This window comes from Miniopterus natalensis, chromosome 17, assembly GCF_054644295.1.
Source record: "Miniopterus natalensis isolate mMinNat1 chromosome 17, mMinNat1.hap1, whole genome shotgun sequence".
NCBI lineage: Eukaryota > Metazoa > Chordata > Mammalia > Chiroptera > Miniopteridae > Miniopterus > Miniopterus natalensis.
In genome coordinates, this window is record NC_142097.1 from 11241573 (window position 1) to 11529930 (window position 288358).

General features: G+C 42.7%; 8 protein-coding genes, 1 non-coding gene and 2 pseudogenes across 15 annotated transcripts; 4 read left to right on the plus strand and 7 right to left on the minus strand.

Annotated features, from left to right (window-relative positions):
• The first annotated feature begins 6009 nt into the window (after positions 1-6009).
• On the plus strand, positions 6010-108756 carry RABEP1 (rabaptin, RAB GTPase binding effector protein 1). 2 transcript variants are annotated; one of them, XM_087825935.1, is made up of 18 exons: positions 6010-6242; positions 39546-39674; positions 52845-53048; positions 55213-55373; positions 58217-58336; positions 65604-65739; positions 68446-68624; positions 71050-71181; positions 76462-76929; positions 78163-78267; positions 79807-79923; positions 94346-94444; positions 99362-99502; positions 102459-102648; positions 103304-103359; positions 105754-105852; positions 106943-107059; positions 107713-108756. In XM_087825935.1, the coding sequence occupies exons 1-18, from the start codon at positions 6209-6211 to the stop codon at positions 107812-107814; spliced, it is 2589 nt and encodes an 862-aa protein (XP_087682061.1). In that variant the 5' UTR covers positions 6010-6208; the 3' UTR covers positions 107815-108756. The 2 variants fall into 2 exon arrangements, with proteins under 2 accessions (XP_087682061.1, XP_087682062.1); XM_087825936.1 differs by lacking the exon at positions 78163-78267.
• Positions 108757-110531: 1775 nt separating this feature from the next.
• Positions 110532-136304, minus strand: NUP88 (nucleoporin 88). 3 transcript variants are annotated; one of them, XM_016200982.2, is made up of 17 exons: positions 135990-136304; positions 133071-133240; positions 132243-132368; positions 129214-129300; positions 128460-128636; positions 125463-125649; positions 124861-125008; positions 122675-122773; positions 116208-116298; positions 114498-114599; positions 112666-112824; positions 112256-112381; positions 112077-112142; positions 111874-111954; positions 111452-111578; positions 111196-111314; positions 110532-110774 (listed from the first exon to the last, which is right to left on the minus strand). In XM_016200982.2, exons 1-17 carry the CDS (start codon positions 136290-136292, stop codon positions 110711-110713), a joined length of 2232 nt encoding a protein of 743 aa, XP_016056468.1. In that variant the 5' UTR covers positions 136293-136304; the 3' UTR covers positions 110532-110710. The 3 variants fall into 3 exon arrangements, with proteins under 3 accessions (XP_016056468.1, XP_016056467.1, XP_087682063.1); XM_016200981.2 differs by having other exon boundaries at positions 125454-125649; positions 135990-136301; XM_087825937.1 differs by having other exon boundaries at positions 125454-125649; positions 136019-136098.
• On the minus strand, positions 118369-122667 carry LOC148091211 (testis-expressed protein 13A-like; annotated as a pseudogene).
• A 245-nt stretch (positions 136305-136549) lies between the features above and the next one.
• Positions 136550-143973, plus strand: RPAIN (RPA interacting protein). Of its 2 annotated transcripts, XM_016200973.2 has the most exons (7): positions 136550-136953; positions 138104-138274; positions 139324-139384; positions 141239-141350; positions 141501-141564; positions 142614-142754; positions 143823-143973. In XM_016200973.2, the coding sequence occupies exons 1-7, from the start codon at positions 136873-136875 to the stop codon at positions 143850-143852; spliced, it is 660 nt and encodes a 219-aa protein (XP_016056459.2). In that variant the 5' UTR covers positions 136550-136872; the 3' UTR covers positions 143853-143973. The 2 variants fall into 2 exon arrangements, with proteins under 2 accessions (XP_016056459.2, XP_016056458.2); XM_016200972.2 differs by lacking the exon at positions 143823-143973 and having other exon boundaries at positions 142614-142857.
• A 65-nt stretch (positions 143974-144038) lies between these two features.
• Positions 144039-148852, minus strand: C1QBP (complement C1q binding protein). The gene is made up of 6 exons (XM_087825938.1): positions 148606-148852; positions 147670-147820; positions 146205-146298; positions 144903-144998; positions 144552-144674; positions 144039-144403 (listed from the first exon to the last, which is right to left on the minus strand). The coding sequence occupies exons 1-6, from the start codon at positions 148835-148837 to the stop codon at positions 144254-144256; spliced, it is 846 nt and encodes a 281-aa protein (XP_087682064.1). The 5' UTR covers positions 148838-148852; the 3' UTR covers positions 144039-144253.
• Positions 148853-149876: 1024 nt separating this feature from the next.
• On the minus strand, positions 149877-167976 carry DHX33 (DEAH-box helicase 33). Its single transcript, XM_016200971.2, has 12 exons — positions 167631-167976; positions 165302-165462; positions 164418-164645; positions 164065-164235; positions 161895-162080; positions 161060-161171; positions 159636-159795; positions 159375-159463; positions 157431-157558; positions 156656-156859; positions 155057-155143; positions 149877-153335 (listed from the first exon to the last, which is right to left on the minus strand). The coding sequence occupies exons 1-12, from the start codon at positions 167902-167904 to the stop codon at positions 153027-153029; spliced, it is 2109 nt and encodes a 702-aa protein (XP_016056457.2). The 5' UTR covers positions 167905-167976; the 3' UTR covers positions 149877-153026.
• A 2563-nt stretch (positions 167977-170539) lies between these two features.
• On the minus strand, positions 170540-183095 carry DERL2 (derlin 2). Of its 3 annotated transcripts, XM_016200967.2 has the most exons (8): positions 182995-183095; positions 182092-182157; positions 179813-179886; positions 178592-178685; positions 177644-177839; positions 177289-177379; positions 173636-173715; positions 170540-173103 (listed from the first exon to the last, which is right to left on the minus strand). In XM_016200967.2, the coding sequence occupies exons 1-8, from the start codon at positions 183085-183087 to the stop codon at positions 172949-172951; spliced, it is 849 nt and encodes a 282-aa protein (XP_016056453.1). In that variant the 5' UTR covers positions 183088-183095; the 3' UTR covers positions 170540-172948. The 3 variants fall into 3 exon arrangements, with proteins under 3 accessions (XP_016056453.1, XP_087682065.1, XP_016056456.1); XM_087825939.1 differs by having other exon boundaries at positions 173012-173715; XM_016200970.2 differs by lacking the exons at positions 170540-173103; positions 173636-173715; positions 177644-177839; positions 178592-178685; positions 179813-179886 and having other exon boundaries at positions 177294-177379.
• Positions 175409-175545, minus strand: LOC148091212 (small nucleolar RNA SNORA42/SNORA80 family). Its single transcript, XR_015715936.1, has one exon. It is a non-coding gene; the product is annotated as a small nucleolar RNA SNORA42/SNORA80 family (small nucleolar RNA).
• A 343-nt stretch (positions 183096-183438) lies between the features above and the next one.
• Positions 183439-188736, plus strand: MIS12 (MIS12 kinetochore complex component). The gene is made up of 2 exons (XM_016200921.2): positions 183439-183597; positions 186870-188736. Exon 2 carries the CDS (start codon positions 186908-186910, stop codon positions 187526-187528), a length of 621 nt encoding a protein of 206 aa, XP_016056407.1. The 5' UTR covers positions 183439-183597; positions 186870-186907; the 3' UTR covers positions 187529-188736.
• An 8276-nt stretch (positions 188737-197012) lies between these two features.
• NLRP1 (NLR family pyrin domain containing 1) lies at positions 197013-236091 on the minus strand. The gene is made up of 15 exons (XM_087826477.1): positions 235992-236091; positions 233649-234020; positions 220668-222291; positions 217984-218154; positions 213290-213460; positions 212623-212793; positions 211161-211250; positions 209436-209527; positions 208680-208755; positions 207112-207335; positions 202619-202878; positions 202080-202205; positions 199627-199768; positions 197732-197776; positions 197013-197344 (listed from the first exon to the last, which is right to left on the minus strand). Exons 1-15 carry the CDS (start codon positions 236089-236091, stop codon positions 197076-197078), a joined length of 3933 nt encoding a protein of 1310 aa, XP_087682603.1. The 3' UTR covers positions 197013-197075.
• On the plus strand, positions 228770-229894 carry LOC107527982 (cytoplasmic protein NCK2 pseudogene; annotated as a pseudogene).
• Positions 236092-288358: the final 52267 nt, after the last annotated feature.

The window sequence follows — 288358 nt, forward strand, 5'->3', positions numbered from 1 at the left end:
ACCAGACTGTTTTCTGTGTCAAAGAGTGGTTTTTGTTGTTTGTTTTGCTTAATCCCTTCACCTTTTTCACCTGGCCCACCAATGCCTCTCCCCTCTGACAGCTGTCAGTCTGTTCTTTGTCTCTATGAGTGTTTCTATTTTGTTTATTAGTTTATTTTGTTCATTAGATTCCACACATAAATGAAATCATATAGTACCTGTCTTTCTCTGACTGGCTTACTTCACTTAGCGTTATACTCTCCATGTCCTTCCATGCTGTTGCAAAAGGCACGATTTCCTTTTTTTTTTTTTTTTAAGGCTGAGTAGTATTCCATTGTGTAAATGTACCACAGCTCTTTTCTTTTTTCTTTTAAAAAATATATCTTTATTGATTTCAGAGAGAGGAAAGGAGAGGGAGAGAGTGAGAGAGAAACATCAATGATGAGAGAGAGTCATTGATCAGCTGCACGACCCCAACTGGGGATCGAGCCTGAAACCTGGGCATGTGCCCTGACTGGGAATCGAACTGCGATCTCCTGGATCCTAGGTTGATGCTCAACCGCTGAGCCACACCTGGCCGGGCTACCACAGATTTGTTTTCCACAAATCTACTGATGGACACCTAGGCTGCTTCCAAATCTTGGCTATTGCAAATAATGCTGCAATGAAATAGGGGTGCACCATAATCTTTGATCTAGTAATTCCAAGTGGGTAGGTAAGTCTCCTGGAAAACTACTCATGTAAGTACCTAAAGGAGCATGTATGTTCCTTGACATATTGTAAATAATGAAAAATTGTAATTAACTTGACCATTTACCAAAATGTAAAATCACATGGGAGTTAAAAAGATTGAAGTAGAGATATATGCACTACCTATATTATTAAGGAAAAACCAAATTCAGAATAATACATATGATCTTATTTATGTGAGGAACAGTTTGCCCTGGGGAGGGATCTGGCGTTGTGTGTGCTGCAGGAGGAGAGGGGTACTTTTGCTTTACCTGTACTTTAAAAAAATTTAGAACTAGAGTAATTTGAAAAAATAAACAAGAAATATAAGGGCCCCAATAAATTTAATAAAAAATAAAATTAAAAGAAATATAAGGGAGGGTAACTTTTGGAGATATTGAAAATTCTGAAAGTGAATTCAGTTGACCATGGCATTAGGAGTGTAGGGCTATTTGCTGATATCTGATAGCTAGCACTGACAGCAAAAAAAGCAAAAACTTTGGAGTCAGACAGAGTTGGATTTGAATTCTGGTTTTTCCATTTGCTGTGTGACTTGGGCAAGTCATTTAACCTCTTTGAGCTCTGGGATAATAAATGGAACCTACTTTAAAGGTTGTGATGAGAATGGAGGAGATAATACAGGTAAAAATCTCTAGCATTATAGTAGGTGCTTGGTTAAATGGCTGGTGTAAATAGCAGTAATAGTTAAAATTATGGTCTCTAATCCAATGAGAAGTGAAAGGCAGATGAATGACCACCAAACAGAATCGAATCACACAGATTTAATCTGAAGACTGTAGATCTTATCACCACCAAGGATTCCTTACTATTTGCTCCATATACTCCTAGGGTTATTCATTTGTTCATCCACCTATTCATCCACTTGTTCATTCATTTAATAAGTACTTTTTGAACACCTCTTGTTAGGCACTAGACATGTTAGAAATAAATGACTGTCTCTGTTTTCTGGGAGTTGACCTCTTCCCCCAAAGGGAGAAAGAGACACAAAGCTAGTTGCCAACATAGGTAGCCTGGGAGTTACACATATGGACACTGGACCCACCTAGTCTGGGTGTGACTTCCATCTCTATCACTTACTAGCTCTGCGGCCTTGGATGAGTTATTTAACCTCTCTGGTCACATCATCTGTAAAATGGGTTAACAACAGTTCCCCCCTTCTACCATATCCCCATCGTAAGGTTATTGAAAGGATTAAACAAGTCAATACAAGGGTAAAACGCTTTGTCCAGAGTCTGGGGCATGGTATACACTAGTAAATACACAGTGATTTTTATTTCCAGGCAATTAGCCACTGTGTGGTTGATGTTATATAAAAGGGGAATTTCGAAAAAAGTGAGCATCCGCCAAATGTAAAGATGCTTATCTATCTAGCAAACTACATATATTAAGTCATAGTAGATCCTCCTTGTTTTCTTAATCAACACCTAACAGGGAACTGGCATAAGAGCTTCTAATCAGCATGAAATAAGCAATGTGATAAAAATTCTTCCAAAGCAAAGAGAGTTGACATTTTAGTCTTGGGGCCTTATCTAGTGTAAATGGGACAGTTCTGTTAGGCTTTGGGAATATGGGAAATTTCTGCCCTGGATCTCTTAGGAATATCTTCACAGACTGGCTTCTCAGGTGCAGAAATCCTTCTTCCTCAGGATGGAAACTCCAGATCTAGGAAAAAAGGAAGGAAAGGAAAGAAGGAGAGGAGGAAGCAGACATTTATAAAGCGACTACTGTATGTTAGGGGCTAGGTACTCTATTGCTCTAGTCCTTCTGATGTGCCATGAGGCTGGTCTATTATCCTCACTTTAGAGATAAGTAAACAGGGCTCAAAGAGGTTAAAGAACGTGTTCTGAGTCAACAGCTAATGTGTGTCAGGATTTCCAGGTCTTCTGATTCTTAGCCCGGAGAGCTTCCCTGGACATCGATCTGCACCTGTTGAGAGATTGAGAGAGAAGCCATCCTTCAGTTTGGGGCACTCTCCCATATACTTCTCACTAGGGAGGGGGATGGGGCAAGGATGGATTAGGGCAATGATCCCCAATCACTGTCTCCCCACTCCAGGTCCCAGGAGGAGAAGGTAGCTGCTCGTGGCCAAATGGACTAGGAGAGAATTGGAGAGAGAGGGACCAACCAGGCTGGGGGAATTATGGGTGAAGACATAATGGTGTCTGCCCCTGATGGGTTTTTTTTGGGAACCCTTATCGAGAAAGCCAGTACCCAGTACCCAGATCGGGACTTTCCAAGTCTCCGTGTACCTGGAAGCAGACCAGGCCCCTGGGGGAGAGTCCACTGATTCTTGTCCTTCCCCTATAACCTGTCCTGAAGCTGTCCCTTATTGAAGGGCAGAGAATTATGGTGCCCTGACCCCACTCCTTGCCCTTGAGAATCTAGGTCAGACAGAGAGAGAACAAACACAACCAACACAGCTACAAACACAGCTAACACAGCTGATGTGACCTGATCAGGGTAAAGTGCAGGAGAGGTATCACCTCCTATAATGTACACTCTGTGACTCTATTTTTTTTTCTTTAGAGAGAGGAAGGGAGAGAGGGAGGGGGAAGAGAGAAAGAGAAACATCGATGTGTGAGAGAAACCTTGATTGGTTACATGAGCCATGACTGGGGAATTGAACCTGTGTCCTGACCGGGAATCAAACCTGCCAACTTTTGGTGTATGGGATGGGGCTCCAACCAACTGAGCCACACCGTGACTATTAATAAAGCACAAAATGAGTGCTTTCCAGCAGTTGCTTCCAATTTGCTCATTTTAAACTTGTAATCAGCAAATACTCCAAAATATTTGTCGCCTGAACTACATCGAAGTTGTGCTTCCCAGATTTATAATTAGTTTAAGTGGACCCAGGTTAAGAAACATGACATTGCTAGCGCCCTAGAAGGTAGGCTTTTACATGCCCTCCTTAATCGCATGCCCCTGCTTCCCTGGTTCAGGAACCACTCTCATGACTTCTGATACTGGTTCTCTTCCAATCTTTACACTTTACCAACTATATATGCATAGTGTTTAGTTTTGCTTGTTTTGGAACTTTATGGAAACGGAATCATGATGTATTTTATAATTTGCTTCTTTCTCTCAAAATTATGTGATTCATCTATGTTGAATATGTAGCTGTAGTTTGTTCACTTTAATTGCTGTAGAGTCTTCCATTGTATGAATATTTTAAAATTTATCAGTTCTACTGTCAATGAAGATTTGGGTTACTTATGTATTTACTGTATTATGCCACTATGAATATTCTTGTATGTGTCTCCTGGGGCACATGTGCGATGCAATTGATAAGTAATTATTTTATGTGTTTAAATCTTATCTCCAAATATCCTTCAGAACATAAAAATAATCTCTTTTACACTTAATAAAGGCTTAGAGCACACTCTAGTTTTCTTTAAATATATACCTAAAGGTGGAATTGCTGGGTTTTGGGGTTTAATCTAAAAATATGAAAATGTACATAACTCTTACATTTCCTATCTGATTTGAAAATTGTTTGCAACCACCTCCTTGGCATGGGGAGCTCTATGTATCCAAACCAATGTTTCTGAGTGATGAGCTTGAGGGTCTGGCTTCAAGCCCCAGATTACCAATGTCAATAAACCTGTCTCTACTCACTGGAAGGACTCCCTTCTCTTGAGGGCATTCAAAACCACTATCTTTATGGCCCCTGTCTCGTGTTAGTCATCACAAGACAGAGGGTGCACTGGGCTGCCCTATCCTGTACAAAGGTCTCCCTGCCAAGCACAGATCTGCTCACCCAGGAAAGTCACCTATGGAGAGGATATTAACTGCACAAAAAACTTGAGTCTGTATATAGGCCCTCCACTAATGTTAGCAAGATTTAGGGCAAAAGTACAAATAGATGCCACATGTCTACCCAAGTTATTTAAAATTATAAATTACTCCAACTAACTATTAACATTAATATAACTCTATTCTACTTTGCATGGAACAGACTGACCAACCTCAGAGGGAAGGGAGAGATGGGTGGGTGGGTAGGTGGGAGGGGGAGATTAACCTAAGAATTTAAATGCATATATGCATAACCCATGGGCACAAACAATAGTGTGGTGAAGGCATGGGGGGAGGGGTATAGGCTGGAGGGGATGGATGGGGGGAAAAAGACATTTATACTTTCAACAATAAAGATAAATTAAAAAAATAATTCCATTCTACTCTGACAAATACACATCTTTAATGATGTAGAAGACCTGATCAATTTAAAATTCCTAGACTCCTCAGATTTATGCATTTGATTGAGGGGATGAGCGGAGCACAGGCCCTGGCCCCACTGTTGGCCCACAGCCCACCTGCCTTCTCTTCCCACCTCTGGCCTGCACTAAGCATCTGTGAACACAGCAGCTGGAAAGTCCAAACCCTGTGCCACCTACCCCAACACAGCCGTCCCTTAGCCGCTTTCAGGGACGTCCTGCTTTTGCCCTAGAGAGAATGGACCTGAGGAAGAGGCCATAGCCTCCAGCCATTTGGTGATGGTGGGGAATTCTGGAGTCTGGGGTTCCCAGAACTTGGTCCTGAAGGAATGGCACAAGCACCAGGAGGGCCTGTCCCCTGGAACCTGTGGACTCGCCCTGTGGAAGGAGTGTGGCTAGAAGGGCGTCTCCAAACTATGGGCCTAAGGCATGCTCTCTTGTCCGGGTATAAAGGCAGTGCTGTCTGCATCATTCCTCCTCTCCCCTCTTCAGTGCGGGGTGTGTGCGTGTCTGGCTGCGTCCTCAGCATTCACCACAGTGCCTGGCACCTAACTCACATCGTACATATATGTGCGTAATGGAAAGTAAGTCGTAATACTTTCAGCAATAAAGATAAATTTTTAAAAAAGTCGGTAACGGTTCCTCACATTTTCCCTCCTTTAAACGCTCATTAGCCATTATGCAAATGAAGGCTGTGAGGCTCAAAGAGGTTCAGTGACTCGTCCAAGGCCACACAGCTAGAAACGCAAGAGGCTAGCCCTGCACTCACTTCACCGTCGGGCCTCCTCTCTCGTTCTTTTTATTTTTCTTTGCCGCTGTCCTGGGGCGGAGGCCTGGAGGCGGCCCCTCTACACTGCCGGGCCCTCCCGGCCGCCGTCTGCCCCTCGCTCCCCCCACCCGCGCTGCCCTCCCCAGCTCCGCCCGCCCGGCGCTCCCGCCGCCCGCGCCGCGGGTCCCGAGCCTCCCTGCCCACCGGCTCCCGTCCCCGCGCGAAGCCCCGCCCCTCGGGGCGACGTCACGAGCCGCCCCATCCCCCCGCGCCTGCGCACCGCTTATTTCCCGCTGTCAGGATGAGGAGGCGGAGGTCGGCGCTCCGGTCCGTCTCTGCCCGCGGCTGTGGCGGCGCCGGCGGCTCCAGCCTTAGCGGTTTCTCCCTGGGCGGCGGCGGCGGCGGCTCAGTCGACTCCTCCTCCGCCAGCTGAGCCCGCGGGAGCCCGGGACGCCGCTTCCCCGCCCATCCCCTCCCCGAGGCCCGCCGCCTGGCCATGGCGCAGCCGGGCCCGGCTTCTCAACCTGACGGTGAGGCGCCCACCATGGCAGGCGCGGCGGGCGCGGCCTGCCCGCGCCGGTGTCGCCGTGGAACCTCCGGGCGGCGGGAAGGGTGCGCGCAGGCCTCGGGGGTGACCCCGCCGGGCAGAGGCGGGAGCGCGCGGGTTCCGGCGCCGGCTGCGCGCGAGGGCGGTGCGGGGGCCTGGGCGGCAGTCGCTGGGGAGGGGGCAGGAGGTGCCGGCGGCCGCGCCGGCGGAAGGCGGAGGGAAGGGCGTGGGGAGGCCGCGGGGGGCCTGGCCGGAGCTGGCGAGCGCGTGGAGGGAGCTCTCGTGGGGTAGCCGTGGGTCCCGCACGTGGGTTCTGCCCCTGGGGAGGCTGGAAATGAGGAACACGCATATTAGTTAGAGAAGAAAAAAAAATCGTACATAGTGGTGGTGTGCTCTCCTCCCTCCCTCAGTCCCTGTCCGCGAGCGCTTTGCACCCACTTTTGTGACAAAACTAGTTGGGATCAGCAACTGGATTTAGTATGGTTCCTTGAGAGCCAGTGTGGTTTCATGGTAAGTGCTGGGGCCTGGGAGCCTAAGGGACCTGGATCCTTCACTAACAGTTCTAGGCAAATTTCTTAGACTCTTGGAACTTCAGTATTCTCAGTTAATGAAGTTAATTCATGCCTTTATATCTTATCTCTAAAGGTGGAACATGTATGTGTGTAAAGTGATTAATATTATTATGGGGACATTGAGGGGACTGGTTTTGAGAGTGCTAACGTGGAGGAAACGTGTGTTTTATAACTTACGTTCTTGGAAGGAAAGAGCCCCATCCTAAATAATCGTGGTTGGTTGTCAGAGTCCTTCATGACCTTCTGGGAAGCAGACTTCAGCTCCGCTTCAGAGATTGACCACATCCTTCCAGGTTTTTAGAACCTGGAGTAGTTTGGAAAGAATGCTCTTGGTCTTTGACAAGGTCCCACTGTAAGTAGTTGAGAAAGTTCTTTCAGGTAGGTGTGTTTCTATAATCAGTGTGCGGACGAAGCTTCATTAAGTGTGAGTGGAATGTTGGGATATGATGCTGGGCTCCTAGTAGGCACTTAAAACTTGCCTTTGCCTAACTAAGGTTGTCTCTTGAAATAACTTTTTAATGAAAACCTTTCTGCTTGTTCTTGCTTTTGGGGAACCTGAAACAATGTTACCATGTTAGCAGATTTTAAGGCTAGCTGCTGTCTTGGAAGTATGCTTCAGAGCCCGTTAGCCTTTAATTGTAGGTTTTGTTGGTTGCCTGAGGAGAGATGTCCAGTACCCTCACCTGTAGTTGTATGAGAAAGTCGGCCTGCTGTTTTCAGCAGAGGAGAAAGGGAGGCATTTCTGTTTGGCTTTTAGAGAGCGGAAACTGGCATGTTTTCAGGCTACATTTTAATTCTCACCTTTTACATTTGGTGTCAGGGAAGAAAACTGCATTTTCCACAAACCCCTCTTTGTTACTGCAGACAGAGGCAGGATACAGAGAGCTCCGGTGACTTCTGGTTCTGATCTGGAGTGGTAGGTATGCTTAGCTGGTTGTTGCCATCTCTTGAGTTGCATGGAAACAAACTCTAGGGCAGCTCAGGTGACATGACAGCCTGGAATCAAAATTCCCTGCCTCTTTCAAGATGTAAAATGGTCTTCCTTGTAAATAGGCAGAAGTGACTAAGCACTTGAAAGAGGCTAGGAAAATTAGCTTTAGGAAATCTGGTATTCTTGCTATTCTTAGTACAGGTTTGTTCCCTATTTTCCAAGTCCTGTGACTTTAGGATGAGATTTTGTTTGCATAGGTTGCAATATTTATTTTCAATTAGTGTAGTAAATGAGCAGCCACAGCTACTGTGTACAAAAGGAGATGGAATTTGGTATATTTGAGTGCTTTGTGTCAGTGTCTTAGAAGTTCATCTTGGGGATTTGACTTAATATAGATCACTTCTTAATACTTTAGCTTTAAGCACACTAGAATTACCTAGTCCTGCTGATAAAAAAAGAAAAGGAAAAGATTGCAGAATTCTTTCAGTCTAACTGTAAAAGATAACTGCTTAGTTTTGTATTTAAATTTTGCTTTTATCCCATTTTAGAAGCAATTGTCTTTTATATTCACATTGTTTTCTTTTTTAAATTATTCAATAAGTTACACACAATATTATATTAGTTTCAGACACACAGCATAGTGATTAGACATTTATATAACTTACAAAGTAATTGTCCTGATAAGTTTAGTAGCCATGTGACACCATACATAGTTGTTAAAATATTATGTTCCCTGTGCTGTACTTTACATTCCTGTGACTGTTTTTATATCTGGCAATTAGCACACTTTAATCCCTTTCCCTTTTTCACCACCTCTCCCCCCCCCCCACCCTCCAGCCTTGACTTTTTTGTGTGTGTGCTCGCATCTTTGTTTTCACGGAGATGTGGTAGGTTCATTAAAGAATCGAACCCTGGCTGGTGTGTCTCCGTGGTTAGAGTGTTGCCTGAGAACTGAAGGGTGGCAGGTTTGATTCCCAGTCAAGGGCACAGTACCTGGGTTGCAGATTTGATCCCCATTCCCGGGCCCCCACATCACATCGATGTTCTCTTTCTCTCTCCCCCTCCCTTCATCCCTCTCTTCCTTCCTCTCTCTAAAAATCAGTGGAAAAAATATGCTGGGGTATTAACCGAAAAAAAAAAAAAACCAAACAGAAAAAAGAAGAAAATAATTGGTATGTTTGTAATTGACAGGATGAAATGTAATAATTTTCTTTTTATTCTTTTTGATTTCTTGTTTTGTAAACTTTTGAAAAAGTTTTGTTCTTTTTTGATGGAGCATCTTACTTGTTTAGAATAAAGGTAATTTTAATAGCTAAACAAATTGCAGCCAATTATTCCATTTTATCTTGAGTATTAAAAGATTATATATAATAGTAAAATCTTCAGATTTTTATTTTTAAATTTTTTTTCATTGCCACTTTTTATTTTCTGTTCATTTGTTGATAAGAGGCTCTTGACTTTCCAGAACCCAAATGTAAGTCTTTTGTGCTCTCAGGAGGAAAAACTGGTCAGCCACAACATTCCTCCTCTTCTGGATAGATTTTTGTATTTTAAAATCTCAGTTAAACTATATCTTAGAAGCATTTGGTCTGATTTTACTTTATTTCTTTTTTATTTAAAAACTCTATTTTCTAAAAAGTATGCATATTAAGAAGTATGTCTTCTATCTCCCAGAGGTAACCACTATTAAGTTTTCATTCCTTGACTTTTTTTGTAGTTACACAGACATTCTACCTTTTCCTTCCGTCCTGAAATGGACATGGTTTACATCAGCGATTTTCAACCTTTTTCATCTCATGGCACACATAAACTAATTATTAAAATTCTGTGGCACACCAAAAAGTGTATTTTTGGCTGATCTGACCAAAAGAATAGGTATGATTTTGATTTATTCACATCAGATGGCTATTGTTGAGTTGGCTGTTGTCTTTTTATTTGACAATCAAAGGGAAAATAAAATAGGTCAGTACCCCTGACGAAATAGTCAGGTATTACATGTTTTAAAAATTCTTGTGACACACTAGTGTGCCTCTTGTGGCACACTGGTTGAAAATTGCTGGCTTACATATATAGATCTGCATTTTTTCTATTTCACTTCATAAATGTTAGCTAAAAGAAAGAAAGAAAAATGTTAGCTAGACTTATTATATACTTATAGATGGTTATGTGGGCCAGGTAATGTGCTATAAGCACTACACGTGTTATTTCAGGAAATCTTTGTGTCAGTAAGGTGGGTATTATTGTAATATTATTGTTCCTGTTTTATTGATGAGGAAACTGAAACCTGGAGAAGTTAAAAGTACCTAGAGTTATATTGCTTGAAGTGGGGGGAGCCGGGATTCAAATTTAGGTCATCTGATGTCAGGGCCCTTTGGCCTCTTTACTAGATCATGGACTACTTTTCAGGTCAATGTTATAGATCTACCTCATTCTTTACAGAGTATTTCATCACATGTGTGTACCATGCATAGTTTATTTGCTTATTTCTCTATTGATGGACAAGAAGATTGCCAAAGATTTTTTTATTATTTTATAAGCAGTGCTGGAGTAGATACACTTTTACATATTTTTCAGGTACTCTTGCTTTTATTTCTGTAAGAGTACTGAATGAAAGGGCATGAGCTCTGAGTGGTTTAAATTTTAATAGCTATTGCTAGTTTACTTGCAAAAAAAGTATCAATTTACATACCTCTAACAGTATGTGAGAGGCTGGATTTCCCCTACACTCTTACATGCCCTGGATAATGTCAGTTGTTTTAAATTTGTATCTTCTGATGGATTAAGGAAAGGATATTCTTTAATACATAAATGTTTCTGTGTCTAGTGTGGCAAGCCCTATGCTATGCTCTAGAAAATACAATAACAAACAAAACTAAACCCAGTCCCCATTCCTAGGTAGTGAATCAGTTGGCCATTAATTAGATAATTCCACAGAAATATATAAAACTACTCCACAAATATGAGTGTGTGCTACTTGCCATGGACACTTCTAGGTATTTGGAATACAATAGTGGGCAACACATGATATATAACCCTGCCCTCGTGTGGGAGAAATAGATATTAAACAACAAACATAAGCAAACGATATGTATTGTTAGGTGATAAGTGCAAAAAAAAAAAAAAATGGAGCAGGATAAAAGGAAGGATAGGCTGGTTTTAAATAGTGTAGTCAGAGTAGCCTTATTGACAAGATGACATTTGAGCAAAGATTTGAAGGAGATAGAGGAGTTAGCTGTGAGGATATCTGGAGGAGTGTTTCAGATAGAGGGATCAACTTTTGCAAATGCCTTAAGGAAGGAGTGCATATTGGAATGATGTGGAGGCTAGTGTGGCTGGAATGAAGTTATGGGGATGAGGGGGGAGTGAGGGGAAGGGAGAGGAAGAGTAGTAGGATCTGAGGTGAGGTTGTAGGGATGGGGGCAGATCTTATTGGGCCCTACATTGTAGCCCAAAATTGTAAATATTGGCTTTCACTATGGGGAACCATTGAAAAGGTTTTGAGCAGAGGAGTTATGTGATCTGACTTATGTTTTAAAAAACCATTCTGGCTGCTAGATTGACAACAGAGTAAAGGGAGGCAAGGGATGCATTAATCCAGGAAAAAGATGATGAGGCTTGGACCAAGGGTACATTGGTCCAGTAGGTATGGCCATTAGGATTTGGATTAGTTATGGGATTCGAGAGAGAGAGTAGTCAAGGATCACTCAAAGGTTTCTTGCCTGAGCAACTGGCAGAGATACGCAATGCTATGAATGCCTATAATTGAGTGTGACCCATATAGGGAGGCCAGGAAATGTTTCTGAGGAAGTGCTCCTGGAGCTGAGATCCAATGGGTGAGCAGTAGTCCCCCCCTCTTTTTTTTCTGGAAGGGGAGCAGTAGTCCTCCCCTTTTTTCCCTTTAGTCTGCGTCTCTGGGTAGAGAGAATGAGAGGGAATGAAATAGGTATGGACTGGTCTGAGTGGGCTGTAGCCTTAGAGCTGTAGGGGAAACCATTGAAGGGTTTTAAAGCAAGTAGGTGACACGAAGGCTTTTTAATTTGTACTTTCCTGATAGTAGTTATATGCACTTTTTCTTTTGTTATTCAGAAAGCTTTAATTTTTATGTAGATCTGATCATTTTTAAAATTTACTATTTCTGGGTTTCCGCAGCTTGCTTAGGAAGACCTCCTTAAGTCCCATGTTTATATACTTAAAAAGCACTCATTTTCAAAAAAGGGGACATTTGTAATACTTTCAACAGTAAAGGTAAATTTTTTTAAAAAGCCCTCATTTTCAATAATTTTATAGTTTTGTCCTTTATGTTATCTGGAATTTATTTTCAAATTTAAACAGGGAGTTTAATATAAAGAATTATTAACTAAACAGATTACATAAGAGAAAAAGAAAACCCTAAAGAGTACAGAAATAGCATATATAAGGAACAGTCACTGCCTCTAGGGCTGAGGCAGATCATCCAAGGATGGAACAGATCTTCAAGAGGCAGAGTTCAGTTTGGCAGAACTTGCTGGAAAGCTGCTTTCTGGTTTGCTGGGGGATGCTACCTGCATCTGGGAGTAACGTAGGGATCTAATTTTATTTTTTTTCCAAATGGATAGCCAATTTTAACACCATTTACAATATTCCATGTATTTGGTTTGTTTATTATAACTTGATCAATCTCCCAACCACTGAACTTGCAGATGCTTGATCTAAAAACACTGTGCTTACCTCACAGTCTTTATTTAAAAAATTTTTTTATTGAAATTATTGGGGTGACATTGGTTAATACAATTATGTAAGTTTCAGGTGTACAATTCTATAACACATCATCTGTATATTGTGTTGTGTGCTCACCACCCAAAGTCAGATCTCCTCTGGTAATCACCATACTGTGGTCTGTGTCTATGAGGTTTGTTGTTGTTGTTTTCTTAATCCCTTCACCTTTTCACCCAGCCCCCCCCCCAACAGCTGCCAGTCTGTTTTCTGTATCTATGAGTCCGCTTCTGTTTTGGTTGTTAGTTAATTTTGTTCATTACATTCCAAATATAAGTGAAATCATGCGGTACTTGTTTTTCTCTGACTGGCTTATTTCACTTATAATACTCTCCAGGTCCATCCATTAGGTACCCTAATGTGAACTGAGGAGGTGCCTAGCTACAGAGTTTTCCTCTGTTTGAAGAGCTGTGAAGGAAGGTACCTTTATTCCGTTTCCTCATTAGATACCGAAAACTTTTCCAAGTGGTAGTCTGATTTCAGTTTGAATGCTTCTGGAGAGAAGGAACTCACTACCTCCTAGTTTTGACTAGTTCTAATGTTATCTTTTAATTAAGCGAAAACTTGCCTCACCAAAACTTCTACCCACTGGTTTTTGTTCTCTCCTCTAGGACCACACAGTGGAAATCAAGGCATCCTCCCTGTTGGTCTCAAGAAATTTGATAACATTATGTCCTTCCTAAATATTCTTTTTATTTCTCCTATCATATGGTTTGAATCTACTTTGACATTCTTTTGATTCTCATTGAGACAGATTCCAATTGTTAATGACTTTTGGTGGTACCTGACTTTCTGTAATGAACGTAGCCTTTAGAGAGTAGTAGATACAGAGACATATCACTGAAAGGAATTCTAAAGACAGTTGTCTCCCTTCATTTTACAGATCAGGAAACTAGGGATTAAAAAAGTGAAGCCCTGGCCAGGTGGCTTGGTTGGTTGGAGCATCATCCTGTGCACCAGAAGGTTGTGGGTTTGATTCCTGGTCGGGGCACGTATTCAAGGCAGCTTGATTGAGGATCGATGTTTCTCTCTTTCTCCCTTCCTCTCTCTCTCAAATCAGTAAAAATACATCCACCCTAGCTAGTTTGGCTCAGTGGTTAGAGCGTCGGCCTGCAGACTGAAGGGTCCTGGGTTTGATTCTGGCCAAGGGCACGTACCTTGGTTGCAGGCTCAATCCCCTGCCCTGGTTGGGGCGCGTGTGGGAGGCAGCTAATTGATGTGTCTCTCTCACGTTGATTTTCTCCCCCCTTCCACTCTCTCTGACAAAGCAAAAAAAAAAAAAAAAAATCCTCAGGTGAGGATTATAAATAAGTAAGTAAGTAAGTAAATAAATAAATAAATAAAATAAAAACATATCCTCAGGTGAGGATTGAAAAACAATAAAGAAATGAAAGTGATGTGTTGTAGCTGAGTCGATGCTCCTTTCCTTATGGAGCATAAAGTCTAGTGGTGAATACAGACAGATTCCATGAGGAAAGGGCATTTTGTCTGGCCAATGATAGTAGCCCTAGCACAGTGCTTACCACAGGATAAATATGAGCTATAGGTATTTGTTGAAAGAAAGAGCACAACGTGCAGTTACAATAATGTGGTAAGCTCTTCCACATTCACAATATTTGACAAAATGTAGTAGGAACATCTTATATCATTCAGGAAGCTTAGTTAACATAGGGACCCTCCCTTTAATCCACCCTCACTGCACCCCAAGTTATATCAGAGAAAGTGGCCTAGAGAGTTGGATAGAATTTTTGACAGATGGAAATGGTGCCTTGGAGAAAGATTTTAGAGGAGAGCAAGAATCTTTGCAGGTGTGGATTGAGTATATACAGAGATAAGAAACAGGTGTCACATGTTTAGAGAGGTTTGAAAAAGGAAATTAAGCTTGAATGGTGGAAAGCTTTGCTGCCAGCACAGGAGTTTGGGTTTTTCTAGATGATGTGGCTAGGACTGTGGTTTGGTTTTAAGGAGATTGGTTAGGCTATCGCTGCGGCTCAGGAAAGAGATGATGGGATTATCACTTATATCAGTGGGAATGGAGAAAAGATAGTAATAGATGTTAGAAATATGGTGGTGTTAAAATAGCAGCTTTCTGAGCATTTGGTTTGGGGAACAGGCAGGAGAGAGAGAGGATTCTGAAAATGTAGATGTAGTTTACCAACGTAGGCAACCAGTGGGAGGGCAGATTTAGTAGTAGAAAGTGGTAAACTTGTTTTTGGTGTGTTGATGTGGAATAGTGGGCAAGCCATGTAGGAATACCTAATAGCCTGGAGCTCAAGGAAGAAATCAGGGGTGTAGATATACTTTTGATAGTCAAATGCTTAGAAATCATCCAGGATGAACACTGCTCATTGCTTATGCTTATTGCAGGATGGGCCTTGTGTTGGGGATATTAACAAAAGTACAGGTTGTGAGGAAGGCCACAGATAAAACTGATGGATTGGGCGAGGAAGAGGAAACTCATGATTAATCATAAAACAGGAGGAAAATTAGCATTAGAAGTCAGTATTAGAGCAAGTGTGAAGGAGGAGGGGGATGGTCACCAGTGTTAAATACTACCTAGAAGTCAGATGAAGACAAGTGGTCATTGCAGCTAAGCAGTCATCAGGACCTTTGAGAGAAGAGTTTCTGGAAGGAAGGAGTAAAATAGAGGCAGCACGTATAGACTAAATTTTAAAATCATGATGGTGCACACATAAGTAGGGCGCTCACTTGAGAGAGGTGATAGAGTTGTGACAAAATGTGTGTTTGTGTGTATGTTTTAAGAATAGAGATTTAGGTCATTGTAGATGCTGGAGAAACCGCCAATGGAAAGGGAGAGCCTAAAGATATCAAGGTCTCTGAGCAGTTGAGAGCAGGTAAGATGGGTGAGGAGGCTGAGTGTCAATAGGAGAGACAGGGATCTCATCCTCCAGAACAGAAGGGAAAAAAGAAAGGATGAGTGAGAGAGAAAGGTAGAGAAAACCCTGAGGTAGAAGAGAAACTAAGTATATATGTGTAGCCTCCATTCTTTTCTTCATTTATTCAACATACATGGTTTGAGTATGAACTGTGAACAGAGCAGACAAGGTGCCTGTCCTCATGGAGGTCATGGAGGTTGTAGTTTTGATACCTTCATTACAGTCATGTAGATTAGGTTGTTTTCACTCACCTGAGTTCATCTTAACCACAAAACACAGAAAATAATTGGGCTATTTTCCCAGTTATCCAAAAGATGACATCATTAGTACGATTCTAGATGCACAGGAGAGAAGTTAATTCATTATATACATTGAATACTTTGGGCATTAGGGCTAATTTTGTCATGGAACATGGATTCAGAAAGGCTGTAGAGTAATAATTACAGGATATGATTATATCCTTATTGTGGGAAATCTGATGGGGGGAGGAGCAAACTATGATTTGGGTTGCCATTCTTTTGGTTATGGCTTAAAAATCAAGACAAACTTGATATTTACCATTTAAACCCAAATTGATTCCTACTTTCTCTAAACTCCTGCGTTTATTATCTATAAATAAACTCTTCCTGCCTACTTCCGATCTAGATCTTATATCCCCAATTTTTTTAGCAGAGTCGGAAGCTACTATTTTATTTTATGTCTTTCATTTTATTGTGAACCTAGTAAGCCCCTGTAGAGGGTAACAAAAGGGACATTAACAGTTTAGATCCATCTCTGTTGCAAATTTGTTCTTCATTTATTCCTAACAGATAAAAATCTAGTCTTGCTACACCACTTCCACTTTTTTATGGAATTTTTAGAAAATTCCTAATTTTGTTGGGCCTAGATCACTTTCCTACAACTTCTGTACCTTGGTTCTGTCCTCTTGAATGAATCCGAAATTAGACTACTTTCACTTCCACAAAAAGGGTCTTCAGATAGTTAAAGAACTTCTTCCATCTTGGCAGTTTCTCAAATGAGGATTCTGTATACTCTCATCATTCTTCTTGGCTTCCTCTAGTAGGTTAGCCAGATGTTCTAACACCATGTAGTTTGTTAGTGCTCTTCATAAAAAAGTGCACCTAAAATTGGTGAATGTATTCTAGACAGAATCGATGTGACTTGTGCAAAGAACAGCAAAAATACTCTTTTTTGATGAAGACCCTCAACTCTTTTTAATGTAGGCTAACATTCCCTCAGTTTGTTTTAATTCACTGTATCATATTAGTTCATGATAAATTGGCAACTGTGATTTTTTAAAAAATATATGAGTGTGCAAAGATATATACAAGGATAGTAACTGCAGCATTATTGTAATGGTATAAATATTCATCAATAGGAATGAGTTATTTCAAAAGTAATGCATAATCTGTATCAAAAAGAACAATCAGGTGTGAGTACCAGCTGCAACTATAGCCAAAGAGCTGCTGTGCTGGAGACACCCCTATGGAGCAGGATTTACTTCAGTGGAGCTTTGGTGTTCACCAAGTGCGCCCCTTGAGTTTGTCACTTGTGGATGTGGTAGTGTTGTAATCCAGTGTGATCGAGTCTGATCACCAGGTGTACTGTCTCTGGGGCCTCCCGGGAGGTGCAAAGTCAGCCTGTGCCAGTGCCTTCCCCAGGGCCAGCCAGCATGAGCTACACAGCAAACCGTAGTTGGCTGGGCTTGGAGGTGCCCAGGAGAGGCCAAGCTATGAGTCAATGCAGGCTGCTGCTAGTGCCTGGGGCCGCTTATCAAGCTGTATGGGGCCCGCTGCTGCTTATTTGAGAGATTTTAGGAAAGTCCTAAGCATGAGGCTCGAGAGGCCACTTGCACAGAAAAGCCACTGGAAATGGCCTGGATGAGCCTGCAGGTGGGGGGGGGCGGGGATACTTTTTTTTTTAAAAAATATATCTTTATTGATTTCAGAGAGAGGAAGGGAGAGAGAGATAGAAACATCAATGATGAAAGAGAATCATTGATCGGCTGCCTCCTGCACGGCCCCTGCTGGGAATCGAGCCCGCAACCCGGGCATGTGCCCTGACTGGAATTTGAACCCTGATCTCCTGGATCCTAGGTTGATGCTCAACCGCTGAGCCACGCTCGGCTGGGCAAGGGGATAAATTTTTTGAACGGTATTACTGAGCGAAAGAATATGCACATTTAAAAATTTAATGGCAAATGCTAAGTTCTCTTTCAAAAAGGTTTGACAATTTACAGGCTGACCATTGGGTAGAAGAGGGCTTATAGCTCTTTAACAAATTAAGTTCTTTGCATGTGGGGATGCTGATCTCTTTTTCACGTGTGTACCAAGTGTAGAAAAATTTCTCCCAGTTTTTCAATTTTGAGATATTTTGGCATATGGAAATATTTTAATTTTTATGTGATTTATCAGTTTTTTCCTTTATGGCTTCCAAGGTTTACTTCTATCTCTTTGTGTTATCATCTAGTATTTACTTTTCAATGTTTGATCACTTGGGATCAATTTATATACACCAGTTGATCCCATCAATTTATATCAGTTTATTTTGATGTAAGCATTGAGATAGGAATGTTCTTGCACCATCTAATGATTAATTCCTTTTTCTCCATTGATTTTGAAATGCCACCATTTATTACATGCCAAATATCCAGAAATACTTGAGCTCATTTCTGGATTGTATTTTGTTCAATTGATTTATCTATTCCGGTGTCAAACTGCATAGTTAAAATTACTGTTCCTTTCTATTTTCTAATGTTTTAATATTTTAAAGAGGCAGGAACCCTTCCTTTTCTAGAATTTTCCTTAGCTATTCTTAGGTATGTATTTATTCAGAGAAAATTTGGAATGATCACTTTAAGTCTGTCCATCATCCTAAATGCCCCCCCCAACCCTGTGCAAAAAACCCCACACCCCTCATTGATTGAGTTTATAAATTAAGGAGACCGTGTAACATCGTTACCAGAAAAGTGCCTTATGGCACTTTCAATGCATTAATTATGTTATTTTATCTTCCAAATTCTTTAAGGGTGATATTTCTATTTCACAGTTGAAATAAAAGTGTAGTAACTTGTCCAGGATCCAGGTCCCATGACTATTTTCACTTTACCCAACTATCTCTCAGGTTAGTTTTAGTTAAGTAAACTCTTAGGTCATTAAAAAAAAGGGCAAAATTAAAACAAAAACCGAAGTTTCTTATTTGATCATAAAGTGCAAAAAAAAGTGTAACAAAAACTAGATTTATCCAGCGTCCAGTGTATTTCTGGTCATGTTTTAGATCTACAGAGAAAAAATTTTAAAGCAGTTGATCATATTGCATATGTAGTTTTGTATTCTATTTTAATTATGATGTGAAATTTCCTTGTGTTGTAAGTTATTTTTCAAGAAACATTGGTTTTAAGACTGTAGTTTATCATATGAATGTATTATAACAATTATTTTGGTATTACTGGCTATTTGATTATTTGTAAGATACTACTATTAATAATTAAGGACACTATAGGAGACATCTGTGGCCATTAACCTTTGATATCATCTTTGATTATTTCCTAGAGAGTTCTGGATAAAAAAAAGTACGGGGTTTTGATACTACATTGCCAAATTGTTTTACAGGAATCCAGTTTTAGTTTACATGTCTTCTGTTAGTGCTGATGTCTGTTAGTGTCACCTTACCCTTGTTAACATTAAGTATAGACTTAACATTTTCTTGCCAGTAGCATAGGCAAAAAATGGTATCTTATTGCTGTTTTAAGTTGCATTTTTAGCATGATTGGCCTTTAAAAATATATATTAGACATTTATTTTCTTTCTTTGTACATTACCTCTTCACATCTTTTGCCATTTTCTTATTAATATCTTTTATTAATATCTTATTAATATCTTTATTTCATAGATATGGGCCTTTGTCTTTTATTTGTCACATATATTTTCCAAGTTTGCCCTTTGTCTTATTTTGGCTTTTTGGTAATTTGTGATACAGAGAGGTCTAGGATTTTATTTGAACAAACTTTACAGTGCTTTGATACTTTTAGATGTCAATTAGATATCCATTTACAATTTCTTTATGTTTAAATTTTTTAAAACAGGACAATTTCTTCCAATATTATTTCAATTTTTAAGTTGTTTCTATATGAGCCAATTGTCAAGTTAGGTCTTCTACATCTTGTATTTAAGTCATTTATTTTCTTTCTGCAAATAATTATTTTATAAATTGAGGTAAAATTTATACTGCCTTTTGCAAACAACTCAGAAATGCAGGAAAGCATAAAGAATAAAATGATGGTCACCCAAAGATAATTTCCAGTATATTATCTTTCTAGAGTTTTCACATGTGTATTAAAATGTATTAAAAAATCTCTTAAAATTCATTAAAAATTGTACCTTTATAGGATGCTGTTCCCACTTAAATGAAGAGATGTTCATGATTAAATTATAAATGTTATTTTTAATGACTGATAGTATTCCATTGTATGGATCCTATAATCTGTTTAATTAATTCTTGGTAAATAAGTTAAAAAATGTTTTCCTGTTATGAATAAGTGTAGTGAAATCCTGATACATATCTCTAAATATTTGTGCAAATACTTCCCTCAATAAATCCCTATCAGTTGTGTCAAAGGTTATGTATATTTAAAATTTGATACTTTGATATGTTTACATTTTGATATATTTTGTACCAAGCAGGAACATTTCTGGTTCAGAACAATTGGAAATCTAACCCCTACTGGCTTAAACAAGTCAAAGATGTGTGTAGCAAGTTCAAAAGTAAACAGTCCAAGGCTGCTCAAGGATGTCCAAGATCCAGGTTCCTTCTATTTTTTACTTCCCTCCTCTGTAGGCCCATTTACTCACATCTTTAGTATTTTTTTTCTTGAAGATTTAGTTCTGATTTTCTTTTAGGATATTTATTTCTTTAGATCTTCTGGTATTTTCATCTTAGTTCCATTTGTTGGGTTCTCTACTTTAGGCATATGGATCATGCTAATATTGGACACACTTTGTTTCCCATAGCTATTTCTTCTTTAATTGCTTTATGTCCCCCCCACCCCCCCTTGTAATTCACTGAATTATTTCAGGTCTTTATTTGCTTAACAAATTGATTACATTAATGGATTTCCTAATGTTGGGGAGATTTTGTATAATTGGTATAAAATGAACTTGGTTGTGATGGATTGTTCTTCTAATATGTAGCTGGATTTGATTTGCTAATGTTTAAAACGTTTTTTGTCAGTATATTCATAAGTGAGATTGGCCTAGAGTTTTCCATTTTGATACTGTCTTGGGTTTTGATACCTTGATTATACTGGCCTGGTAAAAATATACTGGGAAACATCCCATCTTGTACTATGCTGAGGACAGTTTAAATAGTATAGGGAATATTTATATTCCTTGTAGATTTGACAAAATTTATGTTCTCTCTCAAGATTCATCTTGAAACTTGTATAGATATTTCACAATTGTTTTTTTCATTTTAAATCATTAGATATTGGCTTGTTTCTGGAATTTTAACTGATACTACAGTCACCATTCTTGAAATTAAGTTTTTATGCATATCCATGATTACTTTTTTAAAAAATTTATCTTTATTGTTGAAAATCATGATTACTTAAAAAAAAAAAATGTCTTTACTGATTTTTTAGAGAGAGAGGAAGGGAAAGGGAGAGAGAGAGAGAAACATCCATGAGAGAGAAACACCAGCATCGATCAGCTGCCTCCTGCACACTCCCTACTGGGATTGATTGTGCAACCTGGGCATGTGCCCTGACCAGGAATCAAACCAGTGACCTCTTGGTGCATGGGTCAGTGCTCAACCACTGAGCCACACTGGCCAGGCTCATGATTACTTCTTTAGGATAAACTCTTGGCAGTGAAATTGACTTGGTTAAAGAGTATACAAAATGTAAGCCTTTTTGCTTTTGATTATCACATAGTGATATGTCTTAAAATGTATGTTGGATTTGTTTTAGCCAGATATGATAAGGTGACAGACACAGAGACAACTACCTTTGAAAGGAGAGTTTGTTATTTGCAGTTCTCAAGAGAAGTGAGCATGTCTACACCATGCAAGGCCACTTGGGGAAGCACCAGGGTTGATTAGGAGGCAGAAGGAGTTCAGGGAAAGCATGGCCCAGAGCCTTTATTAGCTAAAAGAGGTGGTTGGAGCATGGACTTTGGATTGGTTGGTTCGTATATGATAGCCGTGTTTCTGGGTGAGTTTATTATCTCTTGGAATTAGTTAGCTCTTGTAGGGGCATTCTCTTGCTGTCCAGCAGGGCCCTATGAGGTCAAAGCATCATAAAATACAGAAAATAAAAAAACATTAATACACAGTCCTTTAAAATTGTATACTTTGTCTTTTCATCTGCAGTGTATGAGCATGCCAGTGCTAGGTAGTAAAATCCACCAAAAAGTTGGCTTATTTTGGTGAGCAAAAAGTCTTGTTTAGATTTGCATTTTTTAAAAATTTCTGTTGGAATTTGGAATTCTTTTGCAAATGATCTATCTTAAAATATTTGTCATTTTATTGGTCATTAAGAGAGAGCTTTTTGTACAAGGACATTACTCCAAGTCTAGTGGGTTTTTTTGTTTTGTTTTATTTTGCTTTGTTTTTGATGAAATTTTGTGGCCATAAAATTGAATTAGTTTGGCAAAGTGATCAAAGGAGAACAAGTAATGGGATTGGCAGGTCTGGGGTGTTAATGTGGGCATTGCTTTCCCCATCACCTGATCTGACTGTACAATTGATAGAAACATTACATGTACCTGTGGACCATGTTTACTCCTTCAAGAGCCTTAAGATTGTACAGAAGACACTTGTGGATAAATTCCTTCCACTTGATCCCCATAACCAGAGTATTTCTTGTTTGATGATATGAAACTGAAAGTCTTTTTGTTTGACTGTTGAGTGATCTGGTTGAATTTGGAACAAGAAATCAATTATTTCTTTTGATCACTGTCTTTCCCCATTTAAACAAAAACTTTTAAAACTTTGGAACACATGAATATTTTCATTTCAGCTTTTGCATAGGTTTGAAAGGACTGCTGTATCTTTGTTGTATTTCTCCAATATGTAAATTAAACTTCCTTTTTGTAAGATTGAGAGTATTGAAAAGAACCTGAGCAGATACCTAAGTAACTGCTAAATGATCATTTCAAGCTGTTGCAGAGCTTTAGGAATTTGATATAGATTTGGACTAGATGAATCTCAGAATTTCAGAACTGGAAGGGACTTTCTATCCACCTTTGTTGTCTGTCACTATATATCAGAAGCTCTCAACCCTATCATTTTATACTGGTTTCTCGCTTTTGTCACTATTGGTATTTTGGGCCAGATAATTCTTGATTGTGGAGGGCTGTCCTCTGCATTGTAGAATGTTTAACAGCATCTCTGACCTCTACCCGCTAAGATGCCAATATTTCTTCCTGTGGTTGTGACAACCAAAAATATCTCCAGACAATGCCAACTGTACCCTGGGGAGCAAAATCACCCCCAGTTGAGAACCACTGGTTTAAAACAAAATGCTTGAGGAGCTCCTTTACCATTTTGATAAAATTGTACACATGACTTAGAAAACAAAACAAAAAACCCCCTAACAGTATAATGCCCTTCTATAAAGGAAAATAATTTATAATTAAGTAGTAGGTATTTCAACATGTATGTGAACAGGGCGACTAAATAAAAGAACACTCCTAGAAGGTGGTCTTACTCCTGCTCATGTGATGCCTTAATCTCCTATATTTGTCTCTATTAAATAATTATAGTCACAGGGAAATCTGCCTAGGCCTTGTAGCCAGGCAGGTCAGTGTTTGAATCTACCTTTGCCACTTATTAGCTGTGTAAATAAGCAGATTACTTGATCTCTCAGAGAATATTTGTCATCTATAACTGGGGATGATAATGCCTGCTTTATGATTTGTTTTGAAATTTTAATGAGCCAGTGTATAGAATAACTTGCCTAACACTTCATGAAGAGCTATATTTGGGTTATTTAAACCTTGCTACACTCCTAGAAGGTAGTATTATCCTAGTCGGCATTTTTACAGATGCAGAGAAGGAACCAGTTTATAAGTAGGAGAGCTAGGGTTTAAACTCTAATTTAATTCTAGAACTTGTGCTTTAAACTGTTATGCTATACTGTTTCCTATATAATACCTGATAAATAGGCAAATACTTAATTGTTAGCTCCTGTTATTCCTTTTTTCATTTTTCCTAGCTTTGAGACTCCCCTGCCTTCACTATTAACAGCAGTGCTCTCTCCTTGAACTTTTTTTTTTTTTATATATCTTTATTGATTTCAGAGAGAGGAAAGGAGAGGGAGAGAGAGATAGAAACATCACTGCTGAGAGAGTGATTGATCAGCTGCCTCCTGCACCCCCCTACTGGGGATCGAGCCCGCAACCCCGGGATGTGCCATGACCGGGAATTGAACCCCAATCGCCTGGATCCTAGGTCGATGCTCAACCACTGAGCCACACCTGGCCGGGCTCCTTGAAATTTTTTACCTGTGTTTTTCTGATGTTCCCTTCCAAAGATAAACAATCAATCTATTTTATTTACTTATCCAAATTCTGATGACCTTGATATTTCTGAAAAACTAAAAATGCATTTGACATTTCTTATGAATAAAATATAACCCTTGTGCTTTAATTTATTTATGGAAGAACTTTTTTTCTGATAAGTAACTCCTAATGTGAAATTTGTAGCTATATTGTAGCCTTTTTGTAACACAAGTGTAGGGAGATAAGAGATTACCTTTACATTTTAGAATTTCCATGTTGAAATGAAGGACAGTGTGTAGATAGGGAATTTTATTTGTTTTACAATACATATAATGAAACATGGTTCTAAAAGGTATCTTAATGTTGCATTAGACTTGATTTCTCCCCCCTGTAAATGATAAAATAGCTTCAGAATATTCTAAACCAACTATCCTTTTATATTAAAGGAAATAGTAATATCTAGCCAGTCTTGTTTCATCTATAACTCTCTCCCCACATCCCCTCCTGGATTTTTAGAAATCAAGTCTCTGACATTGTATGATTTAATTTGTAAACATTTCAGTATTTATGTAAACATAGCCACAATACTATTATAACACCTTAAACAGTTAATAATTCTTTAAATACCACCTAATATCTAGTTAGTGTTGAAATTTCCTAGTTGTTTTATTTTTGAGTTTGTTTAAATCAGGATCCAAAATAAGAGCCATCCTTAAAAGTGGCTGATATGTCCTGTTCCTTTTTCTCTCTTATTTGTTGAAGAATTCCGTTCTGTAGAATCTTTACACCTGGAATTTCCTGATTGTATCCATATGATGGTATTTCTCCATGTTCTTCTGCCTTCTGTGTTTCCTCTAAATTGGAAGTTAGATGTAGCCATGATCAGATCCAGGTTTTTGTTTGTTCGTTATATGTTATGTTTTTTGTTGGGGGGTTTTGTTTTGCTTGTTAAGAGAATATTTCAGAATGGTAGTGTGTACCTCTATCAGGAAGCATATAATGCCTGGTTGTCTCTCTTTTAAGATGTTACGACCATTGATGATCATTGCCTAGATCTCTCCATTCATTAGGGTTTGTAAAATAGTATTTGATTAGCTGGAATACTTCTATAAAGAAAAATTCTTATATATTTTGCTACCTTAAGGTATAGTTTGTGTAGGAAATGAAGAATAAATAAAGGTTTGATACTTTCCCCTTTACCAGTTTTCAAAGTAATGACTTGGTTGCTTAGAATCCTTCAGAGGTGACCAATCAGATTTTATTTTTCTTGGTATACAATTAAGAATATATGAGTTTAAATAAAATCATGTGTATATGTGTTTTACTTCATTGTGGTTATTCTTACGGATTGTATTAGTTTACTATTGCTGCTCCAAGCAATTACCACAAACTGGCTTCCTTAAAACATCAAATTTATTATCTCACAGTTGAGGAGGCCAGAGGTCCAAAGTCAGTATCACTGGGCTTAAATCAAGATGTCAGCAGGGCTGTGCTCCTTCCAGAGGCTCCAGGGGAGCATCCTTTCCTTACCTCTTCCAGCTCTTCCAGCTTCTGGAGGCTGCTGGCATTCCTTGGCTACGTCACTCCAGTTTCTGCCGCAAGATCCTATATTTCATCACATCTTTTGCCATATAAAGTAATATTCACAGATTCTGGGAATTAGGAAGTTAATATATCGTGAGGGGGAGGAGTGATTCAGGTTCATCCACTCAGATGTTCAAATTATCTCATTTTTGGTCAGTGTAGCTTCTAAGTTGACTCTCAAATCCTTTGATACCCCAGTAGATGCCAGATATGTTCCAGGTTTATTTTGTATATTTCCAGGGTGGGCCTGGAATAAGTCATTTTTTCCAAGGAGCCCTGGTTCCTTTTGGTGGGAAAGTGTATTTAGAGACCACATTCTGGGTGCCAGGAGTATAGCATCTATTTTTCTTAGCATTGTTTCTAAAATAAATTGCACTTTATCCTGCTTCCTTAAATAGACTACAGTGTATATCATTGAATCTTTTATCAGTGACTTAGTGTTATGAATATTAGTTTGGGAACTGAGCTGTAAGCTGGTGACTTCCCCAGTGCTGCTGAATTTCTTTAAAGGTTAGATTTGTTTACATTTATATTAAATGGTACCAAATTCCAATCAATTCTAGTCATTGTTTTATTTTTGTTTCTCTGTGATCGAGTCCTCCTTGCTATTAGTGGGGTCTGTTTTTCACGTACAGGGTTTTTCAACTTTCTCTCTGCGCTCATCTCTAAACTCTGCTTTTTCTTTATCCTTTGTTCTTGATTATCTGACTGTAAGCAGAATGAAGGGTTATTAGGAGATAAAATCGGATTTTATAGAGTGTAATATTAATCCTGATAGGAAGGGATGTCTGTTTCTCAACTAAGCATTCAAATGCATGAGCTTTACATTTCTGTTAGGTGTCAACGCTGCCATACCTCTGGTTCCAGCTTTGGTAAAAGGTACTCATTTATTTGGATTTGAAAACCATTTGAAGTTTTATAATAGCACTTTAAAGAATAAACTTTATGCCTTGGCCTGGTAGCTCAGTTGGTTAGAGTGTCATCCTAGTACACCAAGGTTGCAGGTTCTATAGTCCCCCCCCACCAATCAGGGCACATACAGGAAGCAACTAATGAGTGCATAAATAACTAGAACAACCAATCAGTGTTTCTCTCTTTGTCAAAAAAAATCAAATTAAAAAATAAACTTTATTTTAGAACTGTTTTAGATGTAGAGAAAAGCTGGGAAGATAGTATAGAGAGTTTTTGTATACTACACATCAAGTTTTCTGTCAGTAGGCATCATATATTAGTATGGTACATTTGTGAAAATTAATGAACTAATATTGATACATTATTCCTAACTAAAGTCCATAGTTTATTCAGATTTCCTTAGATTTTTTTTAAATGTCCTTTTTCTTTTCCTAGATGCTGTCTAGATAGTATATTACATTTAGCTACCATGTCTCCTTAGGCTCCTAGACTTGACAATTTCTCTGACTCTGTTTTTAATGAACTTGCTGGGGACTGTCCCTCTTAGTTGGAATCTGATGTTTTTCTCATGATTAGACTAGAATTATGGGTTTTGGAGAGAAGACCACACAAGTTAAGTGCCATTTTCTTTCCCTCATATCAAGGGTATAAACTATCAGCATGATTTATCACAGTGTTGTCACCCCTACTGAGGGTAGTGTTTGTTATGTTACAAATGTTTCAAGAAACTGTGAAAACTCTTAAGTCTATGTGTGTGTATGTGTGTGACTTTCCTTACTATATTCTTTGGAAGGAAGTCAGTATGTGCCCTTGCCTGACAATGTTATGAAATAAATCAATCATGTTGACTGTAAACAGATTTTTCCAGAGTGTTTCCTATCTTCTAACCAGTGTTAATCCCTTGTGTATTTTTTTTTTTTTTAAATTAATGTGTAGCACCCTATGAGCAGTTTTTAAGAGAATGCTCATGGGAGCTACAGTATAGTGTTTCCCTCCAGGTTCTTTGTTGCAAACCAAAACAATTTATTCTGTCTGGTTTAAGCATAAAAGGACTTTTTTGGATATTAGGTAGCTTTCAGAGTCATTGGGAGGGCAGGGATAAGTAGATTCTAGGCCATTGATTTTGAAACTTTAGCATGTATCTAAAGGGCTTGTTAAAACACATTACTGGATCCTATACCCAGAAATTCAAGAAAGTGTGAGATGGGACCTGAGACTTTGAACTCATAATAAGTTCCCAGGTGCAGTTAGTGTTCTGTGGTCTCAGAACCACACTTTGAGAATCACTGTTCTCTTTGGCTAAATTTTAAAGAACACCCGAACTTGCCTGATAGGAAGCTGTTTTCTCTGATGCTAATGAGCAGATGGAGCTCCACTTTAATACAGTTGCTATTGCTGCTTGCACTGATGCCACTTCTGCTTCATAAAGTTTACCTGTAGCCACTGGGAGAATTCAACTTTATTTCTTTACACTGCTCAATTCTGAATTGAAGTTGCATTTGTGTGCATTTGATTGGAGGAGCTGTCATTTTGGTTTCCAGAGATATTGGGAAGCCCGACCGGAGTGCCTCAGTTGGTTGAGCGTTGTCTTTTGCACTGAAAGGTTGCTAGTTCAGTTCCTGGTTAGAGCACATACCTGGGTTGGAGGTCTGGGCACATATGGAAGGCAAACAATTGATTTCTCTCTCTCTCCTCTCTTCTCCTCTCTCCTTTCTCCTCTCTCTCTCTCCTCTCTCCTTTTTCCTCTCTTTCTCCTTTCCTCTTTCTTTAATCCTCTGGATTAAAAAAAAGAGAAATTGGGAACCTGATTGACTTCTATTTTGGAAAGCTGCAAGTCATAAAATGGAAGTGTCTTTAAATGTTGAAAGACTACTCAAAAGATGATGGGCAGTCAAGGACTTGACAGTTGTCTGCAAGGAGATAAAGAGCTTGCACCAGGATGTAAATTTGTGTACTTCTTCTTTCATTAAAAAATGTCAGTGAACTGAGCAATGTGTTTAGTATCTTAGTTGATTCTATATTCTGGCACAAACTCCTTATCTCATTAGACCTGTAACAAATAGTCTGTATATTACATTAGAATAGCACTGTTCTACTGTAAAAGCACAAGAGAGAAGGGAGAGAAGGGAATCTAGGTTTTTTAAAAAAATATATCTTTATTGATTTCAGAGAGAGGAAGGGAGAGGGGGAGAGAGAGAGAGAAACATCAGTGATCAGAGAGGAGTCATTGATTGGCTGCCTCCTGCACGCCCCTAACTGGGGATGGAGCCCGCAACCTGGGCATGTGCCCTGATGGGGAATCAAACTGCGATCTGAATCCTAGGTCAATGCTTAGTCACTGAGCCATGCCCCGCCGGCAGGAATCTAGGTTTTAAGATAGCTGAACTTAGGGTCTAAATTGGCTGTGAAGTATGGTGATACTTGAACAGGCTGGCAACTTGGGAAAAATAGAGAGGATAAAAGAATTAGAGGTAAAAATGAGGACTCAGAATATCTAGGGGTTACCCAATAAGCCCTCCATAATAGTGCTGTCCAATAGAACTGTAATGTGAGCCAAAGAATACAATCTAAAATTTTCTAGAAGCCTCAGTGAAAAAGGTAGAAAACAAATAAAATAGGAACCTCCAAATAGAAAAACAGGTAAAATTAATTTTTTAAAATAACAGCTTTATTGAGGGTTAATTTACATACTATCAAGTTCACCCTTTTAAATTGTGTAATTCAGGGGTTTTTAGAATACCCACAGAGCTGTGCACCCATCACCACTAATTGCAGAACATTTTTATTACCCCCAAAAGAATCCCATACCATTAGCAGTCACCCCCCCATTCCATTCCTCCTTCCCCCAGCCCCTGGCAACCACTGATCTCTTAGTCTCTCTGGATTTTCCTATTTTGGCCATTACATATAAATGGAGTCATACAATATGTAGCCTTTGGTGCCTGACTTCTTTCACTTAGCATAATGTTTTCAAGGTCCATCCATTTTGTAACATGTATCAGTACTTCATTCCTATGGATAAAATGGATAAAATTCTATTGTATACGAATACCACCACACTTTTCGATTCATCAGTTGATGGACATTGGGGTTTCCCTTTTTTGGCTATTATGAATAATGTTCCTGTGAACATTTGTGTATAACTTTCTATGGAAATTAATTTTAATAATGCACTTTATTTATACCAGTGTATTCCAGATGTTATAATTTCTGCATGTGATCACTACAAAAAGTATTGAGATATTTTAGATTTTTTTTGGTAATAAAGTCTTCAAAATTCCATATTTATTTCATACTTAACAGCATATCTCAGTTTAGTCAGTAATCTCATGTGGCCAGTGGCTACCGGCTACCATATTGGGGAGTAAAACTCAAAAAAGAAACTTAAGGGGACAACTGCTACATAGAGAAAATTCCAGTTTTCTACAAGTCAGATGTTTGCTTGTTGGCTCCTAGATTTCCTTGCTCCCTTTGCCTTGCAATGTTCCCAGTGGAATACCGTCCTTTACGTCTTCCAATCCTTGCTATCCTTTAAAATCCTGACTTATATTCTTCTTCATCAATGCGTTTTAGTTATTCCAGCTCAGACTTTTTTTTAATCCTCACCTGAGGATATTTTTTCCACTGCTTTTCAGAGAGAGTGGAAGAGAGGGAGGGAGAGAGAGAGAAACATTGATGTGGAAGAGACACATCAATTGGTTGCCTTCTGCACATACCCTGACCGGGGCTGGGGATCGAGCCTGCATCTGAGGTATGTGCTCTTGGCCGGAATTGAACCCTGGGACCCTTTAGTCCAAGGGTGGACACTCTAACCACTGAGCCGAACTGGCTAGGGCTCCAGCTCAGTTTTTTTGTTTGTTTGTTTATTTGGTGTTTATTGAACACCTGTGTGCCAACCACAGTTCTAGGTGTTGGAAATGTAGCATTGACCAGGACACATAAAGTATCTATTTTCCTTGAGTATATAACTCTAGTAAGAAGCAATATTTAAATATTCAAATATTCAGAGAAATAAGTTCAGATAGTGACAAGTGCTATGAGTATAGTAAAATTGGCCTGATGAGGAAATGACTTCTGCTGTTGACTAGCACAAATTTATTCTTGTAATTTTAAACTCATACCTCAATAAAACTGATTAAAAAATAATTTACACTTAAATTTACTAATTTTAAGCATATATATCCATGAATTTTTACAAACATATACAGTTCTGTAAGCATCACTATTATTGTGTTACAGAATGTTTTGCCCCCAAAAGTTCTTTCATGCCTCTTTGTAGTTCTCCCCACTTCTGGGCAAGTGCTGGTCTTTTGCCTTTTCTAGAATTTTTTGTAAGTGGAATCATTTTTTTGCGTATGGTTTCTTTCACTTAGCATATGCTCTTGAGCTTTACCCATGTTGTGTGTATATTAATAGCTCATTCCTTTTTGTTGCCAAATAGTATTCCATTGTGCGGATATGCCCTGATATGTTCATTTATAATGGGCATTGGGTTATTTCTAATATTTGGCTAAGTAAAGCCTATATGAGCTTTTGTATACAAGTCTTTATGTGAAAATATATTTTCATTTATAGGATTGCTGGATCTCATGGTAAGTGTGTTTATAGGAAACAGCCAAACTGTTTTCCAAAGTGGTTGTACTATTTTGCATTCCCACCAGCAGCCTTACCAAAACTTGGTAAATCCAAGCACAAAATAAGGATTAAATTTAACTACACATATAGTGAATTCTTAGAGTCCCAAGCCAGTAATATGTGAACTGTATTTATGAATGCCAGAAGAGTTATAGGCAGAAAACTAAATTCTTTTGGCCATTTCCTTAAGTAAGCCTAATAGTTAAGTTTTGAATAGTTGTCTTTGTCTTGTAAGTATTAATAGTTAGAAATTGTGTCTGCTCATTAGTTCAGTATCTAATACAGATTTTTTATCTGTATTATATAGTGTTTGAAATACTTGGGAAGTAGAATAACATCAGTTTGTACAAATTGAATAGATAACAGTCCATTTTTACCCGTGCATATTATATCAGCTTTTGGACACCAGCTTTGGACAGTTATGATAATTGGACTAATTGTAATCAGAAAACTGTATATAGTTGGCTTATTTCTGAAGTTATCCTTATTTGGCAACTATTTGAGACTTTTTTCATGATTTATATTTTCAGTATACATTCCATATGGAAATAATGGTAGAATGTAGCTTTATAGCCTTATAGGAATATAGGAATAGAAAATGGAATATAGTTTATACTGTGTTGTTTATTGAACATTCACTGAAATTTCCGTTGTTTTGTTCACAGTTATTTCTGTATTTTTTTACTTTTTCTCAAAGTTTTGTTTACCTGTTTGTCTTGATTGATAACTTTGCTTGAATATAATTTCTAGAACATTTAAAAAATAGATTATTAAGCAAGTGGTTTATGAGCATTTTAGGAAATAAAGTGATTTTGTAGTTAGCACTAGGAAGAAGCTCTGCAACAAGATGAGCCAAATGAAGATCTCCATTTTTTAGCAGAATTATGAACCTGAAACTTTTTGTATTCTGAAGTAGTTTATAGTAACTATCATTTGAGAGTCTATTACATGTGAGTTGCTTTTATATGATGCTGTCTCTAATTTTCATAGTATGTGATACTCTGCAAATGGTATTATCTTTATTTTAATATGGAAATCCTGGTAAGGCTTAAACTACTTGCCCCACTTCATATAACAGAAGCTGTGTTTGGGTTGAAGCACAGGTTTCTGACTCCAAAATTGTGGATAACTTATTTTTGAATTTTAATAAGGCATTTGACTACACTTAAGAAATCGTGGATAAGACGAAGAAATGTGATTTGGTACTAAAGATAGTTGGAATGAATTTGTAACTAATAGAGTAATCTAATATACTAATGTCAACCTCCACGTAGAACTATACTTGGATAGTTCTTAGATTAGAACTATCATTAGTTCTAATTAAAACTTTGTTTAAACAAAACAAAACTCTGCAACCTGGGTAAAATTGCACCAGATATAAGTTGAAGGGAACCTTGGCTTAATTGTAGTTCAAGAATTAAAAATAGTATTAGATTATGTTAATGTAATGGACTAACAGTGACAATATAGGGGTGTTATTAAGAGTATAGCCCTTGCCTAGCCGGGTGTGGTTCAGTGGTTGACCATTCACCTAGGATCCAGGAGATTGTGGTTCGATTCCTGGTCAGGGCACATGCCCGGGTTGCAGGCTCGATCCCCAGTCAGGGTTGTGCAGGAGGCAGCCAATCAATGACTCTTTCATCATTGATGTTTCATCTCTCTCTCCTCTTCTCCCTTCCTCTCTCTGAAATCAATAAAGATATATTTAAAAAAACAAAACAAAAAGTATAGCCCTTAATATGTTTCCAAGAGACTCTATGCTAGTATATCGTATTTGGATCAGAATGTCCCATTTTATGTAGTATTTGATTACCTGTAGTATGCTGGGAGAGCAACTGAGATAATGAAGAATTTAGAAATTATTAAAGGGTTAGGAAGGATTTCATCTGGAGAAGAAAGGAGAGGACAGTGTGGGATATCAGATATTAGGACATTTCCTCTCAAATTCTAGAGGACAGAACTAAGATCTCTAAGGAAGCTGATTTAGGGTTGTGTTACTAAAAGTAGATATTTCTAACAGATGACTAGTTATCTAAGGGAATGGGCAGGGGGAGGTTAATCTAAAATCTCTGAATGGTGGAATTGCCTGATCCCATGAGGCAGTGAACTGAATTATTAGATTTATGTTCATGTGGAAGCCATATGATCACCTGTCTGCGATATTTTAGGAATGGATTCCTGCATTAGTTAGTAATTGAGGGTTTTCAAACTATTTTGATCTCTCACCACAGTAAGAAACACATTTTTCATTGCAATCCAGTATAAATGTGTGAGTACAGGTTTCCCCTGCTATCTGAAAGTAGAGACTTCCTATGAAAATTTTCATAAGCTGAAATGGGATAAAGTGAAGAAATTACCAGTTTATATGGAAAATTTTTTGAGTGTTCCCAGACCCAAAAAATAACTTACTAAATCATACCAAATAACATATAAAACCTAAAATAACACTAGCATATAGTAAAAGCAGTGCCATTCACTCTGCCTCTGTAATGACTCCCTGCAAAACAAACACAACACTATTTTTGTTTTTTGCCTTTTAAAAGTGAAAATACTCTTTCTGTTAGTGAAAATAGGTAGTACTGTTGGCCTTTTCTAAATGCAGAGCAATATAAGACGAACTTTTGAAAAGTGGGGGACACCTGTATCTGAAATCCAAATTTCATGAAATAACATATGCCCATATTAAAGGTGCTGGTATTTTCAGTTATATTTCATTATTGTTAAAAGACAGATTGCTAAACCACTACATTGATTCACCAACTCAGTTTGAAATACACTGGACTAGAATAATCTAAAATCCTTATACTATGATTCTATGATTGTTTCTATTCAAGTAATGTAACACTACGAACCAAAATTAGACCCAGAAAATTCCACACTGCAGATGCTGGGAGGTTATTAATTTTGGTCATAAACGTCTTTAGGGAGGTTAAAAATGAGAACACATTTGTGTCCTTCGATTGTTTCTGCCTCCATCCTTACTACCCCCTGCTACCTCCACCCCCAAATCAGGCTTTTCCATTGTTTCTTCTCCTTAATGCTCCCGTTGCCCTTTTGAAGAATCTCAAAGAGCTTTTCATTACCTAATTTTTCATGTGAATTAATATTTGGTGCCAGTTCTTTCACTTAGTACTTTTTCCTGGATTCATAATAATATCTTCAGTTAACAGAAACACCTAATCTTTACATAAACATTGGCTTTCTTATTTGAAATCCATCATCTTAAAAGTGTTACTTTTATCTGAAGTATTATGACATCTAATTGCTTTCAGAAAATTACAAAAAAGTAAGACAAAATAAGACATTTTACTTTGATTCACAGAAGAAGGCTAAGAAGTTGTTCTGTTTAAACTTCTTCACCATATGTTATTGTTTTAGAATTGGTGTATCTCAGTAAATGGACAAGGTGAAAGGATGCAGTTTCTTACTTACAGTTGCTAAAGTCAGATGTTTTGAGGATTATATAAAGTGAAATGGGATTATATGTAAAGTGAAATGACAACTTTCTGTTGTACTGAAGGATTTGATTATCTTTTGTGTTATGGAAAAAGTGCTTCCCAAATGCCATATGTATTTGTTACAATACTATAAGGCGATTGAATGGTGATCCAATTACTTGCCTGTGGGTTACAGCTTGTCTGTGGTGGGCATTCTCTAGATTAGTAATTCCTGCCAGCTCCATCCACTCTACTTTCTCCTCTCCGCTTCTTCTAAGTAATTGTGGGTTTATTTAAATATTAGACTAAACAAGTCACAATTCAGGGTGTAGATATACTGTAAATAATAATCATTTTTAGTAACTCCTAAAAGAAGCTGGACATGGGTTTTTAGAGCACCAAAAGAAGGCTAGCTGGAAGGTCATTTCTGAAACTGAAGAAATTATGTTTTTAAGAAAATTAATCTATTTTAGCAAATTGCTAGTCCTGGGAAAATATAAGTATAATTTTTAAAATGACTGTTTAGTATTTTAAAATATTTTAAGACCACTGAAGTAAATTATGTGCACTTTTTATGAGCACAACTATTGAGGTGGGGCAAGAAGATAATATTATAATCATTATAACTAAAAAAATGAAGCACTTCGTTACATTTAAGTTAAATTCAATCAGTGTAATTTATTCTTTTAATTACCCCTTGATTCAGAGAGGCAGCCACTCAGTGTAATTCGTCATATTCTTTCTAGTCTTTTTCTGTGTGTGTTTTGAATAGTTCCTGTTGTATTGCATATAATTTTGTATCTTTTTTTTTTTTAGTTAATATAATTTTTCTGGCTTGATATTATTCCAATGGATGGGTGTACCTACCATACTTAAAAGTGTTATTTTTAAAACCCAATGATACACATCAAGACTTCTGAGTCTCAGGAGCTGTTCAGATTCTTTTGTTACACTAGTTATATTTTCCATTGTATTTTCTTTGTGTGTGTGTGTTTGGAAATTGAACATCTTTAAACAAAAAGATTCTTGTGATATTTGATGTAAACTGCTTTTTTCCCCTTGTCCCATTGCTTATTTCATCAAATTTAGTACAGTGTTAGAAGAATGTAGTAGTAGGATAAAGCTTGGGGCTTAAAAATATTTTAAAGTTATTATATATTCTCCCATTCATATCAGAATTAGGGAAAGAGGTAACTCTAAGAATTTTTGAATACTTAATTTATTTACCATATTATTGTTTTCTTTTTCTCTTCTTTCTGTGTTGTTGCTTAATTCAGACTTTTAAAAAAATTTAAATGATTTTTATTTTTCAACTACAGTTGACATACAATATTATATTAGTTTCAGGTGTACAACCTGAAACCCCTCTCCCATCTGGCAGCCATCACTAGGTTGTAATTAGACATTATATAACTTATTAAGTGATCAGCCTGATAAATCTAGTACCCATCTGACACCATACATAGTTATTACAATATTATTGACTATATTCCCTATGTTGTACTTTACATCCCCATGAATATTCTGTAACTACCAATTTTACTTTTATTGTTAATTCTCACCTGAGGATATTTTTTCCATTGATTTTTTTAGAGAGAGTGGAAGGGGGAGGGGAGGGATGGAGAGAGAGAGAAAGAGAAAGAAACATTGATGTGAAAGAGACACATTGATTGGTTGCCTCCCCCACTTGTCCCAACTGGGGCCCGGGATCGAACCTGCAACCCAGGTATGTGCCTTTGACTGGGAATTGAACCCGAGACAGTTTGGTGCACTGTCCAACACTGAGCCACACCATCCAGGGCCCAATTTGTACTTCTTATACCCTTCACCTTTTTCTGTCATACTTGAACCCCTCTCCCATCTGGCAGCCATCAAAATGTTCTATGAGTCTTTTTCTGTTCTGCTTGTTTATTTTGTTTTTATCTTTTTTAGTCCTCACCTGAGGATATTTTTCCATTGCTTTTCAAAGAGAGTGGAAGGGTGAGAGAGAGAGGGGGGGAGAGAGAAACATCGATGTGAGAGAGACACATTGACTGGTTGCCTCCTGCATGCTCCCTGACTGGGGCCAGGGATCGAGCCTGCAACCAAGGTACATGCCCTTGGCCAAAATTGAACCCAGGACCCTTCAGTCCATGGGCTGATGCTCTAACCGCTGAGCCAAACTGGCTAGGGCTGTTTTTTAAATTCAGTTGTTGAGAAATATATATGTATTACCATCTTATTATTAATTTTTCCCTTTGCAAAAGCATTAAAAGTAGCCACTGTATAAGATAGTTTTCTCCTTTTTCTTATTGCTCAAATAAAGGGTAACAATTTAAGAAATTGTGAAATGGTTAAGGAAGACTGGTATACTGATAGCTCTCAGCTGCTAAGTTATAGAAAGCTTAATATTGTTGAAGGTTAACATTAACACTAATTAATTTGTCCATGATGCTTTGAAGATACATAGTAATAGGGAAGGGTATGAGCTGGAAGTGTAAGCATGGAACTGAGTCAGAATCATGAGGTTGGAAATAACTTCTGGTCTTTTGAGGCTATATACAAAGTCACTTGATCACTCTACCTTTTTCCTTTATTCATTAAATATCACTAATTTAATAGTTATAGCTAACAAATTTTTTCTATATGCCAGGCTAAGAACTTTTTACATAAGCTATTAGCTAGTTATTATGAACTACTTACTTACTAGTCACCATGTTAGAAAAATAATACAGCATTTTGTGTGATGAGAGCTATTTTCAGTTTGATTTGTAGTTGATTGCTAATGCATTAGGATATGCTTATTTGTAAGCTTCCCTGCTGTCTTATGCAAGGTGAATTGATTTTTCTAGATATAGCAGTGGAGGCATCCTTGTAAAAAGCTGTTGTTTTGGCCTTTTTCTATGTGGTGGAATTGTTAGAAGTACTTGAAGTAAATTAAAAATTTTTTACTTAAAAAAAAAAGAGAATAAGGGAGTTACTTACTATATCCTCAAAGGGATCTATGATTACTAGAATTGAAAACTGTCCTGAAGCCTGGAGAGGCAGCCAGACCTCTGGGTGTGTACTTTGCCTAAACTGTGCGTCAGAGCCAGGACAGGGTTGGGAGTAGTGAAAACACACTTAATCTTAGCTTCAATTTTAAAGGCTGAATTTTAGTTTTTATTGACTACATTAGCCTCAGTTTATAAATATTATGTTGAAAGGTGTGGGTATTTTGTGTGTGTGTTTTGGTGGAAGTAGTAGAGCCCTTCTCTACCTTATGCAGTAATTAATAGCTACCTGTAATATTAAAGTGTTAAGTGGAAAACCTGTTTAATTTATTTAACAATTGGAGGTAGACATTAAAAATACAAGAGAAATAAATAGCATAGAGAACAAGTTTTCTTCATGGTAGATAACTGCACATTTCCCCACTCTAGTGGATTCTCCATTCCTCTCTTTCTTCAAAGGTTATCAGATATTCAAATGACCAGATGTCATTCTTTGCTTTGACTTAAAGACCCTAATATTTGCTCCACAAAATGACTCCTTACCTTTAATAGCATGGAACTCAAAGCCACAATCATTTACCTTTTCTGCCATGACTTTTATCAATACTGTTAAATCTGTAGTGAACTTAGTCTGAAGATGTCATGGGAATGAACTAGTATTGGTTTTAGTTCATTATTTATTATCAGAGGAGTTGTAGAGAACTTTGAAAAACTCATGGAAGATATTAATGACCACATTCTAATACTAATAGATAAATCCTTGATACATTTTCCAGTCTTTTTTTAATATACTATAAAATGAGCTCTCAATTAAATTTAGTAATGGGTTGAGGGAGGGGAGGATCTTCAGAGATAATCTCAGATCATGGTTAAAATTATAGGCACCCTAGCCAGTTTTACTCAGTGGTTAGAGCATCAGCCTGTGGACTGAAGGGTCTCGGGTTCGATTCCACCCAAGGACACGTACCTTGGTCGCAGACTTGATCGCTGGCCCTGGTTGGGGCATGCGCGGGAGGCAATCAATCGATGTGTCTTTTTCACATCGATGTTTCTCTCTCTGCCCCTCTCTCCCTTCCATTCTCTCTGAAAAGCAATGGAAAAAATATCCTCGGATGAGAATTAAAAAAAAAAAAAAATTATAGGCAAATAATCATTATCTAGGGTGGCTTGTGGGATCTCTGCTGGCCTACGTAATTTAGGCAGTGGTGTTAGAACTGATAGGTATCCCCTGGAGGGATTAGGGTCATAGCTTTGTGGCTGGGTTGCTGTCCAGGCAAAGGAGGAGGTCAGGGGCTGGACTCTTGGATTTCCCATCCCTTGCTTGAACCACAAGAGCCTCTGGGTTTGGTTTGGGTAGGCATTTGATCAGTTGTGGCCAAATTGTAGGGCCCCTCAAGTAAAAAATGTATCTCAATCTCTGCCACACCACAATCAGCATTAATCTAAAAACCAGATAATCTCCCAGTAATTGAGAGTTCATACAGAATATGCAGTTCTGTATCCTTTCTATATGAGTTTTTGATTATGATGTCAATATAATGGTAATGAATCATCTTGAAATTGGAAGAGTGCTTCAGGCTGGTATGGCTACTCTAGTCAGGGAACCTAACACTTGAGAGAAACAGGAGGTAGCAAGATTGGCAATGGGTTCATTTGTGGGATAAATAGCCCAATTTATTTATTTATTTTTGAATTTTTATAAGAGTTTATTTGAGCCAGACTGATGATACATGCTGGGGAGCAAGATCTCAAATACTCCTAGCCCAAATAATGTAATATTTAACAATTCCAGAAGTGGACCGACATTCGGTCAATTATACAAAGGGACTATTTTGGGAAATTTGCCATATGTGATTCTTCATATGTAGGCTATTTCACTTTACATGATTCATTCACTTTTTGTGTATTAAGTCTAATAGAAGTGTCTTATTATTATTATTTTTTTAAATTAGGACTTCCTAGAATGTATTGGATCTTTGCAAGAAGCCTGACTACTTGTTTTATTATAGAAATGTGCAGTTAGAATACTAATTTATTCCTGTAACAGTTAAAAAAATGAAAGTTATTACATGTTAACTACTATCTTTTTTTTCCAGTTTCTCTTCAGCAACGGGTAGCAGAATTGGAAAAAATTAATGCAGAATTTTTACGTGCACAGCAGCAGCTTGAACAAGAATTTAATCAAAAGAGAGCAAAATTTAAAGAGTTATATTTGGCTAAAGAGGGTAAGTTGATGTCTTCCCCTAACCCCCATACTAAAACTTCCTTAAAATGTCAGGTTTTTTGGTAGTACAATGTTGTCATTGAAAAAATCTTGATTTTATTTGTGCTTACATTGTATAATAAAAGCCTATTTAAAAGTAAGGGTTTAGAATGGAATTAAAAAAACAAGTTGAGCTGTTTCCAGTTCTTAGCTATTGTAAATTGTGTTGTTCTAAGACCTGGAAACAGCCTAAGTGCCTTTCAGTAGATGAGTGGATAAAAAAGCTGTGGGACATTTACACCATGGAATACTATGCAGCTGTAAAGAAGAAGGATCTTGTACCTTAGCAACAGTATGGATGGACCTGGAGAATATTATGCTAAGTGGAGTAAGCCGGGCAGAGAAAGACAAATATCACATGATCTTACTTATATGTGGAATCTAAAGAACTTAATAAACTGATGAACAAAATAGATTCAATGACATGGAAGCATGGATCAGACTGATGAATCTCAGAGGGAAGGTGGGTGGGTTGGGAGAGATTAACCAAATAATTTATAGCATATACACATAACCCAAGGACACAGACAATGGTGTGATGAGGGACTGGAGAGGGGGGTGGGTGCGGGGTGGAAGGGGTCAGTGGGGAGCAAAGGGGACATCTGTTAATATTTTGAACAAGGAAAAAACAAACAAACAAAAAGACAAGTTGAAAAATCATTATTCAGATTTTTCCTTGTTTTTTAACCTTAATTATGATATGTATAGTGGACTACAGTTCTGGGACACAGGACTTTCAGTGCTCTGAACACTTGAGAGATAGCCCCAGACAAATCAGGACTGTTGACATTCTAATAATAGCCCTAGCTATGTTATAGTAAAACTGATAGTTCATGGAATTTATCTAACAAATGTTCAGTTTTTTATTAATAAATATTTGTTTAATACCTACTATGAGGCAGACATTGTGTCCAGAAGGAGCAAGAGTCACATGGTTCTTTAACTCATAGAACTTGAACCCTAGTGAGGAAAATAGATATTAAGTGATTGTGTGAGTTCTTTAAAAACAGGAGGATACAGGAGATCATATCATGAGGGACCTAATCTGAAGGGTAAGGAAAAGGGCTTACATTTTAGGTACCGACCTAGGGAAATATGGATATGTTTTTCACAGCCCTCTTGACCAGTGACTTTCAAACATTGACATGGATAAAAATCACCTGGAGAGCTTGTTAGAACATGTATGTTATGTTGGTGTGGGGCCTGAGAATTTGCATTTCTAGTAAACTCATAGGTGACTGCAGTATTGCTAATCCAAGAACCACAGTTTGAGAACCACTAGACTAGTGATCATTCAACTTTTAAATTTATTTTAAATTTTAAAAATGTAAAGGATGGAAGTTCTATTACGTTACCAATATTGACAATTTAAATGGAAACTTCATGCATTTAAACATATCCAGTGGAATTGATCGTAGTGATTTAATACCATCACCATCCGTTTAAGGAAAAACATATATGAATATGCTCTTTAGTAGAAACTTTGCATTTTCTTTTTATACCTCCCTTAGTATATTCTGAAAAAGTTTTTTTTTAGATCACAAACTGGAGTGTGCAACAGAATTTTACCTGTAGACTTTGTTATAGAACAAAGATCATAGGGCCCCATTCCCCAGAGTTTCTGATTAACTAGATCTTTAGGATCTTGGAATTGGCATTTCTAGCAAGTTATCAGGTGATGCTGATGTTGATTCAGGGACCACACTTTGAGAACCATTGGCCTAAAGTAGTATTTTATTCTAAAAAGCCATTAAAAATTGATCAGCCCTGTCTGGGTAGCTCAGTGATTAGAGGGTCATCCCAATACAACAAGGTTACGAGTTCAGTTCCCAGGCAGGGCACATACAAGAATAAACCAATAAATACCTAAATAAGTAGAACAACAAATTGATATTTCTCTCTCTCCCTTCCTCTCTCTAAAACCAATAAGTTAAATTAAAAATAAAAAAATTTGACCAGACTTCTCTGTAAGAAAAATATGTATGTAAATTTCTTCTGTATTGAGTTATTAGTTATTAAAAGTACACAGTTGATCATACTATAAATATTTTACACATTTAAAAAATAATTATTAAAATGTGAAAGATAGCCCTGGCTGTTGTGGCTTGGTTGAAGTGTCATCGGGTGCACTGGAATGTCTCAGGGTTGATTCCCTATCAGGGCACATGTGAAGGCAACCCTGATCTATATTCCTTTCTTTCTTGCTTGTGCGCTCGCTCTCTCCCTCCCTCTCCCCCCTCCCTCCCCTCCCCTTTCTTCCCTCTCTAAAAAAAGCAATTAAAAACAAAGTTTAGCCCTGCCGGGCATGGCTCAGTGGTTGAGTGTTGACCTAGGATCAAGCGATCAGAGTTCGATTCCTGGTCAGGGCATATGCCCGGGTTACGGGCTGGATCCCCGGTCAGGGGCCTGCAGGAGGCAGCCAGTCCGTGACTGTCATCATTGATGTTTCTATCTCTCTCTCTCCCTCTCCTTTCCTCTTTCTGAAATCAATAAAGATATATAAAAAACCAAAAAAACCCCACAAAGTTTAATTGTAGCCGGTTTGGCTCAGTGGTTAGAGTGTCAGCCTGTGGACTGAGGGGGTCTTGGGTTCGATTCCAGCCAAGGGCATGTTTTTTGGTTGCTGGCTCGATCCCTGGCCTTTGTCGGGGCACATGCAGGGGGAGCTGCCAATCGATGTTTCTCTTTCTCTCCCTTCTATTCTCTTTGAAAAGCAATGGAAAAAATATCCTCTATGAGGATTAAAAACAACAAAAAAAAATAAAAAAGTTTGAGATGTAAAAATTATTGGAAATGCAGGTCTTATGAGATATATTGGGTCTTCCTCCCAATTAAGTCATTAACCTCTGGGTGAATATTATCTATTTCTAGAAAAATGTAAGATTCAGATTTTTGTTTGTTTTAAATAGATACAAATGCTGAGAACCTTTGGGCTCATAAATAAGTAGGTAGATATAGAAGTTTAAAAATAGCAATTATTTTATTCATTTAGCTTTCTGAATTATATGTTAAATCACAAAGTGTTCTAGCTTCAAAAATATTTTTATTCTATTGGCTGGCAACTCAGTTAGGTCTTCCTTCAATTTTATTGAAAGCAGACTTTGCAGCCACTTCACCTGGCAAAAGATGTGTTGCTGGGTTATTAATCATTCACTTTTTTATTACTGACATTAGTAATTTAAATTGTTTCTCTGGTTTGATACCACAGAAGAGTTTTTAATACAATAGGGCAGTGAACCATAGTAAAATTCAGGATGAGTAAAAAGCCTTTTGTTAAGTTAGAGAAAAATGTTAAGAAAAGGGTGGTGGGCAAGGAGGATTTACATTTAAACAATTCTCTGTTTTAGGAAAGAATATTAGATTTGAGGATCTAGAAGTGGATTCCTTTAAAGCAACTTGTGCCTGTGAATTCCCTGGAAAATCTTTGCATACCCCCAGGGGTACATGAACACTTTGAAAACCACTGCCTTAGAGTGGTAGTATTCAGGCTACAGATTGTAAGCTATTGATGGGGTAACAAAATTGAGGGGATTGTGACCAACAATTTTTAAAAAAAGGAAAATGGAAAATAAAAGCACATTATACTTGGTAAGGTTAAGTAAGTATAGCTGCACAAAATTTTTTGTTTTAGTTACATATATATGTGTATGTATAGAGTATGGGATATAAAATATATTTCTTGCTATGAGTTGTGGTCAAAGAAGTTTGAAAGCCACTGTTCTTAGGCCTTACAGAATTCTGCCCTGACTTGCAGATGCTTACTGACTATATAGTATGGGATGGGGATTTTTTTTTCCTCATGGCTTACAGGAGGGCTGTTTTCTGTTTTATTTTGTTCCTTCATAGGCTGACAAGGAGGTGGGAAAGCTGGTGTTCCTGTTTAGGCATGGTGGCAATCTGTAGGACACTGTGGAGGTTGGGGTGAATGAGATACGGTTTTTATCTTCCAGAAAGTGTAGTCTACTGGGGTAGATAATGCATTTTGCACAGTATCATCACTGTTTGAATATATGTTAAATGTCATGAGAAATAAGTTCTGTCCAATTCTTCATTATGTTCATGTGAATTTGTTAACCTTTCCCTTTTAAAATTTGTTTTAACCTTGAATTGATGAGATACCACTTTAAACTCTGTGCAATAGTATGTTCTTGTTAGGATGACCTGTGATACTTTTAATGTATATGTATATGTAAGGTCATGGCAGTATTTCCTCTGATGACCATTTCAAACTCAGTAGGATACTGGCTAGTGACATCTGATTTTCCCTTCACCTCTCACAACAATAATTCTGTAGCTTCATCATCCTCTCTACAGTTTTGTCTTTCAGTCTTTGTTTATTCAGTAAATTCAAGTTAATCTCGTCCAAAGTTTGTTCATTTGCTCTGTTTTTTTATCCCTAAATAAAACGGTTAGGTTTTCCCTTCTTTTGTTATTTTTTTCTTTGAAATTATAAAATTGACTTTTCTATAAAATTCTGAAGAAATGAAAATGACCAAGAACCTCTAATTTCTGAAATGCATGATCAATTATAGGTTTTAATCTCTGATCTCTTAAAGAGCTTGTAATGTGGGCTTATTCAGAAAACATACTGGATGTGTTAAAGTTGCTTTGAGTATACCTAGACCCAGTAAATCTGTATGTGTATTGTTGTACCTTTACTATTTGAAGTTTACGGTGAACCTAAGCTGGCCATAAAGAACAGTTGAGGTAACTTTTTACAAAAATTTGAAAGGAATAATGTGAAACTTTTTGAGAGATTTTGTGGTGTTTCTGAAGAAAATGCATAGTATTTAAAAGGTAAATGTTGATTTAGTTTTTGTTGTGGCTGTTTGCCTATATCAGAATTAAAATAAAATTTAAAGATGTCTTCTAAAGCAGCAACTTATATTATTACATATACTGTGAAGTATAAGCCTAGTCTTTTATTATTGTCACAGGTGATAACAGTATAAGCCATTGTTTTGCGGTTTTCAGCAGTCTTTGTCTGTTTTATCTTTCAGCAAACCAGGTCAAGGTAACCCCAGAAGTCCAAACACTGGTATTTTTCCCAATAGGAACAGCTTTTGCTTTGGTGTTTTCACTTATTTAGAGAATAGCTGAAATATAAGTGCAATTGGTAATGAGGAATGTTAATAACAGATTACCTTTTGAATCCTCTTACTGCCTGTTCCTACCTTAGTATCCATTCTTTTCCCAGCTGACTTCAACTGGAAATGTTATGAATATTACAGAAAGTTTTGTTACTTTTTCGTTAAACTGGGAAAAAAGTATGTAGCTTTTGAAGAAAGTATTTTATTTAGCTTTTTCCTTTAACCAACTTCAGTGCAAAGCTGCATGAGACAGCAAACAAGTGGCCATAGAGTTTTCAGTGTGAAGGAAAACAGTAGAAATAGAGCTCACGTTAATCGCCAGAAGACAGTGAAATTTTTAGTGTTGGTGAAAAGGATTTTTGTACATGGTCATAATTTATATAAAGCTCTGATGCTAATTAGAGTTTCAGTAGTTAAATGCTAGGTTTAGGTCGATATTTGTGGTTCAGATACCATAAGCTTGCACTTAGATATGAAAATAAAACTAGAGTATATTTAAAAATACTAAAATTAAAAAAAATTCTTATTTAAAAATATTTAAGAAATATTAAATTAATATTAAATTAGGTATTAAAATATTAAATAAATATTAGAAACCATTAGGAATCTTGGCAACACAAATAAATTGAGATAAGGTAAATAAATGATTTAAACTATACACAAGGCACAGAGATTTTAGTAAATTAGAAAACAGTATTGAGGAGTTTTCCAGTGAGAGAGAAATATCAAATAGAGGATGAATTGAGTCTTCATCACACATCTAAAAAAAAAATTCCAGAAGAGAATTAAGGGACTAGTAGAGAATATGAGGAGATGATAACAGATTTTTCAAGCATTAAGAAATATAAAGTGAGTCTTCAACATAAATACTAAGTACTGAGCAGGGAAAATAATAGTAAATTCAGACTTTGACACATCTTAAACTGTAGATCAAAAATGAAAACAAAATGTTCAAAGCTACCAGAGAGAAGAAACAATTATGTTAACAGGAGAAACAACACAAGCAAAATAGATACCGGGACAATGAAATAAGATCTTCAAAGTGCAGAGAAAAAATAATTGTCAATCTAAAATTTTATATGCAGCCTAAGTATTCAAGAGTGAGAGCAAAATAGATAATATTTCAGGCATAGAAAAACTAAGTATTTGTCACCCACATAAATCACCGAAAGAACTAGTAAAGATAACATTTACATGAAGAAAAGTAAACATAGAGTGAATGTATAGGATATAAGAAACAGTACCAACCATAGAAACTGATCAGTCTGACTATAAAAACAAAAGACTTTCTAGTTCACTTTATTTTTTTTGAAAGGACAAAGTGAAACAAACGCAATAATAACAAGATTGGGGCTTAAAGGCAAGAAGCATTGAAGAGATGGAGAAGGCTGTTATAATGAAAGAGATCATCTACCAAGAAAAAGTAACAATCATGAACCTGTATGTACCTTACAAAATAGCCATGACACATCATGTAAAAAGGTGATAGAACTACAAGGAGAAATTGGTAAATGTGCACATAGATGTTTAACATTATAGCGATTGCTAGATCAAGCAATAGGTAGTTATAATAGCTTTGAGCAACAGAATTTTAAAAAGCTTGATCTTTGAGAAATTCTCTACCCAAGAAACCACAAATATGCCCCCCCTCCCCCTTAACCAGTAGTTCCCCTATATCCACAGTTTTCCCTTTCCACGATTTCATTACCTGAAATCAGCTGGGGTCTGGAAATATTAAATAGAAAATTCCAGAAATAAAAAATTGATGTTTTAAATTGCATGCCATCCTGAGTGGTGTGATGAAATTTTGCACTATGCTATCCCATCCCTCCCAGGATGTGATTCATCCCTTTGTCCAGTATATCCATGCTGTAACTGCTACTGGCCCATTAGTTACTTAGGAGCAACATCAGAGGCTACACACTTGGAGGTGGGGTGGTGAGAAGTAGACTTTACTAAAACAATCCATTCAACCACTTAAACAAATAAACAGCAGACAGCAGTAACAAGCCAGGAAGGGGTGGTGATAAACCAGTACTAGAATTACTGCAATATATTGTCAAAAATCTCATTTTCATAAAAAATATTTAGGAGATATGACATAAACAGGAAACTGTGATCCATACAAAGGAAAAAGAGCATGCAGTGCCTGTGAGGGTGACCTCATGTCAGATTTAACAGACAAAGACTTCAAAGTAGTCGTAAATATGTTCAAAGAACTGAGGAAAACCATCCTGAAAGAAGTAAAGTGTGACAATGTTTCATCCAATAGAGAATATCTATAAAGAGAAATTATAACAAAGAACCAAATGGAAATTCTCAAGTTGAAAAGTATAATTAAAATAAAAAATTTACTATATGGGTTCAACAGATTTGAACTGACAAAAGAAAGAATTGGTTAACTTGAGGGTAGGTCACTTAAGATTATTCAGTCTGAAGAATAGAAAGAAAATAGAAAAATGAACAGAGCCTCATAGGAATGTGGGATATCATTAAGTGTGCTAACATGTGTAATGGGAGTGCCAGAACGAGAGGTAAGAAAGATAGAAAAAATATTTAAAGAGAGAATGGCTGAAAATTTCCCAAATTTGTTGAAAAGCAGTAACTTACACATTTAAGAAGCACATTGAACCTCAGGTAGCTTCAAGATGTGCAAAGAGATCCACATACAGACACATTATAGTAAAAATGTTGAAACCCAAAGGCGAGGAAAATATAAAAGGAGCCAGAAAAGAACAACTTGATAAGGAAACCTCAATAAGATTAAGAGCTGACTTCTCATTAGAAACAGTGGAGGGCAGAAGGCAGTGGGATGCTCAAAGGAAAAAATCCTCAGCCAAAAATCCTATATTCAGCAAAAGCATCTTTCTAAGATTAGATGAAATAAAAGACTTTCTTAGATAAACAAAAACAGAATTTTTCCTGGCAGAGTGCCTTATAAGAAATACTAAAGGAAATTTGTTTTGTTTCTCTTCTTGTTTTTTTATTTACTTTTGTTTTTTCTCCCCTCTCAGTTTCTTTCAAAGATAATTATATAAAACAATAATTACAGCAGTGTAATGTTGGGTTGTAACATATAGATGACAGTGTATATTACAATAATAGTATAGATGTGGGAGAATGGAATAAAGCTATAGAGGAGTACATTTCTATACAGTCATACCTTGGAGATATTGCAAGTTTGGCTCCATACCACTGTATTGAAATAAAGTGAATCATAATCTTTTTGCTGGTGTAGGGTCTTGCCTGTAGTTTGTAAGAAACGCAACACCTGTGAAGTGCAATAAAGTGAAGCTCAATAAAACGAGGTATGCCTGTGTTTTGTTGGAATTAAGGTTCTATAAATTTGATGTAGATTCTGTTAAGATGTGTATGGTAAACCTACAGCAACCACTAAAGAAATAACACAAGAAAATACAGTCAAACAATTATGAAAGGAATTAATATGTGACATTAGAAATTATCTGGTTGATGCAAAAAAAGGCAATAAAAAGACTAGAAGAACAAAAAGACAAAAGTTGCGGACTTAAATTCAATATATTAATGCAATATCAGTAACAGTAAATGTGAATGGATTAAACAATTCAAACAAAAGGCAGAGTTTCAGTCTGGTTAATAAAATAAACGTCTAACTATATGCTGTTTAGAAATATATTTTAGATTCAAAGATACAAGTAATTTGAAAGTAAAAAGCTAAAAAAGATATGTCTTGCAACCATAAGAAAGCTATAGTGGCCATACTAATATCAGGCAAAATAGATTTTAAACCAAAAAATGTTACTAGAGATAGAGGAACATTTTATAGTGACAAAAGGGCCAATCCATCAGGAAGACAAAATAGTTAAATACACATGTACATACAGAATTTCAAAATACAGGGAAACAAACTTGACAGAAATGAAGGGAGAAGTATACATTTTGCCAGTAATAGTTGTATAATATCCCACTTTCAGTAACAAGTAGAACAAGGAGAAGGTCAACAGGGAGATAGAAAATTTGACTGTAAAAGGATTAGAATAAGACAAAGTGTTCTCTGACCACATAGTAATAAAATTTGGGAAAATCACAAATATGGGAAAATGTTATAACATACTCCTAAGTAACCAATGGCTGAAAGAAGAAATCACAAAATTAGAAAATACTTTGAGATAAATGAAATTGAAGACACAACAGATCAACTCTTATGAGATGCAGTTAATATCATTACTTAGAGGGACATATATAGCTATAAATGCCTAAATTTAAAACAAAAAAATAAAGGCATTGCCTAATCTTTCGCCATAAGACATTGGAAAAAGAAGAGTTAATGAAACTTAAAAGCAAGTTAGTTAATGAAATGGAGAATAGAAAAGCAATAAAAATCAATGAAATGAATTCTTTGCATTCTATGGAAAGACCAACAAAATTTACAAATCTTTATTTAGCTAAGTTGACCAAGAAATGAATACAAGCTCCATTACTACTAACCTTCTAGAAATTAAAAGGGATTATCAAGGAATACTATAAATAATTATATGCTAATAAATTATATAATTTAGAAAAAATGACAAATTCCTAGAAAGATACAAAAACCAAAACTGGCTATTAGAAAATCTGAATAGACTCACTGCAAATAAGGAGACTGAATTTGTAATTTAAAAAACTACCCACAAAAAAAGAAGAAAAAAGAAAAGCCTAGGCTCAGATGACGTAAATAGAGTATTTTACTAGATGTTCAGAGACTTAACACTAATCCTTCTCAAACTCTTCTGAAAAGTAGACAGAAGGAGATTCTTTTATACTCATTTTGTGAGGCTAGTATTACCCTGATACCAAAACCAACACAGGCATTACAAGCAGAAAACTACAGACCAATATTTTTTATGGATATAGGTGCAGAAATCGGCAACAAAATAGTAGCATTCAATTCATAATTCAGAGTTACACGCCATGAGCAAGTGGGATTTATCCGAAGAATACAAGATTGGTTCAACACCTGAAAATCAAATAATCTAATACACTGCATTAATAGGATAAAAAACAAAAACATGATCTTCACTATAGACATACACAAAGCATTTGATAAAATCCAGCACCCTTTCATGATAAAAACACTAAACTGGGAATAGAAGGAAGCTTTGCCAACATGATAAAGGGCATCTACAAAAAACCCAAAGTGAACAATATCATAATAAAGACTGGATGCTTTCACCCTCAGATTGAGAATAAGTCAGCAATGTCCACTTTTAGCATTCCTCTTTATCATTGGACTGGAAGTTCTCTCCAGGGCAGTTAGCCCTCCCCCTGCCCCAATAAAAGGAATCCAGATTGGAAAGGAAGAAATAAATTTTTTTCTATTCTCAGATGACATTTTTATTATAGAAAATTGTATGGAATCCACTAAAAACTATTCAAACTAATGTACAAGTTCAGCAGGTTGCAGGATGCAAGATCAGTCTACAAAAAGTGGTATTTCTATAATACTTGCAATGAAGAAGCTGAAAATGAAGTTTTAAAGAAACAATTTCATTTATAATAGCACCAAAATGAATAATATGCTTAGGACTACATTTACAAAATAAGTGCAAAACTTGTACTCTGAAAACAAAAACTTAAATTTTTTTTAAAAGATCTAAATAATTGGAAAGACATACCATATTCATAAAGCAGATTTGATATTGGCAATACTCCCCTGATCTACAAATTCGATGCAGTGTCTTTTACTATTTCAGTTGTTTTCTTTGTAGAGATTCACAAGTTGATGCTAAAATTTATATGAAAAAGCTAGGGGGTCAGAATAGCCAAAAGATTCTTGGAAAACAAGAACCAGCCTCTTTTCATGGCTTTTAATTGTGTGAAAACATGCCAAAAATTAATGTTTAGGTTTGTATTTGTTTGTGGTTTTTCTGTTCTGATTGACAACATGGTAGTGAATAGTTGTGGGTAATTTCCAGTAAATCAAAAAGTTGCAGGGATAATTAACATGAGGAGGTGTTTAGTAGATAAACTTGAGCCTTGACAAAATTGTAGCTCTCAGAAATGAATAAAGTAATACTGATTTTTCTTTTATTTCACATCTTATGAAACAATTTAACCCTTAGAATATGGAGTAGATACACTTTTTTTTTTTTTTTTTGTGGTTTCATGTATTTATGTCTTTACTCAGTTTTTGGGTCATTCCTAATCACATGCCTACCACAATTTCTTAGATACCTGTTTTTCTTCCTTTTTAATTGATTTTAGAGAGGGAGGAAGGGAGAAAGAAACAATCAATGTGAGAGAGAGACATCGATCAATTGCTTCCTGTACTTCCCCCAACTGGGGATGGAACCTGCAACATATGTATGTGGCCTGACTGGGAGTCAAACCCACGGCCTTCCTGTGTGGTACGGCACTCCAACTAACTGAGCCACACCAGTCAGGGCTAGATATCTGTTTTTCCTTCAAGATGCTTTAGATAATTACTTTCTGCAGTTAATGTTCTTATAATTGTCTCTGGATAGTGTTTTAAAATAATTTAATAGTGGAGACAAAGGTATGTGAAATGGATGTTGAGAGACTAAAGATTTCTTAAATGACTTTACTTAAAATTAGCATGACTAGCCTGGCCGGGCGTGGCTCTTTGGTTGGGCGTCGACCTAGGAACCAGGTGATTGGGGTTCGATTCCCGGTCGGGGCACATGCCCGGATTGCGGGCTTGATCAATGACTCTCTCATCATTGATGTTTCTGTCTCTCTCTCTCCCTCTCCTTTCCTCTCTCTGAAATCAATAAAGACATTTAAAAAAAAAAATTAGCATGACTAGTCCCTCCCCACCCCCATTATTTAGATTACTATATTGTTAATTATTGTGATTGTTTGATAATTATGAATTTCTTCACAACTTTTAAAAGTTCTTTAATTGATATTATCTATTTGTTTTTTTAAGTACTTATAAATTTTTCCAGAAGAGTGTTGCCATTACCCTGGCTTAACGGTTTATGATTCCCTTAAAGTCATACAGCTGGTTAGTGGTAGGTTGGGTCTTAAATTGTTTTTATGGCTATTTGCCTTAGTTATTGTGCTCTGTAAAGGAAATTGATGGCTTTGAAAAGATGAACAGTTCTTTTGCATAAATGTCTCATAACTTTTAGATGGCAATAGATAAGAAAAAGAAATTGAGAAACATTTGGAGACTGGGAAAAGTTTTGTAAGGGAAAACGGTTAATATCCAGTATACATAAAATATCTCTTCCAAATTAGAAGAGAAACAATTTATTAGAAACACAGGTAAAGTATATCACCAAAGAGGAAATACTGGTCATTAATAATTGTATGAAAAGATACTCAACCTCTCTATTAATAGGAAAATATAGATTAAAACTATTACCATTTTCTACCCATGATGTTGGCAAGAATTTTAAAAATGGAAAATAGTGGTTATTGGTAAGGGTGTGGGAAAAAGACATACCTCTATACACTGTTGGTAGGTCATCTTTTTTGGAAGACAGTTTAGCCAAACTTATGTACTACCTAGGCTTAAATCATGTAATAGGAACATCAGATGAACTTAATATTTAAGAAATGGTAAGGGAGTGCTGAGAAATTAATTAGAACTTTAAAAACTTGGGTCTAGTAACTGCCATGTTTTCTTAATCATTTCTTGAATGTTTACTTGTACAAGGTACTGTACTAGTAGCATGTTTAATCAATTGGTTTTATCATTAAAACAACCTTCTGAGGTGGGGATTTTTATCCCCATTTTGTAGATGTGGAACGGAGGCCATAGAGGTTAAGTAAGCTCATTTAGCCAGTGGGTTTTAAAAGCTTAAATTAGCTCTAAAACTATGGCCTGAATCCTTATCTGGTTACATAGTTAATAAGTGATTTTTGATACCCAGCATACCTTAAATTTTAACTTTATTAAAAATTTTTATTTTCTAAGTTAACATTTCCCAATTTAATGCTTAGCTTGTTCATTACAATGTTAACGTTATGAATTTAATGCTTTGTTTCTTCATTGCAGTGCCAGCTTAATACGGGTGAACCCCTCATTAATGGAAAGTCTTTTACTTTTCCCCCAGAGGATCTGAAGAGGCAAAATGCAGTGTTACAAGCTGCACAAGATGATTTGGGACACCTTCGAACACAGCTATTGGAAGCCCAAGCAGAGATGGAGAATATCAAGGCCATTGCCACGGTCTCTGAGAATACCAAGCAAGAAGCTATAGATGAAGTGAAAAGACAGTGGAGAGAAGAGGTTGCTTCACTTCAGGCTGTTATGAAAGGTGAAGACAAAGTTAGATATGTTTTATGATTTTCTAAGACACCTGATTCTGATGATTGAGAACGTTTTCAGAATTTCATTTGTAGCTTTATGTTTTACCATCTTCAAGGTGTGCTGTCATCTTCAAAATAAAAGGGATACCAGTGATATGGTGTATGCTATATCTGTATTTTTTTAATCCCACTCAAGGATATGTTACTTTACTGATTTTAGAGAGAGTGGAAGGAAGAGGGGGACATCCATCCTGTACGCACCATGACTAATTGAACCCTTGACTCTGGTGCGTGGGGTGACGCTCCAACCAACTGAGCCACACTGGCCAGGGCTAGATCATCTGTATTTTTAACAAGTTTAATAATGGAGAATTATAATGAGAATGTTAGAACGATATTGCTTTAAATGAGATCTTTAGTCCATCATAACATTTACAGCAGGGCTTCACAATGGATTTTCTTTTAGGAGTTAGGCAAGTAATGTCAGTGAATAAGGCTGTATGGTCACAGGGAGTATGTAGAACTGGAGAGACCTAAAAAAATTACTATTTACCCTTCTTATTAGTTCCAGCTAATTATTGACCATCCAGTCCAGTGTTGTCATATCATTTACATTTTTAAGAAAAAATTTGTTTTTTTATATGAAATTTTCTCTGTTGTTTATGAGGTAGAATGGCCTATGAGTTAGAATAGGTTTTATGGGCTGCCAACTTGTGACCCTTGGTCTAAAGCAGGGCCATTTGGATATTTATAATATCATTCGAGGGCCATACAAAATTATCAACTTAAAAATTAACTATGAAAAAAGCTCCTAGATTTATTGAATTTTGAGTCCCGCCTGTGGTTGCCTTGGCAGGGCCAGACCAAATGATTTCTCAGGCTGTATACGCTGGCCAGACGGTCCCCACCCCTGGTCTAAAAGAAAAGTAGTAATTTAGTCTCTGTCTGCTGTTGTTTCTATCTGCTGTTGGCACTAGTAGTTAATTAGTTCCTGCATTTTCTGAGAAGATGATACTGAAATGAGGTTGCCCCTGAATCTTTGGGTTCCTGAAATTAGTTTTATTATAAATGTGATATGACTTTTTTTCTTTTGATTTACCAGTTGTGTGTCTGTTTTGTTTTTTTAACCTTTGTTCTTTTTGTTTGTTTCTTGTTAAATCCTCAGCTAAGGATTTTTTTCCCATTGCTTTTTCAGAGGGAGTGGAAGGAGGGGGGGTAAAGAGAGAAACATCGATGTGAGAGAGCCACATTGACTAGTTGCCTCCCGCACGGGCCTTGACCTGGGGTGGGGAGCAAACCTACAACCCAGGTACGTGCCCTTGACCAGAAATCGAACCTGCGACCCTTTGGTGTGTGGGCCGATGCTCTTAACCACTGAGCACGTGAGCCAGGACATTTTAAAAAAATACATGTTTTTATTGATTTTAGAGAGAGAGGAAGGGAGAGGGAGAGAGAGTTAGAAACACTGATCAGCTGCCTCCTGCACACCCCCTTATCAGGGATTGAGCTCCAAATCCAGGCATGTGCCCTGACGGAATAGAAGCAGTGACCTTTTGGTGCATGGGAAGACACTGTGTCCACTGAGCCACACCGGCTGGGCAGTTGTGTGTCATTTTTGCCTTAGTGCTCTCTGTAAGACGGCAGGTTAAGTCTAGCCATATTTCTGAGTTTGTGGCTATCACCTAGGGATTACTCTGAGCCTCTGTAACAGTGTTCACTATGATGGCTTACACAAATAGGAGTTCATTTTACTTACAGAAGAAGAATCCCAGAGGTAGGTAATCTAGAGCTGGTTACAGTGATTCCACAGTGTCCCCAGTATCCTAGACTCCTTCAGTCATTCTGTTTCTCATTTTGCCTCATGGCTGCTGCTCCTTCAGTCTGCCTCAGAAAAGCAAACTGGCTAGAGTATGTAACCTTTCCTAAGCTTTCCTCATCTGTAAAATGATATGACAGGGTTATTTGAAGATTAGAGATGATGATTTAAAAGCCCTTAGCAAAATTTCTACACATAATAAGAACTAGAAATATAGTTTAGTTTTTTTTAGTGAGATAAAAGATTTCCAGAAATTAGGCAAAAGCTCTTTATGTAACTACTTAAAATTTTAGTGTGCCAGAACATTTTTTTTTCTCAGAATGCTTAGACTTGAAATATTTGGTGATGTTTTATAGAAACAGTTCGTGACTATGAGCACCAGTTCCACCTTCGCCTGGAGCAGGAGCGAACACAGTGGTCACAGTATCGAGAATCTGCAGAGAGGGAAATAGCTGATTTAAGGAGAAGGCTGTCTGAAGGTCAAGAGGAGGAAAATTTAGAAAATGAAATGAAAAAGGTATGAAGGAATGTATTTATCTGTAGATATATTTGAATGCAAATGCAAGATGCTTTAATATTGTGGTAATAGAAGATGTACTTTTATATTTTCAGTTAGAGGAATTATTTGGACACAAACCTAAACATAGTACTGGGTAATTTGATGCCCTTCCCGCATATATTTGTATGGAAAACTCCCTCACCTTCTTCAAATCTTTGACCAAATGTCTCCTCATGAGGCCTGTCCTGACCAGCCTATTTAACATTACAACCTATGCACCTTTCTCCTCTGATCACCCATATCCTATCTAATTTTTCCCCCCATAGTGCATATGTTATAATATATATAGCATTCACCTATTTTTTATGTTTATTGTTTGCTGCCTTTCTCTCCTTGCTGGAATGTATGCTCCATGAGGGCAGGAGTCTTGTTTATTTGTGTATCCTACATGCCTAGAATAGTATCTAGAACATAGGTGCTCAATAAATATTTGTTGAATGAGTGTTGTTGCTTGGTGATTGTGTCTAAACCAAAGCTTTAGTTTTTGGTTTCCCTTCTTCCTCAGTATACCTTGGTTCCTTTGTGAAGAATGCACTGCATATTATGTTGAACATATTACCATAAGGTACCTAAACAACCAACCAAATTCAAGGTGAAACATTTTATCATTGAGAAAATTTAAACTTGTACATTATTAATTTATATGCATACATATATTTTAAATGACATATTATATAAACTAACAATTAGAATTTGACTTTTCAATCAGATTGATTATACTCTTTGGTTCCTAATTCTTGGTCCATATAAGTACTGCTTTCACAGTTATTTATTTAGTTTTTTTCAAAAATTTTTTAATTTTAATTTTTTTGTTAATCCTCACCCAAAGATGTTTTTTCCATTGATATTTTTTAGAGTGTGTGGAAGGGAAGGGGGGAGGGGCAGAGAGAGAGAGAAAGAGAGAGAGTGTAAGAAACATCTATGTGAGAGAGAGACATCAATTGGTTGCCTTCTATATGCCACCCTGACCGGAGCTGGGATTGAATCCACAATCAAGGTATGTGGCCTTGACCGGGAATCGAACCCAAACCCTTCAGTTCTTGGGCCAACGCTCTAACCATGGAGCCATCCTGGCTGGGGCTTAATTAGTTTTTTAATAATGTAAAAATATCTGAGAACCCAACACCCAAAACAAGCTTAAACCTTGAGGAATAATTTTCCCCCATTCTCTCATTTCAAGAAAAGATTTTAATTCAGTATCTTCATATCTGACAGTGTCTTCATCACTAGAGTCACTTAGTCATCTAGCATAGTTATCTAAAGTAGACAGCTTTCACTTCTCTCAAGTTGAGATGAATTCATATTTGATGCTATCATTGGGAATTTTGTTCCTAGCCACAACTACCCATTCATAGAGGATAGTTGTTTTTTCCATTCTTCTAATATAATAGGTTCATATTCATGATTTCCACAATCTGTCACTTTTTGTCATTTAAAAAATTTATTTTTAAAAATAAACTTTATTTTCAGAACAGTTTTTGATTTACAGAAAAATTGTGAAGATAGTACAGAGTTCCCATATACTCCACACCCATTTTTTCCTATTATTAATATTATACGTTAGTATGGTACATTTGTCAGAATTAATAAGCCAATATTGATTTATTAACTAAAGTCTATTCTTTGTTTTCAGATTTCATTACTTTTTACCTAATACTCTTTCTTGGCTGTGACAGTTTCTCAGATTTTTCTTGTTTTTAATGACTTTTCTGTCATTAAAAAAACACCATCTTTTGAAAGTTTTGTTTTAATGATATGTAATACTTGGAATTGTGAGGTCATCTTTGCATTAATAAATAACTCAGTCTGTAATTCAGTTCTTTGCTTTTCCCCACCTTTTGCTTTCCTGCTGAATTTTATAAGCTGACCCTCTATAAGCATTCCCAATTAGTTTTGACTGAAGATATTTTAAATTTACATGTCTTTCAAACTGGACTTACTACAAAAGAAAATAAATGATGAAATGACTTTGTAAAGAATGGAAAACAAAGTGAATCCCTCTTTCCTGAGAAATACATTTTTTAGGGAAACTCCCCACTTGTATTTGGGCATATATGATACTTTCCCTATCACAAATAATTAAGATAAACTTGAGCTCATTTAAAATTCGTGAAGAAGGTTAATTTGATTTTTACTATGAGGAAAAGCGCTAAGTTTCAGAGCCTGCTTTTGTTCCAGTTTGTATATATATAAAATTAAGTTTAATTACCAGGTTATTAGTTTATGGAAACTTTTTCCTTTTAATGCATACTTTTGAGAATGAAGGATGGAAAACAGTATTATATTTTTAGAGGTCATTTTTTTGGGTTTGATTTATATATCAAAGTAAAATGATATTTAAAGTACTCTGTTTAAATAACTGGATGAAAGTCTTTTTATAGCAGCATAGTTTTCTAATATTTTATAAAATACATTGTTCTGTTTTATAACGTTTAAAAAGTCTTTTCAGTAGTCATAAGAAATTATGGTTTCATTAATTTAGTAACCAGAATTATAAAACTATTTATTGTGTGTATTTCTTTATATACATAGGATATTTTCCAATTCAGTTACTCAATTAAAAGTCAAAATTTTTATAGTGAATTCATTTTCCTACCCAGATTCTAAATGGAATATATGCACAAACTATGATTATGATTTGACATTTAAAGTAATTCAACATTTAAAGTTAGACATTTTTCAGTTTTGTGAGTGCCTGGTAGACTTAATTGTTACACTAATTTTAACAAGTGGGTGGATCAGAGTTTCTTAGAAAAGCAATAAATCAGTAAGTTGTAGTATTTAATTCTTTTTAACCATAGGCGCAAGAGGATGCTGAAAAACTTCGGTCTGTTGTGATGCCCATGGAGAAGGAAATTGCGGCTTTGAAAGATAAACTGACAGAGGCTGAAGACAAGGTTAAAGAGCTGGAAGCCTCAAAGGTTGTGAGACATTGTAATTCATTTGCTTAAAATGCAAGTTTCAGACCTAATGCCATGAGTAAAGTTAGAATCATTAAGAGGGTAAACACTGTAATTTAGATTATGCATGTTAAGAATCTTGCTTTCTTTAAAATGCAAAAGAACCCCCAAAAAAAACCCGGGAGATGATTTTGTTCTTGTCCTATTATAAACAGTCACAATAGTGATGCTAATGCTGCTTTGTTACAAAGTTAGTGTTTATTTTCTTATTAGGATGAGACCTGATTTCATTCATTTTCTTATTAAGGAAAATAAGCTGTTCAAAGTTGACTTTGTTTTCTGAAGCCAGCCAGTAATTGATTTTTTAGAGATGCTGTAGTTACAGTATGGCTGGATTTGTTGGCCATAAAGACACAACAGAAGAAATACAGTGTCAAAAAATTTAATAACTGCCCTGGCTGGTGTAGCTCAGTTGGTTGGAGCATCGTCGTCCTGTACACTGAGGGGTGGCAGGTTTGATTCCCAGTCAGGGCACACACCTGGGTTGCAGGTGTGATCCCCAGCTGATGTGTGTACAGGAGGCAACCAATCGATGTTTCTCTCTCACATCCTTGTTTCTCTCACCCCCTTCCTCTCTCTAAAATCAATTAAAAAAATTAATAACTAATTAAAAGAAAGTAGGAAACAAAAAATAAGAAAAGATAATAAACAGAAGCACAACGTAGGAATATAGAAATGGGAAAGTATCAATAATCCTAATAAATGTAAATTGATAATTATCTAAAGGAGGTTGGATATTTATTTATTTATTTATTAAATTTTTTAAATTGATTTCAGAGAGAGGAAGGGAGAGGGAGAGAGAGATAGAAACACCAGTGACGAGGGAGCCATTAATTGGCTGCCTCCTGCATGCCCCACACTGGGGATGGTGCCTGAAACCCAGGCATGACCAGGAATTGAGCTGAGCTCCCCTGGCTCAACCACTGAGCCACTTTGGCCATGCTAAAGGAGAATGGATTTTTTAAATCTAACTTTATATTGCATAATGGAGATATACATAAAATAAAACTACAAGGTGAAATTGAAAATAAAGGGATATTTAAAGATATGCCATGTAAATTCTAACCAAAAGAAAGTTGATATAGTAATTGTGATATGAGACACATAGCATGTGGAGAAAAAAGAATTAATGGAGATAAAGAAGGACTCCATCTAATATATAATCCATTAAAAAGAAAAGACAGTCATGAACTTGAATTCACCTTACATGGCCTTGAAATATATAAACTAAAAAGTGACAAGGAAAAATGGTTATTCACAATATAATAGGATATTTAAACTGACCTTTAGCAAGTGATATTGTAGCAAAAACAATATTTGTAGAGATATAGGAGTTTTGAGCAGCCTGATTAATAATTTAGATGTAAGACACGTAGAACTCTGTACCCAAGAAAGAGACTATATTTTATACCGTAGTAGAGCACAGTAGTTAAGAGCTCAGCATGAATTAGCTGGGTGACCTTGGGCAAATTACTTAATCTTACTGTATTTGAGTTCTTTCAGTTGTAAAATGGGGATAATAATATTACCTGCCTCATAAGGTGAATATGAGGATTATATAAGTTAATACGTATAAAGCACTTAGGGTAGTGCATAGAATAAAGTATTATTATTTTTAGATATATTATACTTTTTTTCATAAAGTCATAAAGGGATTGTCAGCAAATTTTGAAGAGTTGATGTTATACAGATCAGAATCTGACTACAGTTTATTAAATTATTTACAGTAAAATGATAGCTAAAATAAAATGTCTAGAAATGAAAAATACTAACTTGTATGGAAAAAGGAATTATAAAATATTTTAAGTGATTTGAATATTTTACTTAAGAATCTTTAAGAAAAAAGAACAATAGTTTAAGCAGTATGCATGGAAGAAAATAACACATATAAGAGCAGAAATTAGTGATACGGAAAGGCAAAAGAAAAATTAAGAATGTCAATATAATGAAAACATGGAAAAAATAACAATATAGTCCTGGCCAGGTGGCTCAGTTGGTTGGAGCATTGTCGCATACACCAAAAAGGTTCCTGGTTCAATTCCTGGTCAGGGCACATACCTGGGTTGCAGGTTCCATCCCTAGTTGGGGGCACATATGGGTGGCAACTTCCTATCAGTGTTTCTCACATCGATGTCTCTCTCTTTCTCTCTCCCTTCCTGTCTCTCTAAACTCAATAAGCATCATCAAGTGAAGATTAAAAATAAAAAGATGGCAGCAGCTGACACCAGTTGTGACAGCTAAGGGAACCTTCTTTTAAAGAAACTAATAACATAACCCAGCTGGCGTGGCTCAGCGGTTGAGCATTGACCTATGATCCAGAAGATTGAGGTTCGATTTCTGGTCAGGGCACATGCCCGGGTTGCGGGCTCGATCTCCAGTTGGGGGTGTGCAGGAGGCAGCCGATCAGTTACTCTCTCATCATTGATGTTTCTTTCTCTTTACCTCTCCTTTCCTCACTGAAATAAAAAAAAAACACACATATTTAAAACAAACAAAATAATAATAGAGACAAACCTCTAATAAGATTAATCAGGAAAAAAGAAAACTCAAAGCATTAGAAATTAATGAGGGGACATAACTACAAATCAGTAGAGATTTAAAAATAATAAATACTGTGAACAATGCCATACAAGTAAATTTGAAATGAAAAATACTTGATGAAATGAAAAAGTTTCTAATAAAAGATAGAATTGTCTCAAGATAAAATAGAAAAGCTAAAATAGTCATACTAAAGGAAATGAATTTATAGTCAAAAATTTCTTCTGTTTCATGTCCTCCAAAAGACATTGGATTCAACTGGTTTTGTAGGCAAGTTTTTGTAAACCTTCTGAAAAGAGGTAATCCTTATACTTTATAAAATGTATTAGACAATAGAAAATGAGAGAAAGCTCTCCAAGTCATTTTAGAGACTTGTGTAACTTCATTGCAAACAAACACCCACCCACAGAAAGGTAGTATAAGGAAAGAAAATTATAGATTTATCTCACTTAGGAATGCAGAAACAAAAATTTTTAACATTGTGGTTAAAAAAAAAAGACATCATGACCAAATAAGGTGTATTCCCAGGAATTTAAGGATGATGTATCACCAGGAAACCTCTTATTATGTACCACATAAAAAGATTCTAGAAGAGCAGTATATTTATTTTAGATTCCAAAAGGCAGCTGATAAATTTAAACACCTAGTAACTTAACGTTATAATTAATGATGAATGTTTAGCAACCATACACTGTTAAGGACAGGAACAGTCTGAGGAGATCCATGCTCAGTGATTTTGTTCAGATTGTTTTTGTGGTCCTAGACAATGCAGCAAGACAAGATAAAAGAAATGAGGCATAAGAACTGGAAAGAAAATGAAACTGATTTGATTGTCTATATAGAAAAGAAAGAGAATATACAAACAGGTTATTAGACCTTTGAGAGTTTTAAAAAGGTCCGGCTGGGCGTGGCTCAGCGGTTGAGCGTCGACCTAGGATCCAGGCGATCGGGGTCCGATTCCTGGTCAGGGCACATGCCTGGGTCACGGGTTAGGCAGCCGATCTTTGACTCTCTCATCGTTGGTGTTTCTATCTCTCTCCCTCTCCTTTCCTCTCTCTGAAATCAATAAAGATATATTAAAAAAAAAATGTGGTAAGAAAAAAAATATATAAAAAACATATTTAAAAAAAGTTTAAAAAAGTTGTTACAAGATCAACATACAAAAATAATAGTGTTTTTATACCCCAGTAATAGCTAAGTAAACAATGTAATGGGGAAAAAAGATCCCATTCACAATAGCAAAAAAAACAACCACCACCCTACCATAGTCCCCCCTAATCTACAGTTTTACTTTCTGAAGTTTTAGTTACCCAAGATCAGCTGCAGTCTAAAAGTATTAAATGGAAAATTTCAGAAATAAGTAATTGATAAGCTTTAAATTGTGTGCTGTTCTGAGGTGACGAAATCTTGCATCTTCCCACTCGGTTTTGTCCAGGATGTGAATCGTCCCTTTGTCCAGCATATCCATGCTGTGTCAGTTACCTGCTTGTTAGTCACTTAGTAGTCGTCTCAGTTACCAGTATCACACTGTGGTATTATAGTGCTTATGCCCAAATAACTCTTATTTTACTTAATAATGGCCCCAAAGGACAAGAGTAGTGATGCTAGCAACTTAGATATGCCAAAGAGAAGCCCCAAGGTATATGCATATATTGGAAAAAATACAGCATGTATATGGTTTGGTGCTATCCTTGGTTTCAGGCATCCACTAGGTGTCTTGGAACGAATCCTCCTCGAATATGGGGTACTATTTTATATAATTAGCTAGAATACATCTAAACAAAAATGGGCAAGATCTTTAAGGAATTTAATAAGTAATAATACAAGAATAAACTCTGTTTCACGTACTCACAACTGTAAATGTACTTTTGCCCCACCCTATATTAAAAATGAAGGTCTGAATACATGTGTGTTCCTTAATGAAAAGATAATGTATTATAAAGCAGGCAGTATACTTAGGAGCCTGACAGAGGTGAAGGAGCCTTGAGTTGCCATGGAGTATTTTGCAGTTGTAGTTGTAAACAGAATGAGCTTGACAGGAGCTCAATGGTTAGATGTAGCCAACTGCAAAGAAGAAATCAATGTGTAATTAACCAAACAGTGTGTATATATAAGTAATGGCTAAGGCTCTCTTCAGGGGAGCAGAACTTTGTGAATCTCCTTCTCTTTTACTTGCTGCAATTAAAGAAAACTACCTTGCAACAGCCAAAAAAAGCATACTCTATATCCTCAAATTAATCTATAAATTCAGAATTCCTTTCAAAACTGCAACAAGGAGCTTGATAAGTAGACCCTAGAATTCCTTTCAAAACTGCAACAAGGAGCTTGATAAGTAGACCCTAGAATTCATTCAGACAAGCCAAGAATCAGAAATATATCTAGCAGAAATTTTAAGAAGGCAGGGTGAGGAGACTTGCTCTTTCTACCAGATACTAACACTAATAGTAAAGCTACTGTAATTAAGATAGTTTGTTATTGATTTAGGGATAAACAAATGGACCAGTGAAACAGACTAGAGAGCACAGAAACAGAACCATATATGAAAATTTGATATATGACAAGGGGCATTACAAATCATGGGAAAAGAAAGGATTGTTAAAAAACAGGCTTTTAAAATGATTACTTATAAATATGGAATTAAGTGAAATTAGCTTTCTACCTCACACTTTTTCAAATATTAATTTTAATGAATTAAAAATCATAAGAGTGAAAAGTAAATCTTTAAAACTTTTAGATATTTAAGACAAGAATGTTATTTGGGGTACAAAAATGTAAGATAAAAATATTGCCTGTGAAAGAAAAGGTTGAGAAATTTGCCTACCATAGAAGATAAAACTTATTAAAAGATATCACACATAGAGTTGAAGAGCTATAGACTTATCTATCTATAGATAACCTGACAGAAAATTAGTATCCAAAATTAATAAAAATTGCCTAGCCCATAAGTGACAAATGGCCCAGTAGAGAAATAAGAATATGAACAAGCAGTTCACAAAAGAGGAAATCACAATAGTCAAGGAATATGAAAAGATACTGAACTTCACTAGAAATCAGGGAAATGTAGGCGAAAATGGGATACCATTTTACCCTAACCAGGTTATGTTTTACAGTACAAATTTGTTGTGTTCACCCACTATTGGAGTGTGCGAAACTCTTCCCAGTTCTAGCTGCTGTTGTCAATTTGGAGCCCTAGTTGACTGTTTTGGGGTTCTCGGGGGCCCATGTTGCTTTCCATTACTTTCTCCTGCATAGATGATGATTCTGCATAAGCTTATATAGTCAGCTTTCAGTGGTTTGTCCCCACCTTCTATTTATCACTTGTTTTTGTGTGTTTTTGGAGATATCCATGTGTTTTTGGTTTTGTTATTTTATTTTTTTAAAGATTTTAAAATTGAGTTTTAGAGAGGAAGGGAGGGAAGGGAGAGAGAGCGCGCGAAACATTGATATAAGAGAGTAACATCAATCATCTGCCTCTTGCACTTCCCCTACCTGGGATCAAATGTGCCCCAACCAGGAATTGAACTGGCAACCTTTCGGTGTATAGGATGACGCCCAACCAACTGAGTCACATCAGCCAGGGCTGGTTTTGTTATTTTATTAGCTTTGTTGTTAGGACGTATGGAATTCAAGGAAATTCATGTACTGTGCCACCATTTTCCCAGAGTTCTGCTCAATAGTTTTTGAATATTAGAAATTCATTAATTATTAATTGACTCAAATATTTGTTCTAAGAAGTAATAACTAATAGAATTAGTGGCACATACCACCATTTTATATCTGTCATGTTGACTCTCTTTTACCATAAATTGAATTAGCACCCTCCCCAGGTAATAAAGAAAATGCCTCACAACAGCCAGCACTTTGTCATGCTTGATTGGCTGACAAACCTCCAGTGAAGCATCAAATGGCAGCTTTTAATAATTATTTTAGTCTATGACCAGTACTACTGTATTGAATGAATAGTTTAGGAGTAAAGATAACTAGAAACAGATCAGTCAGCTATTTCATGTTGGAAGAAGTGGGAAGATAAAAGGCATGAAAATGACCTTGAAAATTAAATTAGACACAACTGTTTGAAAACAAATGATTCTATAATCACTTTCCAGGGCAATATTGCATTTTATTTTGGTTACAACTGTTTCAGTTTAGATTAAATTGTTAATATTTGAACATTATAGTTGATTGTTCAACAGAAATAAAACAAGTTTTTAAAAGATGTGATTTTAAAAAGTATTCAGCATTTGCCTTCAAATTTGTGTTTGTTACAGTATGAGACCAATTATTCTCCATCATGACTTCCTCTTTTTTCCTTCCATGAATATATGTGTGGAAATGTCTCCATTTTATAAATTTAAGGCATTTGGAATTATTCTCATTAGAAGTCAAAGAAAAACAAACTTATAAGTGTATGGTACTATTTTTATCCTTAGAAAGTAACTACTGTTTAAAATAAAAACAACAGCCTGGTGTTACTAAGTATGTGATGAAATGAGCACATGTATGTGTGGCTCTGGGAATACAGATTTGAACTACCTTTTTGAAAAGAAGGTACAAAATTTGTATGTAATCTCAATTGTATATTTGTTCTCATGATGTGATTATAGATAATGCCTACTATTAATTGGTTATTTTCCCAATTTTTATAGTAAGTATATAAATTGTAGTTTAATAGAATTGTGTCTTGTTTCAGGTGAAAGAACTGAATCATTATCTGGAGGCTGAGAAATCTTGTAGGACTGATCTAGAGATGTATGTAGCTGTTTTGAATACTCAGAAATCCGTTCTACAGGAAGATGCTGAGAAACTGCGGAAAGAATTGCATGAAGGTAAATATATATTCTGTATATTTTTTATCTTAGTCTGTAAGAGAACTGTGATACTGATTAACAAGAACAATAACAAATCTTAAAATGCCAACCCAATATGTTAGTGATTTAATTTAAGCTTTGCTGTTGGAGATGTGAGGGCTACTAAAGATACTTAGATTGTTACTGGCTTCTCTTTCTTCTAGGACCCCAGTAATAACTTCTTCACAGGACATGAGCTCTTGGCTGAAAGAAAATAGGGCTGGAAACTTCTGCTTAAACTACTTTTGCCCTCTACCCATTTGGATGGAGGCGGATTAGCAAAAGTGAATATGGGACAGAGAGGACAGATAGTGTATTCTGGTGTTCTTAAGAAACTTCCCTGTTTATAAGGGACAATTTTGATTTCATTGGTCTGGTAGCAGAAAGATGCAGAAATTGACTATTTTCCCAGGATAGAGGAAGAGAGCTCATCTTTTCCCCATTAAAATAAAAATATACTTTTGTCTGTAATTCTTCTAGTGATTCCTATACACCCGGGGTTCTTTTTTGTGTCATGGTCTTTTGGCAGTTTTGTGAAGCCCTTTCAGAATAATGTTTTTAATCCCTAAAATACATAGGATTACAAAAGAAACCAATTATATTATTAAAAAGTTATCAAAATATAAATAACGGCCAACTTGTGGTATAGTAATAAATGTGCTATTTCAATAATGCATTAAATAACAAGGTCTAGCAGCAGGTCTAAAAACTTGTAATTTTGAAGTAGTGATGAACATAAATGATATGTTAAGATAGCCATTGCTTCTGTTGGTGACCAAGTCATAGGTATTATTATACTTACTGTGGTTGGCTGCCTACATTTCATAATTGAAGCAAATTATAAATTTCAGTTAGAGGTTAGTGAAAATAAAGATCTAATTGTTTTCCTTATCCGAATCCTACACTTGTCGCAGGTTGTGCTAGTAACGCATTTTAATACGCAGGTTTAGGGCTGTGGTGATGAGAGTCCTACAGTGAATACTTTTAAGTTTATAAAATGCTGTGGGACATTTCTTCTGTAAATAATTTAATTTGCATATGAGTTAGTGTTTTTCCCCCCAAATAGTGGAAAGCTGAAATTATATAAGTGTACAGAATTATTTCATAAAATGTTATGAAAATAATCCAAAGTTCGAGCAAGTCTTTGGCTTTCAGGAAACATTTTTCAAATGTGCTGCAGCAGTGAAAAAGACACTCAAACCCTGAAAGCGTGTCCAAGGGGGGAAAAAAAAGGAATTTCTGTTTAAACTATGTGCCCTAACCCTTCCAGAAATAGTGGAAGACTGCCAAACCTCCCTAATATATCTGGAAAAGTATCTGAGAAGTTTCACTCAAATGAATATGGGATAGAGTAATTTCCATAATGAAACACACCAAAAAAAAAGGTATTTGGATGAAGACAGACAAAGATTAAGCAGCAGTTAAATGACAGCCTAAATTGGTGGAATTAGATATAAAACCAAGTTAGTGCAGTTGCAAATGATAGGTGCTAGGATTGGGATTGGAAGTGTGTTAGGAGGCAGCAGTGCCACAGATAGGCTTCTTCAAAGAAGTTGTTCTTAAGTGGAGGTTTAAAAGGCAGGCATTTGTCAGAGATGAGCATAACATTCAAGGCCATTTGCATGTGGTACAACAAGGTAAGGAAGTGAAGAAGTGTAGTTCAGGATGCAAGAGGCATTAGTGCAAAACATGAAACAGAGGTGTGCCTGGGCCGCATCACAGAGACCTTACGCTGGGGATTTTGGATTTTATCCTGTGGGCAGTAAGGCCTCTGAAGGGTTTAAAATCTTTTTTTCTTAAATAACAGCTTTATTGAGATATAATTCACATGCCATGAAGTTCACTCTTTTAAAGTGTACAATTCACTGGTTATATTCTAATTTCAGAACATTTTTCTTATTCCAAAAAGAAGTTCTGTACCCATTGCCAGACATCCCCCGTTCTCTCCTCCCTCCCAGCCCTTGCCAACTACTAACCTACTTTCTGTCTCTATGGATTTGCCTGTTCTGGATTTCTGTATAAATAAGATTATACAACATGTTGCTTCTCTGAAGGGTTTTAAACTTGCAAGCGATAATATTAATTGTGCATTTTAGGAAGTTCAGTTTAACAACGGTGGAGGATAGAGTAGAGAGGGCAAGACTAATGGCAGGAGGAATAACAAAGGGACTGTGCTGTAGTTGTCTAAGCTATGATGGCTGATCTAAGGCAGAAGATGGCTGTTTCTTACTGCAAAGGAGGTGGCATTAGTCGGCTTCTGTCACAATAGTAGGCTTCTGAATGTTGGGTGAGGGAAAGCCAGAGCTAGGAGTTGTCTCTTAGGTTTCTGGCTCGGGTGGCTGAGTGGATGGAGAGATGACGCTGCCTGCTCTTTTCTCAGTCGAAGATGGTTGAGCTGATGAGCATCAACGACAAACATTTACCAAGATTCTTTGACTTATCCTGAGAGGTCAAAACTAAATGGGCTCAAGAAGGGTTCCTAGGTAACAGATTTATCAGATTGTATTAAAGACAGGGGTGGTTACCAAACTTTGGCCTTTAGGGCAGCATTTCCCAAAGTGTATTTCCTAGAACACTTGCTATGCGAGCGGTACTGTGAGACGGATATTTTTGTCAAAGAAATTTGGGGAGCACTCTGTTGCCTACAATTGAAATTAAGTGGTTTTGATTGGGGGATTCTTATAGTTTGCCATCTCTTGGAGCAAGAGCGACAACAACACAACCAGTTAAAACATACGTGGCAGAAGGCCAATGACCAGTTTCTGGAATCTCAACGTTTGCTGATGAGGGACATGCAGAGAATGGAGATTGTGCTAACTTCAGAACAGCTCCGACAAGTTGAAGAACTAAAAAAGAAAGACCAGGTGAGTAGCATTTTTATAGGACTTGCTTGCTTTGTTAATACACCCTCACCCACCCACATACATGTGACTGCATTACTTTATGTATGTTGGAGACTGACTTAAGCCTGAAATAAGGTGATATATGGCATTTCAAAAAACATCATAGCTGCATTTGAGAGATTTTGTTTTTCAACTTTAGAAATGGCCTTTCTTGGAGGAAAAAACACATTTAGAAATGATCCACTTCAGAGACTAGGATGCCACAGTGTGTATTTCTGAGAAATTCTTTCTCTCCAGTTCTGTCCAGTTCCTCTAGGTCTCTTGCAGTGTGTTAATCCAGGCCAAGTCTTCCGTGACATTGCTCTAAAAGCCTTATTAGAAGGTGACAGGGTGGGGATGGAGAGGCTGAGTGATGTGTAAAGGCAAGTGTCTAGAGTGCTGCATACTCAAGATCCTGTTTGCTCCTTACGATTTAAAAATTATCTAAATTATTTGAGTAATATACAAGTACATCCTCAGGTTAAAAATATCTTAAGTACAAAGTAAAATTATAAATATAAAATGATAAAGTGAAAAAAGATGTCCCTTGACATTTCTCCCACACCTCCCTTCCCAGAAATAATCACTTTTTAATGTTCCCTGACCAGGAATTGAACCCACAACCTTTCGGTGTATGGGACGATGCTCCTATTAAATGAGCTACACCAGCCAGGGAAGAAGTAACCACTTTTTAAATAAGGTGTAATCAGTTTGGAAGATAGTCTTCCCAACCATTGCTATGTATTTATTAATGTATGTTTAGGATTTTGTTTCATACAACTGGTATCATAGTATAAGTATTCTATAACTTTTCTCATAAGCATTATCTTGGATATATTTTCACATCAGAGATCTGTCTCTTGTTAGCTGGTAGCGTGGATGTGCTATAATTGACTTAGTCCTTCTTGTGGTGGGCATCTAAATGGTTTCCTTTTGTGTCTGTTGTTTTAACAGTGTTGCAGCTAATTGTGTGTGTGTACAATTATTTCCCCAGGATAGCTATGTAGAAGGTTTTTTAGGTATTATTAGAAATATTTTAAATTACCTTGTATGTCTTAGGCTACAGTTTGTTTTTCAGAGGCTTCTTCCTTTTTAATTTTTTTTTTCTGTTTCTTAATTCTGAATCATTCATCTTGTGTGTAGACACAGTCAACTTAAAGGTTTAGATTCTAAAGTACAGATCTAATCATACCCCTTCTGCCCATTAAAACAGCCTTAACTCGTGTAACTAGTCATTTAAAGCCTTTATTAAAATTTATTGAGCTTTTACTATATATATGTCAGCATTGTACTAAGTTTAAATATAAAGCTTTATCTGATGTAGTTCTTAAAACAGTAATACTATCCAAATGAAGAGACCAATGGCAGATCTGAGGTTTGAGCCAGCCTCTGAGTCCAGAGTCTGTCATTTAATCGCCACCTGCCTTCCATATGTCTCACTCCTCATGTGCCTGCCCTCTTTTCAGATTGTTCAGAATTCCCCGAGATGGCTGCCTGTGCCCCTGTCCTTTTGTACCTGCTTCCTTTCTTCCTGGAACCCTTGCTTGTCTCCTCTCACAAAATTGGCAGACTCATCTTACTGATCCTTCAAGATCCAGCCAAAAAGTTACCTTCTGAGGTCTCCTTTTCTAGCTCCCTCAGTGAAAGCAGTCATTTAAAAAAACATTCTTTTGTATGGTATTACAGTTGTTTGTGAGTTGGTCCCACCCCACTAGGCATTAAAGGTATCTTACTCATGTTTGTTGAGTGAATGATTACATAAATTTCAATCATTCCTTTTGTATTTCATAGAAATTTGTACATCTTTTTTAAAAAAAGATTTGTTATTGATTTATAGAGAGAGGAAGGGAGAGGGCGGGGAGAGGGAGAGAGAAACATCCATGTGAGAGCAGAACATCGGTGCTGCCTCCTGCACTCCCCACACCGGGATCGAGCCCACAGTCTAGGCCTGTGCTGACTGGGGAATCGAACCAGCACCCTTTTGGTACAGTTGGTGACCCCCAACCAGCTGAGCGTTACATCTTTCTAGTGGATGAGGAATTACTTTTTCCTGTTAGTTTTCTACCATGGCCTGAAGGACTCTTCTACGTAAATTTACTTTCTTGGATCATTTGAAGAGGGTTGGCTTGCTTTCTTTTGTTTTGCCTTTCACATTGTATACTTTCTTGGAAGCTATTTCTTGATTTCTTCTTTTTATTAGTATTCATACTTTGTGCCTATAGTATTAAAACATTTTGTTTTGACCAGATGCCCTTAGATGTGATTACAAAACAAACTTAAGTTTCCAGTTTTCTCTCATCATAAAGTTCTTATTCTTTTTTGTTTTGGGTGGTTAAAGAACTACATGAATCATTAAATATAGATTACCTGGGTAATATATGTATTTATTTTTCATCCTAACTTTTAGGAGGAAGATGAACAACAAAGACTTAATAAGAGAAAGGACCACAAAAAAACAGATGTTGAGGAAGAAGTGAAAATACCAGTAGTGTGTGCTTTAACCCATGAAGAATCTTCAGCCCAGTTATCAAATGAAGAGGTATAGTGAATCTGTAATTAAAATCATTGTGTCCATGATGTTACCATTTTAGCTTCTCATACATTAATCAATTACATTGTTCATATGGAAAGTGTATAACTACTAACTGAAAATTAGATAAAATGATAATACTTACTTTCAGTTATTCTTATGGTGTTATAAGTAGTACTATTTGAAACATTGTAGTTTCTCTCATAGCCTCTGAAATAATCAGATCTTCTTTTATCCAGTGGTTCCAAAATTAAAACATTAGAAGAAATCTTTAATATCTGTAAAATCTTAATATGAATAGTTAATGTTGCTAAAACTTTGAGCTTTTTGTTTAAAAGAGATTATCTAAAATATTGAAACACTTCACTCCCTATGGCATGTATTAAGTATTAACCAGTATTAGGTCTTAAGCCCTGAGAATAGTAGGTGAGGTTTGGCAGATTGTGATGGGAAAGGGTAGGACATTTCAGGTATTGGGAATGGGTAAGTAGAGGGACTTGGAAGTGGAAAGTATAAGGTGGTGTTCCTGTGCCTCGCCACCTCTCATCCGCAGTGTGGCAAGGGTCTCCTCGTTAGGTTTCCTGTTTTCAGCCAGTCCCACCCCACTGCACCCTCAGTGTTACTGTTAGGTTTATTTTTCTTAAGTGCAGCTGTAGTCAGGCCACTCCCCTACTCAGAACTATCACTGCCTCTCATTGCCTTCATAATTAAGTGCAGATTCGTCACTCAGACAATGGAGGCCATCCATAATATGCACTCTGTTTTAGCCACATCGGTTGTCTTGTGCTACACACCCCACCTTGCATGCTGGCTTCTTCACCTGGGAGGCTTATCTCCCCCTGTCTTTCTAATATGAAACCTTTCTTTTTATTCTTCAAGACTCATGTTGGTATCTCCTCTTCAATGATGGAAATGCTTCTCTTATTGCCTTTAGGATAAAAACTAAAAAAAAAAAAAAAAAAGGTCCCTAGTTTGTCATACAATGGGCTTCACAGTTGAAAAACTGCTCCAGACTTTCTGCTTACTGTCAGTGCTCATATGCCTTGTTTATACTGTTTAGAATGTCATACTCACTCTCCTACCCCTCCCTCCTTTCCTGGCCTGGTAAATCAGTTTCAATTAAAGCGGATCAGGGTTTTACCTACTTTCAGAGGTACATGTTTTTGTATAGTTTGCAGATTTACTCTGAGCCATGTTGTATAATCTTCCTGGTGGCTTACATTTCCATGTTTATGGATTGTTTGACACTAAAAAAAGTTAAAAATCCTAGTGGACATTGAAAAGTCTGATGTAATTGTTTTTCTGTGTTACTGATTTTGGATCATACACTGAGGGCCACTAGGCCTGATTCTGCTGTTTATTTATTTTAATAGTTAGATTCCCAGGAGAGTGTCTCAACTTTTGGGTACTGCCAAATATGTGGTTTCTGTGTCATGCAGTTCTGTGTCTAGGAATGTTTGAAAAAGTTTCAAACATTTCCAAAAATATTTTAGCAGGAAAAGAGGACAGGGAGATTTTTTTGTGATTTTTAAAATTTTTGATTCTGTCTTAACAGATCTGCTATTTTGTGTATACCATTATTTCCTGACATTTGAATTATCTTTTAGACTTTCAACTCTGATATTTTGAATATTTGTTTTGTGTTGAGAAGCATGACAATTTACTTTATGGCCTGTTGGTTTAAAGTTAATATGGAATGCTTTGGAAACTTAGTCATATTTATTGATAAAATCACTTAAATTTGTAGGACCTCCTCTTTTTTTTAAGCTGATGCTTAGAATATGCTTTTCTTACTATAAAGGTAATATATGGTCATTATAGAAAATTTGGGAAATTCAGGAAGGTATACAAAATAAAAATAACTGGTGGGTAATTCTACTCCCCAGAGATAACCACCAATAATATTTTGGTATGTACCTCTCCTTTCCCTCTTTTTCTATTTTTATTTCCAAAGCTAATGTATATGGGTTTCTGTTTGCACTTTTTAAACATAATCCAGTTGTAACTCTACGTAATGTTTTTTTTGTTTTGTTTTGTTTTTTTAAAAAACATATCTTTATTGATTTCAGGGAGAGGACAGGAGAGGGAGAGAGAGATAGAAACATCAATGATGAGAGAGTCATTGATCGAGCCCGCAACCCGGGCATGTGCCCTGACTGGGAATCGAACCCTGATTGCCTGGATCCTAGGTTGACGATCAACCGCTGAGCCACGCCCGGCCGGGCACTCTACATAATGTCTTATATATAATTTTTCCTCCACTTAAGTCTGTCTTTAAGGATTTTGACACATCAGTAAATGTTTTCTCCAAAAATGATATTTAATGGCTGACATATTTTAGCATGTAAGTGTACTAATTCCATAATTTACTACTTGATTTGTGCCTAGGTTTTAACTTGTAAAAGTGACTGAGTGATGATATAGAGAGGTCAATTCCAGTGAAAGAAAAGTTTAATGGTGTTCACAGTCTTCTTAGAAATGAGAGTCATGGCATACCATGGAGAGCCACCTGGAGAAGAAGCAGAGTTGGTCACGAGGCAGTACAGAGCAAGGGGAAAGCATGGACTATAGCAGGGGTGGGGAACATCTGGCTGGAAGGCTGTATACAGCCCGCAAAATCATTTGGTCTGGCCCTGCCAAGGCATCCACAGGCAGGACTCAAAATTCAATAAATCTAGGAGCTTTTTTCATAGCTAATTTTTAAGTTGGTAATTTTGTATGGTGCATGAATGATGTTATAAATATCTAAATGGCCCTTGGAGCAAAAAGGTTCCCCACCCCTGGACTATAGCCATTGGGGTTTTTAAGAAAAAAGGAAAGCAGGGCAGGGTAAACAGCATAAGATTGGGTAGTTTGAATAATTCCAGGGGGCTTGGGGTAGGCTATGGGACATACTGGCTTGGTGTGTAAGAGTTGGCTAAAGGAATTGGTTAGGGGCATGGACTCAGGATTGGTTGATTTGTATGTGAAAGGCATGTTTGTAGGCCAATTGTTTATTCTGGGAATTAGCTAGCTTGGGAGAGGCAGTCTCTCCCTGGCCAGCAAGGCCCCAAAATGTCAAAAACATTGTAAAATATAGAAAATTAAAAAACATTATTTACACACTGATATATAAATAGTCAAGTTCATTCCATTTTTTATTAGTATCAAATTTTTCATTATTATAAGTAATGCCATAATGCTATTATATATCATTCTTTTTTGTACAAAAGTCATTATGGACTTATCTGATTACTTCTTTAATATAAGTTTGTGGAGGGAAAACTGCTAAGTTTGAGGATGTAAACATTTTTAAGGTATTAGAACATACTGTTGAATCATCTTTTGGAAACACCATAACAGTTTACACTTCCCCTAGAAGTGTCCCTTACACTGTTACCATCATGGTAGTTTAGTGCTTTTAAATATTTTTAAAATTTATTTTAGAGAGAGGAAGGGAGAGGGAGAGTAGAAACATCAATGCTTCAACATCAGTGGGCTGCCTCCTGCATGCCCCCTGCTGGGGATTGAGCCTGAAACCTGGACATGTGTTCTGACTGAGAATTGAACCAGTGACCTCTTGGTGCATGGGTTGATGCTCAGCCACTGTGCCACACTGGCTGGTCTAGTCTGGTGTGGTGTTTTTAAATTGGCCCCTGTCCCCTTCCTTCTGTGTGTCACAGCAGCATTGTATGTGATAGCACTAGATGTTAGGCTCCTCCATAAGTTCACAGAATGGGTTGCCAATTTTTATTAGGATACTTCTTTGGGACATTTGCATAGCTAGTTTAATGTGTACTGGATTTGTATTCCTTAGTCATCTGAATTTCACAGATGAAAAAATCTTTAAAAGAAAAAAAATGGAGAACTTAACATAAAAGTCAACTTTTTATTATACCAAGTTAGGATATTTTTTTAAACATTGAAAAACTTCGTATTCCACATTCTTTTCTAGTTCATAAAAGGAAGGACATTTAACAATAAAAAGTAGAAAGGCTATTATCTTAAAATAAAGGCTAGTACTTTTTTTTTTTTTTTTAATTTATCTTTATTGATTTCAGAGAGAGGAAGGGAGAGGGAGAGAGAGAGAGAAACATCAATGATGGGAGTCATTGATTGGCTGCCTCCTGCATGCCCCCGACTGGGGATTGAGCTGCAGCCCCAGCATGTGCCCTGACCAGGAATCGAACCTTGATCTTCTGAATCCTAGGTCCATTCTCAACCGCTGAGCCACATCCAGCTGGGCAAGGCTAGTACTTTAAGCTGAGTACATTTAGTTTCAAGAGAAACTCACTGCATTTTCCTTGTTTCATAGTCCTCACTAGCTGTGCAGGTACATCATGGAATGTCACTGGTGCACTTTTTGACTTTGGGAATGTGCTGCACCACATTTTTAAAAATTGAGATGAAATTCACATAACATAAAATTAACCATTTAAAGTGCAGTGGCATTTAATACATTTACAATGTTATGCAACCATCACCTCTCTCTAGTTTCAAAGCATTTGCATTACCCCCAGAAGGAGACCTTATATCCATTAAGGAGTCACTCCCCACCCTCTTTTCCTCTCAGCCTCTGGCAACCACCAGTTTGTTTTCAGTCTCTATGGACTTATCTATTCTGGAAATGTTATATATTTGGAATCATTTCATTTCTGCCACTCTGGCTACTCCTTCCTTTGTCCATCCCCAAAATGTGTTTTTTAGGGTTCTGCCCTTGACCTTCTCATCCGACAGACTCATCTTAGGTGCTCTGACTTGCTGCTGTGACTTGAATGATCATTATAAGATGGTTACTCCCAGTCTCTCTCTAAAAACTTCTATGTTCCTCTGTTGCATGGACATCTCCATGTGGCTATACAACAGGCGCCTCACATTCAACATACTCAGCACTGAATTTCAGCAGACCTTCTCTTATTCCTTATGTGTGGACTAAATTCCTCTCCTTGAGCTACCAAAGCATTCAGTACCTAGTTGTAGCCTGTCATTTTATTAAATATGGTATTCTGATAGCCTTCTTCCTTGTTTAGTTGTTTTACAAAGCTGTAAACATCTTGAGGGTAGAGATTGCTGACAGTTGTATCCTGAGCTCAGGATGCAAGTTGTATCTTGCTCATAGTTGTACCCCAAGTGCCTGGTTTAGTGCCCCGCATATAGAAGACACTCAATAAATGTTTGTTTAGTAAATACATGAAGGTAACACACTAATTATTATCAATGTAAGATGTGGCAAAATAAAAGTATAGTAGTTTTCCTTTTTGAAAATACAGAGACTTGTCTAACATGACAATATGTGTTTTCACATTTCAGGAGCATTTAGATAGTACCCATGGTTCAGTCCATTCCTTAGATGCAGATTTACTATTGCCATCTGGAGATCCATTCAGTAAATTGGACAATGACATGTTTAAAGATGGACTCAGGAGAGCACAGTCTACAGACAGCTTGGGAACCTCAGGCTCACTGCAATCCAAAGCTTTAGGCTATAACTACAAAGCAAAATCTGCTGGAAACCTGGATGAATCAGATTTTGGACCACTTGTAGGAGCAGATTCAGTGTCTGAGAACTTTGATACTGCCTCCCTTGGGTCACTGCAAATGCCAAGTGGGTTTACATTAACCAAAGATCAAGAAAGAGCAATCAAGGCAATGACACCTGAACAAGAAGAGACGGCATCCCTCCTCTCCAGTGTCACCCAGAGTATGGAAAGTGCTTATGTGTCCCCCAGTGGTTATCGCTTAGTCAGTGAGACAGAATGGAATCTCCTGCAAAAAGAGGTGAGTTATCTTTCTTTTTGCCTCCTGATCACTTTGAGCAATACGGGGTAACTGGGATTTATTGTTCATTCAGAAGATAGTTCCTGAATCAGTACATGCACATGCTGCTAGCAAGTGGGTGTCCACCCATATCGTCTGGCCCTTGTCATAGTCTGCTTTGGCTCTTCCAGGGGATTATGATGGAGAAGGAACTAACTAGTTGATTACATTGAGTGTGAACTTCTCTACCTGCAGTCACACCTCTGAGGCTGGAGCAGTCTGCCTGAGTAGCGTAGCTAAGTTTGAGTTAGAGTAGCCTGAACTTGTTTGCTCTACAATTTCTGTAATCTCAGTGTATTCCAAGGTTCTTACTTTTTCATCTTTCCTTCAGATCTAAAGTAGTCAATGCTGAGAGTGAATTTAAGGAGGGGGTGGAAAATATGGGAGAGAAAAAAAGGCCACCTTTAATGAGGTTAATTTTCCTTCTAATCATATTTGTAAATTCAGAAGTAAGATAGGAGACTTTTAAAAACTAAAATATAAACTTGTGTAGTGCTTTACAGATTACAAAGCCCTTTCACATACCTCATCTCTTTGAGCTTCTTGGTAATAATGAGGCAGTCAGGACATGATTGTCCCCCGTTTACAGATGAAGAAACTAGCTCAAAAGGTCAAGTGAGTCGCTTAAGTTTCCCCTTTGACTTACCAAACCTGGCTTAAAACACAGGTTTTCTGACTCCTAGTGCTTTCCTTTACTCAGGGCTACTTCTCTTTAAAGAAGCTGTCATTCAGTAAGTAGAACAGCTTATTAAGCATGAAGGAAACTATTCTCCTCTAACATGTGAGAAGGTGCTACTTAATAGTTTCATACCTACTTGGTAATTGGAGCAGGTGAAATGGTTAATTGGCACTGGCTCCTCCTCCCATCCCCTTCCTTGGCTGGGTTTCAGTTGTGAGTTCCACGGTGTAGTACCTTTTGCTTGCTTTGTGTTTTCCTCAAATGTGGTGTTTTGTGGCACTTAGTCTCTTGGTGGTAAAGCTGTGTCCCTTGTTTTCCTATCATACTTGTACTAGAGCTTACGACTTTATATAATCCAACCCTGTGTTGTAACTTCTTGCCCTAAGTTCCTGAAGAAATTGTTTACTCCATGTTCTACACTGAGTAATATAAGTAAGACTGTGCTGTGTTCCTCAAGTATGTGATGTAGAATTATTTTGTTCTGCCTGATAAGAGGTAATTTTGGTGCCCTTCAGGTACATAATGCTGGAAATAAACTTGGTAGACGTTGTGATATGTGTTCCAATTATGAAAAACAGTTGCAAGGAATTCAGATTCAGGAGGCTGAAACAAGAGACCAGGTGAGTTTCTTTTGGGTATGCCAAATTTGTGAGCTGTTGTAGTTTTCATTGGAGGTGCAGAATTAATTAGTTTTCCCCCTCCCTTTTGCTTTATGAAATATATCCATTTTGTTAAATACGAAATAATCTGGTACATGCATTGTCAGTTACATTTTCAGGGGGAGCACACTAGAACCTCTCCTTCTGTTGTATCTTTGCCTCATCAGCTTGCCCAACACCATTCAGTTCAGCTCAGTTCTTTCAGAAGCACTGGTAACATCCTTCCTCCCAACCTGCCCTTTCTGCCCAAGGCCTAAAAGTGATATTGTCATGAGTGTATGAACATAGAAAATTAATTGAATATTATATTAATAAGTATTTGAAATCGTCATTGCTTATTGCCTCTACTTGTCATAAATTTGTTGAATTGACTAGGTTGATTTACAGGGTCACACAAATTAAGATTAGGTTGACCTGGTATACTAAAACTGACAAGTACCTTTTACAAGTACAGTCCCTAATACTGGGCTCCTTGGTAACATTTAGGAAATAATGTGGAATTTCGTGATAGTAGGCTTGTGAAAGTATATGTAAGGAAAAGATAATTTTTTCTTATATTTCCTAATTGTTCTTTGATAATTATGAAGATTGTTCCCTTAGTCTTCAAAATAAGTTTTAGCATATTAGAATGATGGCTTAATATTTTCAAATGCCATTGGCATCAATTTCCTGCATGTATGCTTTTCTCATAGATGGTTGAAAGGTAAATATGTAAAGCTATTTGTGAAATTTAGGTTAACCTCTGATAGTGTGGCATTGGAGTGAGCTATCTTGGACTCCACAGTCATTTCAGTAGACATTTTTCTGATGCTTCAACTGTGTTTGGCGTTTTGCTGAATTCTGAGTATTTAGAAACAGATAGAACATAGTACTTATGGCCCATAAAGAGCTTTCAGTGTTGCCAGCCAAGCCACCAGTTCAGTATAGTTCGTTCCTGAGATGTACACACACAACTAGAGGAATGACAGGGGCATCTAACTTAACTTTGGGCTCAGTTGAGTAACACTTGTGGGTAACACTTGAGCTAAATTTCTTTTAGAGCTGGAGTAAAAATTAATTAGGAAAAGAAGTGGGGAAAGGTTGTTCGAGGCGAGGAAGGATATACAAAAGAAGAGCTGAAGGAAAAGGATGCCTTCTACCAAGTATGACTCGTCCCTTTGGCTGGGCCAAGGGCATGTTTTGTTTTAGAAAAAATGTCTGGTGTTAGTATGGATTGTAGATTGGAGGCAGAGGATGTATATACTAGATTCAGGGAAGCCAGCGTCCTGCTAGAGGACTCAGGAGGAAAAGCAGATAATGTATGTGAAAAATGATTTGTTAACTGTAAAGCACAGTATAGTCGTCAAATTAGGTCATTATCTCATTTTTTTTCTGAATTAACAAATCTATGATGTTTTTCAGAGAAAGGAAATATTAAATTTTTAAAAATTTGGACTTATGGATTTTTTTCAGTTTATAAAAGAATTCTGGCACTTCTAATTGACATTTAAAATTATTTAGGTGAAAAAACTGCAGGTGATGCTAAGGCAAGCAAATGACCAGTTAGAGAAGACAATGAAAGATAAACAGGAGCTAGAAGACTTCATAAAGCAGAGCACTGAAGATTCAAGCCATCAGGTAAAGGAGGGTTTTAGAGTGTGACCCATGGGAGATTTAAATAAAAAATTCTGAAAACATAATAATGTTTCTTTCTTGCCCTGAAGATTTGGCAGTTCTCTTTTCCTTCTCACTGTTTTTTTCTCTGGTATCTGTTTTACAGATTAAAAAAATAAACTTTTTTAGTAACTGGTTAATGAATGTCAGGAGGCTGATTCTCCTTTCCCCTTTGTTCCTAATTTGGTTTTTCTGCTGCACAACAAACTTGCTGACAAGAAGATACTAATTATCTTCTTTTTTACTTGTTAAAAGTGTAGTTAGTATTCATAGTAAAAACCCAGACATACCAGAACTAACATGCTTATAACCACATCAAGATCAAGTAATAGAACACTATCCAGTACCCCAGAAACCTTCACTTTCTCCTTCACTTACCACCTCTTCCCCAGAGGTAACCACTATCCTAATTTCTGATTCATTTTTTGTCTGTTTTTGTTTTATTTTATTATTTTAACAAATGAATCATATAGTTTGTATTCATTTGCGCCTGTCTTCCTCTATTCAACATGTGAGATTCTTACTCAGGATGCTTGTAGCAGTAAGTTCATTTTCATTGTTGTACCATTGTGTGGATATATACCACAATTTATATATCAGAGTGAGCATTTGGGTTGTTTCCAGTTCTGGGATATTATGAATAATTCTACTTTGAAATTTCTGTATAGGGCTTGTTGTACATGTTTCTGGTGGGTATATGCCTAGGAGTGAAATACCTGGATTAGAATGTTCAAAATATGTGTCCACTTTAGTAGAAACTAATGCCAAAGAGTTTTGCAGTGTGGTTGTATGAATTTATACCCTCACCAGCAATGTATGAGAAGAATTTCTGTGGGTCCACAGTCTTGACAGACTTCATTTTGTTAGTTATTTTAATTATAGCCATTTTGGTGGGTGTGAATGGTATTTCACTATGGCTTAGTTTGCATTTCTGTGATGACCATTGAGGTTATTTAGCATCTTTCATGTTAATTGGCCATTGGGATATCATTTTGTGTGTGTGTGTGAGATTACTTCTGAAGTCTTATGCTTATTTTTTCTATTGTGTTCTTTTAATTTTTTTAAGTTATTTGTTTTTCTGATTTGTTAGGAGGTTTTTGTTTTGTTTTTTAAATCCTCACCCAAGGATATTTTTTCCATTGATTTTTGGAAAGAGTGGAATGGAGGGGGGAGGGATGAGAGAGGAGAGAAAGAGGTATATAAATGTGATAGAGACACATCAATTGGTTGCCTCCCACAGGCACCCCAATGGGTCCCAGGGATCGAACCTACAACCCAGGTATGTACCCTTGACTGGAATTGAACCCGAGACCCTCTGTTGTGCAGGCTGATGCACTACCCAATAAGTCACGTTGGCCATGGCAAGAGTTTTTTATATAATCTTATTGGTGCCTTTAGTGATTTGTGTTGCAAATGTCTTCTCTCAAATATCTTGTTTTCATTATTATTATTTTATTATTTTTTAAAATCTTCACTTGAGGATATATTTTTCATTGAATCTAGAGAGAGAGGAAGGTATAGGTGTGTGGGGGGAAACACTGATGTGAGAGAGAAACATTGATCACTTGCCTCCTGTACGCACGCAGATCAGAGATCAAACCTGCAAACCTGCAAACCGGATATGTGCCCTGACTTGGAATTGAATCCACTACTCTTCGGTGGGTCAATGCTCCTACCAACTGAGCCATCCAGCCAGGGCCTTTTTTTCATTATTTTAATAGTGGCTTTCGATGAACAGAAGTTCTTAATGTAGTTAAATTTATCTATCTTTTCTTTATGATTAGTGAATGTTGACCCAGTTTTTAAAAGAATGTTTTCTTGCCTTGGGGTTATGAAGATTTTTTACATATTTTGTAGAAGCTTTATTGTTATAGCCACTCACATTTATATCTAAAATCTATCTAGAAAGGATTTTTATGTATATCCTGTAGATAAGGGTAAACTTACTTATTTTTTCAGTATGGATATCCAGTTCCTTTATAACTTGGTGAAAACATCATCTTTTCCCCACTGTTTTGCAAAGCCATCTTTGTCATCTATCAAGTGAATATACATGTGTTGCCACTTTTGGGATTCTGCTCTGTTAGATTGGTCTACTTGTCTATTTTTGTGCCAAATTCTATGCTGTAATTTATAGTAAAACCTTCATTTGGTTCTTTTGTATAGTTTTTTAATTTTTCTGCTGAGAACTATGTTTTCATTAATTTGAGAAGTATTTACTTTTACCTCATGCAGCATAGTTACCATAGCTACTTTTAAAGTTTTTGATAATTCCAACCAAGGTCATCATGGTGTTGGCATTTGCTGATTTTCTTTACTCTTGAGAATTGGTCACATTTTCCTGATTCTTTCCACGTCAGGCACTTTTAGATGGTGTCCTGGGAATTATGCTTGTTTTATTGTGCAATTTTGAGTTCTGCTTATCTGATTAGGTTCAGTTCACAAGTTCTGGCTTGTCTTCTGTGAGAGGTAGTTCTAATGTCAGCCCACTTTTAAAAGGCTTTGTAGTGCTGCTTTGAATCTGTCTGTATATATACTCAAGGGTTAGTATGAGCTGGTTTATACTAAAATTTAGGATATCCTTTTTCTAGATCTCTCCTCTCTGAAATTATGTCTCCTCTTCAGTTCCCAGGGATCCTGTCCTGGCCCTGTGGTCAGAAAGATAGTTTCATCTCCTCTGCTGCTTGCAGCTATTGCAGCTTCACAGCAGCAGCAGCCCTCCGATTAATGCTGACAAGAAAGTACAAAAACAACCCAAATAAACAGTAAACTGCACTCCTATGTGAATTGCTTCTTCCCATTTTGATTTCTCTCCCTAAACTGTCTACTTTTGCTTATCGTAGTTGCTCAGGTAGTTGCTTTTTGTATTATTTTCACCCCCAACATTTATTTATTTATTTATTTAATTTATTTTTATTGTTGAAAATATTACAGATATACCCCCTTTTCCCCCCATTGATCCCCTCCGCCCTGCATCCGCACCCCAACCCCCCAGGCCTTCACCACATTATTGCCTGTGTCCAAGGATTATGCATATATGCATATAAATTCTTTGATTAGTCTCTCCCTACCCACTCCCCCACCCCTACCTTCCCTCTGAGATTCATCAGTCTGTTCCATGCTTCTGTGTCTCTGGATCTATTTTGTTCCTCAGCCTGTTTTGTTTATTAGGTTCCACATATGAGTGAGATCATGTAAAACTGAATCAGGAAGAATGAGAAAACCTGAATAGGCCAGTAACAACTGATGAAATCGAAGCAGTAATAAAAAAAACTCCCAGCAAACAAAAGTCCCGGTCTGGACGGCTTCACAGGGGAGCTATCTAATTTTAAGTTGTAGGGTTAGTTTCTTGCTTTTTGAGGTAGGCCTGTAGTGCTATGAACTTTCCTCTTAGGACTGCTTTTGCTATGTCCTGTAGATTCTGTAGATTCATTTTCATTTGTTTCCAGGAAGTTTTTGATTTCTTTCTTGATCTTATTGGTAACCCATTTATTGTTTAATAACATGCTATTTAGCCTCCATGTGTTTGAATGTTTTTGAGTGTTTTTACTATAGTTGATTTCTAATTTCATGATGTTATCTGAGATGCTTGATATGATTTCAGTCTCCTTGAACTTGTAGAGACTTGTTTTGTGTCCTAACATGTGGTCTGTCTTTGAGAATGACCCATGTGCCTTAAGAGGAGTGTATATTCTGCAACTTTGGGGTGAAATGTTCTGTATCAATTAAATCCATCTGATCTAGTCTGCCATTTAGATTCACTGTTTCTGTGTTTACTTTTTGTCTGGAAGATCTATCCAGTGAAGTCAGTTAGGGTGTTCAAGTCCACGACTATGACTGTATTGCTCTTGATCTCTTCCTTAAAGTCCTTAAGGTTATTATTGATAGGTCCTTATTTATTGCCATTTTAATTCTTTATGCCTAAGTTTCTCTCTCTACTTCTTTTTGTTATTACAGCAGTCCCTTTAACATTTCCTGCAATGCTGGTTTGGTAGTGATGAACTCCTTTAGCTTTTTTTTGTCTGGGAAGCTTCTTATTTCACCATCTATTCTGACTGATAGCCTTGCTGGATAGATTAGTCTTGGTTTCAGATCCTTGTTTTGCATTACCTTGAATACTTCGTTCCATTCCCTTTTGGCCTGTAGAGTTTCTGATAAGTCAGCTGACAGCCTTATGGGAGCTCTTTGTAGGCAACAGATTGCTTTTCTCTTGCTGCCTTTAATATTCTCTCTTTGTCTTGAATTTTTGGCATTTTATTTATGCTGTGTCTGGGTGTGGGCCTCTTTGGATTCTTCTTGCTTGGGACTCTGTGTACCTACTGAACTTGTGTGACTTTTTCCTTCCCTAGGTTAGAGAAGTTTTCTGCCATTATTTCTTCAAACAGGTTCTCTAACCCTTGCTTACTTTCAACATCTTCTGGCATTCCTATGATGCGAATATTGTTACATTTCATGTTGTCCCACAGCTTCCTTAGATTGTCCCAATCCTGTTGATTATTTTTTTTTTTGGATCTCTGATTGAGTGATTTTTTTCCTACCCTGTTTTCTAATTTGCTGATCCGATCTTCAGCTTCCTCTGATCATCTGTTTATTTCTTCTGTTGTATTCTTTATTTCTGCTATGTCATTCTTCATTTCTGACTGGCCATTTTTCAGTTTCCATATCTTTTTTCATGCTGTTGAGCATCCTTACAATCAGTATTCTGAACTCTATATCTGATAGATTTCTTATCTTCATTTCATTTAGCTCTTTTTCTGGAGACTTCTCTTGTTTTTTCATTTGGGGCTTGTTGTTTGGTCTCCCCATTTTGGCTTCCTATTTGAGTTTGTTTCTATGTGTTAGGTATACCTGCTAGGATTCTCAGTCTTTTTGGAAGATCTCTGGTGCAGACTAATGTCAGACGCTGTTTGTGACTGGCCTTGAGTACCCTGTTTGGTGCTATCAACAAGTCCCGGCTTGAAGTCCCTTCTTTTGGGGCTGGGTGAGTTTGGACAGGACCAAGATGCACACCAAAGTCTGCTTTTCCAAGGCCTGGGTCCAGAAGCAGATCAGGCAAATACTCAAAGCATTCTGAGATCTCGCTCTGCCTGTAGGCTGATTAATCTGATTCTCTTAATGAGCCTCAGGCTGTAGAATCTCCATAGGGTAGGGCCTGAGGTTTTCCAGCAGGGTGGGGCAGTTGCTTCCCCCTCAGGCAAAATCTGCTTGGAAGGTAAATATCTGCCTGTGAAAGATGTCCCCTGCAGTAGGGGGGAGTGACTTGGCATAGGAATCCAGAGGGGTGCCCTCTGAGCTCTGTCTCCAGAGCCCACAACCCTAGATTCTCCTCACACAGTTCCAGTCCACTCTGCCCTCCCTCTGCTGGAGCCCAAGGTGAGTGGCTGCACAGGAAACTTTGTGCGTTGGCTCTTTAAGAGGGTGCCTGCATTTCTATACCTTTCTGCATGGCAGACAGAAACCCAGCTGCTTTTCACAGCTAGATGTTATGTGGGCACCTTTTTCAGTTCTTGTGCTCTTGGCTGGAAAGCCCAGTGTGGGGTTTAGAACCCAGAGTCCTCAGTGGGAACCCCCACAGCTGAGATATTCCTCCAGACCTTCAGCTGCTGCCACCTGTGGGAGCCTAGCCAGCCCTCTCTTGCCTCCTCACTTCCTACCAATCTCTATGCTGTCTCCACTTTTCCTCCTTGGCTATGAGTTTGCTCTCCAGCTCGTATTTGGTTGCAGTTGATTACTCAGGATGGTTTTTCTATATTTTAGTTGTAATTCCAGTTTGGTCCTGGGAGAGTGTCAGTGTAGCTTCCACTCACTCTGCCGCCATCTTTAATCTCCCTGCTTTTTGTATTTTAACCAGAGGGTTTTAGTTGTAATTGGGAGAGTAAGGCCATAGTGGGCTTAGTCCATCTTGGACAGCACCAGAAGTTTCCATTCTCTCATATTTTTATTTACCAGACATACTTTTTCTTTCCACCTTCATTCAAGAAAAATACTTTTGCCAGCTATAGAGTTCTGAGCACTTATTTTCTTTCAGCACTTTGAAGGTATTATTCCATTGCTTCTGGCTTCCATGTTTCTGATGGGAAGTCAGCCCTCATTCTTATTGTTGCTCCTTTGAAGAGAAAATGTTATTTGCCTCCTGACCATTAAAAAAAAATTTTTTTGGCTTCTGTTTTTGGCAATTTTACTGTGTTATACTGAGGTGGTTTTTTCTTACTTTTTCTCCTGTTTGGGGTTCACAGGGTTTCTTGGATCTCTGAATTGATGTCTTATATCATAATTGGGACATCCTTAGCCATTATATCTCTTGAAAAAAACTTTTTCTTGAGATATACATACATTAATGTGTGCAAATAGCAAGTGTACAAATAGGTGAATTTTAACATGTGGAAAGTATTACCAGGATAATCATCACCTGGATCAAAATACAGAACATTTTTAAAACACTTATGCTCTTTTTGAATAAATAAATATCCCACCTGCATATACATACAAGTGGCCGGTATTCTGACTTTTTTTGTTGTTTATCTTCATCCAAGGACATTTTTTTCCATTTATTTATTTATTTATTTATTTAAATTTAATTTTATTTATTTTTTTTAACTTTTTATAATTTTTATTTTTGTTTAAAGTATTACAGATGTCCCTTTTTCTCCCCAATGACCTGTTCCTCCCCCGTTCCTTCCCCTTCCCTAGTCACTCTCCCCACCATTGTCCGTGTCCTTGGGTTGTGCACAACTAAAATTCCAGGAAACGAGGTATTTTACAAAATATCTTGACAGTAACAATGAAAATAACTCAACGTGAAAATAGAACTGGGAGAGTGAAGGGAGAACACAACACACCCACCCCCACACATACACATAGAGAAAGAAAAAAGAAAAAAAAGGTGCTTAACAAAAAGAAACAAACAAAAAAGAAAAGTAACGCTTAGAGAGAGAGAGATGTATGTAGTTGTTGATACTGGTGAAAATTTAGAAACTAATAATAAACTAAAATGTAAAATATAGAGAAGCTACTGGGAGGTAATAGAAGGAGAGAAAATATTCTGAAAGAAGGGCCAGCAAAGAATTAAGAGAGAGAATAGAAATAGGATAGTAGTTGAAAATGAGAAAACAAAAATACAATAAAGAGAATAGGAGAAACTAACAATCAGACAGGAAGACAGAAGGGAGCCTAATGAAAGAATGAAAGAAAAGTAGAAAAAGAAAAAAGAAACAGAAGAAAAACGTTATGCCAATGGATTGAGAAGAGAGAGAGAGATAAAGCCCGGCAGGGAGGGAGTCCAGTAAGAGATTTGGGGGAAACTATAGAGGGAAGCAGTAAACTTGAATATAATGATAAAGTCCCAGTCGTTGAGCAGGGATATCAAGAAAGTCTTGATATTAGAAGCAAGGATACAAGTAAACAGAGCAACTATCCAAAACAAAACTGAAAAACAAGCAAAGCAAAACAAAATTCTTTTATAAAAAGGAGAAAAAAATTAGTTAAAAAAAAAAAAGGAAAAAAAAATTATTATAAAATTTAAAAAAGAAGAAAAAACAAGTTTTCTCCCCTTTCTTTTCTTCTTAAGGAGAAAAGGGAAAAAATAAATGAGCCCACAAACAAAGATCAAACAAAAAAGTCCCCAAAACCAAAAAAACACAAAACCATACAAAAGAAAAAAAAACAGCAGAAAAAACAACAACAAAAAAACGGTAGTCGATCAGTTGAGTTTTTTTTCTGGGCAACTTATGTTGTCTGAGTGTCACTGTTTTGTGTGCTGATTTCAGTTCTTCTGAGAGGTGTTTGTGTATCACCCAATGTGAGGTGCAGTCTAGTTTTGGCTCTGGTGCCCTTAGGTAGATGATTGATCTGAGTCTCTCCGTGGGCCACCTCCTCTTGTCAGCTATTTTGCAATCTTGTAGTTGCCTGGTCTTACTCCAGAGTCTTCTGTAGAGTCTTTAGTGTGCAGGGTAGCTAGTGTAGCTCAGGGTATCACTCCCCCTAGAGATGTCGCTGTCAGGCGCTCATTCTGCGGGGGTTAGTCTCTGCTCCACCGCCAGCTCCTCATTCCCTTCCCTGTCCTCTGATTCTAGTTCCCCCAGACTCTGTCCTGCTGCAGCTTCAGATTGATTTCAGCCTGCTGCCTTTTCTGTATGTGCCATTTCAGCAGCCTGAGCTCAGTGGGTTCGATTAAAAACGCCTTCTGGTGGGCCCTTTGCCTGCCCAGCCCCCTGCAGGGGTTTTCAGTGTTTCCTCCCGTTCCCAAACAACAGTCCCTGAGAGTCTTATTCTTATAAAGTCCTCCTGTGATCTGCTCTCCCTTCCCCCTCAGGACTGTGCCCTGGGGGATGTCTGGGGCGTCAGTGAGCGGTGCCTGCCCCTTTCCTGTTGGGAGGGGGTGCTCCTGAATGTTGGAGAGGTCGGAGGGCTCCGCCCCTCCCTGCTCAGCTCTGGGTGGCTGGTTGCACCAGGCCTGCCCCTCAGACCGTCTCCAGTGCAGACCCAGACCCCAGCCTCCGCTGGTCTGTCTGTGCAGTGCCAGCCGGGAAGGTGGGAACCAGTTCCGCAATCAAACTTGCAAACAATCGAACTTACAAATGCACAAAGCAACACACAGGCAGAGAGTCCGCTCTGCAGGGTCCTGCCACCCTTGCTCCGAGGCACCCAGCAGGAGGGGACCCAAAGTCAGCTCCGCGCAGCTCCCTGCGCTGCTCGTCTCAGCAAAACTGGAGCAGCTTCACGCGCCACCACGGTGCCCCTCAGGGCTGGTCGCAGGTCCCAGCCTCCCGGCACCTGGAGCTCAGGGCGGGGAGGCCTCCTCCCCTCCCCCGCACCTCGCCCATTCCGTGCTTTTGGGGCTCAACACAATGCCCCTCAGGGAAGCAGGGGGTCCCCGTGTGCGGCTGCTCAGCGCAGTCCTCTGGTCCCTTACCACTTGAGTGCCACAGCCCTTGGGACAGCCTTCCCTATGGTCGGCACCCCGAGCGCCAGTCGCTGTTCGCAGCCATAACTAGAGGCTTTGTTTCCTAGGAAGGTGCTGTCCCCTCCCAGACTCACCGCTCCCCTGGGATCCCCTGCCCTGTGCGCGGGACACTCCTTCCCCTCTTCGCTCCGGGTGTGGGGTCCCCGCTTTTGGATGCCGTCCGCACTCCCAAGGGGAGGGAGCTTTGCTGCCTCCAAGCCTCTGGGCTTGGAGCCCAGCATAGGCTTCAGGGGGTCTCCCCCTTCCTACACCCCCCCTCTCTTACCGGACTCTGTGATGTGTCTTTAGTGCTCCCCACTTGCACTCCGTCCACTCAGGTGTGTTTCTCTGGTTTTTTCAAGCTGGTTGTGTAGGATTTTAGGATTAAATCGAGTCCGTGGCTGGGAGCGGGGTCGCTCTGTCTCTTCTCACAGTGCCACCATCTTCAGGTCCCCTCTCCATTGATTTTTAGAGCGAGTGGAAGGGAGGGTAGGGGGTAGGTGTGGGGAGAGAAACATCTGTGTTAGAGAGACGCTTGGATGGATTGCCTCCTGCACACATGCCCACAGGGGCTCGGGGTCAAACCTGCAGCCCAGGTACATGCCCTTGACTGGGAATCAAATCTCGCCTGACCCTTCAGTGCATGGACTGATGCTTTAACCACTGAGCAAAATTGGCCAGGGCTATTCTGACTTTTAATACTATGTTTTAGTATTGCTTGTTCTTGAACATCATATAAATGGTATCATATAGTTTATGGCCTTTACATCTGGTCTATTTTTTATTTTTAAGTTGCAGTTGACATATAATATTATATTAGTTTCAGGTGTACAGCCTTGTATTTAGACATTTATATAATTTACAACATTACTGTTCTGGTAAGTATAGTGCCCACCTGACACACCATACAGTTTTTACAATATTGTTGACTATGTTCCTTATGCTGTACTTTATATATCTGTGAATGTTTTTATAACCGACAATTTGCACATCTTAACCCCTTCCTCTTTTTCACCCATCCCTCTACCCCCCCTCCCCTCTGGCAACCATCAGAATGTTTTCTGGATTTATGAGTTTGTTTCTGTTTTATTTGTTCATTTATTTTGTTTTGTAGATTCCACATATAAGTGAAATCATGTGGTATTTGTCTTTGACTCGTTTCACTTAGCATAACAACAACCTAGGTCCATCCATTTTGTTGTAGATGGCAAGATTTCATTCTTTATGTAATAACATGTGTAATAAAAAAGTATTCCATTATATATGTAGTACATCTTTATTCATTGTTTATTGATGGACAGTTAGGTTGCTTCCATATATTTGTTATATAAATAATGCTGCAGTGAACATAGGGATGCATATGTCTGTTTGAATTAGTATTTTGGGTTTCTTTGGGTAAATACCCAGAAGTAGAACTGTTAGGTCCTCCTTCATCTCTTGTTATAGCCCTTTTTTTTTTTTTTAAAGAATAGTTTATTGATTTTTAGAGAGAGAAGAAGGGAGTAGAGAGAAACATCAATGTGAGACTGTAACATTGATTAGCTGCCTCCTGTGTGCTCCCTACCAGGGTTCAAGCCCACAAACTAGCCATGTGCCCTGACCAGGGATTGAACCAGCAACTTTTTAGTGCATGGGACAACGCCCAACCAAGTGAACCACACTGGCCAGGGTTATAGCCTTTGTTTTTAGTCTGTTTTGTCTGATAGAAGTATTGTTACCTTTTCTCTTTTTTGTTTTCTTTGCATGGAATATCTTTTTCCATCCCTTTACTTTCAGTCTGTGTGTATCTTTCAGTCTTGTAGGCAGCATATGTATGGGTCTTGTTCTCTGATCCATTCAGTTACCCTATGTCTTTTTTTTTTTTTTTTTAGTCCTCACCTGAAGATATGTTTTTATTGATTTTTTGAGAGAGAGAAACATCATTCGGTTGCCTGCCATACAGGCCCCAACCAGGGATTAAACCAGCAGCTTTTTTTGGTGTACAGGATGATGCTCCAGCCAACTGAGCTACCCGGCCTATATCTTTTGATTGGAGTATTTAATCCATTTAAATTTAAAGAAATTATTGATAGGTATGTAGTTAATTGCAATTTTATCATTCACATTTTTTGCCTTTTTTCTTCCTCTTTTTCTTAACTCAGTCTCTTTAACTCTTTGGCCATGATGAACTCCTTTAGCTTTTCTTGTCTGGGAAGTCCTTTGATTCTAAATGATAGCCTTGCTGGGTAGAGTAATCTTGGTTGTCCGTCCTTGCTTTTCACCACTTTGAATATTTCCTGTCAACCCCTTCTGGCCTGTAAAGTTACTGTTGAGAAATCAGCTCACAGTCTTTTTAAAATTTTATTTGATTGATTTTTAGAGAGAGAGGAAGGCAGGGAGAGAGAGATTTGGTGTTCTACTTATTTATGCATTCATAGTAGATTCTTATATGTGCCCTGACTGGGGATCAAACCCACAACCTTGGTGTATCAGGACGATGCTCTAACCAACTGAGCTACTTGGCCAGGGCTTAGCTGACAGTCTTAAGGGTGCTCCCCTCTAGATAACTGCTTTTCTCTTGCTGCTTTTAAGATTCTCTCATGGTCTTTAACCTGTGGCATTTTAATTATGATATGTCTTGGTGTGGGCCTCATTTGGTTCATCTTGTTTGGGACTCTGCACTTGTTGGACTTACATGTCTGTTTCCTTTGCCAGGTTAGGAAAGTTTTCTGTCATTATTTTTCAAATAAGTTTTCAATTCCTCCATCTTTCTCTTCTCCTTCTGGTACCTCTATGGTGCAAATGATGTTGTGCCCAGAGGCCCTTTAAACTATCCTTTTTTTGGATTCTTTTTCCTTTTTGCAGTTCAGATTGGGTGTTTTCCACTACCTTATTTTCCAAATTGCTGATTCAGTCCTCTGTTTAATTGAATCTACTGATGATTCCCTCTAGTGTATTCTTCATTATAGTTATTGCGTTTTAAATTTCTGACTGATTTTTTTTATCTCCATTTTTATTTCCTCTTTGTTGAAGTTCTCAGTGAGTTCATCTATTCTTCCCTTAAGTACATTGAGCATCCTTATAACCAGTGCTTTGAACTCTGCATTTGGTAGATTGTCTCAATTTTGTTTAGTTCTTTTTCTGGAGTTTTTCTCTTCTCTTTCATTTGGGACATGTTCTTTGTCTCCTCATTTTGACTTCCTGCCTGTGTTTGTTTCTATGTATTAGATAGAGCTGCTGTGTCTCCTCATCTTGGTAGAGTGGCCATATGTAGTAGGTGTCCTGTGGGGCCCAATCTCCATGGTCACCTGAATCCATTGCTTCAGGTGTGTCCCTTGTGTGGGTTGTGTGTGCCCTCCTGTAGTTGAACCTTGATTGCTACTGGCATATCAGTGGGAGGGATTGACCCTGACTGTGAGGACTGTCCATGAGTACAGCAGAGGAGCTGTTGTGCAGGGACTGACCCTGTGGAGCAGGATTCACTTTAATAGGGCTCTAGTGTCCGCCGAATCTGCTCTTTGAATGTGTACTTTGTGGAGGTGCCTGGGTGGTGCTCTGGTGTGGCCTTAAGCTGGCCACAGGGTGTGTTGGTTCTAGGGCATCTTGGAAGGGGCTCTGGTGCAGGTCAAGGTCAGCTCATGCCTATGCCCAGCCCAGGGTTACCTGATACGAGCTACAAAGTGATCTGTGATGGTTGCCACTTGTGGTGGGCTTGGAGGCACCTGGGAGAGGTTAACCTGGGAACCACATTTGGCTGCCACTAGTGCCTGGCTAGGAGCTACTTAGCGGGAAGTATGGGACATGCTGAGGCCAGAAACTGCTTGTTTGGAGTTTGTGAACCTTTGAGAGATTTTAGTAAAGTTGTTTCTGGATTTGGACTACTGTGAATGAATAATACATTTTCTAACATTCTACTATGTGAGTTTATGAGTGAAATTACAGAGTTTTTGCATATACTTATCTTTTTGCTCTAGTAGCTATTACCATTGGTTATTATTATTTAAATATTTATGTATGTTAGACCTTCACATAGCATCTATATGCCTCTTTTAATCTTTCTTCTGTATTTTCTATTTTTGTCTTTATTTTCTTCAAATCTCTGTTCTAGTTCACTCATTTTCTCTTCAAATGGGTCTAATCTGTTGAAATCCATTGAATAGTAATTTTTAGGTAATTTAGGTAATTTTTTTCAGCTTATTTTATCCACTTGGTAATTTTTCATTGTTTTCAGTTTTCTGAAAACTTTTCTTTCAAATCTCCAAACAGATCAAGTATATTTTTAAAGTCTGCCTCTAATAATTCACAAATATGAATTCATTGTAGATCTGTTTCTATTATCTGTTTTTTTTAATCATTTCCTTCTGTTTTTATCATATTTTCTTGTGCATTTTCACTTGAGTGCTTGACATTGTATATAAAAAATTGTTGAAATAATATAAAGGCATTTTCCTTAAAAGAGGCAGCCAACTAGTGGTACCTACAGTCCTGGATCATCTTAATCCAGTTATAGGAATCGAGATTATAGGAAGTTATGAAGGTTGTATTATTTTAAATTCTTCCATTATCCTTGGGTGTGGTCCTTTGGAGACCCAGTCTAAAGTGTAGAGTGTTTACCAAGGGTCCCTTTGTGAGTGGATCCTGGATTCTTAACTTTTACCACCCTGTCTTGGGCTCTCAAACATTCCGCTCAGCTTCTCAGTTTCACATCTGTTTCTTTTGGAATTGGCACATTTTTCTAGAGAAGAGCTGTTCCAGATGCTGCACTCAGCACTCCCAGTGTCCTCATTCTGGACCTGGGCTCCATGATTTTTTTTGCCTTGTTTTCCAATGCCTTCAAGTAGATGTCTTTAATATTTTGGTCTCATTTTCCCAGTTCTCAATAGAAAGGTTGGTTCACATTATCCAAATCACTACTATAGGAAGAAGAATTCTGACAATAATTTTTTAAATGTGAAAAACAAATTTATTTTATAATTCTTATGTATGAATCATCAACTTTTACATAAACCCGGAGGAACATTAAAACTAATTCAAAGGAGGTTAGAGTTCAGTGATGCTCTTAGTTAATCATCTTAGAAGATTTCAGCTATTCAGAAAAGATTCATTTATTGTTCAAACTCTGTGTGTTTTTTATGTACAGAGTTTCACTTTTTATTAATTTTTTTAGCTCCTTTAAAATTAATACCGATGACTAGGTCACATGGATTAATATCTGTGTGTAGAGGTCCATACAGTGCTATTTGCTCATGTGTGGCAACACGTGACCCTGGGGACTTTGGTATTGCTTTGTGTTATCTAAAAGGCTGAGGCTTTGTATGTAGCAGATGCGGTTGAATGAGTGGTGAGTGGGTTATGATAAACTAATACAACATAATCCTGTACATTAAATAAGCAAAGGTGGAAGGGTTAGTTTCAGAATAACCAGTTTCCTAACTGTTATTTTCTGTGTATGCATTTTTTTTAAAGATCTCTGCACTTGTCCTAAGAGCCCAAGCATCTGAAGTTTTACTTGAAGAGTTAAAACAGGGGTTTTCCCAAGCAAAGAGGGATGTTCAGGAACAGATGGTAAGTTAACATTTAAATAAACGTTAAGTCTGTTAAATATAGTCCTTTGTGTTCTATCTTGAAATCATCTTTGATAGGACTTTATCTCCCAGGCTGAAGTAGTTACTGTTACGTTCTCCAGGGCCTATAGAACATTAGTAATGGACAAGATTGTTTAGACATTATTATGTAAAGACGTTCTTTCTTGCCCGAGCCAGTTTGGCTCAGTGGTTAGAGTGTCATCCCGAAGACTGAAGGGTCCTGGGTTTGATTCTGGTCAAGGGAACATACCTCAGTTGCAGGCTCCACCCCTGTCAGGGCATGGGCGGGAGGCAACCAATTGATGTGTGTCTCTCACATCGATGTCCCTCCCTGCCCCCCTCCCCCCTCCCCCCTCCCCCCTCCCCCTCCCCCCTCCCTCCCCCCCCTCCCTCCCCCCTTCCTCCCTCCCTCCCCCCCTTCTCTCTTTTCCCGCCCCCCCTCCCCTTCCACCCTCTCTGAAAAGGAATGGAAAAAATATCCTTGGGTGAGGGTTAAAAAATAATAATAATAATAATAAAATAAAATTCTTTAGCCTTAAAAAAAAAAAAAAAAATCTTTTTTTTCTTCTTTTTTTAAAATATGTTTTTATTGATTTTAGAGAGAGAGGAAGGGAGAGAGAGATAGAAACATTGATGGGAGAGAATCATCAAATAGCTGCCTCCTTCACACCCCCTACCGGGAATTGAGTTCACAACCCAGGCATGTGCCCTGACTGGGAATCAAACCAGTGACCTCTTGGTGCATAGGTTGATGCTCAGCCACTGAGCAGCACTGGCCAGGCAAGACATTTCTTTCTTTTTTTTTTTTTTTAATATATCTTTATTGATTTCAGAGAGAGGAAAGGAGAGGGAGACAGAGAGATAGAAACATCAATGTGAGAGAGTCATTGATCAAGCCCACAACCCGGGCATGTGCCCTGACTGGGAATCGAAACCCGATCGCCTGGATCCTAGGTCGATGCTCAACCGCTGAGCCATGCCTGGCCGGGCAAGACATTTCTTTTTTAAGCCTACTTCCTGACCCTCCAACATTCTAATCTTCTACTTATTTATTTTTCTGATTTGGGAAACTTAAACCAAATAAATGATGGATCACCATTTAATTTTCTGTTCCACATACAAATTAAAAATTGAAATTTCTCAAAGCCCTAGCAGGTGCAGTTTATAAGCAGCGTGCTTTTTCTGGATAGCTAATTTACTTAAAAATAACCTCATTAATTGCCCAGGAGTTATGATAAAACATGCTGATAAAAGTACTGCCGTGGTACTGGGGAACCTGAAGAAGAGCTGGCTGGAAGCTCTGCAAACTGGTTGCCCAGGTTTGGGCCTCAGGAGTTGGACTCCGCTTGCTTTACTATTCTTTCCTCTCAGAGTTGGGAGCCCACGTTGCATGACCCTTCGTCAGTGATAGCATAGTTGGTTCTGCTGGGATGGTCCTGCACAGCTGCCTCATGTCCATCTCTTCCAGGATGACCAAAAAGAAGGCCTCAGGTTGCATGGTAGTGGTGTCTTTTGTTTGGCATTGGGTCAGTGTCAGAATGACCTTTAAGCTGATCTCTAAATAATAGCCCTGGTTTGTTGGGAAAGGTCTCATCCCAGTCATTGACCAGAAAGAGTTTCATGTTTTTTCATTAATTAGGCAATATGAAGTAATAATTGTTTATCTAAAAATCACTGTTAGCTCGGCTGGAGGTGGGTCAGCGTTGAGCGTTGACTTAGGATCCAGGCAGTCGGGGTTCAGTTCCCAGTCAGGGCACATGCCTGGGTTTCGGGCTTGATCCCCAGTCGGGGGCGTGCAGGAGGCAGCTGGTCAAGGACTCTAATCACTGATGTTTCTATCTCTCTCTCTCCCTCTCCTTTCCTCTCTCTGAAATCAATGAAGATATATTTAATTAAAATAAATAAAATAAATAAAATAAAAATCACTGTTAAATGCTGACGAGGATCCATAGCGTCAGCCTTCTTAAATTCTTCCGTCCCCTTTCATCTTTTTCTTTATTGTCTTCTAAAACCCACCTGCTTTTGCTATTTTACAAAGTTGACTCCACTTAAAATGAATGTGTTGCAGGTGACATTGAAGAATTGTTGAAATTAAGGTTGAATACCTTACCATTTTCTTGAAATTACCTTTAAAGGTTTTTTATGCCGAATAAGAAAGAGAAACTCAATTTCTTTTTTATTGAATTTATTGGGGTGACATTGGTTAATAAAATAATACAGGTTTCAGGTGTACAATTCTACAATACACCATCTGTATCTTGTGTCATATGTTCACCACCCCAAGTCAAGTCTCCTTCCATCACTGTTTATCCCCCCTTGACCCTCTTCTACCTCCCCTCATCCCTCCTTCCTTCTGGTAATCACCATACTGAGAAACTCAGTTTCTTATGCTGCTTCAGATAAAAGTAGCTATGATTGTGGTTGGGATCTTAATATTTCCCCCTATATATTTTTTAATGTTTTTATTGATTTCAGAGAGAGGGAGGGAGAGGGAGAAATAGAAACATCAATGATGAGAGAGTCATTGATTGGCTGCCTCCTGCATGCTCCCCTACTGGGGATCAAGCCCGAAACCCGGGCATGTGCCCTGACCGGAAATCGAACCGTGACCTCTGGGTTTATTGGTTGATACTCAACCACTAAGCCACGCTGGCCAGGCATTCCCTCTAATTTTTTATTTTGAAAAATTTCAAACTTATAGAGAGGTTGAAAATCCACATACAACTTTTGACTCCCCCAAAACATAACTGCTAATAGCCCACTGTTGACCAGAAGCCTTCCCAGTAACACCAACAGTTAACACATATTTTGTATGTTATATACATTATATACTGTGTTCTTAAAGTTAGAAGAAAATATTATTAAGAAAATCATAAGAAAGAGAAGATACATTTACAGCAATCTATGTATTTATTGAAAAAAGTCTGCATGTAAGTGGACCTGTGCAGTTCAAACCTGTGTTCAGTGTCAGCCATATATTCTTAAAATGTAACCATTGTCCTCAAAAGTTCTTCAATTTTTTTTTATTTTAATTTTTTGATTGAGGAACCAGTCAAGCATCACATATTGTATTTTATTGTTATTGTGTCCTTTAATCTAGAACAGTCACCTACTTTTTTTTTTTTTTTTTTTTTTTTTTTTTGCTTTTTTGACATTAATATTTTTTAGGATCCAGTTGCCTTATAGAATGCATTTGTCTGATTATCCAGGTTAGACATTTTGGCAAGAATACTACATAGATGAAATTATTTAATGGGAAGTTTATAACATCAAGATGCATATTATGGGTGGTTCCATTATTGGTGATGTTAAATTTGATCACTTGGTGAAGGTGGGGACAAAGTAATTTCATCAGTATTGCAACCAACAGCAAACCTACTAAGTGAAGTTCAGCATTTCTTTGTAGTTCTTTTTGCCCTTAGAACATATCCCAGGTAAGGGTTTTCGGTCTGGGTACTGTGTTCCAAATTTACTTGAATTGATGTTTCTCTCTGGTTGTGTTATCAATTTGATATATGGTTAGCTCCATTTGTTTCTATTTGTATTACATTTTTGGATTTTTTTTAATTAAAATTTTTTTGGAACATGCAATAGGGTTCGTAATCAAAACGATAAAAATGTATAAATATTCAGAAGTTTCACTTCCTTTCCTGATTTCTTCCACCCCGTTATCATCCCCTCCCATACACGATCATTTAAATTTATCTTTTGATTTTTTCTCTTTACAAAAATTAGCAAATACATACATGTTCTTCTTTCCCTTCTTTCATCTAAAAGGTAATGAGATGCTAATATTTTGTTGTAAATGGGTTGAAAGAGCATAAAGCACAACTGATTCTGGTTTAAAGATAAATAAGAGCCAGTAGAATTAACCAAAGTTTATGCATGACCCTGCCTGCTTGCCAGCAGCTGCTTGTCCTTCAGGATGCAGTGCTCACCTTCCTGAAATGTTCTTGAACCCTCTCCCCTAATTAGGTCCCCTTTGTCCTTTTATCACTGCTCTGCCCATTCTGTCCTAGCACTTGTAGGACAGTTGGTAATTTTTGGCTTACTTATCTTTTCCTCCACTGCACTGTGAGCTTCTCCAGGGCATCTGTCTTTTATTCCTCGTGGGCATCAAAACGCCCAGCATAGAGTAGTAGCTGCTAAATGAATATTGGATGAGTGAGTAATCTACTTTTATGTGTATGTTTAAGTTAAATGACTTAGTACTAAAACGGCAGAAATTAAATACTTTTGTAGAATTTTATCTTATATTCAAATTAGTTGGAATAACTTTCATATTGATACAAATTCATATGAAGTACCTAAAATTGTTTTCTACATCACCAAGGAGAAGTAGGTGCCTGTTCCATTTTAAGAATGAGCTAGTCAAGGGTTCTGTATTTCCTAAACATGTATCCTCTGATGATGTCTAATATTGGGGGTTCTTGGGCCATTCGCAGTGGTCCTGAGCTTGAGCATAGGCACGTGTAATGGAAAAGGAAGACACTGCTTTTTGTTTCTCCCTGCTTCCTGTTGAAGGCCCGCTGTCAGGAAATGGGAGTTGTCTTGGAGTGTTTGCTCTGATGTGTCTTAATTGTGTCAGACACGTCCGTCGAGCTAGAGATACTGTTCCTGCGTAGTCCCAGGGTATGGGGGAAGAGATTCCTTACTTGTAGGCTGTTGGGAGAAGCAGTGGAGAACGAGCTCAAATAACTTGCTTCGTTCCCTGTCCCTCCAGTACACGTGAAGGCTGCAAGTCAGTCTCTGAGCTGTCTGTAAGTCCCGCAGGGCTTTATGTACCCTCCATCCTCAGCCCTCATTTGGTTTGGCCTTGTGTTTCTCTGGCGCAGCTATCAGCAAATAGGATTTATTTAACCTTTCTGGCTGTGATTAATATCTGTTTCTATTTTAGGCAGTGCTGATGCAGTCACGGGAACAGGTTTCAGAAGAGCTGGTGAGGTTACAGAAAGATAATGACAGTCTTCAGGGAAAGCATAGCTTGCATGTATCCTTACAGCAAGCGGAAGATTTCATTCTCCCAGACACTATGGAGGTACCTTATTTTCCACGTGATTAAGAACGTAAACAATTACATTTTCTGAAACGGCTATAAATTCTTCTTTAAAAACAGGCTTTATTGATATATTATTGACATACCAAATAGTTCACCCATGTAAAGTGTATAATTTAGTGGTCTTTAGTATATTCTCAGATCTGTAGCCATCAATTTAGAACATTTTCATCGCCTCAAAAAGAAACTTCTTTTTTTTTTTTTTTTTTTTTTTACTTTTTAAATTTATCTTTATTGTTGAGAGTATTACAGGTATACCATTTCCCCCTGCAACTGACCCCCTCCCCTTTGCTCCCACCCCCTCCCCAGGCCTTCATCCTGTTATTGACTGTGTCCATGGGTTATGCATATATGCATATAACTTCTTTGGTTAATCTCTTCACACCCTCCTTCCCTCTTTCCTCTGAAAAATGATCATCTGTTGCATGTGTCAATGTCTCTGGATCTATTTAGTTCATCATATTCTTCAAAAAGAAACTTCTTACCCTTCATTCCTTCACCCCATAGCCTTAAGCAACTACTAATCCACTTCTGTCTATAGATGGCCCTGTTCTCGACTTTCACAAGAATGGAATCAGTTTATAGTCTTTTGTGACTGGCTTCTCTCACATAGCATATTATTTTCAAGGTTCGTCGATGTTGTAGCACTTTTCAGTTCCTCATTCCTTTTTATGGCCGAATATTTTATTCGTCTAGTGATGGACATTTGAGTTGTTTCCACTTGTGCACTGTTATGAATAATGCTGCTATAAACATGCACGCGTGGGTTTACTTGTGGACGTGTGTTTTCATGTCTCTTGGGTATAAACTAGGAATGGGATTGCTGGGTCATGAGAACTGGGTGTTTAATTATTGGAGGGTTTCTCCACATCCTCACCACTTGCTGTACTTTTTGATTCTAGCCATCCCAGTGGGTGTGAAGTGGTCTCATTGATTTGCATTTCCCTAATGACTAATGATGTTGAGCATCTTTTCATGTGTTTATTGGCCCTTTGTATATCTTCCCTGGAGAAATATTCAGATCCTTTGCTCATTTAAAATTTTTTTTTATTGAGTTATAAAGAACTCTTTATATATTCTCCATGTAAGTCCCTTGTCAAGTAGATTACTGTTTGCAGATATTTCCTCACATTCCATGGATTCTTTTTTACTTTCTTGATGGTATTCTTTGAGCACAAAAGTTTTAAATTTTGATACAGTCCCATTTACCTAGTTTTTTTCTCCTGTTGCTCATGCTGTCAGTGTCATGTCTAAGAATCCTTTGCCAAACCGAAGGCCTGTAAATTATTCTTGCAGGACCAGATTGTGATTGCACCAGAAATGAAATGTTTGTAGGGGTCACCGAGCTGGGTCCTCGTGATGTTTTTCTGTTCAGCACTTAAAAGAGGGTACCATTCTCACCCCTCTTCTGACTTCCAGTAACCTTTCCGACACTTAGTCACTTCCATTATTATTCTGTGGTTGGGTGAACCTGAGCTGCAAAACCAGAAATTTCCCGGAGATATTCATAACTGTCTCCTTAACTTGCTCCATGTTTACCCATATATTTAAAAACCTTTTAACGTATAAAAACATTTCATCTTATGCTAAACTCAAGTAAACACTATATATAGTGTAGGCAAAGATGAGATTTCTTAGAGCAGTTTTCAGAACAAAATAGAAGAATGTTATTCATAAAATCCTTTTGTTCTTTTGTAAAAATTATAATTGTTAAAAATTATTTCAAATCAAACATTACATAAATTTATAGTTTTGTAACAGCTCTCCCTAATCCTACTTTGACACCCACCGCAATTCAGACTGCATTGTGTCTTTTGCCTGCATACACACATGCACATTCCTGCTGTTCTGGGTTTTAATTTTACTCATCCACATGGGTTCCGTTTCCTACCTTGCCATTATCTCCTTGCTTTCCCTCTCATTCCCCCCAAGCCCCAGCTTGTGGTCTCAGCTTAGTTTGCTGATACTCTCTGGGATGGTGCTCTCCTTTCTGAACTGGTGGCTGAGCTCATCAAGGAGAAAGTTTGGGGGGCCTGTCTGCTTTTGCTATCAGCATACCACCTAACACCTCTGTTAAAATTTTCTTTTGGCAAGAAAGATTCCTCTCTTCCATGTTCTCTAGAAACTTTTATTCCTAATTAAAAAAAAAATCCAAGAAGTCTTGAAGGATGTATCCATTGTAGCCTATAAGCCTTGATTCTTAGACCAGCTTCAGCAGTAAATCTTACAAAATATTTGTTACAGTTTTTTACTTTTTTCTGCTGCTCTTTAATTTATATACATTTGTTAGTTATCTAAGAGTCCCAGTTTTTGCTTTAGAGTTGTCTTAGGATATAATTGGGAGGACTTAAAAGAAGACAGTTTCTCTAAAAATTTAGGGAAAAAGTAAGATTTAAGCTGAATTTATTATAGCAAACAGTTGATCCTCTTAGAAAGCCATTCTTTGCCTAACTTGCCTCTGGGCGTACTTTGCTTGTGGTAGATGTTCAGCAAGTGGTTGGATAAATAAATAAGTAAATCTTATCTTCTTAGAGCTCCCACTTCATTCTGAACTTGTCTTTTTAGTCCTTGTACCCTAACTCTCCTCAAATTTAAGCAAGGATGAGTAGAAGCTCCTAAGCTATTCATGGTGAATCCCACGTTGTAAGTCACTTAACATTTTCATTTTTCTGCTTATGAAACAGTTTTGAGGAAAAATATGTAGTTCACAGTGCATATTTATTGGCTGGAAATGTCTTATTTCTATAAAATACTGAATGTTAACATGACATGCATGGTACCTGCCCCTTGAAGCCCCATAGTGGGGTGGAGTTTGGCAGTCTTTTAATTTTTAAACCATTTAAAACAACATCTGAAATTCTAGTTGCAGAAAATCTTTAGTTTCTTTTATTTTCTTTCACCCTCACAAACCCAATAACCGTTTGTTTCTTGAATCCAGGAACTCCGGGACTTGGTATTAAAATACCGTGAGAACATTATTAATGTGCGGACAGCAGCAGACCACATGGAAGAAAAGCTGAAGGCTGAAATACTTTTCCTAAAAGAGCAGATACAAGCGGAACAGTGTTTAAAAGAGAACCTTGAAGAAACTCTGCAGTTAGAAATAGAAAACTGCAAGGAAGAAATAGGTGAAGATAAAAGTGATGTAGTTTAGAATTGGTGGCACTAAATAAAACTTTTTTCTGATTATAAGAAGTAATACATGGTCATAGAATGTGGTAAACAGAAAAGTATAGGAAAGAGTTAAGTAAGGATTCAGTCCATTTTCCCAGATGTTCTGAAATATCCAGTAATTTGGAGTAAACCCCCCTTCCAAAAAACAACCACCACCAAAACACTTCACTGTCTTTTTAGGAGCTCTAAAGGCCTTTTTGGGCAATTACTAAAAGATAGGAAAGTCAGTACTTGAACCCAAACCACTGAGTGGGGGGGGGGGGCATGACTAGATGAGTGGCGTTTCCTTGCAGAACTTTGATGGGTTAACAGACTCTTGGGGGGAATACCTCCACCCCACACCCCAGAGTTAGGTGTGGATATTTGATGTAGAGGGAGTTGATGATACCGTATCCATTCATGTGGACTCTGCCTTTCCCTGAGCTTGATTGTGATGCCGATTGGTTGGGGGTAATTTTGAGAAAGGGGTGTTGGTTTTCCCATGTTCAGTATATATTTGACTTCTTTCATTATATGAGATTAAATTTATGGTTGAAGGGGGGGTTGTAAGGAAAAAATTTAAATTCACAATAATGAATGTTAACACTTCTCCCTCTTTGTTTCTTCTAGCTTCCATTTCTAGCTTAAAAGCTGAATTAGAAAGAATAAAAATAGAAAAAGGACAGGTGAGTTTCATGAGTTTCAAATTCCATCAGCAACCAGCAGTTATTGAATCCTATTGTGCTAGACCCAAGGAATAAAATACAGTTACAACATGTCCCTGCCTTCAAGGAACTTGTGTCTAGTGGGAAAAATACAGTGGGATAGGGCGTGATGATAGTAGAGACCGTTTATTGAGCGTCTGCTCTGTGTCGGGCTACGTGTTGACCAGAGGAGGTACAGGGAAGACTAAGGTGTGGTTGCAGCCTGGAGTTTCCACCGTGGTGGAAAGACATCAAGGCATGGTCATGACACGATGTACACTTAAAGTTACAGTAGAAATATGTACAAAACCTTTTACAAATAGGAGATGGTGTTTTCCAGCTGCTTACAGTCCTCTTCTCTGAGACAACATGACCGTACTCGGCTCTCCGGCCTCCTTGTTCGTTGACTCAGTGACCTTCGCCTCCACCCCCTTCCTTCCCAGTCTTGGCTGCACCAAGGCCGCCTCTGACATCTCACTCCAGCCCCATATTCCCTGAGCCGTTTACTATCCTTCCAGCTCTTAACCCCATGGGTCCACCTGTCTGGGGTACCTCATTCAGACCTTCAGTTCCCTGAGCTTTTCCTTTCCCCTGGTTTTAGCAACTTCCTCAACGCTTTGCTTCTTTCCCTCTGAGCTGCATCTTGTATGGCTTGCTCCAGCTAGTCTCCCGCGGCACCTGCAGGTCCCTGACCTCTTGTCTTTCTGCTAACCTCACTTGGTACTGCCCGGCCCTGGATTAATCCTGGAGTGCACCTTCTCTCTCTGACCCATGCTGCTGATGCCGCTGGAATGAGGAACACTGCGTGCTCATGTCAGTTGGGCCTCAAGTGCTACTCAGCCTTTCATTTGCCCTTAGCTGTCTCCCTTCCCTCCCTCCCAGTTGCTATGTCAGACAGTCACACTCATGTCACCCCCTCACTCAGATGGTTGTTGTCTACCCACCATCCCCAGGGCCACCTTCAGCTTCCTGGCCCCTCAATTCCTTGTTCTCTTACTTTTCTTTCCAACCTTTTCTCTCCCGTTTCTTAGAGAAAATGACCTGTTTCTGCCCAGCCCAGTGGCTCAGTTAGTTGGAGTGTCATCCCATACACCAGAAGGGTTTCAGGTTTGATTCCCAGTCAGGATACATACCTAAGTTGTCAGTTCAGTCCCCATCTGGACACATAAAGGAGGCAACCGATCCATGTTCCCCTCTTTCTCCCTTCCTCTCTCTCTCAAATGAATAAAAATGAGAATTTAAAAAAATTGAAGAAAATGACCTGTTTCTGACCAGCCTTCTCTCACAGCACTTGTGCTTTGACCGAATGGATCCCTCACATCTTTTTCAGACATCCTCTCAGTCTTCCCCTCAGTCATGGGCCTTGGACTTCTACCTTGCTATTGGTCTTTCCATTACACAGATGTTTCCTGTTAAGAGGAGAAAAGTCTCTCTTTCAATTACACTTCTCTCTCAAGTTACCAACCTTTCTTCCTTTTATAGCCAAGGTTCTTGAAAAAGTAACCTCCACTGCCTGACCTCCTGGTCACTCCTTACAGTTACAGTTTGGCTTCTGCCTCCACTGTACTGTCAAGGGTGCTCTGGCAGAAATTACCAGCACTCTGATCATGTCCCAGCCTTTCCCCTCCTGCTGCTGTTTGGGTTCAGGCTGCAGTTCTCACCTGGGTTATTGCAACAGCCTAACTTCTTCCCCCGCTCCAAAATTAGTCGCATTCCAGTTCATCATCATAATAAACTAAGGTGGTCTCTAAAAGTTATAACTATGTCCTCAAACCTGGTTAAAAACCCTCCAGTGGTTCCCTTCTCGGCAGGCTCGAGTCCTTATTACTTAGCTTCACCACTGCCTCTCCAGCCCTGGCCTCTAAGGCCCAGCACTCTGTGCTGTAGCTCAGTAAATACTTGCCAAGTCCTGAACGCATTTTTTATTCATGTCATTCATCCCTCTTTTTGGAGTATCTCCGCCATCTCCCCCTTACCACGCTTTTCCTTCTGTAAAATTTTTCATCTAAGGTCAAATGTCATCTCTTCAAGGAAGCCCTTCTCAACTTTTCTGGCAGAATTAAATGCTTCTTCCTCCATGCTCACATGTCAGAATTATTTACTTACATGTCAGTCTCTACTGATTTCTCCATCCCTCGGCCTTAGAACATAGTAGGTGCCTAGTAAATGTTTAATGAAAAAAATGGATCTTGAAGAGTAAATAGAAGATTCACAGAGCCCAAAGGGTGAGAAGAGCATTACAGGCAAAGCCAACCCAACGTCCAAGGCCTAGGAGGACCTGAAACTTGGGTATTGTTCTCTGGGCCACAGGCTCCAGGCAGTGTGCCATGACCTGCAGGGGGTTTCTGTGAGTTCAGCTTTTTCCTTCTTTCACAGTTGGAGTCCACATTACGAGAGAAGTCTCAACAGCTTGAGAGCCTTCAAGAAATGAAAATCACTTTGGAAGAACAGTTGAAAAAAGAGACTACTGCTAAGGTGATATTTTTGTTGGTAATTTAATAAAAAAGCAGTGCTGAGAATGTAGGATCACATCTTGCCTGTTTAAAAAATAGATATTGTGCCCGGCTGGGTGTGGCTCAGCGATTGAGCATCGACCTGGGATCCAGAAAATCCAGGTTGGATTCCCAGTCAGGGCACATGCCTGGGTTTCAGGCTCGATCCCCAGCAGGGGCCGTACAGGAGGCAGCCGATCAATGACTCTCATCATTGATGTTTCTCTCTCCCTGTCTGAAATCAACAAAGATATGTATGTATGTATGTATGTATGTATGTATCTGTCATCTATCATCTATATTGCTGCTTTGAATAGTGCCACCCTTTGAAAGTTGTCAAGACTCTGCTTGCAGAAAGTGAAATGATCTCAGAGTTGGGTCAGATCTAACATGGCCAGCTCTGGAGGCCTGTGTCACAGGCTTGCTGGCTTTTTAGGTGTTGGGCTGAAAGGGCCATGAGGCAAACTTGGCCCTGTCCATAGCTAGACCCTCACTGCCTCACAAGGGTCATCCCATTTGATTTCTCAAACACTGCATTGAACCATATTTGCTGCCTAAATTTTGATGATTCCAGTTAGAATAAAAGTGCATGTGGTTAATTGTGGGGGAGGTTCCCTAGAAAGTGTGTGTGGTCAGACTTTTAAGCGTAAACACTGTGTACATGGTATCTGATAGTCTTTTGTTTATAGAAATGCTGCCACAGGGTCCTGCCGGAGTTGCCTGGTGCACATTCACTGAGAATTCTCATATGCTTGACTGTTGTGGTTGTCAGAGAAAGTGCCCAGTTCCTGTCCCTATTGCTGTAGTAGCTACCGTCCTAGCAGCTGCTGCTTGATGAATCACTGTCTCCAGGCTGCTGTGTGCTCGAACTTGCTTGCGTGCGGCGCTTCAGTCCATTGTCACGTGGGCTTGCATATTCATTTCATCTCAGGGACCTAGAACATAAGTAGCCCAGGTGACTGGATCCCCACCTTCCTTCTCTAGTACTGGGAGAGACAAGTTCCTAGATCTCCTAAGTGATTCGACCTAAGGCTCTTAGGCATTAATTCTCATTCAGAACTTGCATTTTCTAGGTTACCATTGAACAGCTCATGTTTGAAGAGAAGAACAAGGCTCAGAGGTTGCAGACAGAACTAGATGTCAGTGAACAAGTCCAGAGAGATTTTGTGAAGCTTTCTCAGACCCTTCAGGTGAGGCATTTGGGGAACCCTTAGAGCACCAAGCCACTTTAGGGGGTCTTGGAGAACTCACTGCTCCTTGACTCAACCACTGACAGTAGCTACCGAAGCCCAAACACCTGCCTGGTCATTCAAGCCAAAACCCAGGCGTCCCCCTCAGACTTGTGCCCCTTTTCCTCTCTGCCTTGTTGGTCCTTAAGTGTCAAGTCCTAGGCATCCCAGGTAAGACCCTTCCCAACCAGGCCTAGCCCCACATTTTCCCACCTCTTTGCCTTACATTTTGTGACCCAGGTTCCAGTTATTTTAACTCCTTGCAGTTCTGTTCCCACGGCGTGGCAGTCGCCCTGGTGAGCGTTGCGCCTCATCGCCCAACTGCTAAGGCCCAGCTTAGCTTTGTCCCCCGCAGAGCCCTCTGTGGGCCTCATGCTGGCTGCAGTGGTCCGCCACCCACCTTGTGCCCCCAGAGTGTGCCTGCAGTGACATTCAGTGTATGTGCGGGGCTCCTCTACAAGCCCCTGCTAAACTGGATCTCAGGGGCCAGGGGTCGGGTCACATTCACTTCCATAGCCCGCACCTTACACCGCTGCAGAGCAGCTTTTGGGAATTGCTCCATCTTCAGAAACCCGGGCAGGCGCACCAGCACTTACCCTGTATTGTTTCCCCAGGTGCAGTTAGAGCGGATCCGGCAAGCAGACTCCTTGGAGAGAGTCCGGGCAATTCTGAATGATACCAAACTGACAGACATTAACCAGCTCCCTGAGACATGACACCTTCGTAGCAGGATTCTCGCCTGCACTTTGGGTTTTTAACTCATCTTTAGAGCAACATTAATTATTTAACTCTTAACTAAAGAAGAAGTCACAAAAAAGGAAGACCGGAGAAATGTGTATTTCTAGTGGGAGAAGAATGTGCAGCACAGGAACAGCAAACAGCCAGGCTAATTTGCAGCAGAAAGACCTTTCAAATGGGAACACTAAGGAGACCCCAGACTTGATTCCAGCGGATGTGGGATTGGATTCGGAGATGGAGAAAGTGCTGTTTCCTTGCCTATTTATCCTACGTTTCCCTGCCCTAAAGTACCAACCCAGTAGTGTTTGGAATTACATTTCCTGTTCATAGATATTGGGAGATAACTTTTTTCTGTTGTCTAGAGTACATCAGTAACAGTATTCAGCTAGCGAGATGTGTAGTATGCTGTATGAATATTTTATATTAAAATATGAAGTTTGAGAGCAGGCCATTGGCTAGTGACTGCATTTCCTAGCCCAGTGCTTTTTTTTAAAAAAACTGTTGTATCTTTCATTGGAGGACCTTAAATGCTACTGAAACTTGCCTGAGAACCAGAAGATGTGGCAAACAAAGCCAGTGCAAGAACTGAATTATGAGAATTTGAAAACGTGACTGGGCTGTATTAGAAATTGAGGTTAAAGGAGAAGCACAAGAAACTATTCGGAAGCACTTTTTCTGCTACCTGAATGAATTTCATGGGCCCATAAGTAACCAGGGTCAAGCTGAACTGGTACCAGCTACTTTTGAAAACTTTTAGTTATTGGATCAGTGGGAAAAGATAATGTTAACAAAACAAGCTGTGTCTGACAACATCTAGTATAAATTTAAAATCTGCTGCTTACTTTTAACTCGAATCAATGGACCTAAGTACTGTTTCAGAAGTGTCAAATACAAAAGTGGTGGTAACTGTGTTTGACAGATACCTGTTGTCTTTTTCTTTATAATTTAGACCTGGAGTGTGATGATGCGTATGAAGTGGAAATCTGCTTCGTCATTTCTGATGTTAGGTTCCTTTTCTTTGTGAAGAAAGCGTCAGTGAACAGGCTGCCTTTGCCGGAGCTGTATGAAGTGTTGCAGAAAGCACAGGGAAGGAATGGTTGCAGTGTGTTCACCTGCTGCAGGACTGTTAGCCCGTGGAAGCCTCCACTGTTTCATTCATGAGAGATGGTTCAAAAGTAATACTGTTTTCAAATAATTTTTGTGATTGGTGTTACGTAACAGCAGGGTACTTGAAGGAACCTTATGGTAACTAAGTGGGTTAAGTAGATTATGTGGCTCATTTAAGGCTACCACCAACTTAGAGTTTAAAGTGAACCATCATTGTTATAAATGAAGTGATTATGGACTAGTCCTAAAGATCTTTACTTCTGTCTTCCATGGGACAAGATAAGGACTACATACCTCATCCTTGGGTTATTTTGCAGTCTTGCATTCACGATTGTGAATTTAAAAGTAAATACGAATTATGGAAATAGTGCTATAGGCTTGCCATGCATGAAACATTGTACTTGGTTTAAAGCCCCTTTGTATAAAGTACCACTTGGTTTAAAGGAAACATCCTCGTTATGTAAGTGTAAGACTAGTTCCTTGGGCAAGCCCTGAGCTAATTTCAGAATATTAAAATTGGCACTATAAATCAGGATGGGTGGGTAATTTATAGTCTTCCTGAACTAAACTGTGGCTCCTGGGGACTGCTCTGCTGAGATACCTTGCAGACGTTTTTCTCCATAAGATGGTATTGGGCCAATAAAATCATGATGAGTGGACCACTGGTGGTCTCTACTGTGGCAGATGCAGGCTGTTGGAACCTACTTTGTTGAGAAAAACCCAAACTGTTACTTTCGGTTTTGTTAACAATTTGTTTCTGGTAGGAAGCAAACATTGTGCCACTATCCTGGTAGGAAATGCTTTAATCTGGGTTTTCTGTATAAACAGGAACTGATTTAGAAGGTAGGATTTAGCCTGTCTGGACAAAAGAAAAGATCAGTTGGGTTTCACGAGTGTTCCTGTGCTTGTATTAAAGTCTGTACACATTTTCTCACGCATGTCTAACATGATTTACCTCCTACCTGTAACCTACCTTACCATGTGGCTTTTAAATTGGCAGCCACTCAGCCATTTCTAGGCAGGTACCATTTCTAGGCAGGTGCCGTTTCTAGGCAGGTATGGTATTACCTTTCAGAACTCATATGGGCAGGTATAAAAAGTTTACTGAAAGCTAACTGAGAACAAAGCCGTATATTGATACTAAGTTGTTTCTTTTCCCCTCTGAGGTCCTACACTTGTACCTTGTACTCACTCAGAAACACGTTCTGGGACACAGTGTACAGCCAGGCTCGGCTCTGAAAGATAATGCTGCCTGACCAAGTGAGCCAGCAGTGGCCTTGCAGTTGTGGATCCTGGGCTTGGCTCTGCGCAGGTTTCAGATGTAACTTTTTGTTAACTGTACTGAAGGTGTGTCTTTAAGAAGAAAGTGTTCAAATTAAAAAGCTGCTGCCTAGTATTTTGTGTAGCCGTTTCCTTTGAATCCCAAGGTCCTGTCCCTTGTCAGAGTCACATTTCTGGTGCTGGTACTTTAAAATGCAGCTCTTAATCTTGTTCAACTGTGGAGAAAACTCGGAGTTCATGGGCTTTTAAAAATAATCCTAGGCCACTGCTAACAAAGTCATCGACTTGAGCTTATATATAAGGCACATTCCAATTTTTAAATAAAAGCATTTATTCAATAATTATAAAACAAGTATAAAAAATGATGAACCACACCAAAGCTCATCCAAATGCCTCTTTATAAATTAGACGATGCTACCTGTTTTACAGTTTGAGCTCAAGCCTTCACTCGTGTTAACTTGAGGTGTGAATCCGTTCCTGGTGCGGTCAGAAGTTTACATGATTCCGGATATCGTTAATCTGCTTCACCATTTCTCTTATGTGCTCGCCCCTGTAAAATCACAGTCACTCACTTTTGGGGAAATAACATGAGTAAGCCATTGAGGCTGATTCTTAAGAATTGAAACTAGGCAGTAATGCTGAAATGAGAGGGGCTTTGCTAGAACAACAGGGTGAGGTTTCAGATGGATAGTAATGGTGTTTACGGCTCATTTAAGGCTGACGGTGGCAAAGAGTATTGCAACTGCTGGCAATACTTTTTAACATACTGGGGATGCCCTGGCCACACAACAAAGTCATAGCACAATGAAGTCGACATCTCTCAGGTTCTTATCTATCACATGGCTTCTATTCCAGTCATTACTTGACTGGCAAATGCCAACTAATGTCAGCTGGGCAGACAGGGGTTAACTTTGGCCTATTGCAAAGGAAAAGCTCCCTCACTGTACCAGACGGGCGGCCGCCCTACTTACTCCTCCTTCAGGATGGACTGGATGCACTTCCGCTGGTAGGCACTGAGAGAGATGGTGGGTTTCTGGGGGCTCAGCACCTTCTCCATCTTCCGCTGCTGGTAGTCTTTCTTCATGGTAACCTTAAGTACCAGACAGAACACAGGCATTTTGGCTGTGGTTTATTCCACAGGTTCATAGTTTCTCTCTACATTTTATAAAGTTACTTTCTGTAGAACAAACACAAGGACAAGATTTAGCCACTGGCATCCACTCCTACCTGTTTGATGGCATTGCCCAAATGTCGAAGTTGATCAGGTATCAGCTGTAGTTCTTTCTTCATGTCTCTCTCACTATCTGAGAGAACTGGGAGCTGAGAATGGAAACTGTGAAGTACTTTTTTCATCCTTTAGAAAAGGCAAGAAAATATCTCGGCTTAATATCTCTGCTATGCAGGAGAAACACAGTTATAACCAACACTCCAATCCATGAATGGGGTCTGCAGGAGGCCCACCGGACGGGCTGGGGGAGCACCACTGCGCAGTCTTCCCTGCTGCCCCTCGGGAGGCAGGGGAACCAGCTCCATCCGCAGGCCTGGGCGTACGTGCTCTAGGCCATTTTCCTTAACGCTGCTGCTCTCTGAGCACTGGGCAGCACTAGCAGGACCTGAGCGGGGAACTGGACGCTGTACAACCCACTGACCTGTTAGTGATATCTTCTTGTTTTTCCTTGGCTTCCTCATATTTCTCAGCTAAGCGCTCAGCCATTTCCCGTAGACTTTTCCTAATGGCACAAGAAACGAGACACTTGGGGTCCCCCTAAAGGTGAGTGGTCCAGTGTTCTAGACTGAGATACAGCTCCAGTCTTACCGAACTGTTTTTTCCCTCCCTAGTTTTGGCACTTACCTTTCCTCTCGACAATAACTGAGATCATCCAGCTGTTTCTTTTTTTGGTCACTTAGTAATCTGACCCTTCAAAAGGAAAAAAAAAGAAAAACCAACTTAATCGGAAGCAAGGTCTAGGCCATTACACAGTGTTTGCTGCCAGCCAGGAGCTGATGGGACGTGAGCAAAGGCCCCCTTACCTCCGCTGAATCTCCTCCTTGGCCAGGTCCTGTTTAAGAATGTACTGTTCTCTGAACACCTGGGTGGCTCTGCTGATGAGCTGAAGACATTCTTCGGGAGGAGGGGCTGTATCTTTTTCAGATGATCTTTAAACCAAAGTTTCTACCATTACTTTTGCTAGCTGAGTAAATCAACTAAAAACAGACTCAGGTCATAGCTGCTTCGTTTCCTTTTCGTACTTGCTGTTGACCATTCTCAAGTGCCTCTATGTTTATTCTCTAGCTGATTAAATGTGCCCTATATTTCTTCTAACTTCAACATAGTAAAAAGTATGTGAAATGAAATAAACAGCCAAGGACAGGAAGGATGAACAGTAATCGGGAAAACAGAAGGGAACTAGTTCTTAAAACCTATAACCCAAACCTCATACTTCAAAAATGCTGGATTTGCAACACTACGTTGCAAAATGCTTCTTATATGCTTTTCAAAGGAATCCGGGGCTTCAGCTAGAATTCGGAGGGGAGACTCTGCCACTTCAACATCATCTTGGGTACAAAGCAGGGGAGGAGATGCTGGATGGACTGTGCTTCTGCAAAATAAATAGAACAAGAGTCTACTGCGGAGTCATTTACTCTAAGTATCACAAGAAAGCATAAGCCAAATCTGTCCAGAACCTTGAGAACCCAAGGCAATATGGAGTGTCACTTGTGTGAGAGTGTAAAGATGCATGTTTCTGCCCTGAAGATGGCGCCTTAGGGAGCTATCCCCTATTCTACCCATGCCACCATTTGTCAAAGCATTTTGGACTCTGCCACTCCAAATTCCTTATGTAAAGGTGAAGGCAGCACAGAGTATAAATTCATCATGGACTCTTCTGCAAGGACTTGAGGGCCAGGTATAAGCCACAGTCACAAACATAAATCAACCACTCATTTCCTAGGTACAGTTTGGATTTGATCAAAACCAATATTCACCCAGATAACCACTGTAAATGCTGTACTCTCTATATAACTTGATTTATAAAAATTGCACTCACTCAGATATTACAAATATTCACAATGGTAATTTCAGAAAGCTTGAAGACTGCAAATGTTAACAGCATGGTAAGTCTTTGAATGCAATAATCAGAATTTGTTAACATACTACAGACAACTTGTATTTCAGGGAGTTAGCAGAAAATGATTTGAATATATTTATATAACTAATACTTAAGAGTTTCCTTTTTCTTTGGGATTCATGTTTTCTAAAGTAACCTAATGTGTAGGTCTTATTTCACTAAAGGTAGGATGGGTTTTTAAAAATACGCTTGAAGCAAAAGGCAAAAAGGAATTTTTTTCAGTGATTGTATTACTTGTTTAGTCTTGCTAGAGTTTTTAGTTTCTTTTAGTGTAATACAAAATTAATAGTGAATTCTTTTCCTTTCCAAATAGTGTAACTTGTGAATCTTTAAAGAGCATGGGAAGAGTTCCTTGAAGGATAGTAAATTAATGGCAGTATTTTGAACTGTCAGTACCTAGAAGTTCATGCTTTGAAATGACACCAGAGCCGGGGGGCAGGGTGTGTGCTAGAGTTCAACATCGCTGGCTTGCCAGGGACTCCTGTGCCTGCATTTATAAGACCCAGAATGCCATTCCAGGGCCGCTGAAAAGAAAACGGTGCTTGTAGCTTATAGCTTCACGTGAGTTCCTTAAGGAGGAAGATTACGAGTTCAGCTGTGTACCACCTGTCTTCCAGAGTGTACATATTCTATGACTTCTCTCTGAGCCTGGCAGAAACGGAGAAATTAAAGTATGAGTATGGACTTTGGAGTCGGAAAGCCCTGTTATTTATTTGCAGCCTGGCTCAATGTGTTACTTCAGCATTTACTGAACTTTTCAAGCCCTGTTTCCTTTTTTACAAGATGGGCATAACAGTGTAGTCCTCCCAGGGTTGCTCTGGTCACAGGAGACAATGCAGGTAGTTGCCTCATTTCTAAGCCTGACACATAGAGCATGATAATCACTGAATATAATTCATATTCATGTATGAGTTCAGTATTTAATTTTAGTATGCTTCCCCACACTTTGAAATAAAGCTCTTGACCCTCAGCTAGCCGAAGAAGGTACTAGAAATCATGCCTAAAACTAATCCTATCTACCTTTCAAACCCTCAAGTCAGAAGCCAAAGCATAATCCAAGCATCTTCAAGATGGTTTCTAAGGGTATTTTCCCAGTTTAGATTTTGCAGAATTAAGTTGCGTGGCGAATACAAAATGGTACATACAATAAAGGCCTTATGAGGCATTCGTAGGTACTGGTGATGCAGATCATCGTGGGCCCCAGGATGTCAGGGACAATCCAGAACCCTTGAATTGGAGCTGGCTGCCTGGAAAAACAGGCACAGTGAAGTTATAAAACAGCAAATGCAATGGATCCAAAAGTAACACAGTGGCTGAGGTTTGTCACCTTCTCAGGCCTGGGCTATCACTTGTCTGGGACATGCTATTAGTGCAGTAACCTCAAAGGTGTTGACTTGGAAACCTGTAATACAGCTTTGACTGGTTTGAATCAAGCAGTCACTCAGGAACCCATAGCCTCATGGTGCTCTCTGTAATCTCAGCAGTTACTGTGATTCAGTGATGTTAACTCTTTATGCGTCTTTCTCCCCAGCCCACACGGAAGCCCCAGCTATCTCTGTATGCCTAGCCCAGAGTAAGTGCTCAGGAACTAACTGAACAGAACTTCAGTCTATCTCACATTAAAAATCCAATGCAGCCCAACATCTATTTCATAGGACTTAATTTACTGTGCACGGCTTACATCTCCCTCTTAATCTTGGTTATTTCACTGAAGAAACTGAAGGCTGTGGACCTCAGATAGGAAATGTCTTTCCTGCCAACACGCTACTCCACCCACCCCGATGCTCATCCCACCCTCACAGCACATTTCCACCCCTGGACTGACAATGCCCCTAGATGAAGCCCCTATAAATTGCCAAGTCTACACTCCATACTGCTCCCCACTGCTCTGATGTGCTATTTCAGGCTGCTGCCCACTGCCTGCTCTCTGAAACCACCTCCTCAGCATCCCTGACATCCTTTCCCTCAGGTTCTCCTGCGGTCCTTCTGGCAGCCCTTGACTCGAGTTTCCTTCCTGCGCTGGGCTTCTCTAGCTCCACTCAACGATTGTAAGAATGTGTTGCTCACACTCTCTTCACAGGTCTCCTCTACTCATTCTAGGCTCTTTCCTGAGTAACCTTCACCACAGTCATAGTTCCAGGTTGACAATTCCCACATCCACACTGAGCCCAGACCACTCCAAACTCCAGAGCTACACTCCAACAGCCTACTGAGCGCCTCCATTTGGATGTTCCACAGGAAAACTCCAAGTACCCCCATTAACACACTCTGTCCTCCCAAATACACTTCCTCCTACGTCCCGTGTTTCTCAAAGGGACCACACCTACCCAGTTACACCAGATAGAAACCTGGGAGTCATTCCAGACATCTCCCTTTATCCTAGTCATCAAATATTTACTGAGTGTCTACCAGGCCCTCTGGCAGCGAGTATGCCGACGTGAGGGGACAGTAGTAGGAAGCAGACGTGGTCTCTGCTCTGACACATACTCTAGCAGTAGTGACAGACCTTAAACAAATACAAACACCAATTTTAATGTACTACAAAGGAAATGGGAGAGTAGGAAAACCCTAAGTTAGACTGGGGAATCAAGGAACCCTTTCTGAAGGACTGATAGTAACTTGAGATCAGAAATAATTATTAAAGGTAGCCCAGCGAAGTCAGCAGACTAGAGCTGCAACCGGAAAAAGACCTTTCAGAGGACAGAGCGGAGGGGTCTTGAAGCGGGGGGAGCTCTGGATGGACACAGGATGAACGGATGCTCTCGGGTGCATGCATATGCGTGTGATGTATACACGTGTCTGGATTACTGGGGCAAACAACTGTTAACCTGCGTAGACAAGGAGACAGTTCTTACCTGCACGGCAATGGCTTCGTACAAAGGATGTGCTCCACAAAGCATCTCTGTTCCGTGGTGAGTTCCTGCAGACTGTCCTTATCTTCTTCATCTATGAAAGAGCACATTCCCACATCACCTAACATGCCTGACGTCACACCGCGTAACTTAGCCGACACACGGACGCCTCCAAATTAAAATGCTGACAGTATCCGTTAAATGCAATTAAGTTCTTGTCTCAGACCTCTGCTTAAGGACTATGCCTTTCTGACAGAAATCTCCTTTCCACAGGGTCTAGATTTCTGCCCCAAGATGGAAAGTGAATTTTCCTTGGTCAAGTTCTAAATGCAGAAATGTTTTACTGAAGAGGACAATCTCCCCAAATCCATTCTTTTCAGTCTTTTCCTCACCCACACCAATTTTATTTACTTTATCATTTTTTAAAACTGATTTTAGAGAAGGGCGAGAACATGGATCGGCTGCCTCCTGAATGCGCCCCAACCAGGGATCGAACCTACAACCTGGGGTATGTGCACTGGCTGGGAATTGAACCCACAACCTCGTGGTATATGGGATGACACTCCAAACAACCGAGCCACGCTGGCCAGGGCCAATTTAATTTTTATAACAGCTTTTTCAAATGTGATTCACAATACCACTCAACTCACCCATTTAAAGTATATAATTCAGTGGGCTTTTAGTATATTAAAGGAATTGTACAACCAACAAGAAACCCCCAGACCCATTAACAATCACTCCCTAGTGTCTGCCAATTCCCCCAGACCTAGGCAACAACCACTAATCCATTTTCTGCCTCTGTGGAATTGCCTGATCCGGACATTTTACCTAAATGGAAGCCTACAACATGCAGTTGTTTGTGACTGGCTCCTTTCACTAAGCATAATGCTTTCAAGGTTCATCCATGTCAGTACTTCATTCCTTTCTATTGTTGAATAATATTCCATTGTATGGATACTTTATCTAATCATCAGCTGGTAGGTATACGGGGCTATTTAGCTGTTATGAATAATGCTGACACAGACATTCATTCACAAGTTTTTGTGTGGACATGTTTTTATTTCTCTTCAGTGTAAAACTGCTGGGTTATATAGTAACTCTCATCATCTGAGAACTTCCAGACTGTTTTCCCCAAAGTGACTGCCCCCTTTCACAGTCACATGCAGAATATGAGGGTCCCTATTTTTCCACATCCTTCTCAACACTTTTCTTTTTTATGGACATTTAATTATTTCATTTTACAAAGCAAGAAGTACACAAAGATATACAAGCTCTCCACCCCACTGCCCTGTGACCCACTCCACTGCACCCCATACCCCTGCACCCATCCACCCCTACTTTCCATCCCCTGATCCTGACCCCAACTTCCCTAGGTAATAATAACCTTGTTTGCTAAATGTCTTTCCAGACTTTTTTCTTTGCTTATTCAAACATAAATCTATAATGTAAGGCACACGAAAAATTCTGTAATATACATAGGATACATATACAAACTAAGAATACTTTCGGGGGTTTTGTTTCACAAAAAAACAAAACTGGCCTTTCACGTATTTTTGAGCAGAATAGATATGCCTCCAATGCAGTATGCAGGATCTGCCCCATTCTTTTACATATTCCTTGTGTTTTCAAGCTTTCTTCAGGTGTCTCTTTCCCCATGGCTCCAGTTTCTCCCATATTCCAAAGAACCCTCTCTCGGATATGCATCTCACCTCACTCCTTCCCTTCACAGCCAGGAGTCCCTGAAGAGCCCCCGTCACTGACTGCGCTTCCTTACTTCCTCTCCCCTCAGTACTGACAGTTTGGCTTTTGCCCCTCCCCTACCCAGATTTGCTCAAAGATCAAAAGTGAATGCCAGACCCCCTGAACACTTTCTACTTCCTATCTTAGGGGCCCCCCTGCAGCCCTTGGCACTGCTGAGCATGCTACCCTGGCAACTCTCTTCACCCTATTCTGACTACTACTAAGTACTTCATTGCCTCTATGGTCACCAGTGAGGGATGATTTTATGCCCCAGTGGATATGTGGCAATATCTCGAGACATTTTTGGCTGTCATAATTTAGGGGGGATGTGTCGAATACTTATGCTCTGGAACACAAAGAGGATCATCAAAACATGTCTCTCCCACCATGCCTCCCTCCAACTCCACTAGTCCCATTCTCCCACTCATCTCCTTCCCCCAACTCTACTCAGCCCCCCCTCCTCCGAAAACGGATATCCCTTTGGGATATGTTTCTGTTGTATTTCACATTTCTGAATTTGAGGGTTCTGTAACCAGATGCCACTCCCACAGTGGTAGCAAATTTCCCTGCCTGAAAAATTCACAGGGTTACACCAAAGGCAGTTCCAATCCTCGGGCCTGCCAGATGCTGGAGGTCTTCTCAGCTGTTGGGGCTCAAAGGCTCTCATCTCTTTGGGGTTCTTAAAGGTCTGTTCCCTGGGCCTCCCACAGTAGAGGACCCCCAATAGGCAGCCTGAGATGGAGTTCCTGCTGTGAACACTGCCCCTGGTGGGGATGGTGGGGGTGCTTCTACTCCTTTTGTCTCAAACACACTGGTAGTAGCCAGGCCTGGCTCCTCTGTAACCTGCTGCCATTCCCAGGAAGATGCCATCTCAACCCAGAGAAGCTTGCACCTCAGCAGCTGCTTCTCTTTCTGTACCTCAGCCAGTTTGGCCAGGGTCAGCTGCAGCCAGGAGGCTGCCTGCTTCTGCTCTATCTTGTGCTGTGTGGCGAGTTTTCATGTTGGAGTCCAAGGCCTGTGAGGTCGACTTGCACAGTTTGGTGACATCTTGTAGCCACTGCACCCTCATTCCAATGGCTCCGGGGGAAAAAAGGCTATTGTCTTTTAATTTTAGCCATTTTAGTGGGTATGAAGTGGCATATAGTGATTTTGTGGTATTTCATTTCCATGACTAAAGGTATTTAAACATGTTTTCATGTGCTTATTGGCTATTTGTATATCATCAAATCCTTTTTTAAATTGGGCTATTTATCCTTTTATTACTGAGTTCTAAGGGTTCTTTATACATTCTAGATACAAGTCCATTATTAGATATGATTTGCAAATACTTACTCCCATTCTGTGGGTTGTCTTTTCACTTTTGTGATGGTGTTTTCTTCTAAGAGTTCTATAGTTTTAGTTCTTTTATTTAGGTCTTTGATTCATTTGAGTTCATTTTGGTATGGAGTGAGGTAGGGGTCCAATTTCATTCTTTTGCATGTGGATGTACACTTGTCCCAGCACCATTTGTTGAAAAGACTATTCTTTCCCCCAATAAACTGTTTGGCACCCTTGTCCAAACTAATTGACAGTAAATGTAAAGGTATATTTCTGGACTCAATTCTATCCCATTGATCTATATGTATATGCTTATGCCAATATCACACTGTGTTGATTACCATACTTTTTAAAGAAGTCTTGAAATTGGGAAGTGTGGGTCCTCCAACTTTGTTCCTGTTTTTCACTATAGGTCACTTGCAATTCCATGAATTTTAGGATCAGCTTGTCCATTTCTGCAAAGAAGGCAGCTTGAATTTTGATAGAGCGCACTGGACTTCCACATCAATTTGGGAAGTACTGCCATTTAACAATATTAAGTTTTCTGATCCATGTATATGGAATATTTTCCACTTATTGGGCCATCTTTATTTCTTTCAACAATGTCTTGAAGTTTTAAAAGTATGTTTTGTACTTCTTTTGTTAAATTCATCCTAAGTATTTCATTATAATTCTACTGTAAATTGTTTTTAAAATTTCTCTTTGGATTGTTTATTACTAGTGCAATGATACTTGTCTATTGATCCTGTATTCTGTAACCTCTCTGAACTCATTTATTAAATATTTTTTTAGTAGGTCCCCTATGATTTACTATATAAAAGATCATGTCATCAAAGGACAGAGATAGTTTCACTTCTTCCTTTCTAATCTGGATGCCTTTTATTTCCTGTATTGGCTAATTTCCCTGTCTAGACCCTCAATAACAACGTTGAATAGAAGGGGCAAGAGCAGACATCTTGTTCCTGATCGTAAGGAGAAAGTGTGGAAGGCAGAATTTGTAAACAATTAAATTAGATGTTTATCCAAGGAGATTTCCAAGGAAAGTGTTGAAGAGGTGGCCTGGTTTCTTCTTGCTGATTACAGTAAGTATGAGAAAAAATATAATTGAGGGAAGAAACAGTAAACAAAAAGGAACAAGGACTTGATGATTTGGGAAATTCTCAGCCTATCCAGATCACAAAGATGCTAAAATAAAGAGACCAAGAGATGCTAAAATTAAGAGATAGGTTCTAAAATGAAGAGAAAGCATGCTTTAGAGAAAAAGCCACTGGAGTGGCTGCTCAGTTTTTTGCTAACACCTCAAAAAGATCAATAGGTCAAATATTCAGTCACTCACAGGGCTCTTTGAAGAGATTAAGAGTGTGAAATAGATACTTCAGCAGAAGCCAAAAATTGAGATAAAATCATCTAGGACTGACCTGTGGATTAACCTCTTGTCTACTATAATGACTCCTCGGAATATATGCAGGAGATCCAAAAAGTTCTTGAGAATTTGACACCTGTAAAAGCACCACTGGCTTGGACTGAATGTGTTAGAGAATGAGAGAAGGCTGTTCCACTCCCAAAATTCTACAGATAAAAAACAGGCCAAAACTACTCAATACAAACAAATGGCACCTTTCCTGTAAAATGAAGAGGGCAGAGCTGTAAGCCCAGAAGATTATTCCCAGGCCTTGCAAACCTAATAGAATTTGGATTTTGAAATTGCTTAGGACCTATGGTTCCCTTTTTCTTTCCAATTTCTTCCCTTTTGAACTGGAATGTCTATAACTGATACCTATGCTTGGGCCACCATTGTGTTCTGGGAGCAGATAACTGTTTCCTAGTTCCACAGGTCCAGAGATAGAAATTTTGCTCCAGGGTGGGTTATACTCAAGAGTTTTATCCACATTTGATTTAGATGATGAGACTGAAAACTTCTGAGCTCATGAGATTTAGATGAGATTTTGAACTTTGTGTTGCTATAATGATGTTAGAGTCAATGTATTTTGCATGTGGGTCAGATGTGAACCTTTGGGGGCAGTGGGGTGGAATGTAATACACAGAATAATGGACTCTCCCCAAAGTGTCTGTGTTCTAATAATCCCCAGTACCCAGGAATATGTTAGATTACATGGCAAAGGGGAATAAACATTGCAAATGGAATTAAAGTTGCCCATCAAATGTCTCTGAGCTAGAGATTATCGTGGATTATCTGGGTGGGCCCAATATTATCACACATTTCCTTAAAGTGAAAAAGTGCTGCAGAAGGTCAGAGTGATACAGGGTGATAAGTATCCAACTCACCCCACAATTGCTGGCTTTGAAGACGGAGGAATGCAGCCACAAGCAAAGGAAGGCGGTAGAAGCTGGAAGAGGCTAGGAAATGGATTCTCCCCTATAGCCTCCAGAAAGGAACACTGATGCCCAGTGAGATTGCTCTAGGATGTCTAACCTATAGAACTCTAAGACACAAAACGTGTGTTGTTTTAACCCACTAAATGTGCAGTGATTTATGATAGCAGCAAGAGAAAGCTAATAAAGCACTTGGTCTTTCACCATTAAATATGGTATTTGCTGTGGGTTTTTCATAGCTGCCCTTTTATCAGTTTGAGGAAATTCCTTTCTATTCCTAGTCATTAAATTTTCTTAAATGTTTTTTTCTGTGTGTATTAAGATGATCATATGGTTTTTGTCCTTTATTCTATTGCTATGGTGTAACACACTGTTTGATTTCTGGATGTTAAACTACCCTTGCATCCCTGGGGTAAATCCCATGTAGTCACGGTGTATGATGCTTTTTGTATGTTGCTGGATTTGGTTTGCTACTGTTTTGTTGAGGATTTGTTGCATCTATATTCCTGAGAGATACTTGTAGTTTTCTTTTCTTGGACATTTTTGTCTGGTTTTGGTTATCAGGGTAATACTGACCTCATAGAGTGAATCAGGAAGCATTTCCTATTTTTTGGAAATGCTTGTGAGTAATTGATATTAATTCTTTAAATATGAAGCCATCTTATCCTGAGCTTTTGTTTTGGGTAGTTTTTTGTTTACTAATTCAGTCTCTTTACTTGTTGTAGGTCTATTCAAATTTTCTACTTCTTGAGTCAGTTTTGGTAGTCTGTGTCGTTCTAGAAATTTGTCCATTTCATCTAGGTTATCTAATTGGCAGACTGTTGTTCAAGGTATCGCATTATAATCTTTTCTATTTCTGTAAAGTCAGTAGTAATATCCCCTCTTTCATTCCTGACTAGTAATTTGAGTCTTCTCTTTTATTTTTGGTCAGTCTGGTTAAAGGTTTGTCGACTTTGTTGATCTTTTCAATGAACTAACTTTTAGTTTCATTGGAATTTTCTATCTCAAAATTATTTTTCTATTCCAAACTACTTTTTGATATAATCTGTGAAACATTCGGAAAAGCACAGAAAACTCACCTGATCCAAGAAATTTATGAAGTTTATGAATCCAAGTCAGTCCAACACTATGTACACCAGCTTCATGAGTACAGTGATATCTTGAGGGACACTTGGGATCTGCAGATAGAATTACTAATGATATAAAGGTAGCCATTGGAAAACTTAAAAAATACACCCTAGCAGCCCCCACATTTTTTTTTTGGTTAATCCTCAACCTGACCAGGGATCGAACATGCAACCTCAGCATATCAGGATGACAGTCTAACAAACTAAGCTACCCGGCCAGGGCACATAGGTAGCTTTATAAGGAAACCAATTAGTTTATATTACTTTCTCTTACAGGTTCAATTTCCTCATCTATAAAGCAAAGTTCCAAGACTTAATATTTGGAATGTCTCTCTCCAAATACTGTTTAATTGGACATGCCCAATGGGTTCTCTTTGCTGGCTTTATATGTAAGGACTCTATCCCCTGAAATGTTTTGGCTATACTTTAGTACAGAGTCAAAGCCATTATTGCCAAACCTATGCCAACTGGTTAGTGGGACTATAAGCAGATGAGGCCAGGCTGCTACAGGACTGAACTCCTCTCTGTAGCACACAGAGCAGCCGTGACGCCCAGTTGTTCCCGATACAGTAAGCTTTTGTTCCTTGTTCTTCACAGAGAAGAAGACAAGATCCTAAAGGCGACTTGGGGAAAGGGGGGAGGGGCAAATAAAATTACAGATTTTTGTGTTACAAGAGACCTTTTAAGATCATCTGATGTTACCCCTGTTTTTTTCAGATGAGAAAACTGAAGACCAGAGAGGCTGCGTAAATGCCTCATACCACAGAGCCTGTAAGTGTTAGAGCTGTAACTAAAACCTAGGACACTCCAGACTCCTAATCACACGCTCCTTCCACTCAAGCCGTTCTCGTCTGAACAACACGCTCTTTAACTATCTCATCCGTTTATCCAAGAGCTCCCTAGGTGAACAGAGATAAGTTGCTAGAATGATCTGGAACCAACCAGATAAAACAAAAGAAAAGATAAAAAGGATAACATTCAAACTGGGTCTGATTATAACAAGATGTGTTCTAAAAAATGAAGGTATTTTAAAGAGCTATCTTAATATCAGTATTTTATAATTTGACTTTTAAAGTTGATTAAAGTTTGTATACCCTTAAGTATTTGAATCATGAAATATTCTTTTGACTGAACCAGGAAAAATTCACTATTATAAATCTGGGTAGATCCAGACTAAAGGCCACTATCTTCAAACTTGGGAAATTTGCTCAGTCTTTCTTGGACCTAAAGTGTAATGTGTGACTAAAAGGCCAAAAGAAGTCAGCTGAATTTTTTTTTTTAATTCTTACTGGAGGATTTTCCCCCCATTTCTTTTCAGAGAAAGTGGAACGGACAGAGAGAGAAACATTGATGTGAGACAGACACATCGATTACTTGCCTCCTGCACTCACCCAGACTGGGGCCAGGGATGGAGCCCCCAATCGGGGCTCCATCCCTGGTAGGGGGTATGCAGGAGGCGGCCGACTGATGTTTTGCTCTACCTCTACCTTCCTCTCTCTCTAAAAATCAATAAACTGTTCTTAAAAAAAAAAAAAGCTGTGGTACATTTTCGCAGAGGAACACTATGTGGGGAAAACTATATGGCTATAAAAAAGGAGCTTTTACCCATTTAGACAGCATGGATGGACCTGGAGATTATTATGTTAAATAAAATAAGCCTGTCAGAGAAAGATAAATATCACATGATCTTATTTATATGTGGAATCTAATGAACAAAATAAACTGACGAACAAAACAGGTCCAGAGGCAATGGATGTATAGAACAGAATGACAGATCTCAGAGGGGACGGTGGTCGGGTGACAGGAAGAGATTAACCAAAGAACATATATGCATGTATGAATAGCCCATGGACACAGACAATAGTGTGGGGAAAGCCTGGGGTGGGGCAGGAGCTGGGTGGAGGGGGCAAAATGGGGGACATCTGTAAGAGTGTCAACAATAAAAAATGTAAATAGAAAAAATAGTAACAATAATATTGTAATAACTATGTGCCAATTGGGCACTAGAATTACCAGGGGGTAGGGGGGAAGGGAAGGATCATTTTGTAAGTTATATAAATGTCTAACCATTACCCTGTATACCTGAAACTAATTAAAATAATATTAAATGTCAACTGTAATTGAAAAAAATAGTTTACCTCTGTGAAGTTTGATTGGACAAGAAAAGTCAGAATCAAAGGGATCATCCTCTCCAGATGCCAGTTTCAGGGCCAGCTCCAACTCAACACACTCAAACACGTACAGAGAAGGAATGAGGTCAGCCCTGGAATCCCAGGACTTTTCTGACTGTAAAAAAAGTACAATTTTAGTCTTTCATGTTCATTTGAAAATGCACAGAATAAAAAACAGAAGAATCTGGGTCTAATAGTGCTTTCAAATTCTTAATCCCACATCCTGACAGTGCGTTGTTATTCTTCAAAGAGCAAAAAAGGCCTCTTCCTTTAGAAGGATAGGAATAAGCAGGTTAGAGAGAAGCTAACTCCAACGTTCTTTATGTCTGTCATTGAAGACTGCCAACTTAAGAGTCCAGAAAGCAGTGTGTAGGTTGGCGGCTCAAGCAAGCCGGGCTCCTTCTAACTTCTCATTTAAATTTTTAAGTGGGCTTCAATTAACTTTAAGTTTTTAATTTCCAAAATATACAGAAGTGTCAGATATAAACTAAAATTCCTCATATATATTGGTACAGGACATATACTAGATGTTGGAGATACAAATACACACACACACTAGCCTGGCTTACTGTCTGGTCATCTTCTTCTTCCCCTTCCAGCACAACACAGTGGTACAGCATTCCTGACTCAGTAGCAATCACTAGGATGTTGGGGACACAAGGTAAGCAGAGGACAGCACACGCATCATAGCCATAGTTATCTTCAGCTGCAGGGTGCATGGGCAATGGACCTAACAGCTTTCCGATGTTCCCAGGGCTAAAGAAAGAGTGAAACATATTTGGGTGAAAAAATACTGGTGCTGTAAGCTCTCTTCTCTTTTCAAAATACACCTACATGACAGCATATTAAACCATGCCTGGCTTTAACTACTACGTATGTTCTGATGACTCTCAATGTTCTTCTTCTGAAATGTAGCTTATCTTCAGGGCTCCAGAACCACATATTTAATTGGATTAGACAAATGTTTATTGAGAGCTAGATGACACCCCCACGGAATTGACAGTTTAGCTGGGGAAGCGGACATTTAACCAGAATTACTCTCCCATGTGGTAAGCGTAACAACACAAGGCTTTACAGGGTACAGAGGAATATAGAAAGGTACAAAAAAAGTGAGGTATATAAGAAAGGTATCAAAAACAAATAAGATCGATTGAGAAAGAGTATATTCTGGGAAGGGGTGGTAAACATCCCAAGTTAGGGAACAGCATATACAAAGTCCTGGAGGCATGAAAGATAAGGAATTAACAAGAAGGAAACGGCTTAGTATGATGGGAGGTGAAGTACAAAGTCTAAGGCAACAAAGAAGTGAGGCAGATACTCAGGAATGGCCTACAAAGCCGATGACCTCGCTGGCCTGTTAAGAGAGCTCAGAGACTATCTGCTGGGGGACAGGCTGTCACTAGAGATTTAAATCAAGAGGGATGGAGCTTCACTTTACTAAGATCAATCTGGTAGCGAGCAGTTGTGAGGAAAATGACATGGAGAGGACCAAAATGGGACTCAGGGCAACTATTTAAGCATGATCTAGGCAGAGGACAGTGAGGATCTGAAGCAAGGACAAGGGAATGGAGAGAAGGGTGTATACATTCAAGAAATTTTCATGTTAGAATCAATAGAATTTTGGACTGGACATAAAAGAATGTAAATGACTTTCAGGTTTGGGGGTAAGATTACTAGGTAGATTACAGTGTGCACAAATGAGGGCCAAATGGTAGGGGGAGGAAAGACAAGGAGAGTAATGTTACACAGAAGTCCCCTGAGAGGGAGCATGTGTGGAAGGCAGAGAGCACTTCTGTCAAGGAGAATACAGCTGGTAGTGAAGCCTCACCATTCTGCAATCCACCAAGATCTTTCGTTTTTTTCATCTTTATAATTTTGCATACTCTCTTCTCTCTCCTATAACTACTTTTTGAAAAAACTAAATTTATTGAGGTGACATTGGTTAATAAAATTCTATAGGTTTCAGGTGTGCTATTCTATAACATCATCTGTATATTGTACTGTGTGTTCACTACCCCAAGTCAAGTCTCCTTCTGGAACTACTTCTGCTCCCAGTTCTACCTAGTGAACGCTGCAGGTCCAGGCTTTTGTATTACCATCTTCGCAGTCTTCCAAGATAAGCAGGCCTAAGCATCTACTTGTTGCAGTCCCACAGCACCCTATAATGCCCTGGGCACACAAAATTGTACTAGTTACTGGTTTGCTGTATGACTTTCCAGTAGACAAAGAACCACACAGCAGGACCTTGCCTTTGGTCTTATATTACTATCTTCTGCCACATAGTGGGCCCTGAATAAATATGTTTCGATGATTTATAAATGAATAAATTACAATGTTCAGCCTTTGGCCTTATGCCTCTGTAGTTACAAACTTCTCCTAAATTCTTATCCTCTATAGAGTCTAATTCACACCATGACAGATGACTCTTATTGATTTTTACCTTCATCTTCATTCCAGCCCTGTATTTCCAACTGTCCATGGACTATTCCACCTTCTTGGTCCAATACTGTGACATACTGAGCACTTGTAATAATGAAGCTTCCCCCAAAATTAGCTGCCCTTCCTGACCTCAGTATTTCTGTTAATGGCTCACTCCCATATCCAAACAATAACTGAGTCTTATTGATCCTTCCTTTGTAGTATCTACTATGTTCACTTCTCCCTTTGCATTATAACCATCACAGTTCAAACTGTTGTAGACTTTAAGTTAAATTTTACAACAGCTTCACTGAACCTTTTCTTTTAGAACAGCTTTAAAAGTATGTTTTTATTGATTTCAGAGAGAAGTACAGATGGTAACATCAATCATCAGAGATAATCACTGATCAGCTGCCTTCTGCGTGCTTCCTATTAGGGATCGAGCCCGCAACCCGGACATGCGCCCTGACCGGGAATCGAACCGTGACCTCCTGGTTCATGGATGAACACACAACCACTGAGCAACACCACTGGGCTCATCATTGAACCCTGAATGACACTTGCATTTGTTTATTTTCACACTCTATTTCATGCTTCCCTGGTAATTAAAATGGTCTTACCCTTTCTTGATGCTTCATTTAATCCTGATTAGATTATTAAGTCCCACATAATATCAGTGCTTCCTATGAAAATTTCCTTAACTTCTTCAATCAGAATGACCTCTCCTTCCGTCTTTGTACTGATGTGGTATAGGTAATGATCTTTTCATATGTATGTATGTCTTTTTCCCACAAAAGGTACCAAATTACCATGTCTAACCACCCCCATGATGCCTTGTTCATATAAGATACACAATAAATACTTTTAAGGTTGACTAGACTTTATCCAAGAATTCTATCGCATTTACCCATATTAATATGAGTTAACGAAAAGTCCTATGATTTGTACCAAATCTTTCTCCAAAATATGCAAGCCAAGCATCAAAAAGGCTGCAACACGTCCACAACCCAAAAACACAAATCCCAAGTCTATGACAAAAAGTAAATAAGTAAGTCAGACTATGACAATAAATAAATAAGGTCAACTATGACAATCTATACTAGAGCACAAGTTGGACTTTCATTTCGGTGGGTTACCCCTCAACTTACCTGTGCAACAGACTAACATACGTAAGGAAAGTCTCCCCATTCTCATATAAGATGTACAGTGGATATGCCACTACTTCATCTTTGCCTTTTTGTCCAAACATATTCTTCGGGACTGCTGCCAATGGCCCAAAGTCAAATGCAACTGCTATCTCTCCTAGAGATGCAGTATATGCCCTCCTGAAAAGAGATTTAAAAACCAACTTGTTGAAAACAAAAACAAAATGTCCAACAACAGGTGAGATGGAGTTTGTATTCAACAGAGAAGATAAAAAATTATGATTATGAAAAATGTTAAACAACACTGGAAAATTCTCATAAAATTAAGTGAAAGAAGGCCATAAAATTATATAGTGCTACTTTAATTATAAATAGTTTAAATATAAAGAAACACAAATAGTAAAAACATATACATACAGATATGCATAAACACAAAAAAGGAACAGGAGGAAAACATATAAAAACATCAATAGTCATCCCTGTGCAGTAGGATGCATTTACTAAGTATCTACTCTGTGCCAGGTGCTGTTGTAGGTTCTGGGAATACATCTGTGAATTAAACAGGCTAGTAGTTACAGTGACATTCAGATCTGTAACTTCTTGTAACTTATTCACACTGGTTACTTTTGCTTATTTCTCACCTTACCAAAAGCATGCTAATGTCACCTCTGGAAAATCTGCAATTTCTACTAAAATTGCATTTATGACCTCAATAACCTAATTTGAAAAGCATTTCATGACACAAATAAAAACTTACCCTTTGTTGAGTATTAGACTTTCCTCTTCTGCTTCTGAAAGTACGATGACCTTAGTGGGTGTCTGGGGCTCACGCAGAGAGTAAATTCTAACAAAAGAGAAGAAAGGCAGCACATAAAATTCTCTTCCATTTCCCAAAATTGTGCTTTCCTCTATATCTAGTCATTTCTTGAGAATTTCCCTACCAGTTATCACAACGATCTTTGCCAAAGATCCTGTAGTTATTGATAAAGTAGGTATTTTATTTGTTCTTTAACATTAAGAAGGTTTCCTTGGGACCTGAAGAAATATTCTCTATCTTCACCAAAATTCTTTATTAGCCTATTTCATGGCATTTCACTTCTGTCTCCTCCATCCTAAATCCTTAGCCATACTCACCTTGTCTAGTCATCTCACTAATGCTCCTGAGTTTGCCAGCTTCCCTTCAAATATACTCATCTTTCTCTGCCTGTTAGACAACAAATCTCATTACAGAAGGAACCATATCTCACTATTCTGACCAGCACAGTGAGTGACATGTAGCCTACAATCTATATGTGTTTTTGTTACATAAAGACTCTATCATGTCATCCCTATTTTCTTAAGGGGAAGTATAAAACTGGAAAAAATTTTTCACCCAAATCATTTTAATTTAAAATAACTTAAATTTTTACAGTTTACATGGCTATTGTTAAAAGGAGAAAGAATTTTCAAAAGGCCAGTAATATTATTAGAAATCTAATGTCTCTTATAAAGTCTTTACCAAATTAATCACTCATTGTCCCACCGGGCGGGGCTTAGTGGTTGAGCATTGACCTAGGATCCAGGAGATCGTGGTTTGATTCCCGGTCAGGGCACATGCCTGGGTTGTTGGCTCGATCCCCAGTCAGGGGTGTGCAGGAGGCAGCTGATTAATGATGACTCTCTCATCACTGATGTTCTATCTCTCTCTCTCTTCCTTCCTCTCTCTGAAATCAATAAAGATACATTTATATAAAAAAAAATTAATCACTTATTTTGTCTGACCCATTATGAATTTTTAAAACTTAGTCTGTTCCATTATCAATAAAATGCCATGTAATAAATGTTTTTAAAGAAAATTTGATCAATTGAACACACATTCATTGTGGTCTTCCTAGCTGCCTATAAGCATTATTGATGTCAAAACACACATAAGTACTACACAGTATATATTGTAATGGGGAACAGTGAAAAAGTAAATGCAACAGGCATTGTGGGAATTTCCTGTTGCCTTGAAATTGTCAACAAGGTCTACAGCTGAGGAAAAGAGAAGTGTTAAATACCTCATATCTTAAAAAGAACCTTCACTGATTGAGGCCAGCTGCCCCCTTTAGGGCTCAGGTGGAGGGAGACTTAGACTATGCTATCTCCCGCCGTCGCCTTTTCCCATGTGCATGAGAGGAGGAAGGGTGTCGAGAGCCCTTAAGAGTACCAGGACAGTGTTTGCAATGGGAGGTTTTCCCTCCTTCTTTCTTTACCCCCAACTCCAAAGCCAAATGGGTGGATAGGAAAGGCTCTAAGAGAAAACAGTCAGATTTAGGGGTGCCTGTAATAAGGGGAGATAACTATCTCATTTCTGAGGTAAATGCCAGATGTGTTGCAGAAAACTACAGGCCACCAAGGTAAGGGAATTCTTGGCGAACCTGACATGACATATCCTAGGGTGGGGGGCACGTGATCACTATATGGTGTCTATTTCTTATATGAAAATTTCCAAAGAAGGGAGGCTGGAACAGCATAAGAACGAACTATGGTACAGTACGCCCAGCTCTCTGTGGCCCCTGGAGGGCAAGGAAAAGGACCTTGGCAGTTAGTAGGACTCCATATGAAAGACCACAACGTTTCAGTTGAGAAGGGAGGAATCTTGAGAGAGGGTTCAGGGCATGGATAGCTAATAGAGGCAATGGGAGACAGAGCTCCTCAATGATGGAGGCAGCTGGAAGCTAAACACTGCCCCAGGAAGTACATACACCTCATCTGTGCAGAGACTACCACCTCAACGGAGGCCACCAGTAGTAGGTGGAACTCAGTTAATCTAGGATCAGGGATATGCCCCCACCCCCTGCCCCATCACTGACAGACAACCAATTAGGTAAGATGTCTGCCTCAGCTATCCCATGCTTCCTACTCCCATTATCAAGGAGATAGACCCAAAGGAGGAGGCAGCCCCCCTCCTATGCTTCATCCCCTACCTCAAGGTGAGTCAAAGAGCAGATCATGCCCTCTCCACTCATTTCAGATGCCTCAAGGTCTGCCCTGTGATAGGCCAGGATATAGTTTTGAAATAGATTTGAGATCAGAGTTTTAAACTGGACAGACTTAGTCTTTATACCTAAAAGTAACCAGAAAGCTGTAAGATCTGTATAAGATGCCATTAAGGGATCAAGCATTCAGTATGGAAGGAAGATTTGGTAGAGCACAGTTAAAAGCAGTGATTAGGAAAAATAAAATGGAGGTATTTGTATCTCAGTTAGTTGAGACTCCCCATAAACTTTTTATATAAGGCAGATCCAGAAAGTTAACTGACAATAGAAATCTCTGTAGGATTAGAGCATTTAATCAAGTACAAAACCTGGAAGGGGACTTAGAAATTATCAAATCAGATCTGCTCATTTTACAAACTGGAAACTAAGGTGCCTCTAAAAAGAAGTTTAAGGTCTCAAAGACAGAAATGGCACTGGGACAAGAATTCAAATTTCTCAATTCCCAATTATATTCTCTTTCCCCTAAGCTACATTACCTCCAAAATAGTGACATAATGAAAAGAGTTTTAGGAAGATTAACAGTGCTTACAAGTCAGACTAGAGTAGGAGAGACTGGAGGCAGGAAGACTACTTGAGAGGGAATAGCAGTAATTAAGGCATGTAAGTTAGAGCAGTTAGACAATTCTTGAGAATGGGTTACAACAGCCATCAGATAAAGCATTCTAACATCCAAGGACCCATTTAGTGGTATCTTGAGCTATTAACTGGCAAACAGAAACAGAACCTTCCCACTCACAAAGCTATAAGACATAAAAATAAACTTTACCTTATTACATTGTCTGATGTTAACAGCACTATGTGGGGATCCAGCATTTCACTTGGATACCAGGCGGCATGCTTTAGAGTCAGAGAGGTAGAACTGGTGAAAAATCTCTCAGCAATTGGAGTGGTACTAAAATAAAAACAACAATTTTCCAAAACATTTTGTAGCTCTTGGATGAAAAATTTTATATAGGAAAATCTATTTTAAAACTCTTTGCTCTGCTTTCCTTCATATGTCTTTCCCTCAAGTCTTGCTGGGAAAAAGATTTCAAAGCATCTATTCAATATCAAAGGATCAAAAATATTTCTAGATATAGTATCTTATTTGGTCCTTTTAGTAACCTTGTAAGGAAAATACAAAAGCAGATTTTCGTATTGTGGAAATGAGAAAATAGAGAGTTAGAAACACTTTAAGGGGACCCAACCTATAAGTTGTGGAGCTAAAGATGAGTTTCGGCCTTATATTCTTTTCAGAAGATCTTTCAGACTCACTTTTCTGAATTTGTTGAAAAAGAAAATAATACAAAAATAAAACTTAGTTGAACTTAGAGCAAACTGTCTGGCTCATAGATAGTAACTGCTTTTAATAAACCTATTTCTACCTACTTGAAAAATAGCCTGGCTTCTAATGAGAGAGTAATGAGATAATTCAGGTAGAATATCACACATGTGTAATCACACACATACTATCAATATTATTATCATAAGATGCCAATGTGCAGACCATCTGGAGTATTTACAGTAAACATACCTTAAGAACCACTGGTCTAGAATAATTTTCTATGTGTATTAAAAATTATAAAGATAAACACTAAATGGAAATACAACTTACCTACAATTCACTGTTGATTTTCCACCTTCAAATTCAGAATTCTTTCCCCATCTTTTAGGTAATTCTAATACCATAAGTCCTTTTATTCCTATAAGTGCTACGTGATGTTGTGTTGGACTTAACAAGACTTGATAGATTTCAAACAGGGGTGGATTTATGCAAAGCAATCTCTGAAATTAAAGCAAACTGGTCAAAATACTTAATTTTAATGTAAATATATATGGCAGTTACTTGAAAGCACAGTACTGCTTTAGTTTTCCTAAGATAATGAAGCATTCTGTTTAATTACTAACACCTGGGCCATTAACTGAAGAACTAGTTCTAACCATTTTGACTAGAATGTTATAAAGTGCATAAAATTTCCCTACCTTGATAAATAAATACCGCAAACAATTTCCCTTTTTATGAGCAAGCTCCAGCCTCCCAGTTCAGCCTCAATCCTCCTCCATTCCCCACTTGTACTTTATACTCCAATCAGATTAACTTGTAATTATCTTCTGGGTAATTATCATGTGTTTTTTTTCCTTTCTTTTCTTTTTTCTTTTTTTTGTAATCCTTACCTGAGGATATTTTTTCCATTGCTTTTCAGAGTGGTAGGGAGAGAGGTAGAGGGAGAGGAGGAGGTGGAGGGAGAGATAGAGAGAGAAACACTGATGTGAGAGAGACATCAATTGGCTGCCTCCCCCACGTGCCCCGACCAGGGCTGGGGTCAAGCCTGCAACTGAGGTACATGCCCTTGACTGGAACTGAGCCTAACCGTTTAGTTCTCGGGCCAGCACTCTAACCACTGAGCAAACCAGCCCGGGCCATTATGCTGTTATGTGCACCTCTGTGTAGCTGCCCCTTCCTGCAGGCCCTCCTCTTCCTGTCTTACTTGGCTAATGTCAGCCTAGACAGGCTTTCCTCCCAAGAGAATACCCCAGGGGTAAATGCACCTTTTCTGGGCTCCTTCAGCACACTCTATTATAGTTCCTATCACCCTGCATTCTAACTACCCTTTTACTTGCTCATCCCATACAACTATGAATTACTTAGAATGAATTATGTGTCTTTCCTCTGTCTTTTAGCATAATATACGGCATATTGCTGACTTATTCTCCATGTTTTAGTGAAAAGACAAATGAACTCAGAAGTACTAATAAGTAATAATTACTACATCTTAGAAGTAGTTCAGTGAGACAGAGAATGGGTTCAGGAGTTTCTGCAGCAAGGACGATGGTGCTTTACCTATGCAGATATGGAAGTTTATCTCAGCATCACATGCCCTCAGCAGAATGTCACTCCTTCCCATTTCTTCTGTTACCACATTCCCATTTTCTTTTCTTTCTTCTTCTAGTAATAAACCATGAAACTGCCAATGTACTGCTTATCCTTACGTATGGAGAATCCCACTAAGCCAAAATTCCTTTGACGAGGATTATAACATAACAAGGTTTCCATTCGTTCTGACTGATGTCTGTGAGCCTGTTTTTTTAGTTGCCCTTTGTGGATTCTAATGAAACTGTTTTGCCTCCTGTTAGTGGGTCTTTCCTGCTTTTCCCTATTTTCTCAACCCCCCTTTTCTTCCTACTTGATTTTGACAGTCTACCTCCAATCAAAGAGGCCACCTTTTTGCTACACACAATCCAATTACCTTAAATCACTTGTGATAAGCACAGTATTTAGGGTTTTCTTGTTCCTAAGTCACCACTCTGCTCTTGTTAACGTTTGAACTGACAACTCAAGCTAAGCTGCTTTCTCCGAGTTTCTGATATTCTGGAGGATTGAGGGTCATTCAGACAGTCACCAGTATTTACTGAGAGCTGACATGTTCCAGGCGCTCGGTGAAATACTGGAGATATCCAAAATATACCTAAGGCACACAGAGACTCTGCCTTGGTGTTGCCTGTCTGGAAAAGCGGGCAATAAACAAACAAGTAGGAATGATTCCATCATGCATGTGCCACATGCTGCACAGCCACGCAGGGTGCCAGGGGAATACTGAGCGCCGAGCACCCTGTAAATGATTCTTGCAAACTGAACCGGTAAAGCAGGCAGACTGCAGGCTTACGACCTATTTTCAAAACTGCAAAAATATATCTAGCACCTCTTTAACTTCAGGTTATTTCTCATGGACAAGAGCCGGCCAACGGCACACAGCAGATGTCAATGCGTTACAACGGGTGCCCAGCTTTTTTAGCTTTTAATCTTTAAGAGAAGAGAATCGGTTGATCGCAAATAAACAATCTCCAGAAGCCAATGTTCGGTTACAGAGAGGATGGGAACACGTTCTGGCCACACCCGCTTCCACATGCTGGTGGCTCATGAGAAACAAACGAAGACCCTTCCAACCCTGGGGATGGCCTAATTTTCTGGAAAGTGGAAGAATGCACAGGGGAGATTCCTCCTCTGGGTCGGGCCGGACACCTGGTGCTTTCGAATCTATCACGTGACTCGACACTCACGAGCCCGCCCCGCCCCCAAGAAAAAGTTGGGATCATCCCTGCCGAGTGTCCCGTCGTGGAGGAGTTTTCTCGGGGCCAGCCTACGGAAAACAGCAGCTGCACCCACACTCTATGCCCTCGCCCCGCTTTGCTGTCCTGCGGAGCACCCGCATCCCCGATGTTACTCGCTGAGCATTCCGCGGTCCTGCCCTTCCTCCCAGACCCCAAGAACTGCAGCACCCCGAGAGCACGAGCGCCTGTAACTGTGTCTGGCACAGTGTCGGGGTCAAAAGCGCGGCTACAAAAGGTTAGAGCGGAATGGAAGTAAAGAAGAGAGAGCTTTCCACTAGAAGTCCGACGTCTGCTTACACGTGAAGAGCACACCCGCCAGAAGACGAGAAATAGCCAGATGGGGAGGGGACAGCAACCTCAACAAACCACCGCCTCGTTCAGATCCCAGCTGAGGGTCATTTACCCACGATTAGCCTGGCCGTACCTGGTACTGGGAAAGGGGAGGCTCCTCACCCGCGCCGCTGAGGCCCCGAAGGCGAACCACTAAGAAAGAGCTGCCTTCTCCGTCCCACAGGAAGAGTTCCCCGCCGAGGCCTAAGACCAGGTTTCTTGTTAGCAACTGCGGCGGCAGCGGCGGCGACGAAGGCGAGGACAAGGAAGCCGGCTTCTCGGCCTCGGCTGGACTCTGGTTTTTCAGTCCCTCCCGGAGCCGCGAGAACACGACGTGGTTAGGAAGCCACGTCTGCCACAGCTCGCCGTCGCCCAAGGGACCCTCGGCGGCCGCCATCTTGGCCCAACTGCTCCCCTCATTCCAATTGCTCAGCCCGCCGCTACGCGCAGCCAATCGGCGGCCGGCCTCCCACGGCTTTTGGCTAATCATCGTGCAGGCTGCCCGGAAGCACCGGGCTAGAGCTAGGGGCGAAGGTTATGAGGATAGCCTATCAGGCAGGGGCAGCGCCAGTGGAAAGCCAATCGCCAGTCCAGCCGGAGGAGGCGGGACGAGGGAGTCAGCGGGCCAGTGCTTGCTTCAAGTTTTGGTGCCGCGGAAAGTCTGGAACCTGGGGGAGAACCTGACCCCGTGTATCTGGCTGCTTGATGGACACCTCCACCTGGGTAAACTTAGGCATCCAAAGTCTCCCCTCGAGACTTAACTCCCTTAATCCAGGGTGGGTTAACTTCACAAATGTCACTGGCGCAGTCACCCATCCTTGGGTTGCACTAATCTGTCTCCGTGTGAAGACGACCGGTAAAACACTTCCCAGAATCCCCTGCTGTGTAGTACCGTCAGCAACCAGAAACTACAACTCCCATGGTTCTGTGTGCCGTCGGGGGCGGGGCTTTCTGGAGGCGACTTCCGAGTAACGGAGATGGACGAGCAGTCAGTAAGCCAGCGCCGCTCGCAGTACAAATTGGTGGGCTCGCCTCCATGGAAAGAGACGTTCAGGCAGGTGAGTGTGGGGTTCGGGAAGCCTTGGCAGGGCCGTGGTCATTCCCCTAATCCGTCCAGGAACCGCTCTCCTCAGTGCCTTCCCCTCAGCCCAGCCGGGTGAGGCAGGTGCCGGGAGAGCCTGGCCGGTGGAGGTGGACCTGGGACTCAGGCTTCCCTCCTGCAGATCGGGGTCTTCGCCATCTCCAGGCCGCCTCCCGGAATGTTTAGACTGCTGGGTGTGGGATTAGCCCGGGCTGGCAGGCCCTTTACTTTTGGATTTGGGTTTGTTTTAAATTTGAAGCGTGACCACGGCCACCCCGTCTGCACTCCACAGTAACAACACCTGCTGCTGTTGGGTAGGTGGGCACGAGAAAGGCACTTAGTATACTGTATACGTACCTCATGCAAGAGAGAAATTATTTCTATTCAGGAGAAAGCGTCTGTTGAGAAGAGCCTCGGTTACTGGCTTAGCAGAGTTGTACCTGACCTCAGTTCGGACCTAGTCTGAGCTCAGCCTGCTCCCTGTGAGCAGTATTGCCTATGACTGCGGGAATCCCATAAGTAGTGGATATATCCCGGGAATATAATTTGATGCTAGAGATGACTGTTGACATCAGGGTTTCTCAACTTGGCCATTGACATTTTGAGGAAGATAATTCTTTGTTGTGAGAGGCTGTTCTGTGCATTGTAGAATGTTTAGCAGAATCTCTGGCCTCACCCACTGGATGCCAGTAGCCCTGAAACTAGCCAACCAAAAATGTCTCCAGGCATTGCCAGATTTCACTTGGGGAACAAAATTGCCCCAAGTTGAGAAACACTGTTGCACAGGAAGGTGACTACTGTAGCTGTATCTAGAGCAGCAAGAATTTGGAAGCAGCCTAAATACCCTGTAATGGGACAGTGGATGTTGAGCTATTATCATGCAACCATTGAGGAGGCTGGCATTGAAGACAGCACAGCATGAAATATGGTGATCCGGAAATATATGAACAATGCGAAATTAATAATAGTTTGGATTAGAGTTGATCATTTGTGTCTTTAAATTTTCTTTAATGTTTTAACAACTAAGTAAGAGGTTTTTTTGTGTGTGTGTTTTTTAATGGAATTACCTTCTCCCTCCTCCCTTCCCCACACCTCTTACCCTTTGCCACCTTTCTCCTCCTTCCAAGGGATGCCTGGAGAGAATGAGAAACAGCCGGGACAGGCTCCTGAACAAATACCGCCAGGCTGGAGGCAATATGCCAGGGAGAGCTCAGAGCACCCTCCTAGTACAAGAGTTGATGGAAGAAGAGTGGAATGCTTTGCAATCAATGGAAAGCTGTCCAGAGGCCTTGGCTCAGGTCAGGCTGGGATATGTGTTTTCGGGGAGGGTGCGACAGCACCAAGAACACCTAGTGTCGTCTCTCTACCTATTTCCTGAGTCCTCTAAACTCATATACCCTCAAGCCCAGAATCAGGATTCTAACAGCCTTTATTTAACCCAGGTTCTTCTACCTTTAACGTTAAAGACTGTTTTAGATTAATGGTTCCTAAGTGCCAGACTGTTGACTTGCTGTATCATTGCATTATATTAATACTTATGAAACTATAAAGGAAGTAATTTCACACCTTGGCTATGCCCCTGGAAGTTTTGATCCAGTAGGCATGGGCTAGGAATCTTTCTTTTTAAGAAGGTCTCCAGGAGCTTTCTGATTCTAATCTCAGTCAGAGTTGGGAGCTGAGTGTGGATAGGAAACCATTTACCGTGTGTCAGGAGGAGCACTGGATTGGAAATCATGAGCTCTGGAATTCTGATCCTGGTTTTGCTATTGCTTTTTAACTCCACTCTGCCTCTCTGACCTTTAGTTTTTATATTTATGAAATGAAGACAATAATGTTGTCATTATTGTGAGTACTATATGAGAAAGCATGTGGGAAACTGCTTTGAAAATGTCAAGGCTCTCTATAATAATCGTGCATTGTTCAGTACCTTCTATGTGTCCTACAGTATTCCAAATGTTTGTGCTATATAATCACAGTTAGTACTCACAATAACCTTCTCAGCTAGTTTTTATTCCCTCTTAACAGAAGCCTAAACTAAGGTTTACAGAGGTTAGGAACTTTCTAGCAGTCACATAGCTTTGACAGAACCACATACTTGGCTGCGGCCCTATATGGTCTTCCCCCAGTTAAGTGCCACTATTTTGTCACTGGGTAGTTTAATCACTTGTTGATGTCTTCTCAGCATGACCACAATTCCCACTGTTAGCATAGTCTACAGAAGGACTGGACTGACTGATGCCCTCAGGTAAACCTGGGTTCTTCAAGCCAGCCTCCAAGTATGAATCATTGTGGGGCTTTTCAGCTGATTATAACTTCAAACCTCTGATGACCCCACTTTCTCTTGCAGTGGGAGGAGCTGATGGACTTCGCTGAGCTGGAGGAAATCCAACAGGAGCTGATTGACCAAGGTGACCTCTGAAAATGGTCTTTCCTGCCTATATCTAGCTACTCTAATGCTCACTTTTATTCTAAACAGAGTTAATTCTTAACTTCCCTTTTTCTAGTTCTGTCAGCAGTCAAGCATCCAGAAGATCTGCTTTTACTCTAACGTCTTGACTGGCTGTCTTCCTACTAATACGAGTCTTAAATATGCTAGGCCTTGTGCTCAGACTTCTCATTCCATGCTTACTTTCTCCCTGTGACTACCCTGCAAGGTAATAGGAGACAGAAGAGAGTGGTATCTTACACAGGCTGCACAGCTAGTGGTGGAGTTGGGAAGCAAAATCAATTTTGTGAATCCAGTTCCCATGCTTAGTCTACTATCCTATGGTACCTCTCTATTAATAGATGAATCCTGTCACCTTGTAGGATACAGTGCATGATCCGATCTCTTGCACTACCTAATTTAAGTATCCTCTCTCATACATTCTCTACTGACTCCCCAGGGTCTTGTGAGCATCTGCTCACTGAGGCATTCAAAGCACCGTAGAGTGCATGATTGAGCACCTCATATAATTCATTTATTCCACATAGCCCTATCTTGACTAGGCTTAGTAAGCGATCATCTATAAAACAGAGATAATAGACCTACCCTACACGTTTGTTTGTAGTCTTAGCTAATATGTGCAGAAGACTTAGAGAACTGTCTGGCATATAGAAAGATTTCAACAAATGATAACTATTATTATGAGGATGCAAGACCATGGACTCTTGAGCTAGACTGCTGAGGTTCACTTCTTAGCTTTTCCACTTTAACTGGTGCAGCACTGGGCAGAGCACTTAATCTCTCTGTGCCTCAGTTTCTTCATCTTTAAGGATAATAGTAGTGAATAAGTTAATATGTGTAAAAGACTTAAAATAGCCTTTGACAAATTGTAAGTGCTATTCAAGTGTTAGTTGTTATGATTAGTATTACTGACTCCAGTTAGACTATAGATTTTTTTATTTATCTTTTTTTATTGATTCACCCTTCACCTTCACCTACAAAACCTATCTTAGTAGTGAAACACAGGACTCACTAAATATTTCTTTTGGGGTATGTTTAACTAAAACATCTAAAGTGGTAAAGATTCACCGTGTTCTGCCATAAGGAACACTCTAGAGCAGATTGTAAAGGTCCAGATAGTAAATATTTTAGGCTTTGTGGTCCATGCTTTCTCTGTTGCAACTACTCAGTTCTGCTGTTGTAGTATGGAAACAGTCAGACAATACATAAACAAATGAGCATGGTTATATTCCAGTATAACTTTATTTAAAAAACTGAAGTTGGGCTGGATATGGGCTGTGGTTTACTGACCCCTGAGCTAAAGTCTAGACTGTGAGCTCACCTAGAGCAGGGACCAGTCTCTTTCATGCCTACCACATACTGGGTGTTGTTGCATGTTTGCTGAATGAATGAACACATAGATTCTGAATAACACAGATTCTGAGCATATGGACATTAGGGGACAGATCACTTTAGACTCAGCATGGTAGGCCGGCATCAGAAATAAGTGCCCTTTGTCAGCTTTCTCCAGCTGCCCCTGGGACCCTGACACTCTACATCTCTGCTTTTATGGCCTCAGGAGATGTGTGTGAAAGCTTCCTCCTTGTCTCTCAGCCTCACCACTGCACCTCTTGTGCTCACAAGTTGAAGCCAGACAGGCGGGGAGGAATCTAACAAGAGGAAGCCTGACAGATGAGTCAATATCTAGAGATTGGTAGCATGATTTTGCCTGAATTTTTCTCTTACTGGATGAAGCCTTTGAAGATGAAGCTTACACTAAACACAGGGCATTCGAATGCAACATGGTGAAGCACTCCAACTGTCCATTGCCTTGCAGAACAGTCCATCATCAGTGAATATGAGAAGAGCTTGCAGTTTGATGAAAAGTGCCTCAGCATCATACTGGCTGAGTGGGAAGCAAACTCCCTCATCTGTCCTGTGTGTACAAAGTAAGAGTTTCCCAAACCTTTTCTGCATTATTGTTTCCCACTCTCCACCCCAAAGTGAGTGGAACTTTCCCTCCACATCTGTTGTCTGGAAAGTTTTGGGGATCTTGGTGTGCTGGCCGTGAAGCTCTGGGATCCCAATTCTGCCTCTAGGTACAACCTGAGAATAACAAGCGGTGTGGTCATGTGTCAGTGTGGCCTGTACATCCCATCTCATGTAAGTGTTCCACACATGGGTTTTTTGTCACCTTTTCCCACATATATCTGTTTACTTTAAGAACCTTCAGTGGTGTGCTGGAGCCAACTGTGCACGTCTTTCCCCAAAGCATGTTCAGTTAACATTGGTAGCTTGAAATCAGCCGCGGTGAGAATATATACAGCACGGAAATTGGCAAGCGCTACATATCAGGGTGTCCCTGCCCCCTCCCCAGAGCCCTTTGTTAAACACTTATCCATAAAAATTGTCCATATATGAAGACACCCCTACACTCAGAATTTAAGCTTCAGTGATCTTAAAATACAGGAGCCCTCTTATCTGACATGACAGGGCCTGAAAGCTTGTCAGTTGGTTAAAGTGAAAAATTATAAAAATAAAACATAGTAAGTTTTAAGCATATACATTTATTTGCCAGTCCTTGAGTTGGGGCTCTGCTGATTGAAGAGCTGAGTCTTTTTTACATAAACCACTCTTATAATGCATTGTATAGAGCTTCCAGTTTTGTTTCTGAAAAGTGCGTTGAGAAGCCGAGTGTACTTTAGGATTTTTTCTCCCTATCTTTTGCTTAATTCAACATTTTTTTTTTTTTAAAGCAACTCATCTTTTTGAGTGTTTCCTAAACATCCCACTTATTACAAAAAACAGCTTTGTTTTCATTCTTATTTTGTTGGTTTATATAATATGTAATTAAATTACTCAGTTACAGTAGCAAGTTCAATGAGCAGACAGACCTGGGCCCAAGCAGTGCTGGCTCTTGGTAGAAATGCATTTGGCTGGTGGAGGCAGAGCATAAGGGAGGCTGACTGTCCCTGGTGCTGAAGTGGCAGTGTGTTTTATAGCAGGAGTGGAGAGCATTGGTTGTCTGGAGAGGCAGTCAGATGGAGGTTGGTTAAGAGATCTTTATAGCACAACCATGAGCCCGAGTGGTTTTAAAGGTCCAAGGAATCAAGTCATCACAGATACTGGTTATCGTGAGGAATAAGGATTTTCAGTCTGTTGATGATGAGCTAGCTAAGATTAGGTTGCAGCTTAACTTTTCTATTTTTTAGTCTCCAGAATTCACTGAGCAGAAACTTCGTACCTGTTTAGAGGTCAACGTGAATGAGCATAGTGCACGCTGTCCTCACACACCTATATTTTCAGTTGCTGAAGGGACAGAAAAAAAGTCCAGTCTACTCATGAGCTGTCTGGTAAGCCTCCCATGGGGCCCAGTGGTACGAGGTCAGTGCTTGGTTTTATCCCTGCTCTGGTAGAAATAATAGCTTGGAAACAGGTAAATGTTTAAAGAGCATTTAAACATTTGCTCTGAGTTTACTTGAATAGGAAAGTGAAGGTAACAACCAGTTTTACAAAAAGGCCAGTTATTTCCTAAAAGGGGAAGGACAGAGGCGGCACAGGAGGGTGGAAGGTGCATTGGTCTTGAATTAGGAAGCCTGGCTGCACTGCCTACTCGTTTGATTGGCAGCAGTGGTCTTAGATGAAGCTGATTACTTCGTAGTCGTAAGACCCAAATGGGCCATCCTGGTACCAGTTTTGCAGGACAGAAGAGGAAGCACAGGAGGGCAGCATCGGGCTTTTTTTTAAATCCTTATTGTTGAAAGTATTAGATCTCCCCCCCGCACCCCCTTCCCCCAAGTTCTCCACACTACTGTGTCCCTGGGTTATGCACATATGCATAAGTTCTTTGATTAATCCCCCCCCTCTGCCGCCTTCCCCCTGAGATCCCTCAGTCTGTTCCATGTTTCTATGTCTCTGGATCTATTTTGTTCCTCAGTTTTATTAGATTCCACATGAGTGAGATCATGTAAAACTGAATCAGGAAGAATCAGAAAGCCCGAATAGGCCAACTGATTGTAGTCAGTGTGCATAGTTTGTACCTTCCCGTGGTGCGTGCCTGTTTCAATCTTATGTTAAGTTGAAGGAACCTCACCTCCTTGCTAGGCTGTAATAGCTGCCAGCTCTCAGAAGTGTGAATAACTTCTGGTCATGGGTTTCCTGAGGGTGAGGATATTTGGTCAGTTCATCTCCAGCATTTGATGTTAGCCTGAAGACGACCTTGCTGCTGAGGGTTTCAAAGGCAGTTGTTTCGAGACCACAGGACTGAGATCCAGCAAAGCCTCTTACTACTTCATAGCTGTAACTGAACTCAGCATCCTCTCATCATATGTAGGAATTTTAATGCTGCTTACGTCATTACTTATTACAACCTTTAACCGTGATATAAGTCAATTTAAGCTAACCTTTCTATTTAAATCCAGGCTTGTGATGCTCGGGCTGTGATCATCTGAAGCCAGCCTTTACTCACATCGTGTTGCTGGGTTGGAAACAACTTGTACCATCCGAGAGGGGGCCTTCTAAATACAGACCTTTCATTTGTAACTTATTTTGCATTAAAACTTTTCAAATATCTGGGCTCTTGGTGTTTGGTGACGCAGGGTGAAGGGGAAGAAACACAAATAGAAAAGACAAATCGCTTTAGAGATAAATCAGTTTTATTGTCCATCATCATGTTATACAAAAATCTAGAAACAATAGATTTGTAAAGAACAAACAAATGAATAGTAAATAAGAGGGCAACAAATAATTTAAATTTGAATTATTTCCCATGATATTAGGATGAAAACCATTTCAAAGTACATGTTTGGCTTCAGTGTAGGTTTTGTTCACTGGCAAAGCGTCCTGTCTTGCTCTACTGGCTCTTGACAAAACCTTTGAGGTCTTCCAGAAAAGTAATGTACTCCTGGTGCTCCAGGGCTGTGCTGAGCTCCACCAACTCATCCGCAAAAGTGTTGTCTACCCCTCGGTCAGCAAGGAAATCCATTAGGTGATCATATAAGGCCTACAAGGAGGAACATTTACCATTCAAAAAAAAAAAAAAAAAAAGACTTCATCTGTAACACTTGCTGATTTAAATGCTTTTTTCTCTCTCCTTGGACTAGGACCTCCCCTACAAGGCCCAAGAGCACCCCATCTTATCAAGTACTCACCCAGTCCAAGGAGTCTGTGTTGAGTGTGTAATTTGTGTCCTTCCATTCAGATTCACCAGTGGACTGAAAGCTCACTTCCCTGATGGAGAAAATGTCACTCTCGCCCTCTTCTTCTTGTCCAACCTGGGTAGAGAAAGGAGTTGAGGAAACGGAAAGGTTTTCCAGGACAGACTCATGCAAAGGAAAGGACTGTCTACAGATCGAAACCAACCAGATTTTAACCTTGCTACCCTACCGCCCGTACCTCTTCCCTCGCTTTGCTGGTTTAAGCTAGAAAAGAGACCCGTAAGGTCTCCCAAGGCCCTACTTGTCCCCAGGGATGCCAAGGTGCTAGCACTCCACCCTGCATACCTCATCTTCTGGATAGTGACAGTCCATCACGAGGGCCTTCTTGCCACCGCTCTTTATAACTTCAACCACGAAATTGGGAGTAGACGTCAGTTCAGGCTGGGGAAACAAGAGTAAGTCAGTACATGCCCTTGTTGGCCAGGGTTGGTTGCCTGGACCGAAGGTCTCAGGTAATTCAGGGGGTCTAGAAGCCACCACTGTTAGGATATTACTCAGCCATTTTTAAAGTCTTGGCTATATGTTCTCAAATAAGAACACTCAAAACAGAGTGTTAAAGCCACGTAGCTCGTTCAGGACCTGGGCTGAACTCTTCCTATTGATCCTTTCTAGAGTTAAAGACTGTTTTAGAGGGCAGAGCATCATACATTTAGTACAGTATTTCACGTCTGTTAGCACCCTGTTTAACATACTAGGTTTAGAATGAAGAAATCTGAGTTCCAGCACCACCTATGTGCCAATTAACTGAGATCTAGATTGGTCCTTAATCTTCCTGGACTGTTTCTCTATCCATAAACTGCAAAGGTGGCCCCTAAAGCCCAAGATCTCTTTCCAACTGTTTCAGGATCGTCCTACAGCCCAGGACCAAAGGCTGGTACATCTGGCTAATGGGCCATCCTAATGTCGGATCCCAGTGTGATGTCACCAGGGAGCTGTGCTCTCTATTCTAGGTCTTGAGACAGACAATATTGATACATGCTTAGTTAGAAAGTCTGGGGACTCTGTGGCCCTCATAACAGTGGTTTCTAGGCCTAACACACTGCTTCCTAAAATGTTTTGAAGACGGCACCATCCAGGTCCAACCAAGAGGGCCAGCAACCTAAGGAAAGATCTTGCCAACATTTCTGATGTTAAATCTCTGATGTTCCCAGCTTTGCTACCTTGTACCTTGGCTCAGTGGCTGGTGTTTATTACCAGCCTGTGACACCTTAGAACATTCCTCACTTGGAAACACTCCAAATGATAATAACCTCCAATATCAAAGAACTTTCCATCATGGAGGGGTTAAAGACAGTTCCAGTTCCTTTCTAACAGAAGAACAAAGGCCAAACTATAAAGCCTAAGCCTGCAGGTGGTAATTTACTCAGTCCCTGGGAAAAAAATGGGCCCACACACTCCTGGTGCTAAAGCTGGCCCGAAACTGCTGCTCTACAAGTAAAGTCCCAAGGATGGTTGTCCTCTGCCTTCTCTCTTCCCCTCTGGCACTAGAGGAATGAAACACACAAAAACATTGCTCCTCTAAGCCCCTGGGGTAGCCTGTCAGAACTCTGAGGTAAAGGCTGGTTACAGTGTTTGTTATAAGCTTACCTCCTGTTCTTCAGCCTTCTGTCCTTGGGAGGACTCCTCCTCCCCATCAAATGTTGGTGGGATGCTATTGTTAATGTTGAAAGTGACAGTGATCCTAGAAAGTTAAAAGGAAACACAATAGGGTAGTTTTAACTGAGTGTTAAGTACCGAGGCCTGCTACAGTTAAAAATGCTTGTTGAAAAATGCTTGTCTATCCTAGCTGGCTTTACATCTGTATTATTACAGACCTTCCAAAAAAGCCTGCTTGCCTACATCCCACCTGGAGATGGAATCAGCAGGTCTAAGTGTGCCTACTATGTGCCAGCTGCTGGAAGTCAAACCAATAGGCACCAGTTTATCTCGGCCAGACCAGCATCCCAGGGCTCACTGCCAGCGTGTGTCCGCTAGTTATTGCATGACCATAGCCAGTGGACACTGCTCACCATGGTCTTTCCAGGGCACCCTCCAGTGGCAGTGAGCAGCCAAAAAGCCGGTGGGATGGAATAGATGCCTCCTTTAAAAAGCTTTTTAGCCCGGCCGGGTGTGGCTCAGCGGTTGAGGGTCAACCTAGGATCTAGGCCATTGGGGTTCGATTCCCGGTCAGGGCACATGCCCGGGTTGTGGGCTTGATCAATGACTCTCTCATCATTGATATTTCTCTCTCTCTCTCCCTTTCCCTTCCTCTCTCTGAAATCAATAAAGATATATTTAAAAAAATAAAATAAAAATAAATAGAAGGAAAAAAAAAGAAAAAGCTTTTTATTCCCATCAGAAAATCTGCCCCTCAGAAGAAAGGAAGGAGCACCAGAGAACTGCGTCAGCTAAGGAACAAGAGCAGCCTGGTCCCAGCAAGGGAAGCCACACAGAGAACAATATGCTGCAGAACAGACTCATTCTTCAGAATACCTGTGGGAAGTTATAATCACAAAACAGGCCAGGAGCACCAACTAATGACAATTTTAAGGTGCAAGAATCCTTACTTGACAAATCATGTTCCAAGTTTGAGTTAAAATTAAAAGTGATGTGAGGTTTGGAACTAGCACCCCCGGGCTGTGCTACTCCAGCAGGCAGTATGTGCATACGCACTCTGTAACTGCTGCCCTCTGGCGCTGTGCTGGAAGCCACTTTCCCATAGGAACAATGGTTTCAGGTTCAGCCACAAAATCTGTATAATCTGCAACAGTGGTGACCAAGTTGAGATCCTGGGCGCAGAAATGCAGTGTTCATTAAGAACATTATAATGGCCTCAAGGTGGCTGTGACTCACCCTAGAAAAATGGTTTAGGCGAGCTACAGAAGACACCCTTTTTAGTAACCAGCCCAGAGGAAATGTGTGTGCAGTGAATGAACCACCTGGAACTAATGAAGTTACCCAAATGAATCCTTGTGTGTCTTGGAAACCATGTATCAAAGTACCCGCCTTGACAGGACAGGTCCTGAGGGTCATGGATTTCCGCCCCTGGAGTTGACTGGTCCCTAGTACTTACTTCTCTCCAGCAACATTCCGCACTAATTTGGCTTCTGTCCCATTCACTTCCAGATCCCAACCTCCAGACATCTTAGGGAGGGACTTATGCTTCTGTATCTTCTTCTCCTCCTTAATTTCATCACTCAGGAATTCAACAAAAGCTTTGTCCCCTACAACGAAAATCCGTAAGGTACAGACAGGAAAAGGAACAGCCCATCAGTTTAAAGTGACCCAGGTTAGCCAGAAATCTGGACCTGGACTGTTAATAACCCTTCTCTGGGACTTAGTCCAATTCACATCCGCTAAGCCTAGGTGTCCTTATCTGTAAAAACCCCGCAATGCTATCAGTGGGAAGCTGAGCTCCCTTCTGGAAAAGTGATTTGCAACAATGAATCCAACCAGGTTTCACACAAAGCAAGTCCTCAATTAGCCTCTTCCACTTGCCAGAAGACAATAACCAGACTACTTTCTTTTAAAAAACCCTCACCTGAGGACATGCTTTCATTGATTTTAGAGAGAGGGCGGGAGAAACATCAATGGGTTGCCGCCTCCCTTACACACCCGGACAGGGGATCCAACCGCAAGCTGGGCATGAGCCCGACCGGAGTGAGCCTCGGTGCTCGGAACGCGGCAACCACTGAGCCGCGCCGGCCAGGGCACCCGCGCCACTTCCAGCCACGACCTTGGGCCTTCCAAGTCCCCTTTTCGAGAGACGAAGGATAAAGCCAGCTTCCAGGGTTCACCTGTAGGCCCAGCCCAAAGTGAAACGCACTGAGGACGGCGGGAGAGGGAAGTATGATCAGGTCACACGTGGGTTTCACCCTCTGCTGGGAACATGCTCCGGCCCCCGCCGGGCGGCTCGGGGTGGCCTCTCGTGGTCGCAGTCACCCGCCCCGGCCCCCGCCCCACCCGGAATCTGCCCCTCCCGGGCCCCGGCCCCCAGGCGCGCGCTCACCGTCGGTGTGCAGCCCGCCGCAGCCGCAGCCGCAGGCGCAGGGCCCGCGAGGCCGCAGGAGGCTGGGCCGCCGCGCAGAGCCCGCGCGCACGCCGAGGAGCCCGAAGGGCCGGGAGCACGGCCGGGGCGCGAGCTGCAGCAGCGGCCGGAGCGGCGGGGCGGGCGCGGCGGCGCGGAGGCCGCCCACGGCGGAGCCCAGCGCCCGGGGCACGCAGCGCAGCAGAGGCAGCATCACGAGGAGGCGGCGGCAGCGGCTCCCGCAGACACGTGAGAACGAGGACGACCTGGGCCCCGGCGCCCCACGAGCTCACCGCCGGAAGTCCCGCCCCCGCCCCCTCCCCCTCCCGGAAGGCGCTTCCGCTGGGAGCTCCGGTCAAAGGCACCGTGGGCGGGACCGCGCCCTCTGCTGGGAGCCTCCGGCGCAGCTTCCCGGACGCCTCCATCCCTAACTGATTTTTAAAGATGTCTTTACTGATTTCAGAGAGAGGGAGAGCGAGAGAAACCTCAGTGATGAGAGTCACTGACCAGCTGCCTCCTGCACGCCCCCGACGGGGGCTCGAGCCCGCAGCCCGGGCATGCGCCCTGACGGGAATCCCTCGCAATCTCCTGGATCCCAGGTGGATGCGCAACCGCTGAGCCCCGCCCGGCGGCGGATAACTGAGCTTTCGCCGAGCTGGCCGGCCTGCCGGCTGTGCAAGGCCTTCGGTTTAATTTCCCAGCGTCACCTCTCTCCAGGGGCCGCTTACTCTCTCCAGACTTCCGCCTACTCTCGGAGCACAGCCGGCTCCCCGCGACTTCGTGCTTACGCGCTCTCGCCGCCCCGGCCACCGTAAGGCCAGCCTTCGGGGCCGCTCCCTTCGGGCGCCTTCCCGAGACGGGCAGGAAGCCGCGCCCGCGCCCCCGTCCCCTGCGCCCCCGTCCCCCGCGCCGCCTCCTCCCGGGAGAAGCCTCCGGGGGTGCTGGTCTACCTCCCAGGCTCCCCGGTCCCACCCGCCCCGGCGCCCTGTAGATTCCCACGACCTTCCCTCTCCATACCCTCCAACTTTGCTCTCAGGTTCTGAGGGGACATTATTTTTTGGGGGCAAGAAGGCACGGTTTACATCAGATTTAGGTTAAGAACCGATGTTACCACCTTACCAGGACACACAGGATATATAAGGTACCAAGAAGGAAAACTTTCCCAATTAGTGGCAGAGATAAGATTAATATTTAGTATATTCTAAACGGCATTCTGTAAATAAGGAAAAAGAAATCCAAGAAAGCCACACACATTATGTACAAGATTCATTTTTAATAAATTTGAGAGTCATGTGCAAGTTTGAGCATTAAATACAAGAACTGATGTTTCTGTAGAGCCATGTCTATTTGAACGAAACCAAATTCTCAAAATACAACTTGATTTTTCTTTTTCTGCAAATTATAATATTCTGATCAAATAAAATATAATCAAACCCTTGCTTCCCTGGACAGGTGCAGTGTTCCCTTGTATGCTCACAAAACGGTATGTCAGAGGCCTGGCCACCGTTCCAAGCAGTTCCTGATAGCTGGGTTAAATGGATTTGTGTATCCAGTACATAAAAAGTTTTACCCACAGAACAAAAACATGTCTCCATTCTGGCATCTCTTTACAACCAGCAGAGATGCAACATTAAGTAAGGGCTTCTCAGAAGGACCAGGTGTTGGAGAGAACGTCACAGTTCTCTCCCTGTAATGAAATCTGTGTTGCTCTGGATGTCCCACAGGCCACGATTACTGGAAGTAGAAGGTGACACCTGCGACATGCGAGCTGCTTGGAGTGCATCTATGTACATGAAGCTGCTCATGGGAGCCAGTGATTCACCCGGATCGAGATTCCACAGACAGGAAAAGAGGGGTCACACCAGCAGAGATGTTGCCAATTGAAAAAGGGTAGCTCAAGATTCCATTGCAACACCACTGTGAAACATTCAACTTCCTTAAGAAAGTTTAAGTTTAAAACAAACCATCCCCTGAAGTTCAATATAAATAACCACTTACTTCTTTGTAGTAAAACATGGAGTCAGAATGGGTTTTCCAATCTGATTTAATCCCTGAGCAGCTATGTTAAAAATTAACTTTTTAAGAAACCCAATAAAAAACTACTGTATTAAAACTCTACCAGAACATTACAGTGATAAATATATTTCTGTACAGAAACATTAAAGCTACTTAGAAGCTATTTATCCCTCATTCCTGCTCAGAAAAGAATATACATTTTCTAGAAACTCCTTAGGTACTTAAGTGGGACACAGTTATTCTGAGAATTTGTGGAGGGACAGGATAAATCGCCCCACTCTCACTTTTTTACTAGCATGATGAATTTTTTTAATTAAAAATATATATTTGTTTACCAAGTCAGGCTAAACATCCTAGGCCTCTATTAAATGAATGAGAAAAATATACTTTAAAAACCTTCTGAAAAACTTCAGAAAGTCATCAACAGTAAAAACAAGTCAATCTGAGGAAGAGTCAGCTAAAAGTCTAGTAAATCAATTAGAGCAGATTTTCAACCGCTGTGCCACAAGAATTTGTAAAACATGCAATACCTGACTACTTAGTCAGGGGCACCGACCTCTTTCCCCTTAGACTGTCAGATAAAAAACACAATAGCCATCTGGTGTGAATGAATCAAAATTATACCTATTTTTTGGGTCAGATTGGCAAAAAATATATTTTTTGGTGTGCCACAGAATTTTAGTAATTAGTTTATGTGCCATGAGATGAAAAAGGTTGAAAATCGCTGAGATAAGGTACATAGGATCTGCTGAATCCTATTTGGCCTAAATGTAAATATTTCTAACAGAATTAAGTCACAGGTGCCCTGAACACTATATAAAAGCTTGACTTCTCAGGGCCACAGTGTGTGCTGGAAGCCTGAGCATACCTGATAGACAAAGGCGTGGACAGATGAGACGGGAAAGGGGAGCTCTGGCAGGCTAGTCTCGGAGAGTCCAGAGTGAAGAGACCGCCCACTGCCTCCGAAGGGTCTCTCAGTTGGCCCCTTGCATATAAACTGCATGGTTCACTTTGTTAAGGAACGACCAAAATACTGCACACATATGTTTAGGTCAATTAAGCACATTAAAAGGGCAAATCTTGGCTGCTTCTAGGACAAGACATTCATTTGCTTTTGATAATTAAATAGCTAAGAAGGACCTTTGATATCTTTTCCCTTCTCAGAAAGAGGACAGGAAGAGACTGTGGAGAACTGCTAATTCCCTCTGAGATATGTAGAAGCTAAGGGTCAGAGAGTGATGGCTGGCAGAGTTGGGAGGTAACAAAGCCAGGTTGTCCCCAAGTCCCAAAGAAGGAAAAAAGATAAAAATAAATAAGATGCTAGAATACAAACGCCAGATGTTGTGGATGGGATGAGCCAATGCTGTCTTTTTCTCATGGACCATTTGTGTCTCCCCTCCGCCCCAGCAGCGCCTTGACCAGGGGCCCTGCCAGAAGGGAAATGGCTGAAATGTGGCAGAGTCATTCCTTAAGCTCACGTGTTTCCATAGGCCCAGTTACAGAGGACAACAGCTGCTGGGTGTGCTGGAGGCCATCAACCTCCAGGGTCAGTTTCCCACGTTTATACTTGGCATGAGTCAGAAGCTGCAAATCGACCTTCACCCAGGAAACTTCCACGCCTCCTGAAAGGACAGGTGAGGACATCTGCCACAGAAGCACCAGGGACAAAGATGCACAGCTCAGCAACCTGCAGGTGCTCCTTGACTGTCCTCTGCTTGGAGGCAGCCAGCACCCACACTCTGAGGGGGGGCTCAGTAGGGGCAGCCAGCCCGGGAGGTAAGAGACACAGCACCTCCCCACCGAAACTTCTACAGATGTCAATCTCTTATGCTTTCTATTAAAAAACTTCATACAGATAGACATTAAAATAGATCCAAGGACAACATCTGAGCTCTGTGACCTCCCACAGTCACCTTCTAGAAAGTCCCCCTTAGTCTTGAGCACTCAGGATTTTGTTGTACTCAGTTCCCATTAGGTAAAAAGCAGTAGCATCAAGCCAACTATTCAGCATATGTTCACCGTGGGCTGCACTGCTCTGGGCACATTCACTTTCTCTAAACCTCATAACTCCAACCTTATCAGTATTATCATCCCCTTTGGCATATGGGAAACTGAGGCTCAGAAGTTAACTACGTCACCCAAAATCACCCAGCAAGAACCGAAAGCATAATTTTGATGTTTCAAAGGTACAAACAGAATGATAGGTACACGTCTACTCGGTTCAGCCTTAGGAGTCTATAAGAAAGACGCCTGCAAGGCCCAGGAAGTCAGGCTCGTTCTGCGGCACTAGACCCTCCTCTTCTCTAGGCGCCAGGCTGGAGGCTGCGAGAGGACAGCTGTGGTCCCAGCTGCAGGCCCCGGCAGGCCTGGCAGGGACCCGGGGTGGCTCAGTTTCTGGTGGTCCTCAGCTTCCTCCGGAAGTACTCCGGGGCGGCCTCGTACAGCCACTCGGCGTCCACCACGCAGAGGTCTCGCATGTAGCACTTGTTGGTGTGGAGCAGCTCAGTGTACACGACGCAGGCTGGCTTGCAGTGGAAGAGGACAGACGAGGGGTGGATGGCCACCGGCTGGTGAGTGTCTGTGGTGGCATAGGTGCCATCCGGCTGAAGCTCAGCGGTGCTCATGAAGAGGCTGTGGGCCAGGCAGCGGCGCACCGCCTCCAGGTCTCCTCGGGATGACATGATCGGCATTGACATCTGTTCCAGGGGGAAGCGAGAAGTGAAGGCCCCAGCCATAAATGCTGTTCAGCACTGTGCAGTATTTGGAGCAACTGCAGCTACAACGCAGCCTACGCTGCAAGCCTAACAAAATGAGAGTTGCCATTTGGAGGTGGTTTCCTCAAATGCCTCAGAGATCAGCATGGGCACGGGGGCGCAGCTGAAGGAGGATGGACTGAAAAGGGGAAAACCGCAGCCTGGGCCAGTAGGACCAGAAGGGAGACAGTCATATAAGGTGTGAACCACACACAGGCATGGTGATCCAGCAGCACCCACCCCCAGGGAAATATCTGCCAGGACGTTCCAGGAAGGAAAGGCTTTCTTCCCCTCTGACTCTGACTCCAGCATCACCTCCTCACACCCACCCCTCACCCGCTGCAGCCATGTGATCTTCCCATAGCACACTCCAGTCATCCTCCGACCACTGGAAAACCTTCACTGTCTCTACTGCTCCTGGCAAAGCAACACAAGCTTCCGATTGGGAAGCTGTGGCTGAGCATCCTGAGGTCCTCCAAACTCAACTGCCTTCTCTCCCCTAGGCCTGTTCCACAGGGGACCTTCACATGTGCACCATGAGGAGACAGAACACACCTCGGCTCCACAGAGGAAGTGTCAGCCACCAGTCTCCTGGCGCCACCACCCTTGCGGAGCGGGTCATGCCACTTACACCTCACGCCACACCTGAACCAACCAGTGGCTTACACTTGCCTGACCACACTGGCCAGCTGCTCTCTTCCAGGCATCTGGAGTCTGAACATGGGAAATCTGAGCAACCCCTGTTGGTGCCTTGAGTGGGAGGCCAGGCAAAGCAGTCGCTTGTGTGCTGAGGCAGAAGGTGAGGGGCAGGAGGCATGCAGACAGCAGGCCCAGAGAAAGCTGCCCTTGCTCCTGATGGCCTTTTCTGGTTCCTCATTCCAGTGCCTGTGGGGCTGGACTACTTCCTGCCCGTGGGTTCCAGAGATACTTCTTTGTCCCCCTTTTTCCCCCTTTAAGCTGGCTTGAGGGGTTTTGTTCTTTGCAATCAGCTGATCCTGGCCTGATGAAGACACAAGTTCCTCATCTGTCAGGATGCAGCTCAGTACCACCACCTCCCAGACACGCTAAGTATTCAAGATGTCAACCAAGTGGAAAAAAGCAAGTTGTAAAACAAAATGTGTATCATATTTATGTTCTGAAGAAAATTTTATATGTGTATCCATGTGTATGTACACACACACAGAGGAAAAAATTCTAGAAGGCTCTACATCAGATTGTTAACGGAGGTTTATCTTTGGAGGGGCGAGGTTACGGGAGGCTTTGAAACTTTCTGCATTATATATCGCTATTTTCTGCACTGTATCAATTTGTAACAATTATGCACTACTTATGTAATCTGAAAATATTAAAGATATTCCTCCTTAAAAATCTTATGATGAATTCTAATAACATTGGAAAATACTCCTACAGTTCACAGAGCGGAATATAAGTTATATATACAATGTAACTAAGTATGTAAAAACACTTAAAAGCAGGGCTGTGAGGAAACAGACCAAAACGGTGAGAGATGGAATCGTGGGTAATGTTTACTTTCTTTCTTATTCTAAAATTTTCCTACAACAAGAGTTTCTTTTGTAATCACCGGCTATAAGCAATTAAACATTTTTCACCTAGAAAAAAGTGAGAGCTTCGCCCCCACACAGAACAACTAGAAGAAAGAATACCTTCACGCAGATATCCCTCAGCTGGGCTCTGACTTCCGCCACCAGCATCATATTTTTGCTGTTGACAAAGTTCTCTTTGCACCAGTCCTGAAGAGGGGAAAGAGACACCACAATTCTCTCATTTCTACAGTGAAAATAACACAATTTTTAGAACATAGTTGAATTTAGAGGGAAAACTTCAGTTGCCAAAAATATAGAAAAATATCTTTCTATCAAAAAGCATAAACCATAATGAGAAATATTAATAATTTAAACTAAAGTAAAACTAAAAATTTCCTTATGTAAAGTCATCATGAAAAATGCTACAGACTGAGATGTCTGCATCACTACACCCAATAAAGGTAAGTATCTCCAGAATATATTTAAAAAAAAGAAAAAAGGCCCTGGATGGGTAGCTCAGTTGGTTAGAGAGTTGTCCTGATACGCCAAGGTTGCAGGTTCGATCCCGGGTCAGGGCACATAGAAGAAGCAACCAAAATGCATGAAAAGTGGAACAAATCAATGCCCCCCTAATCAATAAATAAAATAAAAAAAGAACCTCCTATAAATCAGTAAGAAAAAGACCAACAGTCCAGCAGAAAACAGACAAAGACTATGAACAGACAACTCAACAGATTTACTGGAAATACCCAGTAACCAATAAACTTATATAAAGATTCTCAGTCTCTTGAGGATTCAAGGCAAAGTAGTTTAAACAGCTGAGATACTATTTCACTTGGCAAAAATTAAAGTCATTTCAACAAAGCATTGGAGATGGTGGAGGAAATGGAAACTCATACATCACAACGGGCAGAATAAAGAGATGCTGACAGCTTCGGGGAGCCGCAGGCTAGTCTGGTAAAGCTGGATGCAGCTACCCAAGACCAGCAGGTCCACTTGTCAGTGTCGACCCCAGAGAAACACTCCCCCTGTGCATAGACCTGCACTGATGTTCACCATAGTGCTGGACATGGAAACAAGCTGCAAATATCTGTACTATCTAATGTTCACGGACATGAAGCGAAAGCATGCTGCCACCCATGGGAACGCATTCCAACTTCAGGACAGCGGTTACACAGGGAGGAAGGGCTACACAGGAGCAGTGCAGGCTTTTGCTGTATAAGATCTATAGCATTTTATGTCCTTAAAAACAAATTGAGACAAATAGAGCAAAACGTTCACAACTGCTTAAAGTGGGTGGTAGCTTTTTTTTTTTTTTAACAATTGACTGCATTAAAATGCAGACCAAGTTAAAGCACACACACTATGGCACAAGTACTGAGTATACTGATCTTCCATCTTGGTCCAAAGAACTGAAATATCATACAAGCAACAACTACTACAAAGACAGTAATGGGCAGGTGGGGAAAACCCCATTTTGAAACGAAGAAACTGGTCACTAACTACTGAACTAACTTGCCCACACTAAGTACAAAATAAACACAGGCAGAAGGAAGGTGGGAATCACATTTCCTTCCTGGTACTGTCGCTGTAAACAGATGTTCCGGAAATGACATTCGACATTCTTTTTGTAACTCTTTAGATGATTCAGCCACAAAAGGAAGGTCCACATGCCCGAAACGAGGTCTCATTTGAGAAGAGGAACGAGACAAGGCTCACCTTATTTCCGCCTAAGTTTTTGAAGGTGCGGTAGATATTGAGCAGGGTGATGTGATCGCCCTCGCTGGATATGAACTTCTTTCGGACACTCTGCACTTCATCCCGCCGGGAGGGGGGGTTGTAGAGAACACTGTCCACAGATAGCAGGGAGACAATGGTCAGTATCTCCTCCGTACAGTGGAATTTGGGGGACAGGAGGATGGTCTGCAAATCAAAATTAAAAACTGTGTTAACCAAAATTCTCCCTAGCTCTGAATGCAGTATCTCTGTATATTGCTTTTGCAGCTTCCCTTCTAAGGCATTAAAGGGCCAGTATTTCTAAAACCATGACTGTTTTAACATTACTTGACTTGCTTGTAAAACAAATGATTGCCTGGCCCCCCACAGGATTCCAAATTCCTTGTGGGTAGGGTTCATGACTTAATATGAGTTCTAAGCCCACAAAGAACATAAATCATTGTTAGACACAAAGTAGGAGTGGATAATTATTTAGGGCGGGGAATCTTTTTTCCTGCCAAGGGCCATTTGGCTATTTATATAACATCCTTTGTGGGCCATACAAAGTTATCAACTTAAAAATTAGCTATGAAAAAAGCTCCTACATTTATTGAATTTTGAGTCCCACCTGTGGTTGCCTTGGCAGGGCCAGACCAAATGGTATTGCGGGCCAGACATTCCCCACCCCTGATTCAGGAGAAAACTGAAGACTGATCTAGAAGCACTGAGTTTAGAACTCTCCTTTGAGATAGATAACTGAAGAGAGGGTACCATTTACTTTGGCAAATTTGGGTTCTAAGGGAAATGCTGCCATCTTTCTTCCAATGGGAGTCAGGGTAAGCTGGTCATCCTTGTGTTCAAGAGCACCTAACAGGTCCAGTTGGGCAATGGCCGCCTGAACATGATCTAAAGAAAAAGACATAAAAAGGAGCCAAAAATCAAAAACAGAAGTTTGCAACTAGGGCAGTACTTCTGGGAGCTTCTGGTAACTTGACAACTGATCAAACCACAGCAAAGATCACAACCACCACTGTCCCCAGGACAGACTTTCAAAGCTGTTAATGACATCACTGTCTTCAGTTCTATTCCCTTTTTAAAGAACCGTCTGTAATTTGGCAATATGTATGTAAACATTGAACCCAGCGATGTTACACGTAAGAATTTCACCCACAAAGAAAAAATATGAAATAAACAAAGAATTTTTAAAAAGAAGAACTTCGCCCACAGACATGCTCATACAATGTGCAGGGACCAGTATCTCCAGAAGCACACACACCACAGCGGAAATCCCAGGGCCCCTGGCGAGGAGGCCACTATTCACTGATCACTCTTTCATACTTGTTGAATTTTGAACCACGTAAACGCACTACCTATTAAAGAATAAAAAAGCACTCCTAAAATGTAATAAATAGATGCATACTGAGAGGAAATGATCCGTAAAATATATTAGGCACAAAAGGCAATGTGCAAATGTCTCGGTCGCCAGGAGTATGGCTAAGTGCATTCTGCTTTACTCACAGAGTGGAAGAGCATTTGGTGGTGAAAACGCACCAACACAAATCCTATGGAAGAGAAGGAATGGAAAGGGAAGGTCACTGAAGAACTGACACAGAAACATGCAAATGAGAACAACATGCTGTTTAGGGATACACGCCCACAGACTAACACATTACAGGAAAGCAGGGGACCACAAAGTGTGGGAGGGCGGTTCCCTCGAGGGAGTGGGAAGGAAGCGAGTGAGGCGGGGAGGGCCCGGGGGCTGCAAAGGAGCTGGTAAGGGGTGCACAGGTCTTGGTTTTACTACTCCTCTACCTTACATGTATGTTCCTCCTTTGTGTGTAGGAATTTAGCAATGAAAAAAACCATATAATGCTTTTCTTTTTTTTTTGCTTTCGCTTTTTATTGTATCTATATGAGATGACGGATGCTAACTAAACTTGTAAGTGGTAATCGTTTCATAATCTACGTAAGGCAAATCATTATGCTGTTCACCTTAAATTATACAGTGATGTATGTCAATTACATCGCAATAAAACTGGAAAAAATAAGTGTAGAACAGTGTGCGATGTGTTTTAAAAGAGACTATATATACTTGCATATGCATAGACTTTTCTCTAGAAGACAACTAGAAAATGGTCATGGGATTGCTTTAGGGACAGGAAGCTTAGAACCTGAAGATAGGCAGCGGGACCCTTGTACACCCATCAATTTTTACTTACACGCACACACACTCACAGATTGCATTTCTTCACTTAATAAAGAGAGGAAAAAAAGAAAAGGAAAATCATGGACTGAGGAGATGTCAAGTGCTAAAGCTACCACTAGGAAAATCCTGATTACTTCTGGTCGCTCCACAGAGAGATCAATGAAGGGCAAGAACTGATTAAATTCCAGTCAAAAGCAAAGAAACTTGATCTTTTCAGTCCTTTTGCTGCCAGAAGTACGATTTTGTTAGGTTTCTGTATAACCCATGGACCTCCCTCAACTACTTTCAATGGTTCCTGTGGTCAAGGACCCAACTGTGAGTCCTTACATGAAGCCATGGTTTCTGCACTGGGATGGTGCTGATGGCACTGAATCTACCCTTCATGACTCTCCTCTGACAGTTAATGTTGCTCTCCACCAGGTTAAACCAAAGGAGACCACGAGAATACTTTTTGAGAGTCCTCTGCTGTTGCTTGTCTACTTGTACACCTTCCACTCCACTGAAGATTCCACTCACCTGGAGATGGTTTGGACATGAAGTCGAAGGTGAGCACGTTGGGGACTCTCATTGCTAGGAGCTGCAGCATCACACTGGCCAGGTTACACCTGCGAGGAGTGAGAGATGTGCACCGTTCACTCTCCCTGATCCTCCAGCTGGCAAGTCAGAACCATCCACTGAGGAGTGTCAGTGAGAACTGCAGCTCTGGGGAGACCTGAGCAAGCAGGAAAGGGAGGTGTGGGGACAAATGGCAGGGCTGCAGGAGTACCTCGGGCCCACCTTTGGATCTCTGGCACGGTCATCTTCTCAAACTTCTCAAACTCATCCTCTGTATAGAGCCGGTAACAGATGCCACTGTCCTCTCTGCCAGCGCGTCCTGTGCGTTGCCAGGCCTGGGTCTTCGACACCCTCTGCACAGCTAACACCTCCAGGCCACTATCTGGAGGGAGAATAGCCCACATTAGTGCTTCATCCATCACATAAACAAAGTGTTTGTCTACAGAGTGCACAAAAAGCAGCATTCCTTAGAACACCAGTGATCCTTTCTGCGATACTGAGTCCAGAAAAACTCGGCTAAATCAGAAAGCACAAAACTAGACTGTTCTGCAGTGAAATGAGGACTTGTAGTAGACACTGAAATCTCTTATTAAAACATCAGAAAGCCCAGCTAGCATGGCTCAGTGGTTGAGCATCGACCTATGAACCAGGAGGTCACAGTTCGATTCCAGTCAGGGCACATACCCAGGGTTGTGGGGATTGAGCCCCAGGAGGGGGTGTGCAGGAGGCAGCCAATCAATGACTCTCATCATTGATGTTTCTATCTATCCCTTCTTCTCTCTGAAACCAGTAAAAACATAAAAAAAAAAAAATCACAAAAACTTCATGATTGTAGCAGGGGGCCAGGAGAGTAAATTTCAGAGGTCTGGCTTAGATCATAGAGTGACAACCACCCCACTTGGCCTGGGACTTGGGACTTTTGGTGATAAAACCAGGACAGTCTCTGGCAAACTAGGATGGCTGTCACCGTATCAATGAATGAATGACTCAGAAATGAAATACCTCCAGCCCTGTACACTGTAACCCCCCTCCCATTTTAATTATAAAAGAGACAATGTGATGTTGTTAGTCTAGGAGTAGATGAGACACATTTTCTTGATAAAGGTGTACTCTGTGCCAGGTACTGGAGATCAAGCCCTTTCACATGTATTCTCTAAGAGATACATAGTGAATGTCAGCAGCTGAGTAGTGCATTTCAGTTAAATACCTGGGAGTGATAATTCCAGCTGCCTCAAATCCTCTAGCAAGGTGTGCAACAGACACGAAGCAAAATGACTGCTAGTGCCTGGGAATCCTGGGAAACCTGGAGCTCGACTCAACAATGCTCAAACACCACTCCTGATGAAAGCCTTTGATGTGGTATCAAGCTGTCTCCGGCTCTAGTGTCACCATTCTCACTCAACTTCTGACAGGCTTGCTGACGCCTCTCTACTCCCTTCTCTTTCTGCCAGGCTTCCTGTCTCATGTACATGCCTCAGGTCCCCTTTCTGGACCTGCCTCCACATTGTCTCACTTTTGGTACCTGCCACCCAAAACTCAGTTAGTTACAAACATGAAATGCTCATTTGGGGGAAACTGGGACTACAGGAAACTCAGTGGTTGCTCGCCACACATGGAAGAGACATTCATGAGCTACAAATTCTCACCAGGGTTATACTTCTTTGCTTTAACCATGCCCGTGTCTACTACATATTTTATTCCTGTAATGGTTATGGAGGTTTCAGCGATGTTGGTTGAAATGATCACTTTGCGATAGCCCTAAAAGGAGGAAGAAAACCAAAAAGCCGTATGACACACATATGATTCAGAAGTTTTAAAACATTCCTCACCATTAATTGCCACAATTCACTCATGATCAAGAAAACATGATTTTGTTACTAATGACAATTATTAATACTGATGGTTGGTCATTAAACTGGATGGGAGGGAGGGGGTGTTCCGGTCTTAAAAGCTTATTCTGAGACGATGAGATGTAGTGGAACAGGCACAAGATTCAGAAGCAGGTAGATGTGGGTTGGAACCCTGGCGCTGCCAGTTACCTACTGTGTGCCCCTTAAGCAATTGTTACTTCACTTCTCTGGGCCTCAGTTTATTAAATGGGATCATAACTGACCTTGCCAGTTCTCGGGAGGATGAGAGACAGTGTATGTAAAATGTAAATGCTAGCACAGTGCCTGGCACAGCATGGGCACCCAATAAATGCCATTATGGACGAATGTGGTTTGTTAGGTTGGACCTTTCAGCTTTTGTCCTTGGACTCTCCCTCATCCCCTGACAACTGTTTCCCTGTTCTTACCATGAGAGAGCTGCATCTATGGCTACGTATTCTATTCCTGCAGCTTTTCAGCTACTGGATCTGGCGCCTGAGCATCCTATCCCACACACCTTATCTGGAGTCTGGTGACAGGCATACCTACAGGCCCCACTGTTGGATCCATCTGCATTCCCAGGGATGGGGCTGGACAGAGGAGGTGCCCTCACCTTTGGGGCCCCCTGGAAGACACGGAGCTGCTGGGCATAGGGCAGGGAGGCGTACAGAGGAAGGACCAGCATGGAGGGGCAGCCGTCTGGGAGGTGCTTTGCAATGTCTCGGCAGGTCTTGCTCATTGCTTCGATTTCCTCCTGACCAGTGAGGAACACCAGGATGTCCTGAGAAGAAGGGGCTTCCTATAAAAAAGGTAAAGTGGGATTACTAGGCATTATTAAAAGCATTCCACCTTGCAAAGGGAAGAACATCCAAGTGTTAACAAGACACTCATTCACCTGATTTTTCTTCGAAGTCTGTTCAAGTACACTTGTAAAATACTTGATGACAGAATAACTGAAAAAATGTTTGATAATGACATGTGAGTATATGTAAATGTAAGCTTATGTGTATGTACCTGTATTTGTAGCCCAGTATTGACAGGACAAATGTCCAGAGGTACACACAGACAGTACAAAGTCTAAAATAGTCAAAACATCATCCATGGGAGGACCCATCAAAGCCACCATGTAGCCTAAATTCATGAAAAAGCCTCATCTGAGGTTGGCTTTTGGAAGTTAAGGCAGATTGACCTTCTTTTCTAAATACTATCAGGAGGACAGAAGGTATAAGTCCAGAAAGACAAAGACAATGGGAGAAAAGATTAAAAGTTTCAACCCATTTGCAAAAGACGGAAGAGATTAGCGCAGAGGGTGAATGACTCGGCTGGGCAGAGGAAATTCCGACCTGGGCGCCTGCTAAAGGGAATAGTGACAAGAGATGTGCCAATTTCCCTGGAGAAGCCAGAAGGGCTCAGGACTTGGGTGCAACGCAGAGGTGGGTTGTGGGAGGGTGAGAACCCAGGGATTGGCCCAAAGTCTGAGTCTGTTAAACCCCCCAGGTCCCCTCCTCAGCCCGATGCAGCCAGGAGGCTGGGAGGACACAGGGTGCCTTAATGGGATTCCACACAGGGGGCTGGCTAAGGAAAGAGCCAGGACAACAGCTACACAGAGGTCCAGGAGAGCAGTAAAAGGGACTCTGGGAAAAGTGGGATATGTTTGAACACAAAACAAATATTCATGATTGGCATATGATAGACTTTGGAATACTTGGGGGGAAAATTAGCCATACATACATTGAAAACTTATACAATTGTGTGTACGCGGAAGGAGGCATTGAGATGGTGTACTGCCAGCAATGTAGGGACATAGTATTGTAAATACTGATACTGGACTTAAAAAACAGTGTGATGTAACTATGTTGAGAGATGAAGGAGAGAAGAGGTGCAAGAGGGGTATTTCTAAATGCTCATCTACAAGGGTAAGAGATTGCCATATACTGCCTAATATCAGTAAGTCAACAAATTGCAATATAAGCAGGTTATTTTAGAAATACGAAAGCAGTATCCAGGGGAAAGAGCTAAGAAACTGAGAGTGGTTACTCTAAGGGCAGGACCTGTGATGGGGAAGAAAAAGTAACCATTTTTTTTTTTTTTTATGAGCCTTTTAGAATTAATGACTTAACTCTTTAAACTTCGAACTGTACACGCATCACTTAGATTTAAAATGGAAATTAATTTTTAAAAGTTTGCCTCTTGCTTTTTTCAGAAAGCTAATGGGAAGATAAAAACAGTCAATTTTATACAAATTAAATGAACAAAAATGAGGTGATCTACTCACTCAAGTTTTAAGTAAATGTTTAATAAAATGAGAAGAGATTTGGGAAGGTTTCTCTAATACAGTTAAAAAAAAAAATCTCTAAATTGGAACCCATTATTGGGTCAATGCCAACTTTTTAAATGTGAGGTAGAAAATACCAGAAACTATCACGTGTAGTAAAGGAGGCAGTGTTTCATAAGACTTATTTCAATGTACTGGGTTGCAACATAAAATGTGCTTCTGACTAGGGGTTATGATAAAGAAATGCTTGTGAACCACTGTTCTAACCTATGGAAGTTTTCTGGCTCAGGTGAGTAAAGATGCTGGTCAGGGTTAACTTATTTTTAGAGAAAATTAAGAGATACCAAAAAGGATAAGAACCTGGACATGGTAAGTGAATTCCTGATGCATCTTAATGACACGGCTCACCAAGCTGTCTCATTCAGTAGCTTTTCCTTCCAAGGCTCACAACTGTATCAACTGTGAGGGAAAACTGGCCTCTTCAGGAACTGGCCCCCCCATCCCATACCTGGTGAATCTGGAAGACTGAGACAAGTGCGGCATGCAGGTAATCTTGCTGAGGTTGTTTGGTGTAAAAGATCTGGATTGGATGCTGCCGACCCTCAAGGTAGAGGACAGGGGCTCCATTGAAATACTGAGAGAACAGATCCACATCCATCGTAGCCGACATCACAATCACCTAGGTACGAGATGGAAACAGACATGGCGACAGCCTTTCTTAGTCTCTCCCAAGCTCTACAAGCAGGTGATAAGGCTGCGCCACGCCCACTGCGGTTGACTCTGTCCGCGGTCCTGAAGCAGGAGGGCGAAGAACACACCGAGGGAGAAAGACAGGCTGCACCTTAAGCGTGCTGCACCTACTTTGAGAGGCAGCTTCCCCAGCTCCTTTCGCCTCTTCTGTGCGGCTTTCACCACTCCAAAGAGCACATCTGTGTGGATAGTCCGCTCGTGAGCCTCATCCAAAATGACACAGCTGTACTTCCGAAGCAGGGAGTCTGAAATGGCTTCACGCAGAAGCATGCCATCTGTCAGGAACTTGATCCTGGTGTTTTCTGAGGTGACATCATCGAAGCGCACTGTATAGCCAACCTGTGCAGAGAAATTACTTATTCATCAAATGCATGTTGAGCACCCACTATGTAACCAGCACTGTGCCAGGCACTTGAGCCATCACAGCAAACAAGACCAACACTGACCTTGCCCTGCTCCTCGAGGCAGCAGGCAGTCTGGTGGCTGACAGGCAATGGACATGTACCTTTAACTGCATTAGAATGAGCATGACCAAGAATTTAAAACTAGCCTCCTACCCCTGGCTACTCAATAGCTTCAAGTGAAGCTATGTACAAACATGAAAAGATGTCCAAGATGTTTTCAAGTGAAATGCACAAACACTCACACACACAAATTCTGAGACTCATTCTAGATACCCACATATATACTAGAAAAATGCTTAACAATTTTCCTAGAGAGACACAGAGATAAGAGATTTAACAGAGGTTACTGAAGCCTTAAAAATGCTAAAGGAAAACAACTAATTTATGCAACTTGTTAACAGATTTAGAAAGCAAAGCAAATGGGACCTGACAGCCTGTCAGACCCTCTGATCTCTTAGGAGCTGGTAAAGAACTCTGAGATAGACCTAGACAATTGTGGCAAGAAAGAAGCTCATTATGTAGAAAAAGTATTGTTCAGAAAAATAAAAGGCAGGGGAGGGAGAAATGTTGGTAAAGAAGGAAATGAGGTACCAGCTTCCCGAGTTCAGTTCTCTTCTCATCTGAGACTCTAGTAGCAAGTGAGATGGCAGCCACTCGCCGAGGCTGGGTCACAGCAATGACGCCCTGGCGGCCAATCCCCCCTTCATAGAGGTACTGAGGGATCTGAGTCGTCTTTCCAGAGCCAGTTTCTCCTAGGAAAGAAAAAAGTCTCATTTAAATGCAAATTAAGACAAATTTCACCACACAAATTATCAAAGTTGGAAGAACAAGAAAAAGAAAATACTCAAAGTTGATAGAGCCACAGGAAGCCGGGTACTCACAAATACCATCGGTGGAGTGTTAATTGGAATTGTTTCTCAGAAGGCCAAATTATATCAGAAAAATCTTTAAAATGTTTATACCTTTTAACCCACAATTCCACTTGCAGGAACTGATTTTAAGGAAATAATTAAAGATGTACCTAAAGATACAGCTTCAAAGATGTTTTATTCAACTTTGTTCGTGAAGACAAAAACTGGAAACAATATAAATGTTCAACAATAGGTATAGTAAAAACAAAGCACTTGATGTTATTTTCTCCCTTGTGGGTTCCTTTAGCAGTACCTACTTAGAACAAAGAACTCAGTCAACCTGTGCATGTTTCCCCTCTTTGCTACAACTACACCTCTCTGACCTCACATTCCTACAGTACCATCATTCTTCCATTTTCTCCCTGCTGACTGCTCATCCTTCCTGATCTAGCCAAGATCATGGACTAAGAATTTGGTTATTCTGCCCTCCTCCTGCTGAATCCACCAGGGAAAACTCCCAAATTGGATGAATGTCTCCCTTTCCATTTCTTCTGCCCCTACACCAGGCAGCTGAGCACTGATAAAGCAAAATAACTAACCCACCTGTGCAGACAAAGACCTGAGTTTGCAGTGGGGCCAAACGCACCTGAGCCCCAGCACTACCATCCGTCCTTTTCTTGCTTTTGCATCCTGTCTTCTGATCTCACTCCCCTAAGGCCCACTTGAGGCCCTGAAACTCCCGTTCTCAGCAGAGCTCCTGCGCCTATTTCATAGAAAAAGAGATGCCCTCAAATGTGAGCTCCCTCTACCTCCCCCAGGAAGCTTTTCTGTAGTCTCACCCATTCTCACCTCCTTTCTCCAGCCCTACAGCCTCTTGGGTATCCTCCATCGTATTAAAGACCCAATTCTACTTCCAGCCCATGTTGCCAAGTGCCCCCTTCCCATGACCCCTGAGCTCAGCTCTATTAGTGGCCACTTTCCATCTTCAGTCTCCCTTTCTGCTGAGGTCTGCTCAGTCTATTAATACATACTTGCAAGTTCCTCTCAGCCCCCTTTTTTCCCCTCGAAACAGAAGCCAGCTCCCATTGCCTTCATTCCCTCACCTCTTACCTCCTCCTCAGCTTAATGACAATCAGCTCCTACCCCCCACCTTGCCTAAAATAGTGCTCAATGGGTTCACAATCAATACAAATCCAGTGGGCATTTTGGAGATCCAAACATTATTGGACTTCGTTGCTGTATCTGTTCATGCCTCTCTGCGTCTTCCTTTTAAAAATATATCTTTATTGATTTCAGGGACAGGAAAGAAGACGGAGAGAGACAGAAACATCAATCATGAGAGAGTCACTGATCGGCTGCCTCCTGCAGGCCCCCTGCTGGGGATCGAGCTCCCAACGCGGGCATGTGCCCTGACCCGGAATCGAGCCGCGATCCTAGTTGATTCTCAACCGCTGAGCCACACCGGCCGGCGACTCCCCTCTTCTTATAACTATTCTTCTGACTTTAGGCTCTTCTGGGTTTCCTTCCCCTCTTTGGAGGCCCATCCTCTCGGTCCTTCGGAAGCGCCTCTGACTTAAACGTCGGGGATCAAAGCCCCTTGTAATCAGTCCCCACATTCACAGGGAACTCTGCCTTTTAGTTCATGCACCAGAAACGACTTCCTCCCGGAGACCGGGCTGTTTCTCGCCTCCACTTCGTCTCTCACGCAGCTCTCCCCTTGGCATAGAATAACCTCCCTTGAGGACACCTCCCCCGCCCCCCCCCTCCGCCTCCTCCCGGACTGGCTCAGATACACCCTTCTAAGTCCCCGAAGTCCGGGCGAGCCCCTCGACCCTTCCGCACGGAAGGGGAGTCTTTGCCTAAAGCCGAACCCCGCTCCCAGCGGGCGACGGCACCTGCACAGCAGGGCGGCCCGACTCCTCCGCGGCCCCTCCCCGGGCCTGGCACCGAAAAGGTGGTCGCGTTTGTTGTAGAAACAAATGGAAGAGTGTGAGAGGCACCTAAGAACAACTACGCTCGCAGAGCCAGGGACCGAGAACCCGGAGGGACGCGGCCGCGCGGCCTCTCACCGATGAGGATGGCGCTGTCCAGGTTCCGGAGCTGGGCCAACAGCTTCCCCCGCGCCTGGAAGATGGGCAGGCTCCGGCGCTGCAGCTCCACGGCCTCGGGGTAGGGGCTGGCTGAGGGCTGGGCCAGGGGCGGCTGCGGCCGCCGGCCTCCGCCTCCGCCGCCCGCGCTCTGCATTACCGCTCGCCTCGACGGAGGGCACGAGCCGGCGGGGCTCGGAGGCCCAGAGCCCGGCCGGAATCTCTTAGACGGCGGGAAGCCCGCCTCCTCGGGCATGTCGGGAGGGCCCTGCGACCGGACGCGCGAGGGCGGGCGGCTCCCGCAGCCCCGCGGGGCAGGCAGCTAGCCCGCACCGCCCCTTCCCGCCACGTGCTAGCGGCTGCGGGCGACCGCCGAGGACCTCGCCGCCTCCCCTAGCCTTTAGGAAAGGGACTGCAACTCCCAGCATGCACTGGGAGCTTGGGAAGGCTTCCACTTCCGGGAAGCGGGCGAGCAGCATCCGAGGTACGACAGGAAAAAGGTCCGGAGCGACAACAGCGAAAGGCGGGGTGGACGGTTCCATGGGACCTTAACCTTGGATAACACAGCGATCTTGCAGTTTTATTGTACTGGTAATATTTCTATTGAACATGCGTTTCCCCTTTTCTGCCCACAGTAACACTAGCTCTTCAAGGAAAGTGGTTAATTTTGTAAAATCAAGTAGGAACACACAAACATTTGCATTATTTAATCCTCGCAATTTATATTATTTGGTAGATAACTTTTATATCCAATTTACAGATAAGGAAACTGAGCCTCCGAGATTAAAGTCACTCAGATGTCACAAAATCAGAATGCTGAAAGGATGCTCGTGATTATCTTGCATTGCAGAAGAGGAAAGCATTATATAATATATTCTCTAATGATTATATATATTCATTATATAATATATTCTCTTGAGAAAATGACTATCCCATTGGAGTGGTCTGTTCCTGTAATACAGCAGTGAAAGAGGGAGTTTAACGGAACTAAAAATGTCTTTTCCCGCAACTATTTCTGCCACTCTGAAGTTCTCTACAGTGCTTCCCAACCCCAACCAATATCAATCAATGAAGATTTAGAACAGCAGGGAAAGTAGGTTAAAACTAGTTTCTCCATCCCCTCCTAAATTCAGAGCTCTTAGATGATTTTCTAGTTCACCACAGAATGACTGGCAAGCAGCCCGTTTGCTCTGCATGCATGAAGTGTTTACAAAGAATTCATCATAAGCTTCAACCCACATAACGGACTAGGAATCCTCTGTGAAGTTCATCTCCATGAAACTCATATTTGTGAAACTGTTAAAAATTTTCCTTCCCCTTTCCTCTAGGTTTGAGGCAATTTTCCTCTAGTTGCTGACAGTACAGTGAAAATGTACCTCTCGAACTAATAGCAAATATGTGTTTAAGAATAAATGGACAAAATTTCACTTCTTACCCGTACATGTTTAGAAAGGCAACCCAAAACTAAAAGGGAAATAACTGTCTTGGTCTGTTCAAGCTGCTATAACAAAACACCAGACTAGGTGGCTTACAAACAACAGAAAATTATGGCTCAGTTCTGGAGGTTAGGAACTCCAAGATCAAGGTGTTGGCATGGTTGCCTTTGGGTGAGGGCCCTCTTCCTGGCTCATTGCTGCTTTCTTGCTGTGTCCTCATAAAGGAAGGGTGTAGGGATCTTTCTGGGGCTTTTTTGTAAGGGACTAATCCAATTAATGAGGAATCTACCTTATGATTTAAGTACCTCCCAAAGACTTCCACCTCCTAACATCATCACATCAGGCATTAGTATTTCAACATGTGAGTTGGGTAGTGGTGGTGGGGAACAAATAATCAGACCATAGCAATAATTAAACGTTTAACTCAAATTATGGACCTTGAGTATGTAAAAAACAGACCTCAGTCCTTTTTCCCCGTGTGCTTTCCAGAATAAGCTAATGAAAGACACATATGCTCCAAATGATTATGAGTCCAGGTAGATAATATGAATGAGTGAAATAATCTCTTGATATTGAACATTCCCTTTCTCTAGAAGCAACTACCAATAGCTGCCATGCAGGCCAGGTATTGCCAAATCTTCCAATTTTTTTTCAAGAAAAGTAAAAAAGTGAATGTTTTTCATGTGAAATGTCCATTTTGTTTTTATTTAAAAAATGTTTTTATTGATTTTAGTGAGAGAGGAAAGGCGAGGGAGAGAAACATAGATCGTCTGCCTCCTGCATACCCCCTACTGGGGATCAAGCATGCAACCCAGGCACATACCCTGACCAGAAATGGAACCGGCGACCTTTCAGTGCATGGGAAGATGCTCAACTGGCCAAGCCACACCAGCCAGGGCAGAAACCTGTCCATTTTAAATGTTGCCTCAAAAAATTTTTAAATGGTACAGACAAAATAAACCAATATGTAGGTAACTCATCCATAAACTCTGGCCTAAAAATCCAGCTATTCTGCAGCCTCAAGAGTTAAAAAATAAAATCCTATATAGACATCAAGCAGTGTTGCACACATTCCCTCTCCTCCCCGCCAATATTAGCAGTCTGAAACATACATCCCTCCAAAAGTAAAGTCTCACATGGCTAAGTGGCTTTCATATGCAGGTGATCACAAGCTAACAACTTTTCAAAGACTATTTGGGCACTTCTTCCAAAAGGTGAATTGTTAAACACATTTCATTAACTGCTCTGGGATGGTCTATGGACTTAACGGTTTCTTCTCACCATGAGCATACCATCTGGTGGTCACTGTTGTTGGCTTGTCTGACCACCAAACCACTGTCCTTGAGCAAGTCATTTTGCTCTATCCTGCTCTGAGATAATCATAAGCCTCAGCGAGCAGGTATAAGCTTAAGTGCACATACATTAACACCTCTTTAATTAATAATAACATAATAGTTTACTGATCATTTAACAAAGTATTTATTCAGCACCCATGTGCCAAGCACTGTGCCAGGCACTGTGGTGGATACAAAAAATTAAGACATGGTCCCTGCCCTTAAGGAGCTTACATTCTCATGAGGGAGGCAAAACTAATATACATGTACCAGCTAGAAACAGTACAAGACAATATATAATTTGGTGTAAGAGTATGTCATACAGACTTGAAGCTTTACAGGGATTCAAAGAAGAAAGACAATGAAATGGGCCTTAGAGTCATGATTTCTTGAGGAGCCAGGAAAGGGGCCAGGCCTCGAAGGACTAAAGAGACTTAAACTGAGGTCCCTGTTAGATAGAAGTGGGAGTAAGGTTCAGAGGAAGACAAAATGTATGCATTTGGTATGGGGGCTAAGAAGTCACCGTGGATTTCTGAGCAGAGAAGTGACTTGGTCATAAAAAGGTCACCAGCTTTAATGCAAAATCATATAGTACGCAAATAGCTTAGGGGACATCCTACAAGACACTGGGAACAATGGCATATTGTGACAACACAGATGGTACTCACCTGTCAAAGGAAAACACAGCTGCAACATAAAATGCAGGCTATCAGGGATAGATGACAATTCTAGGAAGCCCCTATGCAACATGCCAATAGCTCCAGTATTTCCTAATTTCTAGAGACCCAGAGACACAGTGAGGGTTTCATTACCAAAATCCAACACTGGGGTGCTCTCTGCTTAGAAAGACTACACAAGAAGTATGAAAGATATTAGGTCATATAAGAGCAACATAGAAAAAGAACAAGTGGAAGAGAGAAACAAATAGAAATCCATAGTGACACACACACACTACAATGTATTTAAACTGTTATCTCCTAGGGAGATGCAATTTGCACATCCATTTTAAAAAAAACGAATGCATATTGTATTTCTACACCACCACCGCAACTACGCCTTAGTCAGGTGTGCTTTTCTGTATTACTGGTAGAACCCAGGAGTCCCTTAAATTACGTCAGGTAAATTGGTCACAAAAGTCCATACACTGAGTCTCATTTTTCAGTTGACTTGCATTATGAAAAGGAATGGTGTTCTGGAAGAATGGAGACTCAGAGGTAAGTCGGAGAATAGGTGAGCACTTTTCCTTATGTTCAGGTAAGCCTAGGTAACCCATTAGGCAACACGGCTAGGGATGGTGGTAGTGGGACTGGCCAAACTGATAAGGGGTCAGTGATTGACGTGACCACTGCCCAGGGCACAGTGGAGTGGCACAGCGTGGCATCCTGCCACTAGGAATTCTCACCCCACCAGAGAACTCAAAACCGCGTATCTGACTGTGTGCAGGCCACCGATTCAAAACTGGTTTCCTGTTTCCCCAGTCATTATTATGTACAGACATCCCCTACTTAAATGAACAGCCAGTGAACAGATTTTAGGATTAAAATTTTACCGCAAGAATTCCATGAACTGAGTAACTCAACGTTAACTAAGGGAGAGCAAATAAAAGTAGAGAAACCCATTTCCAGCCCCCAAATAAGCACTTTAAAAACCCTCCTAATTACACTCAAGCTTTCTTGAACAAAGACATGACAATTTAAGAATCCCATAAGGATTCTGCATTCCCAGATTGGCATTTAAAGACTTTTTAAACCACTTACAAAAAACACAGTCCTGTTAACCCACATTCTATAAAACTGCAACAGTCACATTCAAAATTACTGACGAGCAGCATGTAAAGTATTTAAATTCCATTCCTTACGCATATTCCATTTAAAGACGGTAAGATACTATTCACTCCACCATCTGAAAATTTCCATTTATATTTAATCTAAAGCTTCATCTCTGAAGGAAACCACACACTAACCAGCCTGCAGCTACTTAGGAAAAGGTCCTGTGCCTGCATGCTGTTTATAGAAACTATTTGAAATGCTTTCAGCGGGGTAGCCATTTTAGTCCTTTGGACTCTGAATTCCTTGGGCATTTGATGCAAACCTGCTGAGACCCCGGGAAGTGAGTATTTCGGACACGTATTTATTGAACCACAGGCCTTAAGTTCCTATTTTTGTGGAACCTAATTTCTACCTGATTGGGAAGGTAAACCAGGTACTTGGCTCTGAAAAGCTTCTTAGCTTTTCATGAAGCAAATGACAAATGCTAACCAGCCAAAGGCCCAGGAGAAATGTATTCCTGCCTACCTGGTACCAGTTCATCTGGCTCCAAAGTCAACATTGTAACTTGATTCCCAGGTCTAAAGATCTTTCTGTTGCTTTACAAAAAGGTGGCCATTACCTGTCTTTCCCTGGATTTCTTAATGGAGAAACGCAAGCAGAGGAAGTAAGATGCCAGGTTAACTTTCTGCCTATAGCTGAACCATCCTGGAGTTGAATTCCTGCTGCTATAGGAACCACCCTACCCAGATCACTGGACAACTTCAAGTTTTGTAAAACCCCGATGAGAACAAACTGCCTGGACAACAGAAACAAATCTTCCTACTGGAGCTGGCATTCTGAATTAGTAAGATGTATATATACAGCCACAGATTATCAGCTGCATATTTCCAATCTTGAAATGAAATCCAGTTGAAAGCTGTGGAGACACAAGAAGAGTGGGCATGTAAACTGCTCCAAGCTCAGAGCTATGCAGGAGGGCTGGAATACATTATCATAATTTAAAAGATCACACACAAAGCTTTAATTCAGTGAGAGAGAGATGGAATTCAGTTTTATTGTCCTCTCTGAAACTTCATTTACACCATGGCCTCGTCTATCAAAGAGGAGGAAGAAAAAGCTCTGCCTTATACCAGAGCTCAAGTACTCAGGTACTTGTTTGCTAGAGGCAGCAGGGTATTGTTTCTCCAGTTTTTTGGCTCTCAGAGATTACACTTTCAGTGCCAGTGCAGTGAGGAACCACTGGCAAGCTGCTGGAAATGTCTTCTGGATTAATCAGTGTACCATTTCATAAAGTGCTTCTGGAGTTAAAATCTGTCAAGCTGTCAAAAGTGTCCACACTTTTGCAACACAAAGGATAAAAGAATCCCAATGGGTATGTCACCGAGTCCTTCCCAGCTGGGTCTCATTATTGGCACTGCCGCTTTACCCGCCAAGGCGCTGGCCCTCACCCCAGGCGAAGCCTCCTGGCCGCTCTTCAGGTAGTGGATTGTAATTTGGATCCTCATCTGGTGTATCAAAAATAGCTTTCCTAAAAGACAGGAAACAGACATAATTTAGTTCCAGAGTCATCTCAGGTTCTAAATACTGCAAGGTCAAAATGGGATTTCCACCAATGGACATCTGCCTACCAATGAAAAAGTTATTATATTTTAAAGGTATCCATAATTATTTCATATTTACATTAGCTTTTACCTCCTTTACTAATTTTTTAAACTGATTTTAAAAAGAGAGAGAAAAGGAGAGGGAAAGAGAAGCATCGATTAGTTGCCTCCCATATGTACCCCGACTGGGGATCGAACCCACAACCTGGGGATGTGCCCTGACCTGGAATTGAACTGGCAACTTTTCTGTGCATAGGGTGATGCTCAAACAACTCAGCCACAATAGTCAGGGCCTCCTTTATTAATTTTTAACACAAAAGCAATACATGCTAATTATAGAGAAAACAGGAAATATATGAGTGAAATATCCAAAATTCCCAGAGATAATCACTGATTTTTCATTATTCTTCCAGAACTTTTATATACACACTTTTACAAAAGTTAGATCACACTACTTCTGTTCTGTAACCTGATTTTCACTAAATTTATCATGGATGTCTCCCCACAACCACTGACAGATGGATAAACAAAATGGTACATACATGCAATGGAACGTTATTCAGTCTTAAAGAGAAAGGAAATTCTGACACACGCTACAACACGGACGAACCCTGAAAGCGGTATGCTAAGTGAAATAAGCTGGTCACAAAAGGACAAATACTGTATGATTCCACTTACATGACGAACCTAGAGTAGTCAAACTCATAGAGACAGGAAGTAGAATGGTGGCTGTGAAAGGCAAGGGGGAGAAGGGAACGGGGAGCTATTGTTTAACAGGTACAGTTTCGGTTCTGTGGATGAACAGTGGTGACAGAAGCACAATGTGAATGTACTCAATGCCACTGAACTGTACCCTTCACATGTATAAGATAAGTTCTATGTTATGTGTATTTAACCACAATTAAAATTTTAAATAAATTAATAAGTTATTCCAAGAAAAATTATTCAGGACATAAGGAGGGATAGTAAATGTCCAAAAACTTTAAAAATACTATTATGTGGTTCATTCAAATTCTCCCTAAAGAATTAAGCATTAAAGCAGCATCCTCTATTTACATTCATTTTTTTTTTTTTTTTAACGTCTTTGATTTCGGAGAGAGGGAGGGAGAGGGAGAGAGAGAGAAACATCAATGATGAGTCATTAATTGGCTGCCTCCTGCATGCCCCCCACTGGGGATTGAGCCCGAAACCTGGGCATGTGTCCTGACTGGGAATCGAACCCCGATCTCCTAGATCATAGGTTGATGTTCAACCGTTGAGCCATGACGGACGACGGGCCGGTTCATATTTCTAATTGTACTTGCCCACAGCTGATAAAATTAGAAATGTATCTGAAAACTTCTATTTTATATTGGGGTCAGGAAAAGCATCTATATTTCAATGAGTTCCTTTAATTCCTACAAATTAAATAAAACAATAAAAACAGGAGCATTTGAGATCTTGCTTCCCAACACATCATTGGTTTGGCTCAAACTCTTACAAAAATTCTCTACAGGTTTGGACATTCTTAATATTAACACAACATACCTCTCCCATCCTCTTACCCAATAATCACACCCCAAATGCCCTCCGTGATCTTTATCACAACCTGTTTAAAACCTTTCCCTCCCTTCCCCACCATACTGTACAACCCCCTTCAGTGCTCACAGCCCACAGGTAAGGAGGCTGGGCAATGGTTTGAGGCTGAAATTTACTCTGGCATGGGTACACTATGAGAGGCCCACAGAGAAGGGCCTACCATAAATCCATTATCATGCTCAACCTGTTTAAAACCTTTTAATGGGAGTTGTGCTGAGAATCCCCACCGTACTCCTACAAACATGGTGCTCCGGGGGTTAGGGGCCTGCAGGCAGTGGTCTGTATCCAGCATTAAAAGTGCAATAGGGAAGACTGGGCAAGAGAACTAAGACTGAGGAGCTGTTCCAAACTGAAGGAGACTAATGAGACATAAGTACATGCAACTCCAGAAGCTGAACTGGAATCTTTTGCTATAAAGAACATTGAGGACAACTTCTAAATGTGGAATTGGGTTTGAGGATTAACTTTCACTTCCTGATTTCAACTATAGAAGAATGTCCTTGTTTATAGAAAATCAATTAAAGGAGGACATGGGGCATTAGATTAACAATTTACTTTCAAATATCTACAGAAAAAAAAAAAAAGTCTTTTGTATACCATCTTACGGCCATCAAACTAGGAAAGAGTAAATACAATACCTCCCGTGTTTGACGAGGATGTGGGGAATGGACACACAGGCTCCTGGTAGAAATGTAAACCTGAACATCCATTCTGGATGGCGATTTAGCAATAAACAAAATAGCAATTCCACTTCTAGGAATTTAACCTTTGACAATAATCATGGATATATGCAAAGATTTAGCTACAGGGGTATTCACCACTCGAATTATAATAGGGAAAAGCAAGAGCTAATGTCAATGTCCATCAATAAGGGATTAGTAAAATTACGTGATATTCATACCATGTGTATCATGTAGCTGTCACATGTTTGTAGGACATTTACAATGGAAAAACAATTATGCCATATTACTTAAAAAGAAGGCTATGAAAATGAAAAGCATTTTTAAAAGGTACACAGACAATAAAAGATTGAAGAATACACAACAAAAAGTTAATGTTATATCTAAGTGGTGGGACTATGGAAGATTTTACTTTCTTTGTTTTGCTTAACTATACTACAACCAACATTTTATTAAAAACTCACATTTTATTCCTCAAGTGAACCCTTTTTAATGCAGTATATGCCAAGGACACAAAATTCTGGGGTAGAAAGGGGTCCTATGAAAGCTCTATCCCCAGGAGAAATGAAGTACGAAAAAAAGAGGACTTCCTTAAAATTACATGGCTGGTCGGTGGAACAACCTCCACCTGGTTTCCAACCCAAAGCTATTTCCACTCTAATGCTTATCTCTACCACCAGTTTGGAAGGCCAGACATTTCACCATTAAAAACTTCCCTCCTGCCCTGGCCGGGTAGCTCAGTTGGTTAGAACATCATCTCCATAGGCCAAGGTTGTGGATTGGATCCCTGGTCAGGGTACATACAAGAATCAACCAATGAATGCATCAATAAGTGGAACAACAAAAATTGATGTCTCTCTTTGTCTAGAATCAATTTAAAAATCCCCACAAAAAAAACAAAACAAAAGGAAAAAACCATCAACTTTCCTCTTGTCAGTTTTGCCCATTCTGCTACCTCACCTCTCTAAACTCAGCAGCTTTCATAAAACCATCAGGCTCTTCTCTGAAACAGGAGGTGCTAGTGGTCATCCTGGACAGCAGTTAACAAACTGGCCTTGGGACATCCTGAGCCTGTGAGCTTTGCTCCCGCCATGTCTGGCACTGTCTGCTCCTCCCATACAAATGCTCCTCAACAGCAGCCAGACTGCTCAATCTGCAAATATTTACTGACTTGAACATTGATCATGGACCCCATCCCAGTTTATCTGCAAAAGAACATGTAACCTGGTGTTAAATACTCACAAAATAGCTGGTGTTTTCAGAATTCTTATTCCACCAGGTTGATTGGGAAATATATCTTCCAAGAAAAAATAAATGTGTCCGACTGCAATACCTAAAGTCAACCAGAAATACAGGAGGGAGAGGATTAAAATTTTGGTTGCAGGTGAATCTACCAACATAAGTTCCTTATATTTAGGAAGAAATAGCAATATAATTAGTAAGAATTATAAAACTAACATTGTAGTCTTTGAGCATATAACTATCAAATAATCCCATAATAGCTATTATGTGAAGGCCAAACAGAATAAACAAGAAAAACAGTGACAAAGTAAGCTTATAAGTAAAATAATAGAAATAGTAGTGGTAAGACTCTTACCTAAGAGGTCCACAATGATTGAGTTCCCCAGCAACAAGGAAAAGCCCATGAGCACCCACGGTAGAAAGGGGGCCTGGAAATTGAGAAGGCCGAAGAAGTTCATGCGGACATAGGGGTTCCTTCGGCTCCACACGTAGACAAGCATTATTGTAAAGGCCTGGCCCAAGAAAACTAAGCTCACAAACAAACCAAAAATCTAGCAGATGGCATTAAGGAAAATATCAACATTAGAAGTGCAATAGGGAAGACTGGGCAAGAGAACTAAGGGTTGTGTTCTAACGAAAGTCTGAATTAGGAAAGCTGAGCATTAGTTAACTTACATCTTTAGAAGAAAAGAGTTTGAAAATAATTTCCCAGAGCAATCAAGCAAAAACCTGCTTAGGCAAAATCATCTGGATTTCAAAGTGTTATTCTGCTTTCATGAAGTTCTTGCCTTTATGGAAAATGTGTTAATTATTTGGTCAATAACTGAATGAAAAGTTCACTCACCATTAGCACCTTTATAGAGGTAAATAAGGCCAGCTGGAGCAAAACCATCTTGTCAGTCAAACAGGACTACATTCAAGTCTGTTATACAGTTGACAATTCTTTTTTTCAAACAATAATTTATCAGTTTTGGTAGTAACCAAATAAGCTCCTTACTAACTTAATTTAAAAGTGAAGTACATCCATGAACAATAATATTATCTAAGATATGTAACAGTAACCCACCTGGGTTAGAAGTTCCTCTGACTTGCTCACCATAGAAAAGCACCCTGTCTAACCTCCAGGCTTAGACAACTGTCACAAAGTATGCTGTAAAATAAACAGTAGTGCCCTGAAGCTAAAATCTGGAGGTCTGCTTGTGTGTTCAGAGTATCCAGTGAATTGTGGGAGACAAATGAAAAACTTTAGGAAAAGAGAAGGTGTTAACATTTTCCTGCATTTGTTCTATTTGTTGAAGGATACAGTCATTAAGAATCCACCAAAAAGGAACATAAATACAAAGTCTGCTGTCCGACCTCGGAAAGAGCCTTCTTCTAGCATTCGACAGTAACGGTATCTTAAGTTCCAGGTTAAGAAAATGTTAAGCACACAAACATGAAGCAAGTAAAATTTAACGTATCACTTAAGTACACTTGGACTCCACATCACTTATAAATCAAGCTTTTTTTCTGTAAGAACGTTTACAAGTGGTAGTATGGTCACTCCTCTTTACATTTTAGGCAACTCCATATTTTACAAAAACTGTCCCTAATTGGGGAACTAAACAGATGCTGGATAAAGATGCTTCCGGTCACCTACTAACCCTTTTCAATTCTGCCTCCTCTTTTCCATGTTTAGCCACACCATAATCTGCATCACTCCTCCTTTTTCACAACCTACCTTGGACGAATCCCCCCATCAAGAAGGCTTGTGTGATAATCACCTTCTTCAGGCCAGGTAGAGTAAGCACCCTATACCTCAGTCAATGAAGCTGCATGATGATGAAAAAATTTAATTACTAGAAACTTACCAGAATAATATACCATATGGGAGACACAGGCTTTCACCCCCAGGCAGGAATCCTGTCACCCCTACATGGGCGCTCTGTCTACTGCAGATGAAGTGAGCTTTAACTGCCCTCTTTCCAGAGGGTCAGGGTGGAGGGGGAAGCTCTGCTCAGTATCCCCAGATACCATATAACAAGAGTACAACCTGTTCTCTCAACAAACTGGAACATGGTAAGCCCAGCAGATATTATGGCACTCTCTTTTCAGCCAGTAGAACCAGCAACTAAGATACAAGGAGATCTCAAGTTTCCATTCCTCAGGAACCCACTCCCAAACCTGTATCAAAGCTGTTAATTAGCACTGTATTCAGGTTTTGTTTTACCACCTGCTATCTGCTGATATTATTATGTAAGTATGCAATTAAATCACTCATCTTCCTTGATCAGATCTGCAAGGGACTTATGGGTAGAAATGTAATCATTCTATGGTTAAATACCTCCCCTTTGAACCAACAGTGACCTACAAACACCCTCAAAATATTACTATCTGACCAATTATTCTGTGTACCACTGAGCCAGTACCTAGAAGTTACGGCTAAGATAGTAACAAAAATAACGGGATTAAAAGTTTCAACTTAATATTGTATTTCCTAAGTAAACCTAAAGTTTTTATGCTAACCCCACTTAATAAAGGATACAGAAATATCATGTTAAATAAAAAATTGAATCCAACTGGTCCAAAAAATAAGAAATTGGTGATTAGCCTCCATATCTGTTAAAAGAAAAAAAAAAATTCAAGACAAACAGATTAAATAAAATATACCAGGCAACACTTCTATATTAAGACAAGGAGATATCCTCTGACTACAATGGTTGAAAGGTCATGGTTAGGTGATACTATTCTGAACCAAAAAGTGGGGCACAAAATCTGACACTGCATTTTGTGCTGCTTCTAGTTGAAAGTCTGAATGATGTCACTCAGCCCCTGAAAGTTGTGAGGATAATAGAATAGAAAACTTGAAATTGTGATTGTCTTTTAGAAAAAGCCCACAACTGCAAGCTCTCTCTCAGCACACCTGCACCCAAGCCTTTCCCACCCCCCTCTTCTTTGCCCCAGGAGTGTTACCTTTCCCTTATCTAAGCTCCAAGGGCCCTTCTTTGGCTTCTGTAACTTGTTTCCTGAGCCTACACAGCCCAGCTGGCTCACTTCTACTACCTCTGTAACTTTTAAAATAAACTCTCTTTTATAATTTGAAGAGAAAAAAAGCCCAAACCACATGGTCAGGGAAATTATGGAAAAGGTCTGATGGAAAGACTAGGTTAATTTGCATAATAGGAAAGTGCTTTCATATATGTAGTATCACAATCTAATGAACAGTCTTGAGATAGCAGAGAAAATCTCCAGGGATGCAATATAAATTGCTAAAAAAATGTTTCTATATTAGGTAGTCCAAAACACCCAGAGTAAAGAGTAATTGTAAAGCAAATACAGTATGCAAATTCTAGTCTGAACAAATAGCCAACTCTCACCCTGGCCAGGTAGCTCAGCTGGTTAGAGCGACGCCCCGATATGCCAAGGCTGCAGTTTGATCTCTGGTCAGGACCAGTATAAGAAGCAACCAATGAATGCATAAATAAGTGGAACAACAAATCATTTCTCTCTGTCTCTCTCTAAAATAAAAGAGTAAAAAAACAAAAAGGCAACTCCCTACAAGTAAAGGCCTAATGCTCTAATAATTAAGAGGCAAATTGGCAGATATAAGAACACTCATTTTCTTGTTGGAAACCCTGATATACTCTTCCCTACCCAACCCATGGACACTCATAATAAAAACAACTTCAACTTCTCACAATGGTAGAACACTTAACATTTTATTATTTTTTATTTATTTTGTTAATCCTCACCCAAGGAGAGTTTTTCCATTGCTTTTTAGAGAGAGTGGAAGGGGGGGAGAGGGAGAAAGAGGTGGGTGGGAGGGAGGAAGGGAGGGAGGAAGAAAGAGGTGGGTGGGAGGGAGGCAGGGAGGGAAAGAGAGAGAAATATAGGTTTTTATTCATTCATTGGTTGCTTTTGTTGTTAATCCTCACCTTCGGATATTTTTTCCATTGCTTTTTCAGAGAGAGTGGAAAGGAGGGAGGGAGGGAGGGAGAGAGAGGGAAAGGAACAGAGAGAGAGGAACATGGATGGGAGAGAGACACATCTATTGGTTGCCTCCCATAGGAGCCCCCACTGGAGTCGGGGAGCAACACCATAACCCAGGTACCTGCCCTTGACCAGGAATGGAACCTGCCACCCTCTGATGCACAGGCCGACACTCTAACCACTAAGCCATGCTGGCCAGGGTCATTGGGTGCTTCTTGTATGTGTCCTGACTGGAGATTGAACCCAAAATCTTGGTGTATAGGGGCAATGCTCTAACCAAATGAGCTACCCTGCTACGGCTTGTAACTTCCTAAATTAACTTTCTCTTACAACTTGTAAATAAGTAAATAAAAATAAATGCACTGATAGTGTTGACTTTCTGAACTGGACCATGGTGATAACACCAAGGTGGTGAGTGTACCAAGTGGTGAGTGCACAACATAAGGGCATCTTGTGAGATTCTCCCTGGCTAGCTCGTGAGTCTCCTCTCAAATATTATATCAACTTTGAACTAGTGATTCTAAATATAGGAACTGGACACATCAAATTAAAACCATGCAGGGAACTTAAAAACACACATAGATTCTTAATTCCTTCCCTTGGTTATTCTGATTTGGTACGTGAGGAGCTTGAGAATCTCTTAAACACTCCCTAGGTGATTCTGAAGCCCAATTAGGCTGCAGAATCACTGCTTTATACCCCTTACAATAAGACTTATAATCCAATATTCCCACTGAATTCTTCTTTGGGGTAGTATATGTCAGGATTTGCTACTAAAAACTACGAAGAACAAGTTTAAAAACTGAAACATCATGGTTGTGACGGACCACTTACTTGGAAGTGTTTAAAGATTAATTCAGGATTGAAGTACAGCTGAAAAGGTGTGATCAATTCCAACTGCTGAAATAGAAAAAGAGCTCCTTAAAGTGAATCAATTAAGAGACAAAATCTCATCACCTACAATGAACGATTAGTAAGGCTAGCAATTTCCAACTCTCAGTGACCTAGACTGAATACCTTAAGGTCTCGGGGCGAGGCTGGTAAAGAATTCTCTAGAACTGGTACAATTCTTTGTATCCCCAATACCTAACACAGAATAAAAGTTTGCTTGATGTTGCAACAGTTGAGGCTGGCATGAAGGGATGGGATGCAGATGGTGATATGTTAGATATAGGGCAAGGAAAGAGCAGCTGCTACTAATCTGCCCATCACATGGGCATCACCTGAAACAGGTGGGTGAAGCAACACAACTCAGTGAAAGAACCGAGACTAAAGGCCCTGCCACCGTCGGGGCTGGGTGCTTCCAGCCAACCTATGCATCCACGCTCTATTTCTGGACTCTTCCGTCTCGACAACTTCCAGCTTTCTACCTTCAGTATCTACGTTTCTTCATAAGCGGGCTTTCACCCCCCACTAATCACGGCGGTACCACTTGGCCATGGCCAGAGTTCTCAGGCACGTTTTCTGGGTGGGCGGCTCCCGCTGCCTTGACTTGCCTTCATTTCTCAGAAACTCAACTGCAGTCCTGGTCCTCCAACCCTCCTGCAGCGGCACTCCCTTCTCGGGCCACTGGATAAGCAGTCTCAAAGCAATTCCGAACCCCGGAGTGAGCCCGGTTCCCTCCACCCACCCCGGAGACCAACTCATCTGGGCTTCCCTGAGGCCCAAACCCCAGTTCCCTGACGACCCGATCGTATCCAGCCCGGAAAATGTGAACGTGGCGCTGCATCTGCTCACCACAGCAGCGGTAGTGAGGACGCAGGCGGTGGTGTAGGCGCGGCTGACCGGTGGGATCTGCAGGTACTCCAGCCGGAGGCTCTGGTACGCCATCTTCCCCACCGCCGCCTGCCCCCCCGCCCCACTTCCCCTTCCGCCAGTCAGCCAAACCGCGGGGCGGGACCAGAGGGGCCTCCCGTTACCCTGCCCACTTCTGTCCAATCGGCGCCGCGCAACCTGCCAGCCACCAATCGCAAGAGCCCGAAGGAAAGCCATCCACCAATCACGAGTTGCGTCTCGGCGGCAATCCAGCCTGGCTTCCGGACCCACCCACGTCGCGGAGGAGAGAGTAAGTAGGTTCCTCTCGCCAATCCCGGCTGGCCACAGCTAGCTTTCCCGCCCGGCCCCTTTCAGCCACCAATCTAGGTGGCCCTCTGCTGATCGAAAAGCCAACCAATCGGAAGCGCCACAGCATCCCGCCTTTGCTCTCGTTCCCTGAGGCGGGCACCGGTCGGAATTTTGGGGAGCCATCCGCGTAGCCGATCTCTGGCAGCAAGAGGTGGTTGGAAGGATGTGGCGCGAAGCCACTGTTTGATCGGATTTGTCACCCTCATGGTCGCTTCGGTAAGTGCCGCGGGGCTGCACTCTTTCTGAGGCGGAGAGGGAACTGGGTTAGGCATCATCTGCCCGGCGGCGGGGCCTCCGCCTGAAGGTCCCGGCATGCCGCGGGGTCGGGAGCCAGTCCTCTGGCCGGAAGCAGTTCCCCGCGGCCGTTTTCTGCAGCTCTGGCAGCTCAACTTGTTGAGGTGCTCTGGGCACCTCCCGTGCTTATTCTGCAGATGTTGCTAAGCCGGCTTCGTCCTACCCTCAGGAACTCTAGGGCTCGCAGAGAAGGTGAGGCAGGCCCGTGAGAACACCCAAAAGTAGAACTAACTCAGTGCCCGAAGAAGGGTCCTGACGGGGTTCAGAGGAGGGGCTGCGTCACCAAGGAAGTGAATTTAAACTGACCCTTGAAGGACATTTGGCCAAGGCGTCTTTCCCTGAGGGAAAGGCATCACGGGGAAAGGAAATAGTTCGGTTTGGTCGGAAAGAGTAGTCAGATCTTGACAAACAATAAGGAAGCGCTAAAGGTTTTTGGAATAGGGAGTGGCCATCAGATCTGGTTGTATATAAGGAAGGAACCAAGTAAAAGGATGGAGAGAGTGGTTTTTAAAACGGATGTGAATGGGCAGTTCACAGAAGGAGAAACCTGAAAAGCTAACACGTATATAAGTGGTACCCAACTCTCCTGGTAATGAGAGAAATGCACTTAAAAGTATTTTTGCGTGCTCCCCAAATATCACCCTCACAACCTGTTCGTAAAACAATGCTGCATGTATTGCTGACCCTGGTAAGGGAGAGCAGCGGACCTCGAAAGGGCTTTGGCAGTGTCTCCTGGGGAAGAAAGGGAAAATCGGAATTTTTTGAGAATTGCAAGTTTGGTTTAAGGTGGGTCTTTCAGTTTGGGGACTTGACTAGGATTGGGAGGGATGGTGAAGTAACAGCCCAGGATTGGTAGAAACAGCTGAGACGGGGGTTTCAGAGAATCTTAGGTTACAAATTGTTGATGATCCCCATTGAAGAGTTGATCCATCTTTGGGGCAGTTCAAGCCATTAAAACAGTGAAAGTGTACTGGTCTCCTAGAATAGTAAAGTCACGCTAATGTAAACAGTAAGTTGTTTGTTGGGGTAGGGGAGTGTAGGTAGTTTCAGTCCTCAGTATCCAGCTTGTGTGTGGGGCTAGATAGTTTTGGTTTTCTAAAAACAACACTAAAACAACTATATATCTACTAGATTGGCAAGAATTAGAATGGTGAATAAACATTGGTGAAGATATGAGAAATTCTCATATACTGGAAGTGGGGGTGTAAACCAGTGTAGGACCTACCCACTGCCCAATGCTCTGGAGAACGTTTTGGCAGTATTTAGTGAAATTATGAGTCAATTCTATGGCTAGCAGTTACTTCCCTGTGTAAATATCCAGCAAGTCCCTAAGGAGACATCATAAGAAGGTGTTTATTACAACATCATTTCTGGTAGTAAGGTGCTGAATGCAGACTAGGTGTTTGTCACAAGGAGAACGGACATTAAATGTGGTATATACATATGATAAAATTGTTGGAACACTTCCAGCAGAACCAGTGAAATAAACTGAAGTATAACAACATGAAGTGATTGCAAATGTAAAGGAAAATGTAAACATACATAGAAAAAACTGTATTTTTAAAGAACATATATCTAAAACCTATTAAAGTTGAATTAAAATGAAAGATTAATTGAAAAAGCCTATGTTAAAAACAGTAGAGGGGGGTGTTGGGCTGGGTAGAGGGAATGAGCAACAAAGAAGAAAGAACTCATGGACATGGACAACAGTGGTGATTGCGGGGGTGGGGGTGGAGGCGGAAGAGGGCATATCGGGGATAGATGGTGATGGAAACAGAAACAAGGCAAACAGATGTTAGAGTGGGTTCCTATGGAAGATGAAAGGTGGAAGAATAGAATAAGAGAAGACCTAGTATGAACTGAAAATAGAGTGCAGTGAAAAGGAAGTGTTATGAGCTCAACTGTGCACATGTGAGGTCCTTAAGAGGGACAGCATTTAGTTAGTCAAGGTTGGATGATGAAGGCCCTTGTAAGCCATGTTGAAAAGAGTTTTGCACTTGATCCTGAAGGCATAGAGGAGTGTCGAGGCAATAAAAATCCTGCCAACCCAGAGACCTCTTTCCACAAGACATAGAAAAGAAAGTAGTTTTATTACAGAATAGTCGTAGTCAGATTACAAGGCACTGTAGACAATCTGAGTGAAATTACAAAGACAGAAAGAAATTCTACCCTACTTATGCATCCAAGCAGTAACAACCATTCTGTTTTAGCCATTACATATGTAAAGTCTCAAAATTAACGGCATCTTGTCTTTCCATAAAAAAATTTGACTGCCATTTGCTTCAAATTCTTTCATAAAGTTCATCCATCCTAAATTCACCTGGCAATTGAGGTATCCATTTATTTTGCTACTTGTCTTTATCCGAAGGAATAATAAAACTTCTCTTATAAATCTGTGGCAAGCATATGATTATAGCTCAGAAAAAAGATGCCTAGGTTAAACTCCCACAGTGACAAGGAAATAAGAGCTCTCTTTTCTTAGATGTTTACATTCTAAATTAATGACTTCTAGACCCTTGAAAAAACATGTTGGGTTTGTGAAGCTGACAAGGAGCTTGTTGAGCTTCTAACTGGGATTTTCCCCCCATTGGCTGGATTGGAAGCACAGGGAGTTGAGGACATTGGCAAGGGAGTGGTTAAAGTGATGGTTGGTGGAACCTAAAATGGTTAGGGAAAGAAGTGAAGTGGAACAGACTGAGTGCAAGGAAGAGAGAATCAGAGGGTTGAAAGTCTTGATTAAGGTATAGCATGAGTATGTGAATGAGACTTGGAAGAATAGCACAGGAAATTGTCAAAAAAAAATAGGGCATTTGGGGAGAGAAATTACAAATATCAAGAACGAGGTGGCTAAAAGAATGAAGCCATTGAATCTCATGATATTGAGTCTCTAGGGTGCTGGTTAGGTTATTTGTCTAAGTTTGAACCGTTGTCTAGGAAGATAACAGACTTCAGAAGACTGAGCCACAGGCCAGAGTCCTCAATAAATGAGAGGTAAGGGAAATGAGGGGGTAAGGGAAGCTACAGACAGATGGAAACAGCCTCAGAGAGGGCGAGGGTTTGCACATATTCTGGTTGAGGGAGGCTAGAATTGGCATTAGGTATCAAGGAACGCAAACTTTTCTATCTGTAATGTGATTTGTTACTTTCCTCAGATGACTTTTTTATCCAAATGATACTTTTTTTTATACTTGCAGGTTTTTCACAATCAAAATTAACAGCAAAATAAGCCAAGATGTCTGTTGATCCAATGACCTATGAGGCCCAGTTCTTTGGCTTCACACCGCAAACTTGCATGCTCAGGATCTACATTGCATTTCAAGACTACCTATTTGAAGTGATGCAGGCTGTGGAACAGGTTATTCTGAAGAAGCTGGATGGCATCCCAAACTGTGAGATTAGCCCGGTCCAGGTTCGTAATTGCACAGAGAAGTTTCTTCGCTTCATGAAAGGACGTTTTGATAATCTTTTTGTCAAAATGGAGCAGCTGTTTTTACAGTGGATTTTGCGTATTCCTCCAAACATCTTGCTTCCGGAAGATAAATCTCAGGAGATGCATTCTTATAGTGAGGAAGAATTCCAGCTTCTCCAAAAAGAAATTGAACAGTTACAGGAGAAGTATAAGACTGAATTATGCACTAAGCAGGCCCTTCTTGCAGAATTAGAAGAGCAAAAAATTGTTCAGGCCAAACTTAAACAGACATTGGCTTTGTTTGATGAGCTTGAAAATGTTGGCAGAAATCATGGGACTAGTGATTTTAGAGACAGCTTGGTGTTCCTGGTACAGAACTCCAGAAAACTCCAGGATGTTAGAGACAATGTGGAAAAGGAAAGCAAAAGACTGAAAATATCTTAATTTCTAAAGCATAAAAGGAGCTGGTAAAAAGTAGAATGAGTAAGGAATTTGTATCAATGATTCTTTTCTTATGTTAGTGAACTGTATATTTTGTGGGATTTTCTTTGTTTACTCTTGTATTCCACATTTTCCTTGTTTGGTCCACTCCTGGCATATCTATGTATTGCTCTGAACTAATCTCTGAAGCATTTATTCCTTACAGGCCTCTAATAGGTGGGAAGGGATTCCTGACCCATTAAAGACTTATTTGGGGGCATGATGAAGAAATAAAGCTTTTCGTGGCCAAAGATGTTTGTAAAAGGTGTATCTTGGTCATGAGTCCTTTGTAACCTTGATCCTTTTAACTTAATCTTTAGATGAGACCAAATGACTAAAAGGTTGAGTGGGTGGCTTCTTTATTAATCAGCCACTACACTGTGGGACAGCCAACATAGAACGCTTGCTTTTGCCCATGTTTTCTTACATGATAACTAGTTGAAAGAAGCAAGTAGCAGAGAAAACAACCCTGATCTTTAGTAAAGAAGAAATAAATTGTTTTTATTTCTAAAATAAACCCTTTCCATGACCAAGGCCTTGATGGTGTTAAACATTTTACTGTCTTGGAGCCCAGTAGTGGAAGACTTTGGACAAAAAAGGAAGCCTGGAACATACCCAATAACAAAGTTTCTATTAACTGACTGTTAGGTATTTATGCCATTTTTTAATTCATATTTCAGATAGTTTTGGAATTTTTCTTGTACCTAATATTTAATTAACTTATGCAGTCACACTCATAGACATCAAATATTTAATGCCCTCAGTGGGAAATTTTAGCTGTGTCTTTCGTTTAAACTCAGTAGAGTCTGACGTTTCATTTTGTAATTAATCCATGTAACATGTTAGGTCTCCCAAGGAAAGGGAAGGTTTGGCAGTAGTTACGCTCAAGATATGGTTTGTCCATGTCTCCCTAATAACAGGATTTGGAGTTTCTCCTTTGTGTAGAAGAGTAACCTAGGGTATTAATATTTGCAATTAAATATTCATAGATTTACGAAGTCTGTGTTTACCTGGAATATGTTTATTATCAAAGAGTTCTTTTTCCAATCTTGTACATGAAATACATGTTTTTAACGGCTTGGTTTTCGATTTTCTGTCTGTAATGTCATGGTATATTTCCTTCTTCAATATTACTTTTTATCCAAATGAAATTTTTTCTTTTTCTTTTTTCACATTTGTGGCTATTTAAAATCTCCTCGTATAGTGGGTTAAATGGTGATTCCCCAAATGGTTTGTTGTGATTCCTGGAACCTGGGACTGTGCCTCATTTGGAAGAATGATCTTGCAGGTATAATTAAGCTGGGATCTGGAGATGACATCATCCTGAATTATCTGGGGGAGATGGGTGGCTAAGTCCAGTGATAAGTGTCTTTTATTAAGAGAAAGGAAGTGAGAGATTTGAGACAGAGGTGGAGGCATTGTGACCACAAAGGTAGGTTGGAGTGATGCAGCCACAAGTCCAGGAATGCCAACAGCCATCATAAGCTGGAAGAGGCAATGGACAGTTTCTCTCCTAGAGCCTCCAGAGAGTGTGGCCCTGCTGACACCCTTACTTTGGATTTCTGGCCTCCAGAACTGAGAACACATTTCTGTTGTTTTAAGTCACTGAGTTTGTTATGGTAGCAACAGAAAACTAATGTACTTAGTGAAATTGGAATATTAAGACATTCATAAGGATTAGGCTGTTACTAAGGAAACGAGCTGCGACCTGATTGGCCGCATTATATATGCAGTAATATGGTTTGTCTGAATATAGTTAAAATATGACCTGGATGAAATCCACAATGATTAGAACTCAAGAGTCCATTTCCTGTTGAATCAGTATTTAATAATATAACCATTTGTCATAGTATTGTCTCTACAGGAACAAATTAAACTGCTTGGCCCCATTGTCATAATATTTAAATTCCTCCCTCAAAAATTCAGAAATAAATCAGGATAAACACTTGGTTATCCCTCTGCTTCATTGCCCCATCTCCCATCCAACATCAATCAGTCTTATTCAGTTTCCCACTTCACTCTACATTTGATCGTATGATTTTACAATATCAAACCTTCAGTTTCCCTAAATGACTGCTCCCAAGCTTTCCCTTGTATTTATTTATTCTCCCTTAAAATATCACGCCTGTTCCCCACTATATACACCCAAATAGACTTTCCTCATACTGTTGCTGCAGTGACAGGGCCAGTCTGGGAGATGGTTTGGCATGATATTAATAGAAAGTAAAGAGTGGCCATTACTACCAACCTTACAGGAAATAAAAGAATTAGAAGGAAATACTATGTAAGAGGTTCTGCACTCAATTCTAGTGAAGGTTTTCCCCACACCACCAAGCAGCTTTTGCACACCACCTGGGTATCCTACAATTCAACTCAATCTGACACTACCTACCCAGAGACAGCATCAGATTCCACAGGTTAAGGGCTCAGCCCCACAAGGACTGCCCTTCAAATGCCAATCACAAGTCCAGGTTATTACCTGTGCTTCTGACTGGCAGGCTATAAACCTGAGGTTCCAATGACCTCCTCCTTAGATTTAATTAACTTGCTACAATGGCTCACAGAACTCAGGAAAACTGTTTATTCACTAGATTACCAGTTTATTGCAAAGGATACATGATTCAGTGGCCAGGGTGAGGCTTCAAACAAAGGAACTTTTATCCGCATGGAGTTTGGGTGTGGCATGGTGGAGCCGCTCTACTTACCCAACCTGGAAGCTTTCCAAACTATCCTTTTAGGTTTTTATGGAGGCTTTGTTACATAAATCATTGGCCATTGGTGGTTGAGGTTGGGCTTCTATCTCATACCATGTATAAAAATAAACTATGAGCTAAAACTCCAAGAAGAAACAAGTGGGAATGCTCGTGATTTTTCAATGAGGCAACAGTTTCTTAGAGATGGCACCAAAAACCACAACAAAGGGGAAAAAACATAAACGGGACATCATCAAAATTAAAAACTTTTGTACCACAGAATGGCAGAAAAAGTTTTACAAATCATATCTGATAAAGGGCTTATATTTAGGATATATAAATAATTCAGAATTCATGAAAAGCAGCCCTGCCCTGGCCAGGTAGCTCAGTTGGTTAGAACGTCGTCTCCATATGCCAGGGTTGCAGATTGGATCCCTGGTCAGGGCACATAAAGAATCAACCAGCGAATGCATAAATAAGTGGAACAACAACTCTCCCTCCCTCCCTGCTCCCTTTTTTTCCTCCCTCTTTCCCTCCCTCCCCCATCAATTAAGAAAAGCAGCCCAATTTTAAAATGAGTAAAGGGTCTGAATAAACATTTCAAAGAAGATACACACTTGGCTAATAAGCACGTGAAAAGTCTCAAGAAGGTACGCCATTCCTGTCAGAGAAATGCAAATCAAAGCCACTACTGCACACTCACTAAGATGACTGTAATTTTAAAAAGAAAAGAAAAAAGTTTTGGCAAGGAAGTAGAGAAATTGGAACTCTCATATAATACTAGTGGGGATATTAAATGGGGCAGCCACTTTGGAGAACAGTCTCGCAGTTTCTTAAGTAGTTAAACATAGAGTTACCATATGATCCAGCAGTTCTGCTCGTAGAGAAATGAAAACATCAATATAGAAAAATGTACATGAATGTTCATAACACCATTATTCATAGTAGCCAAAAAGTAGAAACAACCCAAACAAGCCCAATTAATGAATGGACGAATAAAATATGGTATATCGATACAATTGAATATTATTTAGCAATTAAAAGGGGACATCTGAATAGATCTAGAGACATAGAGGCATGGAGCAGACTGAGGGATCTCAGAGGGAAGGCGGGGATGGGGGAGTGGGTGGGGAGAGATTAACCAAAGAACTTAAACGCATAAATGGACATAGACAACAGTGTGGAGAAGGTGGGGGTGGGGTGGATGCAGGGTGGAGGGGACAATGGGGAGAAAAAAAGGGGGACATCTGTAATACTTTCAACAATGAAGATAAATTAAAAAACAAAACATCATGCTAAAGTGGAAGAATCCAGTCACAGAGGACCACATATTGCATGATTCCATTTATATGAAATGTGCAGAATAGGCCAATCTATAGAGACAGAAAGTTTATTGATCAGTGGTTGCCTAAGGATGGGAGGGCCTTGGAGAGAGATGGGTAAGGGGTGCAGGGTTTCTTTTTGGGGCGATGAAATAGCCTAATACTGATTGTGGTGATGGCTGCGCAACACTAAGTACACTAAAAGCCATTGAATTGCACAATTGAAATGAATGGGTTGTAGTATGATATGTGAATTATATCTCAGGTCTCTGGTAAAGATAACAGTCCACACTCCAGAAACAATGCCCGGGCTTATCAAGCTCCATCACTGGTGCTCTGATCTTGGGCAAATCACTTCACCATGCCTGTTTCCTCACCTGCAAAATGGGGAGAATAAAAGAAACTATAGTGGTGCCTTGGTTTTCGAATGTAATCCGTTCCGGAAGGCCGTTCGAGTTCTGAAACATTCGAAAAGCGAGGGATCAACAGCTGACAGCCAGGCCTCAGGATCTTGCCCTCAGCAGAAGCCGTGTGGCATGTTCCACTTCCGAGGCATGTTCGAAAACAAGTATTTCCTTCCAGGTTTACAGTGTTCGTAACCCGAAATGTCTGTCAACAGAGACATTAGAAAACTGAGGTTCCACTGTACCTCATTGGGCTGCAAGAATTCAGTGAATTCATGCTATATAAAACACTAAGCCTGCATGTGGTAAATTCCATTATCAACAAAATGAGCTCCATGAAGGCAAGGGTTTTATCTGTTTTATATCTAATCACTTTTAAAAGATCTAATCACTATCTCCAGTGCTTGATACATAATAAACCATAAAACATTAAAAAAAAATTGATTGAGCCCTGGCTGGGTAGCTTAGTTGATTAGAGCGTCTTCCAATACACCAAGGTTGCGGATTCGATCTCTGATCAGGGCACATACAAGAAGAAATCAATGAATGCATAAATAAGTGGAACAACAAGTGGATCTCTCTCCCTAAAATCAACAGAAAAATTAATTGATTATTCTCCCAATTTCAGATTCCAGTGTCCCAAATAACTAAATTTCAACTGCGTTCCCCAACTTAATCTTCCTACTGTTCTGTGATATTCAGAAACCACTGTTCACTGTCTCCATATATCTACCCACCCCTGACAATCTAATTCACAATAGGACAGTTGTTCAAAATAATCATCCATCTTTAAGATTTGCTAAAAGTTTAACTCAGATAAAAATTTTTAAACTTGTCCTAAGCAGTAATATCTGTGAATATTATATTAAATTCAGTATGCTGGTTATATTTTTTTCTAAAACATGGCAAAATAAATACAGAACCATTAAAAAAAATGTTCTCGTGCCACCTAAAATCATCTCATTTATCCCTGGAAGTATGCAACAGCACTCTTAGGGAAATACTAATTATTTAATTTTATTGTTATTACAATCCTGTTAGCTGCACTATATTTTTAAGCCCATTTTGGAGAGGAGAAAATACAACACATGCAGAGGTTAAGTGATTTTCCAAATCCCTTTTAGGTGGAAAGTATCAGAACGGGGACTGGAGAGCATACTTTTAGTTTCCAAATCTGAAACACATTCTCACTTCCTGAAAGAGTATTCTATTTCATCACCTCCCACTTATGTGTCAGCCCTCCGTGATACATCCCCTTCCTCTATCGCCTCCCAAACTGGCAAAGGTCCCTGGTAACTGGATTGCTAAATCAGACAGCATTTCCTCAGTTCAGATTTTTTTAACCTTTCTGATGAATTCTACCCTGTTGACCACTCCTTTAGGAGTTCTTTATCCCAAGAGTGAACTCCTCTTGTTAATGGTGGAAGTGGGGTTCTTGGGGTACCACTGGAATAAGAACTTTCAGAGGCCCCCACAGGAGGATGAGGCATTGTAGAAAGCTTTATTTCTATGAACTCAAACCCCTGAGTTTCCAAGGTCCCCTCTCCTTCCTGCCAAGGAAGAAGTCTCATTTTGTCTTTAGCAGGGCTAAAATCAAAGCCACTGTCCAGATCTTCCATTCCATGTTGGAGCAATCCAATCCAGCATCAGGCTAGCTTAGTTTGTGTTTCCCTTTGCAGTCCAACAGTCCATTGTGTGTGGGATCTGCTTGGCTGTGGGCCATAGGGGCAAATGCAAGAAAGCAGGAACAAGAGAGCCCCATGAGCCAAGAGCCAAGAGAATTCCTTTGTTTAGGGGATTATGTATTTTTGCAGCTTTGAAGTAGCCACGTCCCTTCTGGCCAATGATCTTTGTTCTTAGGTGTGACTGACAGACAAGTACCTTCCCTATGTCAGCCCAGTTTCACTAGACATGCATCTTTCCCCCCTTTGTTTGACCCCTTCCCCCAGTGTTTTGCAGGGAATGGGCCGGTGGTTCCTTGGAAACTGCAGCTTCCTGGTGAAGCTGCCCATGTGACATGCCTATAATGTCTGGCCTTCCTTTCATTTCTTTCCTATTACTAATAACTAGCTAATTACAATGGTATCAGTCTGATGTCTCATCTGCCTCTTTTATTCAGCCCATCCCTTAAAGGTTGGTGCTCCTCAGGGTGCTGTGAAACCTCATCTCTTCCCACTCTCCTGAGCCATCTTATCTATGCCTGTGACTTCAACATGCCCTCCATGAGGATAATTCCCAAGTCTAGATTGCTTGCTTAGATCTTGCACCTAAGGATACTGTTGGCCAAGGGATATTTACACCCATATGTCCCCTAAGGACCTCAAAGCAAACATGACGACACAGTAACTCATCATGTTCCCTCTAGACCTGCTGGGGAAACCTCAGTTACCCTACCTCTTTCCCATCCCTCCTACTGGTGCTCAGCAAAGTCCTATATTAACTCTGAAATGCCCTTTGACTCTGTCCTCAGCAATAATTGAGGGCCATTGGAGTTCCCCTAAAGTTTAGGCACTCCTTATGTCATCGGAAAGGGCCTGGCCCGGGCAGAGATTGATCTGTCCCTGCTCAGCTTGGAATGTGTGAGTTCTTGACTTCATGCAGAAAAGAATTCAAGAGTCGAGTCCAGGTGATATTGAGAGTATGTTTATTAAAGGTTGGGATAGTGGAAAAAAGGAAGGGCTTAGGATAGAAGAAGTAAGATCACAGTACCAGAAGTGAGGCTAGGCTGGACTGCCTACACTCAGGAAGGGAAGTCACAGTAACAGGGTTGAACCTAGGTGGGTCTGCTTCTTGCTCACTGAAAAGTTAGTAAGAGGAGGGTCCCTGCAGCGTAGGAGAAAGAAAGTAAAATGACATGCACGAGGAAGAAGGGGGTGTGGAGAGCATGCACTGGACCCTTGGTCTTGAGGGTTTTTATGTGTTTTTTGCAAGTGGGAATTTTAAGGGAGGTCTCAATCAGAATATTCATCAGCTTTCCAGGTGTGTTTTTTAACATGCTGATGCATCAGTATGAGCATATAGAGGGATTTGGGATCATTCTCTGGTCAGCTTCACCTCTATCTTGAATTTGTCTGGCTCTAATTGTTTTTTTTGTTTTGTTTTTGTCATGTTGCTTTTTTTAGTTTTTTTTTGGTTATTTATTCCCCTGACTTTATTCATTTTGGGTTTGGCTGGCACTAATTGGGCCTCTGTTATCTATCTCCTTGACTAAGGTGATTTAAGCTCTCTGTTCTCTGGTTGGGAAGGAGACATGTACACCCTCTGCTCCTACGTGTCCTTGGTGAGGGAGGATAGGGACTTGTTATTTATTAGCTGGCCACCAATTGCTCAGCTATTCATTTAACTATTTTGTCCCCATCTCCCTCATTCTACTTGTTAAGGAATTTTCCTAGTTTCTTACTAACCTGCCTCACTCTAAGGTGGCAAGGCAGGAAGTGGGAGGCTGACCCCAGACACCCTGCCTTCAATGACTGTTTACTGTGTGGCCCCAACAATCATCAGAGCCCCAGCTGAGAGTTAAAACTTGGAGGACAGTGCCTGGGACCAGCCCTGAGCTACCAGGCAACGCCTGCAGCTTCTTGTGGAGAGGAGCAGAGCTTCCTCTATGAGGATCTGGATTTTACCTTGAGAAAGAAGTAAATTAGAATCAATAAATGAGCACTGTTCCATGCAATGTGACACCCAGCGTAGAGCAATAGGAGCAACTAGGTTTGTCCTGAGAATACTCTTCTATGTTTGTCAGGGACTAACAGGAGGGCTTTGGCCCTTTGATGAAGAAAGAAGCTCTAAGATATATTGGCATGGTGTCTCCCCTGCCACACGCACTTAAGATAGCTGAGGACATCAAATTAAGAATCAAGTCATATACCTGCCACCTTCAGCAGAAAGCTGCTGACACAGGATTATGTTTAAATCATCAAGTTCATTTTGCAAGCCTATCCTTGAAGAAGGTGAGCCAGAGTCTTGGGTGCAGAGTCCTGTTGATATCTTGCCTTCTGCATAGGCTTATCCTACCTGGGACCAGAAAGCAGCTATAGGAACCTAAATCTTAGGAAAAGAACACCCTTCTCAAGTAGGGGTGTTTTGCTAGACTCCACTTGCATTAGAGGGCAGCTCCAAGAGCTGGAATCAAAAGTTCAGGAATATTCTCCTCCAGAGGAAGGTCCTACAGAGTCAGCTGAATGTGTAGAACGTGTTAGCAATGTGATGTGAGCAAAAAAGTTATGGGCCCACGAGATGGCACCTCTGCACATGCTTATGAAGCAACTGAGACCGCTCCAGAGGCTCAGGATGGGGGTAAGCTCTAAGACATATTGGCATTGGGTAAGGGGATGGAATCACTTTCCACAGCAGGAGTCATCTAAGCTAAGGCCTGGATTCCATTCCCTCCATGGCCTTGACCTTCACCCCTCTCCTGGCTCTAGGAATCCAATAGACTTCAGAATCAACATAGCTCAATTTGGACTAATAGAAAAACCTAGCTCAACATGGACAAGTGAAAAATAAATCAGCTTTTGCCCCTATTCCAAGCCATTCCAACCCCCAAGATGTCCATTTCCACTATCTGTCTCCAGACAGAGGTGACCAGTTTTATATCCCCCCCTAATCCATTTTGCATCCGATTGGCACAGGGAAGGCTCTAGGCTTGGCTGTGGTGGCCACCGGACAAGGCTCTTGGGTGAGGCTTCTACAAGTTCTACAGAAGTCCTGCCAGCTCCAGATGCATATTCCCCGTGTGGCTGCCATCAACCTACACAGCTGCCCTGTGAAAGCCAAGTGAGGCGGTCTGGGAGCCCATGTGGCATCACTGAGCATGGACATATAATGCCCAGGAAAGGCATCACCAAAGCTCCATAGCTTTGGGGCTAGAAGGCAACTCAAATGGAAATGTGTTTGTTTATTTATCTTCACTTGGGATCGAACCTGCAACCCAGGTATGACACTGAACCAACGGAGCCACTCCTGCCAGGTGATGGCAATGTGTTTAGACATGAAGAAACCTAGACCCAAAGGCTGGGCAGTAGGAGCCAGGACTCATAAGCAGGTGTTCAGACTTCAGCTGCCGAGCTTTCAGCAGCTCCCGTAGTCTGTGTCACTTCTCCCAGAGTTCCACAATTAGGTGAGGATGGGTCGCCTTCAGGGCTTGGTAGAGCTGATCTTTGCAGGCCCGGTCCCAGGACTTGCTGAAGCTGAACAGCTTCCTCATCTTGTCTGGGTTGGTGAGCTCAGCCCGCACCCTCTCATACTGCTCCTCGCTCAGCACGTGTCCATGCAGCATGTCCAGGACTGGGTCCACTGATGTCACTCGAGCCACCAGCTGCACCCGATGTTGGTCCACAAAGTGCAGTAAGGTTGGGGTATCTGTGGGTGAAGGTGAGGCTGCCAACGAGAAAAGAAAGGCTCTCACTACGGCCTCTACCTTGATCCCACCTGTAGTTCTTACCTCATCTGCACCCCTGGCTCCTTCCCCACCCCCGTGAAGACATGGACCACCAGAAAGGCACCTCTGCCCACCCTCCAGTTCCTGATGGAGGCATTCTATCTTGTCCCGTGGAAGGTGTCAGGGCCTCCATGGATAGAAATAAGGGGGATGGGGAGGACTCTGCCCTGGGTCACACACCACTCTCCAAGGACGGATCCCTTGTGAGGATTAGAGTCCCTTTCTTTCTCGCCCCTCTCCTCTCCAGGACCAGATAGCACATCCCAGAGCCACCATGGCTCCTGTGGTCTCTAACGGCTGTTACTGACCTATCAGGGATCCAGAGACCAGGGTGGCTGCAGGTCTGAGGTCTCCTGGAGGAAAACAGATGTGAATAAACACCTATTACAGTGGTAGTTTTTTAACACAAATAATAAGCCTTACAAATAGACTGATTCTAATGTAAGTTGGAGTAAGCATTGCAAGGGCCCTTAGAGATTATGTAGGTGAACCCTTCCATATGCATATGGGGAAACCGAGGCCCAGAAGCCATGATCATAGACAGAGAGAGGGGGAGAGAGAGAGAGAGCGAGCAATTTCTTCCTCAACACTGCAGACATGGTTCAATTCAGCCTTGGCCTGAATGGAACCTTGGTGGAGAAATAACTGAGTTCCTTGCTAGATAGCTTCAACTATGAGATCTTATTCTGAGTGAAAGTCTGCCTCCTGGTCCTTGTTTGGCCTTCTAGACTCACACTGTTTTTTCTGGATTTTGATGTCAGAATCAAGATCAAGAAAATCTTAGCACTGGGAATAATGGATACATTTCAGTAGAAAAAAGAAACAACAACAACAGCAACAACAAAGAAAGGGGGTTAAACAATGACTTGCATAAGGAGAGGAAGGGGGAGCCCACAGCAGCTCCTGTGGACAAGGCCTGCGATTTTGAGCTGACCCAAATTCGGTGTGACCTGACAGTGTGGGAGGCGAGTGCAAGCACAGGGAGCTCTGGTTGTGGTGCTAGCAGCACCGGCTAGGAGGGTGGTCCACGTCCTCCATGCTGACTGGACGGTCTTAGAGTCCACCCTGACATCCTTAAATGGGTACGTCTGCCCAGGAAGGTGACTGAAAAGGCAAAGACGTTAAAATCCAAAATAAAAGAGGAAAGATGGAAGGAACTAGAGACATTTTACTTGCATGGGAAGAGACTTAAGGGAGGCCATGGTCCCTCTTCAGGTACCTGAAGGGCTTTCCTATGGGAATGAGATAGATTCTTCTCTCAGCTCCAAGAAGCAGAATAAAGACAGAGGAGGCAGAAGATCACCTGCTATCAGGAAAAATAACAATATCGCTTCTACTTGTGAAGACCACTTCATGAGATATGTACAGACATCATTTATTTAATCTTTCCAACAATCCTACAAGTTAGGCAGTGCGACCCTCATTTTATGAATGAGGAACGTGAGACTCAAATGAGTTAAGTGATTTCCCCAAGATCACCCAGCCAGAGTGAGATTCAGATGAGGCGTGATGCTGGAGCTGTTTAGGCCACACTTGTGATTGCACCCAAGCTGGTACTGAGTAAAACCATTCTCTTTCTCTGCACTGGGAAGCCTGTTTGTATGTGCTCAGGAGGGAGAATCACGTATTTCAACAGTGAGCATGGGCTGGTTTTTCCTAGAAGGACTTTTTAGGGGATTTTGCTTCTTGAGGGTGTTGGTGCTGGTTTAAGAGATGGTAAAATTTCATTCATTCCTGAAAGTTCATTATTTCATTCCCTCTTGTCTACTTGAAAATACCTGAATGATCCAGGTTAGTGTATGTGCTTTTGCCATAACTGGCTTAATTCATACAACCATACAGCAGTCTAGTTATTACTTTTTCATCTCATATCCAATCTATTATGAGAAATGTTGCCAAAGGCCTGGTGGGTGTCAAAATCTGTTAAATCAAGGGCAGTGTAGAGACACCATGGTGCATGGGAGAGGGAATGGAGCTTAAAGTCAGATTAACTTGAGGTCAAAGTCTAGTCATACCAATTGTTATATAACTAGAAAAAGTCAACACAACTTTTATGGGCTATTTCTTCTTATCAGCAAATTGTGATCACACACACACACACACACACACACACACACACACACACACACACATGCACACAGGCAGACTCTTATTGACTTTCTGTTTTCCACCACTGAGCTCCTTGGACTTATCTTGACTTTACCTGATTTCACCAAGGCCTCCCATAACAGAGTCTCATCATTTTTGCTTCTAATTTGCAGCCTGATCCCTGACCCCAAAGGGCCAATGTAAAACTCAGAGAAGAGCTGGGGTTTCCCAGGGCTCCGATAGCAGAGCTCCAGTTCCTGTAGAAAAAGTCGTCATGTGAGAAGGCAACATTCATCCAGCAAGTGATACCTCCTTGGCCTTGCTCGGCCCCACGGGACCCTTGGATGATCTGTACTGATATTAATTGCCCCCTCAGGCAGTGCTCTTTCTCTCATTTCCCACAAATCCTGACTCAGGAGGAAGGGGACAAAGCTGGGCACCCCACGGATGAGTCAGAACTCACCCATAATGTAGCACTCACACATCCTAAACCAGACCCTCCCCCTCCCTCTTGAACCAGACCCTCCTTCCTCCCCCTCCCCCATCTTGAACCCAAACCCGCATTTCTCCAGCCCAAAGCCTGTCTTCTTAATGGATCCTAAGCTTGACCCACTTTCAATCAACAGAAAATTTTTATCCATCCCCTTTTCTAAATCACATTCAAGAGGACTCTTGATTCCCAACTGTGTTCCAAACATGTTCTTTCCCCAGTTTCCCCACACTCAGTAAATGCCCCCCGCCGCCCCCCCAGCCGAGCCTTCATGTTCCAGATTCAGGCATCACCCTTAACTCCTACCTTTCTCTTTCATAAGCAAGTCCTGTTGGCTCTACCTGCAACATACAGCCCGAATCCACCAACTTCATATCAGCGGCTTCTTCCCTAATCAAGGCATCTGCAGCCCCTGCCTGCACCGTGGCAACAGCCTTTTGCCTTGTCTTCTGTTTGCACCCTTGTCTTACCCTCCATTCTTACCCAGCAGCCGGAGGCATCTATAGGAAACTAAATCAGGTCTTGTATTACCAAGTAACACCCTCTGAGATCTCGTCATTGCACTTAGAACAAAATCCAGACTCCACGTCAGGGCAACATGGTCCAAGGGCCCTAGGAAACCTCTTTCTCTTGTACGGCCCCATCTTACTTCTCTCTTTTGCTACAGGCATTAAGCTCTGCCACACTGGCCTCCTGTGTGTCATGTGAAGGGATTAAGGGTCCCTGCATCTGAAGCACTCTGTTATAAATGTTCACCAATCCTTCTTGTCACTCAGGTCTCAGCTTCTATGTTACTGCTCAGAGACTCCTCCCCTGACCATCCACCCCAAGTCACTCTCTTAAATGGCGTAATTGTGTTTTCCTCACAGCACTTCATGGTTCTCAGTTCATTTCTTTAGTTATGTAGGTCTCATCCACCAGAATGTCATCTTCCCGAGGGCAGGGCCTTGTCTGTCTTGTTCCCTGGACTATCACAAATGAAGGCAGCAGGGCTGGCACTGGGTAAATGTTTGTTGAATGACTTAATCATGCCCCTCATGCCTTGTTAAAATTTGACACAGCAGGAAAATCTAAGGTATTTGCTGTTGGACTCACGTTTCTCAACTGAAAAGATATACAACACTTCCTCATTACTACTGGAAAGGTATTCCATCTGTCATTGTCACTTAAAGTGGCCCAAGGACTCATCTAAGAACAGAAGAAAACAAAGGATTGACCCTGATTCAACAACAGACTGCCATTCAGTTGAAACTTTGACCATAAGCAGCAAAATCTGGGCAATGGCGAACATTTTGATATCATGGATGGATGTCCAATGGCCTCACATCTTCACTTTTGGTGGAAAGGGGAGACTGAGAAAGAATAAAAGACAGTCCCTGATATCCAGACCTGATGTGATGCTCACAGCTAGACTTCATTGTTATTACAAACTAATCTGATGCCGACATGTCAGCTGTGTTGTCCTCCTGTTGGACATGTACAGTCTCACAATGGCCAACCATCGCCCCATCCCACTTCAAAATGGACTATTTCAGCAATTATACCTGTACACTTGCTGTGCCTCCCTTCCTAGAGAGAAACTGTGTAGAGATTCCCAATTATAGAATTGCCCTACCTCCTCACAACACTAGATCTCTACCAAATCTCCATTTCCTTAGATAGTCCCCCAAATTACCCAACCAAGCCCCAAATCCTGAAAGGTTCTTTCTGAGGCTCTTAATAAGAGGGGCCCCGCAGTTTCCATTGGTGCGTGTTCTCCCAGTGCAATGAGTAATAATCCCAGTGTGTTCAGCTACAGGTGCGTTCCTGGTGATTTTGCTGGGAGAGCACCGACACCCTGTAACCCATTCAGTTCCCCTAAGTCAAACCCCATTTTTGTCCCTGTCCTGAATATAACCCTTTCTCCTACCAGCTAGTTTTCTCCCAGTCTCTGAAGGATTCCTGCGCACCCCAAATCCCACTCACTGTCTGCCCAACCCCAACTGGGCCTGTCCCTTGGAAAGTTTTGAGACCTGACCCACAGGTATTTCCAAGTATGACCCCTAACCTTAGGGAGGGGGACTATCTGAGCTACTCACCTCAGGGATTATTTCCATTTTCTGTGAACCAGACACAATATATCGGGAGCCTATGTGGAGTGGGGCCAGCGGGGGCGGCTTGTGTACTCGCACAAACTGGAACTTCTTTTTTTCATTATCTATGGCCTAAGAAGCACACAGAACACGGATCAAGGGAGGGGAGTGTCTGGGTTTAGCTCAGAGATTCCACCCTTTGGAATCTGGTCAGAGCAAAGTGAGGCTGTACTTCCACATGCTTATGTGGGTGGAGGGGCTATACCACCCATGAACTTCCCCCATGACTGCTACACAGAGATCCCCACACTTGGCCTGTGCTAGATGTTCAGGCTGGGAATCGGGGCATTGCTAGAGAAGAAGTGAGAATGAAAGGGTGTCCAACCATGAGCAGTGGAACAGTAGTTGGGGAAGGCCTTAGGGACCCAAGAGACCAGCCCATGGCCCATCCTTAGGCCCAGATGACCCATATAGGGGGCTCTCTGGATGTATGCCATGTCTCTATCAGCCCACCCTGGCCTGGCCTTTCTGGCTATTGTAGCAACCTTCTCAATGGTGTAGTCGCTGGGGATTAGGTAGAGGTGGAAGTTGACTTCCTCGGGATGGAGGCGATGGTAGAGCAACACATTGGAGATGACAGGAATGTGCAGGGCAGCATGGATCTTTTTCAGTAGAACTCCCATGGGGGAGAAGCTGGGGTTCTCCAGGACTATGCAATGTGGCTCCACCCTGGCTGGCTTCTCCAGAAGCATCTCCTCTTCTTTAAAGTGGGCCACACGGAACCAGGAGATGTCCACATGTTTCTCTGAAAAAATGGATTTGAGAGGCGAGTACTTAGTGCCCTCACTGAGTCAGGCTTGACTGTGGCAGTGAGGTTTTTGGGCATATGCTCAGTGGCCTTTCTGGGGGACCCAGCAGGGCGGGCAGCATGCATGTGTCTGGGGCACTTGGGGGCTGCCCCCAGTACATTCTCTACAGTTGGAGCACCAGTGAAATCCCCTCAAGCCACACCTATACACAGCCCCTGGTCCTTGAGCAGGGAAAGATATCAATCCCATGGTTACCTGTGTTACTGTGGACTCCATAACTATGAGGGTCATTGAGTAATGCTGGCAGGTGTGACTCCAGGCAGGTAGAAACAAAGAGAAAGAGACAGTTGGAAATGCAGTGACCAAGGGTTGTGTACATTTGTCAACTGTTTGGTCACCCACCATTTTCAGAGACCTCTTTTTGTGAAGAGCCTCCTCCGTTATTGTGCGGATGTTGGCAAATACAAGCTGGCCTCCTACTTGGGAAGGCGATGACATAGGTGTGTGAACAAGACTTGACCAAGTGGATGCTCCTAACCATGACCACAGACGAAAAGACAAAGAGTGTTTTGGCAGCAGAAGGGGGATCAAGAGTCCATCAGCTGCCATGGCAGGAGGGTTCTACAGTGGCCGTGTCTGCAGCAGAGGTCTCTTCATATTTTTCCTGTTTGGACCTTGGCTGTGCTCTTGGTTTCTCAACAGTCTTTGGTTACAGCCCCCTCCCCCCTCCCGCCTTTTTAAGACTTCTTGCCTAATTGCATCTTAAGTCTGTGAGCTATTCAATAATCTTATACATTTCTTTTCTGCCCAAATCTGCCTTAGTTTGCATGGCACCAATCAGCACATGGCTGAATGATTTAGTACCAGGACGGGCCATGGAGACTGCTACTTAACTTTACTCATTTATTGCTTTTTTTGTGTGAGAAAAATAATATCACTGTGGTGTATACTACCAACAAAATGCAGAAGTATTTATTTCTGATCTTACCAAACAACACAACTATTATTATCACCTTTCCCTTTTCCATTAATCTTTCTATGCAGCAACACTTTTTCATGTTTCCATTTTGGCCATGTAGCTTTGTCTCCTGCCTTTCCCATGATTGTTTTAGTTGTCACAAGCACCTGTGGACCTTTCTAATGACTGCAGCATATGATACCTGCTAGTGGATGCAGCATCTCCAATTCACTGCTCCCTTCTTGTTTCAGCGTTGAGGTTGCCTCCACCTTTTTGCCATGATTAATAGTCCTGCAATGCACATGCTTCCGCAGAGAACTTTTCTATTTCCCTTGGGCTGTTACCTTGGAACTGGTAAGTCCCAAGGGATGAGAAAAGTGTGTGAAAGGATGTGAGCAGTTCTATGACTTGCAATGTTTTGCCAAATTGCTTCTCCAAGAGGTGGTGCACCTTGCACTGCCTTGGTGACAGGAAGTGGATGCTGTCACTTCACCCTCCACAGAGCTGGAATGTCCTCATGTGTCAGAAGGGGGAACTGAAGCTCCTGGAGGGAATTGCTTTTTGTTTTGTCTTCTCTTTTTCAATCCTCACCTGAAGATATTTTTTCCCATTGCTTTTTAGAGAGAGTGGAAGGGAGAAAGAGACACACATTGATGTGAGAGAGACACATTGATCGGTTGCCTCCCACACTTGCCCCAGCCAGGGCAGGGGATCAAACCCAGGACCCTTCAGTCCGCTGTCAACGCTCTAACCACTGAGCCAAGCTGGCCAGGGCTCTCTTTTTTTCTTTCTACTAATTTGTAAATTATTCTTCTTACATGCAAATATATTTTTTTGACTGAGGACCCTAATATTTTAATGTGTGTACTTAAAGTCTAAAGTAAATCAATGCCTGTACCTATAGGTGACACTAATATATTTAACTACTGGAAATGCACTATAGTTTAATATATCAATCTATAGAGTCACGCTCTGAGAAATGCATCTTTTGGCAGTTTCATCATTGTGCAAACACTAGAGTGCACTTACACAAACCTGGATGTTATAGCCTACTACACACCTTGGCTCATAATATCACCATTGTATATGTTTTCTGTCATTGACCAAACCATTGATATGTGGTGTATGACTATAAATAGAACATTAAAATTATATCTCCCTTTATTATCTAAATAAACTATACATGTTACAAAAGTGCTTACAACTGGTATAAGCTATAACATGAATTATTAAATCATTCTATCATAATAAAATAAAGTTCCTGTCTGAGTTGTGATTTGACATGGGGAACTACATCAGATTCTTCCAACTTTCTCATTAAATTGATAGACATTAGGTCTGTGGCAGCCAGCACTGACTGGGTATGCATCTGATGCCACTCGTACACTGGATTGGAAAGCCTGTGCCTCAGCCCCTGCCAACAGTACTGCTCCTGCTGCCTGACAGGCTCATACTCTGCTGCCTACCTCCCGGTGATGTGGAGCTATGCTGTCTCAACCACCCCATCCATGTCTGCACATGCACAGGCCCCATTACTTGTCTCTGTGGCCAACACTGGATGATGTTGTCAGGTCACTTATGGTCTCAAAAATGGAGAATTTCTCTTTCCTGATGAGTACTGAAGTATTTCAGTGTTTTATCCTGGATGGAGTACTAGTGCAGCCTTCACTAGTGAACTACACTAAGACCTTCGGATTCTTTAGCACTCTACTTGCTACTGTTGTTGACATTTTAGTTCTGTCTCTTTGTAAAATCCCCACACATCAGACATTATTACTGTTGTTTTATCCAGTCATTGGTTTGTTAGATTCATCCAGATGTGTCTCAGTATCTTAGCGGATCATTTCATGTTGCACCCCACACCTTCCATAGGGGATCATTTTTCTTTTGCCTGAGGTACATCCTTTAGAATTTCCTTCAGTAAGGATGTGCTTGTGGAAAGCTATCTTGGTTTTAGTTTGTTTTAAAATGTCTATTTTATTTACTTCTTAAAAAAATAATTTTTCTGTGGCTGTAATTCTTGATTGACAGTTACTTGCTCAATTTCATTTCATTTCATTGAGGTTTTCATTTCATTGTCTTCTGCCTTCCAATGCTGCTGTTCAAAATCAGCTGTCATCCTAATTGGCTCACCTAGCTCCATAATCTTTCTGGCTGCTGTTAAAACCTGCCCTTAGATGTCTGTATTCTGAAGATTCACTTCAGTGGGTTTAGTGCTGATTTCTCTCTATCCCTCTCTCCTGCTTTGAATTTTTTGGGATTTCTCCTACTTAGAAATCACATCTTTCAGCAAGTCTAGAAATTTCTTGGCAATTCTCTCTTTGAATATTATATTTGCTCTAATCTCTCTATTATATCTTTCTGAAATTCTGATTAGATGTATGTCAGGCCTTTTCATGATATCTGCCATGTCACTAATCTTTCCTCACTTATGCTTTATCATATTTTCTGTCAGTTTATCTTGTCTTCAAACTTGAGGTATCATTTTTAATTGTTTATTGCTTCTTGCTCATATTTTAAAGACTATTTCTTTAAGCATAAGAAACAGTTATTTTGTGTTCTCTTTTTGATAATTTAAATGTCTGACATATTTATGGAATTGATATCGGGCTGAGGTTTCTGTTGCTTTCCACTTATGATGCCTTGTTCATTGTTTCTGAGGTTTTGACTATGAGCTTATATTTTTCAGAACTTTAACTGTGGGAAGTCTTTGGAGGTGGGAGAGACTGTGATAACCATGTAACCCTTACAACTATGTCTCCTACTGAGATGCTCTTCTTTTGTGGCTTGAGCTCTCACATGGAGCCTGGTGACATTGTTTCTCCTCCTTGCCTGTAGCAGTAGTAATGACTTCCCACTTGTTGTTAACCTTTAGGTACCCTAACTTTTCTTGTTCATTCACTTAGCCTTATTTTGCAAATGGTCTTGTCTTTGAAAAGTCTCTTTGAAAATCTCAACTGAGTATACCATGTATTTTCTGCTGGGACCCTGAGTGATAGAATCTATGTGAAAAGGAAACCACTTTCTATTGAGGGAAACTTTCAAGTAATTCAGGAAAAAATAATTCTGATGCTTGGGCACAAAAAATGTTTCTAAAAAGATATGCCCAGAGCACTGTGGAATGAGAAAGAAAGCTGCCTCCACTTCTATAACTTTCCCTTGGTCTGTCTAAGAAATCCACAAGCTACCCCTTCAGGACATTGCCATCCGAAGCCATTTCGGGCCCATTCTCACCACCATCACCTTTTCTCCAAACACCCCTCTTGCTTACCTTTTAGGGCTATGAAGTGAGGGAGGTACACAGCTGCCACAGCTTCTGGTTCAGCCTTGATGTCAAAAAGAGGCCCTGCAACCATCCAGCTGTGCTGTGGGGCAGTCCAGTCCAGGAACTGATCCCAAGCACAGAATTCAATCTCAATGGTCACTGACCCTCTCACCACAAAGTGGAGACCTGTGTTGCGCCAGTGGTAGGAACCAGCCTTAGGGAAGTGAACTCTGGGGATAACAGAGAGAGGTAGACATTGAATTAATTACTCCACACAATGTCACCGAGTACCTACTGGATGCCTGGCTGCATACAGTGTACTGCCTATCTAGTAGAGTGGCAGCAAGCTCAGATATCATAGTCAGAGGGATTTAGGTTTGAGTCCTCGCCCCTTTGCTCTTTACTGTGGACCTATGAGCAAGTCATTGAACCTCCCTGATCTCAGTTTTCTTATTTGTAAGTACAGTAAAAGTATTAATAGCTCCCATCTCATAGTGTTGTGAGTAGTAAGTGACCGAATGTATGCTGACAGCTTAATACATGCCTGGGGGTGGTTAGCTGTTTCTATAATGGTGATGATAATGAGAATAATAATATTAATAATAAAAAAATAGCAAAGTTTCTTATTTTTGAAGGGCCTAATTTTCAATAATTAATAACAATCTACATGGTGATATTAATGATAATGACTTGGAGTTTAAAAGAACACTTTATAGAGATCTTACAGAGACTTTCCCCAGGTTCCTGGCTGGTAAAGAGTGGGTTCCTGGGATGTCAGCTTCTGTGTGTGTAAGTTGGGAGTAATATTATTGCCCAGCTGAGATCATGTCGGAGACAGTGAATGGCATTGTGTTATGTAAGAGATCAGGACTAAGATCATAGAGATTTATTACTTCTGACTGGGAACCTTTGGAAAACAGGGCTCCATAGCCATCTCCTGGCTCCTTGTGTATGGTACTTTGCACATAGTGGATATTAATAAAACAAGGACATATAGATAGAATGAGATTTATGAGACATAACAAACCAAATACAATGAGTGGACTTTGTTTGGATCCTGATTAGAAAAACCACCTGCAAGGACACATTTTAGACAATTGAGCATATTTGAATACAGACTGGGTATTAGATGATATGAAAATGACTTATTGTAAACATTGTTACATATGATAATGGAATTGTGGTGATGGCAGAAAAGGTCTTTATTTGTATTTTTCAAAATGCATCACAAAATGTTTGCAAGTAAAATGACCTGATACCTTGGATTTAAAATACTGTAACAACAAAAGAGGGGAAAATGAGTAGTTGGACCAAATTTGGTAAAATGGTTGTTGAAGCTGGATGTTCCTTGGATTCCAATTTTGTGTTTGTTTGCAACTTTTCATAATAAAACCTGTTTCCATAATAAAAGCACCAACCTTGTATCTCAGTCCTGAGTCTGCCTGGTAGCTTCACAATGGGAGGGGACCCAATGGCCATGAGTGGGGTGCTGAGTTATGTTGGAATTGGGACCCAGTGTGGGGATGGAGAGGGTGGGGGAAGCCAGCCTGGCACAGCAGAGTCCCCTCACTCACCGGTACAGACTCTTGTCTTTATCAACCACCTCTGGAATCACAGCCCCCGTGGGGCCCCAGAAAGCATCTTCAGTCCCTAGAGGCTCCACTTGTAGGTCCCCCAGAGGTTCAGGAGAAGACAGACAGAAGGATTCCACCTGTGCTACTTGAGAAGAACAGTCAGGGCAGTCGTCAGCTTTAAGTTCTGTCTGGCCTTGGCCACCCTGTAGCTTAGACCACGGGCCCTTCCCAAGGTTGGTCTGCCTGGACCTTGGCAGGGAGTCGGTCCCTAGCCTCTGTCCCAGCTCAAGTGCCTGATATCTGAGGAGGCCCAACCCCGCTGCCGCGTGTCCCTAACCCTGCCCACCTTCCCCTTCCCACTGGCCCAGAAGTATTGCTATTCCCAGCATCCACCAGGTAGGCAGCTTGTTAGAGGAACATGACTCAAAAAATGGATGGGTAGGGCTGGAAAAGGGATTCCCAGGCCTCAGAAACCCAGCTGGGCCTTGGGAAACTGGGGCCTGGATCTGAGTCTGAGACATTCCAGAGATGTTCTAGAGAGAAGCAGCCTCAGCCTGAGGCTCGGAGAGAGGAAAGCAGAGACCTTGCCAGGTTCTAGGAGTGGAAGGTCTCACATGGAGATGGGCTCCCCTAGGTGGGCATTGTGCCATGTATCACCCCACAGGCAGGAGCATGGAGGGGATGACCTTCCACATTTTGCCATGTCCCCCTCCCATCGCTAGTCATGATGCCCCCAGCCTGGCCCTTTCAAGATACCTAATTCTGGTTCTTGCTGCTCGACTGGGGATGTGTCTTCATTCATCTGGTCTTCACCTGGGTCCTCCTTAGTGATCGTATGACTTGGTATCCTAGACACAGAGTTCATTCTCCCTGAGATCTTGGAGGAAGGCGGGGCTGTCTACGTGACATCCCCACTTAAATTAAACTCGCTGAATGTGAACTCAAGGCCTCATTCAAGATTCTCCCATAGACCCCGTCTCCGCGATGGCCCCCATTCACCCAGCCATCCACGCTGGAGCTGGGGCAGTGCTGACTCCTTCCCGCCCCTTCTGAGAGCTGGTTGAGCACCTTGACACTACCTCGAGAATAGCTCTCTTTCTAGCCCTTCTTTCCACCTCCACAGCCTCCACTCCAGGGCCAGGCCCTGGCATCTCTGGCTCGAACCACTGCACCCTCCCCCTAAAGGCCCCCTGCTTCTTATCTTATCCATCTATTGCCCATTTCTACACGGTAACTGATATTCAATATGAACCTGACTCAGCACTTTGTTGCTGAAGCCCTGAGATCTCTCTTGCTTTTGGGAGTAGAATCAAAAGTTCTTAACATGGCCCAAAGGCTTATTTGTGGCCTGTCCCCCCCCACCCCAGCCTCCCTTAGCCCTAGGCTCCAACCCCTCCTCTGCCACTCTTCCTGCTCACTCACCTCTAGTCCAACGCTTCTCAAAGGCCCATACCTGGAGGCCTTGTTAAAACACAGATTCCTGGGCTCACCCCTTAGATTCTGATTCAGCAGGACTGGAGTGGGGCCCAAAATTTGCATTTTTAATGAGCTCTCAGGTGATGCTGATGCTGACACTGCTGGTCCATAGACCGTACTTTGAGTAGCACTGTTCCTGGTACCTGGCCTCCTCCTATTCTTCAAGGGAGCTGAGATCAGAGCCTCTGCCGCTGCCAGGCACTGATCCCTTCTTGGCCCAGCTAAGACCTCCCATCTTTCACAACTCAGTGCAGATCCTTTGGATGGAGTCAAACATGCCATCAGAACATTCACCCAGACTCCAGGCACAATGATGCAGGCAGGGGGTAACCTGGGTCTGTGTCCCTGCTGAGTGAAGCTCCTGGGAGTTGGGTCCTTGTACACAGCCCTGTGCCTAACACACTGTGGGTGTGAGGGGAATGCTTGTTCCCTGATGAATGGTTCCTCTGCATAGGGACCCTTTCCTGCCATGTCAGGTGAGGCAGAGCAGTCAGAACCAGGGCACAGGTGCACTTTGCAGACACAGGCCCCAAGACACCAAAGTGAAAGGCCACGGGGCTGCAGCAGATTCCCAGGAATATGTACTCTCCTGTTCCTGAAACTTCTTCTCAAGCTGGGCTGGGCAGGTAAGGTGTTTGTATAGGGGTGGGGGGGTGGCCTTTCCCTCCAAAGCTCTCTCTCATTGTCTTTGTCTCCCCCTCGTGGCCATTGCTTTCTATGTTCCAAATCTCACTCATTCACTCATCACATCTTTTCATTTGTTCATCCCCTTACTCATTTAATGGAAGGGTGTAAGCAGAGGAAGGACATGATTTTGTTTGCACTAAACAAATAAGCAAACAATCTCACTCTGGCTGCTGTGGTTTCTTGGCTTCTTCCTGGTTCTGTCTGTCTCTGTGTCCAGCCTTGCCCCACCTGACTTCTGGCCCTTGCCTCTGGACCAGCCTCCAGGAGTCAGCCCTGGGCCTGGGCCAGCTCGAGGAAGTTCTGTGTCTGCCCCCTTACCCAGTGTCGATGAGGAGCAGTTGAGGCTTCTCTTGCTTTAGGAGCCTCAGCATCTCTGTCACCTCCTCACTCAGCTGAGTCTGGTCCAGCCTGCAAGCACAAAGGAAGCCTGGTTATCCTGGGACCCCCACGCAATCTCAAGGTCCTCAGGGCCCAGAATCAAGGAAACTTACAAGTCCCACAGGACCCTGTCATAGGTTGGATTCCCTGAAATCATATTCTAATAAGGAAAATAGATATAGGAGGTTTATTAGGGAGTGTTCTTGGGTCAACATCAGGGCAGAGGAACAGTCTCCTGGGCTGTGATGCAGTCTCCAGGGACACAGCTGACTCTGCGTGATTTCTGATGTGGGGATGACCCTCCAGGCTGTTCCATACTAGGAAGAGGGGCTGGGTCTTTATGCCAGTATACCAGTCAGTCACTGGATCCAGGCCAACCCAGGGAGGGGAGGTGACCTTGTGTGAGCCGGCCCTAGTTGGCAGAGGCCATGCCTGTAGCCAGCTGCCAGTAGCACTCCCAGGGGCTTGGGGTTACATCTTCATTCCTGAAATGGAATTGGACAGCAGGTAACAGCATCCACCAGAGACCAGCCTGTCCCTGTGGCCTCCAACTGACCACAAAGCAGTAGGTCCTGGGGTTTCCTTCCTAGAGGCCAGGAGGTTTCTTGGAAAGAAAGAGCCCTGTTTCCATTCTCACAGGCCTCTAGTGCTGTCAGCCTGCTTCTGCCCTGGGGTCTTCCTCATACTATCTTCTCCTGGACTGCTCCCCCTGCCTGGGCCTGGTTAACTCTTCTTTCTGCTGCAAGTCTCTGCCTGATGTCACTTCCCCAGAGAAGCCCTCCTTGTCCCTGAACCTAATTCCATCTTCTCCTCATGTTACACTCTCATGACACGTGCACTTTCCCTTCACAAAATTCCATGGAGCTCAGAAATGCACATTGCGCGTCAACATGTGATTAACATCTATCTTGTTCTCACTGGAGTATAAGTTTCAGGAGGGCAGGGCCCGAGTCTGTTGCTTACTATTGTCCCTTCAGTGCCTGGCTCAGGGCTTGGCACTGGGGACTCATGCAATGAATGAGTGAATGAATGAATGAACCAATGAGATCATGAGGGAAGGCAAGAAGAAAGGACTGCCATGGAGTGGAGAAATGAACCTGGGAGTGCCCAGGAACATGTGGCTTCACTAGTGGTCATCATTTCAGCCTCTCAACTCTGTTCCCAGCACTGTGATGCATTTTATTTCATCATCTGTATGAGGTGGATATGATAGTCCCATTACACAGATGAACAAAACGAATCTCATGGCCTAAGTGAGTGGCAGAGATGGTAGGTAACCCAGGCTGACCATGCATTTTTCTGTCCCTTTACTCCCCGTGTCCTTTTCAGGGCCCCCAACTCTTTCCATTCCTCTCCCTCCTCCTCCCTGCCCTCTGCCCAGAATGGACCCCCAGGGCCTTACCCCAGGTGCCTGAGCTGGCAGTTAGGCTTCCTGAGCTCATCACAGAGCAGCCTCACGCCGAGGTCGCCCAGGTCGTTCTGCCGCAGGTCCAGCTCTGACAGCAGGAAGTTGTTACTGAGCATGGAGACCAGGTTCTCGCAGCAGCCAGATGTGAGGCCACAGCTGACCAGCCTGTGGGAGAGATTTGCACGGGCCCACAGTCATTGTCCTGAGGGCCTTCTCCTCGGGGTAACTAGGGTATGGTTTTTCTTTCTAGCACCTGTGGCCCGTAGGGGATCCTTGGTGACATTAAACAAAGACAAAGACTCTGGCTTGCGATAACCTGGGAGATTTTAATTTTCTCCTGCAGCTAAGGAGCCACACTCAGGATGCAGCTCATCACTGCTTCTCACTCCTGTGTGATTCTCACCAATCTTGTCCACTCTCCACATCAACTTTGTACGATTTATTTACCCAACGTTCCACTTGTGCACTGAGCCTAATTGTTAACTACATCGGCCCTTCCAAATGCCCAGTTAGCTGACACGGGATGCTTTGGTGAATTTCAACACTAAGATGTCTATCTACTCCCAACTAAACCACCCATCCTATCTAGCTCTCACCTTCTCTCTGACCCATGGTCCTCCTTTGCCCACCCCTCAAAGTAGTGTCAAGGAGGAGCAATTACAGCAGTTGCTGCAGCTTGCTGAAGGAATGTTCCAGCATCTGGAAAAGGCACTTGGCTCCCGTGTCCAGGAGCAGGTTGAAGCTCAGGTCCAGCTCTTTCAGGCTCCAGCTGGTTCTCAGCACAGGGGCAAGGTCCTTGCAGCTTTGTGGTGTGAGGCTGCAGCCGGCCAACCTACGGGAGACACGCACTGATAGCCTTGAGTTTGCTCACCCGTTGGTCCCACAAGCACCAGCAAGCGCCCACTTGCACCTCCTCTGGGCCAGGCAGAAGTTAAGTAAGCTGCCCCCCAGACCCCCCAAAATGCACAGGTACTAGGGGATTGACATAGAAACAGAGGACAGTAGGTCAATTTTCAGATCTCTTTGGACCTAAAGCCTGTCCTGTTTCCATGTCATCTGAGCCTTTCCTGTTTCCATGTCATCAAAGGTCCTTGCCTTTGACGCTGGGACCCTGGAGATCTGGCTCCTTATCATTTCTGTTCTCACCTCCTGTCCCTTTTATCTAAACCTCACTGACCTCCTTGCTGTTCCTTAAACACAGTCTCATCTCAGGACCTTTGCACCGGACATTTCCTCTGCCAGGAACAATCTTCTCACCTGGTATCTCATGGCTGGTTCTCTCACCTGCTTCAGGCATTTACTCAGAAGTTATCCTGGTGAAATCTCACCTCACCACCCTCCCTGTTTAAAATCCCAGCCCCAGCCCCAACCCCCATTCCTTTCTGCTTTACTTTTCCCTCTATCCCGCATCCCATACGAGATACTTTACTTATCTGCTTGTTGTTATCTCTTCCAGAATGTGTGCTCCAAGGGGAAGGAGTTTTCATTACTAGTTGTACCCCAGCGCCTTGGGCAGTGTCTCACACATAGTAGGAACTTAATAAGGGTGTGGTTGATGAGTGTTGAAATGGAGTGGAGAGGAGAGGGCCATGTCGGGTGTCGCTGAAGGCAGGGGAATGAGGGGTTGATTCTGACCAGTGAAGGAAGAGCAGACCTTTGAGGGGTGCCTTGAATGGTGAGTAGGAGTTCGCCTAGGTGAGGGTGGAGGAGGGGCTCTCCTGGCTGGCAGTGGATGTGAGTTACAGCACGTGTTTAGTTTAGTGATGTTGGCAGGAAGGCTACATGAGGAGAGATGAAATTTGAGGGTAAAGATAGAAAATATCAAGATAGCGGTAGGTCTTCCCCGGCCGGGCGTGGCTCAGCGGTTGAGGGTCGACCTAGGATCCAGGCCATCGGGGTTCGATTCTCGGTCAGGGCACATGCCCGGGTTGTGGGCTCGATCAATGACTCTCTCATCATTGATGTTTCTCTCTCTCCCTCTCCTTTCCTCTCTCTGAAATCAATAAAGATATATTAAAAAAAAGAAAAACGATAGCGGTAGGTCTTGAGTGGCCTTGTTAGATGTTTGGACCTGTTCAGATGCCAGTGATGAGCCAGTGAAAGTTCCCGAGGAGGGTAGTGATGTGTCCTTTGCATTGCCTGGAAAGACCCCTGGCAGTGAGTGGAGGGTGGCTGGGTGGGGTGAGGCAGGAAGCGGGGGACCAGGTGGGAGAGGGTGAGCACCAGGGCCAGAGCGCTGCCTGAGGGAGATGTTTCTGTGGACCCAACAGCACTTGGGGCCCCTCTAGATGTGGGGAGAGGCACCGAGTGCTCTCAGGGAGGCCTCTGGAGTAGATACAGAATTGCTGCTGCTGCCACCTAGCGAGACACTGTGATGGAGGCAGCGTCAGCCTCATGGACACGCAGTTGTTTGGGTTTATTGCTCTGTGGTTGCCACCTTGCGTTTCTTCATAATTTGTGTTTTGAATTTGTGTTTTGTAAGTGAATTCTCATGGGACAATGGAGCTTTGTCTCACATATGTTCCCATCTCCTGCCATCTCCCCTAGTCTGTGTGAAGAGCACTTAGCCACCCACTCTCCTGTCCCTTTATGTTGTGGGGCCCACAGTAGCCTTTCCCATCAGGCATTGGGAGTTGGGCTTGTTGACAATACCGTGGCATGTTTCGTGATTTGTTGGGGGGCAAGTCTCCTGCCTGCTATGATTCACATACCCGGTGCTTCATGGAAATACTCTGCCAGGGGATGGGTCTCCCATCTGCTTTGGGTTCGGATGGGGATCTTTGGTGGTCTTCCCTCTATGGTGGTTTGGGGTGATGGGCCCATGGGTGGAGAAGTCTGGCTTGACTTTCCCACCCACTCTAGGGCATGGTGCATGGGTCTACAGGCTAATGGGAGGAGAAACCTGGCATATGTTGGGCTGTGGTCTTACTAACTTGTGGGTAGGGCCCCCAGGCACCTGAGAGGGTCTGCATGCAGCTGGAGCATGTGAAAGGACTGCAGCATCAAACAGCAAATAAAAGTCACCACGAAAGAGGGAGAGACTGGGGTCGAGGGAATAAAGCTTTATATCTTAGTACCTTTAACAGCACATTTTTCCTGATGTTTGAGCAAGGGAACTGCATTTTCATTTTGTACTCGATCCTACAAATTATCTAGCTGGTCCTGGGAGGAAGAACAAGTTTTCTTTGGTGAGGGAGGAGAGTCTAGTTTAAGGAGCCTCTGGGAAACCGCAGGGGAGGGCGCTGAGTTTGGGTCTTGAGCTGAAGATGGATGCTTGGCAGGTGCCCACTGGAGGGGGCCTAGGATGCGATTGTGGGAAGGGCTCAGAATGAGGCAAAGGACACTGAAATTGGAACCTGGTTACAATTTTTCTGGTTGGATGTCAGACAGACATTGTGTCAAATCTTACGGCTGTTAGGTACTAGTTGAAGACTGGGGGTAGGTTTCTTCACCTTCAAGTTTACTGATCTGTAACACGAATTCACCATGCCTATTGCATATGGTAGTTGCCAAGGTCAAAGGACATAATATAACCCCGTGCTTAGAACAGTTCTTTTTTGTTTTAATACAATTAAAAAAATTTTTTTTTATTCATTTCAGAAAGGGAGGGAAAGGAAGAGAGATAGAAACATCAATGATGAGAGAGAATCATTGATTGGCTGCCTCTTGTATGCCCCCCACTGGGGACTGAGCCAGAAACCCTGAGCATGTGTCTGGACCAGGAATGGAACTGTGATCTCTTTGTTCATGGGTTGGTGCTCAACCACTGAGCCACACCGGCTGGGCTCTGGTCTTCCTTTTGAAATCTAGGCATTGATATTCATACATTTCCCTCTAAGCACTGATTTGGCTGCAACAGGTAAGTTTTGGTATGTTGTGTTTTTATTCATCTCAAAATATTTTAAAATTTTCCTTATGATTTCTTCTTCAACCCATTGTTTGTTTAGCAGTATGTTGTTTCATTTCAGTGTATTTGTGAATTTCTTACTGTTATTGATTTCCAATTTCATTTTATTATGTTGAAAGAATATAATTTTTTTGGTTAATCCTCACCAGAGGATATTATCCCATTGATTTTTTTAGAGAGAGTGGAAAAGAGGGATAGAGGGAGGCATGTGTGTGTGTGTGTGGGGAGATAGAGAGATAGATAGAGGGAGAGAAACATGGATGTGAGAGGAACACATCCATTTGGTTGCCTCCCATTTATGCCTGACAGAGGCCAGGAATTGAACCTGCAACCCTGTCACATGACCTTTACTGGGAATCAAACCCTCGACCCCTCCCCTCACAGGCTGATACTCTAACCATTGAGCCACACCGGCCAGGGTGAGAGAATATAATTTGTATGATTGCAATTCTTTTCGATTTGCTGAGGTTTTTTTTTATGGAACATCTTGTTTTTGCATAGAGCTTTATTTGTTACATGCTTGACATCTTCCCTTGGATACCCCAAAGGAAGTTGAAATAAACATGCACAAAATCACACCAGGACATCTCATCTCCCATCCACTTCTCTTCTAGTATTCTCCATCTCAGTGAAGGTGTCATATCCTATGCATATCTCTGTCTGAACCTAAGATCATCTTCTATACCTCCCACTCCCTTTCTCCATAAATCCAATTTATTAATCAGTCTGTTCGATTTTACTTTTTTTTGATCTCTTTAATTTATTCACTTCTTTCCATTTCCATGGCTAACACTTTAGTCCAAGATACCACCATTTCTTGCAGACACTTGTAATTTCCCTTAGCCCAAGCTCTTACCACCTTTACAGGAACAACTGAAACTATCCTATGAGCTGGTTTCCCAGCCTCTACTTTTGCTCGCCTCCATTCCGTTTCTCACATTGCTTTAGAAAAAACAGCCACCCCAAATTCCAACAGGGCCTTGCACAGGTGGTCTGGCTGCATGATCTCTGTGGCCTCCTGTGGCCCCTTTGCTCTCCACCGTCCAGCTTCACTGGCCTGCTTTCAATTCCATGACAGCCCATCCTCCCTCCTGCCACAGGGCCTTTGAACTTTCTTCTCTCCTGCCTCACTTAGGTCATCTGTAGTCTTCAGATGTCCTTCAATATTCACTTTCCTAAGGTATTTGCCACTGGAGGCCCTTATCTGGGCCTGTCACTACCCATCTGTGTGTGTGGTTAATGCCAGTCACTTGCAAGCTCTGTAGAAATAGAGCGCCGTCCGTGTTTGCTTACTGAAGAGCCATGGCCCCTGGCACAGTGCGTGCGCGGCTTGAGGGGGCTCAATGAATATTTGTTGAAATCAAAGACCACACACCCATTTAGACACAACTTCTATCTTTGATCTCCTGTCCATCCCCATTTCAGAACAGAACCTGGGCCAGACTCACCTCAGGGTCTTCAGCTGGCAGAGAGGGATTTTCAGGGCATCACAAAGACTCTGTACAGCAGAGCGGCTCAGGGGGTTTCCACTCAGATCCAGCTCCTGCAGGCTGTTATGGACTTGGATGATGGAGAAGAAAATCTGCCACCAGGCGTCTGTGAATGGGCCCCAGCTGGACCTGAGGGAGAGAGAGAGGGACGGGAGAGATGTGACCTGTGTGTGGGGTCTTAGGTGTGCACAGAATGCACAAGACTGGGGTTCAGACCCTCTGAGTCCCAGGTTACAATGGGCAGGGCTATCCCAAGGGCTGATCAGCCTCGCCAACGGCCCCTGTGTTCCCCCCACCCTGGGCTAAGTGCCCCTCTCAGTGGGGCTCTCACTGCACAGCCCTTGCCATTCAATACTGCAGCCCTCGTTCATTTGGTGGGTCTGTCTCTGCCTCAGTCTGGGAGTTTCTTGTGGGCAGGGGCAGATAGTGATCACCTTTTTTCTCTGCAGTGCCCAGCACAAGGCCTGGCACAGAGCTTAGGGATGTAGATAGTCTTTTTCTCATCAATGCAGACATGCCTTTCTCCCTTTGGCACAGGTATTGTGAAGTCCTAGTGTCCAGAAAGGAAAGGAGGAGATGGGAGGAGGGAACAGAGCCTGGGAGAGGTGGTTTGAAGAAGATTTTGTGGTGGGATTGTTGATTATAACTATATACTGCAGTCCAGGTTGGCTTGCGTGGGACCCTGTCCCATTCCCAGGATAGCAAGACCACAGAGAGGGTCCCCAGGAGAGAGATGGAAAAGGGAAATATCTCAGGAGAGAACATTTGCAGGACATGGGGAGAGGCTGATTGCCTTTTTCTGGGAGTTTTAGGGTAAACTGCGTTGTATTATTTAAATTCTACATTTTCCACACACCATTTAAGTGATATTATGTGTTACGAAGGCTCAATGACTCAAACTCTATTTCAAGTTACAAACCAACATCTCTATTTTCTTGCCAGATACCCTCACATTCACAGCATAGTAGCACCTGGACCCAGTATGTCCCCAACTCAATTCACCTTTTCCCCACGTCTGCAGAGCTGTGCAGAGGTGAGAAGAGGCTCGGGAGCCAGCTGTTTGCACATGAATTCCATTTGTTTGTGCCTCATTCAGTCTCCTCGTTGCAAGAAGGGGACAAGAACACCTACTGCAGAGGGTTCTGTGAGGATGTAAAGGTGTTATAGAGAATCCCCAAAATCTTAGTGTAGTTTTAGCTTTAAGAGCTAAACTCTCTCTTTTTGTCTTGATGCCCCTGATTCCTCCTGCTCTCCTCTGGCCTCTACCTCTGTGCCTGCTGAGGATACTTCCGAAGGCCACCATCACTTGCAACACCTGTTCCCAGGTCCTTTAAGGATCAGTTCCCTTGATAACCATAAACAACTTGCAATAACTCAAGTACCTGAGACTAGACGAATGGGCAGATAGTTGTGACACCTTCCTTATGGAATACTGTATGGTCATTCAAAATGGTGTTGTATCTGGCTCCATAATATAAGAAGTCTTGATATAAAAATAAAGAAATGAAGATGGATGTAAAATAAAATGTACAGTATGGCTTTGGCTTGCTTTAAAAATATGCCTAAAGTAGGATATTTACCTCAATCTTTAATGATGGTCACCTCTGAGTGAAGGAATTCTGGTTGATATTTTGACCTTGTTACTTATTTACATGTCCTTATTTTTTTACAATAAACATGAGTTTCATATTAGAAAAACTTTTAAATCTGAAACTAAAACACCCAAGTCTGCCATTCCTTTCTCTGAGACACTTTCCTTACCAGGTCCAGTTGTGCGATCCCTCCCTTCCTTGGGCCACCATCCCGCCTTGCCCATGCCTCTCTTGCCACAGACTCTGCACTCTATTCTAGTTATTTAATGGATATCTGTCTTCTCTCCCAGATTTGAGTTCCTTGAGGACAAGGCTGTGCTTTATTAATCTGTGATCTTTCAGGCCTGGCATAGAATCAGTGCATAATACACATTTATGGAGTGAATCATCGAAAGGGGAGATAGGCACCTAAAGTATTAAAGGATAAATCCTGCCACTGAGGTGGGGGACCCGGATGTGGAAGTTAACAGTGTTGCTGGGGTTGGAGAATGGTTGGAGAGAGCTACTCCATCAGACTCAGAAGGTGGGTTTCAGCAGAGTCCTTGGGCCAATAGTGCATCATTGACACAAGAACATTGGTTTTGCAAAAAAATATAGAGACTCTTTTTCAGACACATAAATTGTGAGGTGATGGGGGAGATATGAGAGCCATGTCAGTCATCAGCCATCAAGAGAGCCTGAAGCCGCTGAGTGAGCAGTTGCCCGGGGGGAAGCATGTCTAGAGGGAGAAACAGAGGCAGGTGGGCTGGGTGGAGGGGAGCTGACGTTAGCATGGGGCTGGAAGCTCACCATGAGAGAAGGTGGCCATGGTGACTGAGACAGAAAGAGAAGCAGCAGGCCACCCAGAAACAGGTAGGGAAGGCCACATGGTCAGATACTGCTGCAGGGGATCCTAGGTGGACAGAGAATGGAGGTCATATTGGGCAGTTAGAAGTCACTGGTAACTTCAGTTCTTTAGCCCTTGTGGCCAGGCTTAGTGAGGGTGCCTCCGATGCCCAGGACCGTGGAAACAACAGAGGAGCTGGAGAGAGGGGAGGGGGGCACACTCACAGAACTACACTGGAGGGTTTCCATGCTTCTCTGTGTTGTTCCCCCTCATTCAGTTGAAGCCTCTTCATGTGGTAGCAGAATTTAAAGGAGAAAGTGAAGAGAAGGAGCTCCATGTCGGTTTGGACACATACCCTTATTCCATAGAAATTGCACATCACATCTTTCAGAACTCTTTTGCTCTGATTCTCATAAAAACAGTGGAGCAAGTGCCAACAATATGGCTCTAGGTTCAGATGTTTGAGTTTGACCTCCCTTTCCGCTAAATGCAGCAGATAGCAATGCCTCTTCCAAGATATACTGCATTTGAAGATGCTCTCCATCTCTTTCATTTTCTGCTCACTCAAAAGGCCAAATAGGAAACATGTGATTGGTTCCCCAAACAGGTCACTATTGCCATATACATCTGTCAAATCTCTCGCAATTCTGATGTTATTAAAGCAATCACTTTTCACCACCCTATTCCCTAAAGCATAGGACATTGCTGCAAAAAACTCCTGGAAACACAGGTGAATGAAGCTGAAGCTCAGAAGGGTGGGGTGCTTTTGAAGAATACCCATGTTTAAGAGAGTGGAGGTGGTAGCCCCATCTAACCCATGTTTCCTGAGGTCCTTTAGGCTGAACAAGGTCTTTCCTTGACAGGTGCCTTCAGCAGCCAGAGAGCAGAAGCCCCTCAGCTTAGTCCCTAGGGATTTAGCTGGGAGAACGTGGAAAAAATAGTGCAGAAAGAGGGCTGTGGTGGTCTTGGAGGTCAGTGAGAGTGGTTGCTCCTGCTCCATCTGCTGCTTCAGGCAAGTGCAGACCAGCCAAGACACCAAGGGCATGAGACACATGGTAAAGAGTTCACAGTTTGATTTAACCAAGCTGAAGGCTCTAATTGCTTGTTTCTCTTCTGTGAAATATTGGTAGAAATATTCTTTCCTGGCAATTTCAGAGAATCCCAAGACCTCCACCCAGTGTGGCTGCTTGAAAGAATGTTTGAGCCTCTGCAGAGCTGTGATCCGAGCTGTGATAAGCAGGGAAGCCTTGGGAAGTAAGGTTTTCTTCAGTAAACTGCCCAGCAGTGTGCACACCTGCTGCTGCTGGCTCCAGTGGAGACAGAGCTCAGAACTCTGCTCCTTCAAGTCCCATTTTGGTTCATCTAAGTTATCAAGAATGAAGAGCAGCTTCTCTGGATGAGACAGAATCTTTCTAATGGGAGCTGTAGGAGCAGCCAAGTCTTTTGTGATGAGGTCAGCGAGACTCATTGTCTTGGACTGGGCCAGCTCTCTGCAGTTGAAGTAGAAGACATGCTGGAAGCGGTCTCTGAACAACGAACCTTCCTCCCAGGCTCTCCTCACATGCCTGGCCAGGGTTGACTTCCCACTTCCAGCAACCCCATGCAGTATGACAGTGAGATACTTTTCCTGGGTACACAGTCCTGGGCCAAATAGGTCTCTGACCTTAATCATATATCCTAGTTCATCTACCATCCACCTTCTTCTCCTGAGCAGGTGGTCATAGCCTCTGGGTTTACATCTGTGTAGAAGTAACAGTTGTGTGATTTTTTTCTGGAAATCCTCATTTTTCCATGACTGTGTGGGGCAGGGCCTCTCTCTCCTTTGTCCCTTGTATTTTCCTTTGATTCCTACAGAAGGGAGGGAAAGATGGAACATTTGTTCAATTTTTTTCTCCATTTATTCATTCCACAACTGTTTTCTGCATCAACTTGGTGTCCCACACTGTGCTGGATACTGATACTGGAGCATTTTAGCCAGGTCAGTGGAGAAAACATGGGCTTTTGAGATGAAGATCCCAGCTGAAGACTTGACCAAATCATTCTCATAGTGTGATGTTTCTTCATTCTGCAAATATTATTCAAGGTGTTACACTTCCAGGCACTGATACAGTGTCTGGGAATAAAGAGCAATCATCATCTTAGCCATGACCTGACACCCTTGGACACATGGACCTGCCTCTGTGACCAGGTGCACTTCACCCAGCACCCCTTGAAGATCAGACCCTGCTGGGACTCAATGCCTCCAGTTGTATGCACCTGCAACCACAACCCAGCAGGCCTAACCCAGGGCCACCAGAAGATTGGACACACTGCTGTGAGCCAGTGCAACTCATCATCCCCAGACCCACAGACCTGCCCTCACTATCTGGCCTGCTTCACACGTGCTTGGATTACTGGACTACTAAAATGGGGAGACAAAGAAACAACCCCCAGCATGGCTGGGCGTGGCTCAGCGGTTGAGCATCGACCTAGGATCCAGGCGATCGGGGTTCGATTCCCGGTCAGGGCACATGCCTGGGTTGTGGGCTGCAGCCAATCAATTACTCTCTCATCATTGATGTTTCTGTCTCCTTCTCTCCCTCTCCTTTCCTCTCTCTGAAATCAATAAAGATATATTTTAAAAAAAACAACAAAAAACAACCCCCAAATGAAAAAAAAGGAGGAATTGCCAGAAAAGGAACTAAGTGAATTGGAGGCAAACAATTTGCCAGAGAAAAAATTCAAAGTAATGGGTATAAGATTCTCAAACAACTTAGTGAGAACTACAAGCAACTTAATGAGAACGATAAGAAACTTAATCAGAAGTACAGCAGCATGAAAAAAGAGATCGACACCATGAATAAAAATCAATCAGAAATGAAGAATCACATAACTGAAATAAAAATACCCTGGAAGGAAGTAGACCAGAATAAACTGAGGACCAAATCAGAGAATTAGAAGACAAGGTAGATGAAACCACCTATTCAGAGCAGCAATTAAAAAAAAAGCAGGAGCCCGGTTGGGTGTGGCTCAGCGGTTGAGTGTCGATCTAGGATCCAAGAGATTGGGGTTCGATTCCTGGTCAGGGCACATGCCCAGGTTGCGGGCTCGATCAATGACTCTTATCATTTATGTTTCTATCTCTTTTCCCTCTCCTTTCCTCTCTCTGAAATCAATAAAGATATATTAAAAAAAAAAAAAAAAGCAAGAGGAAAGTTTAAGGAAGCTTTGGGACAAAATGAAATGTACCAACATCCACATCATAGGGGTACCAGAAGGAGAAGAATATGGGCAAGGAATAGGAAACCTGTTTGAAGAAATGATAACAGAAAACTTCGTTGACCAGCTGAATGAAAAAGTCATGCAAATCCAGGAAACACAGAGAGTCCCAATCAAGATGAACACAAAAAGACCCACACCAAGACATATCATAATTATAATGGCAAATGTTAAGGCAAAGAAAGAATCTTAAAGGCTGCAAGAGATAGACAGAAAGTTACCTACAAGAGAGGTCCCATTAGACTGTCAGCTGATTTCTCAATAGAAACACTTCAGGCCAGAAGGGAATGGCATGAAGTATACAAAGTAATAAAAAGCACAGGACTGAATCCAAGACTACTCTATCCAGCATGACTATCACTCAAAATTGAAGGTGAAATAAAGAGCTTTGCATACAAGAAAAGGTTAAAGAAGTTTATTACCATCAGACCAGCACTGCAAGAAATACTAAAGGGACTGTTGTAAGAAGAAGAAATAAAGAGAGAGAGAGGGACACAAGAATAAAGAATAAAAATGGGAACAAATAAGTACCTATCAAGATAGCCTTAAATATAAATTACTTAAATGCTCCAATCAAAAGACATAGGGTAGCTGAATGGATAAGAAAACATGACCCATATATATGCTTTCTACAAGAGACCCACCTCAGAACAAAAGACTCACATATAAAGAAAGTGAAGGAATGGAAAAAAATTTTCCATGCAAATAGAAATTAAAAAAAAAAAAAAAAAGACTGGAGTAGCAATACTCATATCTGACAAAATAGACTTCAAAATGAAGGCCATAACAAGAGACAATGAAGGCCATTTCATAATACTAAAGGGTCAATACAACAAGAGGATATAACCCTGGTAAACATATATGAACCCAATATAGGAGCACACAATATATAAAAAAAATTTCTGGAGGACTTTAAGGGAAAGATCAATAGCAATACAATCATAGCAGGGGGACTTAAACACCCCACTGACTTCACTGGAAAGGTCTTCTAGACAAAAAAGCAACAAGGAAACAGCGACCCCAAATGACACACTACATCAAATGGATTTAATGGACATTTATACAATATTTCACCCCAAAGCTGCAGAATATACATTCTTCTGAAGTGCATATGGGACATTCTCAAAGATAGACCACATGCTAGGATACAAACTAAGTCTCTACAAGTTCAAGAAAATTGAAATCATATCAAGCATCATCTCGGGTCATAATGGCATGAAACTAGAAATCAGCTACAATAAACACACCCTTAAAACATTCAAATACATGGAAGTTATAAAGCATATTATTAACCAATGAATGGGTTATCAATGAGATCAAGGAAGAAATAAAAAACTTCCTGGAAGCAAATGAAAATGAACACACAATAACCCAAAATCTATGGGACACAACAAAAGCAGCCCTGAGGGGGAAGTTCATAGCACAGCAGGCCTCCCTCAGGAAACAAGAAAAATTTCTAATAAACTATCTAACCCTACAACTTAAAGAATTAGAAAGAGAATAACAAGAGGAGGTAGAAGGAAGGAAATAATAAAGGTCAGAGTGGAAATAAAAGACATAGAGACTAAAAAAACAATACAGATCAATGGAACCAAGAGCTGGTTCTTTGAAAAGATAAACAAGATTGATGAACCTTTAGCCAGACTCATCAAGAAACAAATAAATAAAATCAGAAATAAAAGAGGCGAAATAACAACTGATATCAAAGAAATACAATGAATTGTAAGTAAATACTTTCAACATCTGTACCCCAAAGAGCTAGACAACCTGGACCAGAAGGACAAATTCCTAGCAACATGCAACTTTCCAGAACTGAATCAGGAACAATCAGAAAACCTGAATAGGCTGATAACAAATGAAGAAATTGAAGCAGTAATAAAAAAAACTCTCACCAAACAAAAGTCCTGGCCCAGATGGCTTCACAGGGGAGTTTTACCAAATATTCAAAGAAGAATTACCACCTATCCTCCTCAAACTATTCAAAAAAATCCAAGAGGAAGGAGCACTTACAAACTCTTTTCATGAGACCAGCATTAGCCTAATTCCAAAACCAGATAAAGACACTACAAAGGAAGAGAATTATAGGCCAATATCCTTGAAGAACATAGATGCTAAAACCCTCAACAAAATATTAGCAAATCAGATCCAGCAATATATTAAAAAGATCATACAACATGACCAAGTGGGATTTATTCCAGCGATGCAAGGCTGATACAATATTCGCAAATCAATAAATGTGATACATCACATAAACAAATTGAAAGACAAATATCACATGATCATGTCAATAGATACAGTAAAAGCATTCGACAAAAAATCCAATACCCATTTTTCATAAAAAACCATCAGCAAAGTGGGATAGAGGGATCATACCTCAACATAATAAAGGCCATATATGACAAACGTACAGCCAACATCATACTCAATGGGCAAAAACTTAAACCTTTTCTCCTAAGAACAGGAACAAGACAGGGGTGTCCACTTTCACCACTCTTATTCAACATAGTACTGGAAGTCTTAGCCACAGTGATCAGACAAGAAGAAAAAATAAAAGGCATCCAAATTGGAAAGGAGGAAATACAACTGTTGTTATTTGCAGATGACATGATATGGTCCATAGAAAACCCTAAAGACTCCACCGAGTGAAGGCCTGGGGAGGCCTCGGGAGGGGGCAAGAGTAGGGAGGAGGGGGTCAATGGGAGGAAAAAAGGGACATCTGAAACAAAACAAAAAAAGAGAAAAAAAGAGTGAACAAAATAGACACAAGTCTCTGCTCTCATTAATTCCATGACCTGAGCTATTGGCCCCACTGAGTGCCAGTTTTTTATCTGTAAATTGTAAGTGGTCATGATGGAAGGAAGGAGATAATGTAGCAGATTCTATAGTTTCCTGACAGTAACCCCTCTGCACCCACCCATAAAGCACATGTCAAGATCTTCTGCAAGCACCTGTGGTTGCGTATTGGAAGGCTCTTTCTCAGGCAATGAGTGTGACAGGCCAGAAACCCTTGGGCGTTAATGTTCCAGGAGAAGCATTCAACCAATGACAAGTGGAAGTTCCTTGTCCCCCAAGAGAGACACCTCTGAAGTGTGTTCTACACTGTCTCCTAAAGATCCCCAGTACATCGAACCTCAGTTGCTCACAGAGGTAACCTGCTCCATAATGCAGGTTTCATTGGTTTACCCCCTTCCCTGTCTCACTTCTCTCTCCTAATGGTGAACCAAGTGAATCAGCTCCTGAACAAGCTACCTGCTTTCAAAATTAGTGCCAGGGTCTGTTTCTGTGGGAAACCACCTGGACAGAGAGGAAAGTGGTTTGTGAACTGTGAGGAACTGAGCACATGTCAGGGACTGTGCCCCTGGGAGGAACCTCAAGGTCATATGTTAGTCAGATTCCAAGAACAATTACTGTTATAAGACCTTCACTTCCCCCTTTTAGAATATTTTGAGTGCCTGTCACCTCTCTCCTTAGGTGAATGTTTGAGATGATGTAAGTGACCCACTTGGGATCCTGAAGCCCAGTTCATCTTGGAAAACCTGCTCGACCTACAGAATATGTGGGGTCAATTTTCATCTTTAGCTTGGTGAGACCAAGGTGTCAAGGGCCCACCCCCACCTCTGGAATCATGATCTACAGATCCTCCTTTATTGTCTCTTGTGAGAACATTTCTGGCAATGTGAAGATCTTCTAATGCATCAGTATGGCCACTCTGGGTCATGGCTATGGCCCACCCCACTCTGAATCCTGAGTCTGCCTGAGATGCCAAGAAAGGGCTGAGGTCTTTTTGGTGCCATGTTCTCAAAAATATCCTGGTTTTAATGGATGCGTTAGCATGGTACACATCCAAATCTTCTTGATGTAGTAACACTTTCAAAATTCTCCCCCTACCACTAATATTCCAACGAGTTACATTTTAATATTATGTGTTTGACCAGGGTTTGGCAAACTCTGGCCAAATCTAGATGCCCACTTGTTGTACACCTGTGCCTTAAGAATGGCTGTTACATTTTTAAGTAGTTGAAAAAGGTCAAAGAATAATAATATTCATGTCATGAAAACTATATAAAATTCAAGACCTGCAAAGAGATGTGGACATCCATGTACATGAAACTCAAGATCCTGACACAGATTCAACTTTAAAAGGACGTCACTTATCACATTATAATAAAGTTGTCAAAAATCAATGACAAAGAGAAGATGAAAGCAGCAAGGGAATGACTGATTGCATACCAGGGGACTCTCACAAAGCTATGACCAGATTTTTCAGCAGAAACATCACAGTTCAGAAGAGAGTAGATGGTATATTCAAAGTGCTGAAAGAAAAACAGGTGTCAGGTAAGAATAATTTACCCAGCAAAGCTTCAGAAATGAAAGAGCTATAAAGGTTTTCCCAGATAAATAAAAGCTGAGGGAATTCATTACCACTAGAGCTGACTCACAAGAAGTGCATAAAGGAGTTCTCCAAGCTGAAATAAAGTGTGCTAATTGGTAACATGAAACCATATGAAAGTATAAATCTCACTGGTAAAGGTAAATACATAGTCATATTCAGAATAATTCATACTGTAATAATGGATGGTGTATAAATAACTCTTGTAGAATGGATAAAAAAACAAAAGTATTGGCCAGTGCTGCTGGAGTGGGGAGTGGGTGTGGGGTTGTCAGGCTGGAAGGAATCCTGGGAGCTGGTGAAGGGGGGCATGGAGGCACTGGTGGCAGGACAGTAATGATGGCCTTGGAAAGTCTTTGGGGTATGCAGTGGGTCGTTGGATGATGAAGGTCAGGCACCTGGCTTTAACTAGCGTTGTAACAGCTTCAGGGACCAAATGAGAATGTGTGAGGTGTCCGCCCCTGTTGCTTCAGACAGTTCAGATTTTATATGTTCCTTTTCTACAAGTGATTTCCCAGATCACAGTTCTCTGCTGAGATGAGTGGGATTTGAGAGTATGGAGAATACCAGAAGCTTTGTAACTTCAGAGGAGCAATCAGCTAAAAGTTCTCCTTCTGAGGAGTTGTGTTGTGCCAGTCACCTCTCCTAACTGAGCACCAAAGGAGGACACTGTGAAAGATGACGGGAGAAGTTATTGTTATAGCCAAGTGGGACTAAATTACTCAACAGGACCAGGAACTTGACATCAAGAAGGACTGGGGCATGTGGCTGCTGAATGACTCCAAGACATGGTGGTAGGTGAGGAAGCTGCCAAGAGGATAGGACATGGCGCGATCCAACTAGGTGGAGAGGAAGGATAGCCTTTAGAAGGGCTCCCTCAGGAAGAACCTGAAGGACACACTAGGCCTTGGCAAGATCAAGATGAGGACCAGCATGTGGGATTTGGCCACGACACCCAGCATGGATATTGAGTGCCCTGTCAACTAGGGCCGTGCCAACTGCATCTTAGACCTCAACATCTCAGACTTTGTCAATTTGCCTATGTGACTGGCAGGGTAGATGAACAATCCCTGGTTAAGGGGTAGTGTGTCACTGTCATGGAGAAGTGCAGCGACAGATGGTGACGTGGCAGCTACACCGAGCAATTGGGGTGGTTCCCCTTCAACTACAACCTGGAGGAAGTGGGCGAGCTGGTTCTAGTCCCCCACCTTCCGGAGCCTGCTAAAGAGTCCATCCCTGAGCAATGGCCAGGGAACCTGCATCCTACGTGTGGTCCAAAGACTGTATCCTATCAACTCAGTCATCGGGAAGCTCAACTTTGAGAAGGGAGAGACCATGGAGGTAATGGAAAAGCCAAGAATGAGCCAGAGTGTTGGAAATGCATAAGCACTTGGGGGGAAGGTTGGCCTCATTCCCCAGAAATTCATGGTGGTCCTCAGCGACCGGCTGCCCTGTCCCCTTTGCATGCCCACCAGTCAGCTACCCTGGAAGGGGCAGTGGGGGCTTCACAGGCAGACAGCGGCGCTACGGGAATGATGTGCCATCAGGCTGAGTGCGCCCTCAGTGAGCGGTGCCAGAGGGCGACTTCCTCATTAAGGACAGAGAATCCTGGCCCAGGGACTTGTCTTTGTCTCTCAAAGCCTCAGGGAAGAACTAACATCTCAAGGTGCAGCTTCTGAAGAGTGTCTACTGCATCCCAGGGCCAGTTTCACACCCTGGACAGGTGGTGGGAAACTACACCAAGGCCCCATCTTCCCCAGCGAACACGGAGAGAAGCTGTATGTCACAGGAGCGCTTCAGTGATGTCCTCCCCACAGCCTCTGCCACCTCCAGGCCCTGGTGCCACACTTACTTCCCCAGAGCTGAGCGAGTGGCTCCAAGAGGATATGGTGGGCCACTGGCTCCCCTGCGGCCCCTGCTCTGTCCAGTGGCTGGTCCCCTATTGTCTTCCTATGATCTGGCTGATCTTTCTGTCCAGGTCCTTTGTTTCCACCTGCCTCCTATTTGCCATCCCAGACCCTCATTTACTGTTCAAGGTCCTTCCTCCCCTCACTGGCCAGTTTTAGCGAGTGAAAGATGGAAGAGGGGCAGGTTAGTTCACTTTATTCCTCCTCAGTTAGAAATAGCCTTAGACTGTTCAAATTGTCATTCTACCAGCTCCCCTCAGTAGGAAGGCACTGGGCACAGTGGGAATGCACTGAAGCTGCCCTTGATCAAGTGACCTAAGTGCACTCCAAGGTGAAGGTGCCTGGGCCCAGCAGCCCTTGGTGGTGTCCTTTGCCCTTACTTGGCTCCGAGACCCTCCAGGGAGTGAACGTGTTTGCCGGTAGCAATACTGGAGCCACCAGGTGAGACAGTAGTGAGGAAGCTGTCCAGTGCCTTTGGGGTTGTGCTTGCAATAAAGAAAGAATTTCCTTGAAGGTCAACCTGCAAGAGGGACTGTGGACTTAGAAAGACGGATGTTTTGGTAATTTACCTCCAAATATACCATCTGCCTAGTGCTTTTTCCTCTTGCTCTTGGCTTGTTTAAATTTCACAATTATGTATTTAAGTGTCAAAGTAATATGTATCTGTGTTCATTCACTGACACCAGCATGAAAACATCTGATCTTTGGGGAAGGGCAGCTACCAACACTTTACACACACACACACATACACACACACTGTATGTATGTGTGTGTGTATATATATATATACACATACATATACATGTGTGTGTAAACTTTCTTTACAGGGAAGTTTTGCAGGGTTTACAAAGAATATATGATTGGTAGCAAGAGACGCACAGAAAGTTTATGAAGAAAGTGCATTCTTTTTTTCTTTTTTTACATTTGAACTTCTTTATAGTTTAAATATACAGTCTTAAATGGCACATTCCTACAATTGAAGGAGGGGTCTTGACACCTTCTAAACTTGCATGCTCAGTTTTCTGGATATTGTAATAAAAAGTATTATGACAAGACTCTGTGTGGTTTATCTTTGGGAAAACTCTGACTCAGTGAAGAGAGAGCAATGACTGAGCATTTACTGAAGACTCTGTGCCTGAAGGGAGGAGTTTAACACATTTATTACTTGTGTGCTTTCTTTTTCTATGATGACATTTTATATTAAATTGAAATAATAAATCTAATGAGTGAAACTCCAAGAGAAAAAGAGAAAAAAGTATTAAAAATAACTCTAGTTAAAATAATTTGGCAATGGCTGCACAATAAAAAAGATGTAAATTTTTTCATCAGAAACATAAAACATGGGGGAAGCAAAACGGTAGATTGAAATTAAGTTGTCATAAGCTTAAAATACAACATAATAAGTACAAGATGTTTCCTGTAAATCTCATGGTAGACACAAAACAAATACCTACAGCAGGTACACAAAAGAGAAAGAGAAAGGAATCGCAGCTTAACACTATAGAAACTCATCAAACCCCACAGGGCAACCGCAGGAGAGGGCGGAAGGAATGAAGAAACTACGTAACAGCTGCAAAAACAATCGACAAGTCCTTCCCTATCAAAAATTACTTTAAATGTAAAAGGGTTAAATTCTCTAATGAGAAGACATAGAGTGGCTGAACGGATAAAATGTGAAAACAAACCAACAATAAAACCCCAAGACTTGACTAGCTGCCTACAGGGGACTTGCTTCAGCTTTAAGGACACACATAGGCTAAAGCAAAGGGATGGAAAAAATACTCAGTGCAAATGGAAACCTAAAGAGAGCAGGATTAGCTACAATTATATCAGACAATGGAGCCTGAGCTTGTGACCATCACAGCCAGGGCTTGGGAGCAGAAGTGAGAGTGGGCACAGAAGGAAGGGGAGAGGAAAGGGGGCCATGGAAACTGGGGGTGGGGTCCTCACAAGCAGCAGCAGTGTGGAGGGAGAGATCACTGGTTCTGGTTCCAGCCCTGGCTGTTCCAAGTGCTGAATTTTGATGCTGCGATGAAAAGAGAAAGAGGCAAGGGTGCAGCTGGGATTTCCGGCCTGGGTGACTCAAGTGTGGTGAAGGTTGAAATCAGAGAAGTCAAGAGAGGGAACTGGCTTGGACTGAGGAGTAAGCCGAAACTTCTTTTGGGGTTCACCTGGAGAACAGAATCCTCCTTGGAACTTTCTGGACCTCCCTGGTCCCAAGGAACTTCAGAGTCCACTGAGATTATGACCTGAGCTGTGCCTGGGCAGTGACCATGTTATACATCACACCTGGTTGGGCAAGGTTCACTGTCTAGCCTGTACGGGTTTCAGTTTATCCGTCAAATCAGAGTGGGTATAATCTCAACACTGGAATGTTCCTTAAAGATCATTTCTAGGCCTGCTGACCCCCACCACCCCATCCTAACTCCTCCACCTTTCTTGTGGAGTTTTCTAGGCCCAGGTCCTCATGCAGCTATAGGCTCACCTGGGTGGGAACCCACTGGCTGCCTTGCAGGCCCACTCAGTGCCCTCATGCCAACTCAGCAAGCCTCACATTTCCAGCTCTGTCCATACGTCAGGAAAGTGTTTCAAATTCTTTCTAAGCCCTAGAGGAGCCCCAGGACTCGGGGTCAAAGAATTTCAGCACCGTAGTGGAGATCAATCCTCTGGGGGTGTTCCACAAGTGTGGATTTGTGGAGTGGAGGAGTGGGAGCAATACCCCTGTGGGAAGCAAATAAGGAGGTTGATGCTTGCTAGCAGGGGGGGCAGGAGCCAGGGCACTGAGCCAGGGTTCTCCAACCAAAGAGAACCAGGAATCAAGAGAACTGGTCTTAGCTAAGCGAGGTCAGTAGAAACCAGTGGACCCATTGCAGCCTGCCCCAGCCTCTCCTTGGAGAATGCTGCCCTGACACTGCTGGGCCAATGTCCTGATCTGGGCTCCAGGAAGTTTGCATCTCTGCCCTGATTCTGCCTCTACCTCCCCATGTAAGTCACGACTCCACTCTGTACCTCAATTGCCCCCACATGAGGCTGCAAGCCTCTGCCACCCATGGCTGCTAATAGTAAGAACATCAGCAGTGGCAGGAACAGCAGCAGCACAATTTATTGAGCATTTAGTAGGAATCAGACTCTGTGCTAAACGCCTAACATGGATTATCTCTTTAAGCTCCTACAGGCCAGGAGGCAGGCTCTTACCCTCTCACTTTACGGAGGGAGAGACAGATGCAGAGAGCAGTGCAGTGACTTGCCCAATGTGGTCATGCCGGGCCTGGAACCTGCTTCCCTACGATTCCCTTCTGTGCTTACAGCACAAGGGCAGGCAAGGGCTGCTTGGGTGGTGGGTGTGAAACACATACACGCCCTGCTGGTGCCTTCTGAAAGTCAGCCTCTAGTCTCCCTGGCCCTCTGAGCACTCCCTCCCAGGTGCTGTGAGCACCACGAGGGTTGCTGGGAATGCAGTTGGCTAGAAGTGGGGTCCAGCGAGGCCCTTTCCCCCAGCAAGCCTCCTAGCTCCAGCCTTGTCTGGGCTGGATCCCCCCCTTTGACAGGGCAGTCCCCAGCACTGCCCAGAGGAAGGTTTGGTGGAGGGTTCAGTGGGGTGCGGGTGGGTAGAAGATGGACAGCAGGCAGAGGGCGCTTTGTCTACTCACGTAGCTCGAAGACTGCCTCATTCTGGGGTCCGGCATACAGCTTGCTTGTGCCTATTTGCAACCTGGTCTGCAGGGGCAGGTCCCAGGCCTGCTGCTCCCCGTGTTGAGCCACCAGGTTTGAGGACTCCTCCATGTCACCTGCCTTCTCTGGCTGATCTGGGGTGGCACCAAGAGGGTGCTCCCAGAGATCCTTCTTAGGTAGCTGCACCAGGAACTCCTTCGGCTGATTCTTCATCAGTACCTCCAAGCTCTGGGCCTGCTGCAGCTGGACTCCTTTGGTGATCCCTGCTCCACGGACCTGGTCTGCTGCACTGGCCATGTCTGTTCCACTGGTCTTCTCAGTTCCAGCTTGGAGGGCCTTGGGGATGTTCACTAGGGAGAGGGTGTGTAGTGAGGGGATCAGACAGGCAGAGAATAGCTGTCATCCTTGGTCCCATCTCCCAGTGCAAGACTCTCACTCAGGTCATTATATTCACCTGGTAAACTCCTATTCAGCATTCAGAACCCACTTTTGTAAACCCCAGGGCATCTACCAACACATGATGTTGGGAGAAGGGAGGCGAAAGGGAGAGGGAGGAAAAGGCATAGGAAGGAGCAGTCCAGAGGGGGCCGGGAGACACTGAAAGAGGTCAAGTTACTGAGTTGCTGGGTCTGGGCTTGGGGACAATCAGGAGTATGAAGGGTCAGGGAATGGGAGGATGCATGTTCGGGACACTCACTGTTCTGTGCTCCTCAGTTCTCCCTCTCTTGGGACCTGGACTCTTTGGACCAAGCCACGAGCTGTGATGCTGACAGGAGGTGGTGTGTGGGGAGAGGCAAAGTGCAGGGTGGGCTTGAGAGCCCAGGATTGAGCTCAGAGCTGCCCACTCCCAGGTCTCTTCAGAACTCTCCAGGCCCTGGGACACCAACCAGGAAGAACACCCTCACCCAGCAGGAGCAGGAACAGAAACAGAAACAGAAGTCACCCAGAGGAAACCACATAGGGGTGTGGCCAGGGGAGAGGGGCCATCATGGTTCTGAGCAGAGCAGGGACTTAGAGCCAGACACCCAGACAGGCCACATCTACAGTCAGGCCAGGGGCAGAAGGTCAGGCAGGCTGCCGCGCTGGGTGCAGACCCACGTAGCATGAAGTACACACATCTTCACATGGCATCCTGCCAAGCCATCACCTAGAGCCTGGCCACAGAGCCAGGAGTGAGGATGGGTGGGGTCCCCGTGAATCTTTCTGCAGAGCCCTGGTTGAGAGACTCTTTAGGAAGTTGGGTGTAGGGCCAGACCCAGCTCTCAGGAAGGGTGGGGATCCCTGAATCTTCCTGCTGAGCCAGAGCTGAGGTTTTCAGGAAGTTGGGTGTGAGGCCAAGTCCAACTCTCAGGACTGGTGGGCCCTCTAAGTGTGCCAGGGCAGCTCCTTGTTGGGGTACTACAGCAGGCGCAGGGAGACTCTTTCCCAGCTTCTCATAGCTTTCTGGGCTTCTGAGGTCCATTGCATTCATGCCATGCTTCAAGGGACATTGAAGTGTGTGTTCTGGCCAGGGGCTGTCTGCTTTGTGGGCAGCTCAGCACTTAACTCATAAATGTCCCACCTGAAAAGGGAACAGTAACTGCTTCCTCCTTGCAAAGACAGGCCTCTGGGGAGCTTTCTTGCTCTTTTGTAGAATTAGCAGAAGTGTGAACTCTAGATGGAGGAGTGACGGTATCTAACTCCTTTCCTGTTTGATGAACAAAATATCAGAATTTTATAGAAAGACAGGCTCTTACAGTGTGGTGCTGAGCCACATTAAAGCTGAGGCAACAGAAAAATTTGCATTCTAATATGTGTGTTTATTTGTTTTTAAAGGCTTCATTTAAATATTGAAAAATAGAAAAGTAGGTGTATTAACACTCACAGCATTATTTTAAGTTTAAATATTTTATTTTTACCCAAACCAGAATTTATTATAATTTCACTTTTAACTGAAGGAAACAAACATATCAGCAATATTTGCAAAATCCAGTTGTGGAAAAGGGTAGATTTTGCATATGTAAATTTGCGTACTGAGTCCTTCCTGAACAAGATGGGCTGCGAGCACATAAAACAATTCAATTGAGGTTTTTCATGATAAGCCTGGGAGTGGGGGGAGGGGCAGAGGACGGCAGCTACTGAGTGGGATCTGCTTCCCACCAGGCACTTTGTAGGCCTCACTCCATCTTCCCAACACTTTTCTAAGATGGTTTTGTTGTCCCTAGCTTGCAGATGAGACCAGATCTGGGAGACTTCAAAGCCCATGACCTCATTCCCGTGCCCCCTTACACCAGCAGTGTGCTGAAAGGTGAGTTCTCAGGATGAGCGGGGGGTGTACCCACCTCCAACCAGCTTATCTCTTGTCTCTTCCAAGGCTGCTTCTAAAAGGCAGTTGGGATGCCGGTCAGATGTGCACCTGGAGCTTGTTGGGGCCATTACCATGGGGGGCCGCCTGACACTCTCAGAACACACCTATGTCCATTGCATTAAGTGGACTGTCACCCACTCCTTCCCCCCGGAGGCTTTGAGCTACAAAATACAGAGGCCAGATGATGACCTCTGAGTGTATGTATCAAGCCCCAGTGATGTCAATCAAAGCAAAAGCACTTTAGCTGTAGCAGGAGGAACTGGGATTAGCTCTGGGGCAGGACTTCTGCCCAGTGAGGGGTACTAAGTGCAAAAATGTACCCCTCAAGAGCCTTCAAGAACAGGCCATATCCGCAGCCATCTCGGGCTAAGCATGGAGAATTAATAAGGCCCCTTGTGACAGCCCTGCTAAGCTTCCTTAGAAAACTACCAATCCCTATGTCAACTGAGCATTAACTCCGTAACTCAAGGCTCTCTTTTCTTGACAAAATTCAGTTTAGGCCACCAGGTGGTGACAGTTGAACAGAAATGAATTCATGAAGCAGGGTGTGTGTTTTATCCATTTCTGAGTGTTCACAGTGTCCTGCACAATTCCAGGCATAAAGTAAATGTTCAATGAAAGATGAAAAATTTCTAGCTGTGCAGGACTGTTCAGGGCATCTGGAAAATGCAGATCTGGATCTCAGCTCAGCCCCCTGGGCTGGTTCAGTGAACACTTCCTGAGGGGTAGGAGAGCAAGGATCCTATTTCCATTGATTTCTTGTATTTAACTCATATCTGCGTTGATGAAAGAAGCCAGTTCTTGGTTCTTCTGTATTTTTTGACACTATCTCAGACCCTCATGTAATACAAGCCTAAGAAAGGAAGCGAGAAGGTCAGAAACAGGAACGAAAGGAAGAGTTGGGGGAGTGACCCTAAGACCAGAGACTTTAGGTTGGCAAACAGGAGTTTAGGAAATTAGTCTTCTGCTGCCCAGCTCAGAAGCCAGTAGTTGAAGAGATTGGTGGCAATTTCAGAGCCACCAATATAAATGAACCAGGAGATGGATACAGGTTGTGATTTGGGGGAAATGACTCAAACTTTGCAAGCTCTGGTATGACGCAAGGAACCCTGACGTCAGTGCCCAAGTTGCATCAGCGGCAAAAAGGGTCCCCAAGGCCAGGGATCACCAGGCAGAGCATTGAGCATAAAAGGAAAGCTCCCTTCCCTTTGTACAAACTCAGGAGCACCACTCTCAGGACTCTGGGCTCCTCACCACCTTGGAAATATGCTGAGACTGCAGTAGCCAAGTGAAAGCCCTGCACCAAGCGCCCTCTCTCCAATATCCCGCGCATTACTCTGTCCTTAAGCCATCTCCATTTCTAGTACCTGCTCCTTCTATCCATCCCCTCTGCGCCTCATCATTTCCTCTCCAGATTACTGTGACAATCACCTCTTAAACTCTCCTACCTGCTTCTGATCTTCCCACCATCCATGCAGGCAGCTAGAGAGATCTTTTTAGAACACAAACCTAATCATCCCACACCCCTGGACAAACCTCTCCCATCACTCCCTGCTGTGGTGGGGCATGCAGTGTTCTGACCCCAGTCCACGTGTCAGGCCTTATTTATTTATTATTATTATTTTTTTATATTTTATTGATTTCAGAAAGAGGAAGGGAGGGAGAGAGAGAGAGAGAAACATCAGTGATGGAGTCATTGATCCGCTGCCTCCTGCACGCCCCCGACTGGGGATCAGCCCACAACCTGGGCACGTGCCCTGACACGGAATCGAACTGCAGTCTCCTGGATCCTAGGTCAATGCTCAACCACTGAGCCACACTGGCAGGGCTGGCAGGCCTTACTTATACTCTCCTCCCCATGTGTTCTCCATCCTGGCTTTGCCTTCTCAGTGCCCGAGCCACCACATCCTGTCACCCCCTCAGTCCCTGGAGTGAGACCGATCCTTCGACCTGGGATGTCTTTTTCCTACTTGGTGAATTCTTTCTCATCTAAGTTCAGATGTCACCTCTTGCTGGACGCTCTTTCCCATTTCCCCAAGCACAGTGCCTTCTTTGGCCTCACATAAATAATTTACTTATTGTAACAGAAAGCTGTGTGCTTATCTGTTCCCCCTGTCCCTCAGACCGTAAGCTCCTTGAAAACAGAAATTGAGCCCGGCCGGCCGTGGCTCAGCGGTTGAGCATCGACCTAGGATCCAGGAGATCGAGGTTTGATTCCCCATCGGGGCACATGCCCGGGTTTTGGGCTCGATCCCCAGTGGGGGGCGTGCAGGAGGCAGCCGATCAATGACTCTCTCATCATTGATGTTTCTATCTCTCTCTCTCTCTCTCTCTCTCTCCCTTCCTCTGTCTGAAATCAATAAAGATGTAGTAAAAAAGAAAAAAAAGAAAACAAGAGTTGAATCTTGCCCTGACCGGTGTAGCTCAATTGGCTGGGCACTGAGGGGTTGCTGGTTTGATTCCCATTTGGGGCACATGCCTGGGTTTCAGGCTTGGTCCCTGGTGGGGAGCACATGGGGGGAGGGGTGCGCAGCCAATCAATGTTTTGCTTTCACATCAATATTTCTCTCTCTCCTTCCTTTCTCTCTCTCTCAAAATCAATTTAAAAGTCTTTGAAAAAGAGACAGTTGTATCTTATTTCTTTTCATATTCCCTTCCTCCCACCACCCAGCAGAGGGCTTGACATGTGTTTGGTGTGTAATAAGTATTTGAAAAGTTGTAAAATTAATTGAGCCCATTAATGGACGCTGATATTGCCCTGTGGGGACAGACCCTTGAGTCTAGAAAGACAAAAGCTGAGAAAGGACATAACTGAAAGCTATGAAACTTGAAGGAAAACAGAAGGGGCACATGAACTACTGGAGTGTCTGTTCCTTGGTCCCTGGACTGTCATTGTCTCTTGCTTTCAGATCCATCCCTGCCTTTCTCTCCCAAGCTGTGTCTCCCAGGCCCCTTGCTACTGGCTTCTGTCTAGGAGTTTGGAACTTGGAAGGAAGGGAGAAGTCAGGCCACCTCTGCTTCTCTCTCTGCTCTGGGCAGAGGAGGGCATTCCTGGCCCTGGCTTCGTTTGCCCACCTGTTCCAGATCCCCGCTGGACATCCTTCCTCCATGGTCTCCCCTCCTGCCAGGCAGCCTCTGCTGTGGTCTGAGCTCAGGCGGGAGGGCCCTGGCTTCTGGGTTTTGAGTCACACCATCACTCCCGTGTCCCCCAGCCCTGGCCGGATGCTGGCACCCTGCCGTTGCTCATTTTTGACTGGCTTCACCATTCTTGTCTTGCTTTTTATTTACCTTTTCATTCCCACTGTGGCCCATCTTCTGTATGAGACATACTAGAGTGGTTTCAGTTTTCTGACCGGACCCCGGCCGTTACAGTCTTCTTGCTTAGACCGGCTGAAGGTTCAGCCCTGGGGGTCCTGGATCAACCTCTGTCCTTGCTTCTACTTATGGGGTCCCTTGTCTTGACCACAGTATTCCTGCAAGGCAGCAACTAGTGGCTCATTTAAGAGCCTGCACCACATGCCTTATGATGACATATATTATATATATGCCTTATGTAGCATACACCTATGATTCCCTTGGGGTGATTTTGGAGATCTAGGTCCTTGACTGAGCCGTCATCACATATCCTTTGGTTCTCATGAAGCAAGATCTTGGAACCTGGTATAATGAGGTAGGGGTGGTGGTGCAAGACCACAACCCATGTGTAGCCACTATTTCCAGGATGCTAATGACCTACTTGTGCCTTGACACTTGGAAGAAGAATGTTTGAAACACATTCAGAGGGTAGTAAACTTCAGGAATTCATTATGCCAAGAGCTGGTGCCAGTGGGAAATATAAAACCCTTCCTGAGAGGCCTGGCAGAACTCCATAATTATCTCTGTAGGATTATTAAGGGGAGTGAGTCTCTCGTGTGGCCACCCTGCTGGAGCAGTGATGACACCTTAGGGGACCTGTCGGGAGCCAGAACCTGGGCTGGGTGGACCCAGGGCTGACCCCACCGGTGGCTCCCATGCTCCTTTGCAGAATAGCAGGAGGTGGAGAGATTCTTTCCAACCTCTGGCAGAGTTAAAGGTGTAGGGATTGAGGCTCTGGGAGTGGGGCTGGAGAGGAGGTGGAGCAGCCACTAGAAGGAGGTGAATGGAACCAGGTGCACGCTTCCCCTGGAATGGAGAAATGAAAATATTTAAAGCTTCAGTTTGATTGTCAATATGACTCTCATTGAGCAAGAAGAAAAGAGGGAAAAAAGAGCTAAGAGGGGAGAGAAGAAAAGAGATCTGGGGACCAGAAGACAAGGGCATTTCTACAAAGGTCATTGAGGAGATAGGATGTCAGGAAAGACAGGAGCTCCACATGCAGGGTGCTGATGGCCATGCTACCAGGTGGGATGGTCTTCACTGACTTTGTGCCTCCATGTGCCAAGTAAGTGGGATACAGAGGTGAAAAAGACATAGCTCCCGGTATGGGAATTATGGGCACTCATGCCTGTTGTGGAGACATACAATAAAGTATGATTTTGTGTGAGAAATGCTCTTGTGCAGGGACATGCCTGTTGCTGTGGAAACTCGAAGAAGCAGCACCCACCCAGGCCAACTTGGGAGGCCAGGGAAGGCTCCTAGGAGGAAAGGACTTTTGGGTGGGGTCTCGAAGGGTCTGTTGCAGTTACCCAGGAAAGGAGGAGGCAGTGGGGTGGGGAAGGGCGGGGAAGGCATGTGAGAGCGGTGCTCCAAGGCCTGGAGTGAGCAGAGGGCAGGACCTGTTTGGGAGCTGGAGTGTGGGGTGGGGCAGAGGGTGGGGTGGAGGGTGGGTGGGTGGTGATGGGGAGACTGGAGAGGTAAGTGGTAGTGGAGGGTGTCCTGAAAGACCTGATGCTACTGGAGGAGTTTGGGGGGCTGTTCTCCTGTGAGCAGTGAGGAGGGGTGATGGAATCGGATTTGTGGTTTAGGAGGGTCACCCTGGCTGCCAAGGGGAAGCATGAGGGCAGAGGAGGAAGACTGAGGCCAGAGGCTACCCAGGCGGCTGTTGCAATCTCAGCTGACACTGCTTCCTGCTGTCCCAGCTGTGCCGTGAGTGCAAACAATCCTGCTGTCACCACCAAGGGGTAGATGGGCCTGTCCTATCACTGACCAGGAGCTGTAGGGCTCCAATGGGGCTCCCTCTGGCTCGGAGAGAGGGGGTGCCTGGGGAGCTGCTTTGGGGACAACCTGGTCAGGGCTGGCCAGGCTCTGAGATGGGCATCCCGAGCTTGCACGTGAAGGGCCCTGCATTCCGCAGCCCCACACGGGGCCACCGCTGTGACTCCGTGGGAGGAGCGCTTTGCAGGTGAAGGCAGAGGTCTAATGGCTGCTGAAGGGTGGGGGGAGTGCGGGTTTTTCGGGAATGTATGTGAAGGAGGCATCTCCATACAGCTAAATTCCTTTATTAACTTAATGAGTTTGGCTGCTTTCCTGGAAATGCAAGTGCCATTTGGCACCGTCGCTGCTGCTTCAGAAAGGGTGTCATTAAACTAAGAATCTGTAGGAACGTGCGACAGGGATAAAAGAAGCTGCTGGGAGATTACAGAGCATCCCGCGGGCTTAGTAAGGACCTTCAGAGTGGGGGATGCTCAGTCTGAGGCCGGGAAGCAGTTGGGGGGGGCGGTTAGGTTAAGGAGACTCGAGCAATGATCTGGATAATCCAGTCCATGCAGGTAATAATAAATAATATTTGAAGGACTAATATTAAAGTTATAGTAAAGTTGAAGTAGAGACTTTGAAAGACCTCCCAAATCTTCTCCATTCCCCACTCGTGGATGCAGCCTCCAGGCTGAGTTTCTAAGGACAGGACCCAAGTGTCCGGCTTTGTTCTGTGCATGTCCCAGCTTAAAATCACCCTGACCTGGTGGTTCCCAGACCCACCGAGAGGGAAACTTCAGGCAAGTTACTTCCTCCAAACACTGGATCAGACTCAGAGCACCAAGGGCTGAGATAGATCACTGGGCAAACTGGGAACAGAAATCTCTCTTCCTGTCCCTTTTGTTATTTGGAATGGGCGGGGACTTGAAATTAGGGGGAGACTTGGGTTTGGACCTGGTTGAGTTTGGACTTGATTGTGTGTGGATGCCATAGGACAATAAAACCTTCCCAGATGAGGTCAGCCCAAGACTTCGCCTGAATTCATGGCACATGGCAAAGTCCCCAGGAGCCACAGCTGCAGAGAGCATGGGACAAGCGGCCACAGCAACCACCTGCTGTTTGCCAGTTATGCTCCCTGACCCCTGCAGGAAGCCCCCGATGGTGGGAGTGCTACTTTGCAGCTGAGAAGTGGAGGCTCAGAGGAGTTAAGACACTTTGCAAAGCCTGCCCAGCTGGTCAGTGCCAGAGCAGGGATGGAAGACAGATTGTCTTAGGCTGAAGTTGGGCCCTTTCCCTTGTACCTCTCCTGGCTGATGAGGGAGGTGCATGTTGGGGGGAACATTGTAAAGTCAGGTTTCAGCTCAGACCAGCTGAGAAAAATGTCTGTAATTCCTTCCACCCCCTCTTGGCTCCCATCCCAGGCAAGGATTCCACATGGTTGAGTGCTTTTATAAAATTTTTATTATTCAATTACATGCTCATTGTAACAAATCCAAACAACACGTAAGTGGGTAAGGTGGGCAGACAAAGGCCCTTGCTCCCCTATCCCAGTCTGAGACTTTGTTCTATGCTTGTGACACATGGTTGACAGGGCTGGCTCAGGGGTCAGGTTGCTGGGCTCTATTCTGGGCCCCAGCACTTACCGACCCCACAGCCTTGGGAAAATTACTTCACTTCTCGGTGTCTTAGTTTCGTCACCGGAAACGTGGAATAATGGTACTTATCTCATGAGATTGTTGTAAGGATTAAATATTTAGATAAGTGCCTGGCAGAGAATAAATACTCACTAAATCGTTAGCTATTTTTATTACATTTGGCTTGTAAAATCCCAAATGAGTATTAACACGATGCATATTGGGCAGCTTCCCTTTTCGCTTTACAATATGCTGTAGACTTCTTTCCAAGTCTGTACATATGGCACTTTTAAAAATGGTTTGTGTAGAATTTTATTTGTATGAGAGTACTATAATTTATTCATTTAGATAGGGTCAGACATTCAAATTACGGTCATGTGCCGCATACCAATGATTCAGTCAACAGTGGACTACATATATGACAGTGGTCCTATAAGGTTATCAAGGAGCTGAATTTGCTGTAAAAAAATGGAAGGATATGTGATTCAGGAGGAATTTTATTTTTTCTCTGAAGGGAGCAATATCTGTGGGGCTTGGCAATAATTTCCTCAGTTCACAGCACCTCAATTTGAGTGCACAGATTACATTCTAGTGTAACAGCCACTGGCCTGTAGTCTAGAGTCTCCCTAGACTACACCCTCAGAGGGTGCTACAGGCCTTCCATGTCTCGCGTGATGGTCTTCAGCAAACATTGCTGTAACTTCTTTGTTGAAGACCTAAGATCCTGTGCAACGACACAGGTCCACAAGAGCTACCCTGACAAGTATTAAGTGCCACTACCACGACAGTGAAAACTTTCTGTAGTAGTGTGGAGCCAGCCGGTCCCCGCTGTTCCTGTACTTTGGAAATATTTGTCGTAATGATGTAAAACATAGACCTTTTATGTCTTCCATCAGTTCAATGCCAGAGAGAGCCCTTTGTGTCAGATAGGGTCAATGGAACCAAAACCAAATTTCAATTCCTGAAATCAAAATATTGAATCTTCATTTCTGCACCATCTCTATGTTAAACACTCTCTTAAATTTAAAAAAAAAAATGATTTTAGAGAGAGAGAGGAAGGGAGAAAGAGAAAAACATTGATTTGCTGTTCCACTTATTGATGCTCTCATTGGTTGACTCTTGTCTGTGCCCTGACCAGAGATCTAACCCACAACCTTGGGGTATTGGGTCGATGCTTTAACCAACTGAGCTACCTTGCCGAGGCTAACACCCTCTTTTTCTTAATGGATATCACAAAGATTTTTAATCTGACCACTACTCCAACATGCAATAGCCAAAACCACATTGCCATGAAAATCGCTTATGTTCCTTTATCTCTCTATCTTGATTTTATTCCTGCTGATCCCCAGGGCACCCTTTATTTCCTCCTGACAGTTACAATGATGGTGATCTACACCTTACCCAGTCAGCTTCTCCTGGATGTCTCCCACCAGTCCGGCCCACATCCCTGTTCACGGAGCAGCACTGACAGCTTCGATGCTCTAGATCGGACCCTGTTGGAAGGAAGCAGGGAGAGGGCTCGCGAGACAGTGTTTATCTAGCCTGCAGTAGCAACACCAATGGCCTAGGCCCTCACACTCACTCCCCACGCGCTCCCTGACTCGCCCAGAGCACCTTCCAGCCCTGCGAGCTCCATTCATTGTAAGTGTTGACATATTTTTTATCTTTTATACCATGTTTTTACTGTAATTTCCTATATTTAGACACGTTTAGATACACAAATAGTTACCATTGGGCTACAACTTCCTACAGTGTTTAGTGCTGTCCAGGCTGTAGCCTCGGAGCAGCAGGCTGTGCCATCCAGGTTTGGGTAAGCGCACTCTACGATGTTTACACAAAGAATAAATCCCTTATCAACACATTTCTTAGGACATATTCCTATTGTTAAGCAATGTATCTCTGTGTTTCCATTTACAAAGAAAACCTCACAACATTATAAGCAATGTTGCATAACATAGTCATGCTAGGAGTTCTGTAAGATATGAGTTCTAGAGGTGGGATCACAGGATTTTAGGAGATATAGATATAACTATATGTATATAATTATATACATATAATTTTATTATGTATTTATACATTTTTGCCAAAATAGAGTGTCAATTATGTTGTCACTGTCAGAGTAATAAGAAGGCCCCTTACTCAACCTTAGCAACACTAGATGTACTTCTAACGTCTGGATTAAAGAATTATCTAGCTAATTTTGTACATGATAAAAATGTCTGCACTGTTAGGCTAAAAATAAAAGGCCTTTCGAAGTGAGAGGCGATAAGCATTTATTTGAGATCAAAGATAGCTATTCAGGCAGAAGCCCAACTAGTGTTCTGATTAGGAGACAAAGGCAAGGAGCATTTAGGAGAAAGGGAAGGGGGACAAATGCATCAATAGAAGGAAGGCATTTCTATAGGTGCAGATAAGCTAATACTGATGCTAATTCTAAACAAAGTTTTTAATTTCAGTTCAGGAGTCATCAGTCCCGTAGTCATAATATCTGCTTTCTTGTTACCCTTACAAACTGTTCTTTGGGACACAATGTTGCTTGAGGCCCAGTCCAGAGGTTATTTTGCCCTGTTTGAACAGTCCAAAGGTTCCAGGCATAAGACATGTAAGGCAGTTCCTCTGGGGTGGCAGCTCTGACTCCATTTTAAAGTGGCTCCATTTATGTGATTTTTATATTACCAGTGTAAGTTAGGTCCCTAGTCTACACGATTGACATACACAAACAATATAAAAGAGGCCATCAACCCACAGAAAAAGATGGCAGAAGGCAGGAAGCCCCTTAAGCACAATTTCGAACGAAAGATGAGTGTGTAGAGGAAGCATGATCCAAACATTCTCTAATCCTTATGACATCTACTTATTACCCCCATTTTAGAGGTGAGAAAACCGAGTCTCAGCAGGATTAAGTAGCTTGCTGAAGATCAGGAAGGTGGTGAGTGGCTTAGAAACTGAACTCACATGTCCATGACGTCAGGATGTGTTCTGTTTGTTCAAGCCGGCTGTCTCCATGTAGGGTCCACAGAAGAAACCACTTCAGATTTGAAGAAACCGGTGCACTAGCTTGGGATGCAGAGCTCCCAGTGGTTCAACTCTGCCACGCCTCTTGTGTGCCTTCAGATGATTTTCCCATCACTGGAGCAGAGGGCCTGAGCTATGATAGGGAACCTGGGGCCGGCAGAAAGTACTCTTGCCCCTCAGGAGCCAGGGGCTGGGGGGTCAGGTGGTGAGGTAGCTCTTCTCTAGTTACACTGTCTTAGCATCCCTCCCTGTGTATTTCTACCAAATAGCCTGCAGGCCTTCTTGCTTTCATTTTCTGTGCATGCCTCTCTGTGTAGTAAATCCTGAAAGTTTCTGCTTTTATTTTTTTTAAACAAAACAGAGTCAGAGCCTCTTGTGTTTAAAAGCTGTGCCCATAAGTCAGTGCTCCCTAAATGAGAAATGTGTGTGGAGCCACCGAGACAGGGATTTGAGTTACTTCTGAAGAAGTGACGCTACTTGGAACCTTAGGCACACTCAGCCCCCCAACAAAACTGAGCTGCTTCCCTGATGGGTGGTGACATGGATTAAAGGACCATACATACATGGCCCCCTCACCTTTGGCTTCCCACTCATCTGTCCAACTCCCATGGCCCCAAGCTGTAGCCACACCCATGTACTCACAGACGCACAGGTGCTTCATGCTTTGCACATGCTGTTTCCTCCCCTCAGATGCCCTTTTCCATGCATACACTGCAGGTTCCTGTGAGTCTTCTAAGAACCGGCCTAACTGTCCCTTTCTTTCTGAATAGTTCCTGCCTTCCCCTGTCAGGATTAGTAGCTGCCTCCTTTGTACATCTGGCGAGATACTGAAAACCTCACGGGCAGAGTTAGTTGCATCTACATATCTAGTCACAGATCAATGTCAAGCACATGGGCAGAACTTGGGGTTGTTTAGTGAGGGAAGGTGTAGTGTCAGTGGGGGGGCATTGCCAGGGGCGTATGCTTTACCAGCTTTGCAGGAAGCACAAACCTGGAAGAGACAGCGAACACATTACATGAGATTATTCAGCATTTGAATAGATCTTGACAGGTTGACAGAATTGCCTGAAGTGAACAAGATGACACTGAACATGGTGTTGAATTTAAAGGACTATGACCAATGGTTGGGGTGAGGGAGAGGAAAGATTCTCAGGTGACCAAGGTGTTAAAACAGCCCTCTACCTGTGCCGTGGTTTTCTCATACCCCTAGTTGAGGGCAAGCTGTATCCTCTGTGCCTGTAATGACACCTGGAATGTAGTAGGTGATCAATGAAAATTGGTTAAATTATGAATGACTACTCTAGTGACTTTGTGTTCACATTTTGCTTGGAATATCCTTTGCCTCCAAATTCTTACTAATTCTTCATGACTATACTCAGGAGACACCCACTCTAGAGCACTTTCCCTAGTGGGTGCTTATCCATTGGGCTATTATCACACTCTGGTTTTAAACATAGGAAGTATTATACCGTGTTGATGTTGTTTGCTTATGGTATGCATCCCTCATTAGAATGAGCACTTGGCAAAAGCAGGAACTGGGTTTGATGAATTTCTGATTACTCAGTGCATTCCACATAATTGGTGCTCAATAAATGTTTGTGGACTGAATGACTGAGAAATGCTGACACATGATGCTTATTTAATTTCCAGCAAAGCTCAGTGGTCTGAGAACTAGAAATGAACCAAAGGACAAGGTCCTTGACGATGGGGACAAGGCTGCAAAGCTTGGGTTCTGGAAATTCCAGGGTGTCACTAAGAACAGCACTTGGGCCCAGTTGGCATGGCTCAGTGGTTGAGCATTGACCTATGGTTCAGGAGATCATGGTTCGATTCCAGGTCAGGGCACATGTCCGGGATTTGGGCTGTGGGGCCCAAGGTTCATGCTCTGAAATGCTCATTTCACTGCCTCACAGAGGGAGCATGTGTGCCATAGGTAAGTGTGGAGGGAGGTGGAGAGCCTGACTGGGGAGACCCTCACGGTGAGTGTCACCACCATAAACATGTGAGGGCTTATTGCTATTTGCCAAGGATTGGACTAAGTGTTTTCTATATCTTAATCCTCAAATGTTCTTGGGTATAGGAGCTATCAGTTTGCCCACTGAAGAGATGAGAAAACTGAGGATCAGAGAGGTAAATCCATTTGCTGAAAACCATCCCACACCAACACCCAGTGCCAAAGCCACAGGCAAAGCTGGTCCTCGCTGCCCTCAAAGCCTGCGCTTGCCTGCTGTGCTATCCAGTACTGCTTATCCAGCCACGTGTAGCTCTCCCTCTCCAGGCCGAGCCTGACAGTCACACCCTGGTGCCCCTCAGGTGTGCGCAGGAGGAGTGAGGCCCCAGGCATCCAAGGCCTCCGGACTGAGTCCAGCGTGAGAAGTCCGGAGGCGGTCCCCCTGCGGGAGGGGCCCGGGTGAGCTCCAGGCCCCCATCCTGGGAGGAGAGCGCCGATGAGCTTGGATAAACCACATCAGGTGCCGGCACACACTGTGCTTTTCTGCCTTTCACACCGTCCTATAAACCTCCAATCCTGTGCCGGCCAGGCCGGCAGGAGTTGAGCAAGAACTGTGCCCTCCATCTGAATCAAACATTTCCCACAAACCCTTGTCTCCCCAAAGTCATTAATAACAATCTCCATCCCCGTAGCATCTGCTAACGATTTATTAGTACACGGCTAGTATAACATTTTCATATACACAACATTTTTCATCCCATGTTGAGTTAATTACAGATGGCTCTCGAGCAAGAAGCATTTCCCCCAGCAATCCAATGCAAACAATGGTGTATTGTTTGCCCCCCTCACCTGAAGCCGACTTTGCCACCTTCCTCCAGCTTCTACAACCTTCCCTCATTTATCACCACTGCTCCCAAGGAGTCCCGCAAACAACAGGAAAGGCCTCTGAAGCTTTTGACTCCCGAGCTTCTTCCTGCTGAAAGCAGGTTCCAGATATATGTGGGCCCTTCCTGAAAATTGAGTCCTAGTTTCTCAATGAATGGACCAAGACCTTTTCTTCAGGGCTCTCTCTTTCACTACAATGTCCATACGATGTACAAGAAATTGTGGCCTCTTGGACTCAACTGAGGGACTTTGATGTTCATTTAGTCAGTGAGGTGACAGAGTACTGCTGGGTGCGAGTAAGGCTGCACCGAGCACAGCTCTCCAAACTAGTGCATTTTCTATAATTTTAAGGCAATAAAAGAACAGCTAAAACTAATGTTTATGCACCATGCGCCAGGCACTGTTCTAAGTTGTATCTTACACAGCATCCTCACAACATTTCGGAAGTATCTACTATTAGTATTCCCATTTCACAGATGAGAAAACTGAGGCACAGAATGCTCAGTAACTTGTGATTTGCCCAACACCATATAGCTTATAAGGGGTGGAGTCAGGATTAAAATCCAGATGATCCCTCTTTAGTCTGAGCTCTTATCTACTCTGCTATCCAGCCTTTACATAGTGTGCAACCTACTTGCTTTCCTATGACAATAATGGTGGTTTTGAAGACTATACAGCAGAGATGTTGAGTGAAGCAGTGTAAAAAATGACCATGAGTTTTGTAGAAAAGGCAAAGGGTTGCACTCTTTTCAGGGTTCTTTTCCCCCACCAAAAATGGGAATCTCCCCCTCCCACCCAATGGAATCACCTCCCTCAGCTCTGTGTCTGTGAGGGATTTGGTGGAAGGGACATTCTTGGAATTGGAGGACCTGGGCTTGAGGCCTGGTGTCATCCTTGTTTGGCTCCAGAGTGTGAAAGGAACAACAGGCCTGGCTCTGGGCCTGGTCTCCCACTCACCAGCTCTGTGCCCTCAGGAATGTTGTTCTCCTGTCTTGGCCTTAATTTTTGCATCTGAAAAACAAAGGAGTTGAACTGAGTGATGACCAGTGTCACATCTTGCTCTAATGGCAGTTCTAGAACAGGAGACAAAAATCATTTATCTGATGAACCAACTTTTGTGGTGGCCACATGGAGCACCTTTTGGATGACAATTCTGAGTTCAAATTTAGGCTTAGAGGAAAAGAATGCCTTGATCTACTTTGCAAGCAGAATTTCCAGGGACCATAGAGAGCCCAGAAACTGCCAGGTTGGAAAAGAAAATGATTTCTCACCAAATCAAATGTGTGGCCATTACAACATAGCCTTGGGGAGAAGACCAAATTTAGGGCTTTATATGTCAGATTTTGTGGGTTGTTTCACAGCAGTAGCTGACTTATATGCGCTCTACCAATTACTTTGCATGCATTCTCACTTAATGGTTATAATTATCCCTTAGAATAATAATCCCATGTTATTCAAGTATGTTGGGTCAACCAACAGATTAGGAGATGATTGCCATTGAAAAGATAGTTTGTTAACAATTCTGAAGAAGAAAGGACACACCATGCTGTGACACACAGGGCCACATGGGAGGCACCAAGGTCAGCCAGGAGGCAGAGGGAGTGAGGGGAAAATGTGGCAGGAGCCTTTATCATTGTTTCATGGGAAGGAACAAGCCAGGCAGATTTAGCAGGTTTAGGATTGTCTATGTTGAATAATTTCCGTGGGCTCTGGGGTGTGGGGGCTGTCCTTAGTTGTCTGGTTCCTGACCTTGGATAATTAGGACAGGAGAATATTAGCCCAGAGTATAAGAGCACAATAGAGGAGGTGGTGGGGTGTATGGGTTCTATATTGGTTAATCTGCATATAAAAGAAAGACTTTGAGGACAAGTCCTCCACTATCTCTAGGAATTGGCTAGTCTTGGGAGGGGCAGTCTCTTCAGTGTCAGCAAAGGCCCCAGATGTCAAAGCATCAGGATTAAAAAGACATGCTTAATATAGTAGATGCTATTATTTCCATTTTACAGATGATGAAATTGAGGCTTTGAATGGTTCTTGAGACATGCTCAAGATCACACAGCTACCAGAGGTAGAGTGAGGATTGAAACGCATTGGTGGGTCAGACTGCAAAACCCACACTTTTAATCTGTATGATAGGCAGAATATTAGCTCCTCAAAGATAATAGCCTCTCAAAATAATGGCCTCTCAAAGACGTCTATGGCCCCATCCCCCAAACCTGTGAATATGTTAGGCTACATGGCAAAGGGGAAACAAGGTTGCAGGTGGATTTAAAGTTGCAAATCAGCTGACTGAAGTGGGGAGATGAATCTGGCTTATCTGAGTGGGCCCAACGTAATTATAAGGGGTCTTATAAATAGAAGATGAAGGAAAAGAGTCAGAATTAGAGAGAGCCTGAAACATGCTGTGCTGCAGCTCTGAAGATGAAGGCAGGAATACATGCAGCATATGGAAGCTGGAAAAGTCGAGGGAACGAATTCTCCTCTAGAGCCTCCTGAAGGAATGCAGTTCTGCTAGCACCTGGATTTTAGCCCAGTTGGCTCATTTGGACTTATGACCCCCAAGACTATAAAATAATAACTTTGTGTTGTTTTAAACCTCAAAGTTTGTGGTTATATCAGCAATAGGAAACCAATAGAGCGAATATCTCTGAATGCAATTTCTGTGTGCGTACATATGTGGTTTTCTAAGTGTGTATGCCTTTTCAAAAGTCTAAATGTCTTTGAGTGAGGGAAGTCCCTTGGGTGACCAAACAGGGGTGCAGAATCTAGAAGAGAAGAGGGAGGGCTGCCAACTTTCCATCTATTCCTTTATTAGTTGACCACAACCCGACACTGCACTGTAATTTAATTCAGAAAGATGTTATGTCAGAGGACCTAAAGGTAAGTGTCTATGTGAGTGACTGAGTGCAGGCACCTGTGTTCAGGTACTTACACGTGCGTGTGACCATTCACCTGTGCCTGTGTGGGCGGACACATGTGACATCTTTGTGCATGCATGCGTGTAGACAGATATTCTTATGTTTATGCATGTGTGTGCACATGTACAAGCATGGTGTACATGTATGTGCATGCATAAAGCACATGAGAACACATGCATACATGGGTGTGGGTGCACATGTGTGTGCCTACTGTATTCACTTGGGGGTCTCAGGCACCTTCCTGAGCCAGGCCCTGGGCAGAGAGGTAGCACAGGGCCCTTGATAGGAACCATTAATTTGCTCTTTTCTTCCTGGGGCTGGAGTAAAATGAAGCTTGCTTTCCATTTCTACACAAGAAGAGGTGTATCGATTTTTCTTCACTTCTGATTGTTCACATTAGAGGCTTGTTTCTAAGTAATTGGCACCCAGATCATTCATTTTACTGAGCAAACATATATGGGTCTCTTTTCCCTTTGAGATTAGTCCTGGGTGGACCCTAAACAAGTCCGTTTTGTAGATCTGTGCTGCCCTGGGCAGAAAACATCCCTCAAAAAGCAAGTTCGGCTGCTCTGGTGACCCCCTTTCAGTTGTGTATTTTTGTTCACCCAATAATTTGTCCAAAAGATTGCATCAAGTGTCAGTGATGTGCGGACAGAATCCAGGGGTTGGGGATGGGCTGTGGTAGAGGGGCACCAGCAGGTCCCCGTTTGCAGAACCATCCCTCTGGGACTGACATGTCAGCCTAGAGGAAGCCTTCCTCCCGCCCTCCTCGGGAGCAGGAAGGACATTCAGGGCTGAGGGGAAACGAGGAGGAAGGAGAGGGTGGGACCAAGAGTCGAAGCCCCGGGCCAGCGAGGTCCCATGTAGCCTTTGCTCACCTGCGCTGACATCTCAAAGGATGCTGTCCATCTTCCCATCTAATGTTCCCCATACTCAAAGGAAGCTGGGGTTCTCTGGGCCCACAAAGGAGGAAGATGCCTCCCCCCTCTGGCCCCCTCTCTCCCCCCCTTTCCTCACATTCTCACTTGGGTTTCGACACATTCCTTGTGATGGCTCCAGGCCGGGGGCCACCCCTGACTCACCATCCCCATCTTGGGGGACATTGACATCTAATACCACCACCGGCACACTTGGGTCACCCTCCCCAGTGTAAATCCCAAGAGAGGCAGCCGGGGTGGAAAGCGGCGGCCGCCACTCCCAAGGGTGCTGACCATTTGCCGGAACACCTGGCACTGACCCCCTCCCAGCCCCTGGCTGTCACCCCCCGGAGGTTCTCAGCTTTACTCAAGGCTAACTTCCTTTTTCAAGGTGATGCTGAGAGTAGCAGTTTCTTCTCCCTTTTCCCGGAGAGCTCCGGTTCCCAAGCTTCAGGGCCAGCTCTGGCACCCAGCGAGCAGAAGGGCGGATTCAGGCCCAGAGGCAGGGGAGGGCTCCACTTTTCATCAGCCCCGGGGGGAGGCTTGTTCCAGGCAGCCTGTGGGCCCGAGGAACTGGGGCTGCCTTGTGTGCTCAGGGGAAGGCCAGGGAGTCTTCCAGGTGGCCTTGGCCCAACAGCAGTGGCAGGTATTGGGACAAAGCTCCTATCAATTCAGGTGGCCCCAAGAATCGCAAAACTTCCTTATATAGGGGGAAGCGAGGACCGTAATCGCCTCCCCAGTACCATCCTTACCTTTGCTCTTTTCAGCTGACCCTCAATTCTAGTCCATATGGCAACGGGCCTAACTGAAGGGCTAAGGTTTCTTATAGCCACAGCAGGCCAGTTGGTCGGGAACAGAAGTTGTTGGGTAGAGCTCCTGAAGAAGTGCTGAAGCAGAGGGACAGATAGTGGCAGGTGACTTTCCCTCTCCCCTCTCTTTCAGCCTGGAATGCAGACACATTGGCTAAAGCTCGAGCAGCCATTTGGGTCATGGGTGGTCTTGAGGGCAGAGGCCATGTTCCAAGGATGGTGGAGCGGAAAGACTGAAGGTCCCTGCTCCTGATTACCGTGGAAAACGTTCCACTGCCTATCTTTTTTATTTTATTTTTTATTTTTTAAATTTATCTTTATTGTTGAAAGTATTACAGATGCCCCCTTTCCCCCCTCCATTGACCCTCTCCGCCCCGGACCTGCCCCCTCCCCAGGCCTTCTCCTCACTATTGTCTGTCCATGGGCTATGCATGGATGCATATAAGTCCATTGGCTAGTCTTTCCCCCCACCTTCCCTCCGAAATAAGTCGGTCTGTTGCATGCTTCAATGTTTCTGGATCTTTTTTGTTCGTCAGTTTATTTTATTCATAAGATTCCACATGTAAGTGAGATGATGTAATACTTGTCTTTCTCTGACTGGCTTATTTTGCTTAGTATAATACTCTACAGGTCCCTCCATGCTCTCTAAGGGTAAGAGTTCCTTTTTTTTACAGCTGCGTAGTATTCCATGGTGTAAATGTCCCACAGGTTTTACCCACTCATCCACTGATGGGCACTTGGGCTGCTTCCAGATCTTAGCTATTGTAAACTGCGCTGCTATGAACATAGGGGTGCGTGTATTCTTTCTGATTAGTGTTTCAGGATTCTTAGCATATATTCCCAGAAGTGGGATCACTGGGTCAAAAGGCAGCTCTATTTTTAATTTTTTGAGGAACCACCACACTGTTTTCCACAGTGGCTGCTCCAGTCTGCATTCCCACCAGCAGTGTACCGGGTTCCCCTTTCTCCACACCCTCGCCAGCACTTGTTATTTGTTGATTTATTAATGACAGCCGTTCTGAAAGGTGTGAGGTGGTACCTCATTGTTGTTTTAACTTGCATCTCTGATGATTAGTGACTTTGAGCATTTTCTCATGTGTCTCTTGGCCATCTGTATATCCTCTTTGGAGAAGTGTCTATTCAGGTCTTTTGCCCATTTGAAAAAAATTGGATTGTTTGTCTTCCTTTTGTTGAATTATATGAGTAGGGGGAGCCCACTGTATGGGAGAACATATGTGCCAACGATACATCTGATAAGGGGTTAATTTCTACTGCCTATCTTGAGGCTTGTTTTACATGAGAGAGAAATAAATTGTTATTTCCAGCTTTTGTTACTAGTTTCTGAGTGCAGCTCCTGAGATATGAAGCTATATAGTCATAGCTGTTACCGAGGATAGCCGGGTATTTAGGGGCTCAATTGCTCATGCACAAGTAATCTACCAATCTTTTAACATTCTGTTGCTAAAACAGGCTCTTTCACTTCCAGTAGAGCACTGGGTCTAAAGTTAGATGGGTGCATCATTATAATGTTGCACCAGCCTGCTCTTAATTTAAGGCTTAAAGGCATCTCACTAAATCGGGGATAGTCAGGTAAGCAAAGGGAGAAAACTTTATTATAAAGTGGCAGATGCAAGGAGAGCCCAGGCCCCCAAGGGGATTTCCTCAGAAGCGCATCCAGCACAGGTCCCCAGAGCAAAGTAGCAACCAGCATGGGCTAGAGGTGCCAGGCGTGGCAGGCAACCAGGCTGTGCAGACCAGCAGGGCCCTCTCCCCTTCCCCTGGGCTGCCCCCGAGCACCGGCAGGGCTGAGAGGCAGCACCAGTTTGCTGGACGGGTTACTAAGGTCAGCGTTTGTTCTGAATGCTTGGTGGCTGGGCCACGCTAGTTAACTATTTAATGTCACTCTTGGATGTACAAGGCTTTTAAACCTGACAACCTCCTCTCTTGATGATGTAGTACTTTATCCCCAGGACCATGGCATCCACCTGAGTTCAAACTACATGTTCATATAAGTGATTTATTCTCCACTTGTGCAACTCCCCCTAGTACTGACAAAGGAGGACAGTGACCTGCGTGTGTACATGAATGGGCCACAGGGGCCCTTGCTCCAAGTGGGTAATTCTCAAATTCTTTCTGGTGTTTAATTTCCTATTTGGTTGTTTTTGATCATTACAGATATGTTTGGACTGGGAATTAATTCTATTCCACTGTACAGCCAAATTTTTCTCTGTGGCAAAAGTAACGAGCTCTCTACCTCCAAACCTAGACAGCCACCTGCTGCATAGTGTGTGTCCTTCAGCCAGCATTCTGCCTTCGGAGACAGACGCCCACTCAGCATGTGCCAGAGCCAGTCCCTGGGTGTTTGCCAGGCTGCTCCCTTCTCTGCATAGCCTGGCCATTCTCAGCCCCACCCGAGGCATGGCGCGGCTCCCGCTCCTTGTGGCTCCCATCCTGCATCCTGGTGCCCTGATGCCTGCCTTCCTGGGTGCTCAGACCATTATTTCCTCCCTAAGCCCTGTGGGCAGCTACTCGAAGCTCTAAATAACTCCTAGCCCCAGGTGAGTTCAGAGGCCCCCACTGCCTGTTTTCTGGTGTGGTCCTCGGGTGTCCCTTTACTAGTCCCTCTTGGGCAGAAGTGGCAGTTCCTGTCCCTTCCAATCCTGAGCTGTGCCATCCTGACCCCTAAAGGCCCTGTTCCCCTCATTCCGGCCCCGAGGAGGGATGCAATGTGAGATCATACGATGAGGGGACCTCAGAAAGCTTCCTGAGTCCATGAGAGTTTAAACATGTTCCCGGAGGACTTTCTGTTCAAGACGCCAAACCGAGCACCCGTATTATTTCCCCTCCTGCCACTCAGATGATGATAGAAGAATATAAATACTCTAATCCCATAAGAAAGGGTACAATGAGAGCAGTAGAGGAGAGAGTTTAACAGATTTCTGGAAGGCAGAAAGTGCATAAAGAAATGTTGACCATGGAACAGAGCGGAGAAGCTCCCAGGGCAGAACACATGCCCAGGGGCTGTAGGGGACGAGCGAAAGAGATGCTGATGGAGCCTGGAGAAGACCTTGGACTCGATGTGAGAGAAACAAACAACTGAAGATCTGTACAAAAGCAGTTGCGCCTCACAACCCCCTCTCCCTCCTCCCAAATGCAGACTTAGACGATGGTCTGGGATTTACCTCCAGGACAAAACAGAAACTATTTCTCAAGAAGTTGTATGCAGTGTCTGGAAAGAATTAGGGCAGCGAGTGTGAGCTGGGGCCCAGGGAAAGTCCTTCTGGCTTTTTGGAGGGGACTTGAAATAATTGTGGCTCCCTGATCACGCATGTGGGTGAAGCCTACCGGGCTGTGGCACCACCCACGGCTTCTGAGCTCCTGGTCAGGCTTCCAGTCACTTCATTTGTAAAAGTGAATGGATGAACAGGGATCTCCAAATATATGAGATAATCTGAATTAATCAAGAGGTAGAGTGAGGTCAATAGAAAAGTTGACTTCAGGGGAAACAGAGGTGATTAGGGAAGAGAAGAGTGTGTGTATGAATTGACCACAGAGGCCCTTGCTCCAAGTGGGTGATTCTCAAATTCTTTCTGGTGTTTAATTTCCTATTTGGTTGTTTTTGATCATTACAGATAAGCTTTGACTGGGAATTAATTGTATTCCACAATACAGCCAACTTTTTCTCTGTGGCAAAAGTGATGAGCTCTTTCCTTTCCTTATAACTTACAACACACCCTCTACCTACTCTACCTACTTCCTGAGCCAATCAGGGGCCTGGAGTGGTTCTGCCGAAGGTCCCCTGTCTTGGTTCAATGCAGGAAATCGACATGTCCTGGTTGGGCATCTCATTTGGGCCAAATGAAATCTAGGCCACAATGTCCATAGTGGTAGCCATTCACCCCATGCGGCTGGTTACACTTAAATTTACACTCATTAAAATGAAACAAAATAAAAAATTCAGTTCCTCAGTCACACTAGCCACAGTTCGAGTACTCAATAGCCACATGTGGCTGATGACCAACATAGTGGACAGTGCAAATACAGATCACTTCCACTGGACAGTGTTGATTTGTAACATTAGGTTTCAGCCAACATTGGCATTTAACATTGTTAGATTTATACAGGCAAAAACATACACCAACCCCTTCTCTTAAAAATGATTTAAGTTAATTTTTATATTTTTAAAGTCAGGTGTAGTTTATATATAGTAAAATGCACACATCTGAAGAGTACAGCTTGATGAATTTTTAATATGTGTTTACCACTGTGGCAACCACTCAAGTCAATACGTGGAACATTTCCATCACTCCAGAAAGTCCCCTCATGTCCCTCAGCAGTCAATACCTTGTCTCCCCCCTTACCCTTCTCCCAGGCAGCCACTCTGGAGTCCATCACCATAGGGTAGTTTGCCTGTTCTTGAACTCATATGTGGGGTCATACGCTATGTAGTCTCTCGCATGATGTTTTTGAGGCTCATTCACGCTGTGCATGTAACAACAGTTTGTACTGTTTCGTTGCCGAGTCATGTTCCAGTGTATAAATATATCACACTTTGTTTATCTGCTCACCTGTTGATGGACATTTGGGCTGTTTCCAGTTTTTGCCTGTAATAAATACACACACTGTGAACTTTTGTTCCCAAGTCCTTTTGTGGTATGTCTCTCTGCCTTGAAGATGATCTCTAGGGATTTTTGTCTCAGTCACCGTCATCCTATGACTGCAAGCTGACCTTGGCTGGGCTTTCCTAAGTAGGAATTTGAAGCAGATCTTAGCAGAGTATCTTCCAGGACAAGTGGAAATTTAGCCAAGAGGAAGACAAAGAAAAACACTTGGAGCAGATTCATTGAAGGCTGAAAAATGGGTCAGTGTCTTGGGCGTTGCTTTTGGCATTATTTATTAATAGGGTTTCTATGTGAAATTGTGGGTTTTCACATAAGCAGGGCCGGGTGGCAGCGCTGGGGTCCCCAAAGGTCCTCAGAAATGAAACGTGTGTTATTAGACACGAGATGGAAAATCAAAAGTTAAGGGTCTGCTGTTTACTTGTTTCTGATGACCCCTGGTTCCTAAGCGGCCCCCCTCAGGGCCCCATCCAGTTCAGAAGGCTGCACGCTTGATTTCAGGTGGCGTGTGTCAGGGCCCCCTCTGCACTCCACCCTGGGTAACAGGGCCTGGGGGAGACAGCGGCAGACTTTGGGGCCTGAGCATCCGTTCTTTGTGCAGGTTAACTCTGCTGCCACCAGGATCCCTCTCCCTGCTGGATACTCAGGTCCCCTGGGGGCAGCCGTGGTGCAGGCTCCCAGGCTCTGAATTGGCTCAGACTCAGCTCCCTGCTGCTTAATCCCTGGAACCCTGGCAATGCCAGCACCCCCTGGCCCCTAGCCTTCATCTGCACTGTCTCTGACCTAGGCCAGCTTTGTCCCTTCCTGCCTGACCAATGCAGCAGCCCTCTTGAGGGCCTCCTTGAGTCCCAGCTGACAGCCAGAGAGCTCCTTCTAACACAAGTCTGGCCCTGTCACTTCTTTCACGAAAATACTTCAGTGGCTCCCTGCTACCCACAGGACAAATCTAAACCCCTCTCTACAGCACAGGAAGCCCTCTGGGATCTGGCCCTCAGTTACCTTTCCGATGCCCTCCTCTGACTGTCCCACGTCCGCCCCAAGCTCCAGCTCGCCCGAGGGCTCTCCTAGCTCCCGCGTATGCAACACGGGGCTGGGACCAGGGCCAAGTGAGGGAGCACTTGCCACAGCTGCAAAATTTAAGGGGCTCCCCCAAACTCAGGAACCGAAATAAATGATAGTTTAAAAAAAAATCAAACTTAATGCAAAAAAAATTATGATGAACAAAATATCAGAATTTTATAGAAAGACAGGCTCTGACAGTGTGTTGCTGAGCCACATTAAAGCAGAGCCAACAGAAAAAATTTGCATTCTAATATGTGTGTTTATGTGCTTTTAAAGGGTTCATTTAAATGTTGAAAAATAGAAAAGTAGGTGTATTATCACTCACAGCATTATTTTAAGTTTAAATATTTTATTTTTACCCAAACCAGAATTTATTACAAGTTCACTTTTAACGGAAGCAAACACATCAGTGATATTTGCAAAATCTAATTGTGGAAAAGGGTAGATTTTGCGTCAGGCTCCGCCGTGGCTTTCTGCACAGCGCTGACTTAATGATGTTCCCTTTTCCTGGGGTGTCCCCGTCTCCTGTCCAGGCCGTATGAGGTAGATGTTAAGATCAAGATCTTGACACTGGACCACCTGGGTTCTACATTCTGGTGCCACGACTCACTAGCTGTGTGATTTGGAGCAATTATTTAACTTCTCTGAACTTCAGTTTCTTTACCTCTAGAAAAATTGTAATAACAACGGGAGCTCTCAATCAGGGCTGTTGTGAGAATTTAACGAGCTATTCCACATAAGGCACTTAGAAAAATGTGAAGTCTGGAGTAAGTCCTCAAAAAAAAAAAAAGTGAGTTATTATCACCCCCAGGTGAGTTCTTGCTCACCCTTCAAGGCCCAGCGTGAACCGGGGGAGCCACGTTCCAGAAAGATCCAGCCCTTACCCCTCCTCCAGGCTTCCCTCCAGCATCTCCTTGACCACACGGCACTGTCTCTACCACTGGCCAGGAAGCCCAAACACAGGAGCCACGGGGCATCTTCTGGAAAACCAAGGCTCAGCCATTGTGGTGAACTTGCTCTGCCAGCGAGGTGGCCGGGCACCTGCAGCGCTCAGCTCTGGGCTTGCTCTGCCGGATGGAGGGAGGGCGTGAGGCCTCTGCCCCGGGGGGGTCACGGTCTGGAGAAGAGTTGACTGATGCGAGGCACAGTCCCTGGGGTCTGAGCAATGCATCAGGCCAGGCATAGGGGTTCCTGGGTAGGGCTAGCATCCACCTTATGGGAATCCTTATAGTGAAAAAGGGTGGGTGTCCACTGGTTCTAGTTTGGGGTTTCCCACATCCTGGGGTGTGGCCACAGCTCTTCATCTGAGGAGGTTCCCACCCACTGGTTCTGCTTCCAGCCTCTATTCTAGGACCTCTGTGCCGCCTGCTCTTCTCCTTCCCTGTGTCAGCCAGGTCCCAACAGCAAAACAGAAAACAGCAGGGTATGTACACATATATGTGTACATGAATATGCACAGGCTGTGTGTGTGTGTGTGTGTTGTGTGTCTTACTGCAAGGAACTGGTTATGCAATTGGGCTGCTGGCCAGGCCATTGGGAAGGACAGGCTGGGACTCTCAGGCATGAGCTGAAACTTCTGTCCACAGGTAGAATTTCTTTTTCAGAGAACCTCAGTTCGCTTCTTAAGGCCTTTCACCTGATTAAGTCAGGCTCACCAAGAGTGTTAAAAATAATCTCCTTTTCTTAACATCAACTGATTATAGACATAAACCACATCTACGAAATACCCAGCTTACTGTTGGATTAAGTAATTGGGGATTGTTGTCTAGACATTCAACACATAAATGATCTCATTCTCCTAACTTATTTCCTGTATCTATGGAGGGAGAAGAAAACAGTTTAGCCTTTTGTCTTTTGTGTAAACCAAGAGGCATGAGCAAAAGGGACTCCCACGGGTAGGAACCCATGTCTGATCAAATGGCGTACAGTTGGGGAGGTGACCACAGGCTCCCCTCAATCACTCAAGTAGAAACCACACTTCTGCGAAGCCGGTGTGGACTTCCTCACTCCCGCAGGCAGGAACGAGCGCTCCCTTTAGGTGATGGGGAAGGGCCGCAAGCAAACATTTCCTGGGCACCACTCACTGCCAGAGAGCAGGTCCTGAAAGAGTCTCACCCCCAAAGCTCGCCTAGTGGCTGATACTTCCTTCCAACCACCACATGTGGGAGCTACCATGTCTCCTCCACCCACTCCCTCCTCTCTCCACCCATCTATCCACCTTCTATCCATCCATCCATATACCTATCCACCCACCTATTCAGCTATTCACCCACCTATCCACCCATCCCCCCACCTATCTATCCATCCCCCCACCTATCTATCCATCCCCCCACCTATCTATCTATCATCTATTATCTATCTATCTATCTATCTATCTATCTATCTATCTATCTATCATCTATCTATCTATCTATCTATCTATCTATCTATCTATCTATCTATCTATCTATCATTATCTATCTATCTATCTATCTATCATCTATCTATCATCTATCTATCTATCTATCTATCTATCTATCTATCTATCTATCTATCTATCTATTATCTATCATAATCTATCTATCTATCATCATCTATCACCTATTTATCCATCCATCCATCCATCCATCCATCCATCCATCCATCCACCCATCTCCCCATCCATCCATCCACCCACCTACTTATTGATCCCTCCACTCACCTTCTCATGCATCCATCCACCTATCTATCCATCTATTTATTTACCCATATGTCCATCTCTCCCTCCATTCACCCACCTACGCACCCATTCCCTTACCTATCCATGCATCCACTCACCTATCTATCCATTCGCACCCCTAGTCACTCACCGAGTAGATATTTACTGAATGTCTATGGTGATGCAGGCACCACGGCCAGAGGAACCTAAACAGCTCCTGCCCCGAGGGCGCTTACCGTCCAGGAGGCAGACGTTAGCACAGACCAATGCCAAGCTGCGGCGACGAGGGCTGTGAAGGAGGGGTGCTCTAGCTATGAAAAGCGACACTGGGAGGCTGACCTAGTGAGGGAGGCAGGGAAGACCACTGGGCTGGAGCTGAGGCCTAAAGGGCGGGGAGCAGACTCGGTGACAGCGGAGACGGGGACTCCGTGCTGAGGGAGGGACGCTGGGCGCAGAGCAGGGCAGCGGGCAGGCTGGAGGGGGCAGCCAGGGGAGGTAGACGGGTAGGGCCCATCCGCTCCAGGCTGGTGTTTAGTCTTTTTACTGAAAACAAAGCGTCGTAGGGAGGGAATGAATGATCAAATCTGCGATTTGAAAAGATGGATGGGGGAGGGGCAAGCCTTCAACCCTGAGTAAGCTTTCTCCCGGTCGGGTCCTGATGGATCCAAGACTGAATCGTGGACTTGCCTCTCTGCTCAGGAGGCCTCCTGGGGGTTCCCACTACAAACAAGGGAGAAATTCCTTAGGACACAGGTGAAGGGACCTGCCATTTGCTCCTAAAAGAACATACCACTGGTTTCCCTGATAAATAAAAGTGTAGACAACTGTGCAGGGGAGAGAATACAGGATGCGGTTTGGGGGAATAAGTAGTAATTACAATAATAACAGCTTCCGATCATGAGACCCTGAGTACGTGCTGGTCCCTCGCATACATTCCCACTAACCCTTCACACAAGCGATATTGATTGAGTCTAAAAACAAAACAAACGAGCAGAACAGAAACAGACTCATAGATACAGAGAACATTTTGACGGTTGCCTGATAGGAGGGGGGCTGGGGGCTGGGTGAAAAAGGTGGAGGGATTGAGAAGCACAGATTGGTGGTTACAGACAGTCACGGGGATGTGAGGTGCAGCGCAGGGAAAACAGTCAACACTATTCTAACAACTATGCACGGTGCCAGGTGGGTAGGAGATTTACTGGGATGATCCCTTAGTGAGTTACAAAAGGTCCGATCACTGGGGTGTACACCTAAAACTAATATAATATTGAATGTCAACTGTAATTGAAAAATAAAAAATGATTAAAAAAAAAAAAAAGAAGTGACATTGCTCTCATTTGACAGATGAACAAAGGGAGACTAGTAAACGGCAGAGCTGAAACCTGAGCCCTGGCCTCTCTCCCTCCAGAGCCCATGGCCGCGTGTGGGGCACGCTGAGAGAAGAGCCCTCAGAGAAACAGTAATATGTGTAGTCGTTACATACGGCATTCCACCATCCGTGCTCGTCACTCTTTCATTTCTGAGTTCAGGTTTAAGTCCCCGAGGAAGGCTCTGTGGGCCTTAAACCCCCTCAGGACTGAGCTATGGGTTCATATTGTCATCACAGGTTTGCTCCCATCTTTCTCTTATCTCCAAATCGCCCTCCACACCGCTGCTGGGTTTGTTTTCAAAACGCTGCCCAGACCTTATTATTGTTGGATACAAACTCTCCGGTGGTGCCCTATTAGTTGCAAGGGTGACGGGCTGGTTTTCTCTCCTCCTTGAAACACTTTCCCTCCATGGCGCTCAGGGTACACACTCCCCCAGGTCTCCTCCTCTCTCAGCAACTGCCCTTTCCCAGGCTCCTTAACTGGCTTCTCTCCACCGCTCAGACTCTGAAATTGGGGTGCCCCAGGCCTCAGTCCTAGCATCTCTTCTCTCCCATTACCTCTTTATGCACACAGCTGTGGTGACCTCATCCTTTCTCACGTCCTAAAACATCACCTACTTGCTAAGGGCTTCCCAGTTTATACTGCTGGCTCAGATCTCTTCCCCAATCCTCAACTCACATACCCTACTTTCTTGGGGTGAAAAAATGAGCTGGGTAAACACAGTGTGTTGTATAGATCTTTTCAAAGAGCCAAATGTAGCGGATTGTATTTTCCCAGGATGGCTGTAACAATATCCCTTATGATCTTCTTAGCATGTGTCCTTGACACCCCTCCCACGTGGGGTCCATGTCCTTTCCCCTTGAATCAGGGCGGACCTTTGGGATCGTCTTGACCGAAAGTGTGGCTGATGTGACGCTATGTGATTTCTAAGGCTCGAAGATAACTATGCTGTGCACCCCTGCCTGCTCTCTCGAGGTGCATTTGGAACCCAGCCATCATCTGAGAGGAAGCCCAAATGAGCCCATGTGGAGAGACCATGTGGACAGGCCACATGGAGATGTTCTGGCCAACAGCCCAGCAAGGTCAGCTGGCAGCCAGCTTCCACCACCACACGTGTGACTGAAGACACTTCTAGAGGATTCCAGCCCCCAGCCATCATGTATAGCAGCCCATGTATCGCAGCCGAGGAGTCTTCCCAGCTGAGGCTCCAGACCATGGGAGAAGAGACAAATTGTCCCCATGGTGCCCTGTCTGAACTTCTGACCCTTGAATGCAAAGAAATGGTCCTTTAATTCCAAGTCTTGGGGAGTGTGTTGTCCTGCAGCAGCTGGAGCACAGGATCCACTCTGGGTCTGCCCTCCAGTTTCAGGCTCAGTGAGGCCGGCTCCCCTCTTCACCTCTCCTTGCTTGGGTTTACTTCAGATATGATTTCCCTCACTGTGTATTCATTAGTGACTTACCTCCTACAACCTCCTTGCTTAAGCCAACGAGACGGGCCTGACGGGAACCCATGCACCCCTTCTCTGGTGTCCCTGAGTCTGGATTCAAATACTTGGTGCTATTTCATGACTAACTCTCCTTGTCTGGCCAGTGTTTCTCTACCATACCTCTTACCCTCCCAACCTGGAGAACTTCTACTCACCCATCAATGACCAGTCTAACAGAAGGTTCCAGAAAACTCCAGACTCAAATGCCCATGAAGTGAAGTCAGAGCTTGGGTGTGGCGGGGGCTGGAGACCTCCAGTCCATCTACTGGTCAGCTGTTTCCTGGCCCCAGATAATTGTCACCTCCTTGGATTGTGGACTCAGTGTGGCTAGACCTTCTGATTTTCTTAGACAAGTCTGAGATTGTATGTGAAGTCTTCTGATTTTAAAATCTTTAAGCAGGTCAGACATGCCGAGTTGCCTCCGGAGGCCACCGGTTTGAGATCCCTGCCTTAACCGATTAGCCACCTCCCACCAGAGCACATGTTCTCAATGTTTCTAGAGAGCTTTCCAGGCTACACAGAAATAATTTTATAATAATGACCACATGGCTGTGAACTCCCTGAGGGCAAGGCTGACCCCGGCGCTTGTCATCTCTGTAAGCCCAAGGGTGCACCAAGGGCCTGAGGAGCGGCAGGCTAAGGGGCCGTTTCTTTAGGCAGTACCGTGGCCTCCACAGCCCTGTTCTTTGAAGTGGGGGTGCAGATGCTGGACCGTTTCCTTGGGCAGGACCCTCTGCTCTGAGGCAGCGCTCCACTCTCTGAAAGCCCCCCTCCTTCCGCACCCCCTCCGCACTCCTGTTTGGCGTCTGGGAGCCCGAGGCAGTCAAAAGCCCTTCTAGTTCTAGTGTGTAAATCTGCTCGGGGACGGGTGCCTCTCCAAGCCTGTTGTCGTGGCTGAAGCAGGGCACTCACAGCTGATGAGCGCGGTGCGCGGCGCGGGTCCCCAGCTGGGTTGCACAGCGCTGGGAAGCTCGTGCTCCGGGAGAAGCCGTCAGGGCATTATGGATGCTCCGTCGGCCGCGCTGCTCCCACCCTCTCTCCGGAGGAGCTAACGACGCTGACAATGCATCAGGCTGCTGCTCACTTCCACGCATCCAGATAAAAGGCTGCGTGCCCCGACGTGGGCACATCATCTGGTGAGGGCAAAACATTATCTTTTCTCTATGAATAATAGAAGACATTTGGCTTGCTCGTAATCTCTTAAAAACTGTAGCCATAGTAACCTGTTTTGTCCGTTCATATGAGATTTTTTCCCCTCTTAAAGACAACAGCCTATTTTATACAATGTGTTATCGCCCCAACAGTACAATATCCGTTAGATTTGCAACTTGCCCAAAAAGAGATAATAAAAAAACTGTCTTTGCTACTTGTTGAGAGTCTCGGCTAGTACCCCTGTGGGGTGACATAAAAGCCAGATTCCTGTTGGCCAGAAAGTATAGCTCCGAACAAAAGAGAAAAGTGTCTGCTGGAAAGTATCACGTCACTGACGCAACTTGGGAGGTGTCTGCCCGCGCTGGCCATTTTCCACAGGAAAAACTCAGGTTTCAGGAGAGGTGACCAGACTGGAGGAGGCATTCCACGTGCACCCAAGCCCAAGGGTGTCCTTGCCTCCAGCATCAAGGTGGCCCTGGTGCATGGTTGTGGGAGAAGGGAAGGGGTGTCACACAAACACAGGGCATCATTTCTCTTTCTGTAACTGTCATGCTTCCCTGGGGGCGGGGAGTTTGGAAGAGCAAGCAGGGAGATGTGTGTGCTCAGGGTCAGGACGGTCGAAGGAAGTGGGGTCCATGACCTTGGAAAGGGCAGCAGGTGGGTTTGAGGAGATGTGATGACCAGTTTTTATCTTTTTTGTGTGGCTTTATTGAAATATAATTGGCAAATAAAATTGTAAGGTTTTTAAAGCACACAATGTGACGATTTGATGCATGTATATATTGTGAAAGGATTCCTCCCACCTAGTTAATTAATGGTGATGGCTAATTTCAAATCTCTGAGAGGCTATTTTTGGGCAGAGGAATTTGACCTGTTTTGTGCAGCCCTGAGGGAGAGAATTGGTACCTGTGGATGAGACGACACCACAGGGAGGCATATTTCAGGTCAGCCTGAGGAAGAGCTTTCACCAGACAAGGGGATGGGATGCCTGAAAAAGTATGGTACCTTGGGTTAGGCTTCCTAGGACACAGCTCTGAGATGCATTTATGGATGCACACGTTTTTAAGGAAGTGCCCTTTCGATCAGTATCTGGGCGTAGGGGTGATGGAAGACTGACCGGGGAGAGGGAGGAGTTGAGCTGTGATGGAGGCAACAGAGGCTTTAGCTTATCCCACAGGGAGCCCCGGAGCAGGGATGGCCCTTTAGTACCATCCTGAATTGAGGCGAGGCAGCCAGTCCTCTGAAACCTCTACTGACTAGTCACTGCATGCCGTTGTCACCCAGGGAGGGGGATGCCCTTGGATAAAGCTGCTCTCCTCAGTTGAGTGAAATTCTAGGAGGACAATTCAGCTGAGTCATCAGCTGCTACATTCTGGGAAGCTGGGGGAAATAAGCCTTGGGCCTTGAAGAGGGATCTGGGACGTGCACCACAGCATCAACTAGAGAGGGCCACGGGGGTGTTGTAACATATCCATCACATGACTTCTAATAATCTTTTCAGTGTTCACATTCTATAATAAAATATGAGATCTATAGAAGATCTCATTTATTCCCCATAGGGCCTTCAGCATGGGTCCTGGAGGGAGATAAAAGTGGTGTTTGCTTAGCTTCTAGTTTAAAGCTCTAAGCTTCTGGGTGGCAGATGCCCTATAGTCTTCAGTTCCAGAAATAACAGTTCATTCATTCAACTTTCATCTAAATAATATTAATCATGTGCCTTCCTCTGGGAGCTAGAAACACAAGTATGAACAAAGTCTCACCTCTGTTGGGGTTATATTCTAATGGGAGAGACAGAAAACAACAAATAAAATAATCCTGGTAAGGGGATATAGAGTGATTGTGCACACGTACTCAAAGAGGGGAGGAAGTAGTGATACTGGAACTTTGAGTAGTGATACTGGAATAATCTGAATGCTATGAAGGAGCTATGTTTATAAAGATCTGAGGAACAGAGTTCTGTGCAGGAGGAATAGCAAGTGCAAAGGTCCTGAGGCAGAGACAACCTTGGTGTTTTCAAGAAGACTGGTTTAGCTGAGCAGGGAAAGATGAAACTGAGTTTTCTGCAGGCTAGCTGCTTCATAGCTGCATTTGGGGATGTAAAAGGCTTTTTCAATGTTAGTAGTAAAAAACCATGCATGGCTCTCATAAGAGAAGACCTCAGTTCTATTGCAGAGTGTTGACGTGAGACTGTCAGTGGAAAAAGAATGCAGCTGACGTGGTTTGTTTCCTTATTTGAAAAGTTGGGATGATTGCAGTTTTCACCCGGTAGGATTGTTGTGAGGATCAAAGGCTGTGATGCATGGAAGTGCTTAACTAAGAGTCTGACTCATAGTAAGTACTCAGTAAATGCTAGCTCTCATTTGTTGTTTGATTCAGAGAGCTGAAGAGCTGGGGCTTAAAACTAAGATTTTAAATTCTATCCGAGTCTTTTCTCCATGACATTACTCTCTCTCTTTCTCTCTCTCTCTTCCAGTCCTAATCTTTATTTCTCTCAGTCCCTACCTCTCTCTCTCTTTCTCTGTGCATGTCTCTTGGTCTATCTTTATGACACTTGTACTCTGTCTCTGCTTGTCTGTCTGTCTTTGTCCCTTACACTGTCTTTTGGTCTCTTTCTCCCTCTCTCGGTCTCTGTCTCTGTTTCTGTTTCTCTGCCCTTCTCTCCCCTCCCCCCTCCCCTTCTCTCTGTGTATCTTTGTCTCTGTTTCTCTCCTTTCTTCTTGCCAGGCTAAGAACCCAGCGGCACTGCTACAGGCCCTGAGTAGGTAGCTCTCCACGGTGCTGACGAGGACCGTCACGTCCTGGCTCCCATCCCTCACTAGGGAACAGAGATCGATGGATGTGGTTTTCCTTGAGCAGCAATCAGCAGGGGCTCTCCATCTGGTGGTGCAGGTAGAGGAACTTCCCTTAATGGGGTCAGATTCCCTAGAGCACACAAGGCCCCCTTTAGTCCTAAGAGCATCCGCCTCTCTGCCCCCTTCCCACAAACACACTTAATCTTGCCTTAGTCTTGCCTTGTGCGCGTCCACACATTCTCCACGGGGGGTGCAGTGGGGTGGGAAGAGGGGGTGCTGGAGCAGCAGGTTCTTCCTGGTCTCTGAGCTGCAGTGAAGCAGATTGGAAGCGGATTTATTTTTCCTGCTCTAGTGATGCATAGCGGCTCCCTGGTGAGGGAGCCAGGGCTTGCCTTCTGGAAACACAGGCACTTTCTCCATGGAAACCCCTCTCAAGGAGAATGGTGGCAAGAAGCTTGCTGCTGCACCCCTCAAAGAAGCTCTCTTTAATATTACCTAATGTGAATTAAATGTTGAGGGCCTTGCGATTCCTCTCTCCTGATCCCTTTCAGCAGGTGATGGGTGTGGGAAGGGCCCAGGATGGGGAAGGGAGGAAGTGCTCTGAGAAGGGAAATGTGATTGGGGAACTTAAAGCAGCCGTGTACAGATTCCAGTCCTTGCCCCGTCACTAACTTTGAGTGATCCTGGGCAAAGGATTGATCAGTTTCCCCGCCTGAAACTGGGGGCAAAAATATGTTTCAACTTTCTCATTGAGTCCCTGTGAGGATCAAACAGAAAAGGGGATGAGAGAATTTGGAGACTAAGTGTTGTGCACACCCCAATAGCTCACAGTTTCTGAGTGCTTTCTAAGGCCAGACGTGTTAAGCCCTTTACATATATTATCTCATATAGTCCTTAACATTTTAGGTAATTACTATTATTGTCCCATTTAAGAGATGAGGAAACTGAGGCCTGTGAGGAGTTAGTGTCTTCCCCTAAGTCACTCAGCTACTGAGAGAGAGAGCGAGAGCTGGGAAGTGAACTCAGGTCTGTTTGACTCCAAAGTTCTTGTGTCTTTCTTTGTGTCTCTCCCCCTGACCCTGTCTTGGAGGATAAGCTGCGACTGAAGTTTCTGCAGCCCTGTGGTCCTGATGGACTAACCCAGGCAGATGGCAGCGTTTGAGTTGGCAGATCCAGTCTGAGACGTCCATGTGGCTGACCTTGGACACACCGGAGGGCACTTGGAGGAAGAGGGTGTGGAGTTCCTCACCTCAGGGAGGGCACCATCTGCTCTGTGCCCTTTCAGATCAATTACTTTCAGAATCTGTGGATTTCACTGACACTTTTGGGCAACAGAAGTTAAGGAGGCCGGGTGCCTGCTGCCTTATTTGTCCAGAGAGGGCCTGAAAGAAGAGCTTCTCAGAGTCTAGGAGGCACCTCTCCTTGGCAACAAGGGCCCGGTCTGAGGATTCAGCAAAGAGCCGGAGCTCTTCCTTCTATCTGCAGCCTCGCCTTCCGGCTCCAAGCCACAGCCACCAGCGGGTGGTACTTGTTTCCATTTTGAAGAAACCTAATATGCTTTTAAAATCTCAGGTTCAAAATTTGAAGCAAGCCTCTCTGGGACAGACAAATACATGGGACCTAGGGAGAGCGAACCAGGGAAGGATTCTAAAGTGAGTTGAGTTGAGTTTGTACAACTGGGCTGTCCAGCTTTATAAGAGTGGGTGTGAATTTGGTCACATTTCATATTTTCAAATCAAAATGGATTTAGTGCCCCCACTCCCACCCCCACTTGTCTTATTTTAAAAAATCTCAGCAAATCTCTCGGGGCTTTTGGATTATAAGAAGAAAAGAAACACACACCACAAAACCCTTCAGGGTGTACTCCACCTAAAATGGTCGGTCCGGCTTCCACAGGCTTGTGCTGGTAGAGCTGGGCAGTCCGACCCGTCCACCGGCGGGCAGGCCGAGTTTCAGCGTCTGTTGATGCTGTTGTTGTCATAAGGATGGTTGTGGAAAACTGGTCCAGTGCAAAGCGATGTTCTGCCTGTGCCAGGGATGCTGCACTTACCCTTTCAGGTCCCTGCACTGACCAAGTTGCTCTTGGGGACAGTGATTCACTTTCTTCAGTGTTACCCTCGGCTCTGGGTGCTCCCCATAGAACTCCTGAGCCAGGAGTTCCCTGGTTCACCCCCGTGTCCTCAGCCACATGGCTGTCACAGGGTGGGCTGCCATGGGATTCTGCCTGCCTCAGCCACGCATGGTGCCAAGACCAGCTCTCTCTTACATTACCTTGGGTGGCCTCTCCAGGCTGTCCCTGCTCTTAGGGTGGCTCTCAGCCCCACAGTATCATTTCTGCTGTTGATTACTGTCAGGAGCATCAAAGTCTCTCAGAGATTCCAATAGGTTTGAATCTTGCAATGGAAGAGGGCAACATTGTCATATTTGCTGAAGAGTTGCCCAAGGAGTCAACCTCCAAGATCCCCTCTGCTTGCCAAGGAGTCCTGACTGGAGCAGCCAATACTTGGGTCAGAAAAATGTCCAGCTTCAGCCCTTCTCTAACAGGCAATGGTGACAACTTACCATTTTATATGGGGGCCAGGGAAGTTTTTCCAGAACAATTCACCTACGCAGAGAAGTAGCTGCAACATTTGAATTTCACTCCCCAGAATTGTTTAAATCCTGCCTAACCAGGTAACCCGCTGCACTTAGAAGGAGCCAGGAAGAAGCTCTCACCCTTCAAGCCTCCGCTTCCTGCTCTGCCAGGTTCCTGAGCCTGGGACCTGGGCCTTCGGTTAAGCCTTGGACTTGGTTTCTGCTCCAAGGTCTGGAGGACACTTAGTCCCTGGCCCCCTCCCTAGAAGGGAAACATTGCTTTGCTCTGGCATGTTTCTCATCTGATTGGCCCTGGCCTTGGTAGTGTTGGTGGTCTATTTTTTTCCTTTCTAAAATTTTTAATAAAACCTTTATTTTGGAGTAATGCTAGGTTTGCATAAAAGTTACAATGATAGTACAGAGAATAGTAATGCTAGGTTTGCATAAAAGTTACAACGATAGTACAGAGAATGCTAACAAAGGACAGCCTTTCCACTCTAATTAGTTGCTACTAAGATGTGCCTAGTGTCCCCCACACATGCTGGAAGACCCTAGTGGTTCACTAAGGTCCAACTACCTGAGGCCTGGTCAACTCTGCTGCCTGGGAAAGACCCTCAGCGCTTGTCTTAAGTGATCCTGTCCCTATCACCTTGGCTGCTCTGCCAGGCTGGGATGATTGTCCAAGACCCGATTCTGCATGTCCCTAACCCACGCCCGTAGGGAGAGTGTATGCATTCAAGCAGATGTGTGGGTGCATTCGATACAGGAGCAGACTGGAAAATGGGTACATCCTCACAACGTTGAGAAATGGTTACAGGCCCTTGGAACTTGCTGCAGGGGTGGCCAGCATCCTCATTGTCTTCCGAATTCCCTTTATTTCTGTATCAGTCAGGGTTCAATCACAGAAGCAGAAACATGTTGAGTTTTATAGTAAGGGATACATTATAGGAAGTAGACTTTCGGCAATTGCGGGAGCTGGTTAAGACCTCCGTGTAAGGGTGTTGCTTCTGTGCCTGGTGTTGGAGGCCTGAAGTCACTTTAATTTAGCAGGGACAACTGGTGGAAAGAAAGCTGGATGTGAACTTGAGAAGAGCAAAGACAAGCTGGAAACCACGAAGACCTCCGCAACCAGTGGTGTCAGAGCTGGCTCGGATCAACCTGTGACAGCTGCTTATGAAATTCTCAGGAATTTTGTAATCCAGTTGTTAAACACAGTCATTATTAAAAATGAATTATATAAACTTACAACTAAACAAATGACATTAAAAACAAAGGCGGTAAAGGTGCAAAACTCATTACTTTCTAATTATTTTGCTGTCTATGATTGCCCTGCTCTTGAGTCATTGATGACCATTATATCTGTGCGGTGGAAATGCTACACCATGGTGCGCCACTGCACACCTCTTCCCAGCTCCGCGTTCAGCGATGTGACGTTGGTAGCTTTACACTAGCCCTAGTGGAGTATTTATACCATAGAAATTGATACCTTCTGCAAATCAGTCTTTGATTTATTACTTTGCTGATTATCTAGACTTGGGAAGGTGACGGAGAAAACATCAATAAAGTAAATTAAACGTAAAGAGTGTGTACTATTTGTAGCAGTTACATGGTGAAGAAAGGAAATATTCTTTTGGTATTCCAAACTGTTTTTCAATTTGTCAAAGAAATAGCTTACAACATTGATAAACAAGTAAAATTCCGACACGTGTCTTTCTTGTTTCACTTTGTCTTGTTATCATGAGCAAGAATATCAACCAACGTTCATGTTGGAACTGTACCCCCAGAGCTTGCTGCCGAACACTTGCCAGCACTTTATCAACTGTGTCTGTTTCTCATGGCCTCCGATCTTGATGACACAGCTGACTTGGAGGAGAAGCTGGTGTCTTTTATCGCAGAGTTGAATATACACCTGGCTCATGGCTTGAAGAAATGAAAGGAAGCGGCCCATTAGGAGCTGGAGCAGAAGCCAGGTGTTTCCCCACACCTGCCAGGTGAGCCCACAGTTGAGAGATTGTGTGTGGGCTGCAACACCACCTGGCACCTGTCAGTGACCCGAGAGGAAGGGCATGTGTTTTATTTCTGCTTCTCCAATCTTGTGCACATTTCTCCTGGGGCCACCCTGAACCTGGGAGATTACAGGACAGAGAATTTTGAGAACTGTAGCTTGAGATGAGCTAAGTTAACATTGCCCCACACCTTCCCCATCTCCAAGACATGATGTGAGGCTGGGGTGTGGGCTTCACTGGGTGACACAGCTGTCCCTGGACCTGGTGAGTTCCAGAGCTGGCTGTTGTTCGTGTGCAGGTGGGTGTATCTGCATCTGCAATCCAACAGTGGGACGAAGGCTGTGTGGAGTGGGCCTGCTGAGCCAGGACCCTGCTGTTACTGTCAATCCAGAACCTGGGGGTGGGCCATTCTGGGGCCTGGGCTTCTGTAGGAACCAGTGGAATAACTCATATTAAGGCATCTAAGTGGTGTTTTTTTGATCACCCCGTGTTAATTGCCATGCTAGGTACTACAAAGTGTCTGAGCTGAGGGGGTGTAAGGGAGAAACTACAAACTTCCTTTGGGGGAGAACTATGGGGGGTGAGTGCTGGCCCCCTTCATGGGCCAGCTGAGTTCCATTGTCAGGGGCAAGGCAGGGGGCTCAAGGAAGTACTGGACACTGGCCTTGTGGGCAGGCACCCTGACTTCTCTGCACTGGCTGGCTTTCAGACTGTTTGCCAGCACTTGCCAAGGTTTCCGGGAGCCTTGCCTGCTTTGCCAAGCTTGGCCTTGCCTGGCTGTCAAAGGCTAGGTCTTCATTTGCTTGGCTGTGAGCATAGTCAGATGGGCCAATGTCTGCTCTGGATCTGAACTGGGAGCTGTGCTGAAGGTTTCAGGCAAGCATGACCTTGGCCAGCTGGTGTCTGAGCCAGCCTAGCCAGGGGCGGGTGAGAGAGCTCCTGGGGGACGGGCCCTGGAAAAGCCTGAAAAGGAAGCAGGAGGAGTTGGTTCAGTCAACCAATTCGATCATGTCCTGGATGTGTCTCCTTTTCTTGCTCTTTGAACATGATCTAGAAACTGCCCCCTGGTGCTCCGTGAGACCCCTGTTTCCCGCAGCAAGTGGGGATGTAACCCAGGCCCTGGCCACTTGCCCCGTGGTAGGTGCTTCTTCATCAGCAGGGCCACTGAGCCTGTGAAAGCTGGGCTGCTGGAGGTGAGGGCAGAGGTGCTGCCTGCTGCCTGCCAGGCTCTCTCGTCTCAGACCCAGCGCTCCTGCGGCTGCCACCTGCCCACGACCCATGTCCCTGGATGGCTTGGCTTCCAACCTGCTGTCAGCCTCTAGTTCTGATCCTAGTTTTGGGGCTCCAGCCATGATCTTCTTCCCCTATGGGCTTTGGGCTTGGTGTCTGGTGCCTGCTCTGTGCGCAAACCGTCAGCTGAGGACTTTGGGCCAGGCTGCCAGCACTCGGTCCTGCTTGGTTTTATGTACTTTAAGGATGATCATTAGAACACTAAGACCTTCCTGACAGTCCTGCTGTTGCAGTCTGACCAAGCTGACTTTCTCATGGGGCAGACAGGGACTCATCTGTCACACAAGGAAAGGGGAAGGTAGGGGGTGAGTGCCCTTCAGGATGGCAAAGAGCAACCTCCTTTGGGCTGAAATCTTATCTCCTCCCTCCCTCCCTCCCTCCCTCCCTCCCTCCCTCCCTCCCTCCCTCCCTCCCTCCCTCCCTCCCTCCCTCCCTCCCTCCCTCCCTTTGCTCCAGTCATCTCTCATCTTCTCCATGATGCAAAGATGGTGATATGGGAGTGCCATGAGATGGTATTATTGTTGGAAGACCCAGGAACTTCATTCTGACCTTCAGATTCCCAAGGTCACCATCTAAAGGCTTATTCACTCACACATCTGGTGGTTGCTGCTTGCTATTGGCTGGGGGATGCGCTTCCTCTCCATGTGGTCCATATGGGCTGGTGGGAGCTCCTCACAGTATGACGGCTGGCTCCTTTAGAGAGGGCATTCCCCGAACAGTGGGAACTAGGTGGGAGCTCTGTCTTCCCTCTGACCCAGCCTCAGAAGACACGTAGCATCACCTCCGTAGAGCTCTATGGGTTGGAACTCTATGGGTTGGACAGTTTTAAGGGGATGGGGGTTCATACTTTCCACTTGTTAGTGGGAGGACTGTTGAAGTCACAAGAGGGACATGTGAAATGAGACATATTGTTGCGTTATTTTGAAAATGCCATCCACCATAGAGGCAAGGTAACCTTTTTTTAAGCAGCTGAGGTTTTGCCACCCAAACCTTGGTGCAGAATTCAAGTGAATTGGCTGCACCCTGTTGATGGCTCCTTCCTTCTAAGCTGCTTAGGTCTCAATGACCTCGGACCCAAGGCCAGGAGCATCATGCTGCCTGATTTATCCCTTAATGCTTAAGCCTAAATGTTAAATCTTATTACTACCATGCATGGAAAAGTCAACTCTAGGGGGAATGATCTAGAGAGCAAGAGTATGAGAGCATTTCCTCTAAGTTCGAAGATATAAGTATCCCAGGCTGTTCTCCCCTGCCCTTCCAGGCCTGGGCAGTAGTTCTGGGCCTGACTGCATATATTTTTCAGGGTTCTCTAGAGAATTGAAGCCATGAGAATGTAGCTATAATGACATTATGAATAATAATAAATAGTAATAATTATTATTATAAGGTATCGGCTCATGTGTTTACAGAGGCCGACAAGTCCCATGATGTGCAGGGTGAGGTGGGGAGCCAGGGACTCAGGATTGCTGATGGTTTAGTTCCAGTCTGAGTCTGAGGGCCTGAAACCCAGGAGAGCCGATGTTTCAGTCGGAATCTGAAGGCAGAAAGAAAATCCCCAGTGTTAAGGCAGTCCGGAAGGAGGAATTCTCTCTGACTCCAGGGAGGCTCAGTCTTTTTGTTTTCTTCAGGCCCTACCGATTGGATGAGGGCCGCCCACATTGGGGAGGGCAATCTGCTCCACTCAATCCACCGATTTAAATGCTCATCTCATCCAAAAACACCCTCAGACGCGCAGAGTAATGTTTGATGAGATGTCTGGGCGCCCCATGGCCCAGTGAAGTTGACACAGGAACCTAACGGTCGCACCGCCATGCAGGAGAGAGGGTTTAAAGAGCCGAAGCAAGTTGGCCAACAGGAAGGAGAACTCCTCAACCTGTTGAAAATCCTGCCCTAGAAAAATCAGTTCAATCACTGCCCTGAAATCCAATGAACTAGACCAGGCCACTGGTTCCTTAGAGGAAGCTTGCTTCCCTCTTGCATATGACTCAGACTCATCCTGGGGGAGACAGGGGCAAGGAGAACAGAGCTTCGGGCCTTCTGAGGGTCAGACTCCAGAGTAAGCCACTCGCTTCGCCTTCAGCCACTTGTCTAACCACTCACCAGTGTCCCTCCACTTTCCTGGGCTCCCCCCACCCCCTCCACTCTGCTCCAAGGCCCATCCTGATAACTGGTTCCCTTGGCCTGGAATGTCCTTTCTGCCCGCTCTGCCTCCTGAGGTCCCCTCGTTTGCCCAGATCCGGTGCCAGCACTGCCTCCTGTTCACAGCCAAACAGCTGCCCTTTTTGTTTCCCTCCCACGTTCACGGCTTGTACCTTCATTCAATACCGCTGATGATGTGTTTGCTGATGGCAATAGCCGCCATTCACGGAGGACCAGCACGTGGCAGGCACCGCGCCAAGCCCTTTAGGTGCATTATCTCCATTTAATCCTGTCACAAAGGCTGGAAGCAGGTGCTCTGATCTCTTTTTCACCCTTAACGGAGTGGGAGCTCAGAAAAAGTTCAGTGTAATGTTCACCCGGTGACACAGCTAGTAAGTGGCAGGGCTGGGATGGGAGCAGGGGCTGCTCTTAACTGCCAAGACATACTCCCTGCCTAGTTAGCATAAGGAGAGGCTCCGCCTCAGCTCCCTGGCTAGGATGGGGGGTCGGGGGTTGGGTGGGCCTGTGTGGGTGGAGCTGCTTCTCAGAAGGTGGTAGGACCATAGCCTTGTGGACTGTGGCCCCCAGAGAGGATGGGCCCTTCTGGAGCACCCCTCAGCCAGAAGACTGCTCGGCTGAACTGCAAACAGGTCCTGTGCCAGCTGTTGAAAGAAACCAGCCCCTTTGCATTTGGTGTGAACCGGCTCCCAGGCACAACTCCGCCTCCCACCGCCTCCGACCCAGACAGGAAGCCTGTCAGCCTCTTGTCTGACTGAACGACAGCAGTGACATATGTGTGGGAGGCCCCGAAGCAGGGGATCCCTTAATAGATCAGGTGCCTCTCAGCCCTGAGGCTTGATATCCCCTTTTGGGGGCAACTGTGTCAATGCCCGAGAACTTGTCAACTTCTGCAGGGCTGGGACTAATGGGAGGAAAGTGACTCACTCAGAATGCCAGGGAGCACCAAGAACCTCAGCAATCAAGATCGATGACCTTTTAATGCCATATTTGAAAACCAAAATTAATGCAAAATCTCTACAACTGAAAGTCTTTTCCTGACTCCTGCGGGCGTAGCTGGGCCATCTAGGGAGCAGGCCAGCTGGTGTCCCGAGGCTCTGAGTTTCCAGGGGCCTGGAAGCTCTCCCGCCTGTTCCTCCCCCATCCTGCAGAACCAAACTGCGTCCCACTCACTCATTCACTCAACCAGCATCTCTGCAGTATCTTGCTATGCGGATGAGCATGTCATTGGAAATAATGGCACTTTTATAATTATTGCTTCCTCTCTGGTTCTCTCCTTCTGGCTTCTGTCTTCCTCTCTCCCTCTCCCTCTCCTCAGCCACACATCCAGTGCGGCTCTGGGTAGTGCTGCCAATAGCAGGCACCCTTGTCTCTTTTCCTGATCTGATTGAGCAGGAAGCTAAAATTTCATCAAGCATAACATCTGCTGGAAGTTTTTGGTATGCAAGTTTTATTAGGTTGTGGAAATGGCATTCCATGTGTATTTTGTTAAGTGTTTTCTTCCTTTTTAAAAAATCGAGAACGGATTTTTTGTGCAGCTTTTTGATATGATTATATAATATTGTATCCTTAATATGTTGAATTATATCAACAGATTTCCTTATCTTGAGCTGCCTTTGCAGTCCTGGGGCAGCTCTACTGGGTCATGTTCTATTTTACATACTGCTGGATGGGTTTGTCACTATTTCATTTAGTTTTTTTAAATCCATTTAACAAACAAATTTGAAGTACAGTTTTCTTTTCAATAGTGTCCTTGTTTTGATAGCAAGATCACAGCAGCCTTACAAAATGAGACGTCCGATGCCCACCTTCACCCCACTCCTCAATTCTCTGAAATAGCTGGTGCAAAATGGGAGCCAGCAGTCTCTCGAGGGTTTTCTGAAAGTTGCTTCTGTAACTGGGCTTGGAGTGTTTGGGAAAGGGAAATTTTTTGACCACCTATTGTATTTTTAAAATGTTACTAGTTTATTCAAGTTTTCTATTTATTTTTCAGTCGGTTTTCAGAATGTGTTTTTATGGAAAATTGTACACATCACCAATGTCTTGAAGTTGTACATAGTTTTTTTTTTCTTCTTTTAAATGATTTTAAATCTTTATTGCATCTTTTTTCCTTGTTTGAGATTTGTGCATTTTGTTGACTTTGAGAGCCAAGTTTTGGTTTAATCTCTAATGCCCTCTTCATTTTGTTCATTTCTGCTGTCACCTTTATTACTTCCCTTATTCTACCATGGTTTTCTTTTTCTAGCTTCTGGAGGGCAAGGACTTCACTTGCTTTTAATCTTTCTTGGTTTTAATAAGTACATTGAAGGGTACATTTTTCCTTTAGTACAACTTTCATCATGCCTCACAAATTTTACACGACGTATAATCACTGTCATTTGCCTCTAAATATATTTCTATTGTGAATTTCTTTTAATTCATGTTATTCAGGAGCATTTTTTTCTTTTCCAAATGCATTTTAAAACTACTTTCAATATTGCATTTTAATATAATTGCATTGGTTGTAGAACATAGTCTGTGATACTGATTCTCTCCAATTTGTCAATACTACCTTTGTGACCTGGTGCATAGTTAATTTTTATAATGTGCTTTGCGTGCCTGAAAAATTAATATTCCATGCTTATTGGGAGCAGGGTTACAGATTTATTTGTGAGATCAATCTTTTAATTATGTGGTTCAAATAATCTATATTCGTATTGCCTGATCTATTTGTTTCTGGCAGGTACACTGCATTACTCCTCTTCTGTGATTGGGTACTTGCCAATATCTCCTGGTCGCTCTTCCAGTTTTTACTTTAAATATTTTGAGACAAGATATTTAGATGCATAGAAGTTTATGATTATTATATCTCTTTGGTGGAGTGCTTTTTAAAACTTTTATCATGATGTATTGTCCCCCTTTATTTCTCTTACTGTTTTTGCCTCAAATTTGGTCTCACGTTAGCATTGCTTTCCTTTAATGCTTGCCTGGCATGTTTTTTTTTTCCCCTCTTTATTTCAATTTTTCTCTGTCACTTGTAAGCAACATGTAGTTGGATTTTTAAAAATCCAAACTGACCATCTGTTCTTTAACAGATGAGTTTAATCTACAAACTTTTTTGTGTGTTTACTACTGTATCGTGTCTACCACATCATTTTTGTGTTTTTATCTACTTCTATTTTTCTATTTTTAAGCTTTTGTTAGATGGTTAGTTTATTTACTTTTTATTTCTCTCCACTCCTGCTGACTTGGAAACTATAAATTGCATTACTGTTCTTTTAGCAATGACCTTTATATTTTTAGCATTTCTATTTTGCTATTAATTTTTCTAATCAAGTCAAGGGTTATTCACTGTTTCTATTCTCTATCAGATAGCATACTTTACACACAGAATTCTCATGTTTCTTGGTCTAAAATTATTATTTAGTAATTATACAGTAATTAAATAGAATTATTTAACAAAAGATTAAATTTGTCCACGCATTTTACTAATTTCTGAGTTCACCTTTGTTTCTTTCATGGCACTCTTTTCCTTTGACTTTACTTCTTGCAGCTTAAGTACAATAACCCACCTTTGTTTCATTTCTGTCCACTTTTGTCTCACATTCCTCATTGTATGGTGCATGATATTTTTCCTTTACCCCTTGTGGATCCTACGCAATCAGAGCAGTTTTTCTGCGGGCGCTCTATTACTCCACTCTGGCCTGGGTGGATTGGCCTCCTGAGTATTGGTCTTGCTGGCCATCTTTCTGAGTGTTAAGCTCCCTCACATCTTTTGGAACTTGGCTTTGTGAGATTATCTTGAATGGGGATCCTGTCCACTTCCCGTAGGCCACACTCCCCTTTTGTAGTCATCTCCAACCCAGTCACCAAGGCTCCCCCGAAGTATCCTGTCTCGTTTGGGTAGTTAAGGCTCCAGTTCTCGAGGGGATGGGAGAGGGTGCAGTTAAGAGCTCGGCTGGTTTTCCCAGGTCCTGGCTGGAAGGCTGTCCCTCCCTCCTCCCACCTTCCTAATCACAGAGCTTCATGCAAACCCAACCCTGGGCGGCCTGCATTGAAGTTTGTTTTTAACTCCTTTCCCAACCCCCTGCCAGGCCCAGTGAGTTTGAATCAGAACCCCTACTTGTGTGTGACATTTTTAGTCTCTGGTACCCCACAGGGTAGAGCTCTCAGCCACCTCTGCCTGCCTCCTGGCCCCCATCCCAGCTCACCTGCAATTCAGCCAGCATGTCCTCAAGTTTTTGTTCTACTATATCTAGTCCAGAAAGATGTTTACTTTGCTTTTGAAAGTGGCTAGGTCTTTGTCATTCTCACAATTTACATTTTATCTATGAGTGCTGTGTGTAGGTTGGGATCAGAGGGAGAGCCTGAAGCATGAACAAGTGCCTTCTTGGCTGGAGGCTCCTGTTCTGTTTAAACCATTTTTAGTTTCTTATAGAATATTACTGCTTGCAACCTTGAACATCCGAACCAATAGAAGCACCTATCTGATAAGATTGTTTTGGAGATTACCCAGAGTTTTCCAATGTAAATGCTCTGTACACTGTCTGACATAGGGAATAGCTAGAAGGAAAAAAAAAAAGACAGCTGCTGCTTTGATTGTTTTTATTGTCTGCTTTTCCCCACCTGCTTCTGCTCCCGCCGGGCTCAGCTCCGCAGAGCCTGTAAGCGGGGCTTTCTGTTGGGCTCTCTCTGCCCTATGTCATCAAACACACTGGTTTCTTTTCACGTCTCTTTTTTCTCCTTAATAAGATTTTTCACGTTTGCTATTTCAGAATTAATTTTTCCCCTCTCAGTTTCCAGACGATAGTTTGGAAAGAACAGTCGCCTAGGAGTCCCGAGTCGTCGGTCCAGCTGCTCCCACGCGTTCAGCGGCAGGGCCTTGGGAAAACCACTCCGCTCCAGCTCCATCAGCCACACAGGGGTGTCGGTGGCCCAACCACTTCAGATAATCGTCGTGTGGTTTCCGTGAGGTAACAGAGGGGAAGCGCTCTGCAGGCTGTGAAAGGCTGCACGAAATTGGGGAAAATAATGATGTTTACGTTCCTGAAACAATGCATTATTTTAACTCTCGAGGCACCACACAGAGCAATTTCTATTCTTATTTTAATGAGTTAGGCTTAGAGAGAAGAGTGACTTGATGAGGCGATTCTACATATTTTCCATGAATTATATGAACAAGATTTTAGGAGTCCTCTTCCGAAGCATGGCAGGCTCTGGAGAGAGGGTGTAAGGGATTCTGAATGAGGCATTTGCTTGGATTCAGGGTCTGGGGATTGGTGGCTTTGAAGAGGGAACTTGCTGCCCGAAGGAGGTGTGGGCAGATGGCCCACGGTGGAGAAGGTGACTGCCGGCTGCCATCTCTGAATTGTCCCCGCACATGCTCTTCCTGTTCCTCTCAGGATTGCCATGGAAACCCAGACCGAATCACTCTCTCTGTGTTAGGCTTTTTCTGGGTGTTTTTTCTCCTGATCTCAAAGCTTACAAATCATTCTTTCCTACACGGAGATCGGTGATTCTCCTGGGCCCTGTCTGGGCAGGGTGACTGACAAGTCAATTTGGTCAGACGATTGCTCGATCTGATTATTTCGTTGCACTGAGTGCCTCGTTTTGGCTCTGGGTAGACTGGGTTTGAGCTGGGACTGGGAGCTGGGGGTTTGACGATCACGACCCGAGTGGACCTTCTCTCCTCCAGGAGGGGCTGAGAGGGGAAGCAGAGGATCTAATGCCCCACGTGTGAAGCAGAGAGCTCGGGCCATGTCCAGATGGGGATGGTGGTGGCGGTGGCATCGTTTCCATTTTAAAGATGATGAACGGAGGTCAGGGAGCTGCGCTCCTTCACCCAAGGCCACACAGCTTAGGCAGCTGAGCCAGAACCTGAAGGCTTGGCACTGAACCTATGTTGGGGGAGAACTGAAGGCAACCTTTGCCTGATGTGTGGTGTCTTTGCCTCCTTGTGATGAGGAAGGAAGAGCAGCCAATGTTTGTAAGTCTGCAGCTGATGCTGCCCCCAAACCTGAGTGTGATTGTCCCCCCCCCAAGAGAATCATGATAAATCTGCATGTGAGGTGACCCAGGACTTTGGGAATCCCTGGATGAACCTCCTGAGAAGGCCCCGCAGGGCTGCAGCTCGCCCATCTGGCTGACAGGGAGCCCACTCTCCGAAAGGTGCAGCTGAGGCCGAGAGGAGAAAGCATGATCCCTGAGGATGGAAGACCTGGGTTTTCATCTCACTCCTGGCACTAGCCATGTGACCTTGTGGCAGTCGCCTGGCCTCTCTGTGCTGCGGCTGCTCCTCTTGTGCTCTGCAAACTTATCAGGGATGTTGGGAGGGTGTGATAAGATTGAAAACATGGAAGTGCTTTGTAAGCTCATGGGGCTCTACAGTGTCTCTGCAAGAGTTATGGCTCCTTTGTTCCCGAGTCCCGGGCCCAGAGGCAAGGCTGCCCTTGCCAGGGTGGGGACTGGGAGCTGGCGGGAGCAGTAGAGGCTCAGAATTCAAAGCCACCCGGTGGCCGTGTTGGTGATTTTTTCTTTAGGGAGGCCTGTGGTCCGTGGGTCAGCCAGGGATTCGGAACGGGATGCGTGCTGATGTCTTATCTGTCAGACCCGCCATCCTCTGAGTGGCAGGGGAGACAGGCCTCTGCGACAGAGGGGACGCACCGGAGTGTGGTTGTCAGAGGAGGGCGTGGTGAGGCACACCTGCACTGGAACGGAAAGGCGACCTGGCTTCTTTCACTGGCATGGCCAACGTCATCTTTTTTTCAGAGTCAGGTAGGGCCTGAGGTAATAGCTTCTTGGAGAGCAGGACTAGGTGATAATGAAGGTGGCCAATTCTGGCAACAATTATGCCCCCACCCACGGTGGGCAGAAGTGGGAACCCCTCCCCGCCCCCGGGAACCCTGCCATCCTGGGTGGCAGCCCTGGGGGACCCTTTGCTCCCTGCAGTGGGGCCATCAGACCCAGCAGCAGGCTCAGCTGGAGCCCAGGCACCAGGGTCAAGCCTGGCTTGAGGCTGGAGGTGTCCTGCAGTTCCAGCCCCCCCCTCTGAGCTCAGTATTGGTCCTGCTGTCATCCTATCAGACCCTGACTCTGGGGCTCACTCACGCCAACCAGACTCAGCCTTCATCCGTAACCCCGGCCCTTCCCTCTCCTTCCCCAAATGCCATGTGTTCGCATATCCTCCAACTGGGGCCATTCCCAGCTTTACCTCTGACAGTCAATACAGGGCCCCTTTTCCCTTTGCAGGCCGAACCCCCCTTTGTCTTTGTTGGCTGCTGCATCTAGGGGGCAGTGACCCATCCTTGGACCTCAGCTCCATGTTGGTGCCTATAGGCTTAGGGACAGGAAGCAAAGCCACACATGCTGAGGGCTGCTTTCTACTCATCCTTCAAACCTCACAGAGGCCCGATGGAGCGGGCTTTAATTATTCCCATTTTACAGGAGAGGAAACTGAGGATGAGAAAGGCTAAGTGACCTACACAAGGCAACATGAATGGTAGAGACAAGATTCCAACCCGCATCCACGGGCCCCAAGGCCCCGCTGGGTGTAGGTGCAGTGACCACAGTGCCCTCAAGCCTGGTGCGGGGGGGGGGGGGGGGGGTTTCTGAGCTAAACACTTCCCACTGGTGCCTGATCCCCAACAACCAGTCACTCAGCCCAGGGACCAGCCGCAGGCTTCCTGTGAGGCGAGTCCTGTGACGAGGTTTCAGATGTACCTTCTGGAAGCTTACCTTTGAATCTGCTTCTCTGCCCCACTCGGTAATTCCATGCAGCCGTTGATGCGAAAGGAAGACTCAGAGACAAATCATTTAGAAAAGAAAAGAAAAATAACTACCTTGCAGAGAAGTTCAAGGGAGTCCGGCTTCATAAGGAAAAAAACACAGCAGGAATTTAAGGACGACCACAGGGCTGTGTGCTCGCCCGCTCCAAGGCTCTCAGGGGGGTGGCGAGCTTCAGATGTCAGCGCTGCAGACGCCAGGGCTCAGGCTGGCTTCGTGATGTTAGCCAAGTCTAGGAAAGGCTGGAGGCTTCATTTGTTTTGGGGGCCAGAACTAGACAGGGTAATCTTACTCCTGGGTTCTCTTTCCTGCCTGATAGACATGTTTGGCTCACTTATTTGTGACAGTGGCAGGAACAAGAGTCAGTTATGTCCCCACAGTGACAAAGCCCTCCTCTGCTGGAGTGGTCGAGGCAGCAGACCCTGTTGTGTGCAACCGATGGTAGGAGCCTAAAGGATCAGAGGGTCCAACTTGCACGCTTACAGAGGAGGAAGCAGTGGCCTGGAAGGGAGAATGCCATGTCCCCAAGGCCTCCCTAGCCTCCCTGCTCCTCCTGTTCCAGCGTCCAGTGTTCTCTGTCCACTTAAAGCTGACCAGGAGGCCTGGCACTGAGTTCTGTGTTCATGCCTAGAAGTAACTCTTCCCAGCCTCGTCTAGAGAGCGAGGCCCTGCTGGGGTCCTGAGCAGGGCCTCTTGGTCCTAGGCAGCCTAGACCTTCATGTGCCGTGGGAGTGATACTCTGAATAACCTGTTTGGCCCAGCACCCCACAGTTAGGGTCTTTGGAGCCCACCTCAGGTTCAGTCCCAGCCCAGACCCCAGGACCCCTCCACACGCACCCCAGACTTAGGGAGGAGGGGTTGAGCCCATTCTAGTGTCCCCCTGAGGACTCAGCGGCAAGGCTTCAGGCTGCTGGTCTGGTCTTACTCTCGTGTATTAATGTTACAAATAATAATAATCACTCCAGGCCAAGCATTGTACTTGTGGCTCTGTATGTAGTGTCACATTAATTTTTCTAGCGACTGTAGGAGGTGGGTTTTATTTCCATTTTATGAATGAGTAAACTGAGGAACAAAGTGGTTAAATGACTTGCCTGAGATCCCAAACAAGCGAGTGTTTATGGAGCCAGGAGTTGAGGCTAGTTGGGTCTGGATCCTGACTTTGTCCTTTGGACCATGCGTATGCTTCCTTGTTCATTAAGCTCAGTTCGCATATTAGGGCTGCAGCTCTGTGCAGCTCCTTGGCCCATGCGGCCCCACCTTGAGCTCCTGGTGGGGTGTGGGATGGGTGGGCAGCACCCAAGGTCCTGTCACCTGTCAATTGTCATGCTCCTGACAGTCTCAACATCTGAGCATCCCCTGACTCTTGGTTCCTAGGAGTTATGATACAGGCTCTTGGAGTCCATTCATCTCCTGCCAGGTGGCATTTCCTTGGCCCTCCCTGGGCTGAATGAACTTCCAGCCCCTCCTCAGTGCTCATGTTCTGGTTCTAAGGTTCTGGGTAGCAGAGGCCCCTGGCCTAACTGAGATGGGTTACACAGAAAGCTTGCAGGAGGGAGTCTTAGCACATGAGCACACTAGAAAGACACCTTCCCAGAAAGGAAAACATCTCTTATTTTCTTCCAGTAAATCAAGATGGGAGGTGCATTTGTTTAATGCGCTCTGTCCACAGCTGATCCAATTTGGTAAGTGACTTGGGGGTGAGGAAAGATGCTGACCTGACACTTTGGAGAGCAGACTCCAAGGAAGGGGCTTAGGCGTTAATACCCATGGGTTTGTGAGCAGAAGGGGCAGAAGACTTAATTTTGGGCCAGGGTTCCTTGCCCCTCCCGCCATGACACACACACGAACACAAACACACATGCACACACTGGCATGCACGCACATGCCCATGCACATGGACACACACATGTGCACTTACGCGTTTGTGCTGTGCTGTCTTTCCCTTCTGGCTCTTGATCTCAACTTCTGCCACATGGCTTTCCACCTGCTTGTCAGCTTGTTGGAGTCACAGCTCACCAGGCTTCAAACCCCAGGCCCACCCACCAAGATAGACAAATAATGCGCACGTTGGGGTGGACGGGCATTCAGATTGAAGGACGAGAAGTGTAGTGGACAGAATAATGACCCCCCCCCCCCCCAAGATGTCAACATCCTAATCTCTGGAATGTGAAAAGAGATCTTTTACATGTGAACAAGAATTTCAAGATGAAATTACCCTGGGTTATCCATATGGGCCCAGTTACAAGGGTCCCTGTCAGAGGAAGAAAGTCAGAGAGGAGATGTAATGAGCAAGGTAGAGGCTTGAGACCCGCACTTTGATGATGAAAGAAGGGGGCCATGAGCCAAGGTATGGAAGCAGCTTATAGAAGACGGAAAAGCCAAGGAAACAGATTCTCTCCAAAACTTCAGGAGGAATGCAGCTCTGCTGACACCTTGATTTTAGGCCTATATATCTTTTATTTGTTTATTTGCTATTGAATTGGCTCACTTGATTATGAAGGCTGACAAGTCCCATGATCTGCTGTCTGCAAGCTGGAGACCCAGGAAAGCTGGTAGTGCAATTCCAGTCTGAGTGTAAAGGCCTGAGAACCAGGGGAGCTAGTGGCCAAAGAAGATGAGATGAAACGTCCCAGCTTAAGCAGTGAGGCAGGGAAACAGGGGAGATCTCCCCTTCCTCAGTTTTTTGTTCTATTTAGGCTCTTGAAGGATTGGGTGAGGCCCACCCACTTTGGGGAGGGCAATCTGCTTTACTGAGTCCAGCCAATTCAAATGAGACCTGGAAGCATGGAACAGACTGAAGAATCTCAGAGGGAAGGGGAGGTGGTGGAGGGAAGAGATTAACCAAAGAACTTATATGCATGTATGCATAACCCATGGACACAGACAATATTGCAGTAAAGGCCTGGGGACAGGGCAGAGTGGGGTAGAGGGGGCAATGAGGGAAAAAAGGGGACATCTGTGATACTTTCAACAATAAAGATAAATTTTTAAAAATGCTCATCTCATCCCAAAATACCCTCACAAACACATCCAGAAATAATGTTTAACCTGGGCACCAACACATAAAATTAATCACCACCGAAGTCGTGGTTAGATCAGTCACAGACTGGGGTGGTGGGCTTGATCTGGTCCATAGACACATTTGATATGTCATGATTTTTTTAGAACATTTGGATCAACTTTTAAATATCATTAGATTTCACATGAAGTGTAAAGTTCTGATTTATCTTAAAATGTGAGGTGATCTGGCAAAACTGGACTTGCACCCCTGCTTATTTCAGGGCCTCCCAGCCTATTCTGGCTGGAAGTGGGACTTTCCCTAGGGGGCAGGCCCCGTAGCTAAGGGAGTGGGGCCACTGTCACCCAAAAGGGGAAGCGTAGGCTTTTAAGATCTGGCCTCGGGGAGCCCCCAGAGAAGGCGCCTCACAGCGCCCGGTCTCCAGATACGGTTTGACAAGTGCCAAGTGCAGCGAAGCTCTTAGCCACATTGATCCGGACACTAAACTCCTATTAATGTAGTCACAGAAGGCAATTGCTTTCTTGGCAGCCACTTGGAAGCTGACAGCTGACACAGACCTTACAGTCAGACCGAGGCACCCAGACTGCCCCACAGGAGCAGCTGAGGACCCGAGACTTCCATGCCTGGCGCTGAGCCTGGGCAGGCTCTGCCCTCTGACCTTGCCGATGCGGCCTTCACCCCAGCTGCCCTCAGGGCTCTCCTTCCCGCACTGAGCCTAATCTTAGGCTAAAGGGCTGCAGGATCCCCGCTGGTGGGCTGAGAGTGCGCTGCCCCCCCACCCCCGCTGGGCTTATTCCCCACAGGCTCACTCCCTGGGGCCCTGACCCCACTTGGCCTCCTCCCTCAGCACATCCTAGGTCCCTGGATGACCTGTTTGGATGTCTTCCTGGTTCTCTCTCCTCAGACTCACTCAGATGGACATGATTTTGGTTCTGATCTCTGGCCCTAAGCCGCTTGGCTGAGGCGAATCCACCCCTTTGCTCTTGCTAAGTGGAGCCTGTGACTGGCCAGGACCCTCCTCAGCCTCAGCAGCACCCTCTTCTGTCACCAAGGCGTGTCAGTTTTACTTCCTGCTATCTCTTGAATCTCTCCATTTCTCCCCATTCCCAGTCCAAACCATCACCTTCTCTCACT

Excerpts from the sequence above, each read along its gene's own strand:
- RABEP1 (XM_087825935.1), top strand. The coding sequence starts at position 6,209 with ATGGCGCAGCCGGGCCCGGCTTCTCAACCTGACG. Across the intron at positions 39,675-52,844 it reads GTTATATTTGGCTAAAGAGG|AGGATCTGAAGAGGCAAAAT; the intron begins GTAAGTTGATGT and ends CTTTTCCCCCAG. Across the intron at positions 55,374-58,216 it reads TAGAAAATGAAATGAAAAAG|GCGCAAGAGGATGCTGAAAA; the intron begins GTATGAAGGAAT and ends TTTTAACCATAG.
- NUP88 (XM_016200981.2), bottom strand. The coding sequence starts at position 136,292 with ATGGCGGCCGCCGAGGGTCCCTTGGGCGACGGCGAGCTGTGGCAGACG. Across the intron at positions 111,579-111,873 it reads CAAGAAGATATCACTAACAG|GATGAAAAAAGTACTTCACA; the intron begins GTCAGTGGGTTG and ends CCTTTTCTAAAG. Across the intron at positions 110,775-111,195 it reads CAGTCCATCCTGAAGGAGGA|GGGCGAGCACATAAGAGAAA; the intron begins GTAAGTAGGGCG and ends GTGATTTTACAG.
- RPAIN (XM_016200972.2), top strand. The coding sequence starts at position 136,873 with ATGGACGAGCAGTCAGTAAGCCAGCGCCGCTCGCAGTACAAATTGGTG. Across the intron at positions 141,351-141,500 it reads ATCTGTCCTGTGTGTACAAA|GTACAACCTGAGAATAACAA; the intron begins GTAAGAGTTTCC and ends TTCTGCCTCTAG. Across the intron at positions 141,565-142,613 it reads GCCTGTACATCCCATCTCAT|TCTCCAGAATTCACTGAGCA; the intron begins GTAAGTGTTCCA and ends TCTATTTTTTAG.
- C1QBP (XM_087825938.1), bottom strand. The coding sequence starts at position 148,837 with ATGCTGCCTCTGCTGCGCTGCGTGCCCCGGGCGCTGGGCTCCGCCGTG. Across the intron at positions 147,821-148,605 it reads CGGCGGGCTGCACACCGACG|GGGACAAAGCTTTTGTTGAA; the intron begins GTGAGCGCGCGC and ends TTTTCGTTGTAG. Across the intron at positions 144,999-146,204 it reads AGAAGGCTGAAGAACAGGAG|CCTGAACTGACGTCTACTCC; the intron begins GTAAGCTTATAA and ends TTGTTTCCCCAG.
- DHX33 (XM_016200971.2), bottom strand. The coding sequence starts at position 167,904 with ATGCCCGAGGAGGCGGGCTTCCCGCCGTCTAAGAGATTCCGGCCGGGC. Across the intron at positions 165,463-167,630 it reads GGACAGCGCCATCCTCATCG|GAGAAACTGGCTCTGGAAAG; the intron begins GTGAGAGGCCGC and ends TTTCTTTCCTAG. Across the intron at positions 162,081-164,064 it reads CAGTCTTCCAGATTCACCAG|GAAGCCCCTTCTTCTCAGGA; the intron begins GTATGGGATGGG and ends CCTTTTTTATAG.
- DERL2 (XM_016200967.2), bottom strand. The coding sequence starts at position 183,087 with ATGGCGTACCAGAGCCTCCGGCTGGAGTACCTGCAGATCCCACCGGTC. Across the intron at positions 177,840-178,591 it reads TTGGTGGATTCTTAATGACT|ATTTTTGGTTTGTTTGTGAG; the intron begins GTATCCTTCAAC and ends GCCATCTGCTAG. Across the intron at positions 173,716-177,288 it reads CTGAAAACACCAGCTATTTT|GAAAGCTATTTTTGATACAC; the intron begins GTGAGTATTTAA and ends CCTGTCTTTTAG.
- MIS12 (XM_016200921.2), top strand. The coding sequence starts at position 186,908 with ATGTCTGTTGATCCAATGACCTATGAGGCCCAGTTCTTTGGCTTCACA.
- NLRP1 (XM_087826477.1), bottom strand. The coding sequence starts at position 236,091 with ATGGTAATGGCCCCAACAAGCTCCAGGTGCACATCTGACCGGCATCCC. Across the intron at positions 222,292-233,648 it reads TGAGGCAGTCTTCGAGCTAC|GAATCAAAGGAAAATACAAG; the intron begins GTGAGTAGACAA and ends TCCCTTCTGTAG. Across the intron at positions 202,206-202,618 it reads GCGACTACACCATTGAGAAG|GCCATAGATAATGAAAAAAA; the intron begins GTTGCTACAATA and ends TGTGCTTCTTAG.